The 218,756-nt window shown below is 39.5% G+C and overlaps 3 protein-coding genes across 9 annotated transcripts; 1 reads left to right on the top strand and 2 right to left on the bottom strand.

Moving 5' to 3' along the window:
* Positions 1 to 2,104: 2,104 nt before the first annotated feature.
* On the top strand, positions 2,105 to 53,040 carry LOC146312407 (formin-like protein 1). Of its 4 annotated transcripts, none has more exons than XM_084740087.1 (27): positions 2,105 to 2,957; positions 16,371 to 16,454; positions 18,145 to 18,225; positions 22,571 to 22,644; positions 23,472 to 23,555; positions 23,705 to 23,848; positions 25,921 to 26,008; positions 26,925 to 27,001; positions 27,180 to 27,273; positions 32,317 to 32,391; positions 34,072 to 34,182; positions 34,341 to 34,490; positions 34,597 to 34,698; positions 35,421 to 35,664; positions 37,967 to 38,233; positions 38,638 to 38,762; positions 39,744 to 39,946; positions 40,045 to 40,279; positions 41,302 to 41,370; positions 43,546 to 43,626; positions 44,233 to 44,362; positions 45,846 to 46,009; positions 46,149 to 46,250; positions 46,416 to 46,511; positions 47,550 to 47,664; positions 49,425 to 49,504; positions 52,286 to 53,040. In XM_084740087.1, exons 1-27 carry the CDS (start codon positions 2,817 to 2,819, stop codon positions 52,289 to 52,291), a joined length of 3,222 nt encoding a protein of 1,073 aa, XP_084596213.1. In that variant the 5' UTR covers positions 2,105 to 2,816; the 3' UTR covers positions 52,292 to 53,040. The 4 variants fall into 4 exon arrangements, with proteins under 4 accessions (XP_084596213.1, XP_084596211.1, XP_084596212.1 ...); XM_084740085.1 differs by having other exon boundaries at positions 25,900 to 26,008; XM_084740086.1 differs by lacking the exon at positions 49,425 to 49,504.
* Positions 53,041 to 56,227: 3,187 nt separating this feature from the next.
* Positions 56,228 to 64,211, bottom strand: LOC146312406 (uncharacterized). 3 transcript variants are annotated; one of them, XM_084740088.1, is made up of 6 exons: positions 64,155 to 64,211; positions 63,049 to 63,115; positions 62,061 to 62,235; positions 59,415 to 59,717; positions 58,279 to 58,560; positions 56,228 to 57,459 (listed from the first exon to the last, which is right to left on the bottom strand). In XM_084740088.1, the coding sequence occupies exon 6, from the start codon at positions 57,363 to 57,365 to the stop codon at positions 56,358 to 56,360; it is 1,008 nt and encodes a 335-aa protein (XP_084596214.1). In that variant the 5' UTR covers positions 57,366 to 57,459; positions 58,279 to 58,560; positions 59,415 to 59,717; positions 62,061 to 62,235; positions 63,049 to 63,115; positions 64,155 to 64,211; the 3' UTR covers positions 56,228 to 56,357. The 3 variants fall into 3 exon arrangements, with proteins under 3 accessions (XP_084596214.1, XP_084596216.1, XP_084596215.1); XM_084740090.1 differs by having other exon boundaries at positions 59,486 to 59,717; XM_084740089.1 differs by lacking the exon at positions 63,049 to 63,115.
* A 4,806-nt stretch (positions 64,212 to 69,017) lies between these two features.
* srcin1b (SRC kinase signaling inhibitor 1b) lies at positions 69,018 to 156,808 on the bottom strand. Of its 2 annotated transcripts, XM_084741103.1 has the most exons (19): positions 156,512 to 156,808; positions 137,433 to 137,459; positions 117,835 to 118,036; positions 112,997 to 113,126; positions 111,277 to 111,448; positions 103,932 to 104,881; positions 101,708 to 101,797; positions 99,449 to 99,489; positions 99,169 to 99,192; positions 96,255 to 96,415; positions 94,634 to 94,809; positions 93,337 to 93,467; positions 89,559 to 89,706; positions 88,438 to 88,762; positions 86,746 to 87,088; positions 86,477 to 86,619; positions 82,436 to 82,585; positions 82,212 to 82,313; positions 78,891 to 79,043 (listed from the first exon to the last, which is right to left on the bottom strand). In XM_084741103.1, exons 1-19 carry the CDS (start codon positions 156,791 to 156,793, stop codon positions 78,891 to 78,893), a joined length of 3,750 nt encoding a protein of 1,249 aa, XP_084597229.1. In that variant the 5' UTR covers positions 156,794 to 156,808. The 2 variants fall into 2 exon arrangements, with proteins under 2 accessions (XP_084597228.1, XP_084597229.1); XM_084741102.1 differs by lacking the exons at positions 82,212 to 82,313; positions 99,169 to 99,192; positions 156,512 to 156,808 and adding exons at positions 69,018 to 69,620; positions 150,118 to 150,224 and having other exon boundaries at positions 78,906 to 79,043.
* Positions 156,809 to 218,756: the final 61,948 nt, after the last annotated feature.

Here is a 218,756-nt window from a genome sequence, read left to right as displayed (position 1 = left end):
CATCCTGTAGCCAACAGGCTGCTTACTAACAGAGTTACATCATCGCTGCTACACAACTTATGATTCTGATTAAGTGTGTGATCCTCTTTAGCTGCCACGTTACTGTACAACTGTTGGGACACAGGGTATTATGAGGGTTTGTGATGAAGCAACATGTTTGTATGAAAGAGGCTTTGACCGCAGGGGGACATTTGGCTGTTTGTTACTTGTTTGTTTTGTTTTGCACGTACTCAAACTTTCATTCACAGTTTTTTTTTAGCTCCAGCTTGTTTTCTATTCATAATTAATCTAAATGAAAACTCATGTTCTGTACTGTAATATATTCTGTAGATTGAATATGCTGAATCCAATTTGAAGCATGAGCTTTCATGTAACCCAGGGACACTTTACTTTGTTAGTTTATTGACTTAAATATTACAGGAACTTCATGTACACTGTTGTTCACTCTTATTCTGAATATGACAATATTCCATGTTTAACAGAGGTCATGTAAGCAGCATATTTCTAAATTAGACCTTATTCCATAGGTACCATTTTCTGATTAGGACATGTGCAGGGTTCAGCATTAATGTGTTGGGTTTGTTTTTTAACTTGCCCTAAATTGTTTTATTTATTAGCAGTTATCAAACAACAAAGACTGAACTTCAATTTCATGTTTAACCTTGGGCTGCAATGTCTATATAATGTCAGAAAAGAATGTAAAATGTCCATCTCAGGGTTTCAGAGCCCAAGATGATGTCTTTAAATGTTTCATTTTATCCAAAGAGATGCTATTTAATATTGCGAGATCTCCATATTTGAGGCTTAAAACAGCATTTTCTGCCAATTTTGCATTAAAAAATTACTTAAACGATTGATTATATATAGTTTTTTTTGCCACTTAGTTGCCAGATTTACTTGCCCAACACAGCATTTTACTTGCCCTGGGCAAGCCTAGTTGTTGAGTCCTGATGTGGGATATGCTGATGTTATTTGGGTTTGAGGAGAATTCTTTGGACATGCATACAGCACATTCAAAATATGCATTTCACTCTGGGGTTTTTGCTGCAGTTTGTGGCACGCGGCCTCTTGACTGTTTGCAGTCAGCTCTGTGTGTTGTCAACAGTTTGCATGGTTGTGGTACTAATACTGAAAAGAAAAAACCACATTTCTGGTTGGAAAGAGAAACACACCTACTTGAAAACATGTCATTACTTTAATTGGTTTATACACAGTTGCGTGTAAACAGGGATGTTAGTGGACTGTTTCATTTTCATTAACCATTTGAACAGCTAATTATGAATGTTGTCTTTTTAGAATGAAGTGCAAAACATTTAATATTTTGTGGATGAAAATGTAGTCAATTTCTGAAGAAATTGTGGTGTTAATGCTGGATGTTGAAAGGCTGATATTAAACTGCATTGAATAAATAATGTATTAAAGATGTGGAATATTTTATGGTCAAATAAAGTTTAGTTCTGTCGGCACATAAATATAATAGACTTTCTTCATAGCAGACATTTTCGTCTTTGTAGGAAAAGCTCAAGTGTGTGTAGTGTAGTTCTTTCTACAAAACTCCTCATTCACTGTCATAAATGGCAAAGAAAAGCACCAAATCCTCACATTTAAGAAGCTGTAACCAGCAAATATTTGACATTTTTTCTTGAAAAATAATATAATCAGTTATCAAAATAGTCCCACAGTCTTGGAAAATTTACAGTGCTACAGCAGCAAAGTGGCTCGCAAAAATATAAAGAAGAACCAATTTGTAAAAAGGAAAAAAAAAGAGGAAATATAGGAAATACAAAAAATGAACAAAAGGAACAGTATATACAGTATAAAGATTGACACCCCTTCACAGAGGGAACACTCATGTTGCACATAGAATTAAATTATTTTTAATTCTGTTTTTGTTTTGAACTCATTTAATATTCATCTAATCACTGAGCAGTTGAACGTATGACTCAGTTTGAGTTTGACGCTGAAGCTTTCTGTGGGTTACTGATGAAATATGTGCCTTCTTGTACATGGAGGCATTAGGACCCAGGGAGCTCTGCTGCCTGTGTGCTCTCTCTGTTGGAGCCGGTGTCTCTGCTGCCTTCTGTCTCTCTCTGTCCCTGTTTCGGATAGACAGACAGAGTGGCTGCCTGCTGGATCCCTGCCTTTCCCTCTTTTCCTCTGTTTTTTTCCTCTGGATATGGAGATCAAAGGCCCAGAGACACCCAGCATCCAACAGCAGATGGAGGGCTTCCACAGACTACCTGCAAGCTCAACTAAGTCTCATTACCCGAGAGCACTGCAGCTTTTGGAGTAGTTTCCTCCAGAGTTTCCTCACCACCTGTGCAGAGGGAAAACAGAAGTGAAACCTTTCTTTGTTAATCAGCTCACCTTTAATATTTCTTTCTCTGTTGCAGCCTCGTCCTGTGCGCAGCAGAGCGACAGGCTCTGAACTCTATCTCCTCCCCTTTTCTCTTTCACTCGTTCAGCTGTCATTCTGTCTGTCACTCTCAGGATATCCCCTTCCCTCTTTCTAGGGTTTCATAATGCTTCAGGAGCTCATTCAGAGGCAGGGGTGGATTTCATCCCTTTGCTTTCTCCTTATTTGAGAGTATGGACAAGTCATGAGTGCCACTTCAGCATGAATCAACAACCTGGGGTCATGGAAACAACCAAAGGTCACAGGCCAGTGCCTCACAGAGCCTTGATATTAACTTTGAATAACTAGATAGAAAGTAAGAAATTATTGACCTTTTTACCGCTGTTTTTATCTGAGGCAGATTTTTGGGAGTTTTTTTTTTTTTGTATGTGTATTTCTTGGATCTATCGGATACACAAAGATGGGGAATGCAGCAGGAGGCATGGAGGTACCTCAGGGGAAGGAGACGCAGGGCAGCACAGGCTCCCAGAAACAAACCAAGGGGCTGAAACTCCCAATGCCACCTGAAGAGGAGCTGGAGCAGCGCTTCAGTGCTGTGCTGGTGAGTTTGAGACTCGGTGCAGCAGGTTAGGGCACAACTGTCAACTTTCACACAGAAGAAACAAGCACAAGACAAACAGTAGAAAAGAAACCAAGAATCTTGAATATGTTGGAAATGTGCACGTCCTCAGGACAAGCTTATCGCGGTACCAGGTACACAATACCACCGTGGAAAGATACATAAGAGGTCCTTTATGCTGAGAGCTTACTGCAGCATTAGGCTCACTGCATGGTCTGCTGGAGGAAGAATGATGGGGGCGGGGGGGTCAGATCTGTTTACAGTTTAAGACAAGGTGCAACTAAACTTTACTATTCATCAGAGCAACTTCAAATTCATCCTAGAACACCTTGTTCATAAAGAATCACTGTTCATATTTCGTTAGTTTAAAGGTGCAACAGTTGATTGACTGATTGATTATAGAATTAATCACCAACTGTTTTGGCAATCAGTTAATTGACTTGAGTAATTTTTTAAAGAAAAAAGTCAAATTCTCTTTTCTTTTTTTTTTTCAATACTCTTTGGGTTGTGGATATTTGAGGACGTCATCTTAAGCCTTTGGAAACTGATTATTATTTTTCAACATTTTCTGAAATTTTATAGGCAAACAGTTATTAAGTGATTAATCAAGAAAATAATCAACCAATTAATTGATTAGTTGCAGCCCTAATGAGATTACTTTTTTTTTTTTTTTTTTTGAGAAAGTTAAAGCTTACTTGATATGTGGCCAAAAGTGTGTGGACACCTACTTTCCATCATTTCACTACTTGGTCCCAATCAGGAGAAAACCTTAAAGGCATAATATATAACCTTTCCATATTAGAATGTCACAAAACAACCATATCTGTGTTATATCAGGGTTTTCCCTGGATGTTTTTGAGACAAAGCTGGCATGCATGGTGAACACAGCAAGCTTACGTGACAAAATCATGAAGTGTCCAAAGAGATTTAAATTTTGTACAAAGATGGAACAAAAAAATCTATCAAAAAGGAATCAACATAAAAACACGTTGATAATGATATGATGAAAGAAAATAACTTTTTCAGTGTGACCAGTAAACAGGTACCAGCAGGTAGCTCTAGTTTGATGAAAATATTATATGATAGGAGTGCAGTAGTGTAGTAATGTTTGGTGATTTGGAGTCACTGGGTCTCAAGCTTTTGACAAAATCATCCCAAATGTCTTCAGCAGTCTTCAAACAACCAGAGAATTCTGTAATTTCATTCAACATAATGGGTCGTGACAAACTTAAATACATCACTTCAGCCATGAACATGAGTCACATCAGATAGATTCTCATGAACGATGTGGTTGTTTAACAATGAAGACAACAACTCCCATGATCCCGCGCTACTCCACAACTTCATCAGAGTCTGTCTTGTCTGTCTGTTTTTAATGAGTGAAAGATTGCTAGTGGCAGAACTTACATACTCTGTATTTAATGCAACAACAGATAATGATATTTTTGTGCTTCCAACAGTGTCTTTGTCTCTAATCTGTTTTTTGCAAAGCGAACGTCATAAAGAAATAGTTTTCCCAGTTTGGTGTGGAAGAGCGTTGACTGGCCTGCACAGAGCCCTGATTTCAACCTTATACAACAAGTTTGGGATGAATTGGAGAACTGAATGTGAATCCTCAGGATCAGTGCCCTGATGCCCCTGTGGGCAGGACAACATGATTTTTCAGTGTCTTATTTATTTATTGTTAGTGTCTTGATCCTACATCCCTGATCCAGGGTTAACTTTGTGGTCCACCAGCCAAGTGTTCAGTGAATGTTCAGATTTTACTACTGAATAAATTGCTGTTGTGTTGTTTTGGCTGGTGACTGAAGCAAATCTTTGTCTTTGTCTGGTGGCTGGTGCTAATTTTGAACGCTGTTTATAGGTGCAAAATACTGTGTACACTGGCATAAGTACAGTACAGTACAGTTTTTATTGTTTAGTGTTGCTTGAGTTTAGTACTGAAAAGTGCCGTGTGGAATTTCCTGTAAACAAACAAAGGTTATGTTTACATTCAGTGTTACTCATCAAAACTCTTCTTCACTGTTTTTCTTGGTACATTGCAGCCGCCTGTAGATCAGTGGAACAGTGTGAGTTCATGAGACTAAGAAAAACAAAAGACAGAGAAGAAAGCATACGACAGATGGACTGGCGCTGAAGTCCAGGACTTATTATAGTACAGCCTTGTAAAGTCATGTGCCAAAATTAGGTGAAAAAACAGCCATTTCTTTTTCACTAATTTGCGTATTTTTGTGGGTCTTTAGTCAAGTCAAGTGTATTTATAAAGCACATTTAAAAACAACCAGAGTTGACCAAAGTGCTGTACAATAAAATAACAACAGTTAAGAAGTATAACATGGTAAATGGCAAAATAGCAGCAGAGACAACATAAAAATACCATTCCATGCACAAGTAAATAAATAGAGGAACAGATAAAAATATAAAACACGAGAGAATACAACGTTAAAGACTCTCAAAAGTCTGAGAAAACATGGGTCTTTGCCTTAAAAATGTCAGCAGAAGGGGAACACTTCTGTTCCACAGTTTTGAGGTAGCTACAGCAAACGCCCGATCACCATTCCACTTCAGCCTTGATCGCGGGACAGCTAAGAGTAGCCGGTCCGAAGATCTGAGTGATCGGGAATTGGACAAGGGGCATAGGAGCTCAGATATGTGTTTGGGCGCCAGGCTGTGCAGAGCTTTAAAAACAGATGAAAGAACCTTAAATTCTGTCCTGTTCTTAACTGGTAGCCAATGGTGTAGCCAGTTTACATCAATGTGGAAAGGCAGACAATAAAGCCTGAAGGAACATTTTAGTTCCTTGAAAAATAGTATCTGGGACCAAAAGTTCTGGGTACTTTGGGTGGAAACGTGACTGTTAGATATTATGTTGAAATGTCCTTTGACAAGACGCTGAACCCCCAAATGCGCAGCTGTGAATGTGTGTCTGTTAAAGTAGAAAACATTATATAAGAGCGCAATACATTTAATATTTATTCAAATTTCCCTGCATGGGAATCAATTAAGTATATCTAATCTTTGAACTACTTTTAGCACCACTTCCTTCGTTGGTTCCTGGATGGGACAGTCTCATGTGTGATCTCACTGATGCTCTCCTGTCTGAATGGGAATAAATCCCTGCTGCCACGTTCAACATCTGGTAGAATGACTAAAAAGAGAAGAGTGGATCCTGTTATAGGAGCAGATTAATACCCATGATTTTAGACTAAGATGTCCAACAATCCTGTGTGGGTGTTAACTTCACATACTTTCAGCCATGTCGTGTAACTGAAGACACTATTTTCTTTAGCTGAGTGGCCTCGTGGTCAGCAGCAGTGTACTGTGATTGTCCTTGTGGTTTTCTCAGGTTTCTGTATTTTTACTGCGACTCCAAGCCATGATGACAAAATCCTTTACAGCGAGCAGCATTCCTCGAGCCTAACTTGATTTTCTCTTCATTACCTCCTTCACTGAGCTGCTAGTTGTCTCCTGTTGACAACAACATGGTCTGTGACAGACTGAACTCATGCCTTCGTGGTGACAGGCAGGAGGAAAAAACAATGCAGAGACAGATTTGAGTCTGACAACGCAGCTATGTTCAATATGTGAACCGATCACCTGCTGTATGATGAACTGCATTCCTGTCATCATTCTTCCCTCTGAGTCTTATCATCAGAGTGTCTGAGGCACATAATGATATGTGACATCATGTCACGCTGATCTGTAATTTGATAACATGAAACAGAAACAGATCCTGAGCTTCTTGTCAGTGAGCAGACTTACAGAAACGGGCTCCGTCTTAGCCTCCTGACGGTGAATGGTAATCAATTAAAGCCCTGATAAATGCCGCTCCCTTCCACTGAGGCAGTTCAGTCGATGTGTGTGAGCATAAAACACTCCCTCTAATTACCTCTGCTCGAGAGCTAATGTTTTTTTCTGTCATTAGGATACGTCTGAAACATTTCAGCTGATTTCTTAGATATTTGGAGGATAGATAACACCAAAGATCAGCTCATTAAATCTGCAGAATCAGATCATTTTAGCCATAACGATGAAACTGGATGTTCAAATCAATTCACCTTAAAAATGTAGGTGATGGGAATAATGTCAGTTTAACAGCAAATTGGAGAAGGGATTGTAGAAATGTTTCACATTAAATTATTATTTCAGTCAGCAGTTAAATAAGGCTGTATTTTCAGTCATTTTTTATCTCCCTACAAGCCTTGGAATTTCATGATTTTGGGGGCAAGACCACTTTGCCTTTGGTGTTTTTGAGAGCACAAAGGCCAGATGCCAGGGCAGCAAGACCACAGAAAATATGAATATAACTGAAAGGTTAAGGATGGCTTTATTTGAAATGGATGAATGAAACTGATTTTATTTGAAATACTGTTCATTTCACAAAATAGTATTATTTGCAAATTACCAATATTTATTCATCATTTAACTCTTGAGTCACAGGTTCTTGGCCCTGCTGGGTCCAGTTTCACAAAGAGAGACTTTAGTTTAATTTAGTCAGACTTCAGACAGATGTCTAAATTCACCTGTTGCAAAAGCAGTTCTTGACTATCTGAAGTAGGACTATGGCACAATGAATTCTGGGTAAATTAAGACCTTTTTCAAAATTAAAAAATGGCAGATCGAGTGACCACATCCAGCCGCACAGTTTAGTTTACTCCGGTGTGTGTCTTTTTGAGGAATTCAACAGGACATTTTATTGGGAAAGTTCAGTGGAGAGTTCACAGCAGTGACAAAAAATTGTGTTAATCTCACCACTGAGAGGAACATCAGATGTTCAAAAAGATATAAAAATGTGGTACAAGATACAAAGAAATATTTTGCTGTCTTCATAACAATGTTAGCAAACCACAAATTATGAGCCATATTTTCCTTTTTTTTGTTGTTGGATGCAACTGATCAGTTGATGGCACTGATTGTTACCATGGTAACATGGGGTCTTGAAAATGTATTTTTTTTCTTCTAAAACATTTTAAAATAGTCATTGAAGTATCAGAAATGGCCTTAAAACTATTGTGTGTAATTTGTGTATAACTGTAAACTGTAAACTACTCCTCAGGTTGTTAAACCCCCCCAAAGTAGCAGAGCCACAGTGAGGACATGACCTGAGTGTTTTGTTAATGAAGGCTGCAGTGCTGAGTTGGAGATTATCTGAATGTTGAAAGAGGCTCAGACCTCCAAGTGTGAGACTTTACAGTGTTGTATTAACACACAGCAAAGAGCTGAACATACTGATTTTTGTTTAATCTCCCAGTTACCTTTAGATGACTTTTGCTTTTCTCTACAGATGATCATCCAGAACACATTTAGTCACATTTTATCCACTTTCATTCTGAAAAGTTATGCATCAGATTAAACTGTTATTTTGAAAAGGTCCTCTTTGTTTCCTAACATTGTGAAGACACAAAAGAAAGTTGCACTGCAAAGTTTTCTACAAAACAAAAGTTATGTTTATATTGTGATCATTTTAACAGATATTGTGATTATGATATGATTCGCAATTAGTGGGAATCATCAATTATTTTGTTGCAAAATGATATCAATTTTTGCAACAAAATTTCATTTTCACGGCATAAAAGCTATTAAAAACATGTTAATGTGACATTTGTTGGGGTCTCTACCAAACAAACGTGTTCTTACGTCTGAAGATCAGGATCTGTAGGTCAGGACGTCTCTGCAGCTCTGCAGTGTTTCATTCTTCAAGAAACTGCCACTTCTGTGATTTGAATGTTGCCCTTGCCTTTGTAATTTTGATAATAAGGTCGGGTTTAGTGTTTTTTTAGTCCACAAAACACTGCTGGAGTTTCACAGGAAAATAGAGTTGCAGAATTGCCAGAAAAAAAAATGCCATAAACCATTTTATATTTGCTAGTTCTTGTTTCTGTCTATAAATGGAATTGCACATGATATCTCCTCATGTAACACAGATAATGCTTCTACTGTAGTCTGTTTGGCATGGAGCAGGGTGTTTGCATATGTTTGTGCAGTGTTACAGTGCATGTTCATAGTGTGCACTGTAAATTCAATCTGTGTTGCAGTGGAATGATTCATAAAGGCTACAGTAGAGGATGTGTTGGGGTCGTAGGACGACCACTGCAATGAGTTAATGTGCCAACAGCAAACGTCTTGTGCCAACTGCTGCAGGTTTTTCCTCCTGAGCGTGTGTGTGCAGCTGCAGTTGTGTGTGTGTTTGTATAAATGTGCAGGAACATGTTGTCTCTCATGTTCAAAAAAACAAAACAAAAGAAAAAAACAGGCGTCACTCTGCAGCAGTTTAACTCTCTGCTGCATCTAAACTCCTCTTTCCTCCCCACCCCACCCTGAACACTTCCCCCGGGTGTTAACAGCTACATCATCACTGTATCCCACCAAATATAGATCATCTCCTCCACCAACTCCGTCTTCTGCTGAGTCTGCAGAGCAAATCTTCTGTGCTAAGTGGAGAAGATACTCCGTCTGCATACAAACCAGCTGGCTATGGGCTGCCTGCCTGTGTGTGTGTGTGTGTGAGAGAGAGAGAGAGAGTGAGAGAGAGAGAGAGAGAGAGGAGGTAGAAGTGAGGGATGCTACAAACTGTCACCGGTTTCATTCTGCAGAGGCTCAAAGGGACAAGAGGGACAGAAAGTGTCAGACTCAGAGGTGTGGATTAGGAGGTTGGAGAGTAATGCCAAGTGTGTGTGTGTGTGTGTGTGCGTACGCTCACATGTACACATTTGCATGTGAGCCTGCAGTATTGGTGCCAGTGGGTTTTTATTGATGCTTTTATTCATATTCTGACGCTGGTGTCTGATGGCACTGCAGTGTTTTCAGACTGAGAGGATCAATATCAAAGCAGCAGAAATCTGCGCAGTTACAGCGTGTGACTGTGATGATGCCAGTGTTCAAATGCTTCAGTCACATCTAAATTTATGTGCAGCACTTTTTCCTCAATGTTTTACATAACACTTTGCATATTTTCCAACAGGGAATGCGGCAGTGGGTGAAATTGTAAATGCACATCTGTGGATTTGTGTATTGTATTTACAGCCTGAGACACAGACAGAAAGAGGAACAAAAACAGAACATTTACTCACTTGTTAGTTGTTCTGCAAGTTTTTCTTAAATTATAGTTTGATTGTCAAACTGACTTTAGCCAATTCTCTGTCAACAAATTATTATGGACACGATCTGACGATTTAACAGGGTTACATTTACACCAGAAAATGAAATGTGTCTTCTGTCCAAAGTGAATTTGTTTTTGTTATTCTTCTGTTGCCTGCCATACACATATACATACACATCAGTACCTCTTACTATTACCCCTGCAGTATGTAGACATCACTGTATCTAAGTCCACAATTGGCTTTTAGTACTGCATATCCTTATGCCTTGGCTAACTGAGCCCCTTTTCACACACGTGTTGTTAACTCAGGTTAAGCTACAGCCCAGGGCAATATGATACACACTGCACTTTTACTAGCCCTGCAGGTTAAATGTCCACCAGAACACAGACTGATGTTTACTTTATAGAATGACGCATGACTACTTTTTACCCCTGTTTCATTCTGGCACCTTTTAACCCTGTGTTTAGTTGATTTTTAGTGTATAATTGTGCAAATTTGGGGAGCAGAGTCAGCAAACCCCAGGTTAAAGTCAGAATTAGTCCACTTTGGAATGTGCCAGGACCTTCCTAAGTCCCGCCCCTTTTTGCTCAGTGCTCCACTAACAGTTGAGCCAGCTTCCTCCTTTCCAGTTTTCTGTGCTTAACTCTGTGCTCGTTTATTGCGAAAAAGGTAAAACGTGTTAGAAAACAGCATTATAATGAGATACTGTAGAGCTGCAGAGATGTGTTGACCTAAAATCTTCTGTTCTCCAGATAAAAGAAAACGTGTCTGTTTGGTTCAGACCTCAGTAAATATCACACCATCACGATTTCAGCAGTTATTTCTTTGAATGAGCATGAAATTGTCCTGCAAAACTGATCATTTCCATTATTCATATCACATATCACAATTTCAGTCAAAATAATCGCAATATGACTTTTTTACCAAATTGTGCAGCCCTAACCCAAGTGTCCTCATACTCATGTCCATATAGTGTATTTGCTTCCTTTTAGTTGGACAGTGTTGAGATTGTCTTGCTCATTATTCATTCTAAATATCCAGGCATTTACACTGCATTTAGCTTTGATTGTAAATCACAATCACAGTGATTGTTTCCTGTCAAATAAATGTATTGATCCTGAATTTCAATTACATATTTTACATTAGATTTTAATGTGATTACATGCAACACACGGGAAATAGATCACATGCAAAACAGACACAACCTTGTTTGTGTAAACAGGAGAAACAGGGAACAAGGACACAGATTTAGCAGTAATTATTCAGCCACTGCTGCAAACACAGCTTCTTTCTATGATAATTCCATTGATCCATCTTTTTGAGACAGTCAGCACATTCAGGAATGCATCACCATGCATCATTCAGAGACACAGAAATGTCCCACTTCTGTCTGCTGAATTCAACACACCGTCGTCCTCCTCCTGCTGCCAGTTTGAGTCTCATATCCTTGAACTCACAGCTGTTTCCAGGGTTGTTTTACACGGATTAGAGCTGCATCACATTAATTCTGTGCTGTTTAATTGAACCTCGGGTCTGGCTGCGGTTCAGTCACTTAGCACACTTGTTAATGGCATGTGTAGAGGTCACTCATTTTACTTTTTAATGCCACTTAAATCAGCACAGTTAGATGGATTCGTAAGTCTAGAGGAGACTGAGACAATTACTGCGCAGGTTGTCATGGAGAGGGTGGCAATTTGAGTGTGACAAAACGGCCGCATGCTTTCACACTTAACATAGTGAGTATAAAATGATCCACAAAGGACACACAGACACCAGCAGCCAAGATAGAGACAAAATTAAAGTCGTTACAATTTGTTCCCTCACAGCAAAGACAACTCCCTGCTGACCCACCACGTCTCCATGATGCACCAGTGACTGATGTGATTACATGATTAGATTAGAGTTTGTTCATGTAAAAACAAATTAAGTGCAACACATGCAGCAATGTTCTCACTTGTACATCTGTTGTTATGACTTTAATGGGACAAGCTGAGAAACCTTTAAGATTTTATCTTCTGGCAAACAGCTGTACAAAATTACCAGAGCTGTGAAATTCTGCAGGGAGCATGGAGCAAAATTGTCCTTTTGGTATTGTTCAAAACAACAAACAGAGGTTGTGTGTTCAAATTCCTAAAACAGGAGTAAAGGCAAAAGTTGTGTTATTGTAGCACCGTCTTAAAGGAGAAATCTGTAATTTATTTCCTGTAATAAATCACAAAAATTAGCATCAGAGATTAAAGAAACATGCTAATGTGAAACACTACAGCTGCACTGTTCTGTGATATTTCTATTCCAGCCTGTAACCTGTATTATTGTTTGCCCGTTTCACGTTTATTAGAGTTCAAATTCATGCCGAATGTTTGCTGAATGAGTTAAATGTGTGTTTATAAGTTGTAAGAAATCAGTAATAGTCTTTTAGAAGAGGTAAATGTTTATAACGGTAAAAATGAGCAAAATGTTAATGGAGTCTGGCAGGCATTAAGTCAGTTAAATTTAGATTTAAATTGACAGTTGACAGTTGTTAACAGGTGATCAGCTGACAGTGGAGGACTGCCGTTGAGTCTGGGGAGGAGGGTGTGGTTGGGAAACGACTCACTTCAACCATAGACTGTATATTCAATTGGATTTCAACCTATTTCAACCAACTCGCTACTTGGACTGCTGTACTCATTTTTGGCTGCACATATTGTTCCTTTAAACTTGTACCAGTGGGGAACTTCTGTCTCCACCTTCTGGCAGTGAGAGTATTTACAGAAACACTGTCCACACATGCAAATTTCCACAGTTCTGAGACAACAGTCCATTTTTTAGTTAGAGTAAATATATAACTTCCTCCTACTCCTCCTCCAACATCCATGTCTGCCTTCTCTTCTTTCACTTTCTTTTTTTTTGACTGTAATCTGTCTGAAAACTAAGGTTCTTTTGTTATCTGGAGGATCAGAAGCTTTTTTGGACGCTTCCTGTGTTCTAGACTCTGCCGTACTCCTAGCTGCTGAAGCCTGCTCCGTCACTATGGTTGCCCCCTCCCCCTCCCCCTTCAGCTCTGGCAAACCAGTTATAGCTGCTTGACTTGACACAAATCGTATCACTGCCAGTGCGCCACTGACACCAGGCAAACTCCACTAGATTGAGAAATACAGAGAGATTTTTTGTGTGAACTTAATTGGCAAAGACTTGAATGTAACAGACGTTTATTTATACAGAAAAGTCCGACAGTACCGGTTTAAAAAAGCTTTGTTTTTTTATGTTATTATCAAGTAATTAACTAACTAGATCTTCATCATCTGGCTATAAGAGGATCCCACATGAAAACTTTTACTTTCTGTCAGAACATTCTCAGTTATTTCACTGTTTATTTTTTTTTTAGGCTCACTGCTTTTAAGTGGGCTGTACTCATCCTTCAGGGCACCAATCAAAATTTAACAAGATTTGAATCGGACTGATGACAGTTGGTGTGTGGTTTGGTGGTTTGACAGTCAAATCTTACCTAACCACACCCATACAGGCCTGATGAAGCTGATCAGCTGAGTTTATGGCTGTTAAAGGTGCACTATGCAATTTTTTTTACAGGCCTATAAACAGAGAAAGAGCTCTTAATATAACAAATAACAGTGTTTTAGATTTACTTTAAAGCCATATGTTCATATATTTATCTGTAAAAGTTGGAGAAAAAGAGGTTTATATTTTGAGTTAATTTGGGTTGAGAACAAAAAGAGCACATTGCACATCCAGAAGCCCTACAGTTCAAGAATACAGGACTATATAACCAATTTTTTTATTAAAAAAGGAACATAGTGCACCTTTAATAATAAATATATAATGCTTTCAGATGAAGATTGTCCGTTTTGTAGTCATTGCAGTTAAATCTTAGATAGAAGATTTGAAGGCAGGTTTTCAGGGCTTTAAACCTTTTTCTCTGGACGAGAGAACCAGGGTTGTTTTTCTCTTTCAGTTTGTGCAGGTTAATAGATCCATCAGGTCAAATATAACCAGCACGTATTGACCCAGCAGCTCCATTCATCAGACTGATTTATCAGATTCACATCCAGCCGCACAGCAACATTGATTTACTGTGCTGTTTGGAATTTACTGTGCCCCTGTTTTTTCAGGACAGCACGCATGATGACTACACAGCAGCTTTCAGTGTGCTGTGCCTCAGCTTTTATCTCAGGAATGAATAAAATGGGGGCCTATATATGTCCAAAATTGTGTAATGATTTAAGGGTTTTGCTGCCAACGCAAAATCCACAAAAGTTGGGACATTAAATTAAATGTAGCTAATTAAAAACAGAATGAAATAATTTGTAGAAACTTTTTGACCTATATTCAGTTGAGTACAGTTGAAAAACAAGATAATGTTCTAACTGATAAACCTTTTTGTTAATTTCAAGTCTTTTTAAATTTGATGCAAGCAGCATGTTCCAAAAGTTTTGGGACAGGGTCGTGTTTATAATTGTGATATATCACCTGTTTTTGGTTTTATGTGAAATTCTTTCTCATTCTTGCTTGATATACGACTTCAGCTGCTCAACAGTCCACAGTCTCTGTTGTCGTATTTTGTGCTTCATAATGCACCACACATTTTCACTGGGAGACAGGTCTGGACTGCAGGCAGGTCAGTCTAGTACCTGAACTCTTTTACTACGAAGACACGCTGTTAGAACACGTCCACAATGTGTCTTGGCGTCATCTAGTTATATTTCATTTAACAGCAGAAGAAACTCCATTTAAAAACTGGTTATGTGGTTCAAGCAGGGCTTATCTGCGAGGGCCTGAGGTAAAGCATGCAGCAAATCACCACTAAGTAACAACTGCTTGACATTCCTCAGCAGACTGCATCAGTGTTGATGACTCCACACTCTCACTGACCTCGAGACGGACGCGTCAAGTCGCTCTATTTCAGCAGCTAAGAGAGGAGGAGGCGTGAGGGCGGATAGAAAAGAGGACCGGATTAGATATGAGGAGGATAATGTAGCATTGAAACAAAGTGACTGTGTGTCTCCGGTCGACTAGCCCAGTTTCGTGTGTGTGTTTGTGTGTTATAATTCGTACAGGTGATGTATCTGTGGAATCTGTTTATTATATGGGACACCCCCAGCACTGTGAAAGTCCGTGTGGTGAGGATATTTCATCCGGACTTCTCAGAAACTTTCTGAAGCCTATCGAGGGCAGCAGGCAGATTTGCATTCAGCTGTTTGTTATCGTCCTCATACACAAATTTGTCGCTGATCACATCAGCTGATTCCGAGAGTCTCAGGTTGATTGGTTTGTAGCGTGTGTTCTTGTCGAAGTGCAGGATCAGTTAGTGCTTTTCAAAACAAATTCTGACTTTGCATTTAGACATAAAACACACGAGCAACTGTATTAGAAGTTGTTTATGAGAGGGGGATGACTGGTATCAACAAAGTTATTATTATGTCGCTGAGGTTAACATACTGCTGATAATGAGCGCTGATTCTTCCACAACACAGAGACAAAGACCTCTGACTTAGAGTGACTCAGAGGTGGACAAGTGAGTCAAAGAGGACGATAATGTCCCTCTGAGTGACAGTGAAATCATTCATGCATTATTGAAGAAGGACAAATCCCTGTATTTCATAATCTTTATGGGACTGGGTTGTGTCTTGGTAGTGCAGATGCTACCATCTTGTGCTGGTGACATCATTAGGAGCGAGGGTCTGCGCAGTAGTGATCGGGTTTGGAGCAGCAGTATCGAGGTCCCGTCCACACACTGGGCCATGTGGTCAATGGACACAGCACAACAAGAGGCTCAGACTTTAAACTGCTGTGTCTTTTGTTGCCCTGAGTTGTTGAATGAGCCACCAAACAAACATCCACCAGGAGAAAATGCGCTGCTGATGTCAGCTTGCAGGTCAGATGGCTAATTAGCAACATAGCTGACAGTAGCACAGTGAACAATAAAACATTAACCACAAAATGTCAGTGTCATTTATTTTAATTGTTTGTCCTTCATTTTCAATACCACTGCTAACAAGACGTGTGTCAGTGGTCAATCAGACTCGTCCATCATTGCACCCACTCAGAGGCTAAAGGAGTGTTTCTGATGTTCCTTTCAGTAATAGAAATATTACAATGCATTTCAAATGTATGTTTGACTACAAAAAGGAACTTAAAGTGATTTCAACTGGACTTTAAACTGTTTTTATTAAAGTCTTGAGGCTTGCCCTTAAAGATTTGAGAAATAATGACCACATATCTTAATCCTTTGCTGTCATGCAGAAGATCCATTCTCCATATGACAGAAGCCTTATTTTCTCTTTGTCTCTGTTTTCAGAACACGATGAATCTTCCTCCAGACAAAGTGAAGATCCTCAGTCAGTACGACAACGAGAAGAAGTGGGACCTGATCTGTGACCAGGTGGGTCTGCTGCTCTCTACATTTTCATTGTTTTTTCCACCATCTCTGACAACACTGGCCCCTTTATTGAGGTCAGAGGCAAACAAACCAATCAATGACACGTGTTTTATGAGCTGTGGACATACAGGCTGGGTTACACCAATGAGGTTTGATTTTGAAACAGCTTAAATCAAGGTTTAAGTTCAAATTGTGTTCCACCAAACTTTAAAGCTAGTTTATAGTTAAGACATTTCCAATTTAAACCTGTCTTTTAATTGTAATTTTGTTGCACCAGATTTTTAAACTGTGCTCAAGTATTAACTTTAAACTTTGAACTAAAATTGCTGCCTTTTTGAAGTTAATTCAGCAAAATGATAAGGTTTCTCAAAGAAAGTTAAGAAATAGAGTCAATCTAAATGAATTTTCTGATGGTGCTGTATTTTTGTTAAGATACTGGTTCACCCTGGAAACAGTTCTGAAGCTGAACAGGAAGTGAACATTGTGTGAGATGCTGCCCAGCAGTCTTTCTTCTTTACTGTCCTGCTGTCCGTTGTATTATCGTCTATTATTTGGTCATATTACCTGCAAAGGAGGAGAAATTAAGAGCTTCTCTGCTCAGTCATTGTGAATAAATTAAACTAACATTTTAGCTTGCTAGCAAACAATGTAACGTTAACGTTTAATAAGATTTAAGGGAGGTTTTGCTAATTTTAGTGTATTGGTCTGGTCATGTTTAATAAGAAGTGCATGATTAATGTAACTACTTTGAGATCAATTCTTAATATAATCATTAATATTTTTAATAATACACTGGGTTAGAGGGTTCCTTGTACAATTTACAACATGAGTTCTCTGAGAATATCTTTAATATTCAAGAATAATTGATATTGTAACTGAAATATCCCCAACCAAATTGAATCAAATCGTGAGTTGAATCAAATCAATTTCGGGAACCCGAATCAATATTCAGCCCTGTTGATTAAACTCGGTTTACACAATTAAACTCAGATTAATTTAACAGGGATTAATTTTTGATGGTGCTACAGAGCTCATATTGATTTTAAACCTGGCTTAACTAATTTTAAACCCGCCTCTTTTTTTTTTTTAACACTGAGTAAAACTAATCTTAGATTAAATTAACCCTTGCAGTGTAGCAACCACCTAAATCTTCTCACACACACACGAGGAAGCTCATTAATATTGTACATCACCGTAGTAACCACCAGGAGGTCCATAACAACGTGAGTCATGATGACAGAGTGACAGAGGACACCTGTCACCATCACACTGCGCCGCACTCAGCTGTTCCTTATTGAAAAATAATTATAATTGCACCAAAGTTGAAGCCAAACAATTTTGCTTTGTGAGCCATTACTGTGTTTTGTTTTGTTTTGTTTTGTTTTTTTTTTACTCAACAAATGTCAGTGTTCAGTTCACAGCTGAGGGTGTGACTGTGTGTGAATATAACTGCTGCAGCACAGTCGAATCATTTCTGGAAACTTGTTAAGATCAAATCATTTGCATCAGAGTCGCTGTGTAATCAAACTGCCTGTGTGAAACCTCAGCTGAGCACTGCCCTCTGGGCCCCACTCAGCCCTCACTGCTGCACAGCAATCAAATATAATTAGAGGTGTGTGTGTGTGTGTGTGTGTGTGTGTGTGTGTGTGTGTGTGTGTGTGTGTGTGTGTGTGTGTGTGATTTTCTGTTTCAGGAGAGATTTCAAGTGAAGAATCCACCGTCCGCTTACCTGGAGAAGCTGAAGAGTTATCTGGATCATGGAGGAGTCAGAAAGGTACAAACTCTCATCTCAGTTTGAAGCCGAGTTTCTGTTTGACCTGAAAAATAGTTTTTAAACACTTTTTATTACCGGATTTCCTGATAACAGATAAAGATGAAATTCTTTATCTTTTTGTAGCAGAGAGTTGAGATAGTCACCACCACAAGTATTTTCACTGAACACTAAATTGTTTCTCTGATACGATCTTTGACATTTACCGTTAATGTTGCCAGGACACAAGAATTTTAAACTTCAGCACAATATTGGTAAGAAAACTCAATACCTCTTTTGATGAAATGGCAAAAAGAAAACAGTCCTAGCCAAACAAGATATTTTTTTTCACTGAGCTCTTCTTTGCTCCAAGTCAAGGAAAATACAGACTGAACTGCAGCTGCAGTACTTCTGATACGGTCAAATATATATTTAACAGAGATTTTTTTCAACACGTGGTTTCAAAAAAGTATTTAGTATTGGTTGCTGTTCTTATGACGATACATTCACTACAGAATCATTTCTGAAGTGTTGATCTTAACTTACGTTTCCAATAGGGTAGGACAGGAAAAAGTCCTTTCTTCCTATTACAGAAGCGGTTCCTGAACTCATCTCTGGTCCTGTCTTATCTCAGACCTCGTATCTTATCTTAGCTTAGGAAATCCTAACTAGAGCTGTAAACTTGATCCTTCAGTCCGCACTCAACCTGTCAGGCCTGGATCTGTGTTTATATTGTACACAAGACTGCCTGTATCCATGACAACGGCTGTGTCACTTCACTTGTCTCTGGATAAGCTTCTGAATGGATGAGAAAAGATGAAAGATGGGTGTTCAGTTTAAGCTTCAAGTCAGATTGTGTCTTTGAGGAGATGAAACACGACGACCCATGATAAAGATTTGAACGGACAAAGCAAGTTGATCAAATTCAGAATTGATCGTGTTGATCTGAGTAGTCTTTCAGTTGTAATATTTTGTGCTGCTCTCCATCTTTATTGTCATTTCCATACAGGCTTCATAACAGTGGTGCTGGCTTTTCTGCCAGTTATTTTGAATTAATGCCATGGTCTGGCTGAATACTCTTTTCTGATTGGCTGGCAGGTTTGTGCTAACACTGTAACACTGGACTAATTAATATGGCTGAGAAGAAGCGGCACCTTTTATATGACCCACGGCAGCCTTTTTATAGGAATATCCTTCAAAGGACGGGGTTTGAACCTTTGCAACTTTCCTGCAACTATATAGAAACAAGGCTCGTATCACTTCTAGTTAGAAAGTGGTGTTTACTCTTTATCAACCACAGCAATCCTGCTGAGTTTGGTTGTAAAAGGGACTAGAATTATTTCTTGTCATGACAACAGTCAGCTCTTGCTTCATAACGTTTGATTTTGTATGCAAAACTCTCACCAAAAAATCTGCAAATGCTCTTATGCTTTATTGTTGGCAAATGACCATGGTATAAGAGGGATAATCCACTTGTAGGTGTGTGTTAAATGGTTTGACGGCACAACATGGAGGTGAAGAAACACCTGACAGAAAGTGGATGCCTTTATTATCCCTTACTTGGGACAGTGTGTATGCCGTCATAACTTACTAACTGAGGAATTTCTTAAGATAAGACAGAACATTTTCCTAAATGCATTTAGAAAACAGGCTTCTGTGAAACCACAAATCCTAAATGTCATCTGAAACTGAGATAAGACAGGATTTCAGACTTTGGAGGAGTCTGTAATGAGGCCCCAGACCAGCAAGCTGCAAACTAGATTAAAAACCTGAGACATTTTTTGTCAAAAATTTCCATCACACCAGATACAGTGGAGGAGGATTATGTGGTGCCCTACAAAGTCAAACTGCAGTAACTTTTTTGTCAAAACTGAGGAGAGTCCTGTGTTAGAAGAGCTATGCCACAGAAGTGTTTAAGTTAAAACAACAGCATATCATATCTGCAGAAACTAAACACGTGCAGCCAACCAGAGAGGTATAGTAAGAGAGCTGTGTTAAGGGCTCCCTGTGGGGTTTTAGACCTCCAGTATCACTATGGAGCTGTTTTTCTATGAGTTAGTCCCCAATACACAGTCCTGTCAGCAGCTTCCTACGATTCCACTGACCACCGAGGGTGTTAACAAGCCACGACACGTTGCGATGAGCCAACGAAGGCGGGGAAGATGAAGCTGCAGGCTGGATTTAAAAGCTCTGCAAATCAAATTTACAAATGTTTTATAAGAAAAGAATCAAACACAGGATGTATTTAGTGAGCAACACTGAATGTAAACCCAACTTTTGTTTGGTTACAAGAAAACGCCTCGGGGGCAGCTTTAATTTGAAGTTAACTGGTGAGAAAGCCACACTGGCCTTAGTTAAAGATGCATTTACATATCCCTTTCCCCCAGCTGTAATCTGCAACTGAAAAATCTTAATGTTAAAGCAAAATCTCTGCAGTTGAGTTTGTTATTTCACATAAATTAGGCAGTGGGTAAATCTGCAAAGGATTCATACAAAAAATAAACACATAATCAGTGCAATGAGATTCTTAGTTCACTATGTCTCTACCTGGTAATATAAAACAGGACAAGAAATAAAGAAAAGAAGAAACAGGAGCACAATAACTGAGGCAGACGAGGTGGTAAACAATATAAGAACAGTATATTCAGTATAAACCAGAATAAAAACAGTGTGTGCAACACAGAATAAACAGTATGTGAAGTTAACAGAATAAAAGAGAGAGAGAGAGCAAAAGATGACTGAGGTGAACAAGTTGAACTGCTGTGTGCCTCATCAAACCTGTAAAAACACTATAGAATAATATCAGCATATTCTTTGTCTTTTTTCTGCACAGACTCTTATACAGGTTTATACTGTTTTTACATGTATATACTTTGAATAGTCTAATCATCATAAGAAAAAAGCTAAACTAGTGCTGCTAGCTTAGCAGAGTAGCATTAGCTGCTATTTTAGCTTCGTACTACTGGACCTGAAATGATGTATCTGCATTTTTTAGGTAATATTTACTGTATGATCTATAATAATCAATTGGGAGAATAAAGTTATTAGTGTGAAAAGGCATAAAATAAAGGCTTTACACCATATCTGACAAATCTGGCAATTTAAAAGTGAAATCTGTCATGTATTTATGATAAAGTGTCTTCCTTTGAAATCTCTATTCTGGGCCACAATAACTGTTTTAGTTTCATGTTAATCAAATTAATGCTGAATGTTTGCTGAATGAGTGTCTGTTCATGAGTCATAAGAAATCACTAATAATCTTTTAGAAGGAGTGGATGTTTATAACCGTTAAATTGAGCAAAATGTTAATGGAGTTTGGCAGACAGTAAGACAGTCACTGAACTCAAATTCCACCGTGTTTTCAGGATAACAGACTTAACTTGACATCGACAGACAATAGACAGTTATCAACATCTGATCAGCTGACAGTCGATAACTTATTTGTCACTTGTTATTGATGATTTATAATTTTGTGCCTGTCTCACACTCCTGCTGCATATCTGCAGAGGTTACTCAGGTCTGGGGAGGAAGAGGCGGGGAAAAAAACAACTATCTTCATAGATTGTATATTGAACAGGATTTCAGCCTATTTAATATTCAGTTCATGGCTCCAACAGGCTGTTTGGACTGCAGTACTCATTTTCATGCACAATTACAACTATGTTTTCTGTGCGACTGCTCTCTGCTTTCTTACTATGCAGGATTGTTTTTGTTTGTATGTGTGATGTTGCTCTTTTTTAACTTTTACATTTCTTTCTGTCCAAAATCTTTTTTAACAAAACGTTCTATTCCCAAGGTAGATGTCCCAGAACTAGTATGTGGGCTGCCATCCTGAATGGGTACCTGTGTTCAACTGGTTTGATCAAAGCATCTGTACATAAATCAGAAAATATGTGAATCATTCAGGTGTCTGGTCTGCAGTCTGTTGCAGACTTGGATTGTTCCTTCTTTCAGACTGTAGTCACTTTCAGTCTCTCTCTTGCGTCACTCCAGGGTTCAAATCAGTGTAGTAATTTTTAAAAGCTACTTTGCAGACATAAAACTATGCAGTAAAAATGTTCCAATTGGACCAGACACTTAAAAAAAGTGTGCATTTACATCCTGGCCAAAAGGTTTATTTTCCTTCCCTTCATTTAATCCCTTCATGAATGTGACTGATTGGAATCAGATGATCAGATAGTATCAGTCAGTGGACTGTGTTATTCTGTTAAATGGTCATGAAAGACATCAGTACTTCTTTAATATATAGTATTTATTGTTTTGCACTGGCAGTACACAAATCAATACACCAAACAGCCTTTGCATCTTGCATATTTTCTGACTAATTAAGCATTTGCTGAACTTAACTTCCCTGTTTGTGTTCTGACAGTTTAAGAGACGAGTCCAGGAATCCACTCAGATCCTGAGAGAGCTGGAGATTTCCCTCAGGACCAATTATATAGGGTGAGTCTCACTCCAATTCCCTTTACGAATAAAAAAGGACTGTGTTAGGTTCAAACTGTTGCTGAAGGAAAAGAGGCAAATTAAAATTGAGCCCCAAAAAAACAACTTAAATTGTCGATAATCACTTGAGAGTCTGAGGTGTGATGTTCACAAAACAGTGATGTTTAACTGAAGCATTTGAGACTCTGAGGGACACGTAAATTTATAAAGGTTAGGGCTGCAATGATTAATCAGTTAATTAGTTGATTTATTAATTAACTATTAAATTATTCACCAACTGTTTTGATAATTAATTCATCGTTCTTTGATTAAAAACAGTCAGAACTCTCTGATTTCGGGTTCTTAAATGTGAATATTTTCTGGTTTCTTTCCATCTTCTACCATCATTTTTGAGTTGTGGACAAAAAAAGACATTTAAGGACGTCATCTTGGACTTTTATTGAACATTTTTCATCATTTCCTGACATTTTATGGACCAAACAACTAATCAATTAGTTGAAAAAATAATCTGCAGATTAGTCAATAATGACAGTAATCATTATTTGCAGCCCTAATAGCACTTACATATATATAGTGTCAAGCTTAACTAAAACTTAATTTTGCTTCTGTAATTGTTTTTTAACACATTAAACAAAAAATGTGCAGGTGATACCTGAGTCCATTGAACAAATTCAGACAAGAAGATGTGGTTTTTGTGTCTGAATGTTCATGTTCTCGCTTTAGTTTGTTAAATAAGTGTAATTTTGAAATCTTAAAATATCAAAGTTGTGCAGTTTCTTTTTGTTTCCAGCTGTGTCACTAAATTAAAATGTGTTTTCTTGTTGCAGCTGGGCGCAGGAGTTCCTAAATGAGGAAAATCAAGGCTTAGATGTTCTTGTGGACTATCTGTCCTTTGCTCATAGTGCTGTCACGTAGGTATCATTTTCTTTTTTCTTTTTTCATCCTTGGAACAGTCAACTCTTAACTATGTCTTATCTCCTTCACACGTCCGCTTTCCATCACCGTATCAAACAATCCCATGAATGCCACCGGAGGTAAACTCTGACTGTGTGACTCACAGGTATGATGTGGACACTTTGGACAACGGCACGGTGCCCACAGACAAAAGCAAAACAATGGACAAGTCAGCGGAGGATCTGAGCAGAAGTGCCAGTAACTCACCTACTCACAGTGCCTCAAAGGCCAGTAAGACCTTCACCGTCAGGTCAGTGAGGGACGTGTGACAGTCACATGTGAAGGAGATGATGTTTGTCTGTGTAATAACGGATCATGAGGGTTTGTTTGGGTTTATTATAAATGAATAAACAAATGATATCCTGCCGTTGATTTGAGTTGATGGGGTTGAAGGACAGTCAAGTTCTTCTACTCAAAACTGGGCGAAAAAAAGCAATTTCATTACTGTCTAAAAGAGGTTTTCTTTAATTAAAACTAAGGAGTTGAGCCCAAACCACTAAAATCAGACCCAGTGTGTGAACAGGGGATGTCCACATACTTTTGATCATATAGTGTGGCTAAAAAGATCATTTGTAAATGCTCTTAAAAATGATATCTTATTAGAAGATGGAGCCATAATCATCTCCTGTAAATACAAACAGTTTGTGCAGATTCATTTCACTCAGACAGATTTTTATAAACATGAACACAAACTGAATTTTACACAAATAAATCCTTCATCTGCTGCAGATTAAAATGAGTTCAAACAAACTGTTTCTTACAAACTGCTCTTGATCTTCTTCGACAGAGAACACGTCGTATTTTATGTCTAAATACAGTCGGATCAATACAGAAAATACAGAAAACACACAAACAAAATACCGGCTCACATCACTCACACACACACACACACACACACACACACACACACACACGACAGCAGAACGAACTAGATTCTAGATTCTCCGTCTGGATGTAAAGCTGTATAACTTTATTTATAAGCTTTTATGTTAAATAGGTTGAACTGAGCTTTATTTTGCTCTTTGAGTTACAATTTTTAAACATATTTGGCCATCGCATAAGATTTCATTCCCACTGGGGAGTGCTTAAGAATATTTATATGTATAATTTATTAACATTTATTAAGGATATTTATTGTTCTGTATTGTTTTTTAGATATGTATTGCAAATAAATAAATTATGGACTTAAAAAAAGCAATACAATACATTAAGATACCGAAAAAATATATATATAATATATATAATATATATATATATATCTACATACAGTGATTGAAAATATATAGTATTTATAAATAAAAAAATATATAATATAATATCAAGTAATATAAACAGACAAAAAATAATAAATTATATACATGAATATAATTTTTAAAATACATAAATAGCAGGACATAAAATAATTAACACAGATAAAGAACAATAATCAAAGTAAATATATATATAATCGATGCAGATATAGAAGTATTATATAATATGGACAAGTTATTATAAATAATAAAAATAAGGAGATAACAGACTACATTTTTATTTGATATTTAATTGACCAATAAAAAATTAATAAAAATAATACTTTATATATTAGATAATATAGATTTATGGTCACGTCATGTTGTTGTTGTGTTTTTACAGGTTTGATGTCTGAACTGTCAGAAAATAATTTAATAACTTCTGATAATCATTCACACCAAAGTCATGGAGAGTCACACTGAAATGAGTCACACTTAAACACACACACGCAATCTGAACAAGAAGCCACCAAACACAAACACAAACACACACACACACACACACACACACACACACACACACACACACACACACACACACACACACACACACACACACACACACAGTTAAACATCATCTGCAGCGACTGCATTCTTGGCATAGCAGATGTGTGTGTGTGTGTGTGTGTGTGTGTGTGTGTGTGTGTGTGTGTGTGTGTGTGTGTGTTTGTGTTTGTGTTTGGTGGCTTCTTGTTCAGATTGCGTGTATGTGACTCATTTCAGTGTGACTGTGAGAAATGTCTGAGTGAAACAACACACACACACGCACACACACCAGGCTCTCATTAGACAGGTGGGACTTTCCTGTTTTTCTGCAGTTTGATCAACATTCATCTACAAAACTGTAATCTGGAAAATGATGATTGATAAATGGATCCCAGCTCATACGATCAATGCAGCCACAACTTTGTTACAGAGAGTTTGACAGAAAAAGATCAAACTGTATGTTGTACATATTTTAGTGTACATGTAGGGACAACAAAGTCATAACTGCAGCATCTCTCACCTGCAGATTCAACTCTCTCCAAAACAGGAAAGCTCTGAGGACATCTCGTGTCGTGAGCCAGACAGACGACGTTCACCTCTGCATCATGTGTTTACGTGCCATCATGAACTATCAGGTACCTCAAAACACCTGCTCATTGTCAAGTTTGTTTTTTAAATGTCTGTTTTTTGTCCTGGCCTTTAATTAGTTTGTCATGTTTGACAGACACAGATATGTGTGGAAGCTCCTGACTTCCAGGAAAAGAAAAAACAAAAACATCTGAAGTTAGGAATGAAAAACATAAGAATAGTAATGAAACTCAAAATATTCAGTTTGTCAAGTCAAGTTTGACTTTATTAATTTAAAAAAATTAAGCAATAATAAGTCAACAATCCACCTTATGTTGGAAGTACTATGTCATAATTATTGCTAAGTTAAAAATATGTCTTTATGGGATAGAAAGTTCTGAGTTTGAGTAAAAATTATGAGACAAATCCAAAGTTTTGACTCTCTTAGTCAATGTTAAGATATCTGAAGCAAAAATCTAAATTTTAAAGTAAAAATTAAAGCAAAATTAAGAGATAGTGGATCATAATTCCAAGTTAAAATTATGAGATACAAAGTCAAACATCTGACTTAAAATAAAAATAATGATGCACAAAGTCTGAATTTTGACTTTCTTGATCAAAATAATAAGTCAGAATTATAATATCAAATTATAATTCTAACAATATTATTGACTTATCTCATTACTGTGACTTAATATCTAATTATTCTGTCTTTTATTAAAAGTATGATAAAGAAAAACTAGATATTAAACATTTGATTCCAGTGAGTTAGAATTTTGACACCTTGTCTCATTATTTTTTTGTCATTTTCAACATTTAATAATCTTTTCTTTTTAAGTATGAAACACCTGATGAAGGTAAATTAGATTTTAAATGACAATTAGCAAATAAACCTAAGATGTACAACTAGTTTATTTAAAATATGATTATAGTCGGTGGTGTAGCTTTTTGTCGGCACTGTTAACAGTTTGTGTGTGTTGTCAGACTGGGTTCAACCTGGTGATGAACCATCCCTGCTGTGTCAATGAGATCACACTGAGCCTGAACAACAGAAACCCCAGGTATGAAATATAAACTTTAATGTGTGTAAATGTGTTTACTGTAAGAGAACAATCTGCACTCATGTGACTTTAATTAGACTGTCAGACTGAAAGACCCTCATAATACATCTGAATAAATACAAATCATAAAAAAATAATACCAAGAATAAACGTATTTAATATAAATTATTCTCCTCAGGACCAAAGCTCTGGTGCTGGAGCTGCTGGCTGCCGTGTGTTTGGTGAGAGGAGGCCATGACATCATCCTCTCCGCCTTCGACAACTTCAAAGAGGTTTTATCACTTTTACTGAACTACATTCGCACATGTTAAGAAATATAACCCTGTTTCTCTACAGAACCTTTTTTCCATTTAATAAAAGCACTCTAAAAGTTCTTAAATGCTAAATGTCTGAACAAAAGTAACCGTAAAAAACTTAAAGCAACTATAATTGATGTTTTCTCTTGTAGAGTCATTTTTCTGCTGCACCAGGCAGCTGTTTTCAGCACCAAACAGCAGACAGATACAGTTAGAGCCCAGCTGGTGAACGTAGTGGAGCATTTATCAGCTACACAGCCAGATATTTCCCCGGGGGGTAAAAAACGGGCAAAAAGAGGAGTGAATATTGGACTGACATTCATCAGGTGGACATAAACACAAATTCAAATGAACAGTTAATGTTGCTCTGTAACAACTACAGTATCTGCTGACAAGTTCACCGTAAAAGTTAATGATGGTATTATTGTTGTTCTCAACTTTTCTCTGCTGCTCCCTGAGTGGACAGAAACATCTGAAACTGGCAAAATTGTGATCCAAGCACTATCGAACTAAAGAGCCATTAAGAGACACATTTCAGTCCGTACAAAAAACCCGACCTGATTCTGCTGTTTTGATCAGTTTGGCTACAAAAAACAAACAGAGGTGCAGCAGAGGATGTGTGTTGATATTAACATGTTGAAAGAAACCCTTCACAGAGCTGATAAATACCAAAAACAACCCAGACTCAGCAGACAGAATAACACCAGTCTGTGCAGATGGCTGTTTGTGTTGCAAGATTTCACGCACATATTGTCCCCCGTCGTCCTTAAAGTTCACTGTCTCCATTTATCCTTCTGTTACTTTCTGCAGTGACCTACAAGAATCAGCAGGGAGGACTCAGACATTATGTTAAACCGCTCTTATGCCCAACATAACTATGGTGTTAGTGTTTCAGCAGCCACATACCAGCAGCTCTTTAATGCTCTGAAAATCAGGTTAAGGGGACCCCCCGCCCCCGTCAGCTGCTCTGCCCAGTTGTCCCACCACCAGACGAAACTGACAGAAGAGGCGTAAATATGCGAAACACTTGTTGAGTCGCCTCTGACCTCTCCTTGGCCTTCTCTCATCTTTGCCTGAGAAAGCAGCAACTGTTGCCAACAGATCGCCTCCCGTGGTCACAACAACACAGACAGACAGGAGAATAAACCTGAACCTGGAGCGTCTATTATTAGTAAATGTCAACAATGTTAGAAACCTGCCCTGCAACAAGCTGCACAGCAGGAGTTCGAAGTCTGCTGCACACTGGTACTTTTGTAAAGTCATGTCATAATTTTGTCTCAGTCTGCCATTTCAAAAAAACATTTAAAAGAGCAGTTTAATTAGAGTGGAGGGCTGCTGTAAAGGTCTTTTCCCTACAATTCTACTTTAGCCTTTAATATTTGAATTTTAGTATGTGTAAGTTTATGTCAGTTTATCCAGGTGAGGTACCATAAGACACAAACAAACAAATATTTTAATGAACATAAAAACTGACTGCTGATTATATTTCCCTGTTTATCCTAAAAAGGAGCAGTGAAATGCTTCATTTACACCATCGTCACTGAACCTAAATAGAGCCCAACAATAAAGATCAGGCAGTTGCCTAACTGAGACAGTGCTAGAAAAAGGAAAAATAATTTTCCAGGTCTTGCTTCATGAATTATGTTACTGCGTTTGCTTTACTCTTCCCTGTCTGTGTCCGTCTGTCCTTGAGTGACGGTGGCAGAGCAAGTACAGACAGGCGTTTTTGTTTCATAGATAAAATGATGGTCAATCCTAAAACAGAATGTACGTGCACAAAAATTATCTCGAATGAGAAGAGATGATTTATGCCAGGTTTAGCCCTTAGCTGTTCTCAGTCTGTCCGGTACACAGAGAGCCACCACCAGAATCCAAAAACATTCATTTACATGCAGCATCATTACATCATCTCGATCACACTGAAGAGTCAAACAGACACGTCTCCACAACCACACATCGGCATGAACATCACCAGTATATTCATTCAGTACAGCTATAAAACTACAATTCATTCACTGCGTCTTGGAGAAAAACATATGATTGGTTTGAGAATGATGAGCTGATGTACCGTCAGGCTTGTCTTCAGTGTCTTCAGTAAAGTCTGCTATTTTTAAAGGACAGATAAGGATTGGAAATAAACAGTTGCTTGAAAGCCATGATGGCAGAGAAGAAGGTGTAAAACTTCACCAGGAGCCAGTGGCAAAAAAACATTATTGTTGGACTAAATATCTTCTACCCAAATCGTTCTCTTAAAACACCCTGCAAAAAGTGCAAAAACATCAATAGAGGACATGCAGAGCTGGATAATTCTGAAGTACTGTCATATATCAACATGTATCATGATGATATTATCATATCATGTTACTGATTTTACAAAACTGTCGTCCAAAATAATAATTGTGCCCTAATTTGAACTTAAAATGAACAAAATTGGTTGTTTTGTTAGTTTCATTATTTTATTTTGTTTCATGGAGAAAAAGGTATAAAATATCTCTAACATTATTGTTTAAAGGGATAGTTCAGATGATTTGAAGTGGAGTAGTATGAGGTGTCTGTAGTCTGTGTATTATGCACTGTAGATGGCAGTCAGCATGCATGTAGTCTGGAGAAGCAGAGATGAATATCAGCATGGATGCTACACACAATGTACACACAAAAAAAGGGGTAAGTGTACGCTATGTTTAGAATATTTTCACTGCTTTATCTTGCTGTCAGACAGATTTTTTCTGATGGGGAACTGCTGTTATATAAGTAAAATATCGGTTTCTTTTGCTCAACCAGACTCCACTGGCAAAAACAGTAATTTTACATCACAGAACACAGGAGTTGTTTGTCTCCGCTGCCTTGATCTGTTAGTTTATTTGTGTTACTGTGTGACTTCAGTGAGTCAGAACTAACCTTTTAAAACACCAGGGCTTCACAGTAAAGCAAGCAAACCAACCAATCAAGGCAGCGGTAGTTCAGCAGCTTCTGTGTTCTGTGATGTAAAATTACTGTTTTTGCTAGTGGAGTTTGGTTGGTTTAGAGAGACCGATATTTGTCTTACGTAATAGTGGTTGCCCGTCAGAAAAGACTGTCTGACAGCAAGGAAAAGAGATGAAAATATTTCAAATACAATGAACACTTATACTAATATTGATATTTTTAGGCAGATCTTTTTCAAGTTAAAATAAGCTAAAATTCGTTGCTGACCCCGTCCACAGCAGTACACTGCTTAGCTTCTATTCTGGTGCTCCTCTCTGCTTCTCCAGCTTACTGCAGGTAATACACTGACTGTGAGTACCTCATATAACCCCACTTCAAATAACCTGAAGTATCCCTTTAATAGAGAAAAAAAGATGAAGACAATCAAGTGACAAAGGCCTTGTCCAAAATCCTCTGGCAACATCAGGCCTCACCTCGCCTGCTTGATTAGTGCAGCATCAGTTACCACAGCGGTGACTTGAGTATCACACTGAGCGGCACTTGTTTTGGTGCTGCAGTAATGCCGACGTGTGTGTGTGGGCGAGAGCCAGCGGGAGAAAGATGGAGAGCGCGATAGATCGCTCGTGGCCGTAAAGTAGAGGAGGGCGGGCGCCGAGCCAGGAGCTGGCTTATGTGTCCCTCAGCAGCAGAACGTGGGCATTGTTTTGGGTTGTGCAGGCTGTCAGGTTGGCGTGCTGCATTATTTAGCAGACATGAGTGGGCAAAAAGAGGGGAGACAGAGTAAAAGACCGCAAACAGAGACACTCTGCAGCTAATGGAGTAGACAGGGAATCTGCTGAGCTGTTAGTTAAGAAAACACAATTATCATTTAGCCACATTTTCTGTTTTTCTCCCAAACTGCTGCTCAGTGTACTGCGAGCACTGAAGCCTTGTTTATGTAATGGTTTGCCTGCAGAAAGAAGTGAACACTCGACTGTAACACAACAATTATCCTGCACTGGTTTTATTTTTAACATTATATTTGTGTTTGTGCCTGAAACTTTGTTCACAACCGCAGAATCTCCACAAACAACAGCAGGATTATTCTCCTCTGTCCACACGGCTCTGTTTAATTAGATCACACTTGCTGAAATACATGCATGATTTATGTGCAGATAGATAAATAAATGCATTACTGTAGCATCTATTTGTGTGTGAGCACACTGCCCCCATGTGTGGACACACGGAGAAGCCATAAATTCAAAGGTTTATTACAGTTTTCATTCAGTCAGTACTGAGGACACTTCTTCAAATCTCTTCATACAGTCTGAGTTACCAACCTGCATCGAGGCCAAAGAGTAAATCTGACCTCCAAAACCAACAAAACACTTAAAACACGTCTCAAAATGAGCTCATCTGACCAAAACATAGCAACAGTTCTCACTCAGAAAACACACACTGTCACTCAGAACACACTGACCTGTAAACACTAAGAACAGGGAGCATATGATGATGATAATAATGATAAACTTTATTTTTACAGCACCTTTCATACAAGAAATACAGCTCAAAGTGTTTTACAACAAAGAAATTATATGCAGCAAGTGCTTCACTTAAAAAAGATAAACAAAAAATAGGAATCTAATGCAATAATTAATGTAAAATAAGATGAACCCACATGTAAAAATAAGATAAGAGAAAAATAGAATACATCAAATGCATCTTCACATGGATAAAACACACTAGATAATGATAGTAACTGAGGTTTTCTATATATTTCAATATTGTTACAGTGTCAGGATCGATATGGATATGAAGTGTTGCAAGTTGCAGGTGGTGGATTATAAATGTGGTCACTGAGAACATTTTGTCAGAAAACACTGAACAATGATTGACAAGTTTGGTTCATGTAGACTTCTGTTTCGCTCTCTGTGCAAATATTTTAATAATGTGACTTCAGTTTTGGCCGACACATGCGAGGAATCATAAAAGACTAACACATCAGCAATTAATCACAAAGTACAATGAAATCAATAAAAGAGATGCAGTTTGATTCTGCCAGGCATCTGCTGTGATATGATGTGAATTTAAATTCCTTCTCCTCATGTTTTTCAGGTGTGTGGAGAGAAAAGTCGATTTGAGAAGCTCATGGAGTATTTCTGCAAGGAGGACAGCAACATCGACTTCATGGTAAACCTGTGACTGTGTGTGTCCACATGTCTGAAACCCTAAAAATAACAACAACCATCAAACAACCATCCGATAAGTCTGCATGTGATTTAATGTGAAGTAATACTATACAGAGGAAAGAAGAGAGGAGTTTAATAACTTGATGGTGCGTTTCACTTGATCCTGGTCCCGGTCATCTGATACTGATGCTGTTATTCACAAGTTAAATTAAGTTGTAATTAAAGGAAAACTCATCACAGTGTGTTTACTAGACCTGTTATGAGAACTGCTTTTGCTGAATGAGATATTGTCCCTGTAATAACTGCAATCATCAGTATTATTGTCATTTTAAGACTATTTTATGACACTAATATGGTGTAATCATAATATAATAACATAATGTGAATGCACTCATTCAAAGAGCTATAAACCAAAGATTCTTAAAAATATTACCCTAAATAAATAAAACATAATGAAATAAAACCACACAAAGTCATAGATTAGTTGCATTGCCACTTTTTGCAGTGTGACCAGAAATTACAGCAAAATGTGTTTCAGCAAAGGCGCCCAGCTCTTATATTGCATCATGTTTGCTAAAATGTCTGTGACGTTGATATGTAAACAAACACACCTGTAAACACACCTGGCGAATATGAATGAGCTCTTGTCCGTATATTGCACAATAAATTGATAATGTAATAAACATGAGAGGTCTAACTGGTGTTAAGAAGTAATAATACTTATGTGAATACAGTTTTATAAAATCTTTAGTGTCTCCAGAGGAGCTGTGTGATAAATGGGTTAGGGTTAGGGTTAGTAAAATAAAATGAAAATGATGTAAAATTATGTAGTTTTCTGACCAGTTGTACATTAACTCTAACAGATAATCCACCTGTGTTTGATTCTTGTCTGGATGTACATTGTTCTGTTGGTAGAAATACAGTACAAACATTTTTATGGTAAATAAGTAAAAGAAATATTAAGAGTAATTAGTCCTTATAATAGAAAGATCTTTGAAAGAATCATTAACACATCTTACATTTAACCCAGTGGAAATACATGAGTAAATGCATTTGAGTCTGTCATGTCAGTGCAAACAATGAAAAATGTAAATGCAGCGTGAAGTTGCAGCTACAAAAGAGGCTGAAGATGCTCAGATGACATAGAAATAATCATTTGATCTACAAAACATTGATAAAAAATGTCTGTTAGAATTTTCTAGAGCACAAGGTGACATCAGCTGTTTTGTTTTTTCTGACCAACAGTCTTAAAATAAAATATATTTAGTTTAAAATAAGAATTAAGACAAGGAAAAGAAGCCAGTTCTCAATTTTAAAAATCTTTTTTTTTTTTTGTCATTTTTGCACCAAAATTACTAAAACAGTAAATCAGTTATTAAATAATTGTCACTTAAGTTCCGGACAATCAGCTAAGCTAAGTTCTACCTGGATGGGAAAAAAACTATTCAACAATCCAATTTTAACATTTTTCAGTGTTTACTTTGCTCAGTCAAAAACCAGTTGCCTGTTCACCGCTGCATCCCGCTCTGTTTTCCTGCTCACCCTGATCTGACTCATATAATCATCATAACCAACCACAATAATCACACCTGTAGTTGCAGACTTTGGCAGAATGTTCCTCTGAGTGGACGAGGCGTTCTGTCTTCAAACAGCGGCTGTATTTCCTCTGTGTGTCCACCAGGTGGCCTGTATGCAGTTCATCAACATCGTGGTTCACTCAGTAGAAAACATGAACTTCAGGGTCCACCTGCAGTACGAGTTCACTCGTCACGGGCTGGATGACTACCTCGAGGTGGGTTTGACCTTTGACCCTGGACTCATATAATCCCATAAAATTAAAACCTTGACCTGTGGAAGTTTTATTTATCATGCATATCATTTTTCTTGCATTTGTAACTTGTTTAGTAGTTTCAACATGGTGATCTTTTTTTTTTTAATGTTTCTCTGCAGAAGTTGAAGTTCACAGAGAGTGACCGTCTGCTGGTGCAGATTCAGGCCTATCTGGACAACGTGTTTGATGTGGGAGGTCTGCTGGAGGACGCAGAGACCAAGAACGCTCTGCTGGAACACATGGAGGAGCTGCAGGAACACAACACACAGGTACGTACACCACACACACACACACACACACACACACACACGAACCGTCCAGTTACGCTCACAGATGATAACAGATATTAATGAAAGTTGTTCTTCGGTGTCCCAGCTGAGCACCAGGCTTCAGGAGAGTGAGAAAGAGGCGATGGAGAAAGTTTCAGACTTGGAGAAGAAGCTCATTCAGACCACGAAAGAGGTGGAGCTCCTAAAGGTACAGTACACTGTTCTTCTTTTAAGCAGGACTGTTTCTAGCTTTTTCCTAAGCCTGGTGCAAAATGTTGTTTGAGTGATGAGTTTCATGCTCTCTCTCCTGGTGGTCTGGTTTCCTCCACCATCAAATAAATGTATATCAGGTCAACTCAAGCTCTTTTCTGACTTTTTTGCTCTGGGTGGTGCTTCTTATGTATGTTATTGTTGGAGTGTCTGAAGCCAAATTAAGGAATACTCAGGGCACTTCCAGTGTCAGTGGTCCACATGAAGCTTTAACAGTCTGACTCAGTCAAATCAAGTCATCATCTTCTACATTTATTGCCTTATTAGTGTGTGTTTGTGTTACTGTCTGTTGAAGATATAACCGGAGCCACAAACCACCAGGAAATGTTGTAATCAGCTGTTCATTTGTTTATCAGGGATTTAGATGAATGCTGATTGCTTGATGATGCCAAGATGTTTTCCACGGTTCTAAACAAAGTGAAAAACAAGTTATAACATTTGCCAAACAAATCATCAAATCATAAATCCAGCCGTTAAATTGTTACATTTTAAAGTACAGTTAATTTTTTAAGTAAAATAATTTAATTATTATTTAATGCTCATCACATATGGCTGTAATGTTCAGGTGTCCACATACTTTCGGCCATCTCAGTTTGGTCACTGTGATATTGTTGTCGATATGCACAGACCTGCTGATGTTTCTGTGTGTGTGTGTTGTAGGAGAGTCTGCGCGAGTCGTGCTCTCAGGTGACTCTTCTGCAGCAGCGAGAGCGAGAGAGAGAGCTCGAACGTGAGAGGGAGAGGGAGAGAGAGCGAGACAAAGACCGCTCCACGCAGTCCCTGAAGGAGCTGGAGTCCAGAGTCCAGGCTCTGGTGGAGCAGGGGCTGCTACGAATGGAACGCTCCTCCTCCGGACACCTGGACATCCAGGTGGTCCCCGTCGTCCAGCACGAGACACAGAAAGGTCAGAACTGTTCACACGTCCACACTGAAATGATCAGCTGTTACATAATGAGGAACTTCTACACCACAGGGCCACTGGTCAGGCTGTTCTCTCATAGTGAGACCAGTTTTAACAACTCAAATAAATTCGATCTGAAGCTGAGCACCTGTTCTTCTCTCATCATAAAACTTCCTGTCTGATGAGTCCTGAATTAACTTTCTCCAGCAGATCAGACAGGAAGCAGTCACATTAACACCCGTGAAAAAATAATGAGAATTTCATTTCTCTTGAAGCTTTATTTAAAGTTTAGAAAGAGACACTTTGGTGTCAAGTGCAGCATGGAAATAATAACCCAATTATTCTGATTTTACAGCCTCGCTTGAAAATTTTATAATTTCTCCGAAGTGGAAAAATCCAAAGTGAGAAACAATAATAATCTATTTATGGATCAGATTTCATGCTAAATTCAAAACTCAAAAAAGCCTCTGATCTACAGTATATCTTGCTGCTGTCGCAACATGTGACTGATCAGTTAAAAAAAAGTAATAATAATATATTAAATTAATTCCAGGTGTCATTCTGACTTTGATGAAGAGGCTACATGGACTCACAGGGCTTTATCTACTGCCAGGCATTGCTATTTTCTTTGTCATTTGCACGTCCAGCACCCACTTTGTGTAGGTAGCAAATGTACTTGCACCCATCTGTGTGCTCATAGGTCTGTGCATATTTCTGGTGCATCGCTATCTGGAGGCAGCAGAAAGCGACTGTGCCATCCACCAACAAAAACCTGGTCTGAAGTCAAAGGCGCAGTATTTTCCTGCTATTTTTCCTCCTATTATTATTTGGACAATAATACGCCTGTATAGAGGTGTTCACTGCACGCTTACACTCTGCTTGATACACACACTGGAACACACAGCAGCACATATCAGTGCATTTGCTAATTTGCAGTCACATGGAGTTGTTGATGGGACAGAGGATTGGCAGACGACAGAGGCAGAGGACCAATACCTCAGCAAAGACGAATGCTGCTGTAAACTTTCTTATCCTGGAGGCTGCAACAGACATCTGTAATCTCCTGTCAGATGATTTAGAGATTTCTGTCAGTCACTGCTGCGCTGCATTCCTTTGCATCGAGGGAAACCTGGTCATTCCAGCATCTGAGCCGATCTGTTTCCAACCTGCTGAATCCTTCATTTAAATGGGAATGCATCAGGTGCAGGTTCACTTGGCTTTTAAAGGGAATGGGAGATGATGCTTTTATTGTTTTCTCTCATGTCACACCCTAAACACACCTAGAATTAATGAAGAGACTAAATACAACCCCTTTGTCTACCTCACTGTGCTCCCAGTGCCGTTTAAATGGCAAAGAGTTGGAGTTGGACACAACCTAAATACATTTACACCATGCACTTCAGACCATGCACTTTAGATTGTTTAAATAGAGCCCATATTATCTCTAATTTAAGCGGCCAGCAGCACAGATTGAATTTATTGACCACAAGTTAAATTCCTGCTCAGGCAGCCTGTGAGACAAAATGAGCAGCGTTTGGCTCGTGGCCCGGTTCGTTTGTTCAGAAGAGTTCAGACTGAACACAAAGCCAATTTTAGAGGCGCTGCGACTGCAGGTAGAGTCAGTGCAGAGGTGAGAGTGGAACTGAACAGATGCAAACTCTGCCGCCTCTGTGTGGCATGAATTGAAGACAGAGACGTACTTTTGCCAGTTGAGAATCAACTCTTCTGGACAGAGTTATGTTACTTGGTTCTAATCAAAGATAATTAGATCATTCATCATTTTAATTAACTGCTAAGTTAACATAGCCTAGAGGTTTTTTGTTAGTTCAGGGCACTGAACATTAAAGAATATTCAACTGATGGATCAGTACACATAGATAATCACTCTGGATGTCAATATAGTTAGTGTCTCTCTCAGATAGACTATACATTAATATTTACAGGTTTTGGGGATACAAGCCCGGTCTGATTTGTTCCCCCAGTGATTGTCTTTGCAGCAGTATCATTAACTATTAAATATGAAAATAACACCTATATACAACTATCAAATAAAGGTAACATTACTGCCAGTAACTGCTTAAAGCTCAAACATGCAGAGACATATGTTACATAAACACACAATTCAAGTTTCCAAAAATAATTAAATGATAAATAAATATTTACTGGAGTTACTATTTCTCTACTCTGCACCAATTTACGTAGTTCTTTCCAGGAAACTTTCATCCATTGGGGGAAATGAGTGGAATTTAGGGTAAATGAAAGAAATTAAATTAGGAGAAATTAAAGAAGCTTGTTCCTCTGTCAGGTAAAGAAGAAACAGATTCAGGTAAAAACCACGAGGTGGCTCCCTCCTCCTCAGACCCTCAGCCTCAAGTCTCTGGGGGTCTTCCACAGTCAGCGACGGTACAAGCTCCTCCTCCTCCTCCTCCTCCACCACCTCCAGGCTCAACTACAACTCTTCCCCCTCCTCCTCCTCCTCCTCCTCCACCACCACCAGCCGCTCCTCCACCCCTGCTGCCTCCTGGAGGTGGTTCGACGCAGCCGTCAGGAGACGTGACTGATGGGAGCTCAGGTGAGTTCAGTGACACTTTTATTTAACTAAAATTCTGAAACTCACACTGTCACATCAACAGTTTATAACCATCTAGTTTTGATTTCTTAACCTTTTTGTTTGACATCCTTTTATACAAATATTTTTCAGAAGCCTAAAGAGATGAAAGTACAAAGTATATATAATTATGTAGAATAATTTAATTTTTTTTATTTCAGAAGAAGCAACATTTTCTTTCTTTGTGAGCTCAAACACACACCTTCTTCAGGGTAGTGACCGAGGCAGTTTCCTTTCAGTATCTACAGTAAAGCTTATTGATTGATGTGATCGATGTATCACCATAGATACCACGTATGAATAAACTTTAAAGATCTGTGTGCTCTTTCAAAAGATGATGATTTTTTCCCTCCCATTTTTTCTTCTAGGTTGTAAAAAGAAGAAACCCATTCAAACCAAATACCGCATGCCGCTGTTGAACTGGCAGGCGCTCAAATCCAACCAGGTGACAGGAACCATCTTCAATGAGCTGGACGACGAGCACGTCTTAGAGGTTTGACCAGTTTATGTTTAAGTACATTTTCATTAGTGTTTAATCACCTGAAAATAAGAATCATTGTGTTTTTGTTACCTTAGAACAGGTCATTTATATCTACAGAGGGCGCAGGTCCTCCACAGAGTCCACCATGTTTCTACAGGAGCCCAGAACAGACAAACACCAGTTCTGGATATGACCTCTGTGCAAGTTTGATGTCTCCTTTATGCTTGGAAGCATACAGAGAGACGAGATGTTTGCAATCTGCAACTGAATTGCTAGATGCCACTAACTCCTACACACTGGTCCTTTAATTTCTTTTTATTAAGATTATGTTTATTGGTTTTTATTTAAAAAAAAAAAAAACACTAAGCAGCCAAAAAAAAACTCCCCTCCCTGTATGATTATAAAATATTTTCTATTTATTTTCAACCTTGATATAAAAGTAAAAGCACCAGCTGTTGTCTGATCATAAACATTTACACAATTAGGTTTCTGTTTTGAAATGTAAGAAAAGAAGCTCATAATCTTATAGAAGTCCTCAGTTGTTCCTCTTAAGCTGTGTGACAATGCATTTTCCTGCTAATCCGAGAGGGATTTAAAAGAGTTTAGAAGGAGAAGAATTTTCTCAACCCATAAAGGAACATTTAATCCTTCAGTTCATCAGAAAACAAATGGAGTGAAGTAAAAAGTACAATATGTCTCTTTGAGGTGACTAGAGGTATTAGCAGCATAAAATGATAAAATACAAGTATCTTGAATTGTATTTAAGTACAATACCTGAATAACTGTACTTACTTACACTACAGTAAAACATGTTGAGAAGTGTTTACAGATGTTTCTACAGTAGTTTTAAATTATGAACTATAGAAAGGAAGTCAGAATATCTTCAATATAACGTTGTTTTTTTTAACTAAGTGTTCTGTTTATTCAGCGTTTCAACGCAGCATTAGATTGTTTTTTTTTTTTTATCAAATTTCTTTTTATTACCTTCCTCAGGAGGTTAACATGGCGGCTTTTGAGGAACAGTTCAAGACCAAGGCCCAGTCGGCCCCTGTAGACCTGGGAACCCTCAAGATGAAACTGGCCCACAAGACCCCCAGTAAAGTGTCTCTAATGGAGCCCAACAGGGCCAAAAACCTGGCTATCACCCTGCGCAAGGAGGGAATGGCTGCGTCTGATATCTGCTGCGCAATAGAGACGTATGTAACAAAACCATCTAAACAATATGACTGTAAAAGGAATAAACTACCACACAGGCTGTTATTTCATTATTCTACACTTCACTTCGTCCCCACAGGTACAACCAGAGAGCTCTGAGTCTGGACTTCCTCGAGCTCCTGGAGCGTTTCATCCCCACAGAGTACGAAATGAAGCTCATCCACAACTACGAGTGCGAGGGCAGGCCCCTGGACGAGCTCAGCGAGGAGGACCGCTTCATGGTGCGCTTCGGCAAGATCCCGCGGCTTTCCCAGCGCATCAGTACCCTCACCTTCATGGGCAATTTCCCCGAGAGCGTCCAGCTAATACAGCCGGTGAGTTCACCTGAGGGATTATATGACGTGAACTGTGTCTCAGAGAGGAGAGTGAAGTCAGGTAGGAGGCACCCTGTCACTGTGAAAGAAACGTACACCTCCACCAAGAAATAGTCCCATATAAAAAGACTCTTTTATGAGAGGGTTTTACAGAAACCCTGAGAGGAAACCAATGTGTTTTCAATGTCTTTGTTGTTGTGATTAGGGCTGGATGATACGACTTAAAAATTTTAATTTAGAGCACAGACTGTAACTTGCGCTGTTTTAGTTTTTTTTTAAATGTTAAACTTGTCTTAATTGTAATACAAGAACTTATTAATTGAACTATTTACCTAATACTAGAATGTATGTGAAAAACTGGAATAATAGAAGAAAAATACAAAAACTTTACCCAAGCTTATCAAGTATTACCACTCCATGTAACAACTGTGGTCTGAGACATTATAGATTATCATTTCCTTCTCGTCTGTCTTTTTAAACCTGAACCATGTCCATATAAAGGAAGATGCACTGGTGCACTTTTTACAAGCTGGTCTTTTTTTTACAAACTCCTCCTTTTCATTATGTGCACCACAGTGAATTGTTACAAACAAGCTAAAACCAAAACTGTCTGTATAAAGCTGAGTTTTCCTCATAAAAACCTTGCAATGCTTCGCCGTTATCAGTTCTTTTATTGTTGTTTGGTGTAGCTTCTAATCACTCTGCAGTTCTCCTCCTCTTCCAACTGCTGAACAAATAAAAAACAAACATTTAAGGAACTTAAACAGATTATCCTTAAAAGTACAAAAGCTAAAATATCACTTTGGCAGTAATGAAGTGTTACACTCACTAATTATTTGGCTCGTGTTCTCTTTCTGTTTTGGCACAAATTTTCACAGTTTCATGTCTCATACATGTAAACAGACGAGTCTAACTGTAAGTTAATCACAGCAGCCTGTTATAATCTGCTGTCTTACACGACTCGGATCTTTGTGGGTTCAAAAACAAATTACAGTCTCAACTGTTTCAACTCTTTCTGGCAGCAACTCAACGCCCTGATCGCCGCCTCGATGTCGATCAAATCTTCCACCAAGCTGAAGAAAATCCTCGAGGTAAATCCTTTTTTTTTTTCTTTTTTTATGAAGAACACCAGCTGATGTGTGAGTAACGTTTCCCATTTCCAACTTTGCACTTTAAATGACTCCGACTCCACTTTATGCCCGTGTGTGGGACTCAGAGTCGTTTGTGAAATTGTTCAGTTGGATGTTAATTGTAAAGGCTTGAGGTTGAATCACACTTTCAACAGGAATCTGAATGCAGGAAAATGAACTCTGTGTTATAGTGAAGAGTTCCATTTCAAGTGTTCATTTAAAACTAAGTATTATTTTATCTGTTTTTAAAGTCAGTGATGACCATGAAAGCATTAGATTCATTCAGTTCAAATCATATCTAAATAATATCAGTTATTTTTCTTCATTTTATAAGGAGGATGGAAAATTGTTTGCTAAAAACCTAAATTACAAACATTCTCTCCTAAAAAATAACTTGATTGTATGTATGTACATTTAATGGTCTCTATTTTAACATCTTTTTATTGCCAACCCTCCTGATTTTCCAAGCAGACTCTTTTTTCCTTTTCATTATCACGACATGTTTCGACACTGTATGGAGAGTTTGAGTCCCATTATGACTCTGAAAGTCTGTTTTATTCTGAGAAGAATTCATGTTTCTTAAGTTTGAAAGGAAAACAGAATTCATTTAGTAAAATCTGCCACATCAATTTTCCTTTAGATGCACGGGATAAAAATCTCAGTTTATGACGAAGATTTACTTAAATTCATGCTGGAGGGAGGAATTATTCTGTATTCTTTCCTGAGAATTAACACTAAAATTAGTATGCAATAAAAACGCTGTTGCAGTGTACTTTTGATTCTTTAAAAGTCACCAGAATGCAGGAAACAAAGTCGTTATAATCTCTTGAAATCCTCCTGAGATCTCAAAGTTTGTAACTGAGTGTCCTCATATTCCCCTTCCCTCCACCCCCATACGCCCAAGTGAACGAAACTAACAGAAAAACAAACCAAAGAACAAACTAACAAGTATACTTAAAAACAATTTCTGAAACTGCACTTTATATACCTCAGAAAACAGCAAAAAGTTCATACAGGCTTTGGGCCAGGAACTGTTGAAGTCCATTATTGACCACCTCCAGGAAAGTGGTCCAAATGTGAAAATACTGAGAACAAAAGGTCTTAAAAAATAAGACCACAGTTTATTTTTTTTCTAGGGTTTATCTATCCAATGGTAAAAAAAAAAAAAAATCACATATTGGTTGAGGAACAGCTTAAAAGGGGATTCGTTGTTAGAGAACTTTCTTAGCAAAATATGTTAATTTTTTTTAGCTCTAATGAAAAAAATCAGGCATGTCATTAAACCAACATGTATTTAGATAAATAATCTTCTGTTGTTTGCTCTTCACACGATGATTTCATGGCTACACTTTTTAAAAATATCCTCCCTTTCTCGTGAAAATCTGTATTTGCACTATAATTATTAATTTCAGCTCATATGATCATTACAGATTACAGGCCTCTTTATCTGTGCCTTGTTATTTTTACACTTTCGATCTGTCTTATCATTTTGTCATGGTACTTTACTCTTGCTTAACCTGTAAATATTCAAATTTTTTACTGTTTTTCTAGTTAGTGTTTTGTTTCTGTCTCAGTACTGTATGTTTACACAGAGAAACAGTATTTTGATCCTCTGTTTTCTGGGAAAATTGACCAAAAAGTTGACTTTGACTTGAGTTTGAAAACTTTTAGAATAAGAACCTTTGGGCAGATTTTGTACTTTGAGACAGAAAAGTTCTTAAATAGTTTTGTTCTTTTCTGATCAATGTTTGATCACTCTTTTTATTAGGATGTAGGCAGGACATCCAAGTCGCAGGTCTCCACTTTAAATGTCCACCTGGAGTACTTTGTAAAACTTAATGAACGTCTTTCCAGAAAGAACTTAATGGGCAAGAGCAGAATATATGATGGTGATTTGCACTGGAGGAGCTGCACTGCAGCGTCTCCAGCAGCTGGACTTAGATAATGAATCTCTACAAATTTCTCTCCATAAAGCTGAACATTAAGTTTTCCATCAAAGCTCAATGAAATTCTTCCTTTTCTCCTCTGATGTCTTCAGGAGGATCGTCTCCTCTACAGTCTGAAGTGTCGCTCCTCTCATCCTGTTATAAAATGATTTGACTGTTGCTCATTTTGACGACGTTTCTCTCGTTTAAGATCATCTTAGCGTTTGGAAACTACATGAACAGCAGCAAACGAGGAGCAGCGTACGGCTTCCGCCTGCAGAGTTTAGATTTGGTGAGTAAAATCAAACCAGAACTGCACATTTTTTTCCCCAGTATTTTCTTTAGAATAACAACAACTGCAAACTGCAGCACACAAAGATCACCAGGCTGCAACTAACATTTATATATTTATGTATTTTTAACCACGGCGTTCAAACACGGCGGCTCCACTGTGGTCAGCGCTTTCACCTCACAGCAACAAGCTTTTTTGAAGAAAGTTTTTGTCAAAAATTATTTGTAAGACTACAGGTTCCATTAAGAACCCTTTTTACTTCAAGGAGAACTCTTTCATCTGGAGTTCACAAAGGGCTTTTTGTACCATAATATAAAAGGGTTCACAGTAGAACACTGTGTGGGTTCTTGATAAAATCATTGGAATATAAAAAGGTTTGTGGCAGAACTGCCTGAATGTGTTCCAGATAAAACCCCTGGAATTTTAAAAGTGTAAGAAGCTGGAACCAACAAATTATTGACATTTTTGCTGAAATGATTAATCCATCATCAAAAAAGTGGACTTTTCATTAACTTCTCGTTACAACTCTAAATGTCAGTTCGTTTTTGAGAATCTTCAGTCTGATTTTTGTTGTTTTCCGCTCTGTCTCTCTCTCTCTCTCTCTAGCTGTTGGACACTAAATCTACAGACCGTAAACAGACGTTGCTGCACTTCATCGTCAGCATCATCCAGGAGAAATACCCAGAGGTCCAGTCTTTCTACACGGAGCTGCACTTCTTGGACAAGGCGGCGCTCGGTGAGTTGAGATGCAGCAGCAGTCGACTGTAGTAACAGCGTCATGTTTACAGCTGCACAGCTTCGTCTTTAGCCTCAGACTTTCTGAGACTTTCTTCTTCACTCCTTTTGTGAAACTTATCAGTCCTCATCTCTGCACCAGCAGCCTCAAAGGTTTATTTTTTTAAAGGATTCACATCTTCAGTAGGATCCTGTGAGGCTGAGAGACACAGACAGGAAAGGAAAGTCAGAAAATATTGTTTCTGTTTTTTTTTATGGGACTGTAGAAAAACACCAGACGCTTCCTTTAAAGTCAGCATAACAGATTTTACTGAAATAAATCAGAGACGAATGCAAAAGACATCGTCGTACTCCAAAGAAAATGCAAGAATCTGTTCCAAAATACCAAAAACAAAATACATGTTGTCACACTCTGTAACATCAGTATTCTTCAGCAAATAATATCCAACATTATATATTTATATGTAACTTTAATCTAAAAAGTAGAGTAAACATTGAAATATTCTTGTTTTTGCCATATCTAAAGGATATCCTCAGTTTTTAATTTGGCACAAAATACAAATGTTCAATGGAAAGAAAACAGTTTTTTAATACTTATGCAAAAATAAATATTCTGCTTTATAATTTGATATAATTTCTGTCATGTGTGGCAGTTAAGTCCTAAATAGTAACAGCTTCAGAATTGCCATGGCAACGGAAACTACAGCCTTTATTTCTACAGTACAAAACTTATTTATAACGTGTAAAATCAGAGTGGTTGTGTGTTTTTATGACTTTTCAAGACAATTTACACAAATTTCTTCCCTGTAGATGATTTTTAATAAAACATTATTTTAGTTCAAATTGAATGGATCTATGGATTGTAAATTAAATAACACTAGTGCAGATATGAGTTTTTGTCAAATGTTAATGAGGAGTTATGACTTTATTTATACTTTTCCTTTCCTGCAGGTTATCTTTTCTTTGACCCCTAAATCAGCATTAATACCTCAGAACATAATGACTGCACTGCATCAGTGTGAGCCGGCAGACATGACGAGGCACAGAGGGATTATTTTTAAAAGCAAGATTTTATTCAACCCCAAAAAATGAAAGAAACAATTAAGAAAATTTATGTCAAATGTTCTGAGCTCAGAATGAACGAACAGAAGTGTACAGACCACAATTTATAAAACTTTATACGACTGCAGTAGTTCAACTTTCTGTACTGGAACTGTACGTACATATTCTGCTGCTGCGTCTTCACCTCTTTACTTATTGTTTACACCTGTTTACATACACATATATATGTGTGTATAGCTGGATCTGATTTGCATTAGCAGGTGAGCGGGGGGTCGGACCCTGCCTTTCCAGGAAAAATAATTATTTAAAACATTTCTGCATGGTGTCCCCTGTTGCTCTGAGTTGCAGTTGGAGTTCAGTGACTGGCTGCCAAACTTCATTAATGTTTTTCTCAATTTAACTTACTGCGTTGTGTCTCGTAGTGTCCCTGGACAGCATCCTGCAGGACGTGCGTGCTCTGGAGCGAGGCATGGACGTGACCAGGAGGGAGTTCAGCGTAGAAAAAGACAATCCTGTCCTGCAGAAGTTTCTCAGCAGCAACACCGAGCTGCTTCGCTCCCTCGCAGCTGATGGAAAAACTGCCCAGGTCGGCTTTAATCTACACCAAAATAAACCTCCATCACACGACATGTTCTGTATTTATACACCAGGATATTTTCTGACTTCTCTTGTACAATTTATTTGGGTCATGATCTAAAAACTGTTTGTTTTTTTCTCTCCTCCAGGATGTGTACGACTCTGCTGTGGAGTATTTCGGAGAGAACTCTAAAACCACCCCGCCCTCCATGTTCTTCCCGGTGTTTGTCAGGTTCATCAAGGCCTACAAGGTCAGATAAGACTCGTTTTATTGACCCCCGGCATGAACGAGCTGACAGAGCAGATAGCTGCTCCCCTGATAAAGAAAAACACATTTTACTGTACGCTCAGCCCGATCAGTCTGGATTGTTTGACCTTCAGATGCAGATAAGTTAAACTGCCTTTTCTTCTGACAGCAAGCTGAGCAGGAGAACGAGCAGAGGAAGAAACAACTCGTACTGAACTGTGAAGCTCCATCAACTCCACCTAAACCTGAAGTCACCGGGAATAAGGTAACTTTTAGTTTCCTCTAAAAAATACAGTACGGCCAATTTCAATATTAAAATCACAGAATCATCTCTGCAGCACCTCATTATAAGGCTGTTTTCTCATATTTTTCCTTTTTCAAAAACTTGTGATTTGGTTCTGCAGTTTAGATATTGTACTTGGCCATATTTCAATTTCATTGTGATTAATTGCACATCTGTATCTGTTGGTTAATGTTAAGTTGTTATATCAGAGATGTCTCAAACTCAAGACTTCTTATGACACCCCTTCAAATAAAGAGTTTGTTGAGGAAAAAGAAGCAACATTAAACCAGGTAAAGTCAGTAATACTGTTGTTTATTGTAAGGACATGTTAAATTGAAAAACTTGGAACAAAATTTAAGAACAGAATAAACAAAAGAGACCGACCACATGCAGAACAAAAATACCTCCGACATCAGAGTTTTAATCAAGAGTTTAGTCTAAAACTAAATCTCAGCTGATTGAGCTGCTCGGCACTCACCTATCCAAAATAAAACAAACGCCCAGTTCACTGAACACACACACATGTTGTCCCTGACAGCAGATCAGTCTGTGTGTACAGTAAATCTGAGGATGTAGAAATTCACACAATAAATGTGGTTCAGTCCAAAGTGGCTGTAAGAGAAGAGCTGGACTGAAACAATCATGAACAAGGAGAAACTAGTTCTGTACACATGTAAAACAAACTGACAGAAGTATTAATACACACACACACTGACGGAGGCCGTAACAAATCATGTTGGCTAAGCTGCAGGTTTGTTTACAACCTGTCTGATAGTCTGACTGCTCGTATTTCTCGCCCTGCAGTGTTATTATTACTGTCTGAACCAGGAGAGAGTTTGTCACATGCTGTTCAGATTGTAAAACGCTCTGTGAGCTGTAACTCTGGTCTGTACAAATAAAACTGACCTGACTGTTAATCATGAGAAGAAACGACCAGAACTACTGAAATAAGATCAGAGCTGTAAGACATCAGAACGATCCTTCAGAGACCCTGTTTATGGTTTATGTTTGATGTTTCAGGTTTGTGTGACGCCCAAACTGCCTCAGATGGACCTGATAGCAGAACTGAAGAAGAGACAGGTGTCTCCTCTGGTGAGGGAGGGGAAGGACGGAGCCATCGAGGACATCATCACAGGTATGAAGACACACACACACTGTCTGTTTACAGTATTATCTCTGCTTCTCTTAAATCTGGTTAGCCTAGCTTAGCATAGACACTGGAGGCAGGTGGACCAGTTAGCCTGGTTGTTTAAAGAGAAGAAACGCACAGACGAACACGTCTAAAGCAGAAATGTAAACGATGACGTTGGTTAATAATCAGAGACTCCAGGAAGCTGCAGCCACATGTTGTTTTACAAGAAACAGTTGAGCTTGTAACTCCTCCTAAAACCACAAACTGTAACATTTGTTTGTGTTTAGATTAAACTAGGGCTGAAACGATTCCTCGAATAATTCGAGTAACTCGATTACAAAAAATGATGGAGGAATTTTCTCTGCCTCGAGGAATCGTTTAATTTTGCCAGCTCAAAGCATGGTATTTCGCCCGGACTACTTTTAATGCGGCACAACGCGCTGACGTCACGCACGTAAAAGAAGAAGAAAGAAGCGGCGGATATGTTCGGTTTTAACCATGGATGTAGAGGTAACGACGAAGAAGGCGACGAAAGCGAATAGAAAGGCACAAAGAAAAGGCAGAAAATGTCAAAAGTGTGGGAGCATTTCAAGCTGGACACGTTGCGCTAATTAATGAGATTAACGTTACTGTACCTTGCTAACATAACGTTAGCCCTGCGGAGGACTAGGTTTCTATTAATTATGACTACTGTCGATGCGTGGCTAACGTGCCTTTCATACAGGCTTTATTTCATCTGTAAAAACACAGCGCTGTAGAGTGATGAGGGTGAAAAATAAAAACATAATAAAGCTAACTGGGTAGTTGTCAATTTTAGCTCAGTAGTCATTGATGGATAAAACATCAAGTAGCACTGGTGCCTAATGTGCTCCAATACAGCAGGTATCATAATTTTATTTTGAACACTGCAAAAACTCAAAATCTTATCAAGACTTTAACTTAAAACTTAACTAGAACTTAAAATGTGCTTGACACAAATGAAAGTTCAATTGAAACACGTGGGAAAAACACCTAACCTTTTAAGTGATGTGTGTTATCAGGTGTAATGACATTTTTAGGTTAGAAATAAGAAAATTTCTTGGTAAGATCCTTAGTTTTTTGAGTGAAGGCAGTGAATTTGGTCAGCTGGTGTAAGTTCAGGGTTTTTAAACGATGTGCATCTAAAAATAAAGACATTGATTGTCTAAAAAAGGAAACCAATGGTTCATTATTAGGTGAAATGTCTTATTTTCTCATGTATATTTATAATTGCTCTTAAACTAAACAAATATGTTTTATCCGATTACTCGATTAATCGATGTAATTTTCAGTAGAATACTCGATTACTAAAATATTCGATAGCTGCAGCCCTAGATTAAACAGATGAGATACAACATTTTACTTACTGAGCTTTAGAGGTGTTGGTGGATTTCTTCACTTTAAACACATCCTGACCTCCAGCTCTGTATGAAATAGATAGACATGATATTCATTACTGAATTTCTCATCTCCCTCCCGGAAAGAGAGTTTCCAAAACTGTTGGAACTTTTCCTTTAAAGGGAACCTTATAGTGTCCTTTTCCTGAGTTCTTACCTGTTTAAGACTTTTTTTCCTTTTTCAAACTGCAGTTTATCTCATTACTAAACATTTCATCCTTGTGTTTCTTTTAGGTTACTCAGCTTTTCTTCACTCCTCTCTTTCTTTACTAGAGACTTATCTCTCTTTAACTGCTCCTCGTTTGTCCCTCCTCTCTTCCTGTTCTGCTGTCTCTCTGGTGTCTTCAGCTCTAAAGTCTGTGCCCTTCACGGCTCGTTCTGCCAAACGTTCCTCTCGTCTGTTCTGCGACTCCGTCTTCAGCGACGAGGTGACTTCTTAAAATCCCTCGGTTCTCCATGTTTCTTCTCCGCTCTGCTGATTCTGTGTTTTCTGACTTAATAACCAGCTGCTTCTTCCTTACTGCACCTTTAACATATTCAACAATATTTACATCTTTATCTTTTACTGTAGAACGCCTGTTCTAATATTAATAATGCTCATTAGACCAAAATATTCTGATACACCTGATTTAAATGTTCTGTATTTATTTGAAGCAGAAAAGAATAGCTACTGTGGTCTAAAGATAAGATATGACCTGCAGTGAGCAGTTTTCATCTACAGACAGTAAATTTACCCAGAAACAGATTAATGTCACCAAAACACTTCAGTAAACAAATATATGCATGTAGAAGACAGACAGTAATGGTGTCTGGCCTTGAAATAGTATTTTCTTGCAGTTTTCTGTTTTTATGCTCTGCAGCTGAGTTTCCTCCAGAGATGTCTGCTTCTTTTCCAGCTCATTTAAAAACTGTCTGTTGCTTTTAACAGAGAGGAAAGGAGCTGATTCACTGTTACTGAAGCCAAAACAAGTCCTTCCAACTAAACAGAAATATAAGCTTTTTCTGATTTGACACTGACACAGTTCAAGTTTGTGTTCAGACACCATCTGGTCAAGTTCAGGGACAGATGGGGGCTTGAATTTAAAGAAACCTGCAGCGAACGTTTGGAGGAAACGGCAGCTTCCATTGACAAATTACACCAGACCACTGCATGCTTTCCTCATAGACGACTGTACACCGTCAAAGTACGTCCACTGAAAGTGTCTGACTATGTTATGGAAAGGATCCCTACAGAGACAGAGAGCAGACTCCACTGACAGAAGCAGTGAGAGTCAGCTGAGGGCAAAAACAGGAACTTTTAGTGGACGTACTTTGACGTTGCACAGCTGCCAGAAGGATTTTTAACACGGTAAAAATGTAGTATCCAGGTTAAAAAATACAAGAATCAGTCCTTAAGTCCATGTCATGACACCTGTCGGCATTGTTTGAGATGTTTATGTTTATGTTTTAAAATGACATTAAACTGTCATGTGTGTTTGGTTTTGACACTGGCTGTCATAAGACCATTATAAGAGTGTCATGGATATTTTCCTTGTGGTACATTTTGTCATAAAGTTGTCATTAAATGTTAGAAGGCCAGTTTGATGACAGAGATGATTCAGTTGGTGAGTTAGCAGTGGTTAGCTAGTTTATTTGTTGCTAAAGAAGGCTAACAGCTGTCTGCTGTTATCTGTAGCTGATGTTAACGAGGTTATCCGTGGAGCTAGCCACCTAATTAGCTGAGTCATCCCGGTGCCAGGAGCCGAACCCAGCATGAAAACCATGACAGTGCTTTATTCTCTGTCATCACACTGGCCACCGCCGGCCTCGGAGGCTGTGGCCGGTCCTGCTCTGGGATCTCTGGTTCAGCCGGACACTGACGATGCAAGGAAGTAAGACTGTTCACTCCTTAATGACTCCCATCATCAGCTCCACAAAAAACAATGTGTTTAATTTAGAAAGGTTTTGATTTGACTTTTTCAAACTGATCACAGAAGATGTTAAAACATCTTTTTAATAAGTTTTAATGAAAAACATTCAGAATTAAACACTTTTTTCTGGAGTTGATGATAGAAGTAACTAAGGAGTAAACGCCTCCGTTTCATCTCTGCTGATCTGTAGTCTGCAAGTACGACATTCAACACGTTCCCCAACATGCTCGCATCGTTAGCATCCAGCTGAATCTGCATGGACTGGAGGACAAACAGCCTCTGAGACAAACGGTGGACAGTTTGACAACAGGGAATTTAAGTTTTTTACACTCCGGGGCTGAGTGAGCTAATGAGCCAGCTAGCTCCACGGCTAACTGTGGTTAGCCTACTTTAGCAACAAGTGAATTAGCTAAATGCTATCTGTCCTGCTAACTCTGTCAGATAAATCATCTTGGTACCAAACTGGCCTTATAACGAGTTCAAAATGGACCACTTCAGTTGCAATTCAATAAAATATTCATGACACACTTATAACAGTGTCATTACAGACAGTGTTAAAACATAAAGCTAAACTGTTTCTTTAAAGGGACAGTTCACCCCAAAATCAAAAATACACATTTTCTCTCTAGCCTGCAGTGCTGTTTATCCATCTGGATTGTTTTGGTGTGAGTTTCAGAGTTTTGGAGATGTTGGCCTCCTCTCCAACATAATGGAACAAGACGGCAGAAAATACATTTTAACAAGTTGAAACCAGTGTCTCTTATCAGAAATCATGACCTGGTTACTCAAGATAACTAACATACCTTGTTGTGAACAGTTTCATGTAGAAAGTAAGTAGATTCTACTGCGGACAGGAAGTAGTTTGTACATGAAACTTAGTTTGAGCAACTAGGTCATGATTTCTGGAACGAGACGTTGCTGTTGAGTTTCTCAGATGCGTTTGTTTTTGGTGCTTTGAGCGCCACAAACCGAGTGATATATTGTTCTGTTATATTAGAGAGAAGACAGACATCTTCAAAACTCTGCAACCCACACCAAAACAAAAAAGATTTAGGGGGTGAACTGTCCCTTTAAGTTTTGTAGTCAAGTTGTCATGACGAAGAAATCTCAAACAATGTCAATTTAGCATTACAGATGACATAACTGACAGAATGACACTTAATAACGTCAGTTTTAAAGACTCCTTCATGTTCATGACAGGTGTCATGACATGCAGAGTTACCATTTTATCTAATGTGATTTTCTCTGAACATTACCGGGTCGTTCTTCCTCAGCGTGTTTCTTCTTCCTCCTCCTCAGATTTAAGGAATCAGCCGTACAGACGGGCAGACGGCGGCAGACGCAGCGCCAAGTGGAAACCGGGACAACAGCTGCACGTGTCCTCAGACATCTCGCTCTGAAAAAACACTACAGAACAGACATTTAAGTCACCGTGGCAACAATCTGACTCTCTCATGCATGTTAAAGAACACAGAGGTCAAAGTGCATGTGTCCAAGAGAAGAAACAAAGATCAGAGTTTTAAAAAAAAAATAAGCTGAAGTACTCAAACTTTGTGTTACAGCGAGTCGCCTTCCTCAATAAAGACTTTGATTGTAGAAACGTTCTGTGATTTGAATAATCAGATGTTAAAGAGAGAGAATATTAGCTGCTCTTGATGCTAATGACACTGGATGTCTTCTGAACTCATTAAGACAATTAGATGGAAGAAGGAGCCGCTGAGGCGATTCGTAACCACAGTGTTTCATTAATGCTGCTCAGATGTTACAGCCTCAACTGAAAGTGACTCTTCAAAAGGCATTAAAGATAAACTTTGATGGACGGACCGCTCATAAATCATTTTGATAGTTTTCTTAAAAACGCTCCAGACATGATTTTTTAATTGGTTTCATTTTAAATAGAAGATTAATTGCAGCTTTCTGTCCTCGAGTAGGTCTTAAAAATTTAAACTGGAGATTTGTAATATATTTAAATTATTTTTAATACTGAAGTGTAAGAATGAAGAACTTCTACTTTCTGCTTCTGCATTTCAACAAATAAAACATTTTATACTGTTCAGGATGTGGTGTCTCTTCTTTATGACAGGACTGAAGCCTCTGGAGTCTGCAGCCACGCTAACAAGATGATTAGCAAGTTCAGTGTTTAAAGGGATAGTTCAGGATTTTTAAAGTGTGGTTGTATGAGGTACTCACCCACAGTCAGTGAGTTACCTGCAGTAGATGGAGGTCGACACGCCTCCAGTTTGGAGAAGCAGCAGGAGTACAGGTGCAGGAAGTTAAACCATCAACTGTGTGGACAGTCAGCAGGAAAATGGATTTTAGACACCTAAAACAAAAAGAAAAATTAATATGAGTTTAAATGCACACTATTTAGAGTATTTTCACCACTTTACTTTGCCTTCAGACAGTTTAGTCCAACAGGAAACAACAACCAGACTCCTTTAGCAATAAAGTGATTTTAAAGTAACTTTTCCTCACAGGACTCAGGAGTTTGGTTTTTTTCCTGCCTCAGTCGGTCGGTCAGTTTGTGTTGTTGTGTGATTTTAGTGTTTTCAGAACCAGGTTTATTACCATGTACACTTTCACAAGGAATTTTTGGCTCAGAGGTCTGCAACCTTAATGCTCAAGGGAGTCATTTTTGGCCAAAATTAGGAAAAAAAAAAAGACTTTTTTCGTATCAATAGTGAGCTTCAAGCCACAGTCCAAATTTTGAGGAAAATGCACAGAGCAGCAGACGTTTTAGGTGATGAATTATAAAAACTGTTTGTTTTTTTTTTTTTTTAACTTGGTATACAGGCTACATATTTTTACAGTTGCCTGATGAAATAATCATTTTACATTAAAAAAAAAAAAAAGTTGAGACAACATGGCAACATGCTGCAATAGATTGTTGAGTTTTGAGCCAAACTCTGTTATATTTGGAAATAACTTTAAAAAGTTTTGCCAACCAATAATCTTTAATTGAAATGATGTATTTTCCTTCTTTAGATAAACTTGAATCTTTAAGTTTTAGGAGCTTAAAAAAAAGTTTAAAATATTTAACCATCATTCACTTTTACATGGTTTTTTTTTTGTTTGTTTGTTTGTTTTTGGTTCCTAAAGACTCAAAACTCACAAATCTATTGTGATACGTTGCCTTGAAATTTTGAGTTGTCTCAACTTTTTCATAGACCTGCAATAATGATAAATGAACATTAAAATGTTAATTAAAAAAACACATAAGGTTGCAGACCCCTAAATTTACTGATGTGATTTTGGTGCATAACAATAAATACAGAAGAAAATATAAAGATAAACAGGAAGTACTGAAAGTCAAGAAGCACACATTGAAAACTGACAATAAGTTATCGAAAACATATGTACATATGTGAAAATATGTACATATGTTTACTTGAAAGGGCTGAACAGGTTTATGTATGACTACAAAAGTATTCACCAGAGAAAAAGTTTATAATTCACAGTTTAAGAATATTTCATGCGAGATGACAGCAGGAGGAATCTCTTTGCACCTCTTGATTCAGATTCAGAGGGTAAAGATGTGATTATAAAATGATTCTTAAAATCTGAAGCCAGAGGTCATCAGTCAGATCATAAAGTTGAGAATTTAAATTTCAGATTTTTCACTTTTCTGCATTGATCAAAAATCTTTCAAGAGAGAATCACAATGCATCCAAGAATCTTTTTTTTTTCCAGTATCAATATTTATCTAAATATTTCTGACAACACTGCTGCTGACTCCGTCCACACAGTTCTTTGTTTAGCTTCCTCCACCAGGACTCTTGCTGCTTCTCCAGACTGGAGGTTAAACACTGACCGTGGAGAAGTAACTCATATAACCTCATTTAAAATAATCCAAACGTGTTAAGCATGCTGATATTTATCAGTTAGCATTAAGCACAGCTGAGGTCGATGAGAATCCCATCAGATTTGCAGATATTTGGTCATAAATCAAAGTACTGGACAAATTAAAAAGTTGACCTGAGTCATTTTAATCCCGTTTGTGTTTTTAACGACCATCTGCTGGAAAAACTTCAAACTTTCAGAACTTATTTGCATTGGAAATGATGTTATTTTATAAAGAGAATAAAAGAACCTTTCTCCTCAAATAAAGACGGCAGCAGATGCAGTCGAGCACAAACACTGTTACACATAATGAGAAGTGCACTTTTAACATTTCCAACATTATAACTGCAGTAAGTTTCAGATGATTAAATGCAGTTTAACAGATGCTGAATCGAGGAGGAATCTCAGGAGGAAAAGCTCATAAAAAAATAAATAAATAAAATAACCAGAGAAGAGAAGAAGCCGGAGCTTCATATCTGAGAGACGCTTCTTGGAAAACGCTGTTGAGGTTTAAACCCTCGCTGCTCTACTTTTTTCTCTTTCGGGGAGTTTAGAGTTTATAAATTGTGGCAGGAAAACAGAGCGTTTCTCTGCTGGTGACCTTTGCTCTCTGCAGAACTTTAATCGATCAAAGATAAAAACAACAGACAGACGCTCTCGGGAGAAAAAACTCAAGAAGCTTCCTCTCATGTGGCCAATTACTCCGGTTCATCCCAACGCTTACAGTCGGAGCGCCAAGTGTTTACTCTGCAGCTGACGGAGGAAACGTCAGTCAGTACTGATGACTGTGGTGCGTCGGTTTTCATTAATGACTGGTTAATTAGTTGCCGCCTGGATTTAAACAGCAAACAGGTAAGAGCATCCCATTGGATAATTACTGCAGTGATTAATATGTTAATAATAAGAAGAGAGGCGGATGAAGTGATGCTCCCATCATGCCTAGTGCCTACAGTACAAGCCTGTGGGGGCAGAGTTATGATCTGGGTTTGATTCAGTTCAGTTAATTAATAATCCTCCGTTTTCTTTCTCGTCATCACTGGGCTTCAAATAGACACCTTGAAAAAAACACAAACACAAGACGAAGCGATATAAAAAGTTAAACTGTATTTGGTCAGAAATCAGCTCTCTTTCTATCACAGTGTGAGATATGAGAATATCTGAATACATCAAACATGATGTACAAATACATATTTAACAAAAACCAGAAGCCACCACAGCAGAATATATCACAGGAATGAAATTAAACAAGACAAACTACAAAACTGATATCACATCCCCGACTCTGAACGAAGGAATAAAGGAGGACAGAGTTTGTGTTTAGGCCGAGTTTAAACACTGAACACTGGTGTCAGTAAAGACCAGCAGAGAGCTGATGTGTGACTTGATTCACCGGCCGGCGTGGAGGAACAGTCACAGCGACCGAAAACTGTTCAAACGAGCAGGTGAGTGTTGTTTTATGAAATGATTTGTGTTGTTCCTACATTATTTTTTTTTAGACCAAACTGATTTTTAATCCAGCTCTGAGTTCTTATCAGGTCTTTTGAGTTTTCAATGAAACCAGAAGTTTTTCTACGTCTCTTCTCGTCGTCTCTAGTTCCTCAGTGATTCTCCTCATTTGTCTCGCTGCTTCTTCAGCTATGGAAATGAACTGTGGCAGATCTGTGGCCCTCTGAGAGTCGCTGAGACTTTTCTCCATCGTCATCACAGAAGCCAGAGTCTTCGCCGTTTGTCCTGATACACTCTGCACAAAGTCACTGGAGGCCATTTTGTCACTGATTGTTTGGATTGTTTTCAGCTCCTCCACCAGCGGTTTGATCGCGGCGCTGAAATCTCCAGTTCTTTGCATCATGTTCACCTTCTTTGGTTTTATTTTCTGTTCTTCTGAATCTTTTCTTCCATAAAAAGAACCCACGATGCCTCCAACTAGACTAACTGAAAACCTTGTGGCGAGCAAAGCGCCAAAAGCGCCGCCTGTTGCTCCGCCTGCTGCACCAACCGTCCCTCCATAAATACCACCGATTGCACCACCGGCTGCACAGCCGATGGTGAACCAGGCGACACCGCTGACCGTACCATCAACTGGACGACGTGTCGCTTCAGCTGCAACGCCGACTGCACTGCCGACGCTGCCGCCAAACGCTCCCCCGGCTACACCACCCAACACGCTGCCGACAACACCAACGGTCGCACCAACTGCACTGATTTTACCGCAAAACCTGCAGAAAGTCGTTGCACCAATCGCCCCCAGCGTCCCGCACACTCCACCAGAAACGCCGCCAAACGCTGCACCGAGGACTCCTCCGAACGCGGTGAACAGAGCTCGGACGGTCAAACTCTCAGCTGCTTCCTCACACGTTCCACGAAGGCGAGCGGCTGTGAGCGTGAAGCTCTCTGAAGCCGTCTGAAGACCATCTTTACGTTGACCGTAGAGTCGAATGAAAGACGTCAAACTTCTGATGAGTTCGTGTTCTGGGTCGGCTGAAGACGAGAACGCTCTGTAGTCCACAAAACCACCTTCAAAATCAAACAAGTTCTCCATCTGCGTGTTTTTGAGTTCAGAGCGGTCAGTTTAAGATCCTCAAACTGATGGTGAATTCCCAGAAATTCCCAAAGCAGGAATGCTGAGGTTCTGCCTGCATGTGAAGAAGAGGAGAAGAACATTTAAAACTTGCTGAGCGGAGTTAAATATCTATAATATTTATGTAAAATATTACAGTAGACAGACATTTAATAAACTCCTGAGAAAACATGCACGCTGTCTGTTTGCTGCTGAACAGGTTTTCTTCTCTGCAAACAGATTCCTGCTGAGGCTGAAAACTTTTCTCTGAGGACGGCGAGAAATAAACAAACCAGTGAAGTTTCCTTAAAACTAAAACAGACTCAAACACTGTAGAGCTGCAGATTCAGGTAATAATTCTCTCTGTCTATAAAATGTTGACAAATTGTCAAATGTTTTGTTTTTCTCACAACTCAAAGATATTCAGTTTACAGTCAGAGAGGAGTAAAGAAACAGAAAATATTCACATTTAAGAAGCTGGAATCAGAGAATTTGGACTTTTTTTACTTAAAAGATTACTCGTTGCAGCTCAAAATAAATTCATAGTAACTTTTCTTACAGCCTGTATTTATTCCTTTGGCCCACTGGAGCCTCCGTACTGATCATGTCAGGCAGTAACATGTAAACTGGGTGTTACTGTTCGTTCACATTTTCTCATGTGGTGCAGATTTTCCAGTTTGGGAAGTTTAATCTGAACCAAACGCTGCAGCGATTCTGTCTGAAGAAAGTCTCACACACCAGCGATGACATTAAAATCTCACCCTGCTGCCCTGACAAATATGATGCAAGTCTAAAGTCTAAAGTGAGTGAAGCTGATCTTGCAGCACAGAGTGTGTGTGACAGAGTTTTAACTTGTTTCAGCAGATTCAGATCAGAGAGTTTAATTTGTACTTACAGTCTGTCGTCTGCTCCTCTTTGTCTGAATGAAACACCACCTGCTGTCGTCTCAGTGCCTCATTTTCTCGGAATAAATGTTGCTCACAGACGGAGGTAAAGAAACTTCTGAACGGTCTGACTTGTTTAGGGGAGGCAGAGCAGGAAGTGGAGGAGTGAGAGCAGGAGGGCGGAGCAGTAAAACTGTCTGACTTCCAGGAGCCTCGAGGGGAAAACAGGACGAATCAAAGAGCTGCAGAGCTGCTCGCTTTGTTTTATCAGCAGCACTGGAAGTGTGAGCAGACTGCAGCAAACAAACTCATGATCAAACTCTGACCGTTCACTGCAAATAAAACTAACTTTTCTGCTGATTTCCTTTCCTATTAAAGGGATAGTTCAGAGTTTTTGACGTGGGATTGTATGAAGTATTTAACTCAACTGTTATTTTGAGCTCCTTTCATTAATCAGTTGAAATAAATTTTCTTTTGCACGGTCCGATAGATTCATGAAATCCCAAAATCGATCTTTTAATACGTGTCTTTTCTCCTGCAGTTTTAACCACATTTTAACCCCCTTTGCAGTGAGATCTCATCATGTTCAATAAATTAGTGCATAATTAACACCTCTCATTCTTCACATAAACAATAACATTTAAAAAATGCTCCAGGTTAGATGTTAGTTCTCGTACAATATACAGAATTATTTCTTTGAGCATCTCTTTCACATCAAAGTAAAACTGGTACTGTTGCTGAAACATCTCTAATCGAATCGATTGATCGAATTTAAATCGACACCCAGCCCTGCCTCTCTCTCACTCACACTCACTCTCTCACACTTATTCCTGATTTACAACTAAAAACCAGATGAAAAAGATCAGTCTTGAGATTTTCACCCACTGCAAACATTTTCACGTTCATGAAATCAGCACATAAAAACACACAAATATATTAAGGACAAAGAGCTGCAGGTGTGTTTAGGAGCCTTTGGAGCAGTGGACTTTTGTTTTTGGGATGATGAGCTCTGGGAAAAATGATCTGGACATTTTTCAGACTGTTTGGGTTTCAAATAATTCATCAGCTAAATCTTTATGCATTGAAACTAAATACTCAAAATAAATTCAAAGCAAACACGGCTGTTAATCAAACACAAGTCACTCACTCAGAAAGATGAAGTCCACAGCCACATGTGAGCAGGTCAAAGACAAGAAAAGAAGAAAGTTTCATCCAGACCTTTTCCAGGGATCAGCAGCACGCAGGCGACTCCAGGAAATCCATCTGGTCCTTCAAACAAACAGCTTCTCTGTTTTATTCGATGTAATCCACTACTTCTTCTGCATTAACACTCCGATTTCTGTCCTCCTCCTGCTGCTTCTGTTCCTCCAGCTCACAGGTGTGTCTGATTGTCCTCCACTCCTTCCTCACAATGCCAATAAAGTTTATCCAAACAAGATGGCGGCCTCCTCTACAGTGATGACAGAAACACAAAGACAGTGTCAGAAAAAATAACATGAAGCTGTAGATGCAGACGACATGGAGTCTGTCCTGCAGAGAAGTTCAGTTTTATCAACAACATGTAAAACTTCTGCAGGATTAATATGAAAACGAGATCAGTGCAGTTTATAAAGAGTCTTTTGACAGCAGCTGTGTGGAAAATCAGGACTGTGGAGCTGCTCTGCAGACGCTGAGCAACATTTCATCCAGCAGCCTCATCGCTGATCGTTCAGGCAGTTAATCCTCCATCCTGACCTCAAACTGCACATCAAACGACGACCGACGTGGCAGAAACTCAGCCCGAGTCTAAATTTAGTCCACAGCGTCCAATCTGGGGCTAAATCGGGTCAAATCCATACAGCGTCCTCCCATTTAGACAGTTTGTTGTTTGTGTCACACGGCCAGAAGCCCCCCAGCTCCAAACATGTTGGCTCAAAGGTTGTGCTCTATTTTCCAGGTTACTCACTCGCTCCGCCAGCTTTGATCACCTTTACTGTGTTTTTCAAAGCTTCCATTTGAGACACAAAGACACGTGTAGCCTGTCGAGCACACAGACAACAGCACAGACAACACACACACACACTCTGAAGACTGGAGGCAGTGTGTGCAGAAAAACAACCTGAAGACAAAAAGAAATAATCCAAGATCTAAACACCAAATTAAAAAAAGGGGCATTTTCACATCTGATTCCTTCTTTTTTTTTTTTTTTTTTTTTTTTTAAATCACCTTGAATTTTGGGGCATAAATATTTGTTTTTATTCTATCACGTTGTTATTTCATCTGTGTATTTACTGTCAGCTTCAGTCTGAGCAAGACTCTGCAGACAAAGTCGACGACCTGCTGGTGAAGGAAGTGGAGCCTCCAGCTGCTCAAAGTTTCTCAGGAGTCAGCGGGGAAATTCTTAATAAAATGAAAAAATAACCAGGAGAGAGAATATTGGATTTGATCAGGAGGCCAGAAACATGACGACAAATAAGAGATGAGCTAAATGTCTGCAGTTTTTTAATTCACTTATCTCGAGATCACAAATTAATTATTTTATTCTTCAGTAAAACGAGCTTGATTATCTCGAGATAAGAAAATAATGAGCCTGTTATCACAAGAAAACAAAAGATTGTTTCCTCTTATTACTTGTGATGTTTATTAGAGATCATGTCGGCGTGCAGAGACGGTGTGTCCACGACTGTAGCAACTGATTGAAGCTGAAAATGTCAGATCAATAAGTATTGATCAACACAGCAGACTGTTCTTCAGTCACGGTTTAACAGGCTGAAACTGCACCGTGTCTTTCTGTTAAAGACGAAGAGAACAGTCAGATTAGTCCTCATCCTCCTGTAATACTGAGAAATAAAATGGTCTGTCCCTCACTGGATCAATGCTGGGTGCGTCTGGTTCACACACTACGTTTTCACATAACTGGAATGAGCTGAGAAATAATAGAAGCAAAAGAGTTTATCGAGACACAGCAGAGAAGCAACAGTCCCTCCAGTTTGTGGCTTTTTTTGGGGCTTAAAATGCCTGATTTCATGGCAGCTTTTCTGAAAACTTGTGATGCACGTTAAAATGTTTTTTTAGGTGTTTCTTGCAATGAAATTGTGGAAGCTGAAATTGTGAAAATTGAGGAAGGAAAAGGAAATTTATTCCAGGGAGAATAAAGACACACCGAGTTCTGACTGCTCTGAGTAATCTTACCAAAAAAAAAAAAAAATCAGGAATAGAAAAATTCAAATAAAGTCATATTATGCAAATATTTGTAAATGAAGAAGTGCACCTGGAGGCATAATTACTACAAGAAGTAAAATCTTAGTGGGGCTCGAAGTTCATCAAAACAGCAAGCAGAAAAATTATAAAATACATAAAGTGCACAGAGCGTTGATGAATTTCAACAACAGTAACAAACTGTGTGTTCTGTTTAACACCTGAGACAAAACACCAAAAAACTAAACTGAAACTAGAGTCGGTGTTACTGCGAGGTCACGACCTCCTGGAGGGACTGAAGTCTAAATTAGAATTAATAGAAGAAAATGACGAAAACTGCCTGTCATTCACTGTCATCGTTGCCATGGATACAGAGACTCAGATGTGCAGTTTATTAACACCAGTGATCATAACATGTGTATGTATCTCTCAGCTTGTTTTGTTGCTTCTCTGCTTCCTAAAGGCCACACATCCATGAATGCATCTTTAAAACAGTTTGAACAAACTGCTGAAACCAGACGTGTCTCAGTCAGAGGACTCATGATGATGATCCTGTCAGCAGGAACAGAGAGGAGGATGAAGGTCAAGCTGACGTCTGTTTTGCATATAAACTCACTCTGCGTCCTTTGAAGAGCCGATCCAGTCAGGATCGCCTTCGGTCTCGGGCTGATCTCCCCGCAGGTAAACAAAGGAGCAATATAACACTCGTTAGCGTCCGGTGTCAAGGTGATCCAAGCCGCTGTTAATCAGAGAGGAGCTGACGTCCGACTGTTCGACGTTCACTGATGCAACTTCATGTTGACATGTTAAAACAAAGAGAGAGTTTTTTCAAGTTTATTAAGAAACATCAGCATCACTCAGCTCCTCCTGAACAAACAACAAACATGTCAGTTAGTTATATTTAAAGGTGCAGTGGGATTTTTTTTTTTTTTTATTTTATCTTTGGACAGAACCAGGCTAATAGGTTCCCTCTGTGTCAAGTCTTTATGCTAAGCTAAGCTAACCAGCTCCTGATTCCAGAGATTTAAAGGTCTTTACACACAAATTTTCAAATCTATGTAATATAAACACCCTTTTCAATCACCACTCATGACCCACTACAAGTGTGTGCTGGTGTCTCTCTCTGCCTGTATTTCCTTATTTTCTCTTTTTTTTTTTTTTTTTTTTTTTGTTTGCTCGGGACATTTTACCAACCCAGATCGTTGTATCTGACGCCCTGGAAATGAGACTCAACAATCTTTCTGGTGTGTTTACGAACAGCTCGGACAAATCATCTGATTACACAGTGAAAACTTACATTGACTGGATACAGGTTATAAAAAAATTAATGTGCAAATTAATTAATTAGAAAAAAAAGACTGTGACTCTGAAAGAAAGCAAATCAGTGCAATCTACAAGAAGTCCAACTGCTGTTTTAAAGGACCAGTCTGTTGGATTTAGTGTCAAAAACACAATGATTGTCACTTTCAGGTGATTATACACTCATGAAAACTAATAAATCCATGTAAATCTTGCACACTGAACCTTTACACAGTGTTTGGACTCCACTCTCACTTTGTCAGGAGACACATTCAGAAAAGATTCTCTGATTTTTTAATTCTTACCTCATCATTCAGTGAGTCCTCGTGTCCTGTGTGGAAACAGCTTCAGGTTTTTCTTGTCTAAAAAAAACTAAAAATGTTCCTTTATTTCTAATTAGTAGTGTATCTTAGTCTCACTCACTTGATTATTATCTTTCTCGTGCTCCTCTCAGCTTCTCCTCAGGAGTCATTAAACTTTCATCTGATCTAAATGAACGCTGCCCGACCTCATCACACCACAGCTCAAATCTAATTGAGCACATATTTGGTTAGTTTTAGGCGTTGCCGGGGTTTAAACTAATCGGTGACATTTATTTGTCCAGGGGGAGGGCTTCAAAGTCAACATGATTAAAACGGCTGTGCTCAGTATTAAACGATGATACGTTCATGATTTATTAAAGATGGTTACAAAGATGGCGTCTCCAGTGTCAAACCCACCGGCTGAGAAATTCTTTCACTCCAGCAGCTAATTATAACCTCACACGTTCAGGCTGCCTGCTTTCATTTGGAGGATGTTTTAGACAAAAACTCTGTCACTCATTCAGAAAAAAAACCAACAGATCAAACCTGCTGACTCTGATGATCATGTGACTCTCCCTCCAGCGCCACCATGAGCTTAAAAGTTTTCTTTTTTTTTTTTAGTGAAAATATCTCAACAACTATTATTTTAATCAGTTTGGTGATTCCCTGACTTTCATCTAGTGTCATCAACACGTCAACATCTGTCCAAAACTTTGGTTCACGACCGAAAACCTGCCAAAAGAATTGAATTCCCTTCAGCTGTACTTTGTGTTTATTGCTAATTAGCAAATGTTAGCATGCTCACACGCTAAACCAAGACACCGAACATGGTAAACATTACCCTGCTAAACATAAGCATGTTAGCATGATTTCATTTAGCTCATTTAGGTGCCGCTGTGCTCACGGTTACGACATTAGGAGTCGCGTTCATAAGATGCTTTAAGTTGAAGTCGTTAGCAACATGGACGCCAAAACTGTCGGTGTCTAAAAAGCCTCAGACGCCAATCATTTAGCAAGTTAGCGAGCAGGTAATATAGGAAATGCAATAATTAAAATCTGCTGGAAATTAAAGTTTTTCTTCAGCTATATTATATATAGTTATAACTTACCATCCACTTAAATTTGAACTTCCATGGCTCCTGTTGTCTGAAAATGTCTACAAACATGTAAACATTATTTAAAAACCATTTGAAGGTAACAGTAAACAACTGTAGCTGTTAAGCTAAATGCTAACTACCTGTCCATCTGGTAGCATGCTCGCGCTCGTCTGTCACAGTTGACCCCGCCCCGCCCCCCCCCCCCCCAGCATGCTAACGAGCTTGCTAACTATTTGTTTACAAGTTTATTATCTTTACACGGTACAATAACCACTGACTCATAACTGTCTGCAAACCTTTCCTTTTTGAGGAGCAGTTTAAACTCCGACAGAGGAGGCTAAATAAAACAAAGCTAATAGCTACATTAGCTTCCTCCTCTCTGGTCCCTCAGAGGTCTGTGGTCACTGACACCAGTTCAAAGGTCAATATTCACCACAATTCAAACCCACAGATTAAAACAGTTTTGTTGAAATTTACTGATTTTGCAGAAAAATTTTAGTTTTAAATGTTTGTGTAAGCAGGTCTTTATTTGAACTATTTAGGAGAGTTTGTTAGGCTAATTATCAACATTTAAAAGAACAAACCTTATAGAAATATTTAGAAGTTTATGATCAAAAATGTTCTTCCACTTGACTTCAACTACAACTATTTTAAAAATCAATTAATCACACATCATTTTTCAAGCAAAAATGTGAAAAACTTGTTGGTTCCAGGTGAGAATTAAGTTTTATTCTTGTACCTTAAAAAATTTAATATTTTTTGGATTTCAGACTGGCAGTCGGACAAAACAAGACATCTGACAGGGTCACCTTGTGCTCTAGGATACTGAGATGGGCATTTTATTTTATTTTTTATTTTTTTTATCATTCTTTAAAAGTTTTTAGACCAGAAAAAAACACAAAAAATAACTTGCTAGCTGCAGCTCTGCAACAGCTGTTTCCATCCAAATGTGTCGCAAATTTGAACATAATCTGGAGTAAAATCAGCAAAAAATGGATGAAAGCTGGTTTGAATCACCTCCAGTTATGTGATTATTAGGAGTTGGTTAACTGAGATGAGCAGCAGGAGGTGATTCTGTCACTTCACTGCAGAAGAAGAGAGCGCAACTAAAAGAGTAAAACTGAAAAACAACAAAGAAAACAAGGTAAAAAAAAAAATAGACATTTCTGTCAGTTTTATTTGTTTCCATAAACCTTTTCTGTGATGCGATACTTGAGAATTCACACAGAAACACACTGATGAATTATTTCAGGCGACTGACAGATCGACACGTACAGCCATCGTGTATAAGAGGGTCACCTTTATTGTCACAAAAACACAACAGGAACGTACAAAAGCAGCAACCTTTTTAGTTTGGTTGATTTTTCTCACACGAAGCAGCAACTTTTACTTTCCATACACAAAGTTGCGTGTTGTTTTGCACGGTTTAGTTGGTCTTTAGTTATACTGACTTTGTAGTAGGTTATCATTCTTCTTCACGAGTCACAAACAACACTTACCCCACACAGCAAGCATCACTCTCAGACTGGAGGAACAGTATTTAGTTGATATACAATATCATTCAAATATCTTTCTCAATAGTTAGAATAATAAGTGTTTTTTTTTCTTTATTCTCACAGTAAAAGGGGCTTTATCGACCCATTTTGAACATAATACAAAAATCTATGTTACTGTACAATTTTTGTTTACTCTATCATACACTCACAGGTATACACAGAATTATTGACAAGAAAATGAGACCTCTGTTGACCCAGCGTGCAGATTTCCAGGAATGTATACAGTATGCATGCCATTTTGGATTTTTTTTTTCCCGTCTAAAAAAATTTCCACATAAAATCAATTTTTGTAATATATTATTTGGGTTTATATACATTTTTGAACATCCACAAATGGTTTGAACAATCACACATTCATCAAGAAACCATCACTAGAGTTTAAACTGTAGTCTGTGTCGTGTACGAACACTATCGGTTGGTTATAATAGAGGAAAAACGGCTATAAAATGGGGCGTCCTATCAGTGAGGTGATCGTTTCAGTGGAAGGAAGATTATCATGTGCTTTTTAGAAATGTGGTGGTACTTTAATACTGTTCAGTCCGTCACAACCGTCCGGAGTACCTCCCACCGCTGACTGGTCCTCGACAACAAAGTGTGGTCATGGTTTTGTTTCATGGTTAGCAAGAAAAAAAATAAAAAATCTTTAACACAGAAAAATAATAATTTACAGAATAAATGTGTTACATGCTTATGAATCCTCTTCTTCAAGTATAAAAATACAAAAAAAGCTTGATTATATAAAACATAGATGATACTTTTCTTTTTTACATGTTAATAAAGCGATTTCTCCAGAACAAAAACTAAATGATCATTTAATATACATACAATATATCTGTGAAGTGATTTAGGTTATATTCTAACGGCGTTAAACGTCTATTTTCGTGCTAGCTTTTAATGCTATTTCTGAGACTACTAATACATTCCATAAATGTATTAACTATATACTGAAACATCCGTTGGTAATTTAATTTCTGCCTGTGGTATAAATACACACTCGCAGTGTGAGATTAATATTTCCCTCCAGCAAAATGTCAAGCGGCACAGAGCCTGAGTGTGCAGGATTATTTTACTTGTCATTTTTGGACGTGTTTCACATCACAGTTTAATAATATTTCACCTCGAAAACCTTTTATTTATCTCGACTCTTCACAGTTCTGTGCTTTAAACCTTCCAACGTGTCACATCCAGGGTTTGATTTCATGTTTAAGACAAAGAAATATTAGAAAAACACACATGTTGCAGAAGAATTGAGAGGAAATACTGAGTGTGTCCCAGTTTCATACTTCATACTAATTTTAATCTTATATATTAACTGTTATAGTTTAGATTTTTTGCTGTTATTAAGCAGGAATGATTGTACAGAAAATTATTGATCCGTGTGAATCAAGCTGTTCTCTCACCATCATCTGCTCCAACAGATTTATACATGAAGATTAAACCAGTGTCTGTAAAGAGGCGTTACAGCCTGAAATACTGGATCAGGATTTGGTGAGTATGAGAGTCTGTTCATGGATCTGATATCACATCACGAATCAGCCCAGAAACGATTCTCCCAGCTTCCCAGCAGCATCAGTTTTTATCACACTACAATCAGACCAGTGCTCAGTCTCGTCTGATACGTAGAAGAAGAAGAAATAATGTATTGGAACATCTATAAAAGATCCGTGTACTTGTGATTAAAAGTGTGTCTGTGAGAAAAAAAAAAAAAAAAAAACCCTCATCCAATCAGAGTAAAGTGTCAAAGTCTGGCTAACTTAATAGGCTTTTGGCAAAAAAGTTGAACCTGCCTCAACTTTTGTCACAATGCAACGTCATCTGGCACCATGCTGCATCGGCCAATCAAATACATGCAAGAGAACGTTAATTTAGAACATATTTCTTCTGTTAAACTGTTAAGACAGTTGAGAAAATGACTGAAACATGATTTTAAGACTGGAAAGTGATTTAAATCACAGTTTCTGATAAACCTCTGAACTCTTAGATGTGTTACTCAAACTGGACTTCCTGGATCGGGTCACAGAGCCCCTAAACTTTATGGCCAGAGCACATTTTGGCACCGTAAATGTAAACTTATGTAAAAAACACGGAGAAGGTTTAGTAAAGCCAGACTTTAGTAGCCGCGACATATTAGTATCCAGTGACGAGATCTGAGTTCTGAACTAAAAGGTGTAAAATCATCGGGATATCTGTGGCACTGAAACGTTGTGTTGGCGTGTTGGTGACGGCTCACAGTCTCATGGAATATTTGGTGGCCACAGAGTCACTTTTTGTGGCCACAGGTCATAGTTAATGTCGAAACCTGATTGGTACCTGAAGCGAAATGCCTCCTGTTTCAGTTTAATCATCACTGAAAATGAAATCTCAGTGCCTCCAGTCTGAGTTGTCTTTATTTCATGGTGTTTCTCGTCTTTCTCTTCCTTCATTTCCTGTCAGATTTCTCCAATCAGTTCTCTGAAAAAAGGCATAAAATGCTTTCGAACAAAATAAAAAAAGGTCGGTAAAGTCTGAGAAAACAACCCCTGATGATTTTAGCAGCCGGTGTTTCAGACAGGAGAGTGCAGTTTGAAAGATGTAGGATTTTATCAGGCCTGAACTACACTGAAAGACGGAGTGAAGAGACGGCCATCATAGAGATAAATACGGGTATGAGGGTGTGTATTTTCTGTCTCAGTCTCTCCTGGAAGATGTTTCATCGTGTTGCACCTTTTTTCACATGAGAAGTGACAGAAAAAGGTTTTTATCAGGGATGTAAAAACAACTTTAGAGCTGAGAGAGAAGCTCCTTTCTCACCTCGGCACAGCTGACCAAACACAGCCTGAGGTACGTGTGAACGTCAGACTGTTGATTTCAGAAGGTCACAGAAAATGTCGGACACAGAACCTCCTTTACTCTGACTTTGGTTCGGTGCCGGTGGAGAAAGTCTCTGAAACTACTCAACTATCTGATGAGCTCATCTGAAAAATCACACCGGCTGCTTCATAAAAACTACAAAGTTGCATCATTCTTTTTAGAGCTGCAACGATTAATCAATTATGAAATGATTAGTAAATTAATCACCAACCATTTTGATAATTGATTAATCACTGAGCAATTTTTAAAGAAAAAAAGTCAAAATTTTCTTATTCCAGTTTCTTAAATGTGAAAATTTTTTGGTTTCTTTGCTCCTGTATGACAGTAAACTGAATATTTTTGGGTTGTCATCTTTGGCTTTGGGAAACTCTGACTGAGATTTTCTAATATTCTGTAGAGCAAACAACTAATCAATTAACCGAGAAGGTAACTAGCAGATAAATTATTTGCAGCCCCTACTTATTTAAAATTTTCCATCACGATTGTTGCATAATCAACTTCTTTGAGCATTATTAAGTAAAACCTGCTCTGAATTAGTGTGCAGTATGGAACTGGGACACAGATCTTGTGTTGGATTGTTAGATATGGTGGATGATGAATTTGCAACACAGATGTTAGAAGTGAAATCCCCACACTGCTTCGTACTGCAGGTCCAGAGCCGATGCAGCGACCTCTAAATACATAAATGTGTATTTAATGTGGAACAGAACTACAGTGAAGTAATTATCGGTGTGTTTACAACCTATTTGATCCCCTACTGTGATAATTTGGTGACCTCTAGCTGATAGTCGGGACAAATTGTACAAATGACAAAATCTCACGCCTTCAAGGTCTGAACCAGAATGATCCGAGTACTCGCTCCTCACGTATTTAGTCCAGCTGAGACCTGAGAAGCAGACAGAGGATGAAGGAAGCAAAGCGGAGGAGTGGGAGAGGAAGGAAAGGAAGGAAAGGAACACGGGCTCACAGACTAAAATGATGTGAGGAGAAGAAGCAGTGGAGGGAAACTGATTGGTGATTGGCCAGAAGGATGAGCAGCGTTTCTGCAGCCGTCAGTGACAAAACCTCAGCACTGCCCCAAAAAAAGCAAGCAGAGAGGGAAGATTTAAGAGCAAAAACAAGACGAAAACAAGAAGCAGTGACAGGGAGGGGGAAAAGAAAAAAAGACAAAAATCAAAATTTACAAACAGACAAAAATGTATTTCAAGTTTTTGTTAAATCTCACATCTGTGTGTCTGAAATGCTGCAAGGGTTTTCCTCCTCTGCTCTACCACTACTCTGCATTTCTAACTCCTTATTGGCCACCGGGGACGTCAGGTTTTGGTGCATCGTCCTCGTGAGAGAGAGGAGGAGAAGAAGAAGAAGAAGAAGAAGAAGAAGAGTGTGGCCGTCGCTGAGCTGCAACCAGGCAGAGATGATGCTGCTGTGATCACAGAGCAGCTCTGCTGTCAGAGCTGTGGGACAGAAAAATCTGTCCTGATTCAGCTCTTCTTCTTCTCCTCCTCCTCTGCAGGGAGGAAGGAAGGAGGAATGGAGGGAGGTGAAGGAGGGATGAAATCTATCTGACAGGGGAGGAGGGATCGTGTCAGGCACAAGAGGAGACAGCAGAGTGAGGAGAGGAGAAAGGACACATCTGATAGGAGGAGAGGAAAGAAAACAAGGAGGAGAGTAAACAAGAAGTTGGAGACAAGGAAACAGAGGAAAAACAAGGAGAGGATACAAGGAGAGGAAAGGAGAGGAAAGAGGAAGAGGAAACAGGATGGTGAGATAATAAGGGAAGAAAACAAGGAGACAAGACAAGAAAAAGAAACAAGAAGAGGATACAAGAAATGAAAGAATAAGAGAGACGGGGTAAAGAAGGAGACGAGATAAGGATGGATAAAGGTGAGGAAAGGAGATTTATGGAAAGGAAAAGGGGAGAGGAGATCAGGCAAGGAAAGGAGGTGGAACAAAATGAAACAAGGAGAAATGAGAGGAGAAGACAGAAAAGAGAGAAGAGGGAAGGAAACAGATGCAGAGAGGAAACAAGGAGAGGAGACAAGTCGGTAAAGGAGAGCAAAGACAAGGAGAGGACGCAAGAAGAGGAATTGTAAAAGGAACGAGGAAGAGGAGGGAGAAGAGATGTACAGAGATGTGGCAAGGAAAGGAAAAAAGGAAACGAGAGAAATGAGATTATAGGAAATGAGAAGAAATAAAACAAAATAAGGAAAGGAAAGGAAAGGAAAGGAAAGGAAAGGAAAGGAAAGGAAAGGAAAGGAAAGGAGGGTAAATGAAGGAGAGGAGCTGTAGGAAAAGGAGACAAGGTAGAGAGGAGTGTGTTTCTCTCTATTAGCCGAGGCTCTTGGGTGTTGCTAAGAAAACATTTCCTTCTATCTGACCTGATCTTTCTTTAAACACCAGCAGCAGCAGCAGCAGGAGTCTCTGAGGCTCCTTTATGCTTCGAATAAATAAACCAACTGGAAAAACAACCAGAACCGTCCGTCCCCTGGTCCCTCTCTGCTGCCAGTGCTAATGAACGGCTCTGTGCATTACTGAAACACACAGTTTCCCTCTGGTTACTCATCTTTGAGCCGCACACGGCTGCTGACGGTTTGTCCATCCAAGTGTTCAGCGAGCCAAAAGGGTCGTGAGGAGGACAAACAAGTTAGGTTGAGGAAGATTAATGACTGAAACTGTTTACTGCACCGGGCGTGTAGAGAAACGTTCACCACAGAGGGAACGTACGTCTGAGGAGTGAATCTGTACATGATGGATGGAGCTTCAGTCTGTCCTTGAGAGTAAAAACTGAATGAAAAACCTCAAGAAAAGTTAGAATAAAGGATAAAACTTGAGTCTTATTTTTGTAGTTATGATGACGTTGCTGAGGTTTGGGGAAAAAAAACTCCAATGAGGTAAAAAACATGAGCAGACAATCAGACATGTTGTAAACAGTGTTGGGCTTCAGGTACCAGGAATCACTGAAGCTGCACTAATCAATATTTTATTTTAACGATGGATCGAATGAGTAGGCATCCTGTGAAAGAGCTCACATGTAGAGATGAACTCGGCATGTTAGGGTCTTTTAGCTTGTTTTGGTTTCACGACCCACTTTCCCATGTCAAGTGCCTTCCTTTAAAAACCCAACTGGTTTCTGGCCTCTGTAGGGAGCTTCTGTTTCAGGTTCAGACTTATCATTCATTCTCGAAACAGAGCTTACATTTGGGGCACTCGGAACCATTTTTTCGCGTGGCGGCAGTTGATCCATACCTTATGTAAGCTGCATCATACTTGCAAATTCTACTTGGCTGGGAGGTCCTCTGATTTTTTGTCAGTGGGGCTGCTGGTCTGCTTGACAGGTCTGTTATTCTGAAGAGCGCTTCCATTTTTGTGGGTTTGTGGAGCAGAGCAGCTTCACGGCAGGTGAAAGGTGGCAGTTTTATGACATGATGAAAGATGTTCTGACTGGCAGGCCATTAGAGGTTACAGTTTATGTGATATTTACATAATAATAAATCTTGTATTATTATTATAATTCTGCTGAGGCACTCCTGAACAGAGGATCATGTTTTTGTTACATTATAAAGTTTGCATCTCCCCGTACGAGAGACATTGATTGGTTTGGCTGTCTGACGCTGACGTGTTGTCAGTTTGTCTTTTATCCCCCTCAAAATAACTGAAAAGTGTCAGAACTTCAGTGAGTTTTTGCAACTGACTCTTGAACCAAATGTTAATTTGTCATTTGTCTCCTCCTCTATTCACGTTTGACCTCTGCTCATTTTTGTTTGTTGTCATTGGCGTTTTTGTGTCGATGATAGCCAAACAGATCTTCGCATAATTGGTTCGCAACGCTGAACTACCCCCCCCCCCAAAATGTTTTCACACTAGAACCAGAGCAAACTGGGGTTGAACTTGATCTATATCAAAACCGTGTCCTTTGTTTAATCCAGGGGGAAACTTCACACCTGTACTTTTGTCTGGATCAAACTAGAAAATCAGAAAGTCCAGACCAGACGAGGTGTGAAAGAACCCAGAGTGTTTTTATGAACTTCTTGATGTACTGTGAAGACCCGTCGAAAATTAGCACTGTTCTGATGTCGCCGGGTAACTATAAACACCTGTGTGCGTGTGCACAGCCTTTGATGCTGCTTTAAGCACAGGTGCTAATGAATATCTTATTCAATCTTTTATCTCTTCACCGTCAATCATAATATATCATTTCATTGGAAAACTGTGTGCACAACCCCAGCACGTACGGTGGGTCAAAGTTGAAGAACTTGATCTTGAGTCATAATTTTGCATTTAATCTTAGTTTTTCTCTTCGAAATAAATTTGGCTAATTGGGAGGTTTGTTTACAACCTGTCTGATCATTCAGCTGCTCATGTTTCTTGACCCGCCTGGCCTCTAATTTGGTTGCTGCAATAATATTATTACTGATAGAAACATTGGCTATAACTACAAAAATAACACCCAAGTTGTGATAAACTGTAATTATCCTCTAAAGTAAAGACTCCGCGGGACAATAATGCTTCTGTACGAGGAACAAGATCAAAGGAAAAATCAGTTTTGTCTCACAGCGCCTGGATGAAGATGATTCTGTGCAGACTGGTGAGGATTAACAGCCGACTGTAATGCCTGAAGAAAAGACTGACTGAATGAAACACACTTAAAAAGCCTTTCACGTCTTCTGAATGCTCATATTGTCTGTAACTGTGTTGGAAGAGGGTGTACGAGGAGGAAGAATCCCAGCTTGACAACAGCTTACGTTCAACAATGAAAGAGAACAGTTTGTGGTGACAAGGTGCTGCCTGGTGCCTCAGGGGGACACCGGTACATCTGTGGTTCTCTCAGTGCTCTCAGGAACAAAAGGACGAGCAGACAGGTGCACCACCCAGGCTTGAAAACGGATTAGAAAGTGCACCGCCTCTTTTTATGCAGCAGAGCAGCAACTTTTCCATCAAACTCGGAAAGAAACCGTGGGTGTTTTGCCACGGAATCAAAAAAATTAAGGTCAACAAAAAGAGGGAAATTCTGAGATAATATTTGGTCATTTTGTTTTGGCAGCTCTCGTACATTGATGCTGTGGTTCAGAGCTTTGTTCAGACTGCAGGCAGTTTGTTTCTCAAATCAGATTGTAAAGACAGACTGTTCTTTGCAAATGATCAGATCGGATTTGTGTGTCCAGACGTCATCAACCTATCTGCGCAGGTAACTACGTCAGTAACTACGTACACTGGAGACGCCCTCCACATAATCACACTCTCAAGTCCGTGTAGAGACGTAACCCTCCAAAGTGCCAGCAGACAATTTATTTCAGTGTCTGTCCACAGATTGTTCCTGCGGTATCTCTCTCACGAGAGCAGGAGGTCGAACAATAAAAAACTCTATGTCCCAGGATTTGGCTGGTTAACCAGAAGATGGACTCAACAAATGAGGACAAGAAGGACGTCTGACATCTGAACCTAATTTTCAGTTGTTGTTACTGACAAAGATGCAAAAGTGCAAAAGTATTAATATACAACAGACACAAATCTGGCACCTCTGGGTTGAGATGACGCAGCTACTCCATGCCTCTGGAAGGATAGAAGACACAAAATCAATGGAGCTGTAATATTCTGCGGGGGTGAATTGTCTGAGTGTTTGTGCTTGTGGGTGGTGATGGTCAGACATTTAGCGGGAGTGGGATTAAGAGAACAGTCCTGCACAGGGCTCGACTCCAGAAAGCTCTGCTAGTAGCAGCATCGATTCTGTTCAGCAGCTCTGATGTACTCCTGTTACTCTGAATTTGATGTTGTATGTTGCGTTGCAAGTAACACAAAAGACACTCTGAAATCAGATTCGAGTGTCCAGAGCGTCTGGACTGAGACACATCTTTAAAAACATGACCGGAATCACAATTTTAAATCGCCTCCAAATGTGGCTTGGATCTGATTTGCAAGAATTGCATTTTATGTGTCCGGGCGTGTAGAGGAACGTTTGGGGAACGTATGTCTGAAGAGTGAATCTGTACATGATGGATGCAGCTTCAATCTGTCCGTGAGAGAAAAAACTGCTTAAAAACCTCAGGATAAAAAATACAGGATAAAACTGTTTTTGTAGTTTTGGGCATCACTTCTATCAGTTTTGTACTGAGCTCACATGTAGAGATGAACTTTAGGGACTTTTAGCTTGTTTTGGTTTCACGACCATGTGAAGCTCCTTGCCACCAAATAGTATCAATGTTCTCCTTTAAAAACCCAAATGCAACTGGTTTTTGGCCTCTGTAGGGAGTTTTTGTTTCATGTTTAGACTTATGACTCATTCTCGAAACGATTTAGTGAGAAACTTGACTATTTTGAGTTTATCAAAGTTTATCAAAATAGTCCCATGATTCCCATGACTCAGCAGGTGTGATCATTGTCCAGTTTATTGTAGGACCTTCCTCTTTCTTCATCACACTGGTGGAAATGAGCTTCCATGTGATAAAATCTGAACATGGCAAAATAAAAAACACTAGATTTTTGCTGGCAGTCTGAACAAGGCCGAACAGCCTCTGGTTAACAAACATTTTAAAATCCAAATCCGTTGATTTGCCGGAGGCGAGCGCACACAGCACACCACTTCTGTTGATCCTCAAACAAGCATCATGTTTCCTGCCTCCTTCACCCACAACAGAAAAGATTAAAAAATAAACTAACAGTAAAGTGACTGAGACGGCAGCAGTTAAACTTTTGTTGCCCCCGATGTGTGCGACTGTTTCACTGTGTTGTTATTCTTTACTTAACTGTTATAAACGGGGCTTCATTTCACCCACGAGCCACAACACTGTATGACAGAGAGGCGTCTTTATCTACTGATGCTGAAACAAATAATTACACACATCATCTGTCTCCATTTTCTACAGATAATTTTCATATTGAGGAGGAAATGATGTCTTTGTTTTCAACATTAACACCATGTTTGATGATATAATCTCAAGCCATGAGCTCACTCCTGATCTGAAAGTGGAATTTATGCACAAAGAAAACATTATTTGACCGTTTGCTTTCAGGCTCTTTGGGTGCTGAATTTTTAAAAAGCAATAAAAGGGAAATGAGTTGATATTCAGACCGGCGCAAGATACAACCGGCCCTGAATACTAATCCTCGAGGTCTCTGTGCAGAGCGAAGCGCCACACTCGCCCAGATGGCACCGCCGTGTCAAGTGGAGGTCAGCCATGTTAGCAATGTGCTAATTGCTGTTACGGCTAATGGAAGCTATTGTCAAAGACACTGTCCTTTCTGGGGAGTCATAACCTGATACATAAAAGTCTCTAAATACGTCTGGACTCCTGTGGATGAGCTGCTTTTAGAGGGTGTTTGGCAAAGATAAACTGTAAATAAATGTATAAATGAGGTCCTGCATGTTTAATGGGTAAAGTCATGAATTAATCAGAGTGAATTCCTGAAACTGCCGCAGATGCAGTAACAGAGACGATGAGTCTCGGTGAACTCGTGGATTGTGGAGCAGTTAAGTTGCTGCCTGGCTGGATGTGTTAACATTTTCTCTGTGTGGGTATTTTCTGAAAGCTCCGTGGCAGAGGAGGATGGGTCAAGGCTGCTCCACTCAGCAGGTCGGGGGCAGCTCGGAGCGTCTGCAGGAGCAGATAAGACGAGTGGAGCTTCACATCTAAAAGGCTTCAGAGTTCAACGGCCAAGTACCGACTTTAACCTCCCGTTCACACATACAGACTCAGACATCTCTCATTCCGGCCTCTCATGAGCCTGAAGCCTGTTCATTTACATATTCAGCCCCGACTGGACTCTGCTGTCGCTATACTGGTGCAGGAGGGAGTACTGCTTTACCTGAGCCACGTCTTTTCATGCAACATTTTCTTATTTACTGTCACAGTAGTTTGTTAAAGTTAGATTTAATGGAGACGCTGCTGACAGTTTTGTTTGAAGTACTTGAAGCTGAAGTAGAAAACACCTGTTCCATGTGGAATAATGCCTCCAATGCAGAGGCGTAGAAATGAGAGCAACCGTTTTTCTCCAAGAGGACGTTTGCATAAAGTGAACCTTTTTCAGCTTCCACATGTCGCTGCTGGGCGACTTTACAGTTTCAGAATCGAGGTGGTCTGTCGCGTCTCCTGTGTTTGAGTCTGTATGTGAGGATGAAGGATTGGAAGCAAAGAAATTCCAGGATAATTCAAATTTTACATGAAACTAAATACCTAATTATGAAATTCATCCACTGAATACTTTGAATAATTTGACTCTGACATCCATCTTTATGGATTTATGTTATTTGAATTTTACTCTTTGTCAGACCTGCCAACACTCCTGTTTTAATGTTCCATCCAGGAAATTCCCACCATTTGCACGGCCCTCAAACTTTACTACAAATAATCTTCATGCACAGATATATATGTTTTGTATATATGTATGACATCACCCGAGTTGCCACATCATCTATGAAACACGATCCAAACACTGCAATTACAATCCATCTGTCATCATAACATATGAACACACGACCCAATTCAAAGGGCGTGTACTCAGCTGCTCTCTGCTCTCATTGGCTCAGATAAATTGAAGTCGTTGTTAGCTTTTGTCAAAGTGTCCTCCTAAATATTTTAAAACCTAGATGTTGGCAGGTATGCTCTTTGTAATTCATCAAAAGTCATTTCAAGTTTTGCAATTTAAAAAATGTTTGTGAATTATTTCTCTTGTGAGTCATGTGACTGACAGAATGTAACCTGATAGGACAGATGTCCGATCGCCTGTTAGCCGAGTAGTTAAGTCAAATTTTTCATTTTGTTTTTGAAAATTTTGTGTTTGAATTTCGCAAACAATCAATTAATAGATTTTTTACTTGTGAAAAGTGAATATAGTTTTACTGAAGTAGAAATCTGTAATATATTTAATTAATTATAAAATCATGAAATGTCCACAATGTGTCATCAGAGATCAAGGAAACTACAGCAGCAGTGTTCCCCTTTGAAATTTTCATTCAGGACTAGAATGACTGTTTGTCTTTCACATTAATGAGAGAAAAATTAATGTCCAATGTTTGTTAAACGAGTTAGTTAGTTTATGAGTCGTAAAAAATCACTAATAGGCGCTGATGCTCATAAACGTTAAATTGGGCAAAATGTTAATGGAGTCTGGCGAGCAGTGAGATTGTCAATGGAGTCAAACTCCATCGTGTGTATTTTCAGAGCAGTGTTTTTTTCTTCTAAAAATGCTTTCCCACGTGACCTGATGAAGGATTCTGCATGATGACGCTGCTACATATAAACCCCCTGCGCTGAGGGAAGGAAGGTCATCAGTGCTGTAACCTGTAATGTTTGAGTGGGAGTTTCCATCTGAAAGACCTGGAAGAGAACGCAGCTGGAGTCGCCCTTTAAAGCTCAATAAAATCAAATTTATCAATTGCACAACTTGAAATGACCTTTGTGAAATTTCCAAGAGGGTTATTTCAACAACATAAATTCAGTAGCATTAAATTTCATAATTAGGTGTAAAGTTGCTGATATGATTTAAATCCTTGCAGCTTTTTTCAGTTCCTTATATATTTTATTTTTCCTCTGCTGCTCAGTTTTCTGTCACAAAGCCCCCCTTTTCTTCTTTAAGAAATATATTTATTGCACACTTTAAACTGAAAAGAATGTCTTACAAAAACAGCTTTTTCTGGTAACCTTAGAACTCGTGCCTCTCTCGCGTCATCTTGCATAATAAGTCGTAGCATTAGAGCTGTTGAAAGGCAATTCTGAGTAAACTAGCTTAATGGATTGGCCTTTTGGCTGGAACGTGGACCTTTCAGGCTGTTCATTACCAGCCACACCAGTGTACTGAGATACTGTGCGACTGCTGCAGCACTACCTTGAGATTTAAAGGATGGGTGATACAAAAAGAGCAGCATGTGGTAATTATTGGATGAATAGAGTGAGAGATGAGGATTCGGTGAGAGAATGCATGGTTGGATCATGGTGGAAACATCATCGCTTCGACCTTGAGATATGAAATCATTCCGTGGCTTTACTGAAGATTATGTCGCCCAATGGAGGCAAAGGATGTATCTGAATAAGATGTATTGTAATAAAGCTAGTGTAATCAGTCACGAGCACCACCAAGACCTTCCCCAGGAAATCAAAACATCGACATACTCGTACGACAAAAACTTGATCTCTAAGCAAGCTAGGTTAGATCCAGTAACTCAAAACACACATCAAGAACTGGTAAAAATCAGGGTTTCTGTAGATACTTCCCCCTCTGGTGTTTGTGTAATCTCATATTGTCTGCTGGTAGGGCCTATACAGTTTTTCTCATCACGCAGAAGTCGGAGGGGGGAAACTTCCTTTGAAGTGACAGCAGAGAGGCAGACGAAGCGTCAGAGGTGGAGGGTTTAGAAGTGGAATACCTGCTGCTGGCCCTGGACTTTGGGGAAGTCCTCTTTCTGCTTGCGGGTTTTGGGCCTCTCTAGGCTGCCCTGTTGGAGGTGTTTGAGCCGGGCGGCGACGGTGGGGCCCTTCACCGGCCCCGGAGAGTTACTGCTGTTCTGTGGGAGCCAAGAGAAAATACATGTTGTTGAAACTGACAATCTCACATCATCATTCATGCCATAAACGCACGCTACAAAGCCAAAAGTATGTGGACACGCAAAAATACAACGATTGTTCAGCATCTCCTTAATAAACCATGGGCATCAGTCTGCAGCTCTAATAGCCTCCACTCCTCTGGTTTTAGTCTTTCCACCAGCTGTTGAACTTGACTGCAGGGACTTGCTCCCATTCAGACACGAGAACATTAATGAGGTCCAAGGTCTGGCTCACAGTGTTCCAGTTCATCCCAAAGGTGCTGGATGAGGTTGAGGTCAGAGCTCTGTGCAGGCAGGCCAGCAACGTTCTTCCACACCAAACTGGGTAAATCATTTTTTTTAATGGCGCTATCTTTGTGCACAGTGACACAAAAAAAACACAACAATGACACAATGATTGCTGATATTTTTGGCCACTTAATGCATCTTTCAACTGGCTTTTGCACAGATATAGTACATATATAGTCACGTAATTTCACAGAAGTTAAACATTTTCACATTTCAATGTGCACATTTAACTTTGAAAATCTGCTGCCACACATTATGTCATCTATATAAATCTATATACAGAATGAAAAATGGGAAGACGCTCTCATATGTGGAAAAATCTAAGGACAACGTGGACACAAAGACAGTAGAAATGCATACAACACCCTCTTCCCAAGCTTTGTTTATGTTTGTTTTCCCCTTTCTTTTGTAAAATATGTTTATTTGTATAAAAAAATAAATACAGACTGGTGTCTGAAGTTATTTTGCTCCTGAAATGTGATGTTCTCTCCTCAAAGGGAGTCACATGATCAACCTCGTGGCTTTTTGAAGCTGTTTTTACTGTTTTTCCCTCTGCCTTTTTTATTTATTATTTTCTTTTACTGTGCATATAAACAAATAAAAACAAAGTAAAGAAATGTTACAGTCCCAGACGTGTCCAGTTTTGGTTTTTAACCTTGAATGGATTAGTAAACAGCGTGCAGACTGACAATGAAAATGTTTTGCTGTGGGAAACATTCTTTAAATGAGTAACATTAGAAAGAGACTTTCATTCTGCTGACATTAATCACTTTTGGCACGAAGTTTAAACACAGCACGGTGCCCTAAACGCCTTCAGTGAATAAAAACAGGATCTGAATTTAAAACACCTGCCTGTGAGAAAATAGATTCTTTCAGAGAAACATGTCTGTCTGCAGCTCTGAACCTGAAATCCCCTCCCTCACCTTCCCTCCCCCTCCCTCCCCCTCGCTGTCCTTTATTTTGACAGCTACCTGCTCAGCGCCGTTTGCGCCATAATTCCAACAAAAACAAGAGCTCTTTGCTCGGCTAAATGTGTCACCGGAGCTGTCGAGAAGTGCACTCGCTGCTCACAGTCTGCGAGGAAGAAGAACTAAATACATCATCCGCTTCAATCAATGACTCACTGCACATCACACCATCAATTACAAGGTTTATGTTTTACACGTTAAAGCTGTGGTTAACTGAGAGGATGAAACACACATGAAGATCACAGGAAGCTCTAACAGGCAGCAGGAAGCTGAAGTCAGCAGAGGAAACGTTAACAAGGTTAGAAAGAGAAGTTCAGCTCAGCATCTGCAACTCAAACCACACGGTACCCCAAGTGATACAATATAAAGACATGATATTTATGTTTTAGTTTCTTCTGGAATTTTACTAGAATTTGGGACTAAAAGTAGTATTTCAGGATTTAGGAGTGACGAGTTTACCATGATGTTTATTGCATGAAAATGTGATTTCCCTGATGCATTATAAAAAAAACCTGATACTGATATCAATATTTGGCAGCTTAAAAAAAAGGTTTGAAAAGAACAACAATAACATCCTACTGTTGATGTACAGCCTTTAATTTTTTGTGAAAAAGATGAGAGGGACATTTTATTATGTCTTTTACTTTATCTTTTTGTCAGCTGGACTATCCGTGTAATAGGGACAACGTTTCTAAACGAGTTCAAACCTTGTCTGGCATTTCTGCACTACAAAAAAATAGATAAGTATCTTATGACATATATCCACATATTTACCAGTATTTATAAGCTATACAATCCAATCCATTTATAGTATTTAACAATTTCAGTTCTCTCTAATAAACCTCTGATTGAAATGAAATTGAGCGCTTTTTCTGTTGGGCTTATATCCAGAGAAAAATAATTATGGTCAAAATTAACGAGTATTTATAGACCTCAGCTTGCTGTACGCCAAAAAATGTATTGCACAGTTATGGAAAAATATTTACAGACATAGCTTTGTTTAATGGAGGAGACAGATGCTATCAAACCTCCATTAGAGAGGATATCTGACATATTAAAGGATAAACAGCACATATTTAAGAACAGATAAAGATCCTTCATCAAATTTAGATTCAACAGATGATCAAGATGACTAATTTCTGTGGACGATACAGTTTACAATCTTTTAGAACTTTTATTTATTTGTTATATTTTGTTGTTTTATTCCAATTTATATAGATTACCTTCTGTTAAACTAGGAGGAGCTACTCTGTTTTGAGTTTGTTTTGTTTTTGTTTCTAAGAGCTGTAATGATTACTTGATTGGCTGTTAACTATTGAACTGATGATCGATTGATTGTTAGAAAACCTTCTGGAATCTGAGTGTTTGCTGGTTACTTCCTTCCCCTCTGACAGCAGGCTGGACGTCTTTGAGTTGTGAACAGGGGACATCTGAGGACATTATCTCAGGCTTTGAAAGAGACTGATATTTTTAAGCAATTTTTTCACAGTGTATATAAAAATCTGTATTTGATGTTGTTTAAATTTAAATAAAAATATTGTGGGAAAAAAAGGAAGTACAGGTTAAAATCAGACTTGCTTCGTATGTTTCTTAGTTTGAAAACAGATTCTGAAACGTGTTCTTTCTTCTCTCACAGAAACTTTTTACACAAACGCTGCAGCAGATGAATGTGTAAATCCATCTGACTCAGTTTTTGTATTTTCACTTGGACGTGGACTCTGAACCGTGTGGACACTCAGTGTATTAGTGGTTATAAAGTTTTGAGTAAAGTAGAGAATTAAAAAAAAAAAAAGTTTTCCAGTAGAGGTCAGTCAGAGGAAGTAGAAGCACAGTCCACAGGCGTGGCAGACGGAGAGGGCTGCTGGAGGTTTACCTTTCTGCCCAAGGACCCAAAGGTGCAGGGAGGGGTGGGCGTGGCCTTTGGCAGGGTGCTGCATTGTTTATTACAATCTTTTACAGGTGTTCTCTGAAATATCTTTGATCCGTGGGGTGGTTGTATGAAAGAGTGTGGCAGAAACATGTTATCACAGCGACATGAGCAACACAAATCAATACAAACATCAAACCTCTGTGGAACTGATAAATCAATGACTGTACCTCGAGCTCAGCAATAATCTTCTCTTCGTCGTCCTCGTCTTGAATGGCTGATGCTGCGATCACAGGCGGGGTGGAGGCGGGTCGAGGGGTGTCAGACGGGGTCCGCCTCAGCTTAACAAGAGTCTTAGGCATGTCGCAATCCTCCTCCATCTTAAAGGAAAGATTAAGATGTCAAATAAACTCCTGGTTATTAATTATAAAGTGTATGAGAGTGGCTTATAGATGAAAAGCTTTCAATAAATCTGGATAAAACTGAGTCAATCCTGTTTGGATCTAAGAAGAAGCTGTCAAGAACAAATACGATGAAAGGCTCTTGTAATGGAGCTGAAATTGTTTCTCAGATGAGTGTCTCATATTTAGGAATAATATTGGAACAGTCACTCTCCTGCCAATCTATCACTACTAAAATACCACCTACTACCAAGTTCCTGTTTCACAGAACGAGGCTTTTTGACTTTTCTGTTAAGGAACTTCGTGTCATCAGTGACACTGTCATTTTGATTATACATGATCTGCTTGGTACAGTGGCTTGACAGATAAACTTAGGAACAAACTGCGGGTGATCCAAAATAATATGAGAACCATCACACAGGAAGTTGAGATGCACTAATAATCAAACCGTTCCAGTGCCTGGTTTACATTAAAGCTGTTTTACTATGTGACTTCAAGTTAAACTACAATCCTAGAGGACACTTCATTATGTTTTGTCCACTACACTTGCTTCCTAGAGGGCAGTGAATTATGTTTGTCCACTGGAACCCTAAAGGGCCTTTTATTATTTTATCATGTTTTGTCTTCTAGAAAGGCAAAAAATAAATATATAATATATCCTTTGGCTACTTTTTGGGAGTAGTTGATCACTATTAAAATGGAGTAGGATGCATCATATGTACAATATTATCAGTGGGTATTCTCCTCAGTACTGAGCTATAATACCAACCATGAAAATAATACAGCTCTTATGTCAACAGAAAAATGTTTAAAGTAGCTTCCACTGTGGTGCAAACTCCTTTTCAAGGATCCTCAGGACCAGCTGACAGTCTATTGTAGAGTTTTCATGTACCGGAGTGTATCTGGTTTACCAACAATGGTGCAACAGCAACAACAAACAGCCTAATGAGTGTAGTGTGGAGGAGTATCGACAGTAAAGGTCACAGGACAGTGGACTGACTTGTTGTTTCCAGACGAGCCAGGAGTAATAAGAGGAGCTTATTTTAACAGACAGAAAATGCTTCTTCAACACCAAAGCCAAGGTTGGAGGTGGATGATCAATATGAATACACAAATTTCTACTTATCTAACAACCCTGGAACGCTCAGTTTGTTCTGGTTGAAATTCACCCTGCACACAAATCTCCCTTCATCCTGGGGGATTTTTTTTGTCTCTTGAAATAAAAAGTTTCCTGGGAGAAAATCCTCTAAATGTTTCACCTGTAAGTCTCTAGATGACGCCTTGATTCAGTTTTTAATTTTAGTTTTCAATTCAGTTTAGTTTCAAATAGCTTCCAGAGAGGGTTTGCTTAGTTCAGTTTCATTTTTAAAAATGTTTTCTTTTAGTTAAGATTAGTTTCAGTGTTAGTTAGTAGTTTTTAATATAATATGGTGAGGATTTGTCAGAGACAAGATTTACAACAGATGAAGAAGTGCCTCATCATTTGTTGGTAAATTTGACCAAATTGACAACCGAATAAAACTTTTCCAGCATATCTTTTATTTTTTTAGTTAGTTTTGTAAGACCACAATATCTTTCCAGTTAGTTCTCATTCTTTTCTAAAGTCTAGTTTTTATTTTTATTTCAGATAACTAAAAGTTTTTTTTCTCAACTAGTTTTAGTTTTCAGTTTAGTTTTAGTTAACTGTTTCGGCAGTAGAGCATTTTGCCCACCTGATTATGTTGACTTGCTCAGATTTTGTTGATTTTCCTTGTTTTTTGTGTTTCTAACATGGATAGAGTCTTTTATTTTGAAAATCAACTGTATTCTCCATGTTGTTTCTGTGTCTGACTTCCTGCACGTTCGATCTGCTCTGCGTAGTTTGATGCAGCATCAGTCACAAACTGACTCGGCGAGTACTTGAAGCGGAGCGGAGCGGTGAGCCACTTCAGTGATGCTCTGCGGTGTTTCTGGTGAGATCATAAGTCTTTTCTAGGATGGTCACACTCAGCTGTGGCAGCCTCAGCACAGCCGTAACAAAAAACAGCCGTGTCTGCTGGAACCAAGCAGTAATAGTCAACTCCTGTCAATTTGTTAAGATGTCAACATGTGTCCACTACATGGAGCTGATTGTTCCTCTGTGACCAAACTTAGATATCAGCATTTAAAAAACCTGGTTTAATGTCAGTTGTTGAGCTCCCTCTGTCTATAACATAATAAAAAACTGGCAGTTATTCAGAACATTTCCCAAACTTTAACCTGCACTTTTGTGTGAATTAACTGCCAAACAATCTAATCTAATAAGGAACTGCTTTGTTTAATCATAAAGGGCGGAAAACCCTGAGGAAGGTTTTCAGCACCTTGTTGAATCAACGCCTCGATGAATTCAGTTCAGTCTGGAGACAAAAGTGAATTCAGCTCGGCAGGTTTCTCCGCAGAGAGATCAGGGAAGCTTTAGAGCTGCAGCAGCTTGTTCGTGCCTGAAAACCAAACCTAAAACTGCCCCCAGCCAACAGGAATCTCTCTCTGTTTTACATGTGAGAGCAGGTTTCTTAATATGTGAGTCAGAATCCAGCTTGTCTCACAGAATCCCCACATACAACACCGCTGAGATTTCAAGATGAGGCTGCGTATCTTAGACACGCAGATGCTCACCTCACTGAAATCCTTACAATGGAGTCTGTAATACTTTAGATCAGATGATGCAGGAAAAAAAATATTTCTGTTGCATTTTAAAAATGTATCTGCATTCATATGCAGACATCTGTTTTTAGAGATTAAACAACAAAGTCTCAAGTTGCAAATCAGACTGTAAACAATGACCAGCACACAGAGACCTAGAGACATGAGGAAGTCCTGACACAGACATCTGCTGGCTGCTGGATTCAGAGATCGGCTGCTACGTGACTCAAATCGTTATGAGTCTTATCCCAGTTTTGATCATATTCAGGGTCAGGGTCCAAAATTAGTACCCAGCACTCGCCAAATGCAAATGCAAGAGGTCAGACACCATTGATGAATTGCTGAAACAGACCTACTTCACTACAAACTCTCATTACTGCAACAGAGAGGTGGATTAAATACGTTTTATTTAGATGGGCTCTGCAGACGACATGGCGGCATGTAACGTATGACAGTCAATCACAATTCTTTAAGTAGCCCTCGCTGTTTAATGACTTTATCTAGCTAGCTGACAGAGGTGGGAGTAGATCAACCTCAAAAATAAAAATAAAGAGCATGGTGGAAGTACGGTTAAAAGAAAATGTACCATGGAGCGGAGCTTCAGGGACGAGGAGGTGAGGAGAGTTTTTAATGTCATCTTATCTTATGCAGTTTTACGGCTGATTAAAAATATTTTGGCAGATTAAGCAGCAAGTTTATCGCTGACCTTGTTCAGGATATAATGTTTGCATGCAAATAAGTGAACACTTTGCTTTATTTGACTGCATTTATTTATTTGTACTGTGCATTTCAGCCAACCTGTACTCTTATTTCTTATACTTCTGCATCCTAACACATTAATTATATCCCACATCTTCAGCATTACTGTTTTTTTTATGTTGTTTATGTGTAACATTATTGTATTGTTTGTACAATCTGCTTTTTCTATATATTGTTGTCTATGTAAGGGATAATGCACAGTGAACAGGTTAACATTATTGTGAAATGAATCCAAACAGGATGATGCAGGAAGTCTTGAATCATCCTCAAGGGTAGAACTTAATGACCTTAGAATACCATAACTGACCAATCAGAATCGAGTATTTAATAAAGCCACGTAATAATGTAGAGTAATGCAATTTTTTTTACATACTTACTATTTCTGTTTCTATGTTTATAATCTCTCTGTGCTCATATATATACTTCCTCCTCCTCGACTGGCTGGCTCACCTTCAGATTCTTGTTGGTGACAATGACCTCTCCAGTGCGGTTGGTGGTGAGGCCGTGTGCTGACGGGAAGCTTCGGCGAGGTGGAGGTGGGGGCGGAGACTTGGAGGGTTTCTCTGTACGATACCTGGCCACGTTTAGATCCACTGCGAACAGAAGATGATGTTTCAGAACTTTAAACACCCGTAAAACCTTGTTTTAACACAACTTCATCACAAGGTAAATACACAGGATTTGTTGCACAGATGGTCGTAAACAAAGACACGACTCACCCGACCCTCGCTGTGACCCCGCCCCCTCCATACTGTTCAGCTTCTGAGCGGCCAGCTGCACTTTGCCAGGCTGCTGCTCCCCGCTGGGTGTGGTGGTCGAGGTGGTGGTGGCGGTGGTTCCAGTGGTCCCAGCTGCAGGAGAAGTGACCGTGGTGGAGGTTATTGGGATGGTGATCTGGGGCTTCGGGGGCACCGCCGGCTTGTTGATGTGCCTGGCAGCGAAGTCCAGGTCTGGGATGGCCTTCATCAGCTCAGCCTGGGTCTCTTCCAGCAAGCGATTGATGTCCTGAGCACTGAACTGGGTCAAGCTGGCACGCTTCTCCTCCCAGTCCCGCTCTGCCGCCTGACACATATACAGATATAGACAGATGATGAGCTGCAGCGTGCAGAGTGCTGAAGGCCGAGCTGCAAAAACATAATTAAGACACATTCATGCTCTGTGTTTTCTAATATCACTGACTGCTGCTGCTGCTGCGTGCACAGAGTCTAAATAAGAAATTTAAACACCTTTAGATGCAATTTCAAATGTAAATAGACATTTGCCATCTGGCTCATTATGGAGTCATTATGAAGAGCCACAAAAAGAATAAACCTGTACAAGCATATAAACATTTTCATTTATTTTCACATCTATTTATTCATTTATTTCTCCATATATGTTTGAAACAGATTGATTTAATTTTGTAATAAGTTTCTGTATATAGAAAAAATCTTATTTTTTTCATATACTGTCATTTATGAATTTATGACATTTACTGACAACTCATCCTGCCCAAAGATTGACAGCTTGGTCCATTAAAAAGCAAAAGCTTTAAGAAGAAGCATGAGGAAAAATGAAGGGATAAAAATAAATGAAATAACATAATATGATATGATCAAATATATAGATATGTACAGAAATAAATGAATGCAAAAATTAAAAAAAAATGCATATAATTGCCTTTCATATTTTGTATTTTTCTTTATATTTATATTAAATTTTTTTTAATACTGTCATTTATTTCTATCTATATTTCCATCATTTCTGGAGGAATTTATTGACGGCACTAAGGCCAAACGCCAGGACAGGAAGGTCGCCAGATAAAACAAAGAGTTAAAGTCCAAAGAAATAATGTGATGTCAATAATATGAGAGGTTAAGGTTAAAGTTTTTTTTTGTTTTTTTTAACCCTTAATACATTCAAAGGTCAGTGTATATAATGACATACTAAATAGTGTGCCAGATAATAACTCATTATTTTGATGAAGTTTCCATAGAAACCGTGCGTGAACAACAGATGTTGAGAGATGAAGAAGTTTATAACACGCTGACGCTCTCATTTGCCTCTCGTTCTGACTCGAAAGCAAACCTTAAAACTTTTCATTTCATGTTGACCAATCAGAAGCTCAACAAAAGACGCTGGTGTCTAAAAACTGTACTGAAAGGAAAGAGGCACAGGAGAAAGTGGTGAAATCAGCTGGAGCAGTATGTCTGTGCAGATAATTTTTTGAAAGGCATAAGGTCAAACAGCTGCCATGAAATTTCTGCCTTAATTTCCACATTTAATTTCTTATTCTTTTACAGATTCATCTTTTTCATTGCGCTCCTGACTCCATACATCCTGACATCATAATGAGAAAGAAGTTCATTTACTGTTAGATTGTGCACAGCTGCATGATCCAACAAAGAAGAAAGAAATTAGCAGCTGATTACCAGTCTGACTTCAGCCGACACGGACTTGTCACCAGGACGCCGACTCGGCAGCTCATCGAGGACCCGGTTTCTGAAGCCCATAGAAGGCTGGATGTCCTGCTCGGGGCCTGAGGTGTCCGCCTCGCCGGCCGACACGGGCATCCAGTTGGCCAGGCCTGCGCTGGTGCTCAGGTCGGTGAGGCTGAGAGGGGGACTGTTAAGGATGTCCAGGTCAGAGCCGCGACTCACGTCCTCTGTTCTCTTCTGTGATTGGCTGGAGAGGTCTTCAGGGCTCTTCCACACACCCTCTGTGACTTGTCTGTACATATAGGAGGGATACAAGAGACTACAATACACACAGGACCACCACCACGGAGGTCCTAGACTGTGTTAGAGAAACAAATCTGAAAACTGTAAAAAAAATAAAACATAAAATACACAAAAATGATGCTTTGTCACATTAAAAAGACTCATCAGAGCTGGAACTGACAGTTTCAGAAGTAGAGAGAAGAGACAGGAGATGAGAAGATGTGGAACAACAAATGTCTTCAGCTGGACTCAAACTGGGGACACTTAATGGTCATTGCTTCAAACTCCTCTCAGCCACATTATTTCAATTAATTGATTATTCTGATTAAAGCGTTTAGTCTTTCCAAAATGTTAAATAACATTGAACAATGGACATCACAAGATGATGAGATCCCAAGGTAACATCAAAACATCATCACCAGAGCAAACTGGTGCACTTAAGAATATTTGTTTGAACATTTTATGGACCAAACAACTAATCAATTCATCGAGAATATAATCATATCAAATAATTGTTAGTTGCAGCCCTAAATACACTGTCTTAGTCTACAAAGGCAAGACTGACAATATTTTTTGACAGTTAATTAGTAAGTGTATTAGAATACATTTTTAAAGTAACCCTCTTAACCCTGAAAACAAACTTCAATACAATACTGATCTCTGTTATTCAGTGTTTAAGACTTTTGGTATCAATCTCCTACTGACCCTCTAACAACTCAGCTCACAGAAAATCACAATAAAAACGTCTGTAAGAGGATTAAATGTGAGCTGACCTGGTCAATAAGAAATTAAGGTGTTATCTGAGCAAACTGAGGAGATTTTGACATGCATACCTGCGGAGCGTGCTGAGCGCATCCGTCATGGTGTTGCAGCGCTTCAGCAGGGCGTCCAGGCGGTGCGGCTCCTCTTTCAGGAACTTGACCGCCTCCACCTCCACCCTCAGCACCACTCGCATCTTACTCTGCAGACTGGGGAACTGGTCTGCATGGGGGGGGGGATAAAGAGGATGAGAATGATAGGCAGGGAAAGACAGATGGATGAAGAGAAAATGTGGCGCGTCAGAGGGATGTGTTGAGATAATGATGTGTGGAAGGATGGAGTGGGGGAGGTAAAGAGGGAGGGAGGGGAGATTACAGGAAAGGGAAGACAGGATGCTGTTCCTGTCGCAGCTATATGAGGCTGCTGGATTTTCCTGTCATATCCAGAAGGAGGATTCAGTGGAGGTCGGCCAAATGAGAGGGAAGGACACGCTGGACGTGTCTGTGCTCGTCTGTGGGTGTGTGTGTGGACGATTCACTGCCAGGATCTGAAACGTTGGACGCTCAGCTGTTCCAAAAACTGTCCACCTGCCAGTCAAATCCTGAATCAAAGCACGGTCATGCATTTGTAGGCACTACCTGCACTAGTGATGGTCAGTCTACACATTATGATAATGACGCCCCCCGGAGCTTTAGAATTACTCATGAATATTCAAGACGGAGAGACGAGGTACACGGGTCAGAGCAGCAGGACAAGAGGCTAAACCAGGAACTTCATGAATATCAATTAAAGTCTGAGAAGATTCATAAATATTCATCTGTGACTTTGTGTAACATCAACGTGACACACACGTAGTATTATGGCAATACGAGTACTTGAACTGTGACTTGAAACTGCAACCACAGTACTGCTTTTAGGCAGAATCATGAGCAGAACTGTTTTTCTTTTAGTTTTGGGGCATTTAAGTGTTTGCGGTGATGTCAGTAAATATTTACGCTGTCATACAGTTGCACTCCGACCTCTCATGTCTCACCACTGAGCAGAGAACTTCAAGCTTGGCCAAGTTGTTCAGCTGCTCTCTGAACTCAAACATTTCTATTCCACCAAACAGTTTAATGTAACAACACACACAACCACAACACTAAACTGTCTGGTCACGATTACGCTGTGGTTACCATGCTGCTAAGACCCATAATAAATTAAAATAATTTACCCCTTAAAAAAAAAAAAAAAAAATTAACCTTTAAAAATAATATGCAGGGGTATTTATTGGTATGCAGATGACAGATTGAATTAAGTGTGATGTATAACTCTGTGCTTGTTTTTAAATATTGTGCTTTGCTTCATATGAGATTCATAAATTTAACTCTGTTTCAGAATTTTAATTATTTATATATGATTTTTAATGGTATTTTTTACCTGACTGTACGTACCGTGTTGACTGGCTTTAATGTACTGATACACACTGGTATAATTTCATGTAAATTAACACCATTAATGTTCATTATGTAATGTGTTATATATTCTGTTAGGTGTGGACCCCAGGAAGACTAACTGGTTGCCATGGCATCAGCTAATGAGGATCCTTTAAATAAACAAACAAATACAGTAGCTTTGCTTTAGTAATCACATTAAAACAAGCAGCAAGACTAAAAGATAAATGTGCAACCAGTAAAGAATACTGGTGTTTTATATCTGATCTGAAAAAATACAATCTAATAAAACACAATGTCATTTTTTGCGATCTGCTGAAGTATTTTTAACAAATTACCCAGTAATGCTCAATAAGAGAAGAGGACAAAGCTGATGTTTTCTTACTGTCAACACATCCCATGAAAAGACCCTGGTCCAATCCCAGTGTCGCCCCTCCGAAACTTCACGGGTTTATCTGACGTTCTTAAATATGAGAGCCTGCAAGGGCCTAAAACGGTATAAAGAGGAATGGGGCAGCACTTTGTGACATGTCATGTTATGGGACTTCCTATTTTACATTTTTCACTTTAACAGCTGCAGCATCTAACCAACTGCATGACTGGAGTCTCTAATCAATTCTGTCTTCTTTGTCAAAAACACAGGCTATGAACTGTGGGTAATTCCCTCAGGCAAACAGTGTGTGTCAATTCAGATACTTCCATTAGTACACTGTCATGTTGGTCACTTTGCACATAACATATGTCCTCACTTGCACAGTGTCCACATTTTGACAGGGTAATATTGTCTCAAACCGAGGACGGCCGTTGTGTCCTTGCTGGAAATCGCACTCCTCTTCTTCTTCTTCTTCTTTATGGAGATACTGAAGCTGAGTGGAGCTTTAAAACCATCAGCCTAAACTTCTACTGCCTTGTTCATTTGTTCATGTTCAATTTCACTTCATTCAACATGAACATCCTTTAAATATCATTTGTTTTTGTCTGTCCTGTTTATCTGGAGGTTAAAAACACGCCATAATCTCTGTCGACGACAGGTGGCCCCTCCCTCTTCCTACCATTCGAAAATGCACCAATATGTTGATTTATATTTGATTCACGGTACCAAATCTTTACAAACTGAACTAAATAAATGTATTGGTGGCTTCAATCTGACAACAGTATTGTGGTAAGTATTGATAAAAATACAAGCTTGACTTGGTGTCTACTGCGGCTGCTGTAGTCACCACGGCTGATTCCTCGGCCACCAAGTTCATAAGTTTGGTGGCCCTGCCACTGCTGCCACGTCAGCAAGATGGCTACCGTGGAGGGCGAGAAGTGTCCAGCAGTCTACCTTCAACTTTTTGGCCATTTTAACTACAACATCAGGAGACCCGCAGTGCACTTTCATAAAAGTCAAAGTGAATGCACTCATGCAAGTGTAAGAACAGAAGTGCATGAACTGAGTCACAGCTAATGTCTGCAGAAATGTGTTCTTCATAAAGGGCTCAAAATATCAGTGCGAGAGCCGTCATGGCCTTGATGATCTGACAGTGGGACAGCCCTTGCAGACTTAGCTGGAACGTGCCTCAAATTCAGTAAATCCATGAGTGAGGACATTTGGATCAGGCCCAAAACCAACAATGTGTTCGTCCGTCTCTCATTACTTCCTTGGCTTGTCTGTGGCTCTCGGCCACAAGCCTACTGCAGATATAAATCTTTAAACACAATTCACAATTATTTTTTAATAAGTAAAAGAAAGCCTCGGTAATTTCCTGAAACAGCCCCTCGCTTTGGTTTTTATCAGATGTTACTCAAACAGGAGGAAATAGTGACTTTGTTGGGGACTATTTTCAGCGAGTATTAGGGGCAGAGGGAGTGTGTGTGTGTGTGTGTGTGTGTGTGTGTGTGTGTGTGTGTGTGTGTGTGTGTGTGTGTGTGTGTGTGTGTGTGTGTGTGTGGGACTGAGTCAAAATAAATGACAGTGTGGCTCATGGATGTGTTTTCATAGTTTCTGGACAATAATGGAGCTCTATGACACACAGGACGCAGATATATCAGGCTTCGATACACACAATTCTTCAGTCAGATCTATTCATTGTTGGTTTTGGTATTTCATGGGATTTGTTGACAACAAGAAACAAAAAATTCAGCAGAGTTTTATGTTAAAGAAAGAAACATGCATTATGTATAATGAGGCTGCAGCCATGGTGAAACAGCAGGGTTGGAAAGTGACAGTAAGCTTGGCAGTAGTTGGACTTTTTGAAGGCAGCTGCTCTAAAATCTGTTGCAATTTAAGGGTAAAAGCACTGAGACAGAAAGGAAAAACCACTAAGTGTCTGCAGCTAAGACGGAAGCATATTGACTGAGCAAACTTTCAAAATGACTTAGGGAAACGGGAGGAAAGCTGCAGTAATCACAGCGATCTCCAAACTCCAACACTTACTTTTGAGCTCAGTGAGCGTCTCTCCCAGCATCCTCAGCTCTTTGCTCTTCTGCTCCACATCCTGCTCCGTCACCAGGCCGTGGTTGACTGACGAGTTCCTCTGCAGCTCCTCCACCGACTTCTCCAGGTCACTGTGGACGATCAGATTCACGTCACTCAGTAAAACACGGAGTGAACAATTTTACATCAGTCTCCTTCAAGACACTGCTACCCATATAGTCGACAGTGTTTAAAAGAAAAGAGACACTTTCCTGTATCAAGTCGCACACGTCTCACTGTTTGAATCACATTTACACACCAACTCAGAAACTTTTGTTATTAAAGTTTTCTGAACAGGTTCGATTGCCTATGTTTTTTTTTCCACCTGGTGAATGATGATGACTACAGGAGGAGGATGAAACAGAGAATGAGGACAGTTCCAGCCGCTCTCCTACTGCTCCTGCATGGAGACAGAGAGGGAGGACAGCTCAGACTCTTCAGGCAGCCGCGGTGCCAAACGCAAGGAGCGGGCAGAGAGTGGTGACAGCCTCGCAAGGTTCCTCCAGTGGAGAGAAGCAAGGGAGGAAATGAGAAAGAAGGTGCGAGAGACAGAGCGACAGCAGCGTCTGGCCTTGCAGGATCTGCAGACAGATGAGGTGTCCACATTTTCTCTCCAATCCGTCCCCCAACGTGAGGAGACTCACACCAGAAGAAACTGTCCTTGAAGTGAGAGCTGGGACCACAAAATCATCCTCACTGCTTGACGATGATTTTGTCTTGTATTGTGAATTTTCACAACAAATAGAACAATAAAACAAACAAAATAAAGTAATGAAATGCATCAGACTTGGTGTGCAAGGTTTCTGCATGTAAGGATTTTTATTGCATGATGGATTAAAAAAAAAAAGACTAGGGCTGAAATTAATAATTATATTCATTGTTGATTAATAAGTTAATTGTTTGGCCGATAAAATGTTTAGAAAATGGTGAGATCAGTGTTCATCCTAAAATTTCCAAACAAATTAAGAAAATATTCAAATTTAAGAAGATTGAACTGAATAATCTTAATATTAATTAATGGTGATTATTTCAGTAGTTAACAATTAACGAGATAATTGTTGCAGCTTTACAAAAATGCATACAAAAAATTAAGGATTTGTACAAATGCCTTTAGTCAGAGTGTGTGTGTGTGTGTGTGTGTGTGTGTGTGTGTGTGTGTGTGTGTGTGTGTGTGTTCTTCTACACCAGTTACAACTGAGAAAAACGGTCCCTTTATTTATCGTGCTTGTTGCATAAATCATTGGCTCTCTGGACTCACTGCAGCTGCTGGATGAGCAGCTCCTCCTGGTTGAGGTACTTGAGTCTCTCCTCCTCCACCAGGAGGCGCTGTCTCTGGAGCGGGTCCTCCTGCGTGCGCATGGCGTCCAGCATCATGAGGCTCAGCTCCGACTCCGTCTGCCTCAGCAGGGCCAAGACCGAGTCCTGGTTCTCCAGCTGGGACACGAGGAGACATGTTTAGTGTTACCAGTCATGTGCATTTTATCACAGACATATAAACAGCATGTAGACGCTGCACTGACCGCTGCAATGCATCAGTGTTGGACCAGGAAACAGTGGCCTGTAAACACCTACAAATAAATCAGGGAGCTGAGTTTTTTTCCTGTTAAAAAGCAGTTTTGCATTTCTCAGCCAATTTCAATGAGTCATGTGATATTCAAAGATACATGCAGAAAGAAAAAAAGTTAGTTTTTTCTATGTTCCACTGTTTTTTACACCGTATGAGCATGAATGCCAAAATATACAGTTGCTAGCTTATTAGTTAAATCAATACATTGTAAAACAGTCCTCCCAATTTCTACTTTAGTGACGGTCATATTGTTTGCTTTTGTTGAGACTACATTATTATATGTAATACTACTACTACCACTACTATTATTACTATTACAGACACTACCAATAATAATATCTTTATATTATCTATATCTACAGTATCTGTACAATATCTACAGTCCAAGAAAAAGTTCATATTTAAACAGATTTAAAGGTCAGAGGAAAATAAAATGTTTCAATTAAAGAAGTGAAGCAACAAAATATTACTTCAAAGCAAGATCATAAAGAAAAGCCTGAAGATATTTTCTTGAAGGAATTTCAAATATTTATGGATCTCTTGAATAAGAGGCTAAAGCGGAGGCGGTGTTGTTGACGGTGGTGGTTTGAGCGCCCATTAAATACGTCGTGACGTGGGCGGAGAATTCTTTTCACTAACTGACAACAAATGTTATTTCCAGTACTTTAGGATTTTAAAATTTCTTTTTCATGTCCTGTGGTTGTTTTTTGTCATGAACTATTGGCTGCACTGTTCCATTTTGTCCGTATCCATAAGCTTTCAGAAAATCTGGACAAATCAAAATGAGTTCAGACAGGAGGCTCCATCTGTGTCCGTATCTATCGTTTACAGAGATGAGACTTTACTATTGGTACATTTAATGTTATAATAAAGAACAGTACGAGCTTAGAGGTGTTAAACCTTAACGAGCATTGTAAACTAATAATAAAATATTGATATTTGATTCTAAAAGAGACAGAACCAGTGTAAAGATGCTAGAATGGGTGTGACACGTTCATGTTGTAGAGGTGTTTCTGTTATTCTGTCTAATCTCACTGACAGAAACAGGGTGGACAAAAATAACACAAACACCTCTCAGTATACTGTAACTTAATACAACTGAATGGCCTTCAACAAAATGGATTCACAGTTGTATCAACACCTCTCTAAAACAGTTTTCAGCAAAAATTGAACATCATGACCTTCATGAGGAGGAGGATTTACTGCAGGACTGTTGAATCAGACTGCATTAATTTAAACTAGGTGTAGCTATCACGGTCACAAAACACACAAAATTAAATGGCGTTCCATCCATAACTCTGCATACACACACCTGCATGTTGCGTAGCTGTGACAGTTGTTTGCGCAGTGCGTTGGTGTTCTGCTGCAGGCCTTGTAGGTGGAGCTGCATCTGCAGACGGGACACTGTCACAGGCTGGTTGGCCCCTGAGGACGGAGGTGGCATCAGGGCCAAGGGAGCAGACGGTGTCAAAGCTGCCCAACAAAAAGCAGGACTTAAATTCAGGGAATGTTGGTTTTTAGCTTGGTTTTGGATCCTTCAGAGATAGAAGTTGTCCCAAAACACTATTAACAAAACAAAAGTTTTTGAATGAGGGAAAACTGAAGAATAGTACTGCACGCATGAGAGAAACTTTGACTCTTTAGAGGCCAAATCTCCAGAGGTTTGACTCTCATGACCTCACATGTCCATCCAATAGAAAAACAATTTGACTGAATGGATAGACATGATTGGTTGTTCAAGGATTTGGAAGCAGTAATTCAGGACAAGTTCTATCTGAGCTGTAGGTCAAGGGTGGAGATTAACAATGATAAACAGCATGGGGAGGCTTCAGAGACAAACAGGGTCAGTAGTGGAAAAACTGTGTTTCCACTAAATCCAACTCTCTCTCATTATAAAAGAGTCCCCAGACAGCCAGAATGTATGAGTGTTTCTAACTCAGATAATCCTTTGAAATGACAATGAATGCTATGCTCTGACAGTAATTAGGGAGTTGAGTCACACGCATCATGCAGAACGAGACAGAGGGAAGATAATTACAAGACAATCAATCGATAACAGATTGAAGAGTTGCATTTTAAGACCACTTTCACCAACTGCAGGAGCTGGACTCTCAAACACCTCAGTGCCAACACCTCTGCAGACAAGGTGACGACTTCCTGCTGTAGCTGCAGGGCGTGTCCTCGGCCCTTTGTGCGCCTGGTACTGACATATGACCTGGTGTGTGGACAGCTCTAAGTACAGGTATGAGTGCACCCATGACGCATTGAGGACACATTCAGATCTGATCTCTCAGACCACATTCAGAGGTTGTCTCAGCAATCTGATTGAAGGGCGTCCTGGAAGTCCACACAAAACAGCTGTCTGATGTCTGTTCCACCTGATTTCACTGCTGAACTAGTAACTGACACAAAATGTGCAATTTTGAGATTTGTCGCGGGAGAAGAAACCCAAACTTACCAAAAATGGTTACGGCAAATTCTTAATCATTTGTGACTTCTTGTAAGTTTTGCATTAAGTGAAATACATTAAGTATTTAAAACACTGTCAGTTTGTCAGGGCAACGCTGTTTCACAGAGTCCTGCATGTGTCCAGTTTTGCAAACCCACACCCGCCTGCAAAGCTGACTACCAAAAAATATAGTTTTTACCATTACATAACTTTTTTGTTGGTTACCCAGTGGGCGGATGCCCGACCCAGTACAGGATTCTAATATATGAACCTGTCGGACCGTCCTACTCCGTGTCTAAAGTGCATCTACCTGCCAACATTTAACAGCTGTTTGAACACACTGTTTCAACTGATTTAATTATTTACACAAAAGTTATGTAAGAATGACAACATTTTATTGTTGTCAAACCTTATAAATAATTCTGTGTGGAGAAAGTTCCAGATTCTCTTAAAAAACTGTTAATTTTTTGAGTTGGTGAGGAGTCACAAGAAATTATAAGAACTGGTTGTATAAAAAGGTTGGAAACCACTGCAGTGAATTACTTTTTTCTTTGTTTAAAACAGCTTTGTGTCTGTTTGTCCTGGCCTGTTGGCTACTACTGTTGGGCCACCGGTTAAAAAGAATAATGACAACAACAGAAATTATGTAGCTTTGTGTTTCTCTGCATAGAGAGCAGGAAAGTGAGATCAGATCACAAGTATTCACGGGAGACAAGCGTGAAGAGACACTGTAATGTCAACTGACGTAATTAGAGCTGACCACACAAGACGTATGTTAGTACCAGGTATAAACACGTCCCTAAAGAAGGAGACAAACTCAGACAGATTCAGAGGAGCGTCTGGCACAGTCAGCAGCACCATTGAAACTCTTCACAGTCACCCAAATGACTTTCTGCTGCCTCACCAGTTCAGATGAATAAGAGGAATGTCCTGATTTAACTGTGAGAACAAAGACAGTCAGATAACTGTTTGAGTCCATTTGACTGAAAATGTACACTTTCATCCTCCTGGCAGACAGATAAGAATCTGATCTTAACAGGAGACAGACAGAAAAGTAAAGGGCTGAAGTAACAGGTTTTTAAAAGTTAGAAAAATATCTGTGAATCTTTACTGAAATTAAAGTAGAAATAAATATTTAACAAACAAAACTACTCCAAAGAAAAGTCCTTTCCTTTTTAAGTGGCAAGAGATTCAAAATATCCAGGCTTATCTATAAAATGACATGAGATCAAACATTTCAAATGCACAATCAGATAAAAAGAGAACATTAACTTAAATTGCAAATTCTCTTCTAACTGAGAAACGGCAGCTCAAACTGCATCAAAAGAAATCAATTCATTTTGGCCTTATTCGGCTTTCAAAACATGCCATTTTATCAGCACGTCTGTGTCTGCAGCAGTTTTATATTTCATTATTGAAGAGGTGTGAACACAGCGAATTATTTTTTGAAGCGTGCCGACAAATTTTCAAAAGCTCTCTGGACTTTCTGAACATGTCTGGCGACCAAAAATAACTCACTCAGAAAAAAAAAAGAGGAGGAAAACCTTGACAAAACAACATGTTTTTGTTTCAGAATTAATGCAACTCAAATGATTTCTCACTGAAGAGACAAGTGGGAAGTGAAGGACACCAGCTGAGAGGGAGGTAAGCCCTTCAACAACACACACACAAACACACTTTTTGGAAACTGATGGGGATCCAAATAAAGAATAGAGAGAACACAGGGGGGAGGCGGACGAGGAAACAGGTACCAGACACTTCGGGAACACATAGCTACCTTTCTTTTTTTTAGTGCGTCCAGCTAAAACAAGAAGCATGGGCACCAGTTACACAGCAGCAAAAGCCGGCACATACATTACGAAGAAGCTTGCAGAGTCAGCCATTACGATCACATATGAGGCACTTTAAGAATTATGCAGAGAAAATGAAATAGCGGCAGCTCTGTGAGAGAAAGAAGAGCCAATTTATGTGGCTATCAAACAGGCAGCAGTGGGGAGCAGTGACAGGCAGTGATAGGAATTTTTTTTTTTTTTTTTTTTTGGGTGGCGAGCACTTACTGTCAGTTCCCGAGCAGTCGCTGGCTGACTCAATCTTCTCCCTGGAAGAGGCAAGTGTTAAAGTACTTAGAGCCAGAACACACTATCGACTTAGCTACTGAGAAGCTATTGATATATGGTGGAAAATGTGGTGAAGTGTGTGTGTGTGTGTGTGTGTGTGTGTGTGTGTGTGTGTGTGTGTGTGTGTGTGTGTGTGTGTGTGTGTGTGTGTGTGTGTATGCTTCTTTTCCAATTGCAAAACTAACAAAGAAGAGAGAAAAATTTAAAATGTGCATTCTTGTAACTGATTAGGCATGCTATACTTGATCAATAGTAATCAATAGTAGTGGGAAGTAAATTAAGATTTCTGTCACGAATCACAATCAGTGTCAAACATCACTGACAGTGATCAACAGATGTCAGTTTTTGGTTTTTTACTTCCATCAACTGGTAAATAACTGGTTATTTTTACTGAAAAAGTGGAAAGTGACATGAACTTTATGAGGCACCTATTGTCCCAGTTTCTCCACCAAACTGGTCAACTTCTCAGCAGAGTTGTCAGACAACCTCCGGCAGACGGAGAAGCTGAAGTACAATGTGTTCATGGTGTCCACAGGGCTTAAAATGAACTTTTTTCTTCAGTGTCCTCCAGTTGTCCTGAATTCTATTTTTAGCTGTCCAAGACTGAACAACCACTGTCCCAAATTGAAGTCCTTTTCTTCATTCTACTTAATAAATATAGTTAAATAACTCTGTGTCAGTAACTCACTCTGGTCTGTGGGTGTTCAGTTAGTTGTTCACAGGACTAATAACTAAGCAACAAGTTGAAATCACCCTGTCTTTGGACTTTTTATTATTCGTTTAGTCTCTGGTTGAGTTACTTTCTTGTTTATTTCTAGCTGTTCCATCAATAAATGCATCACTACAAACTGCACTTCAAGTGCAAACCTGACTGGTATATGGTGATGGAAATTTACACACACACACTGAACATATTGCTTAATCTTATCTTAAACATCCCAAACATGGATCAGCAACCCGAGCCTCCAGAGCCTCGTGAGACTCTTCTGCTGTTTTCCAGTGGCTCCCTGCAGCTTTGACAAAAACTATATGGAAATGATTAATTTTAAAATCATTTTAATTGTCATATATCATTGTCATAGACCTAAAATGATTCTTATGTTCTCCAGTTGTAAAAATTAGTAGCCTATATGCCAAATTTAAAAAAAAGTTCATATTTCGTCCAATAAAATGTGTGTCAAATTTTGCCTGTGGTTAGTCTTGACTCTCCCGACAGTAGCTATGGATACCAAATGGAAAAAAAAGAAAGAAAAAAAAAGAGTCTCCACTGAAAGTATAGACTTGTATTGTTTATTTTTTGGGGGGTCAAAATGGCAAATGAGTAAAGGTTGCAGACCCATGATGCATAAATGTATTAATGTCATTTGTAATGATACAGTAAGTCCTTTGCCGTCTACCACACTGACTGGCAGCAGATATGTCTTAATCATTCGCATCACACTTTCTTCTCTGGGTTAACAGCGACATGATCTTCGGCTGTGAGCCATCCTTGGACATGGCAGCTGGGTGCATGTCCTTATCATTGTACAGAGTGCAGTACTACTAGTACTATTAAACTGAAAAGTAGTTTGGTGACTTTCTGGAGGAAATCATCCCACACCGAGCTTCATTTTTATCCTCAGACTGCAGTTAGTGAAGCTATTAGCAGAGTGTCTGTGTATTCTAAAAATTGAGCTACAGATATATATATATATATATATATATATATATATATATATATATATATATATATATATATATATATATATACATATACATATACATATATATATACATATACATATACATATATATATATATATATATACATATACATATATATATATATATATATACACACATATATACACATATATACTCAGTGGTTGACGTTGACGTTGCTGGTCTAAACACTTTTATGTATTTGTCATGTACTTTTCCATGTTTTCGTAGTTTTCAGTATATGAGATATAAATGTTGTACTCAGTGTTTTGTACCAGTCACATAAAAAGTTAAACACATATCGCACAAGGTGGAAGATGGGGATTGTTTTGAACACAACTCATGTGTGTCAAGTCTGTCTGTAAATGGAGTGTGTTTTCACATGCGGTATTTGTGTGTGTGTGTGTGTGTGTGTGTGTGTGTGTGTGTGCGCGTGCGTGCATGTGTGTGTGTGTGTGTGTGTGCGTGCATGCATGCGTGCGTGCGTGTGTGTCTTACGGGCTTTCTGCCTCAGGCGCTCTGCTCAGAACTCTCTGCAGCAGCCCGGTCAGACTTGCTATCTGCTTCTCCATGGCCTCCATACGCTCCCTGGACCCACACACCAGAGACACACAGAATACTGTAACACATGTTTCTACATAATGCATAGTGAAAACTATAAAGTCCCTCTCTTCTCCTTTTATGTCTCACTTGTAGGCGGAAGCAACTGTAGCGCTGCTATTATTTTCATCCCCGCTTCAAGATCAACGGTTGTATTGATAAAACAGTTCATGACTAATCGTTTACAGTTTTTTTTAGCACTGACCCTTACTGGAGAATCAGGCAAAATAAAAAGGTTTTACTTTCAATTCTGCAATGCTGCGATGCTTTGTGTAGTACTCTAACTTGGTCACGTCAGCATTTATACATCTGACACAGAAATTCAATCAATTTATTTCAGTAACTGTTACGATGAGCGGATTCCCTCGCAGAGGTGAAGTAAGTCCACTCAGAAACTTCACGCTGCTTTGTACTTTTGCCCGGTAAGTTTGTACCTTTCAACCAATAGCAAACTGTCTTGACACCATTGACCTTTGAGAGAACGGAGAGCTGAAGAGTCGAGTATTGAGGAAGCTTTCATATCAACTGTGTTACACCAACCAATTTTATATAACACTGCTCTGTATGAACTGCTCTACAAAAAGAGATGTTCTGAGGCCAGTTGTGGCGCAGGAGTCGAAAGCACAGACCAATAAACTGTGTGAACTCAACGTCCATCATAATGATTTGTGGTATCATGACAGCTCGGTGAGCTACTTTGGGTAGTTATCACTGGGGCTGCTCCCCAAAAGTTTATGATTCAAGACATCAATTGAGAAAACTCTGAGTTGACTCACATTTTGTCAGTTAAATCTCTGCTCTTTCGTTTTTTAGCTGCATCATTTTAGATACAGCAATGCGTTGCCGACTTTACAAACCGAGTCTCAAAATGACCACAAACCACAAAACTAAGAGTGATGGAAGTGGAGGAGTGATAGTAGGGAGGGGCAGCGTGACTCCAGTCTGCTGGCAGCTCAAACTGTCTCTGCTCTGGTGAAGACTGTCAGAGAAGTCGCCTAAACCACTTTTGAACCAGGCAATGGTACAAATAGCTGTGTATATGTTCAGGCATTTTTCATTCGAAACCAAAAATGAAAATGCCATGTTTTTTCGTCTACTGCCATCCACTGTGATTGACTCTTCAGCTGACAGCGCTGTCAGCAGCCTGGCAGGAGACATGCTCCCTTGTGCACTGTGATTTTATAACTTCTACTTTGCCTGATTGTGTGGAAATCTGATGTTTTCACATCACAGATGATGAAGAAATACAATAAAACATGAGAGAGGCTAAAATATGATGACAGCCCTCGTCATCACAGGCATGTTATCGGCTACAGCAGCTAATATGTCACTAGTGAGCTCATCAAGCACAGCAGTAGAAGTAACAGTAACCCAACAAATAGTAACTACATCACCGAGCCTGCAGCACCTCCTGTTTAACTGTCACAGAACTTATTCATGTTCATTACACAGAAATATCAGCATTCAGTTTATTAACATTAGTTAGAATAAGCCCGAATAAACTATTGGTCATAACATAGTCTGTAGCCGAGAAACCCAGAGTGTATTCAGTTGGTCTTTCGCTAAGCCCCGCCCTCCTTAGTTACTGTTCTTTACGAGTATTTAGGTATCATCATCATCATCAGCTGAAGGTAAAATTGTGTTTCTTTTTTAGGAAAAAATCCAATCTCTCTCCTGGCAAAGAAACATTTGATATCAGCAACTTTTTTACCTCTGCTGGATTATGGTGATTTGCTTTTTATGAATACCTCTGACCAGGGCATAAAGCAGGCAGACACTGTGTACCATTATGCTGTGCATTTTATTTCTGGCTGTGGAAATCGCATCCATCACTGCAGTATGCTACTGCTAAATCACCATGTCTGTATATCTCTCATTGGCTGTTTTTTATATATTAAGATATATATATCTATTCTCAGCCTGGTTCCTTCTTATCTGTCTACATAAAAAAACAAAATCAATATGGCCTTTGCTCTCATAATATTCTACAGAAGCTGGTCCCGACAGTGAGACCAGAACTCGGTAAAAAAGCTTTTAAAGATGCTGCTCCTTCATCCTGGAATAATTTACAGCTGATGTTATGAACAACAACATGCATGCAGACATATATGTTGAGGCCTACCTGGTCTCTGTTTCATTTCCTGGCAGAGGTGAGCCGAAGCCTCCGGCGCTGACCCCCTCCCCTGCGGGTCCAGCCATCAGGCAGAGCTGCTCTGAGGTCAGACCCAGCCCTGCGCCCTGTCCCCGGGCTTTGGGACTGTCCCCGAACACAGAGGAGGTCACAGAGTCCCTTCTCAAACTCTGCCTCCCGGGGGAGCCCCGACCGGGCATGGTGCCCGTGAAGGAATCCCTCATGTCAGGTATCTTCTGCGGGGAGGAAGGAGGTGGCACCCGCAGCCCCATGGCCAACATGGACGCAGCGTAGGCGTCGTTATACAGCGGTCCTCCTGGTCTGTACAGAGCACCGGATTCCATCAGCTCTCCTTGTAAAGCGGCTGCTGAATAGGAGGTGAGTGAACGCATCGGTCCAGCACCTCCTCCTCCTCCTCCTCCTCCCCCTCCTCCTCCACGGCGGTACAAGGAGCCGTAGGGGTCTGCTCTGGCTGGCAGAGGGGAGTGAGGACCTCCTGCCAGACTCAGCCGAGCCGTGTCTGGGCCCAGAGAGTAGGGGTCGGCGTAGATGCCCCCTCCCCCACGCTCATCTCCCCGCAGCAGCACCATGCTCCTGGATCCCCCCACTTCATCATCGGGCTTCACGTCCCTGCGCTCCAGGATGGCGCTGGAGGAGGCACAGAAGGCCTGCTGGGTGTGGTGGGGCTGGTGGAGCTGTGGTTGCTGGTGGGGAGAGGAGTGATGGGACTGGGAGTGCGGGTGCGGGTGAGGGTGCGGCAGGGAGTGGGTGTGGTGGGGCGGCCCGGCGTAGGAAGACGGCCTGCCGCCGCTGTACAGGAGGCGGGCGCGAGACGGTGAGCCTTGAGGGGAGGCAGAGGAAGATGAATGCTGGGAAGACATGGGCGGGTTGCTGAGGCGGCGGTTGGGTGGAGAGTCCTGAGGTGCATACACCATCTCCCTCTATGAATAAATAAAACAACAGATTTAGAACATGACCTGTTTTTATCAGGTAACTCAGAGAACAAAATCAGTTTTAACTGTGCAAAAATCTCAGTCTCTTATTTTTTTAGGAGTAAAATAATTCTATCAACTCTCCTAAATTAGGAAATTATTCCTCCCTCTTTATTTTCACATTCTGTGGGATGAGAGAATTTTATTGATAACAATGAGCTTATTAAAGGATCTTTTAACAGAGAAAATGGAGCTTTGCATCAGTGATGATTAGAGTCTGTAACAGCCAAGAATTTCAGCAGTAATAAATCAAAGTTTGATTGCTCTTACTGATCTACATACTAACAGGATAATTAATTCATCCCTAACCTGTGAGGGCACATAAGTTAACAGGTACGGGAAATTGGACAGTTGTTGAGGGGTTAAATGTCCACAGCCCCACAGAGGGTTTGCTGCAGGAAAATAATATTTAATAAAATACCCGCAAGATGTGGTGCTGATATAAGAACTGTTAAAAAATGTGTTTGGATTGTGCTGATGAGGATATAACATACAGCCGAGCCAAATCATCTTCTATTTTTTGTTTAAGTCATATAAGGAGACTGTCAGCAATTTAAAGCCTCATGTAAATGGATCACTGGTAAATATCATTGAGACTTAAGCTGTTTATTATTTTTCCATATGTACTGTAACCTAGATAGCTTAGTCAGCTTTATCATGTGGATACACCTGAGGACTACTACACACAAAAACTGCTGCTGTTTCAAATGTCACCATCATCTCACATTTCATTCTGCAGCTGTCAGAAAAAACAAAAACACAGGGCTGCTTCTTTTAACTCCAACTCTGTTTTTAGTCCTAGTTTAACTTTTAGTATGATCCCTGATGACTTTGTACATCAGTAGTGTCATCAGAATAGTCGGCTAGTTGACTACTGAACCCACTAATCGACGCTGTAGATTGTTGTAGATGAATGTTTCATCTGTGGTTTTAGCACAGTGTAATAATAAAGCAGAGACAATGCATCTACAGCAGATGGGGGAGCTGTGGCTGTTTGTTGCTGAGTCATAATTGTCATTAAATCTCATTCCATCAATGTGTCTGTCACTATCAATAATGTTTACTTTAATACACCAATATATATTAAACTTTGTGCAACCTGTGGACATTCACTTCTGACAAGAACTGATCATTGTTAGTGAGTGAAAAAAAATATCGTATATCTCCTAATCAACTACTTGACTACTTTTTGGGTGTAGTTGATGTCTTCTAAAATGTGAAAAAAATGTGAAAGTAGGTTCAATTTACCATTTAACATTTATAAAATTGTGAGAAATGGCAACTACATATTAAAAAAAATCTTTAAATTGCAATGAGGCTTTATGGTTTACTGTAACATTTTACAGCAGCTCATAGATGCTGTGTCAAGATCGGCAGAAAAGACTCCAAACTGCCCCCTTAAGTGCGCTTTAAGTTCGACTTGATAGCTTATTGACGGACTGAGGATGAGAGGATTATCTTTTGGCATCAATCCCAAATGTCAGAGAGGAAGGCTAAACAAAGCGGAGCAGAGCAGCAGCAGAGTGTAAGTGAAAGCCCTGCGTCAGAGGACACCAGCCAAGAGTAACAGATACAGCAAGGAAACACAAAAGAAGACAACACTGTAATTGCTTATGACGCACAAAGCTATCTCCTGGAGACGATGCAAATTGAAAAACCAATATTTCTACATAATAACCCTTAGGCCTCTTACAACAACACCCTGTGGACAGCCTCGCAGCAGACTAATGACTCTAGTGCCATCATCTTCCATCTTGTATCTTAGCAACAGCCTCGTATTGACACCATCCTTTAGCCGCGCTGAAGACATACAGACATTTCATTCCACCCCCAAGACCTCCTGAAGTCACAAGAGGCCTATCGCAGGTACGATCGCGAAAGGTGCGTCCCATGGAACCGTTCAAACCTGGCCTCTCTCCCGCTGAGGAAAATCTGCCAATCAATCTCCTCCTTAACCACGTCCTGTCCTCCACTCCCAAGCTTGGATGGACTTCAGTAATCCTGGTCATGCTTTTGTGGTCTGCAATCAGGGAATAATCTTGGCTCTGCTGGCTGAGGTTCAATAAGCTCTCACACACAACACACAACACACACACACACACACACACACACACACACACGTCCTAGTCGCTCACCTTGATACTGGCAGAGGCAGCAATGTACCTGACACACATAAAACTCAAGGTAAGCCTGCCGGTTTGATAAGGCTGTAAAACGGCAGAAAGATTTCAGAGTCGAGGTGAACGATCCCATGAGAGAGACGAACAGTTGACCTCCAAAATATTAGCGGGCAGCTGCGAGTCACACAGACAGGCAGAATGGCAATCATACACATGAGCATGTAAACAAAAGGCCCTGGGGTATCTGATTGGCAGCAGCAAAAACGACAAATGTGTCAAAAACGCCCTGCTGTCGACAGCACTCCCATCAGCTAAACTGTTTAACATGCAGATTCATTTTTCGCGCCGTGCGCACTGCATATGTCTGCTTTTCTGTAATGTAATTTATCTACTTTATAATTTATTTTATTCTATAAAAGCAGCATTCTCTAACACTTTAAATTACCGCTTTCTCATTTCCATAATCACAGTGTAATTAGACAGCAACAAAATGCAAGGTCTCTCACAGAAAACATGAACACTGCAGAGCTGAATGACATCAGGCACTCTGTCTGTCTGTTGGCAATGGTTTATTTTGCTCCAGCTGCAACCAAATGCATATAGCATTAGTAATCATGCTAATCAGGCTGACACCATATTCATTGTGCCAGCAGCTGACTGATGAATTAAGATAAATCCTGTTGTGGCTCATCAATAAGAGCTCAGCTACTGAACAGGAGGGATGTTACAGGTACTGGGAATAATACAAAGATAAAGGAGGAGGATCAAAAGCACTTATTAAAGTCATTTAACTACTCTTATATTTCAGCACATTGTTTCAACCACCTGCATCCAGGTGCCACCAGTGCTACACAGCGCTGAAACAATTAGTTGATTGGGGGTGTCAATGTGTGAGTCAATTATTTTTGAAATCATTCTGTATGTGGATCACACTCTGAGCTGAGAGGGGCAACATGAGAGACTGCACTGTTTGCATTTCTTTAAACCAATCACAAACACCTTGGGTGGCGCCAAGTCCCGGATGCAGGAATGGTGTTGCTGCAAAATAGTGTTTTGGTGGAACATTTGCACGTTGAAAGGTGAGCTCTGCATTGAAATCACTCATCGCTGCTAAAGAAAAGGGAACAGCTGTTCATACTAACTGAGTTGTATTTGAAAAACCCAGAAAAGAACACAAATGGAGTTACCCTTTAATCATTAATTTGATCAACGAAAAAAAAAAATATATAAAATAGTCTGGGATATCCAACCTTTTTTTGCACCACAGATTATTTTTCTGTGAACCAGCCATCAGGTTCGGGCGTCATACCTGAGATGAAGGTTAGACTCAGTGGGTCAAAGCAGGCCTTTAATCTTTCATTAAACAGTCTTTGTAGTTCAGTTCAGTTGGTTTCCTGTTCACACAGGCTTTTTACAAACAAACCAACCGCTGTAAGAATGATGTTAAACAAACTGACAGGCTCCTGATTCATTGGTCAGTTTCAGTGATGTCATCCTGCATCATCAGCACTACAGAGAAATAAAACTCTCCAGACTGACAGCAGGTTGGACGGCAGTTTACCAAGCCTCGTGTTTACTTTTCCTCTGTGGTGAAATGTACTAACTCTGAGTATTATGATACGTCATTTTTGGCATCCTTTATTTTACATTTTACTCACTTTTTAATGAGGAACTGCTAAAAATAACAAACAGGATGCAGGCACAACAAAACTTTCCCTCCTTTTCAAGCAGTTTCAGCCCACTTGTTTCGTCCATGCTGGAGTTTGATTGACGGTCTTCCCACCAACCAAACAGACAAACACGGGAGAATGTCTTTGCTTTTTTAAGCAACAGTAGTAGTGAAGGATGACCTACTTTAGTTAGCAAATTGTTGTTGTGGCCGTGTTGTGGGAGTCATGAGTAAACATGCATAGACTGACTACGTCAGGTTTAACATAATAAGTGCACAAAAATCCTACAACAGCCTACAAATAGCAAACAGAGGGGACACTTCCGCTTACTGACTGGAGGAGGCAGGACTCAAATCACTGACTTTCTGATGAGTGGACGCTGCTTCATGAGCCACAGCCGCTCCACAGAGTGACATTTCATTATTAAATTGAATATATGGGTTTTAAACAATAACAGCCATTATTTCACCATTCTGTATAAAATGTACCAAATACATGAAATAAGCATTGCTTTTCCATCGTTAATCCAGGTAGAGGAAAACAGAGGAGCCAGCCAGAGGGGATTTGAGAATACATCGCCTATCGAGGCTGGACTGAAACAGATTTTTCGGGGCAATATTTGTCATTTTATTTTGCTAATGTAATGGTCTGCTGTCATCCTGCTGCACAGCGCACACCCACTCAGCCGGACCATGAGTGAGCTGAGCTGGGTGAGGAGTGAGAGGTTAACAGCCTGCAGAGTCAGACTCTTTACACTCTTTACACTCTTTTCACACAGTGAATTAAGGATTTAATTCGACCAAACAGAGTTGGTGATTGTTGGAAGAGTGGACAGACTAACAAAGACAGTTCGGGTGAGTTTTACATGTTTTTCTATTGAGGTTGCGTGAAGTGTGTTTTTCACAAGGAGTTAATGAGCCAATGAAGCTCCTCTTAGTTCAGTAAAAGAGAGAAACTTGAATTCAGACGGTGATTGGCTGATTTCTCCATTTAAAAAGGAAAACAGGTTTGAGAATATTTCATTTCTTGACACATCTCCCAGCTGAGACTGGAGAGGATGCTGACTGGTGGGCTGCCGGTGACCAACTGGGAAATCTGCTTGTCTAGTGTTGATGAATGCAGCGACAAAGGTTAGGCTTTTATGACTTTTCTGACAACTACATCACTGCATAACTCCTACATGTTTAGAAAAGCTTAAAATTTGTGATGCTATGTTCATATTTTGTTCAAAGATATTTTCAGGTTTTTTTATTTTGCCTTTATTTAACCAGGCAAGTTATTAAGAACAAATTCTTATTTACAACGGTGGCCTGGCAAAAGGCAGGAGCATTTTTCTTTCAGACTCGGTCTTGTTTGTCTGAGTTTGATTCAGTTATAAGGCACTTTGGGCGGAGCTGCTTTCAATGACATCAAGCTCACTCTGTCCCACGCTCTCTCACGCCGTGGTGAACCTTATGCTCCAAACACCATGAAAAACACAATTTATTTTTAGAAATAATGAATTTTATATTTTAGACAACAGAACAGTCTGGAAACATTAATATTATCCATATGCTCTTTTCTGTTTTCCAGACTTTTCCATCCTCCACAGGAACCCTGTACATTTACGTGACGAAGCTAAAGGAACCCTGGAGCAAAACAATGAACGTCAGCACCTTGAACTGCACTTCCACTGCCTCTGCTGTGTGTGTCTGTGTGTGTGTGTAGGTGTGTGCTCACATGGGTGCAGGTGAGTAACTGCAAAGCCTTTTGTTCTGTTCTCAGGTTAAAAGCAACATACCCAATATAAAGTGCAACCCATTTTCCATTTACCAAAACTTCTACTACAACGCTCACGTCGGTGACCCGGTCCTCAGATGAACTGACCGCAGTCTATCAGCTCTGAACAGTGTTTATGCTATTTTACAGTCTGTCGGCATCCTGCCTCGTCAGCACCCGTGATGTGAAGGACTGGCACTGGTCCAGGAGCAGCAGTGCTGGAGTAAGGTCACATGACTCACTCATACTGTACCCTCACACAGAGACTAAGTTATGCCTGGACACATTATGTAATGCAAACTAGTGTTTGTAAACAGACAAAAATAAATCAGCGTTATGTGGGAGATACTGGCGTGGGGGTTGAATAAATAACAATTTTTCAAGGGGAATTACAAAATGTATTATTTGCGGGATGATTTGGTTGGCTGCTATCTGCCACCGCCAGAAAGAGACAAGTGTTTGTCTCGCTGTCTAATCTGTGAGTCATAAGCCAGCTGCACACAGAATGAATTGGTAATGAAGGAAAAGGTGACTGTGACTGAGGCAGGATCATTTCCTTGGCATCACTTTACGTTTTGGCACCACAATAATGCAAAACTAATGCGGATGAAAAGTCGGGAATACTGTATAATGTCTCGTCTTTCTTCTCTCTGAGGAATGGTGATTGGACTTTTACACATCGCTGAAAATATGCTGTCAAAATAAATTGATTCCAGTGATGCAGATAAAAATATTTGCAGCCACACAAAAAGATGGGCGAGTAAAATGACACACACACACACGCACAAACACTCACCCTCAGGTCTCCGTTAGCCAGGTGTGGGTTGTGGTGTCCAGGGTAGGTGCCGTAGATGGGCTCTTTGCAGTAAATCTTAATTACGCAGCGGTCCTGAACGTCCCGCGGGTCCTCCAGCTCATAGAAGACGTTACGGGTCTCATCTTTGATCAGCAGAGCCGTGCTGGGAGACCTGAACATCAATAGTCATCAAAATAAAAAGAAAAAAATCACAACACTAATAAATAGTCCATGCAAAGACAATTTCAGGACCTATTACTCGCTAATAATCAGAGATGTACGTTCGTTTAAAGACTTGGGTGGGATTGGAAGATCTTTAACTGCACGAGGCGTCCGTAATGAGAGAATCAACTGGATGCAGTCTTATATTGAACTCATCAGAAGTGTAATATTCACTGAGTTTGGAGTTAAGAGGGTCCTGCTGACAATATCAATGTGAACTGTGTCGCCAAGCAGCCTCAGAGCAGATTATACAGTAATCTATAATTAGCACTTTGATGAAAATGGTTGAATATTGATTTTTTTGAAAATGGGAAAAGTTTTTGTCTTATAAACCTGCTGAGGAATACCACATGGTGTAACATCATGTCAGCCCTTTTAAGTCAAACCGAAAGTTTGGTTAAGATAGTTATTACCCCAACCTTTTTTTCACCAGAAAGTTCTTTATTTTGAGTAACATAAAAGAGGAGATGAAGTTTTGTAGATGGACAATGAGTGGCCACAAAGCTGCACCTCAATCCGGCTCAGGTGGGTGTTCAGCCGGCTTGAGATGCAGCTGGATCGGCTCAATTTCTTTGTCTTTCCTCCTGGTAAATCTGCCATCATGCTGCTACCACTTGCACTCCTGGCAAAACTGTTTCTTAAAGGTGATGAGAGCCGTGTTCGGCCTAAACTCACCCATGAATTAATCAAGGCACTTGGGTACAGCTGATAGGTTTATCCTGCTGTGTGCTGCTGGTTCAAGAGGCAGGACAGGACAGGATACCCGTGCACCCCGGCGCAAAATGGCAAAGGTGGATTTGGAAATACCTTGAATAAATTCAATCCACTGCGCCTCACGCTTTCAGCTCGCACTTTAGATCAGTGTGAGATAGGGCGCTGAATGTTGTGAAAGGACAGACACATTACATCCATAATAACTAACAATTAACACTAAAAGGGTTTGTATATAGGGCTGTGAAAAGCTCCAGTTAGTAACACGCTACATGAATCGCCCACTCAGAGACTCGAAGCATCTACAGTTTTCACAAACATGCCCAAAAATGCTTTTATCATCTTCTCAATACTGTGAAAATGTGTACAATAGCTGTAGTGTCACTATAATTTATATTTCAGTGGAGAATTCCAATTCAAATCTTGACCCGAACTTGTCATTTCATGATTTTTAAACTAAACTGATGAGATTTTATCCATGTGCACTCGTGGCCTGAAAGTGGCTGTTTCACACCTCTTTTAGCTTTATTGATTTTTATCCATTTCTTTTTTTTCCTGCTTCCATTTTCCATCTGTTTACAAAACTTATTATTTTCATTTCTGTGACTGAGGATGAAATTTCACTTACACAACCTGTGACTGACTGATAAAACTCGCAGTGTTGAGCTGGAGATCAGTTTAAAAGACATCTAGGCCAATCAATGAGCATGTAAACAGTTCGATAACTTGTTTATATTCACAGACACATACTTTTATTTAGAGTCAGTTTGATGTAATGCAGGCGTACCTGAGCATGGCCATAGTGAGCCTCTGGGGGAACATGTGCACAATGAGGGCCCTCAGAGTATCCAGGCTGGTCAGCTCATGGGTCAGGTGCACCCGGCGAGTCTCCTCCCCAAGCTGGAGGAACAAGATCCCTGCATTTATGGATGGGGAGGAGCAATGAGGGAGATCCACGATGGTTGAAGGGGGGTAATGAAGTTTAGAGTCAGGGATGAAAACAGAGAGTGGAGGGACAATTTTCATCTCAAAATATTTGTGTTTTTGTCCCCGCTGACAAAAAAGAAAAGTCAATTAAATGCCCATTTTCATTTGAACAATTCATTCAAACCCAGAAACATAATCTCAGGTGATCACAAGTGGACAGCTCTAAGTCCAGGTATGAATGCACCTAAGACCCATCGAGATCTGATCACACACTTGGAGATGTTTAAGGCCACATTCTTTCAGCAGTTTGTACGCAACTGAAGGACTGACAACGTCCTGCAACATCCTTGACGTCCAGCAAGTCCACTTGAAACAGCTGTCTGATATCCACCTGGTTCACTATAATGTAAATTACGAGTTTGGGCTCTCTTGAGCCACATTCAGACAGAATCAGGTGACGCAGTGATTAGCTGAAGGGGTGTGTGTGGGTGGTTATTTGTGCTTAAAACATAACCACTGTGAAACAATCAGGAAATAATGTTTTATTTCTCTGATTCACTCTCTCTCACAAACAAAAGGACACAAACCAAAGGAGGCTTTGTGGTGTCTGTTCTTTGCAGCATAAACCACAGTCAGACCCAGATGCCGAAGCTGGGTGCACGAGCTAAACAAAGCAAGGACACAACCAGGAGAGTGTCATTGTTTGGTCCATGAACTCTGCCTGAGGAGTGACCAGTTTCAGTAATATATCAAGCTGACTGTGCTGCAGTCTGATGGCTGGCTTGTGATTGGCCACCACAGCATGCCGCTGTGTTCCTCCAAAAGTTGACTCTGTTTCAATTTTTCCGCTGCAGCCTAAATGCACTGCCCCCATTCAAAATGAATGAGATCACTAGCATTTTTGCTGCAACACAGAATATGGCTTTACTTACAAAGATAAGCAGCAGATGTCTATTTCAGCTGATCTCACCACTGAACTAGAAACCACAACATCCCAAGACTTCCTTGAAAAATGTTTTGGGAGCTGCTGCATGAAGAGAAACTTAATGCATCTTGCAAAATGGAAACAACAAATTATTCAACATTTGTGGTGTCGTTCTTTCTTGTTGTGTCAGTTTGTTGCAGCATTGCTGTATCTGTTACCACTGACCCAACAGGCATGTTATTGCTTGGTATAAACAGGCAATTTCAGGCATGGGAGTTATTCTGCATTCATAGAACCATGGTTACATATATAACCCTCATTTTAATGTTTACACTTGGTGCATAATGGCTTACGATTTAATCACTACTACAGCTGTTTTCTGTATTTGAATGTGGGTATGTGTAAGAGCAGAAGAATGTGAATTTGCCTTATACTTCAGGTGCATCGAGTACAAGATTTTTCACAGATTTTCTATGGAAAAAATTCTAATAACTAACACAGCAATAAACTCTATAGACGGGAATATCTTGATAGTATTAAAAGTGATTGTACATTTAATTTAATGACTTTAAAAAGGGAATTTAGTGTGAAGTCACTTTTTAAGATGCTATTTTGCTCCTCACACGCAGCTTGTGTACCACACTCTAACTCACTCAATAAAATGAAAAAGAGCTGCATAAATTGATCAAATTTTTTGAGGAATAGTAAAAAAAAAATGGAAAAAAGGTGAGACATATTTCTTTCAACTTCTCCTAACCAAGATCAATTCTCCAGTAGCTTAGAACATTCATTCTCCTCTGTGCCATGATATTTATCACACATGAACAAAAAAGTACCATGAAATGACACATAATTATCAACCACCTGGAAGCTGCAACTGCAAAGTGAACAAAAGATAATTCTCACCAGTGTGTCCAGTAATATTAGGTGTTAAAAGAAAAATGATCTCAGTGAGACGTGTGTTTTTAGAACAGACAAAGTGGTGCATGTGCTTAAAATTCTTTCAATGAAAAAAAAGCTATTTTCATCTTTTTGTATGGTTGGGTAGTAACAGATTACATGTGATTGGGATTACATAATCAGATTACAAAAATAAGTAACTGTAGATTAATAGTTTACATAAGATTACATTTGGAAAATGTGTAATTATCAAGGCTTATTTGATTACATTTTTGATTACAAATACGATATACTTGATATACTTGCTTGATTCTTAATGTTTGATTCTGGAATAATGAAAAAGTAATCCAAAAGCATTCAGATCAAATGCCATTTTTTGCCATCCACTGTATAACATTACTAATTACAAAAGTTGTCATGTTATCTGCATTCAGTAACTGACAACACTTCAAAGTAATCTACATGATGCATTTAGCTTTAAATCACCATAAACTGACTCAAGTTTGCAATATGGTACATGAACAGATTCTTTAGAAAAATGAGAAATTCTTAACAGAAGCTCTGTCAAGAATTACAATCAATTATCGGCTGCATTTTGTCCCACGCTTTCTAACTCCAGCAAATGCATCATCCTCCTCCTCATATGCAAGATGGATCATTTTTAGAAGAAGATAATTTTGCTTCTTGCCAAAGCCATTAATCAGAGATGACAGGTAGCTTGGCAAGATCATTTGGAAGCATGAGACAGCTCTGTTTATATTCTGTGTTCCTATAGGCAGTGGACCGAAGTCTGACTTTGGCTTGACACTCAGAGGGTTATATCAGGTTTACTAACACTTGATACCTTCAGTCAACTCAAATAAGTGATCCCCTCTAAGAGGAGGCTGCTTTAATATCATAACTAATGTGTCTTGTTTGCTGCAGCTTGTCAAAAACATCTAAGAAGATTAATAGTTTACACACATGGACACATCCAGTCTGTGATTGGCTCTTGACTTGTCAATCAAAGAAATGTTTTCAATAGATTGGACAGATCCACAGACATCAAGGCAGAGAAAATGAGTGTCCATTAACTTGAGCTGCCCTCTGAATGAAGATGAATTAAATCATCAGTTGAGCAGCCTCCAGTTTAAAAGAGCTGAATGTTATCAGCTGAATCACTGCTCCTTTTCACAGCAGCATTGGACTCAGAGCAACACAGGAAACAAACATGGCAGCTTTTATAAACTTGGCCTTGTCTCACAATGATCTAACTGTGATGGAAATAGAGATGAGTGAAGGAAAAGGAGGATAGATCAGCGTGACTCAGGAAGCATGTCAAACGCTGCCTCTATTTCCTCCACTGCCGTCATGTTGGATGACAGTAAAGGCACTGAAATGTGAGTCTTACAGGTAAAATGTATAAAACAACAAGACATGGAGGCTGCTGCAGGAGTTTTGTGAGCAGCAGCTGCTCTGCAGGTGAGTGTCAGCAAAGGCCATGAATAACAGTTTTTCTCTAAATTCTAGTTTAGCTGTCTTGAAAATAAGCCTAATGTCTCTTCCACACCCGCCTCACTTGGTCTGGACTTTAGGACTTGAGTATGACTTGAATCGCTATTACAGAACGAACGCGGTGGTCTCAATCCAGCTCAAACTTCAGCAATGGTTCTGTTCGTGTCTAACATTAAACCATTTGTTTGGATGGTTTGGACTTTCAGACCAATCACAGGAGGTAGTAGGTACATCACGTCCTGCAATGTGAACCCAAAACTAACCAGATCCTAAGAGTCTGTAATGCTGGTAGGAGCTCTATGAGCAGAGTGGTGCTTTGAGCTAAATGCTGACGTCAGCATGCAAACGTCGACGATGTGAGCATGTTGATGCTAACAACTGCTCATTAGTGCTAAACAGCATTGCTAAAATACAGTTGAGGTTGATGGGAATTTCATTACAGGTATATTGATAAAAAGTTTTAAACTTGATAAAAGTTTTTACAGTTCATCCTGAGGGGAACACAAATGTATACAAATACAAATTTTAATGGCAATCAATCCAATATTTGAGACATTTCACTCTAAACCAACGGCAGCCTGAAGTTGGTGCTAGATAATATATCAGATGATCAGCAGGATTCATCCTCTGGAGGAGACCCTGAATGTCAGTACTAAATTTTACCCAATAGTTCAACTGATAGTAGACTTGACCAAAGTGATGGACCAACTGACACCACCGTTCACACCCACTCCATCAAACTGACTTATTTGTCTGGTATCATGGCCTGAAAAAGCACTGATGCAATGAGTGTTGCAGGAGAGGACTAACAATTAGCAACTCAGTGCCACGAGTGGGACTAGAAGAAGAAGAAGAAGAAGAAGAAGAATGTACTATCTTAATCTGCCTTTGAAGAAAATTCGATTTTTTTCATTCCATTGTCAATTATTTCACACACACATAGGCCTGTATACACACATGCACATGTAATTTGTGGGAGAGATGGCAGAGTGATGGATGCTGCCCAGAATCAGGCGCCCAGAGCGGTTATGGGTTCAGTGCCTTATTGCATGAGTAACATGAGAAGCTCAGGAGATATGAAACTGAAAATTCATTTCTACAGCACTATTCCAACGTTCTATTGTAGCCAGTTTCTGGTGATATCATATACAGTACTGTCACGTTACATAATGAAGGAACTGTGGGAAAAAAGCAAATATGCACACACGTTAAATTTTAGAAACCAAACCAAAAAGTATGCAAGCTAACTCTTGTATTTTTTTATTTAATCAAATCAATGATTCTCAGCAGGCTGATTTTTCTGTAACAGAAGGATCTGTATGGTATCTCGGTAAAGGTCACAAGTCACTGCAGATTTTTCTTAAAGATGGTGGACTGACCTGGTGCCCGCAGCTTGGCCTGGCTGGACGAGCGAGCCAGCGGCAGGCTCTGGCGAAGCCGGTTCATCCGGTTAAAGCCGATGGGGATATCAGGCTCAGACATGGTCTCCAGATTTTCAGCTGACGCAAAGGATACCCTGCTGGCCTGGTCAGCGAGAGCCGGCTGTGTTGGGCTGAGTCGTGTCACACGCGGTGTACGAGTCTGAAAGACACGAGAGAAGTTACCGGAGAATAAAAACAGGTAGTGACAGGTAGTGCAGAGATAAAGAAAGAAAAGATGATGCTGAGGCATTTATTTCTGTACAGTAATCAATGAGTTTACATGAAAAAAAAAATAGAACACATGAACAAAAGAAAAATAAAATGGCCTCAGGAAATCAATGCACAGACACACAACAGCGACTGAAAAAGAAAGCTTATAGCACACAGGCACAGACAAATAAACAGTTTATCTCAGACAAAGCAGCCTTTACATCTTCTTCTACCAACAGAGGCTCAACAAAAAGAAGCTGAATCCTAAAGATAAAATTAGAGCACCTTAGATGGAGCAGCAGCCAGCCAGGTTAAACAAACCCACTCTAACCAACATTATAGTCCAAATACGTCCAGTCTGCCCTCGGAAAAGTCCACCTGCATTAATAATGACGCACAACAGCTATCGAACAATGCTTCAATTAAATTTCAAAAGAGGAGAGTAGAGTGTGTAGAAAGGATGATAAAAACTGGGCAGGCAGCAGCTGTTGCCGAGCGAAATGTTTCTGAAGAAAGATAAAATAAATGGATGTTACTCTGCAGCTACTCGAGGGTGCTCTGGCCTCAAGCAGACAACAGCGAGCTGGTTTCAACTGTTCCGTAAAGAACTGAGCGAACATGAGCATTGTAATGCTAATCACCACAACAAAGCGGAACTCAATCACTGCAGGCTCTATCCGTAATGCAGATTACCACTGATATTTCACCTGTCCAATTTGAACCACCGGGGAGCCCAAATTTGTGAAGGACCTCTCATTACTGGACTAGCAGGAGCTGCTGCAGCAGGTTGGCTTTTAATGAATCCTCACTGACAGACATTTTCCAGCCCAAAGAATACAGTAATGAGCCCCCACAGTGCCATGTGAAGCCAGCTCCGATTGCCTTCTGCATCTCTGGTCTTCGCTCGGTCCTATATGGGTGCCGTTTGATTTCTTGGGGCTAGAACAAGCTGAGAGCGTGCAGGCATGACGCTCAGCCATGCATGTGTTCACAAACATGTAGGAAACACTGACAATTGTGTCAAAAGACACACACATTTAAGATGAGAAGATAAATGCACACATGCATGCACATTTACAATCTGTTGCACCGAATTATCTCTTAGGGCTTTTGCTCCTTCTACATTAATAATGTTTTGAGCGTCTTTAAAATGCTGAAACCATACACAAGCACCCACATGCGTCTCCTAACACTGCGAACAGCCTGACAGATTATGTGTGCTGCCTCTCATATGTTTGGAGATTTATGGTCTCGGAGTGTGCTTGTCAGCTAGACGCTGCACACCTTCTGCCTTCAACCACACAAGAATCGAGCTACTGAAGAGAAAAGAACGCAGCAACAGGGAATTATAAAGTTTGTGTTTAGTGAACCGTGAAGAAAAAGAGGAAAAAGAGAGCAGATAGAGGTTAGAAAAACAGCATGCCAAGGCTTATATGCACAGGAGAAATGAAACAGAGAGAAGAGAATAACAAACAGAGCAGAGCAGAGGAGAGAAACTCAAAGATGGATGAAGCGATTCATTCTCGAACTTTCTCCTCTAACGAGTTTTCTCTTAGATTTGCTGCAGAGGATCATTTCTTCAGGTGAAAACAAAGAAAGAAAGCAGGCCTGGCTCAAGCTGTTGTTTTATTTTCCACAGAAACAGTCAATAAACCTTCCCACAGGATCTCTGTGGACGTCCTCCCTCTCACTCTCCTCTGCGCTCATTCATCAGTATCGCTGCAGCTGTCACATTTAAGTGACTTTGGTTCCAGTGATAAGTCATTACAGGAGACGCTTGATCAGAATCACCACAATCACACTTGTTCAGTGATTTAATTCATACATTTCATGGAACATTGTGTGAATATTTGATGCATTTTCGTGACTGAAGTGTAAATGAAATTGATTTTCACGATGAAACGCCTCAAGAGAGCCGGAAAAATGAGAAAATGTCTGAGGGGTTTGATGATGCTGATTCAAATATGGAAATAAAATGAATAAAGATTCAGCTGCCACCACAGAACCATGTCAACCGCCTGCACGACATTAAAATCTGGATGTGAGCCAAACTATTCAAGCTAAACAGTAAAATTGAACTTGTGTTTGTGGCTCCCCAGTGGAGATCTTCCCCTTCACCTGGACGGCGGCTCGGACCGCCCATCCCCAGAGGGGACCTGGACATCATTCTGGACTCCACCCTCTCATTGTAGTCTCATACAGAGCCGGCGGCAGGATTACTGGGAGGTGAGGTTCTATTTTTGTGGTTGGGCCAATAAATCAGTATCCTCACGGCTACACTGCAGCCTACAGCCTTACAGATAATAAAAATAAAAGAAAGGGATGGCCAAGTAACAATGCTGCAATTTCCAAACTGTATGAGCTACACTGAGAGGACACGTTCCTGAAAAATCAGAATGAGCAGAACGAGAAGGGTTGGGATGATACAGTTCCACACTCATGATACTTGGGTGCCGGTTCGACATGTATTGTAATTTTCAAAGTACTGCGATTTATTATTTATGATTTATTGCAATTTTTGCTTTCTTAACACTCGACCATGGAATAAAAATTTAATCATACACTTTTGAAGACTGTGTATAAGGACTGATTTTTCCAAAAATCACATGTCAGTTAGTCTTTCTGAGTTTTATTTCAGCAGCCTCATCACTATACTGCATTTAAAAGTGGTAAATAAATTACTTTTTGAAGAAAAAATGCTAAAATGATCTGTTCCTGCTGATCAAGCTGGTGCTGTAAGAAGACAAAAAATAAAATAAGATGTTAGGCCGAAACAAACAAATCCCCTGAAAAATGCACACAGGATAAATGTGAACCTAGAGTGAAATATATTTCATACATTACATACTTTTTGTGTTCAGTGCTACATCTAGCTGTTCCTGCTCATCATGTAGTGAACAATAAATAAAACACAATGCGATGTCTTCTCCAAGTGGAAGCTGTATTTTGAATTTTTGAGTTTGAGTTTTGACCCTTCAAGGCTGCTGTAGCTGGTCAGCGTGGAGCGTTGGAGCCACAATAACAGACTGAGTGAACAATATGAAGTCATCAGCTGTCAGTTTGTTTCTAAAGATCAGATTAAATTTATGCCTCAAAGGTTGAGCACACATGTAAAATGTATCAGTTTATGTTAATATTACTGCAACTGCAATGTTATTTTCTGCTAGCGTGCCAATGAGACTTCCTGTTACGTTCTAGCATCAAGCTAACAGACTAGTTATTTATACAAATAAAAATGAGCATTATAGCCATGAGCAGGCTATAGTGTGCAGCAATTTCAGAATAATACTAGGATTTATTAGACACAGCTAATCATCTGCAAAGAGCAGCTTAAAAAAAAAAAAAAAAAAAAAACGAAAAACAAGAACAAAGCAATTGGATAAATGTACACAGCGAGGCCAGAGGTAATTCTGACATGACTAAAACCCACGCAGTGCAAAAGATCTGACCATTAGTCTGACACACAAATAAATCCACAGCTAAAATTTAATATATGAATATAAGCGATTTTTTAACTCATCATCAAGTTCTTTAAAAGAATGACAGGCAAAGTTTTTCCCACTGAATGAGTAAAATCTCCTTCCACTCAGTTCTGAATGTTCTCATCAATACTTTTTCAAATGCCAGCTGGTTCAGTTGGGCTTTGTGTTTGTGAAGCGTGCTGCGTTCACTCCGATAAATTCCACAACATCAATAACTGATGACAGGTAGTGACAATTATTTATCTGCTGATCACAAGTGGAGATGTCTTGGTCTGTCTGTGTTGTTTTCTTTATCCCTCCACATAAGTTTGCTTCACACATCTGATGTTCTTTTGATGCAGCACGCTTAATTAGTCTAGTTTTCCACAGCATGTCTCCAGTTCACTGTCAAAGTGGTGTTTGAAGGTGATGGAGGCGACCAAACCCACCGACAAGGGTGGAAGAAAATAGTGACTGGTTGAATAAATATTCCAGCCAATCCAGGGATAAATATGACCTCATATAAGATTGTTTCTTTCCCTCAAAACAGACGATTAGAGAACTCTTTCTATTTATAAGAAATGTTTCAGATAATACCAAAAGTGTGCAAAACTGTCATGAAAGCAAAAGGTGGCTACTTTGAAGAATCTAAAATATAAAAGAGCAAAAGACTTTTGCACACTTGTAGGTTGACAGGTATGTAGGAGAAGACCATGGGTCGACAAGAAAAAGCAAAAAGACTCCTGCACTCTGTTTCTGAATCAAAGTCTTTGGTTGCAAATGCAGAGGAATCAAAACAATCTAAAATATAAAACACACTTTGCGTCGTTTTTCACATTGTGTGCTTACTATATATAATTTCATATTCCATTATTTTAATGTCTCAAGTATGAGAAGATGAGTCCAAACATTTGAGAAGGACTGCATGTGCTCAAACTCACCTGGCTATGTAAGTACAGGTTCTGGCCAATCATATTGTGATGAATTTTAAACTTTTTAATCAACTCTTTAAAATGAAAATACTTGATTACTAACTACTGCATCTAAAAACAACATATTATATGATTTATTGTAAGTCAGCAGCTGGAGGGGAGGGGAGGGGACAAAATGCAGCAGAGGGGGACACAGAGGTCATCCAGGGTGGGCCTGGCCCCATAATGTCCACCCACAGAAACAGGACTGGTCTCACATTTACTTTCTACCACCTAAAAACCATGTCCAGACTCTGGCCAACACTCTCAGACTCTGACTATCTGACTCAGACTGTCCACAACTTCATCTTCTCCTGTCTGGATTATTGGAATGGGTGTCCTGTCTGGGTACCCAGCAGAGCCCTGGACAGGCTCAAATATGTGCAGGACAGAGCTGCCAGGGTTCTCACTCACTCACAGTCCTGGCAGCACATCAGTACTGTACTCCTGAAGGAGAAGGTGCTGTCTGAATACAGAGAGAGGTTACCCTGAGAGCAGACACAAGAAACACATTATATCCATTATAATATCACTGTTACTAATTCAAAGAGATGTTCTGGAGGGGGTAAATTCATCCAACAGATTCCAAGAAGAGGTAATAATTTCATGAAATAACATTGTGACACTAATGTTAAAGGACAGTCTGTGTTCCTCTGTTATAATCAGTGTCAACTCCTTTTGGATTTATTTATTTATTTTATTACAAACGCATCGGTTAGTCATCATCAACAAAGCTTTTTCACTTGTAAAAGTGAAATACTTCATTTGAAAATAAACAACAATAAAGCATAAATCTAGAGCTTCAACCATTACTTGATGACTCAATTAACAGAAAATTAATTATTTCAGATTTGCTGGTTCCACCTTCACCCTGCTGCCATCTGGCAAGAGATACAGAAGAAACTGTACCTCCAGACTACAGCGCAGCTTCTTTCCTCATCAGTCCACCATGAAAGACTAGTTTTTATTTTCATGACTCATTACCTATTCACCCATTTACTGTATATAATTTTTGTGGGGGTTTTTTTGAGCAGCATCAAATGCAGTACAACTCGAGGTGGGCGATACAACAATATTTTAGGGCATTCTACAATATTCTTGTCTATATGACAAAAGAGCTTTCACACTTAGTTGATAAAATTTATCAAAAGAAATCATTTTAGTCAAAGACTTGCTGTTTCCAGCTTCTCAAATGTGCAGATTTTTCTTTTGTCAAACATCACAGTAAACTGAAAATGTTGGTTTTCACCTGCATGCTTTACCCTCAACCTTTCTTGCATGGCGATACAGAAAATGTGTTAGCTCAAACTTTTACAAATATTTTATCACAATAACAATCCAGGATATAAACTATAATCTTTTTTGTCAATCTTGAAATTCCCCGTTGACAACAGCCACTTGTAAACTGCACCATTAAAAATAAAACACTGCATTAAACATTTTTCTTTTTTTTTAGCGCAAGCTCCTCATCTGCCAGGCCACACGCTGTAACACCAGTTGCATTTTTACAAAAGGTCACCCAAGAAAAAGCCATGTGAAGTAAATCATTCAATCAGCAGAGCCATCCAGTTAACTACATCACTCAGCGGGTTCGTTTACACACCGTGGATGAAGTTCTGTGAATTTTGGAAAGACTGATCATAATCTAAAACTGTCAGATCACCCACCCTTTGTTCAAATTTGTTCAAACTTAATCTTTTTGAAAAGTAGACAGTCCTAAATATCTATAAAATTGAGTCCTTTATCACATTAAATCTGTACAGACTCAATTTAATAAAATGTGTAACAATGCTATAAAATAATTACAACGTTTAGAAGCTCATATCCAAACCTACAGGCACGAGTCCAAAGTAACAAACTGGTATTTTGCAGACTGTAGTGGTGCAGTGTTTAACTTTGATATCTGCAGTGTGTATGTACAGTAAAAAGCCCACTCATACAGTCATCCTACCATATAATCGACAGCACAGAGATCTCTCAAGTTGAAACAGCTGCTACAAAAAGTGCATAAAACAGTCTCTGCTGAACTCTGCAGCACTCAGTACATACAGGCAGGAAAATGTCTATTCATATTTTCTTGCATGAGGGATTCGATGAATTTCATGAGGGTGGAGCAGTCATGCAAGATTTCTGATAAAAAAAAATTATAACATCATGTAGTTTTCCACAGCTTAATACTTAAGTGTAATCACTGAGGGGAGACAATGAAAAGAGGTGTATAATTTCACTTGTTCTGTGAACCGCTGAAGAATAAAACTGTCACGTTTCCATTAATGAGCTTTTATGTAGAAAACCTTCTTCAGTTTTTGTCACTGTTATGTTGTTAGGCCAGAAAGCTAATGAAACAAAGCTGATTGATAGATGGTTTCTAGGGCTGTCCCCGACTGAGATTCTTTTTAGCTGAATCAGATTTGGCCGTCCAACACGAATATTCGACAATCAGTGCTTTTTCTACAGCTCAGTGAGCCAAACTAAAATCCTCTACCAGCCAACATGAGTATGTTTTATCAGTAAGATTTGTGTTTTAATGCCTGTCATCGTCATCTGTGATGTGAAAACAGCAGATTTTCACACAAACAGAGTACTGGAAGTTAACAAGCTGCCAGTGTGTGTGCATTTGAATGCCAGCTGTCATAAGAAGTGTACAAGTTTCTACTTTTGCATGTACTTTTTATGACAACAAAGTCTATGATATCAGGAAAAACCTGTGCAGTTTGGCTAATGCAACAGTCAAACTTGAACTCTGAGAAAAAAAAAAGAGTGCAAAATACACAAGCCTCAGTTTTTTTTTGATAATCATATTGAATATCAATATTTTTAGTGTCTTGTATCGAGGTTAGAAATTTCAGTATTGTAACAACACTAGTCGAGATCGCCCAGGACGTTCAGACCAACACCCGATCCAGCTGTATCAGAGGCTTTTATGATACTGGTAATATAAATAATATCCAGTTTGCCATTAACCATCTGCCTGAATCTGAGTGAATGCAGCTTTACATTTCTTTGATTTTCATTTCATCAGCACAGACTATAATTACTACATTTAAGCAACACATTTTGTTTGTGTAATTTGACATAATAAACAAAATCAGCATCAGCTATGCTAACATCATCGTAAGGTTTTACTCAACTCATTATTTATATATATATATATATATATATTTTCCCTAATAATTAACAAACATCTGGCTGCACATTAGGCCCATCCTAACACAAACACAATGAGTGTATAATCCAGTCTGGCAGAGCCGCTGCAGGACTGTTAATAATAATAACCTTCAGTCGACAAAGCTGCCCAATCGCTTTTAACGAGAGACTGAGAAAAACCTGTACATGATTATTTTACTGTGTCAGGTTAGCTTTATTATTGTTAGAGAAAATGTTGTACTGCATCTAACATCTGGCTGAGTTTCATGACTGAGTGGCAGCTACTGGGGTATGGACACATTATGTGGAGGGCTGGTGAGTCTGAAATGAGGAGTGGAGGTAATAAAATTTGAATCTAACCACAATTATAGTCTGAAATGAAGTGTCTACTAATTAGTCCATTAATAAAAAATGTAACTGCAGGACATTTTATCATCGATTAATCGTTGAAGTCGTTCATCAAGCGTCTGCATCTGCTTCTCTCTGTTACTGTGTCAGAGCGATGAAGAAGCGGAGTCAGTTTTTTATGTGTCCACATACTTGGCCAAAAAATTCTGATTCTGTTTTATATCTTTGTTAACTGAACATCTTTGGGGTTTGGACAGTTGGATGAAAAAAAAAATCCTCATAAAAATATATACTACACATTTCTCTGGCCTGTAGTGTTGTTTATCCAACTAGATTTTTTCAGTATAAAGATTTCTGCTGTCTCTCCACTATAATGAGACTATATGGACACACCTTGTTGTGAGCAGTTTTACGTAGGAACTACTTTCTTTCTGCAGTAGAATTTGCCAGAACTACTTTCTTTCTACTAGGAGGAAAGAGCTTTTTCTGAAGTGGATAAGGTGGGCTGAGTGTGACAAATCAGATTCTGCTGTGAGACATAACTCGTGTCTGTGCAGGAGAGCAGAGAGAAAGAGGTTCTTTAAAGTGTCTGTGTTCAGTTCTCAGAACTTCTGTAGCTTCTAACTGAATCTCTGTGGTCTGAAGTTTAGTTTCGCTCCTGTGCTGCTGTTTGTAATTTCAGGTATCTGCTTTATTTTACTGTTTCATGTTGCTTTTAATTGCATTTGAGTCATATTAACTCTGCATTTCCTGATTTTGCTGCTTCATAATAAAAGCTTTTAAATCCAATAACGGGACTTTTATTGTAAGGAATTAATAAGAAATAAAACATGTTTATTTACCATTTTAGAACCACCTGAAAAAATCTGAGAATGTCATCTTCGGCTTCAGGAAACACCGATCAACATTTTTCTCCATTTTCTGACATTTGATAGACCAAATAACTATCAATCAAGAAAATAATCAACCAATTTATCGACAATGAAAATAATCGTCAGTTGCAGCCCTAACTACAACACTGATACTTTTCTACATATTATGTTTAAATGAGGTCAGAAGAAATGAGAATAACAATTGACAGGAAAAAACAGCTGATTTTGCACTTATCACCATTAAATTTACACAAACAGAGGCAGGTCTGTGGGAGCCAATTTCAGATCAAACCACCAGTTAATCTGAAAAATAATCAACAGAATTACTTGATAATGACAATAATCCTTGCTAATCCTAAAAAGCCTTAACCACATGCTGTTATTTAAAAAGCCGATCAAGGTGATATTAACATTATTACACAAGTTCTGCAAAATATCCAACATAACCTCTAACCGAACCTGTCAGTCTAATATCAATCTATATCTCAAAACTACTGCTGGTAAATATCCATTAATGTAAAGTTGACCCTTACCTCTTCTTCCAGCATCTTGTTAAAGATGAAAATAGCTTTATTTATTCTTAAGATTCATTAGCTGCTGTTCTTGACACCCTGATATAAGAAATCTTGTATTTATATTAATGCACAGCTCTGCTTTTAAACCTTAAACATGAACATCTTTACCAGCAGACGTGTCCTTTGCTGAGTGCTGTAACTCCACCTTTCAAGCACCAATTGGCTGGTCAGAGCCACATTTCCCACCAGCTAATATACAGGGTCTTGACTGATAAGACAGCTGTGCACAGCTGTAACATGCCCCCCTACACACAGCTGCCACACCCCCCGACTCAGAGATTTCACGGGCATTACTGCTGCGTACCGTGGCATTCCTTTCCAGTGAGACTTATAACTGAGAAAGCATCTGAATCTCAAACAGTCAACAGACGTACAGTGCTGTATAATCATATGAAGTGGCATTTACAAAGGAGCTACAACAGAATGAGGCAACAGACCGCACATCTTTAAAACAATAGCCTGAGGGAGGAGAGGCAGGTGAGCACATGACACGTTCACTTGTGAGCTGCCCAATATAGTCCACAGTCTTGTTCATTTCCCACAGAGCGGCTCTACAGGAGCAGCTGGGGGTTAATTGCCTTGCTCAAGGGCGCTTGTTTTAAGTGAGAGGAGAAAATCTCTCGTTCACTTCCCTGCCCAGATATTCCCTGCTGAACCAGTGAGCCAGAGTTGATCAGAGGTTTCTACACTGCAATGATTGGACTCTGGGTTTGACCTTGACATGTCAAGAGACAGAGTGAACAAAACGACTTTGATTTTTGATCAGCTGATAATAAGAAACGGGGCTGGGCAATATAATGATATTATATTGTATTGTGATATGACACAAGATATCGCGATAGATTTTGGATATCGTTATATCATGATGTCAAAAGTGTTGTCTTTTCCTGGTTTTAAAGGCTGCATTACAGTTAAGTGATGTAATTTTGAGAATTTACCAGACTGTTCCAGCTGATCTCATATTTGCATTTACTCACTTAGGCATTATATCCACATTACTGATGATTATTTATAAAATAATCTCACATTTTGTGAAAGCACCAATAGTCATCCCTGTAATATTTTTGCAATATAATACAACAAACTCTCAGCCACTTCCACCTTTTGTAGTACACAACATATCATCAGTCACAACTTACACGTTCAGTAATTATCGATATGGACTGATATGAAACTTCACTATTTTGACAGGTTTTTCGATTACATTGCCCAGGCCTAATAACAAATTTATATAATTATGCCATGATATCTGATTTGACAGATCATGTCAAAGCATTTAATCTGAATTCTCAGGCAAAATGTTTTTTTGTTTTTTTTTAAGTAAATAAATGAACATTTGAAGAGTCAGAACTGTTCTTTGATTTGTTCTTACAGTGATAGTTAGTTAGATTTGGTTTGGTCAGAGCTGTAAAGTATTAAATCATCCATCTTTGCTCACTACATCCTGTGGTGCCAACAGACTGTGAGATTTCATCAATCTAATAAGATTATTTCAGCCACAGTGTGCGACATGGATCTAATTAACTTGGTTATGACATCAAGTTTGATGTATGTAGACTGTATGATGATCACAGAGTTTAATCTTGAGCTACAACGCAAGTCAATATACAAGAAAAAGTCAATGGCGTGCGTCATCTATCTGTGCCACCATAGTGGTTAAGCATTAAGATGAGCAAAAATCGAGCCCTTGCAGCAGTGGTATTTATGTGTCTGGAAAAAAATCCAAAGAAGGAGAGGAAGAGGAGAATGCAGACCTGGCTGACTTACATATACTTAGATATCTTAGAATAACATACATAAACGTATGTATGTAAATTAACTGTCAATTTTATTTCATTTTCATACGCAGAAATAAATTTTGTCCTTTTAAAATGTTCAAAATAAACCAGCTTTAACTTGCTTCTACATCAGATGTGTGTGATTTTTTTTTTACTGTATTCATAAAATAAACTTTAAACGCCCTTGTGAACCGCACAATGATCCAAGTCTAGAGTGTAAATACAGAATTCATTCCTGTTTCGTCTCTATATCACTTCAGATATACAGCCTACAGTCAAAGATAATTGTCTTTCACATAAAATCTAGTGGGAACTTCTCATCCTGTTATTGCTCTCCACCAAGTTCAGCCTTATTAATGTGCAGCCTGCTAAGCAAACCTCACAGTCTTGGCAGATGGCAGTGAAGTGTCAATAAGTGATTCTGGCCACGTGCCTCAGCACAGTGCCAGTCGGCAAGCCAGTCGGGGAACACTGCAGCAGTCGGACTCCTAAGCCTTTTAGCGGCGGAAAACACTCCCGCTATTCTCTGAGTCAGATTGGGGAATAGCGATTTTCCACCGAGCATCCTATCAACAGCCAAACAGCACGAGGGCAACAAAAGCATTTGTCTGAAAGGGTTAGAGTTGAGCTAGCTCTCTGGGACAAAAATGGCCGGGGCCGTCTGGGGATGCCTCTCTGTATAGAAAATGCCCTGGTTACATTCTGTATATGAGACACGTGAGACACAGATGAGCGCCTCGCAAAGCCTGCAGACTCCCTGACGTGGCACAAAAAGACGTTTTTGTAGAAACAGCCAAAAAAAAAAAAAAAAAAAAGTTTTCATGGATATTTGCAGATGACTCTCTTCATTGTCACACCATCTGGTTTAAGATCGCTGAGTAAAGAATCGCACCGGTAACTGTGAAACAATTTCTCTACAAAGTAGTTTAGAAAGTCCCTAAAAAGCCATGATGCCAAAATCATCGCATTAAAAGGATTCATCTTTCATCCGATTGTTCTCAAGCTTCTTAGACAGATATGATTGGGATACTGTTGATACCATGATCTTATGATCCACAAACATACAACTGGCTTCAACCGTAATGAAGAAATGTACTACTTCTACTAAGTTGATGTTTTTCCAGTGGGCAGGACTTATTTGGTCCCAACTGATGATGTCAGGACTCTTATTTAACAGAGATATTCAGTTTAGAGCTCTGACGATAACTGCATCACCACAGTACCACGGTCATGTGACGCCTACTGCAGGTTAACCTCATGTTGAGATCAGCACACTGATCGATTATTAGAATAAAGGATGAGTGCTATCACACACAGGTCAGGAACACAGCCTCTGATTAGTGGACAGTCTCAACCCAAGGCATTTTAGGATTGCCAGTGGGAGGCTAACAACATGCTAACAACAACAACGATTTTCAAAAAACAAGCATGAGCCTCTTCATTGTTTCCTTCTCCATCCTCTCTTTCCAGCCTGCAGAGTACGACACACTCACTGATGCTGTCATGTTTCGCACGTCGTGTCAAGAAAAACCTGCTATTTCAGCTGGGAACCAACTTTTCAGGTTCCGAACCAATTTAGTTTGGTTGAAATACTCTGAGTTAAAAATTAGGTGTGCAAGTGGAATAAGAAATTGCAAAGGGAGAGACAGTTTAAAATGCCAATTTTAAAAAGCTATGTGAAAAGAAAACGAAAACATGTGTTAACATAAGATGACAACAAGTCTTCTCCCAACACCATTTCTAAGTTGTCAGTTCACTGTTGTCAAGGGAAACTCCCACTCAACAGGCTCTAGGCTTAAACACAATTCCAACAAATATGTAAAAAAAACTTTTGAAATAAAATATGCACAATACTTGTGATACTGTTTTTGTTTACATTTTCCTTACATAAAAAAATGAGGCACATTCAAAGTTCTGATCCTAAGAATTGAAGGAAATGGTCAATTTGTCTAGAAAAATGAGATCCTGTCACCTTTTTAATTTTCCGAAACTCTTCGTCCCCACAGGTTGATCAGAGGGGGGCTGCACATTGTTCCAACGAGCCATTATTCCAAAACCTCAATGGACCCATTGGAGAAATGGTCCATTGGACTGAAAGTCTGTTTGTCCTACAGCCGATTATCAAACAAATGCTTACTGCAGCCTCCCTGTGGTTGTTAGGGTTGGAGTTAGGGTTAGTGTGTCTTTTCAAAGTAATGGGTGTTTGTTTTCAGATGGACAAATGGGCTTTCGGTCCAATGGGACATTTTTCACGCTACTGGGGTTTAGTAATAGTTTCATGGCACAGAGCAGAGCAAACTCTTGTCCTGGCTACGTTACGGTAATGTCATAGTAATTAGGTATATTACTATGAATATTATTATAAAACGTTCTGAGGACGCAGAAAGGATGTTTCCTTTTAATTAACTATTTCCTCTGCTTTGTCTCTATGGTTACTTTAACAAGCAGAAGAAAAATCCCACAAGCAATAGGCTCCATAATTATTCCCTCGGAAATGAAGATGGCTGATGAATAATTGGAATACTGGTGACAGCTTCAATAGGATCCCCTTTACCCCGTCTGAGCCCACTGTGTGGTTCATTCCTCCAAATTCAACACTCAGGCGAGGACAGAAGACAATAGGATGTGATTACTTTGGCCACTCCAGACAGAAAGACAAGAGCACAAGAGGCACAAAATGGAGCAGTAATATTTGTATAAGTGAGGCTGTGAGCAGTGAAAAGGAGAGAATTATGCAGCTCTCTGCTCCATTGTGTTTTTGACAGAGTCAGAAGCAGCAGCAGCAGCAGCAGACTGGTGTTTGAATCCATGTTCAGCCCAACAGACGAGCCGAAGATCCCCTCTGCCCGTTGTGTTGGAGCATGTGGGGGAAACATGTGAGAGGGAGTCTTGAAATGTGTGGATAATATATGCACACTTCATCCATAATTACAGCTCCCATGACCACTGCGAGTCCATGCATGCATGAAAATGTGTGTGTGCTCGTATCTAACATAATTGTTTGCTAATCTGTGATGTGTTTTTGCTGTGGGAGTATCACCCGTACTTGTGTGTGCGTTTAAGTGAGCTGGCAAACCAATGAAACATCAAAGAGGAGCAGTGGGGGACTATTAAACACATATACACCCTCACACACATGAGCACAGCAGTGCACTGCTGCAGGGGTTTCTATTGCATCAGAGGAGGAGACGAGACTCCCCCGACTCCCCGAGAGGAGGAAGGCGAGCAATAACCAATCCTGAATGAGCTGCAGACCAGCAACAAATAGGGGCAGACTGGGGAGAAAAAGGCAGCATGTGTGTTTGTCACGAGCTAAACTGACAAGGGAAATGTAGTGAGTGAGCTGCTGCTTGACAGTACATGATGAAAAGGAAGACAACACAAACTGTAATATGGACAGAGCTGGCTGTACATGTGATAAAATAATGGAGTCTGTTCTATATCCAGATCCTTGTCACATCATAATGCACAGTTTAGTTTACAGAATAACACCAGTACTGTTAACACTGCTGGTTTATAAGACCTCAAACCATGTGCTGGTGTTAAAGGATGAAGCTGGTGTTATTCTATATTTGTCTCAATAATTGAAACCTCTCTGCCGAGTCCCAGCCTAAAGCCCATTATTTGCTAGTCTGGGAAACAGACGAATATGTGAGCTCATGTTTCATTTGCTCTGGCGGAGACGTCTGGCATCCGTCCTGCTGACAGACGACAGAGAAGCGTCACCAGGCCAGATTGGAAACGTCAAATGTCATATGCAACAGGCTCATGAAACTCAAACTGGGCAGTGAAGCTCAAATATGAATCAAGATTGTGGGACTACATTGCGTATTTCTTGCTCAAACGTTTTAACACATTTTAGTGTGTTCCATAGATGTTTCAATAATAAGGGTTAGCCCACTTGCCCAAGCAAAATGCCACATCAGGCTAGTAAATCTAGTAGCTCACTTGCCCAAATGCTAAACCAAAGATGCAACAAGTAGTCAACTAATTCATCACTCATTTGACAGAAAAATAATCACCAATGATTTGATAACCAATTAATTAACTATTCATTTTTCATGCAGAAATAGGAGAAATTGCTGTTTTCAGGAGATTTCCCACTTTTCTCTGTCTCTTATCATATTAAACTGAATATCTTTGGGTTTTGGACTGACAAAACAAGACATTTAAAGACATCCCCATGGACTCTCAGAAACTGGGATGGACAGTTTTTACTTTTTTCCAGCACTTTATAGACCAAATGGTTAATCCATAAATCTAGAAAATAAGCATCAGATTAATCAATACTTAAAATAACTTTAAATAACTTTAATCTTAGTATCTGTCTTATCATTTAGTTGTTATTTAATAACCACTAATAAATAAAAGAGTTTGTAGAGGGGTAAGTAAAAACTGACACTTCACGTTGGGGTTTATTTCACCGTAATGACCCGCTCACTGTACGTTATCCCCTACCTGAAAACTTAACTATAAAAAAGTTTTTACAAATGACTGTGCTTCTATGTATATTCAATGTAGGCCTACTTTATTATTATTAATACATAGATATTTATTCATTTATTTATGCTGTGTTATCTGGTGTTTCACTCATAGTTGCTGCAGTTTTACTTCAGCTGTTATATATGTACTATATATAAACTACATTGTGTGTGTTTATGGTAATGAGGCAACATGTCACCATGTCAACAGTGTTGCCTATTTATGTGAGTTTTTATTTTATTATTCTGAGGACAACAATGGAGCTCTGCAGCACAGATACACATACAAAGATCAATTCATTGTTGGTTTTGGTCTTTTCGTGGGATTTGTTGAAAATACAGAACATCAGCCTGAGCTTTAACATTTTAAGAGTACTAACCTTGTAGAATATCTATAAAACATTTATATTTCATTTAATTCTAAAGCAGCAGCTCTTCTATTGTTCCATTTCAGAAAATCCTTCAGCAGAGTTTATATTCGCTGGATCAGCAGTAGGTATGCAAAGAGCCTTTCAGAATATCAAGTAATTTTATGGTTAAGATGCTGTAAGCTGCAGTAAGTGCTTAGGTTAGCATATGCACAACAGTGAAATCTCCCTCAGGCTACAGTGAAGTAAGGGTCAAAAGGGTTTGTTCAATGAGCATAATGTATTCAAGTCTGAGGTGGAACTAATAATGTGCATTACAGCCTTTTGTTGCTCTTTACGGAGTCTTGCATTAGCTTGTTGAGCTGAGGGGGAAAAACTGACATTTAAATTTTAGGTTGAAATCACACATATGTTGTATTTTCTGAGTAGCCCAATTGAAATGTTGAGTTTTTATAGTTTGTTACCGTTGGAATTTAAAGGGAGAGTGCACCCCAAAATCAAAACCTTTAGTGCGATTTATGCATCCAGATGAAGGTTCAAAAGGAAGCGTGCATCTACTCATGGATGAGAGGCTACAACTCGTGACACTGTGGGATGTAAACATTAATGCTGTCCTCCTTAAACCGAGTTGTAGAACCACTGAGCTAAACACATGTAGTCCAGTAGAAAGAAAATATATGGAATTGCTCACATCAAGGTCTGTGGATTATCTTGAATAGCCAGGTCAGAATTTTTAGAAAGAGGTCTGGTTTTAAAATTTTCAAAAACATTTTTTTTGGTGCTATGAGCACCATGAGTCAAGTGCCAGCTAGTTCCATTATACTGGAGAGAAGGCAGACATCTCTATGGACAATATCTCCTGAACTCTATGGCACAAGAGGTAGGAGGAAAAATATGTATTTTTAACTTTGGTATGATCTATCCTTTTATATAAAGAACACTTTTTTTCACTTACCTCTAGGTGTTATCTAGTTTTTCAGATACTGAACTAGATGTCTACCTGAACCCCAATACAGTGGAGGTTTGTGTTTGGCACTCACAGGATTAAAACTTGACAGTTAGATACATGATGTGATTCTTTCTTGGACGATTAAGTCTTAAAACTTAAACTTAAAATTTGCAATTTTCAAATTGCAGGATGCATAATATTTGTTTAAGGTGAAATATGTGTCAAAACACCATTTTAAATTAAATATTGTGTTGCTGCAGAGGTGTACTGTCCAACACATCATTTGCTAGACTTCAGGAAATATCTTTGTTATATACAGATGGCTGAAAAACTAGAATTGTTTCAATGTGTTTTTCAATGAAAATGAGAATAATGACGTACAATCTATTCTTTCCTCTAATATCGCAAATCATATTGTAATTGCAATATCAGTCAAAATAACTGGAATTCTATGCTTCTTCAAAATCATTGAGCCCTGTCAAGATGCATCAATAACTGTGTGATAATCACATCATAACCCTCTCAATCAGAATAGAATCATTTAAATCCCTGAAGAAGATATACAGTGTTTGAAGCAGGCTGGCACTACAATAAAGGCTTTTTACTTTTTCCTTCGTCACTGGTACCACGTATTCTGTCTGGAATGCCTTCCTGTTTTATCCATTGATTTATCCCCCATTTTTCAACAGCACCTCCCCTACAGTCCAGTACACAGATCAAACAGTCACCTCTCCTTTTCCCGGGTCGTGATGTGTCTGGAGAACAGCAATGACACAGCAAACATCGGTTCTTCAAAGTAACTGGCTGGATTACATTCTCACTTTTAATAAACCACACTGCAGCTTCTGAACCACTCAGCTCACTTGTTCCAGCAGTTCTGGTGTTTTAATAAGTTCACACTTCAGTTTAAATGGAGTTGTTCTCACATGCCCAGATAGCACCACTGAAGGAGCTGGACTTTGATTAATCTGATCCAGACTCACTGGCTGTGAACCCACTCTGTAATTCCTGTTTACTTTATTACTTTGACATAATGGGAGTCAGGTTCTCCAGTTTGGAAACTCGAAACCAGCTGGTAGTGCTACAACCGCAACCACAAACTAATAAGAGCGATAGCACGGAGCTGGCAGCGACTGATGACCACTAATGGCTCCATTTTCAGATTAACTGGTGCATTTCACATTTCACACTATTTACAGGCCCGCCTTGGTAAAAATTCTGACTCCGACTGAAAATGAGGTTTCATTTTGATGGTAGAATTCAATGTGGGCACACTTTCAGAGGCAACCGAGTGGTGCAAAAATCCTGGAGGCAAACCATGTGTTTGTAACAGCGTGGGCTTAAATTTGGCTCATGATTTTTATTTCATGCCAACTAATCCCATCTCTCACATTTTCTGTCACTAGGTAAAGTAAATGGTGTAATACAGTACAGATTACATTAATATTACCCTAAGAAATAAAGAGGGCATGGATAATCTTTCACCACTGACACACACAGCACTTTCACAGCTGCCTCCATTACTACACTTGGGACTGCTCAGAAGCTCTCCTTCAGCTAATCAAATAATAACCCAGGTGTAACTGGCCCGAGGGCTGAAAGCAGTCAAACTTGCAAGTGAGGCACATTAAGTGCAACTGTACACCTACGCCGTGCAGCCTGCACAGAAAGCACATGCAGCATTTCGGGGCACGAATCAATGACGATGCTACATGAAAAGTCTCAAGATAACACGATTCATCCTGACGGGGACGTGAATGTGTGGAGCAAATTTCACGGCAACCCAACCACTAGTTGTTGAGACATTTCACTTAAAACCTCAAATGTCAACTTGAGATGCACTGCTGGTCTGACAGGCAGATAAGATGACGCTTTAATCATGTGAACATGAAGTCGGTCTGTCTGCGGTGTGGAGGTTTTTTGAAGTGTCCACAACGGATATCAAAGTTTCTATTTGCAATGATTGCTCAGAGCCAGAGGAGCCAAATCACCTTCTTCCAATACCACAAATTTAATTGTCCATCTACAGAGCCGTCATTCCGATTATTACTGCGTTTGTCTTTGTGGAAAAACAAAGACAAACAGGCTCTTTTTCACTAGTGCCCATCAGTGGTAGTTTTCTTGCTTTGCCCAGTTAAGTTTCAAAAGCATTGTATTTTATGGAGCTGGCAGCGACTGATGACCGAAACATTGACAGAAATGTCACAGCATGCAGTCCAAGACAGACGTAAAAGAGTTAAACTCAAAAGTGTGTGCCAACATGTGACCAACAGTAAATGCAATGGAAAAAAGGCAAGCAGGCATGCAAAGACACAATGGAAAGTTATCCTATTAGAGACAAATCCACACTGAGGGACAGATTTACGCTGAAACACAAACACAATATTGGCACTGACCTTGAAGCTCCAGTAGTTTGGTTGTTGCTAGGGGGGGGAAAGAAAAACAAAGAGCAAAGGAGACAGAAAAGAGACAGGGAGGGTAAAAGAGGGGAGAAAGGATCGACTGTGAGACATTTTCTCATGTGTTAAGCTGCAAAACACGACACTACAAAAAAAAAAACAAGCAGCAAAAGTGACTGGATAGAACCAGAACTGAGAGGAAAGAGTGAGAGAAAATGCTTTGTCACTCAGTTCCCATGTGAAGATGTGGAATTGATACCGCAAAGTGTGATTAATAAAGTTTAAGAGGTTTAATGGTACAGTATTTTCACGCCGTGAGTGCGGTGTGCACCAAAATGTCTACCCCACTTTGCTTAAAATGACCACAAATTATAGTCAAGCTGGAAGCAAACAAAGCAATGAATGGCTTATTTTTTGTACATTAGCCCTGGTGAGAAAATGATGGGCTAATTATTGTGATGATAGCCAGATTAACTTACGTTGTCCTTCGCTGCCATCATAATAGGACTTTAATTGCTTGTAATTGCTTCTCAGCAATTAATCAAATGTTTACAGTGACTTCACACACACTAATGATGTAGGCCCAGGCAGCTCCTAAATTCTACCCCTCACTCTCCCCAGATGCAGAGTTGGCTGGCGTGGACCCAGCAGCAGGATTAAAGCAATGCACCGACACTGGATTAAGGAGCTGCCATTTTCACTTCATCTGGGGAGAAGCCAACGTTCGAGTCGACGTCCTTCTGATTCTTTAAGATACAGCAGCTGAGGCTGCATGTGAGCTCATCCGTAACATTCACTAGATGCCCAATTAGAGCTGGGTGGTATAGCTGAGAACTGTATCATGACAAAATGGTTAAGATGGGTAGAAATCGATAATTATTGATCATTTTTAATGGTCTATTTTTAATAAAGACAAGGAGAAATAAAGAACTTAACCACGTTTTTTTTTTCAGTTTAACTGCTTTATTTATCAAGGCAGACAAGTAATAGACTCAACAGACTGTTTCTGCTGTCGTGTCACATGTCGGTGTAACTGTAACTGAACAACACACCTGTTAAATGATTGGCTGTTTGTGTGTCATGCATGGCACGCTCCATTATTGAGGGATATCACTGTCTCTTTATGAGCCATTTAAAGGAGCAATGTGTAGCCATTGTGCGTGCAGAAACGAGTACAGAGGTCCTAATAGTGAATTGGAGCCATAGACTGTATATTAAATAGGTTCAAATCCTGTTTTATACACGATCTACGGTTTAAGAGAGTTCTTTCCCGCCCCCTCCTCCCCAGACACGGCAGAGACAGGCAGGCTGCAGGAGCGTAGGATGCATGCAACCTCAGAAACTGACAACAACAAGCGACAACAAGTCCTCCACTGGAAGTTGATCGGCTGTTTATAACTTTCAAAGAAAAAGTTAAAGTTAAGACTGTTATCCAATAAAAAAACAAAAAAAACAAAAGCCTGCCGCTCTAAGTGGCTGCCTGTCTCAAGTCCATCAACATTTTTCGCAATTTAACAGTAATAAACATCTACACCTTCTACGAGATTATTAATGACTTCTTACAACTCATAAACCAACACTTACTCATTTTGCAAAATTTCTGCATTAATCTGAACTGTAATTAATGTGAAACAGAAAAACAAGATTCTGGGGAACAACGCAGCTGCAGCGTTCACGTCAAGTGAAGCCAGCATTTCAGCGTTTCTTGAGGTTTTTTCGGTCTCTGATGGGATCGTGTCATTTTATGATTTAGTACAGTAAAGATATTACAGATTTACAGATTGCTTTACTTCCCAGGCCTCTGCCCAATTACTAATATGTTCATCTGCTATTGTTAACTAAAAGTGCACAGACAACCCTGTTCATATGTTTGTATACTTCTGTTCTGGGACTGTTTTTCATGGTTTAGTTGGTTCCAATCGACTTTTTCTTTCCCTCAATACACGAATCACAACTAAGCATAAACTCTTAAGACAACTTTGTAAAATCTCAGTCATCTTTCTGCAGTAATTCCTCAGTTGTCAAGAGCCTGCACTAAAGGATTTAGACAATAATCTATATTTTCGCTATTGTCAACAAATCCCATAAAAGTCCGTCACTCAATACTTCCTGGCTCTGAGCCTCAAGCACATCAGTTGCTGAAAAAACTTTTATAAACACTGGTGTTAAGTTACTCTTAAACAGCTGGACACTGTAGTTTTATCAGTTAGCCAAACAGGAGGAAATAGTGCATTTGTTGAGGACGGTTTCCACCGGCAGATTAAGCCACATTTGGTGCACTTGTGAGTATTTGGTGCAGCGGGATGGTTTGTGAGACCGAGTCAAAATAAACTACAGTATGTGTGTTCATGGTAATTAATGAAAGTGTCAGCCGGTGCAACAGTGTGGCTCTTTCATGTGTTTTAATGGTTTCTGCACAACAATGGAGCTCTATGGCACAGAGGAAGCAGATACATCCAGCTCTGCATACACAGACAGCACTTGTTAGGATCAATTAATTGTTGCTTTTGATCTTTTCATGGGAAAACTTCAAGATAAAAAAAATATATAATTTCACCTGACTATTTTTTTTTTTACCATTTACAAACTACAAAGAAGAGCAGCAGCAGTGTTTCCTGATAAGTTTGTCACCCAGTGAAAAGCGGAGATGGAGCTTCTCCCTTTCAGTTTGTGACCGGAATGGTTTTGCATAAATTTTTTGCTTAGTTATGTAGTTATCTGCTTCAATTATCAATTATCTATTCATAAATTCTTGTGTTTTGAATAAACCCATCAGCATCCTGAAGCCCTTTGACACACTCGCTGATTTCAACAACATATCAATTATGGACTGCGGAGGCTGGATAAATGACAGGGGAGGGTAATGATCAGTCAGTGAAGGTAATTCTTAATGCTACAGCATGCAGTACAATTAGAATTTGGATAAGAGAAAAGACCATTTCCTGTTCCAACATGACCATGACCCGGGGCACAAAGCCAGGTCCATAACAAAATTAATTTTCCCAGTTTGGTGTAGAAGAACTTGACTGGCCTGCACAGAGCCCTGACCTCAACCCCGTCCAAAACCTTTGGGATGAACTGCAACACGACAACCCACCCGACCTTACCACCCAGCATCAGAGCTGGACCTCACTAATGCTCTGGTGGCTGCAGGGGAGCAGATCCCTGCAGGCAGGTTCAACGTCTGATAGAAAGTCCTCAGACAAGCTCTTATAGTACAACAGCTGATTGAAGTCCACATACTTTTGACCACCTAAATTATGCTGCACTTTAAGGTTCACATTTGGTCATGACTGGAGTGTAACCCACTCAAAATTCATTCATTTTCTCCTGAATGACTGGTATCTTGTGTAGAGCCAAATAAACTACACTTCCACTGCATTGAAATCTTGTCTAAACACAAGGTCTTTCCATTCAGAGTCTCTTTTTAAGTCCTGACAGCAATAAGAAACAAAAAGAGACAGAATAGATGGCTGTCCTTTAAGAGAGGTAGCATATATAAGGCTGTTTTATACTGTAGAAAAACTCAGATATTTACCTTTGCTTCCATTGCCAAGGAGGTTATGTTATGTTTACACTCCAATGTTTTTGACAGATTGTCTCAAAAACCTGTGAACAGTTTAATTATCATTGCATTTTCTACTGAACTAACCACACCTACAGTACTTACAGATGTGTTATAACAGGACTAACACCCCATTTACACCTGGCATTAAAGTGGGATCTTGCCTTTGGTATTTTAATGCGTTCTTGTTATCCTCATTGAGATTGGATCCCTGTCCTCCACACCAAAACCTGTGTGTGAGTAATTTGAGAAGGCAGCAAATCGGCCCCAGACTCCCTTAAAACTGTCAGAGTGTTGTGAGTTGTTGAGTTTAGGGGAAGCTTTATAAACTTTGTGAAACGCTGTCGACGACATATCCTTAATTCTTTGTCCACTCCTCTAAATTCAGCAAATGTAACTCATTAAAATATACCTCTCTTTACATTTTATAAATAATATTGTGTCATCTTTTTCCAGGGTGTTGCAGAACTGGTGTGTACTCTGTGACTAGATAATTTATCTGCCTTGTTAACAACAGATCAGCAGCACAGATGAGTGCAACACACACCTTCACACACACAGTTATTTCTTACTGTGTATCATTTCCCACCAGTACTGCAGCTCTGTTGAATAACTCATCTTTTGGTGTTTTCATGAACAGAACAGACTTATAATCAGTAATTAGAGGCCCGTCTCTTTCAGACTTCTCACTTGTTCTCTCTCTAAATTTGAGAACAACCTAAAGTTTAAGTTAGCTGAAAACAAATCTCTGTAAATCAGTGTTATGTTGTCAACACTCTGTATGAACTGCACTTAAACCAACCTAAGATCGAAACACAATGTGAGCCAGACTACCTCCAGATGTGGTCAGAGATCCGATCAAATTCATCACGTATTTACACCTTCTGGATGCAGATCACATTTTAACACCAGCTGTAAATGGGGTCCACGTGTTTACAACCATGCTAGCAGCTCAGTGATGCTGTCCAGTCTTGCTTTCAGTAAAACACTAACATCAACAAGTTATCATGTTCACAAAACTAATGCTTACATGCTGATGCTAAGCAAATTTAATGTTTACTGTGCTAAAATTAGCTGATTAGCACTAAACACCTGAAGCTGATGGGAATGACGTCTTGGACAAACTGAAATTCTGACTTGATGATGGTGATACATGAAAACTTTAAGAGATCACCAACGTGTCCCAATTCATTCTGAAGGGGGCATTAATGTCGTATGAATGTTTTTATGGAAATGTATCGGCTGATGAATGGACATTATCATTTGTAGCTGCTAGCATGTTTAAAAATTCTTTCTATTAACAAAATAACAAATTTAGTTATTTTGCAAACATATGTGAGTTGCGATTGTTTTACATTTAGTTTATTTCTTTTAAAAAAAGACTCTGTCTCAAACTTTTTTCTTTTTTTTTTTGACTGAAAAAGCAATTAATTTTATTATTCTAGTACCAAAGGTTTATTTCACTTTTGTTTTATTTCACTTTTCTCTGCACTAATATGCTGTACTGATTTTTTCCCTCAGCCCCAATTAGCACCAAACACAAACTACAGCCGAGGCTGCTGATCCTTAGTGTTGAAGGTATTTGGTCATAAACCAAGGCACTCGAAAAATCCAACTGAAAAGATTCAGTCTTGGTCTTGTTTCTACAGAGTGCTGCAGAACAGGTCCTAAAACCCTGAAATGAGTCAGCTTTATTACATCTCCGGTTCACTTGTCTCAAAGTCAGTGCAACGGTATTTCTGTTAGACACCTGAAATAAAGTCTGTGGTTAACACAAACTAAAGACTTTTTCATGCTTGTTCTAAAACATAAAAGACGTCAGTAAATACCCCACTCGTGAATTTTGAAGCTTTTATGTGTCTTGATGACAGAAGTTGTCAGTGTCGGTGACGTTAAAGTAAGGCGACCATGGTGGAGTTTATAGACAGACGTTTGATTTTACATTGGTGTTCATTTGTGAAGATTATCTTGCTAAACAAGAAGTATCTTAAGCTTTTGTGTAGCACAGCTTATTTTCTGCAATAATCCAAAAATACTTCATCCCTGCGGCACTCTACTGTGGTCCTTGTTTGAGCAGCTAAAAGAGACTGAATTAACACACTGATTCTGTGGTTAAAGGTTATCAACTGCTGTAAATACTCATTACTATATAATAATTTCATCATCTCATTGAAGAGTTTCAAAGCTAAAATTCAAACTAGCTTGGTGCTGACCAGTGAAAACACAGCCTGTGTTCGCTGAAGTTCTCTGCCTCAAAAGACGAGGCAACAGAGATCTTAAAACACATCAATTTATCACACATGATGGCACAGAATTGGCTTCTGGGTGAGGACGGGATGTTTGGAACTGGCTGCTTTTGTTTGTGCCAAGATGTCTGCTTCTGCACGTACTGCTGTTTCACTCAAATGTTTTTTCTGAGTTTAACATAAGTCATGGTTGATCTGGGACTCTGACTGCAGGTGTGAACTGAAGTCGCTGATGTCACTGCGGTCCCTGGATGAGTGCAGCCTCTGTTAGAGGTTCAGTCAACAGTAATCAAATGATGTACAGACCTCATCACAGCCAATTAGACTCAAAGTTAAGAGTCTGACTCTTGACATGTAATGAAATAGAAAGAAACAAATAATGAAGCACCACTGTGGAGTTATCACTGCAGCAGAGGATTGAGAAGCATCATTCCTTTGTGTTTTCACAACTAGAGACTATTATTACAAAGAGACTTCTGACCCTGACTCAGCACATTTACAGGACATAATTAAACTTTGACTCTTTCTATTGAAGACTTCAGCCAACTGTCGAAGATTTTTTTAGAGGGAACCAGAGGCATTTAGTATAGGAAACTCAAAAATAAGGCTGTGATGATACCACATTACTGTAATAACCACATAAAAAATAAAAAACATTTTATGTGGGTCAAAGTTGCTGAAGTGAATATGGCACAATGATGATAATGCATCATTAAATTAAATTACAGTTCGATTATAATTTGAAATGTATCAAACAGGATAATGTTGATATAATCATGGAGTGTAATTTATTATTCAAACTTAAAATAACTTCAAGCTAATCAAATATACAATCATAAGTGAATAATTTTGGGTTGGATAACAGTAGAGTTGCAACAAATGATTATTTTCATAGTAAATTAATCAATCAATTAGTCCAAGATGACGTCCTCCAATGTTTTATTTTGTCCACAACTCAAAAATATTCACTTTACTGTAAAGGAACCAGAAAATATTCACATTTAAGAAGCTGAAATCAGAGAATTTTGACTTTTTTCTTTGAAAATCATGATGATTGTCAAAATAACTGGTGATTAAGTTAATGATCATTGAAGCTCTAGATAACAGCAGACTAACTGCACATGGTCTCATAATTTATGTTCGTGCCTCAGTAAAAAATTCAAAGTGTGAGAAAAACGGTGAATGCAACAAGTTCGTCTGGTCAAACCACTTCAGAACAAATCGTTTTTGCACAAGGCCGCACATTTGCAGGAAAAAAAATCTCGGCCTTGTGAGTAGATACTTCAAGATCACACCTTCACATACGCCCAGTCAGACCACAGCCTCTGATTGGTCGGCAGAGTCAATCACCGAACCACAGGGATACTTTGTTTCTTTACCACAGTTGGAAAAATCCATGAAAATCCGTACAGTCAAACCATGAAAGAATACAGCCGTTCTAACAGCTCCCAGCTTAATCACCTCTCAGCTCCTCCAAATATATCCACAGAGGGTTGTGTTTAATATTTGAAAGCTACCTTTTTACTCTCAGCACCTCTTGAGTGCCACGTCTAGAAAGTCTACAAATCCACAAATAACTGTCACAACAAACCATTTGCAACAATTTAATGGAAAGTGAGAGTGTTCAGACTTGACATTGCAGCGTCACTGTGTTAATTCAGGCTCTGACTGGCACCTTTGAGTAACTTTAACGTGGCTTCGTATTCAGAGCACAGGTGTTAATATTGTCTGGGTATAAATTCCATCACATATGCTGTGAGAGCTTTTGAAAAAGCCAACTCCCTTAATAATTAAACTTAGGTGTAGGTGGAACTTAATTCATGTTTGAGCAGCTGTTCTGGGAGCTGCCTGGATTCCAAATATTTTCTCTGCTCTTGCCTCAAATCTCAGCTGCAACTTTTGAAATCCGTCTCACTTTATTCTTGAATATAGAGTGAAGAGAGCTGAAGAGAAGAAACAGGCTTTGGGAAAGAAAAACCAACAGGCCTGTGGGCCGCTTTGACCCAGATTTCAGAGCTCTGTGTGGTTTGTAGGCCTCTGTCCAAGCACGGTGACCGAAACAGTGCAACCTGATCTGATGCCACCCAGACACAGTCAGCTACAGTTAAACTGCAACCAAACAAAACAATTAAGCTTCTCTTCTCACATTTAATCAAACATTTAAAGTCTAAACAGACAAATTCTGCATCCATAATGATATTTTTTTTTATTTTTAGCCTTTCTGTCCTTAAACTGACACTTAGGCAGAACTACATCAGCAAATAATATTTAATAAACTGTCAAAGACATGAGATTCAATATGAATGTTTTCTTTCACTGGTCCAGTCAAGCAAGTGGGTTAGAAATCTCTAGGGCTAGAATTCTATAAAATGTCAGAAAATAGTGAAAAATGTTGATCCCAGTTCAGTCCACAGTCTTTACATGTCTCATTTTGTATAAGATTTACTCACCCAACATGGCATTTTACTCGCCCTGGACAATCCTGGACAATTTGTCTGAGATCATGTTTCTACAAAGCTGTCAACATTTTTACAACTGCATCCATGCTTTTTGTATAATCTGCGTTTTAAATTTGAAACATGACTACATGGATAAACTTTAATAATCATAAGAAGAATCAGAATTCAAAGATCGTTTTTCATTGCTTTTTTATACTCTTCCTAAATTAAATTAAGATAAAAATGATACACTGTATGAGCAGCCTTTAAAAAAGTACACTCAATCATTTTTACCACAAAAAGTCTTACAAATTTAATACTGGCCTTTCCTGAAACTTAGTGGCAAAATTACCTTTTTGATACCACCTTCTTCCCATCTTAAAATGTGCAGTATCTATCAGATGCTCAGTCATACTTCAATTCAGGCTTTTCTTTAACTATTATTTGTGAGAGTTATTGTTACCTCTGACTGAGATGATCCAGGAATTTCTGGCTGATTTTGCACAGAAAAACCTACAGAGATCTTAAGGAGCTTGAAGTTTGGAGAAAAATCTGAATCAATGTACTTGCTGATAAAGTCGGAAGACGACGTGTGCCACCATTCAGTTGCTTTTTCTGTGTAAAACTAACGTCTTATTTAATTGTCCATCTTATTCACAAATGAAATCATGGTGAAAATGTTTATACAAACATGCAGATGACTTTTTTGGCCTTTTGTATAAGCGTGATTTGGTTGAAGAGGCAACATTTATGAACGATGTAGCTGCTCTCCAGCCTTGTTGCTGTGCTTAACTCCAGTAAACCAAATGAACCGATTACCTGCTCAAAACAGGACCTTAAAACCACTCGAGTCATAATATATGATCAGCCAGTGAAAACATCTTTAAGTCTTCTTCTTCTTTAGACGCCTCCCCAGTTAGAGTTTTCCACAGTCAACTGATTTTAAGATCTGCATATTTGATTTGTCTTAAGACTGACGCAAAACCTCCCATTTAACCAGGCCTGGGACCAGCAATTAGGGCTGTGCATCCCTGGTGGCTTGAGAGCGAGACACGGTTCAGTGTCTTGCTCAAGGACACTTGAGATGGAACATGGAAACAGAAGGAGGCAGGGATCGGCCCACTAACCCTTTGATCAGTAGACGACACACTCTTCCTCCTGAGCCAGTCACCGTGCCACAGATAACTTTAAGCACTTAGAAATATCACAGATTTTTTCCTACAGTTCACATTTTTCTCTGTTAATATTGATCTGTTTTTAAGAAATGAAAGGAAACTTACTGCACCGGCTACAATGGCTTTAGATATTTGGTATGAGGTGAAGGTAAAGGCCAACTTTATTACAATTTTACTGTCTGATTCATTATCTGGAGCTGCTGTACAGCAACCAGTGACCAACTCCAGTTCTAAGCCAGGATCTTGGTCAGGATTATTAACTGAAGACTTGTCATACAATATTACTGCATGTCTTGTAATCTAACCTGAATAGTAAACACAGGAGCGGCTGGTGAGAGTCATCAGTGTGGCCATTAAACTAATCAGAAGGCTGCAGAATCTATTGGAGACTCTTTGGGAGCAGAGGAACCTTCACAGCTCTTGTTTTCCAGGAGCTAAACTCTGGTAGGTGCAGCAGGATGCCTGTGGCTACAATTCTTAATTCATAAATACATATAAAAGTAATTTATGCTTCAGGGAAATTGGCTTGCTCGATTGTTAGAGACTCCATTTTTATGTTTTACTGGTTCAAACTGCAGGACAGGCCAAAAACAATGGTAAAGTATCAGGACATTAGCACCGATACAATATTGGGTTAACTTTACATAGCTTTTTGATCCAGTGTTGGCGTTATTTGGGCAGAACGGTGTCACAGTTGTTAGCACTGTCGCCTCACAGCAAGGTTGTGGGTTTGAATATGTTTGGACATGGCCTTTCTGTGTGGAGTTTGCACGTTCTATCCATGCTTGCGTGGGCTTCCTCCAGGTGTTCCTGTTTTCCCAGCCATGATAAAGGTCAGTTCTCCAGTCAGGACCTCTGACCAAGGTGCTGGCTTACAAGTGGAGCTGGTACCTGGAGGACAATCTGAGCTCCAGCTGAATCCAGCTGCCTTGCAAGCTAACCTGATTTAGGCAGAAGGACTGCTACCACATTTTCACATGATGCGAGTGTGACAGTTGGCGGCTTTAGGCACATCTAAGCTGGAAGAAGACGATAGTGACAACAAAACATGGAGGAGAAGAGTGAAACTGTAAATAAAGGGCAGGAGGCATCCCAACCAACCCAAAATTAGGGAGAAGAACGTTTTTTGTTTTTAACTCAAGTTTTGTCTGATGTGCAGCAGTTTTTGTTTGTAAGAATGTTCCACATAAAAGAAGAAAAATAATTGAATGTGATGAAGAGAGGTGCAGTACATGACACGTTATCATGGTAGAGCGTTCCTCTCCGATAGAGTTATAATTACCTCCAAGACTGTATTCAGCTCGGACTTCTTCAGAGACTGAATGTCCATGTTTACGTTTGGAGACTCACCCCGGTACGGACCAAACAACAAGACTGAGACCACATGAAAAGGTGATTTCAGTCCGCTTCCAAATGGACTCTGGTGCTGTTCATGTGTGGTCTGAATAATCCTACCATCATGTTAATTTAGTTGACTTAAGAAGCTCAACTACTAATAAATCCATCTGCTGATGAAAACTGTTCAGGGAACGATCTTATAATTTATCTGTTTAAGTCATGTAAAGTCTGTATTTATGCAAAATAATTTGTAGCCATAACACATAAGTACATAAGTGCAGTTATTTCACCTGATTAACAGGTCAGAACTGCTGTGCTTGTATCCCACTTCATTTATTTTCTAAGATTAAAAAGTGTGTGAGAGTGATCCCACAGTAATAAGACCTGAATCATGACCTCATTGTTGGCCTGTCTGTGGTCCCTACCTGTCAGTCATTCTAACAGTGATGTTACTGTCATGTTATCGAATGTAATTAGAACAGCTATAAAGCAGAGGGATACATGTAGTTAAAACTGTTGCATAAATAAAATGACCTACACTTTGACAGAGGATTTTGGTCATATCGTCCATCCCTATTACTGCCTGTAGTTGCAGGTCTCCATATTAGATATCTCCATATTCTGTATGTCTGCAGAATCCATCAACAGTCTTTTAATTACCATCATCACGTCCAGCCTCCAACAAGCTGTCAGAAATCTTGGAAATTATTCCGATGCACAAGTTTCCATGTTGTGATGTTTGTATCTGAACCCTCCGCCTTGGCAGATTGATCATTTGCCTTCATGTAATCAATAAATGCCCTACTTTCACTCCCCACCAGTTTACTTTCCGCCTTATGCTTGCAAGAGATAGTAACGCTGTCAAGGAACATTTCTCAAGATATAGAGCCAACAACCTCCATAACCTCTAGCTGACTTCATGTTCTCAACTTTGAAGCACTCCCATGTGGTGGCTTCATAATTATGAGTTGACTACTTGGAAAAAGGCATTAATATTATCACCTTTCTCTCAGGTGCTTATCAGAATTATTGTGACAGAAACAAACTGTTGTGAAGTCATGCACCCATTGTGTTATAATCCCTAATATATCTGTGCACTGTGTAATCACCCACTCGCTTGGTTTATTCACCTTAAATTGGAACGGCGAAATCTACCGCCAAGTCACTCCGCAAATAATTTAATGCACCAACAAGCGGACATTTTTTGGAACATAAAACCTGTCTCATCTAACACAAACAGGCCCCCTATGCACCGTGACTCAGTGATTACTGCCTGCAATATTTCTCAATCACTTGAGCTGAAATCCCAAGGCGCTCGTATGCACAGAGACAGACAGAGCTTAGAGAGACGAGGAGAGGAAGGAGAGACAGAAAAGAAAAGAAGAGAGGGATGAGCAGAGAGACATGCGTGCCTGACCTGCATGCCAAGTAGCCATTTTTGTACCCACCCTCTTTTTTTTTTTCTCCCCCCTTCACTCACAGCTTCCTCTTCAGCCCAAACACACACACCGACACATGTGCACTCACTTGTACACTAACACACACTTGTGCGTGAGCTTGCACACACACATTTTCTTGCTTTTCTTTTTCTGCATGCATGCATGAGCACACACATGACTGCGGCAGCACCGACACACCTGGTCAACACCTGCCTGCTCAGGAGCAAATGGACCCTCCCCTAAAAACACACACACACACACACACACACACTGAGAAGACAGGGAGGAGAAGATGCTCATCAGGTCTACCTGGCGTCACATCACTTGCACACGCACACATGCCTCCACACACACACACACACACACACACACACTCCTGTACTTTACATCACTCCGTTATCATTCACGCAGCAGCAGAAGCGTCACACAGTCATGGCAGCACCACAGCTGAGGATGCAAGGACGGGGTTAGAGAGAGTTACCGTCGCTACTTAATGAGCACGTCGGCCGCCTGGCGCATCCTCCCGCTCCACACGCCTCCCTCTTCCTCCTCCCCCCTCTCCATGTTTTTTTTCACTGCGGCTCTGTGTCTTTCCCGCGCCCTGAGGATCCGCCAGAGTCCCCTCGCTGGTACCCGTAGTAGCGCCTAAGAGGCAGTTAGCATCTCTTCCTGCCCCTCCTCCTCCTCCTCCTCCTGTCCTGTCCTCCTCTCTCTCTCTGTGTGTGTGTGTCTGTCAGTGTCTCTCGCCCCTCGTCCCTGCTGACATAAAAAAAAAACCCTCCCTCCTTCCTTCACTGTCTCTCCTCTTGTCGCTCGTCTCTCCCTCCTGCCGCCGTTGCCGCTCACTCAGAACAGCGTGTGCCTCCCTCCGAAGCCCAGGCAGTGCCAACCATATGATATCACTCAGTTGCCTTATATGGGAAACGGTGGGTTGCCATGACGACAGCAGACTCCACCTGTTTCTTCCTCTCTCCCTCACTCTCACTATCTCAGTGCCTCCGTCTCCGTCCACCTTTTTCATCAGGAGATAGACGGTGTGGTTTAGGTAAACAGACACTCAGCACATGAAAGAGCAAAGAGTGGGTGGAGAGGAAGGAGGAGCTGGACGGGTGAGACGAGAGAGGAGAGTGCAGACTGAGACGTGATGGACAGGAGCTGACGGGGGTTTGGAGGGAGGAATAAGAAGAGAGAGCACACTTAAAGAAATAGCTCTTATTTCCTTTCTTACTGAGAAAGAGATGAGAAGTTTGATGTCAGTCTGTCTGTGTGTGTTAAGTACGAGGCTGGAGTCAGGACGTGGTTAGCTTAGCTCAGCAGAGGGACTAAAGGCAAAGGAAAAAATGAACCTGGTTCTGGCTTAAACAACCCTCAACAACTCTAAAGCTCACCAATCAACATTTTATATCTCATCATCAACATTAAATTGCAGTTAAATAAATAACAACACATAACTAAGAACCTGCAAACAGTGTAGACACAAGCATGAAGGCAGCATAGAGAAAAGAAGAGCTGACACCTTCTGGTCAGATGGTCGATTGGTTGGTTAATAGGCTCATAAGGAGAGAAGCGCTTCTTAATCCATTATTTTTGGGGGCTGGACGGACATATGCAGACCTGATATATTTTATTTTTCAATGACAGGCTATTTACTGTAGAGCTGCAATGATTAATCAATATTTAAACTAATAACCAACTATTTTGATGACATCTTAATGACATGCATCTTAAATGTGAATATTTTCTGGTTTCTTTACTCCTCTCTGAAAGTAAACAGACATCTGAGGACGTCATCTTGGACTTTGGGAAGCACTCATCATTTTATGGACCAGACAACTACTTGATTAGTGGGAAAAATGATCAACAGATAGATGAATAATGAAAGTAGTCTTTAAAGGAAAGACTTGAAAGTTAGTTCCAAACAGGACGTATGTCCGTGGGCTCCACATGTTGGATCTACTTTTCAACTGACAAGATCATGACCAGACTAATTAAGCAATTAATTGAGAAAATAATTGACAGATTAATCGACAGAAAGGACAATTCAGCTTGCTGGTCTGGCAGCTATCAGAGTGTAAGGGGCTCGGACATCGAGGGGGAGATCGGAGTAGAACCGCTCTCCAGCTGAGGTGAAAGTGTTAATGTTAGAAAATGGATGGATAAATGCATCGACAACTATCAGAACACCGTAATCGATAATTATCTATGTCTACTGATATGAATCTTCACTATTGTGATAGAGTTTACTGCTGGACTGCTTCAAGGACAGCCAGACGGTGACATTTCAGGCTCAATCATGGATCGATAACGTCTGTCCGTGACTCAACTTTGAAATCAAAAGCTCTAATTTTTGCCGTATTTTATGTTGTCTCTGTGTCTTTTGTAGGTTATCCTGGTGAACTTGGTATTAGCATGCTGCATGGCTAACGTGGCTACTATTACACACTGGGGTGATGTTGGATTAATGATGTAATATTGATGGACGGTCAAGAAAAGCATGTTAATGTTATACTGCAGCGCTATACACAAGCACGAATTTGATTGGATGATACAAATCAGCTGGTAGCACCAGAGCTGATGAACAAGCCTGTGATTGTGAAGCATGAAGGAAATGACCAATCAGGTAATGTAACTGTGCCGTCAGTGCTCTAACTGAACTAATGCTGCACTTCATTTGTGCTGGCAAGGTTTGGTAAAACTGTGCTGTCTAAGCTTAGTTCCCTAATAACTAATAACTAAGTTCCCTGGTTGGAAAACGAAGATGTCGTCTCTGCGGGAACCAGAAAAATAGCTACAGAAAATGTTGTCGAAAATGGAGACAAATAATGGTGGGATAAATGCAGCTATTCATGTTGTCATAGGTCAATTTCACAGATATCATTCTTAAATGGGCACTTCTCTTTGACATATGAAAAAAACACATCAAGCCAACTGATATCGAAGGAAAATTAAGTCAACAGGGGAGATACATCAGTTGTTGATTGGTTAAGGCAAGATAACATCCCCACTCAGACAACAGCTGCCATCACAGTGTCAGACTGAATAATGGAAACAAAATGGAAAAACAAGTTTGATTATCAGTCTACAATCAGAGACTAAAACTCTACCTCACCACATGCACCACAGCTAGAGAGACTACACAGAGGTACTGGGTGGAAGGATAAACAAGTTATTCATCAAGAAACAGTTCAAACATGAAATTCCACTAAAATCACAAAATGTTTTTACATTTGTGTTCATGCAATGATTGCACGAACACCTAAAGTGAATATCAGAGATGTTGCTAGGTGTATTTTGTCACTTTGGACAGTTTCCATATTTGAATTGTGCCACAAATCACACATGATGTTTGTCAGTTTAACACATAATTTTTCAAGTGTCTGTGAAGATACATGATTAGAAAGACAACAGACCAGGAACGTGTATGAGTGAAGTCATGATTTTCTCCCTCCAAAGCTACGATGCCTGTGTGTTTTTGTACTGAGATGTAGTCACACAGCAGCGGGTCTTTACTCGTTCTTTTTATTCACGGCTGATAAAACTACCAGGAGTCGCTGATGAAACACTTCAGGTAAGATAATGTTAAAAGAATCTACGATGTTGGTGTTGATGTATATTGTGTGAGATGACAGATGTAGTTCACTGAGCAGCTTCACACTAAACTAAACCAAACTTCAACGAATGTTCAACGACACTTTATTGAGATTCTTCAGATTTATTCTGAATTTAGGTCCAATGGGGCACCAAAAGGGCACTCTGTAACTAAAAGGATAACGATGTGAGCTGATGAATGATATTGTTCTGAAAATGCTCCAGCTGTGTCAGCAGCTTAGGAAAATGGATCTTGTTGCTGCTGTACGTTACTGTTACTGCCGCATGTTGCACAAAGAAACAAAAAGGAAACCAGAGGAAATGGTTTCACAAAACTCTTCAAAGACAAAAGGAGTTTGGAGAATCCAACACTCTGTTACAAGAAAATTCAAACTTTTGTTTGAGTCAGCATCAGTTTGATGACATCCTGGAGATCATCAAAGAGGACATCAGTAAGGACCAAACAAACATCAGGGCCAATTTAGCAGTTTGTTTCAGGTAAAATAATGTTTTAATGTGTAATTTGCAACCTAATACAACTTTATATAAGCATTTAACAAGATGTAGGCTATAGCCTGTAAATTCTGGTGGATTATGTTTGGCTGTCAGTGTTTCTATAGCTCATCAAATCACTTTGAAAGTGATCCAAACAATATTGTTCATCACTGTTGTTGTCATCATAGTTGAGGTGTGGACTCCAACATCCACTTGAGTTCTACAAATTTTCTAAAAGATATGTATAGTTATCGTTTTAGTTATTGGTCTTGGTGCGGATGGCCCTGAACACAGACATGAGACAGACATCTCAGTCTGGGGGAAGAGAGCCAATATACTTCCCCAAATGTGGAACTAGTCCTTTAAGCTCCACAGAGAAGCACTGAAGCAGGCTGTTCTGTGTCGACCATCTGTCACAGGTATCAAGTCAGAGCATGTGGTGATTGATGGCAGAATGAAAGGGAGAATACAGAGCGACAGGCAGGTAAGAGATATGATGTGAGTGGTGAGTTTAAAACGTCACATTCTTACATTTTCTCACTATCTCACTTAAAACCTTTTTCTCCGTGTTCTATTGCTGACTCTTTCACATGATAACCACTTAAAAAGTGGCCATTACTGACCCGGTGAGTCAGTCATAAAAATGCCTCTGCTGTGTGTGTGTCTGAAACCCCAGAGGCATCTCGCCACATAATGTGCTTGTGTGGGTTTCCGAGCCCACCAATGTGCTGTTATTATCTCCCAGGAAGGAAATGTTCACATGTGGAAACAGAAAGCACTCAGAGAGCTCATCCCTCCCCCGGGCTGCACTCTACATTTGTTATGGGATACAAATCTGGATCTGCATTAAAATATATGAAGTCATAGAAAACCCTGGAATAGATATCTTTACAATTGTGATATTTTTATGAAAAATACCATTTCACAATATCAAGATTCCTTCCTTTGTTAAAACAAAAAAAAAAAAAAACAGATACTAACATTAAGAATTAGTGTCCTAACTTGTCCTAACAAAAATGTTGATATCACAGAGTAATCTGTTGATAAATATTTCATATACTGTATGCTGCTAACAATATTTATGTTTCTGTTAACATGCTGTACAAGTTTGAAGCAGATATTTCACATTTCAATGCAAGTTCTCAAGTTCTATATACAGCTACTACTTTCATGCCAGGAGAGATCAGCACATTTAGTTATATCTTGTATTCTATTTATTGTTCATTTACCACTTTTATATGCATTCAGGTTCGGGGTTTGAGTTCAATTTCATGTGTGAATGTTAATTTAAAGGCTCACATTGTGCTGTGTGCAGCTTTCAGGGGCTCTCTTCATTTTACTGCAAAAAGTAATATGAAAGTTTCAGGAAGTGTGTGATTCAATCAACCCCCTAATGAGGGACTTGAGACCTCCTTGCTCTTTATATTTTTTATTTTTTGGTCTTTCTCAAGAGGTGGAGGCCTGTAACTGTGAGAGGCGGCATGAAATGAATGTTTTTTTCTACAGTGGAGGAAGAATCTTTTTTATCCATTTGTTTATGAAGTTTTAATCTGAATTTAAAAGCAGAATCGGGGTTAGGGACACAGTTTCAGATAGACGGATACATACATCTGTTGCTCTGCTGATGTATTCTAAAAATCTGTTTCCTTCACTCTTCATCTCATCATCTTCTTCTACCTCAGGCAAGCATGTAAACTTTTTACATATATTGAAAAATAGAATAAAAACAGGCACATAGAAATGTATCTACATATATTAAACATTTGCATAAAACAGATGGATCTATTCAGACAAACTAACAGACCAGAAGCATCACCTCCTCCTCGGTTATTTAAGCACTGATAAGCTCATATTTTAATCATGAAACAGACAAACAGAAACTCTGGGAATATACAGATATCAGTCAGAGTAACGAGGCATAAAGACACTTAATCTGACCCTGAACTGTTCTAGTTTTTCTCTTACATAGTTTATTCTGTTCTATTTTATTATTGTAATTATATTCTACTATTGTGCTGCAATGTAAACAGCCTATATGAAGTATTATCCTGAATTCTGCACGACGTATTAAGAGACTGACTCTCATTTTTGGTCCTTTGATAATTCAATGTAGGCCTGGTATTTTCTGTTGGTATTCTCAAAGGACTGTGTGTTCTCTATATGACTATAATATTAATAATAATAATAATAATAATATCACACTAGGCTGTGTGTTCACCCCTCTACACAGCAGAACCTTTTTTTCATATTTTGCTTATATTGTTTTTCTGTGAAATCAGGACCACGTGGAACCGATTACTCTGTTATATCAGTGATCTGATTGGTCAGTGGATACTGACACATTTCGATATCATAGTCTGAAGTTAACCTGCACCACAGCAGGCCATGCATTAAAGACTCTATGCCAGGCGTGTGTGCAGCTGAATACAAATATGAGCTAGTGCAGCCACAGCTTCCTAGATTAATGTGCTGACCCCCCGGGTGTTCCTTTCCAATGTCTGACTCAAGATTTCACCCGTACTATTATACATGATTGAGGTACGAGGCAGGAGAGTCAGGCAGAGAGAGAGAGGGGCAGGAGGACTCTAGGAAAGAGCAGAATAAGGCAACCTATTCTGTATTTTTAGAATTAAATGAATGTGAGAGATGTTGTTTATTATATGTAGGATTTCAGTGACACGGCCACCACTGATGCAGTTACAATAATTCCCATGTTACCATGACTAAACATTAAAGCATTCTCTGTTTTGTTTGTTGATGTCAGCTAATTAGGTGTCTGACTGTGAAGCTACCTGTCGTCCAGCAGCCGAGCCCTGCGACATGCTGCCAGGGCTGTTGGAGTACTTGTTTTTCTGGAGATCCATGAGGGCATCTCGCTGCCGTTCGATGTCCGCCTTGTGGATGCTGTTCAGGGCCTCCAGGCTCTTGGCGGCCACGGAGTTGTGCCGGCGGTCCAGCGAGGACGACGTGAACCCCCCGTTGGTGTTGTCGGGGAACCGCCGGGCCCCGCGGCCGCCACCGGCAGCCAGGGTGTGGTAATCCCGTGGGAACTCGGCATCACCGGCAGAGATCATGGGACCCTTTCTCTTCTCTCGACCTGCAGCAGGGGGGTGTAGGGACCGGGAGGTGGATTTAAAAAGTGAAGGCATAAGCAGTGAGACAACAATAAATATTCCTGGAGACGCCATTACATCATATGAAAAATATTATAAAATACTGGCATTTATGGCATTTGTAAAATGGTTTTTGATGGTCTATTAATACTAAAGTCCAGCAGACATGTTTCCGGAGAAAACCAAAATGAAGTCTAAAGAAAGATTTCAAACATTTCAGGCAGCCAGTGGTTAAATTTGGGATTATATTTTCATATGCAGAGACTCAGTGTTCATGTAGTCGACTACAAAGCAAAGAGTATCTCACACTTGATTACAACTCCTGAACTTTATTACACTGAACAGGCAAAGTTTTCACAAATAAAAGGGAATGTATGTATTTATTTATTCAGGTAAAAAATTTAAGCGAGACTGTTCTGTCATGTGCTGTTTCCAATATCAAGTACGTTGCCCGGCCCAAACACGCCTATACCGAGATCACTGTGATAATCAATATGTCATTGGGCTTTAGTTGCATTATCCCCAGAATATAATGCAGGTAAAACACCATCCGAAAACTATTTCCACCATCAGTGCAAAGCTGATCTGATACACATTAGGGCTGGAAATTTTGAGCATTTTCCTTAATTGATAATTGAACACTTCAACAATCTATTAATCGAGACAAAACACACATCTTTATCCCAGTTCAAGTTTTATTTGAACAACTCCAACAGCACATTACCTATGTGAAACATCAATTCATGAAGTGCAAACAATTTAAATGAACAGAATAATTAAATGATAAGGTTCTCACTCCAAATTGTGGCTCTTGTCTGCCTGTCTTTATTCAAACAATGTCTAAAAGGACTCGATTACTGCCATTTCCAGACTAACAAGGCAGAATGATGCATTACTAGTCAATACATTTCAGTAAATCTATTTTATCGGTTAAATCTTAATGGCGGTTAATTGATTGATGATTAATCATTAACATCCCTACTATAAATCCTCAGATGTTGGAGCATCCTTGAACGCACCTCCAAGGAGTGAACGTTTCTGCTCACAGCTGCTGCAGCTCACAACACTTTAACTTTAAAGAAAAAGTCAAGGCCACAAAGTGTCATTTTTGATGAGTTACTCAGATGAATAGATTTCAAGTGTCTGCATGTTCTTTGTCAATGTTCAGAGAAATAAATAGAAGCAGCGGCTGCCTGAAAGGTTGAAAATCAATCTAATAACAATAAGCAGTAATGTGAAGTACATGTGGTTTGCAGTCAACAAGCAAACACATGGATAAGCAGATGTGTTGTGGTGCTTGAAATAGCTTATTACACTGTAAATAAGGGATTGAAGTCAGGTTAAAGGCAAGCGCTAATATCACATCACACACTGTATTGTGTAGTTAATAGGTTAGACCTTGAGGCATGTCAAGTGAGCAGCAGTGAGAGTGTTAATGTGAGGACTAACAATACTCCAGCAGTCACAACCATGCACTGATGTGTCCTTGAGCAACCTGCTCAGTATATTAATGCCTGGAAGAAACACTGTTTTGTCTGTTTGTCTCTTGTTTCTCCCTAAGCACGAACACACACTCCTATTGTTCTGTAGACACACACACACAGATGAGAACAACAACAAAAAAAAAAAAACACAAACACACCTCTAGCAATATAGAGCCCTCGTGAAAACAGCTGCAGCATCTGTCTATTCCAACAACTGCAACTGTCCTGGGAACCCTGAGGCGAGAAAAAAACAACGTCTCCTGCTATTATATGACAGCACAACTGTCTCACATTTGTGTCAGAATCAGTCAAGGAGAAGTGAAATAAATGGAAATGATGTGTGCTTGTATGGGGACAGGTTTACTGCCCTCTTGTGACCAGTGGCACATAAAGCACTGCTGACTTGGTGAAGGTGAGGATCAGTCACAGCTGAAATAAAATGTTTACATCTTAGTCAACACATTTAGTTTTTTTTTTATTATTATTATTGATCAAAGTAAATAGAAACAGAAATGGAAAGCAATGTGCAGGAAAAGGACACAGGAGGACAAAAAGAGATCTTATTCTACTTATTCCTTCTGTAAATAATATAAAACAGTATTCACTATTGGCACAGATGCTGTCCTGTACATACAGAGAGGTTATGACAAAAAACAACACAGTAAAACAGTCAATTCAACTGAAATCTCAAAGGTATTGAGTACAGATACCCTGTCCTAATCTAAACCTGATCTGTGATGTTGTCAGGTCGTATTTACAACTTTCAGAAATGTTTTGTAGATTAAGGCTACAACTAACAATTATTCTCTTTAACATTAATCTGCTGATTATTTTCAAGATTAATCAGTTTATACTTTAGCCTATGAAATGGCTAAGCTCAATGGCCAGAGCTCAAAGTGACGTCTTCAAATTGTTATTTTGTCCAGACAGCAGTCGCCCAAAGACTCTTTCACAGCTATCAGAAATGACAAACAGAAACAGAAAGTCCTCACATTTAAGAGGCTGGAAACAACAAATGTTTGACAGTTGGTAATTAATTTTCTTGTGATCAACTAATCAGTTAAACAACTAACAGTTAAGGTTCAAGGTTGGGCAAGTGGGTCAAAGTCTTTTTTTTTTCTTGCCTGTGGAGAAACAGTTTAAACCTAAAACTCAAAGATGTTCAGTTTAAGATGATAATTAACGAAGACAAGTGTGAAATCTCCATATTTAAGACGTTGAAAGCAGCATCTATGCATACAAAATTACCTTCTTGATTAATCAGTTATCTAAATATATGGGGTTTTACTTGCCACAGGCATGTGGGCAGCCCTTACTGTTGAGCCCTGATAGCTGCACAATGACTCAGCTTTTGACTTGAACTGTATTTACTGTAACCAGTAACTGCAATCGCTCATAGAGACAAAAAATTGAACAAACTGGACAGCTGGAACAAACACAAAGTCATCAGCAATTTAAATATTCAGAATACATTTAGTGCAGAGGTTCAAAGTGTGGCCCTCAGAAAACATTCTGTGTGGCCCCAGATGTGAAATACCTGCATTATACTTTAATCATACATGGTCCATTTTAATACTTTCACAGTCATCAGACTACATTTAACACACTACTCTGCTACTGCATCAAACTGAGACCCCAAAAAATAAAAAATAAATGTTTCCTAATGGTGGTTTCTGTTATCGTAGGAAGTTCTTATAACACTGGTGTTTGTTCATTGCTGATAGGTTTGGTTTTAATTAGTTATTTGATGCTATACAAAGCAGGTTGACAGCTGATCTCTGTTTGCGATTGATTCAACCGGCTGTATGGGCAGGAACTCGATACTGCCGCTCCAACCCTGATCACTACTACACAAACTCTGGCTCCAGTATATTCCTGTATATTCTGGCTTCATTTTTGTTCAGTTGGAGGAAGAGGAGACACTTCATCTATCTTCATTTACAGTCTGTGGGAGACGCAGTGATACTAAAACTGACCCAGTGTTTGTCAAGTCAAACATGCAGCTTCAATCAAATTTTTCACTCACATCATAGAAACTCTCCAGGCACTTTGTCGACTCTATACTGTAACCAGAGTGGAAATGATGCATCTTAGAACAGACACATACAGTACAGACAGTGTAAACACAGTGGGTGTCTACAAGAAGCTCCTCACTTGTTCCTATGGATTGTTTTTTTTTTATATAAGTAGCCTAAACTATAAATTACATGGCCTGTAGAGTTTAGGCATACATTATTGATCTGTGCTATAAGGTCCTCTTGTTTGCCTACAGAGCAACAAAAGTGCACTGAAGCAAGTCCTAAAACTTCATTAGCTTGCAGTTAAGAGACTCTGTGATGCAGCTTGAAATTCAGCTACAAGCGACAGCTAGTTATTCCTCCACACGGCAGAAGCTATACTATAAATATATCAAAGCCAGCTGAAGATAACAGCATGCTGAGTGAACAGTCTATATATTAAAGACAGGGTCCATTTTTGAGATTTTTCTATCATTCTGTAGATATTCACACTAAACAATCCACACCGCACACTAACAGACATTTATATTTATGTGTATTTTGTAATTGCTTATAGTTTTGCTCAGTTACTTTATTTATGTTCTTTGGTCTTTATCTCTCCTGATAGCTTCATTTTTTTGTATTTTTATATTTTCACTTCATTTTCATTCAGAGTGGAAAGAAAAGGAAGAATTTTCTTGTACAGGGAAAACTTAAACTCAAATTTTGGCTGAAGTACAGTTGTTTTTGATCAAATGCTATTTTCCCAAGCTCTTCTAAAACACTGCTACGATTAAACTCCCCAGGTTGGGGATTGAGGGCTCAAATTGAACATTTTCCTGAGTTTTCCACAACTGTCCCGAATTCTACTTTCAAGTGTCCCTGATAGTTGTCCCCTGCACTTATATATAAAGAAATAAATTAAATCACCTTACTTGATATCACTTTTCATGATTGTTTTAGACATTGTTTGAGTTAATATTTCTTGTATATTAAAGTATATAAAATATTTAAGGTGCAGAACCAGAATCAAACAGTTCAAAATAAGGTGTGCAAAGCAGTTCCACACCTAACAATGAAGTCAGGGTTTCTGGGAGTTTTAAAAGTGAGTTGAGGAGTGGATACCCACTGCAAAGTACAGTCTTAATTAAGAGTTTCATTAAGCTTATGTTGTAATTTCAAAACCACAGTGCTATGAATAACACATTCAACACAGTCATTTTGATTCATTCCTGAGACCGTGAGACGTTACTCCTCCAGGGATTCAGCCTAACAACAGCAATATTTGTAGTTGTAAAGTGTCTGGAGGACACATCTGAGTTGGTCCCAGATGTGAATCTTCCAATAGGAGCGCAGAGGCATGCCGGTGTGTATCCATGGTAGGAAAGAAAAAAAGAGTGTTATAAAACAGAGGGGGACTGGGAGAGACGGAGGGAACATCAAGACAAGAGCTTGTCACTTTAATTTATGTGAAGCCTTGAGCAAACCCCAACATGTGGGAGGGAGGGGGGAGTACGTATGTATGTGGGACAAAGAAAAGCTATATTTTACCAGGAGAAGTACTGCTGGTCATCTGCTGCAATTCCTGCAGGAATTTACTGCACAGGTTGTTAAAAAACAACTGTGTTACAGTGATGATGCAGAACATCTGTCCTACATTTTCACTTGATTCATCCAGAGCGTCATCATTGGCTCAAAATGTGTCATTTATATTCATAGAAATACATGGAATCACAACTGGCAGCTGCCCAGTACAACCAGTGCTCACTCGCTGCCTGATCACATCTTGTTCACAGATGATCATTTTCTGGTCACACACATTCTTGCATTCATCTTCATTAATACAAATATTACAGATATTTTGCTTTGTCTACACACTATGAGAGTTTTGAACGATTGAATTTATAAAACTGAAATGCAGATTGTGAGTAAAGTAATTCTTTCTAGTCCCTCTCAATTCCTCCCTGTTGACTTGGACAGTAAATTCCTTGACAGAATTGATCCACTGAAACTATTTTTTCAATCTTATACTTCTTGAGAACTTAAAGTGTGCAATTAAAGAAATGCATATTACATGCGGGACAATGACGGATTCAAAATTTCTGCAAGATCAAGGTATTTGTGAGGCGCGTTCATAATGAAAGCTTAGTTATCTTACATTACAGAAATAAACAGTACTGGACACTGAACCTCAGTAACCACTGTTTGAGTGACAGTACTTGACAGATCATTTAGAAAACATTTATGCATTATGGATTTTCCCTGATTAACAGTATCATTACTGTGTAAGAGGCCTCCTGTTCATCCTGTCTCAACTTGATCACATGCTGCAAAAATTTTATTTTATTTCAATATCAGGCTTTGTGTCCTTTTGTCCATTTTCTCTCCAGTTTGTTTGTCTGCCCTCAAGTTGCAAAGCAAAAAGTGAAATTGTGATTTCTTTTTTTTCATTTAAGCAAAGGACACTGTAAAGGTGCACGCCCAAACTATGTCTACCCGCACACACCACACACATTGTGCAGCCTCTGTCACCTTTGTCTCTAAAAAAACAAGGGAAAACCCTGTGTTCCTTTATATTCTGGCCTGTAATGCAAAGTGTAATCTATTTTGTGAATTGAAGTAGATGCACTCACTGTACATATAAAGCCCAGACCAGCACATATGACTTAAATCATGAGATTACTCATCCAACCAGCTACAGCTCTGCAGTCTATTTTTTCTGAACCCTACCATGTCATTACTGCTCCTGGTGGTATTTAATGGGCAGCCACCTCCTCCCAGCTTGCTCCTGGCACCACCTCTGTTATTATAGCTCCTCTGCTAACGGCTACAGTGGCTGTACAGCTGATGAATTTCGCTTTAATTGTCTTACTTTGCTCACATTGTTGAAGCTTTAACTGTGAAGTTGTCGCCATCGGGAAGATGTCATATTTCATCGTGCAAGTCCACAAGGAATGATGTTACCATACTTGTGAGGACTATCTTATAATTACAATCAGATGTTCACAACTAAACCTAAACACAAGTTCACTTATCCTGACCTTATTATACCAACACCTGTACCAAAATACTTTCTTCTAAATTCTTAAACTGTATACATAAAATTAATTTTTACTTCTTGGTCTGAGTTCTAATATTCCAAACACACAATATAATGTGTGTGCTTGTCCTCTCTCTCTCACACACATTCACTGTATGAAAGGTGTCATGCTGGCCTATCCACATGATTCATTATTCTGTGTTCATTATAGTTGAGGGGAGACTAAAAACCAAGTGAGTGATTGTCATTGTGCCACTGATACCATATTTCAGCTGTCCGGGACACAGTCCAAAATGCTGCTCAAGGCCACGTCCAAACATTTCTCATTACAAGGCTGTAAGTGTGTGCGAGTGTGTGAGAGTGTGTGTGCCGGTAGTACAACCTTGGCCGCTGATGGCCGGGGTCTGACAGCGGCCATTTGTTAGTTTTATGGTTTCATTGGGCTGAGGTCTAATCATTTGTACTCGTCTGTGCTTCACTCGAATTTACTTCAAATTATTTTCCTCCAGTTTGATTAGGAAGCTGAGGTTTGTGGAGTGAGCCTGCAGGAGGAGAGTGCACCCTGCTGATCACTGTATATACAGTACACACATGAAACTGCACCATATATATGTCCCTGTATATAGGGGTGCATGGATTAACCATGAGACAGAAGCTGTAATCAAATGTTAGAGCACGTGCATCTGCTGCAGGGCAGCTTAGAGAAATTCATGTGGATTCATTGTATTGAGTGCTAAAACCATTTCTTGTAGGGCAGCACAATTAATTGCAATATGATTGAAATCACAGTATGGCCAAGTGCCATATCCAAATCGCAGAGGCTGCAAGGAAAAATGTGTGACAAAACAGCATTATAATGAAGCACTGTAGTGCTGCAGAGATGAGCAGGCCTACAAATCTTGTTTGGTTGGTACAGACCCCAACAGATTTAACAATTTTAATAGTTTTTTTTCCAGTGAAAATGAAAACTGTAATGCAAAAATGATCATTCCCACTGATCGTGCTGCATATTGCAATTTCAGTCAAAATAATTGCAATATAACTTTTTACCATATCACGCAGCCCTGATTTGTTCATTAACTGATCATTCTCAGGCTGTACCAAATGTCCTTTCTCATTACCCTAAAAATCCTGCATGCACAACAGGAGAGCGTGGTTTTTCGACCACAGGGAAGCAAAACATTTTGTTCAATAAAAACATGTTACTTACTTACTACTCAACAGAAACATTATCACACTCACATTGGAGGAAAAAAGAATGCAAAACATTTGCTGGTTCCAGCTTCCAAAATGTGAAGATCTACTGTTTTTTATGTTTCATATTATTTTGTAACTCATATTGTAAACCGAATATCTTTGGGTTTTGGACTGGAGGAATCGGAAGCCTTCATGTTGGAATTTGAGGCTATTTTTTATGGTCTGACATTTTATAGACTTGATTTATCAACTAATCAGTAAAAATCATCATCACATTAACTGGTGTAGAATTACAATTAGCTGAGGCCTGACTGTTTGACAATAACTTGATGTGTCACACCAATTTTTAAAGCAGAGTCATTTCATGCCACTGGAGAAGATGCGGGTGGTGAATTAGCTTGAGGAGGTGAAGTAAATCTGTGTGGATATTTCACATATAGTTCAACTTTGTTGAACTTTGACCCACACATTTGTGCCGCTGAGCCACAGTAAGCCGCCTTGACAGAGCTGACCTTTGTGGGAACAGAGAGGGGGAGAAGGGACACGAGGACCATGAGAAGATGCGCGCTCCCTTCTACGTGATCATACAGTCAGCAGGTGTAGTTCAGTAGAAAGAAAACAGTTTTTACATGAAACTGTTCACAAAAAAATTCTGTGGATTATCTTGAATAATCATGTCATGATTTCTGGAAAGAGACACTGGTGTTGAGTTTTTCAGATCACAAGGTGAGTACTATCTAGTTTCACTAAATTCAACAGAAGGCAGACATGTCTATATTAGCTATCTCCAAAACTCGGTAACTCACACCAAAAAAATCCAGATTACAATTAGCTTGGTAACAACAGGTGTTCACTAACAGGTCCAAAAAGTACAAATAATGTCCCATTGGACCACAAGCCCATTATCCTGAAAACAAACACCTATTGCTCCAAAAATACACACTCTTCCTGAAGTTGTTGGTTCAGTGACTTCTAGTCCTGCCCATGGTGCTGAATCGGTGGAGTTATGCCCTTAATATGTTTTCTTTCTGGCCTTATGGCAAATCACATTCCAAGTAATTTTACTGTCAAAAATTTCCAATGTCAGAATAAAATCATTGAATTAATCTAAATTGGTTTGTGCCCCTGTCCCCAGGTCGTTCAGGTTAACCCTAACCTAACCCCAACCCAACTACAGAGTGTGTATTTTCAGAGAAAGTCGTTTTCAGGATTATGGGCTGTCAGTCCAGTAGGAATTGTTTTGGACTGGGCAGTCCCCCACTAAACAAGCACTGTGAGTAGTTACTGCATTACCAAGCTTCAAGAACAAAATATTTTGCAAAGTTGAAAGTCCTGCTCTGTACATACTGTGTTCACAATAAAAAAAATACAAAATTCAAAGGTCCAGTGGGTCAGATGTATGGGTATGTATTGATAGAATATGGAAGAAAAGCAATATAATCTTTATAAGTATGTTTGGTGTATACTTGAAAATAGGAATCAATGTGTTTTTGTTACCTTGGAATGAGCCTTTTATATCTACAGAGGGTGCAGGTCCTCTTCCACGGTGGCTGTCATGTTGCACCACCACATTTCTACAGTAGCCCAGAACAGACAAACCAAACACTGGCTCTAGATAAGACCTCCTCCACTATAGTTTTTCCCATATGCTTGAAAGGGGAGGGTGAGGTGACATGTTTGCAATCTGCAAGCTCATAGCTAGATACAGTTAAATCCTACACACTCATCCTTCAAGGGATCTTTATGTACTTAGACTAAAAACATGTGATAACACCTTATTGTCATATACTGATATTAGTTTGTCTCAAAACTTCAGTATTGATCGGGCTTTACATGTCACCCTCAACTGCCCTCAGTCCTTTATTTGCTTATTAATACAGTTCATATATTTCTGGGTTGAATAGTGAAAAGTGTTTTTCAAATCACGTCCTCCCTACTGTCTTCCTCGGATCACCTGTCTCTGTTTTCTGTGCCGTTTTTTGCCCCCCCATGCCACTGACTCATTCATTTATTCATTTTTTAATCATCTCAATCACATTCACAGAACCAGCCGATGGCATCCTTTCACCGGCTGCGACAGAGTTCATTTCTAACTCCGTCTTTGCCTCTTCCTCTCTTCCTCTCCATCAGAAATTCTCTATTCATCAGAGATCATTAATTACGAAGGGAGGCACTGTGGCAGGAATGAGTGATAGAAAAAAAAAATGGTGCTCCTCCATCCACAAATTATAATATCCAGCTCTCCAGGGCACTTGAAAATTAAAATAAAACCCAAACAAGATCTGAACGCGAACGCAGAGTGGGCTATATTTGGAACAAGGTCTGCCTTAGCTGAATGCAAAATTTCTCCAAACTGTTGCCGGCAGGGAGGCGTTCAGGATCACAGTGAACCAGCGTGCAGTTACGCTTAAAAAGAGGTGGTGATTGCCTCATATGTCTAAGCCACAATCACCGGTATTAGGAACAGAGTGTCTCTTCCCTTTAGGATACATGTAAAATAGCCTCTCCTGCATTTAACAGCCTTACAATTCTCAGACCTGTACCACTTACAGTCTTTGAGCAATAATTACAGTAATTATTGTAGTAATATCAGTAGTATTCCTGCTGTGGGAGAGGAAAGTATGTAAAATGTAGTATACTGATTTAACAACTTTAGGATACAGAACTCTCCACAGCTTTATTTGACCTCCAGTACAATTTGAGCGTGCTTCATAATTCATTTACAGCCGGAAGATTGATAAAAAAGTTATGGGGTGTCTCAAAATACTGGAGAGACTTTCTAAAATATCTCTCGATATGAGAGTCAGCTCAGAGCAGACAGCTCGCACAGACACAACAAACTGCCAGCTCACATCACCCAGTCCTGTCCAGCTCCACAGCACAAACACTCGTCAATCAGCAGCCTACAGCCGCAGTGTAAACAGGCCTAAAGGACACTCGACCCTGGACATGTTGTCTCTGTAAAGCCTCGGGCAACACAGGCTCTGAGTGATCCTGTGACGAGCACAGATTGAGGAGAGAGGGGGGCGGGAGGTTTGGAAAAGGCTGAGCAAGAGGGAAAGTTGAAGAACACGAGAAAATAGGGCCCAGATACAGAATACAATGAGGTGATACACTGTAGAGCTGGAACTAACTAGCGCTGAACCAGAGTCATGCATGGGTCCAATTCTGTAAGCCCACCTGCACCGGCAAAGCTGAGTACCTGTTTCAAATCTGCACCCACCAGGAACCACAAATATAAGCCCTGCAGCCCGACTCACACCCTTGATTTTACACACATATCACACTTGTGTTCTTAACTGGCACAGCGCCTGTTCTCCTGCAGCTGTTGATGTGTTTCCATAGTGACAATGAGCCTCACGTGCTGCTGTCAAAAGTTAATCCATTTTGACACTTTTGCACAGCCACTGACAACTTTGACTTTGATGATGTATTGTCCACAAATTGGTATCCTCAAGTAGTAATTTTTGCTCATATGTCATCAATTCCAGCTATCGACTAGCCTTCATCGCTGTTAAATCAAAAAGTGACATCTCATCTTGTTTGGCAGGATGTGGAGTCAAAGGTCATTGGCTTTCACAATAAAAACCTGCTGGCTGATTAGGCCTGATATCACTGTAACAGAGTAAGTATTAAGTTTAAAAATAATATAAGCTTAATGGTAACTTCACAGTTCTAAATCAGCACGTCTAGGGGCTAAGGCTTTGTGGAGCCAGTAGCTCGTGGGAAAATAAGGCAAAGGTTCCACCTGTTATTTCAATGTATCAGGTTTTTACATCTTCTGCTGCTCATATGAAAATGTTCAGGTTGTGATCAACACTCAGACTGTCACGGAAAACTACAGATTTTCTTTTTCAAAAAACAAGCAGCAGATTACATGTGTCAACTCAACCTTTTGAGTTTTCTGATAATTCTGTTTTATAGTGACTTTTCATGCAGAGGTTTCTGACATGGATTCAAGCTTCCTACTGAAGTGATGTGCACACGCAGCAGCACTATTAGAACGACCAATAGGAATGCAGCGTCTCTGAGATGACCTGTGATTGGTCTAAGTCTCCCATCACTGGCCAGATTTCTTACAGCCTGAAAACAGAAGTCTAGTTTTCTCTCAGACCACAGTATAATGAAAGACTATCATGGAAATATTGCTCAAGAATGCCAAAAAAGTGTTGCCTACCCCAGCCTTAGGTGTTTTTTTTTTTATCACATATGTATTGCGCTAAATATCACCTATACACCAGTATTTGGCCCAGCAATGAAAAATGTCATTTTGTAGATATTTTGTGGGTATTTTAATTGTATTTCAAAGTTTGTCTTTCCAGGGAAATGACTGATGACTGATTTATTTTAAGTTAATTTGATAAGGAATTAGACTCAATAAATGGATTCAATCTTGGGTTTAGATTCTTTAAAACACCACGACACCCAGACACACAGGTCAGCATTTCTCAGTCCTGGTCCTCAGGGACTATAGATGTTTCCCCGCTCCAACACCTGATTGAAATGATCAGGTTGTTATCAGGCTGCTGCAGAGGCTTGATGATGATCAGAGAAACACCTAAAACATGCAGGGCAGTGGTCCCTGGGGACCAGGACTGAGAAATGCTGCTCTAGGTAAACATCAGTGCACCATGGAAACTTAATGTCCTCTCCTCTGCTGAGAAAGCCTGCCCAGTTCATCTCTCTGTCCTCTTGTCTACATCAGCGTCTCTCTCCCTCTCTCCTCCCACACCTTGATTTCCCCTCTCCCTTTTTCACCCACAAAGCATAATGTGTATAACAACTACTACATCTTACCATGTCACACCACATGAATTTCAATAGAGTGCTAATTATGGCACAAATATTCAGCTTGCCCATGGTTAAAATCCTATGCCTGGAGCTGAAATACATACAGAATTAACATGAATCACAGGGGAATGACTGAAATAACAGAACCAAGACATTCATGTTCCTCTGAGAAAGAACGAGGACTCATATATTTAAACAGTAAAATCACAATACTGAGGTTCAATATTATTTCCCACCTCCGCTGTCACATAAATGAACCCAGAGTGAACCAGAGTAAACTAGAGTTCCTGAGTATTTCCAGTTTGTAAGGTTTCTTATCTTTAAAAGCTCCTAACAACAAAGTCAGAACAAAGTGAAAAGTACGAAGGAAAATAGACAAAGCTGTTAACAAGGGAGATTCAATTCAAACGCTGACAGCGTAGCTACATGAGTTCAAAAAGAAATGACAGTATACAGTCACCTCAGATTTTATTACTAATCACAACTTTTAAACCTGAATTTAAGGATAAATATCCAACCATACTAGTGTTGTCATGATACTGGAATTTCTAATTTCAATACAGTACCTTGAAAAATATCAACATCTGATTTTTGATACCACAGGGAAAAATTTGAAAATTGAGGGCAGAAGATTTTAGATATTTAGTAAAAGATAAAATGAGAACAAGGCTATAACATGACAACAGATATTCAACCGCAGCCAACACAGTGAACATGGCCAGTCACCAGGACAATCACAGCCTCCGGCACCAACAGGGAATTCAGTTCAAAGGTTTTAAGCAAACACGTGAGAAATAAGCACCGTTTCATGGGAACTTGAACAATATAAAAAGCCACCAAAAGCAGGTCCAAGTCTCTCCTGTGGCAGTTAATGTCTACTTTTATTTTTAGGCAGTGACTACATATTCAAACATCCGGAGTGATTCTCTCACTGGAGAGACTTGCTCAGCTACAACACAGGTACACACACACCAAGTCTCTCTCAACGGGTCAGACTCAAACCTCTAAGATTGCCTTCCATGTTGTCCTTTTCGACTCTTCTGTGGGTCACTAACCCAGAGCATTTTATCGACTGCCAAAACACCAGCAGCCTCTGGGCCTTTCCAGCAAAGACAAGGAGAGCCAATCGGTGTCTCTTCATGGTTGTTTGACCTCCAACTACTAGTAACAAGCATGCAAATCTCTAACCATGCTGCTGCACGGACTGGTTACAGTTAAGACAGTCCAGGCAGAACATACAGAACTACTAGTCAAATACTGTACCTAAGTACAAATTCAACTTACTTATCCTTTATACTTCACCTCTTTTCCTCATCTCAGAGGCATAAATTGTAGTTTTAGCTCCACTACATTTGTCTGACAGCTTTAGTTACTACATGTATTCATGCCCTTCCTGTCCAATGACAACCATGTTTCCATATGTGATCTTGAATGTTTGTGACAGGTTGAGAAAATTCTTCAAAAGAAAACCAGAAAAACTGCCTTGCTGTTGTGTTGTTGTTTACATCCATGCCTGTCCAAAGTCACATAATAGATGCAGTGACAACCTTGAAGGAATTTAATAATAATTTAAGTTATTAAGTGTATTTTTTGGTGAAATCAACGTTATCACTATAGACGTGTGATTCTGGTGAATAATTTCCAGTGAGAAACATGCTGTCTTCACTTGGAGACAATTTTTACAGAGGAGGACAGAGGATTGATAGAGAGCTGAAGATTATGATGCAAAGTTGATCTTTAACCTTTTGGATATAAAATGTCACCACCTCGTGATTTTATCCTATTAGACATTTGTGTGAAAGTTGGAAGAAATTCCTCGAGACGTCCTTGAGACATCGCGTTCACAAGAACAGGACTGACGGATGTATGAACAACCTGAAAACATAATGCCTTCGGGCCACACCTATCACCGGTGGGGAGGCATAATAAAATAAAGAATATAAACTACTTAAATCCCTCTTTCATTATCTGGAAAATACATTGACACAAAGCTGAAAACAGGGCTGTCACCATGAAAAGATGATGTTTTAGAGCTTTTCTCACAGGAGAGCTATGCTACAAATGTACAATGATCTTATAGACCATGATGCATTGCTGTAGATCAAACAACCCAAGAGTACATAAAGTAATTAAAATTAGCTCAACGCTGACAATGTTTTAGGGTTGGTTAAACTAATCGTCAACTATTTTGATAATCGATTAATTATTTTGAGGGTTTTTTTTAAAGTAAAAATGTCAAAACTCTCTGACTTCTGCTTCTAAAATGTGAATATTTTCTGGTTTTGGATATGAATACTGCACAATGAGTACTTTTACTTTTTATACTTGAAGTATATTTTGTTGAAGATACTTTCACATAAGTAAAGCTTTGAATGCAGGACTTTTACTTGCAGTGGAGTATTTTCACAGTGTAGTTATAGTACTTTCACTTAAGTATAGGATCTGAAAACTTCTTCCACCCCTAAATGTGGAGGACTGATGAAATGAGGACTGAGGGCTTTAATAAAAGGTACATTTATAGCACAGAAAAATCCCACGTGATGCATCTGTGACATTTATCCACCGCTGATGCTGTTACACGGTCAGTAAACATTGACATTCATCACTGTATCAACATTAGCCTCACGCGCATGACGACACTTTCTTTTGGGTGTCATCTTTGAGCATGTGTGTGAGCCAGGTCACTCGTCATACTGAGAACAAACCACTCGGCAGATTTTCCAACATCACAGAGACGAGATCTGAAATTTGATGATCCGTCTTCAAAGAGAATAATAATTTAGGACAGTCTGGAGAAAAAAAAAAGCCTTCGTGATGAGAAGTGTGGGGACAGCTGAGACTCAATCTTCTTTCACTTTACCCTCCGCTCTGATCCTCTAACTGTCGTGTACTGGATCTATACTGCATGCTCAGTGAATTTGAGCCCTGCCTGCTACTTTTTTTTTTTAAAAGAAAAAATCTTCACACTCGTATCAGCTCATCCCAGTCAAAGTATCAAGTTCTGGGACACTCAGTGCATCAATTTACCAACACTCGTGATGTGGTCCATCCCCAGTGCCATTAAACTAGGATGAGAGGCATCCTGATTAGGATGTTAGATGAAAAAGAGGGGCGGGTGAGTGCAGGTATGTGACTGAGGTTATCAAACAGCCACGTTCCATCACAGATGCATGATTGAATTCAGCCCCTGCAGACCAGACAGCTAATACACATGCCTCTTTTGCTAGTTACACCACTAAATTGCCGCACCTCCAGCAGCACTCAGGCGTACCCTTTCCACACAGTCAATGACAGGACAAAACCTGGTCCGAGGCCAAGCATCAATTCCGACTCAGATAGGAAGTTCTGGTAATTAGAAAGTGATATTTTTGGCTTGTCTGAGCCCAGGACACGTCCTGAAGGTGAGTAATTGGTATCATTGAGTGAACAGTGGGACAGGATGAGTCAGGGATCGAGATCTATTAGTAGCCACTAATCAGTGTCTCACACAGGGCTCTGGGAGGCAGCCAGCTGGATGACTGCTGGCTCTGCTTTGTGCTGTGTCACAAAGCAGAGCAAACAAACATGAGCAACACCGCCGAATGTACTGTACCGTGAACATTTGCGTGTAAAAGCAATCAAAATGACTACTACAGTCCAGTGGGGAAGTGGTTAAAATTTGCCATTATGACTTCATGCATACGATCACGTCATCTGCTCGAATGTCACTCTCTTCAAATGGTGGAAATCTCATCTTAAAAGGAAACTCTTCAGCATTAAAATATGCAACACAAAACATTTGAGCCGCAACTAGGGCAACTCTGACTCTTTGAAATCTGACGAGCATGATTCATTTATCATATAAATACTGGGACAGAACATCAGCATCTTTGTGTACAGGCCTAAATATAAATGACGGAGTCAAATTACTGCTGCAACAAAGATGAAATGCAATATAACAATTGTTTCAAGTATTTAGGTAGAGAGCAGAAAATATCCTTCAGGGTCTCTTTTCAGACACAAGATGACGTGTCAACTGTTCTGAGAGAGAGCACTGGGTTCACACTATTTACACTATTAGCATGTTCGAATACTCATTTTCTATTATTTCAAGTCAACCTTGTAAACTCTTAAGATATGCAGTAAAGTATCTTAAACTTCTGTAATTAAAGAAGTATGAACTTCCCATATAAAACAGAATAAAGGCCTACCCAACATCAAATATCCAACTTACCCTAGGTAGAAGACACTATACAGAGAGAGAAGTTACCACACGTCAAACATAAACAAAGATCAATTACAGAGAAATAATTAAGTGTAGTAAAAGACCCTTTATGAACAGACGACATGATTACGTCACAATGTTGGCTGGAGGCAAAAGTGGTTCGTCACATTAAGCTAACGTGTTCTTTCTGTGTTGTTGGATGCCAGAATCGAGGTAGTAATGGCTCAGAATTGAGGTTTTATCACCAGCTGCTGCTGCCAGTCAAAAAGAAAAGAAGATGACAACTGTGGTTAACCGCGGTAGAAGGAAAGCTGGGAGATGTATGCAAGTCATGACAAATAAACAAATTGAACTCACAAAATGTCAAGAAAGGAAATATTCTCACGTCTATTTTCCTCATTAAAACAGAAAAATACAATCAATCCCCTTCTGAATTCAAGTTTCACTCTTCTACTGAACAAAGACGAGCTTTAATTGCCTCATTAACTGTGTAAAACACACTTAAATTTGACAGACAGAAACAAAATAAAACTCACCTAAACCACCTTGGTCAGTGTCATGACAATCACCAACTTTGTTTTGGTCAAAATAAATTCACTGTGTGATGTTAAGATAATCTGGCTCTGCAGGCTGTTTTCCTCTCACTCGCCCTCTGGCTAAGTGAACCATCCTGAGCTGGAACAGCGCCTTTGACCACCATTAAATAAGCAAAATAAACTGACAAAAACAGCCAGCGACTGTAGAGAGATGATCCATCCACTAAGTAACAGTGTACAGGTCAAACAGTCTGGTCCCATTGGTTAATGTGAATTTTTTTTCAAGTAACACTCGCCATTAGTGGGTGTCTGTCTGTTTTTTAACATCAAAACAATAACAAAAGACAGTTTGATGTGAAATTGCACGGGATGATGGGAGATGTTTTCATTTTTAAGCAACCACCATTAATACATTACATCATCTGTGAATACTATTTCTGCCTGAATCTGCCTGTCAGTTACATTTTCATGTGTAAAGTTTTATTCACATCACATTTAGTCACATTCTCCAACTTTATTCCTCACCGTCTGATGTATCCCGTGTTTCCTGCAGAAGTTATAGCAAGTTAAGAGGCCAGTAGAACAAACAATATAATGGATTTCTTTGGTTTTGAGCATCACTGAAAGTATTTAGGACAAAGTAAGTACACAACTCAACAAATAATATAATGCAAGTCTCATTGTTTTTAGACATTTCAATGTGGGTATGTTACATATAATACTTTTAATTGAAATCCTGTGTAGATTATAGTCAGTAGATCTACTTTTGGTTATATTTGGAGGAAAGAATAAGAATTTTTATATTAAGGGGATTTCAGACTTGTCTCAGTCTTGGCCGTCTTTCTCACCTGTTGCAGTGTGTCTTTGCCATGTGACCACCCACCAAGCAGGGTGAGAAATTAACTTTTTTTTTAATTTAAACATCTTCCAGCCAAAAGTGTTCTAATAATCAGTATTATAGCCTAAAGTTTCTAACATTAATGTGAACAAACATAAAGTCCTCCTCTCTCTCAGCCCCCATCTTCAAATAAGGCCCACTAACACTGATTCGTCCAGGACTAAGAGTGTATGAACTTTTGAGGATAAAATCCTCCCTAAAATCAAAGTTTTTTTTTGATAGACTTCCTGCTCAGATATTTGGCCTTTGTTGTCAAAATGCTGACAACATCAAAAGTGAAGTAGCCTTGTCTAAAAGATGATGAAATTCCAGGCCTGTCTGGTGCTGCTGCATAAATTCTGATACTTTCCTTTTTCACCTGCCATTGCGAGTCCAACAGTGTTATAGGAGTACAATGCTATAATGGCGGAGTACTCTTTTGAATGGTCTTGACTACAGTCCTGGTAGAAACAGGATCACAATACTGCACTTACACAAAATCAGAATTTGAAAAATGAGGCATTTGGTGATCTGTCTGCTCAAAAAGTGCCAAAAAAAGAAGAATAGTAATATTTCTTTTTTTCATTCATTCTACCAGCTGGTGTAAGGTTTATTCTGGGTAAAAATTTGTAGTTTATAAGCAGATGGTGTTTTTAATCAAAATAATTTACTGAAACTGATCTTTTCCCAGCTTACTGTCTAAAAATATGCTCTGCCTGCAGATGGTTTGCTAGCATGATTTGCAGATTAGCCTCTTCGTAAATGGCAGCGTGTTACATCAATGGTCATAAGTCAACTGGTACGGGGAAAAATGGAGTGGGCCAAGCAATTAACAAGACTGATGTTCTCTGAGGGAAAAGTGAAGCAGGAGGGAAATCCACTCAGCTGAGGAGGCACTTTCAAAGGACTGTGTCTCTGTCTGTCTCTGTGTATTTGTCTGCCTCTGCCTGCCTGCCTGTCTGTTCGTCTGCCTGTACATATGCATATTTCAGAATTTCAAAGCTTAAACTTGCCTTGCTGATAATGAAATCCCACCGCCATAAGTGCCAACTGCTTATACAAATAATACACAAATCCATAAATAACCCTGAGCCCTGATATCCAGAAACTCATTCCGACACTTGCCAGGAATGTTTTTTTTTACCTGGCATTTCAAAAAGTCTTTCATCTGTCAACTCACGAGGGAGTCGATTTAAACCTGGGCACTGTGACCCAACGGATGTGTAATGTCACTGTGTATCCAGCACAACAACGTCCTTAAATCTGCCCACACTCTCAGGGACATGAGGAGAAAACCTCTCCGTTTCATACATGCATTGTAAAGTCTAAACTGCTCTCACTTTTCCATCTCAAACCCACAGAATGATTCAGTTCAGTGCCTTTTCAGCTCCTTCCAGCATCACTAATGGAGGCAGACTCAGACAGACTGCAGTCTACCTCCGTCTCTGCTTGTTATCCCTGATCTCCTCCGTACTGTTCATGTCCCCTGTCTCCTCTTAGCCCTTGGCATGTGAGGCTGACAGCTCAGTGGGCTCGGAGCCAGAGCTGATACTACTGTCTGTTGTAGGTCAGCCTCCCTCTGGGGGGGCAAACACACAATCACAATATGGTTAACAGGAGGCCGTGCCCTGGTGGCTCGGCGGGTCGTGTTCTTGCAGCACTGTGGGTGTCACATGTCTTCCCCTTCCTCCCTCCTTTTCGTCTTCTCTGCTTCTCGCAATGATGTGAATGGTATATTAAAAACATCATCCTCACTGTTGGTGCAGAGTCTGTAATGCTGCTAAATGCACATATGGTAGGTATGATCAATGCCTGAAATGTACAGCACTTTAACTGATGGGCTTTAATATCTGCAGTGATTATTGCGCTCTATGCACAGGCACTGATTTACATGGGTGCTTAGGAGCTCGGGTAATTGTGAGCAGCCACAGGGAAATCATGCGAGGTGACGGTGCTGAGAGTGAATTTTAGCTGTAAGCTAAACCTGTTCATTCTCATATTTTAAAGGATTATTACTGTTATTCTGTGTTCTTTTTATTATTATCAAATCCTCTGAAAAGACCAAAACCAACAGTATGTTAGTAGATGTGTCACTGGGGATGGGTATTGTTAGGATTTTGTCAATACCACTGCTTTTAGTCACCCTTATCGCTACTCAGTGTTTCACCTACCACTGTCTTGGGGAGGCAGCCCATCGCTCCAACACAACCCCCGCAGTAATATTTTATTTACTTCATGTTGTGTATCCTTTGCGTTCAGACATTTATGTTTACAAACTTTTATTTTGAAATTTCGAAGTTGATGCATTTGTTCCTCTTCCTTTCGCTCCTTTCTATCTGCTATTTCTGCCATTGTTGTGGTGCAGAAGTCACTGACGATGTGCTGGCAGGTTCATGTAACACAATAACTCGACTCTCTCTCTGTATTTCAAAATGATGTACTGTCTTGACAGTATTAAGCGTATTTATTATGCTGCTATGATGAAGACTTGTTCTAGTAATTAGTAAGGCTGCACAATTAATCACAATGTTATCAAAATAGCAATATGGTCAACTGCAGAACCAAATGAAAAACAGCATTATATGTTCTCCAGATGAAGGAAAACCCTTTTGATTGATACAGACCCCAAAGTCAAAATCTTGACAATATGACTTTTTAACCATGTCGTGCAGACCTAGTGATGAGCCTGTGGAAAATAGCCTCTCTCAGTGATAAGCTAACACAGTTAACGTGGTAACTGCAACAGTTGTTTAGTATTCACACAGCATGCTGATCTCATTTTACAACCCTAAAATGCTTTTAGTTAATGCTAGCTATCACTAACAGGTCACAGATAAGCAGTAAAGATCCAACTGACGGTTCTGTTCTCTGACTGGAGCTCTGTCGTGGTCAGATCCCTCCCTGCGGGCCACCAACCCTATGAAGAGACAAATCTATAAAAGAAGCTCACCAATAGATTATTTTATTTTTAAAAAAGCTCAGTGATTTCTCAGGTTGTCCCAAATACTACTTTTGGGGTGTTCAAGTCTTCAATGAGAATTGAATATCCACAAATATTCCAAGCCTCAACAAGGAAGGGCAATACAAACTATCATACTGCCCTCAAACTTGTGGGCATTATACTTTGTTATTATTGCAATTATGAGTCTAATGAGAAACGAGGACAGGACATCTATTACATCACTGTCTCCAAAGTCTCAAAAGTCACCTTGAGGAGCGAGCGATTGTTGAACAGTTGCAAGTGTGTAGGGAGGGTCAAAAACACTGTGATACAGATACTGTGCACTCATATCACGTGCACGTCTGGTTTTTATATGTGGATTTTGAGACTAATTAAAGGCTATACAGGAGCTCCGTTTCTCATTCTTTACTCAAACAAAAATAAATACTGAATTTACTGGGACTATTTTCAGCAGTGGATTAATACACATTTGGTGCTCTGGTGAGTATTTGGGGCAGAAGAACAGTATCAGAATAAACCACAGTGTGTGTGTTCAAGGTAATGAAGGAACGTGTAACCAACAGTGTGTCTCGTTGTTGTGGATTAAGATGATACCACACTACCTTTAGATGCACATAAAATACATAAACTGGATCAATTCTGTCTCGGTTTTGGTCTTTTCACGAGATTTATTGGCAATAAAGAACAGGAAGAACAGACTCATCCTTTACCTGTCTTTGTTGCAGTGCCCTTCAGGTCTCCGATCAGTAAGTGGTTTCATTAAGAGATACAAACCCTGTGACCCGGCCATTCTGACTTAAATGAATCTAGTAAATGTACTTTAAACAAGGACACAACTGGAGGAACTGCAACTGTTTTTTTTTTTCACCTCACAAACCAGACAGCAGATAATATGGTGAGTGAGTGTGCAGCTGTCACTGTATTACTGTGCATTGATCAAATTTCCTTAATGATTGATTGATGATTATGTGCATGTGTGTATGAGGTATGCTGATTATTTTCTCAAGTATTAATGTTACTAGTTTGATGACAGTTTGCTGATTCTTTCTTAATTGTATGAGTTGGATGTTTTGACTGAAACTGATTAACCTTAAAATGATATGGTAATATGATGATCTACATGTAGCTTTATATAGATTCATATTTAAGGCATCCCTGAAGGAACAAATCAATTCAACACCTATGACAGTATGTGAGTTTGTGTTTGTTTCTGGTTGTATGTGATGTGAATCTGTAAGATTTTCTGCACCACTGATCAAACTCAATTAAAGTGACAAATACATTTAGTACAAACACATTTAAGACTTTATTTTAAAGAAGAAAGTTCTGTTTCAGATAAATGGAGTGGTGCTGTATCAAAGTTCAACATGAACCATGGCCCACTCACTCAAAGAGTTACTCTGCAGCCAATAGGGGAGTCACAATAGTAATACCAGTGAATTTCCACAATTCTAAATACCCAACTTGATACCACGGTAAAAAACAAAAACATGAATAAAATTCAGCCATTGTTATTTTTCCTTTTTGAACAAAAGGATTTGTATTATGCCTGACACACTTTGAACTTTGAATATAAGTTGAACTCAGAGTGCAGCGGTAGTTTAAATTCACTGACATGGTCAGAGATAAAACACTTAAGTAATATTTTGTCAACATTACTTTAGCCTTTACAGTTCAGGTATTGCGAACATCATGAAATATACCTGGCAACACAGCAGTCCAGCTGTCTCGGGCAAAACTAATGGTAATGTGCATTTCAGGGTAACAAGGAAAACACTTTTGATACGTTGTTAATGTAACATGTTAATGTAATGCCGTATGTCAGGTCAGGAAGCATTGCATCTCTGGTACCTTCAGTGCTGGGACAAAAAAGGAGAACTACCATGTTTTCAAAATGTTGGCACTGACTTTGTACCCAAGTATCAGTTTGCGTGACATCCCTAGTGGTCACCAAATATTCCATACAGGTGGTCCACTGTATGCATCAAGTTTTATCTCCACACTGGGAGCCTTTTCACACAACATTAAGCTGAAAACAAACTGCTACCAAACTGACACATCAAAACAGCCACCCTTGTTACTTTGTACAGTAAGTACAGTCCCACACAGGCAGCGTCTAGGCATGTGCCGGCACTTGCCGACACACCGCCGCCTGCCTTGACACCCCTGAAAACACTTTTCACAGAGAAAAGGCTGCTTTGTAATTCAATACATTTTTGGTGCAACTACAGTGGCAGTTTACCAGTTCGTTGCTAGTTTGTTAATTGCTAACCTGTACCAACAAGGAAAAAATGTTTCTTAGCAACTGGAGGAGTTTACTGCAGCTTTATGGTTCGTCCCACTGGTGGTCAGCTTCAGTTTGGATTAACAACTTTTTCTGGTGCACAGCCAAACCAATTGTATACAGGCGCCATTATCATTAGGAAAATTTACAGTTTAGAAAAGAACCACAGATTTTTGGCCAGACTATGATGTAACTAGGACAGTTATTTAATTATAAAGCAAAGACTTACATAATAAACTCCTAGCACAATATAATATTGCAGTTGTTTCAAAACGCTCCGGCTGAACGGCTGGATTTTGTTTCTTATCTCGAAGCTTTTTGTCAGACAGTCGTGACTCTTTGGTAAGTGCGAGATCAAAGAAATCCAAAGGAAAACGTCAGCAATGACTCAGATTAAAAGCTTCATACAGAGCTCGCTTTGCTTTTTCTCTCCAGGCCAGCACAACTTCATTCCAACATATTCCAGAAAGAGGAAGGCCCCTGCAGTCTCGAGATGTACAAACTGATATCAAACCAGCATCAAAGTGAATTCTGAAGCCCCAGATTCTGAGTCACTGGATCCTCCAGAAAGAATGAAAAAAAACACAGTGGTACATCCACTTCAAAAAGCTTGAAATTGATTGGGAGTCAGTGGTGTTGCCAAAAAAAAAAAAAAACAAACAAAAAAAAACACTATTCTCTCAGATGAAGCCTTAGAGGGCACTGAAACCATGTGTCACCACCAGAGAACAAACCCCACTACAGCCACACTGATGTCCCCCTGCACACTGATCCTGTGACAAACACAAACTCATTTAACAATCTGCAAGTCCATTTGCATTTCAACCAATTGCTGCAAGTCCCCTGAGCATGTTCAGCCCGTATGATTATTAATACAGCCCTCGAGAGAGGAAGAGAGAGATGATATAAAGAGTTGGAGGGAGAGAGAGGGGGGCTAAATGTGCCTTTTAAGTCCAGGTTTTGATAAGAAGTCTTTGTGGACAGTGTCCCACATACTGTTGCTCCAGGTAGGAGCACTGCTCCCCACGTGAAGGTCAACCCAGGTTAGCTGGCCGCCCGCTCCTTGCCCTACATGACAAAACGCTGCTCAGTTTGGCTTTCCTCTCCATTTCCCCTCTCCTCTCTGGCTCCTCTCCCTCTCTGCTATCTTTTTTTGGTTCTCTTGGGGCTATGCAAAAGAAGCCGGATAATCCTGGTGCATGCAGCCTGCGAGAGTCTTCTGCAGAGAGAGTGAGTGGCTGGATCACTACAGCGACAACCCAAAAAATCTGCTGCTGCATAATGTGGCAGTGTGAGCGTAAACGAATGAATGAACGGATGGAGCGTACCTGAGCTTTTGGTCCTGTGCAGGCAGGTTGGTGTCCCCCTCTGGCCGAGACTCTACATGGCACTGGTGTGTTTGTGTCTGCACATATGTGTGTGTGTATATGTGTGAGAGTGTGTGTGTATGAGAGTGAGTGAGTGTGTGTGTGTGTGTGTGTGTGTGTGTGTGTGTGTGTGTGTGTGTGTGTGTGTGTGTGTGTGTGTGTGTGTGTGTGTGTGTGAGAGAAGGAGGAGGAAAGAGAGAGTAGTGAGTGCTGTTGAGGAGCCGGGGAGAGAGCACAGTGCAGTGTAGAAGATTGGAGGCAGGGTACTGAGTGTGTGCTAAGACAGAGCCTGAGCATCTCCCTCCCTCACTCTCTTCCTCTCCCTCTCTCTGTGTGAGTATAATCCTTTCCACAGTCTACAGGGACGAGCTGCAAATGAACCAGCTCTATCTCTCCCTCTCTCCCTCCACTTCCCTCTTGTTCTGTATCTCGGCTTTGCACATGAGCCCCGAGCAGAATTACCCTCCCCATGCCTCCACCTTGCAGTAGATAAGCCAGAATTGCAGAGAGCACTCTTGCCCTGAATGACTGCTACAACTCCATCATGCCGTTCCCCCTCTTTTTCCCTCCACTATGGGTCTTTACAGCGCCACCACGTCCGCGCCTGTTTGTGTCGCAGTGACTCCTCTGTGTGATTAGACCGCCACTCCAGCTGTGCTATTTAGACATGCGTGTTTATTGTTTATACAAGCACTTAAGGACGTGATAATACCTTGGTGTCATTACGGTGCCGACACAGTGTTTTTTTGAGCCACGCTTGTTTGTGCAGAGGCTTCAGATGCATTTGAAGTTTTGTGTACTCATTTCTGGCAACACTTTAAGATGCACTATGCAAATGCTGTCAGTGACTCAGCCTATCCTTTATCCCATCTGGAAATGTCTGGCAACATATTAAAAACAGGCTGCATGTTTGAAGAGACTGCCATTCTCTCAGAAAGAACTCGACTGCCTCCAGTTGCCTACATTATGTAATAAAATCTATACTCACATTTGTAATGTATCCTTATAATGGATTCCAACTGCTCTTTTTGCTAATGTGTTCTAATGTTAAAGGGGTTAGTTCACCCAAATTTAAAAAAAAAATCAACATACCACTGGTGGTAACTCGCCCTGCAGGTAGTTTTGATCTGTAAAGGTTTTGAGATAGTGACACAATATGACTCAAAGTACGCAGGCACCACTGTCCACATACTTTTGGTGCCCTTAATTGGTCAATTAACCAATTTAATGAATCTACAGGTAGTCAGTTGGAAATAATTTTGATAATCAATTAATGTTTTAAAGTAATTTTCAAGCAAAGGTGGTAAAAAATTGTTTGCCCAATTCACAAATGGGAACAAGTCTGAAATTTCTCAGTTCATTTTTGATTTCCAAGGGGCGTCATAAACACGCACAGGCAAAAATGCCAATTGGACAGATCCTCCAACCACTGACAGCAAAGAAATGACTGATGCTGTACTAAGTGACACGTGCTAGCTGAGGCAGTGCTTGGTCTGTTCAAGCAAGAACCCCCCCCCCCCCCCCCCTTCAATCTGCGTTCCCTGAGGCGTTGTGGCCAAAACAAGTGACGTCACTGACATTTTCGAATCGTGACCAGTGATGCTCCTCTGTCAGTGATCGGGTGGAAATCAGTCTGAATGGGAGGGTGGCCAGACCTATCTGCCAGAGCAAATGAACTCACACAGCATACGATGATATTTTAGACGACAGTGATCTTCAAACTTTTTGTCAGAAGTTTAGGGAAGCTGCATCTCGTTTCTTCAACATTACCAACACGATATGCCCCCATGAACAAAACTAGTGTTGTCATGATACTGGAATTTCTAATTTCAATACAGTACCTTAAAAAATATCAACATCTGATTTTTGATACCACAGGGACAATTTTGAAGATTTTGAAGATGTGTGTGTGTGTGTATGTATGTATGTATGTATGTATGTATGTATGTATGTATGTATACACATATATTTTGATGGAAATACTGCTTCTCGCGGCACCGTTGATCAGTCAGTCAGTCAGTTTCGCAGTGTTGGCTTTAGCTCTGCTAAAACACCAGCATTTCCTGGAGAAACTTAAATACACACTCCACCAGATTTTTCCTCCTCCTGGATACAAGAATGCTGACTTTGCAATGTGATCTGAGCCAAGGTAAAGCTTAGGTTTTTCTGCTCCATTGACCGTACAAAATTTAGCTTATAGCACACTGGTGGGAAGTAACAGGGTCCCGTCTCGGAGCTTATAAATTACGTGGTATCGGATCGGTGCACAGACACGTGTACTGGCCAATAGCCAATCCCACATTTTAGGGTTTTATTGAAAGCATTGTCTGATACTGGTATTGGACCAAACCTATACTGGACCTCAGGAATGCTTTTGTGTCTGAATGGGAGTCAGGTTCAATATCTGGTTGAATGAAACCAGTGGAGCAGCAGATTAGTGGGAAAAGATGCTCAACAATCCCATATGGGTGCAATGTTTGGGTGTCCAAATTCTTTTGGACTTTCTTGTGCATCTCCCTCTGAACGATTTCTGCCTCCACCCTGATACATGATAGGTGAATATAATTTCTTGTTTGTGCTGCTCAAAAAATCAAAAAATGCCATTTGAATAATTCAACAGCAGGTTTTCTTTCCAGAGAACTTGTCATTTTTTTTTTCAAACAAAGAAATGTTCTGTAATTAATCTTTTGACAGTGATGATTATTTAGAGTAACTGGGACATTTTTTTTCTGGAAAGACACAGAGACTGTCATAACAATTATTTCCATTTTGATTAATCTGTCAGTTATTATAAATTGTTTGGTTTGTAAAATGTCAGATTTTAGTGAAAAATGCCCATCAGATTTTTTCAGACCCCAGGATCACACCTCATTTGAACGACAGACCAAATTCCAAAAGATATCCAATTCATTACCATGAATGAGCACAAAAAAACAGTAAATATTCACATTTGAGAAACTGGTATTTTTAATTAATCGATTATCAAAAGTGTTGCCAAATGATCGATCAGTCCACTAATAAAAAAATAATCATTTTAGCGGTAACTGTCACTTAATAAATGTAGTGGAGAGGCAACAGAAGTGTGATGTCTTCAGGTGTTTTTATAAATACACCAGGATGTTATTTGTTCCTGGTGCCAGATACAGATGTCATGCCAGGTGGAATTACACACCGTCTCATTACTACTTCTGCTCCGGATATACAGTATGCTGCCTATTCATGCCATTCACTCTCACTGCGATTCACTGCTCCAAGAGCAATCAGCAGCATACAGAACAAATTGGTTGTGATGTTGAGATGAGTTTATTTCCTGCAGCTGGGTTTACATATCCACACTGTGACAGCTATATCCATCTGCATGTGTCTGTTTCTATAACGTGACGTCGTGCATGTTTGGACCAATTTCCTCTTCTTCCATGCCCACTCAAACGCTCCCGATTCCTAATTTAGACCGAGTGTATCTCCCCACCCACACACTCGGCCTACTGTGTGTATCCATGATGCTACAGTGCTCCAACACGTCAAACCTCTCGCCTCCCCGTGATGGCTGCGGGCTGGAAACGCGAGCCCGGTGGATTATGAGCGTGTCAAATTGGCAGAATGTATTAGTGTCACACCGATCACCGTCACATTTACCCCCACTAGTCAATTATCAAGATAGATAGCTCATACAGATAATAGCCCGCAACGGCAACTGGACCCATTTTCTGCTTAGTGGACGGAGGGGGATGAAGAAGGATGGAGAGGGAAGAGAGGGGAAGGAAAGTAAGCATTAGCGATGTTGTGATAGGAAGAAAATGCTACTTTCAGCACAGCTAAAATCAGATTGGGTAGACTGAGATGGAAGGAGGGAAGAGGCAAAACGAGAGGGGGCCTACATTATTGCAGACTGCGTCTGGATCCAGGCTAGGGGCCCGGGTGGCAGAAATATGGAGGGAGAAGCACACTTGTCATCCCAATGAAATCATTCTCCAAGGCTGCTGAGGAAGGCGAGAGCTGCACAGAGATGAGATCCTACAGTCTGTGTGCGTGTGTGTGCGTGTGTGTGCACAACTTGAATCAGGACGAGTGAAGGAGACAGAAAAGTACGACCAAAAAGCTGTTTGCTGATCATATCACACTTGCTTATAGGCATCTTTTCTCTCATGCACTCTGCAGATTTATCCTCCTCTCAAATCTGCAATACCACAAACAACACAATTCCTGTCATCAATATTCACTCCAGTGATCCAAAAATCAACTGTTCATTACAGTGAAATCTGTATTACATGACCTGTAAGGAGTTTTCTGATACTCTTATCCAAATCAAGTTATCCAAATCAATTCTTTCTCGGTGGGTCTAGTGCACAAAATTACCACCCACCACCAAATTCTGGTAAAATATGCAAGTAGATGGTAGATTTGATTCACTCACCAGCCAAAAACATAAGGTAATCAATTTACTGGCTGCTAAAATTTGAACATTCACTGAAGTCAGCTTTACTCCCTGGGTGGGACTGACATGCTCAATACTGGCCTCTAAAATTCCCACAAATTAATGGAAAAAAATCGTGTCCAAGCTGAGATAATTAGCTGATATATCAATTAGTTGATCAAGAAAAAAATAATTGGTATTGTCTATTGTGTCTTATGTGGATAAAATAATTGTTAATAATTGTTTAAGCATTTCAGTTTGGGTTATTGGGATGTTGCGATTGATACTGGATTTTAGGGGCCAATGCCAATACCGATATTAAGAGTAAAAAAAAAAAAAATCTGTATTATGTTCATTATGACTAAAGACATGTTGTGTTTTTCAAGAGGTGGAAGTGGTAAAGGTGATAAAATTAGTAAATATCACAATATTTTTTGCTCAAATACAATATTGTGACAATATTTTTATTATTATTACTATTGGTGCTTTCACAAAATATTAATGCAATGAAATTTTCTGATAAATAGTAATACAGACAAATAGAACAACTAGAACAGTCTCATGAGTTCAGAACATGACATCACTTTACTGACATGCAGCCTCTAAAACCAGGACATGACAACACCTATAAAATATCACGATCTAATGATGTCCAAAGTCAATCATGATATCTGATCTCATATCACGATACAATACAATATCAATATACTGCCCAGCCCTGTAAAATGACACTGATATAGACCAATATATCTGTGCTAGGCAAACATAAGGCTGAGTGATGTATCTGTCTGACTCTAGTTGTGATGAGCAATTGATTAATCAAGAAGATAAACAGTTTAATCAAAGGTGAAAATTATCATTAGTTGTCCCAAATAGCATCAAAAAATATATTTTCATTTGACACTACACCTGTCAGTGATGACACAAATTAATGTTTCTTCAGTGTCAAAAATCTTCATTTAATGGTCATAATTAATAATCTACTGAGAGTCTATTATATACAGAGTATATTGTCCAGTGACGCTCCTCTGTCAGTGATACTGCAGGTTCCCACGCAAATGATTGTCACAAAAACAATCTACTGATAGAGATCTGAAAGACTACATTATTATTTGACCTCATGGATCAAAGTGTCTGTGATGATCAGAAAAATGTGTTCTTTACTTTACAGCCGATTCTTTTATAATGACTGTGTAAGTGAAAATAAAATCTGTTTGGGCCAGTGGGTGTCATTCTGGTGCTGTTCCAGAGGGCTTGGACCTCAGTGGGAATGTAGGAAAATTCAATGTACTTTCAGTGGGGTACACTGCTTGAAAACAAAGTGCTCATCACAGTCACAGGGACAAGCTTCTCCTAATAAATCTCATGACAGACCTTCAGGAACAAACAGCAAACTTCAGTTATTTATACATACTGTGTGCTATTGTTTTTATTATCAAAAGCTGGACAGAAAGACTGGATATGAGATGAGATTCTTAAACTCCAGATAAAAGCAAAAGCAAACAACTCAAAATCCACAATAACCTGAAAAATAAAGGATTGTTGTCTGTGTTTTAGCTGTGCTTTGCCTAAAGTCCGGCAGGCTAAAGATGAGTCAAGTATAACTCTGCCAAAGAACTGTGCCAACAACAACAACAACAGGGAATACCACAGACTTGGTTTATTACCTTAAGCGTCACCATCTAATAAAGCATGGAGGCTGTTAGTGCTTACACCAGCAATGAAACTCGTCTCCTGGAACAAGCAGAGAGGAGCTCTGAGAAACAACAGCAGTAAACTGTAGCGTTACTATCTGCTGCTTCCAGAGTTACAACCTCATACTGTCAACTTACTAAACCAGCAGAAACTGGAGTTCAGGGTGCTGCAGCAGGTGAGCATCTGTGTTTTGATATTACTGTTCCTACAAATGCTGAATTAATTCCTTCATGTTAATATCATGGATTATCACATTGATTATGCTGTTAAATATGCTGCTGTTTGTTGTTTTAATGCAACAGACATGATGCTGATACAAACACAAATGAGTGATGGATGTAATTGATGTAGCCAAACAAGTATTTACACTGACAAGATTTCAGTTTCTTTTTCCATAATTCATTAATCTAAACAGAATTTTTAGCTTAAAGGACCAGCGTGCAAGATTTAGTGGCAACAAGCGTGAAGACTCCCCTTCCAAGCACATAGTGGCTCCAAAACCTCCAAGAGCCCGTGTTTGGTTTGTCTGTTCTGGGTTACTGGGCTAGAAACATGACGATGTAACATCATTACTTTTATCCATTTCTCACTTGAAAATTGCTGATAAAGTGAACAGAGAACACAAAAAAAGCATTTCTTATAACATATGGGCAATGAAAAAATATTTAGAAAATCTAAGAGACTTCAACTGACAGAAACACGTTCCACTTATTGATTATCTCGGTATATTGTGCTCGGGTGCTGACAGAAAGTAAACAGGCCGATGTTGCTGTCTCGCTGCAGGAGGACAGGTCGCTCTGCGCTTCACTTCCAGCACTCATACAGAGTCTTTGTCCTGCTGTGATAAGTCATGTCCAGTTTGCAGAGGTCATACTGAAGCATACTGTTGTATCTCTGTCTAAAATACTCCCACACTTTAAATGATTGTTGCTTTATCTCTGCAGATTCTCCCAGTGAATCCTGGTGCAGCAGTTCATTGCAAAGCATTGATGCACATAATGCAAACTGACGTATTTCTGTAATCGATGATGTTGATTACGTAAACAAATCGCCCCAGCCCTTGTTCCAAATATCAGTTTGCTTGATTACTAATAATTGCACTGGCAAAGGCTGCACAACAAAAACATCATATTGACAGATGTGATTTCGATGGCTCACGATTATCGATGATGATCATCATTTATGTATCACAATTTACATTCTCAGTGTTGGGGTCTGTGCCAAACAAACTTTCTGTTTATGTTTTCTTACATCTGGAGACCAGGGCATCTCTGCAGTATCTCATGTAGTTTCAGTCCTGAAACAGATCAGTCAACCCCCATTCAACATGGATGGCTCATTATAGGCTAACAGAAACAAAAACTCAAGTGTTAATTTAGATGATAATACACCAGTGAAAGCAAACTCCTGAATATATCCGAATCCTGCAATATTCTGCCAACACATCCCCCTCAATTTTACACACTGGTCCTTTAAGGGAATCATCAGAAATCTTGATGTGATTTGACAGCCATTATGAAAAATAAAATCTGATGAGAAAACATTTTTCTTTTGCCCAGCCCTACACCAATAATACTTCCTTCTCATCTCTCTCCCCCCTCTGTCTCCCCCCTCTCTGCTCATTTCAAATACCCCATTATTCCACTAGACAGAAGCTTTTCATTTGAGTGTCTGATCGGGGTTTCAGAAGGACCATTCTGTATAATCAGCAAATGAGTAGCTTGTTAAATGTCGTTCACTGTAATTTAGTCATCAACGCGGTCGAGCTGCGTTTGTTTGCTTTCAGAGGACACGTGTCAAAGCTGTCACGCCAGATATGAGATAACAAAGAGCAGGGTGAGATCAGAGCTGTCACGTAGCACATGTAGAAAATACAACCAGCTAACACACTTATTCCACATGCAGGCAAACGATTGTAGGTATGCATCTTGTATGCATCAACTAAACGTGCAGGTGGTGTATTAAAATTGTAAAATAATGTGAATGATGTTCATGGACTGACAGATAATTTAGTCTAGTCTCTAATATTTCATGTTTATGAAGCCTTGCCCTGCTTTGTGTCAGCAAAACAGTTTTTTAAAATTCATGACAACATGTTTTGATATTACAAATGCTGAATTAATTCCTTCATGTTAATATCTTTGTTTATCAGATTGATTACATTTGTCTTTCTCCCGTAGAGAGTTTTTTTTCAAACAGTAGTGATGCTACATTCGATGTTTTGTCAGCAGCAGTGATCACCTTTAGCTGCTGGACAAACACCTCTGTGTTGACTGATGCAGTGCAAAATAAACAGCTGTCGAGTTGTGGGAATTCTAATCTAAACCTGCAACCTGGATTTAATACAGAGATACATGAATACACTATGCCTGTTGTTTGCCTATTGAACAACAACGTTTTATCTTTGTTAAAATGTCAACATTATTAAACAATACTAAGAGTCTACAGCCATGCTAACATCTCTGTGAGGCTGTACTTAGGACTTGGCTCAAAGCACTGCTGTGCATCACGTCAACATGAAAACATGCTCACCACCTTAGTTTAATGGAGGGATACTCAACTTGCGGCCCACAGCTCAAATCTAGACCCAGAGAAGGTCTGGGGTAGCCCTCCAATCACACTGCTTTTCCCAGGAAGGGGGTTCTTCGAGCACAGCTTCTGTCTGTGGTGGCTCTTGATATCTGCATGCAGCTGCTCTGCTGTTAACTGCAAGTTCATAACGTTCTATTTACAACTTCTGTTTCATAATTACAGGTTCCCTTTGAACACAGCATCATTTACACACAGAACAGACAACTAGCAGACTGTGAGGAGATATTCACTGAACTTGACAAAAAGTATAAAAACTGATTGTTTTGAGTATCTAAGGATGTCATCTTAGACTCTGGGAAACAGTTATCAACATTTTTCATCATTTTCCAGCATTTTATGGACCAAACCAACTAGTTGTAATGATGACAGACAGATTATTGATGATGAAAATAATTCTTAGTTACAGCCCTACTAAGCAAGAATTAAGCTATTTTGTATTCTGAGTATTCTGAAGTAATTTTTCATGCAAAATGGCAAACATCAGTCTCTCAAACATGGAGATTTCCTGCTTTCCTTCACTTATTATCATATTAAACTGATTAGCTTTGAGTTTTGTACTGACAAAATAAGACATTTAATGACATCACCTTGGACTCTGAAAACCTGTGATAGACAATTCACCATTTTCTGACATTTTATAAACACTGCAACCCAAGACTAAACATAACAATTAACTGTAATTTCATTATCTGATAACTGCAAATAAATAAAACAATTTGTTCAGGGGCAAGTACAAATTTAGTTTAGGAAAGTTCAGTAATCTGTCCCACTTTCCCGGCAAGTGAAAAACAACAAAAAGCTAAAAAACATTAATGCTGAACCCTGTAGAGGGTCGTCCAGGTAACCAAAATCATTCTCTGGGCAACATGAATATCTATGTCTTTCATGACAATCCATCCAACATCATCCAGATTATTCAGCCTGAACCAAAGTGGTGGACCAACCAACAGACAGAGAAACACTGTCAATAAAAATCTTGTTTTTCCTGACCTTCTGTGGCTAACTTTAACCTTGCTGCAGTGATGCAGAGGTGCACTCCAGGGCGTGGTTAGTTCACCAGAACACTACTGTCGGCTGTCATTAGCGGTGCAACACAGACCACACCAGAGGAGGTGACAAGGACTTGACACCTGTGTGAAGCCAGTGAAACACTGCTTTCAGCCTGCTATTAAGTTATTCTTTAACACTTTGTTATGTTCTCACAAATAACAATTCTCCATATCCGTCAGCCTGTGAACATGCTGGACTGATCCAGAGTCTAAAAACCATACATTTCATTTAGCTCCAGCATGTTTTATAGAAAGTTATCGGTCCTGGTTCACAAATCTCGAATCAATGTCACATCTTAAGTCAATCTGTACGTGATTCAAGTCACAAAAATGGAGTCCCCATCCATACCATATAATCCTATAAATTGAGCAAATAAGACCTGATATCCCCAGTGATGTCTGCGCCGTTCTGCCTACGCATCCAGCATGCACAATTCATAATAAACGGGTAATATGTGGAACAATGTGTGGCGCTGTGCCCGTAGCACAAAGCAATCCTGTGCGGATAAACCTGCAGACACAATGAATTTCATAAAACACAAACAAACAAATACAACAGATGCAGAGAGGTGCTTTTTTTTTCATCCTACAGCCTCTCTCCTCTGTCTGTCATAGGAATACACATTTCACCTGCGACAGCGTGTGCCCTGGAAGCAGATTCCTCTCTGCTCTTTGTGTCCTGATGTGTGACAGTAATGCTATCTGATAGGCTGTTCCCTACCAGAGATGTCACTGAAATAGCAATCCCTTATCAAGGACAAAACGTTACAGCTGTAAGAAAAAATATAAAAAAAATTGGGCGATGAAAATCTGTGATGCAGTCTTTCAGGGAAAGCTGTCAAATTAGACTCTGAATGTATTTCCCACTGCACTAGAAATGCCAGAATATGTGATAGCAGCATGAAAACCTTGAAGTAACCTACTCACATACATACACACGCACACACTTGAGCCCACATTGCAAAAAGCCAAAACCCCATGACAATTCTTAATGCCTTTCCTATGGTATCTTAAAAGCTACAACAAAGGCCATTTGAGAGAAAAATCAGCCCACGCTTTTATGTAGCACAACAATAAATTCATCCGGAGACTTCTCTCTCAGCGAAAAAAAAAGCTTGAGAAACTGACGGAAAGACGGAAAGAGTGTGTGTGCAAAAACAATCTGTCTCAAATCAACCCTCTGCTGAGGGAGACATGCAGCCTCAGAAACTGATTGGCTGCTGCGTCCAACGATCTGGGAATCAAACTTCAACAGAGACACACGCTGGGACACTGGGAACCTGCTTCAGACGGATCTTTAAAGTTAAACAGTCAATTCTTGCAGACAGACACAGAATTATAACACAAAACAAAATCCTGGGAAAATAATGGATATCTTCATTCCAATCCAGAGAGTCTTCAGCTCTGTTAAACGTTAATAGAGCTTTATTCACGGCAGACATTTTGACCTTATAAAAACAGGAAACGCAGAGGTGGATCTAATTAAATTAACAATGGCTCCATTACATTTACCAATCTGTGAGCCAGCGTGTATCTGCCAATAGCAGGACCTTGGACTGACACAGCTAAATACGTATTAATATAATTAGTTACACCTGTGTTAGTGGGTAAAAACGTCTGCTGTGAGAAAACTCTATAGGCTGTACTAATGTAACAGGTCCCTGGTGGGATTTAAAGAGCCACTTCACCAATTTTACATGTCAAAGTCAATTTACTAGTCACAGTGAGTACTACTCCGCCAAACGTCTGAGGAGATAATGCTAGTGGTGTCACCATGGTTATCTCAGCCTGCAGGATAAATTAGGAGTGTGGAGTTTGAAAGATGTGGCCATTTACTACACAGGGAGGGTCGAACGGAGAGATTAGGGAAGTCACAACACTAGAAATCTAGTAGTCAATACCAATACCAGTGACATTCCTATGGATGGGAATTAAGAACTGGTTCTACTTCCGGTACTGGTTCCAAATTGTCATATTGTCAATTGTCATTGGAGTCACAGGTCTCCTAGCTCATCAATTTCTTTTAATGTAATGTGCTATTTTTCAGTTCTGTTCCAATTCTGATATCTGAATTCGGATATCTGTGGACTACACTGACAACAGAACTTTATTTCTGTTATTATTATTATGTCCACGGTTATGTGAGAGTGAAACCAAACTTGATTTTAGTGATGAAACAATTCTGTTGATTTTGATGGACATGTTGTCAGAGTTTTGTATTTTGTTTAGATTATCTCAGAGGAGTTTTGCCTCTGATTAGGGCCAATGTGGAGATGATTTGAAGTATGATGCTGCTCTCTTAATTTGCACTGTATTTATAACAAAAAAAAAAAAATGGGTCTGTAGAATTATGATCAAAACAAAGATCAGTTACATTAGTCCAATATCAAATGAGGGAAATGCATCAATATTAAGCCCTGATACCAACAGTGGATCAGACTGCTCCCATCTCTGCCTTTTAACAGTGCCGACATGCCTTTTCACAGCTGCACATTGCAAAACGTCAAAATCCTGTCTATGCTCCTGGAGACCTGCAAGAAGAAGGAGGGATGGTGGAGAGCCTTTTATCTGCTGTTTCTAGGCCATGTTCAGACTCAGGGATAATCAAACAGTTGTGTTGACACTGAAAATCTGTGTAGGCCTACTTTTGTCACACTGAAAATTGATTAGGAATCAAGAAGGGAATTGATAAAGAATCAGATCAAAAAGCAGAATCGATAACGACATTGGTTTCAATAAAATCTTATCCATTACATTCCTGGTTATTTTTCTTTGCCACTTGAAATAAAAACTCTTATGAGCTTCTTAGACAAAAGGGGAACAGCACAGTAGAAAAATAAGTACCATCACGTTTTCAAATTTTAGCATTAATTTGGTTCTTGTGACATCAAGAGATGAGAGATCAACATTAAGAGACAGTGTTTTGGAGCTTTGAGATGTATTATCAGAAGTGCAGGATCCAGCATTTTTGCAGCTTGAGTCAAGTGTGAGGGATTTAAAGTCTCAGAAGTGCAGGACTAAATCACTGGAGTACTCTTTCAAGAGATCAATACTGTGTCCTGATAAGTCAACACAGCCTGGGGGAGGGACACCTTGCACCTATGATGTCCTGCCTGCCTGGGGTAGGATTTACACCCTGACACCTTTGGTATGTCTCACCTCTCTCAGGTGAAGCTGTCTTCAGACAGACCTCAGCCCTGTAAAAAACACAGCCCCCTCATTTATGTGAAGGTGACCTCTCCTGATGGTAAAACAATAGTAAAAACACTGAACCTGGTTCAACTTTTGCCACAACCTAATGTGACCTCAGTGTGGCTCCACTGCCCAATTAAATGCATGAAAGAGCAGTTTTGGTAGATTACTTTGTAACATAATTGCTATATTTTTATGGTTTACTGCATGAAAACAGAATTAAAATCATTCCTCATACTATAAACCACTGAGATTAGATTTAGATTTATTACTTCAATCGGACTTCCTGGACCATTTATGGGTGCCTGAAGAAGACAGGCTGATATCGTGTAGGTTGAACCTAGCTCAGTCAGATTACTGTCTGATCCTGCACACACAGGGCATCAGGTCAGGAACAACAGTGGGTGTTGATCATTTTATTCTGTGTAGTGTTTCAGTGGACAACAACAAACGTCACATCTGGGACGCCTCACAACATCCTGACAAAAAAAAAACTAGTATGTTAGAATTTTTTTTTTTTTTTTGTCACAAACATTGACCAGCATGATCACAGAGAGCTCTTACACAGGTGTAAACATGGTGCAGTAAACGAAGAATGATGCTGGTGCCGCGAGGGGGAACTGTCAGACAGAGAAAAGGTCACTGTCTCATTTTCGTTGTTTTTTAGACTTTTCTGAACATAGGACAGCCAGTATCACACACCAGAGGTTCTCATTTTTTCTCAGCCAAAGACTCCTTACAAGATAGAAAATATATTGGGGACCCCCTCATGTATTCCCCCTGGGATTTCCACCATTAATGAGTGACGTGTGATTGACTGGTACAAGGAAGATTTATTGGGAGTTACTGAAAATTAGATCATAATGTAATCTATGAACTATTTTAGATAGAAATTAAACTCTGAAGCCTTTTGTTAAAAAAAGACCTTAATATAAAATATAAATATTTTTAATAATAATGAAAATTTAAATGACTGAATGTGAAAAGTTTTCAGAGACCATCTGGCAGAGTGCCACAGACCCCTGTTTGAAAACCACTGTCACACACGCCACCACTGTTTGTTTATATTCCTGTTCCCCATAGTCGGTACCTAACACGTCCTTCCCATGGTGATTGGTCAGGGTCCAACATGTATTCTGTCACATCTCTCAGTTGAGTCACAGCAAGAATTTATGACTACAATTGCCGAATCTGACACAGTGACCACCGTAACAGACAAAAATACTGTGCAGTCTGAACCCTGTGAATCAGAGGACCCAAAAAGGTCCAAAAAGACCCAAGAAGAATAACATGAAAATTAATTACATTTCAAACAGACATTAATAGGCATTTTGACACGATTCATCTCAATCGCTGTTCGTCAACTCAAAAAGATACGCCACTGTCTTATTTCCCAGCATCAACTCTGAAGAAAAGCAGCAACTTTATCACATTCAATCACTGAATTGACACATTCAATGTGTTATACTTCTACCTCTACCGTTTGTATGATGCATCAAATGACACAACGCCACATGATGCAGCTGGTCTGAAGCATTTTATCTTTTAACTCACCCCTCTCTCCTCCATTCTGTTGTCTAGTAAAGCAGCATCTAAAACCTCAACAGACAATGACGCCTTCTCTGATGCGGTAAACATGATTAACAATAAAACACACTCACAAACACACACTAATGTGGAGAACCATCAGAAAACTGCATGTGGACCACGCTCTGTTACTAATGTCACTCCTGCAGCTCAGGGTCAGACAACACTGCATGAATCTATTATGTAGCTGCTGGTCGATGAGAGTGTCTGCATGTGTGTGATCATCTAAAGAATAATGTACTTTTGGTGCTGAAAGTGTGATGGATATGTAGTCTATTGTCGATCCCTTCACTGGTGCAGAGGAGTTTAAATGATCTCTGCCAGAGTGCCCACATTAGCAGACCTGAGGTCATTAACAGCACTTACGTCCAGCAACTGTCAACTAGAGAAGAAAATGGGAACAGCTGCTACTGAGGAAAGTGTGACGCAGTATTTTGCGATTAAACTGATTTATTAGGGAAAAGCACCATGTTCCAGGAGAGGGTTCTCTCTGCTTATTCCCTCCATTTTTCTTCCACTTGTTCACAGCTTCTGGAGGCTGGAATACAAAAATACTGATGACAAAAGCATAAAAGGCTGCTTTACTTTTTATCCTACTTCTCAATGCCAGACAAGCCTTTTTTTTAAAGCAAATTTCTTTTTTCCTCCAAGCCTATTGCATATGATTTCTCTTCATACACAGGGATTTGCCTTTAAAGGCACTCAGTTTTTTTTTTGTTTAAAGAAAAATCTCCTTCAGCAAGCAATACTATATGACAGTCATCAGCATCTGTCCTCCAACAACAGCAGACATTATTCTCCTATGAAAATTATTCTCTATTCCCTTCTGCTCACATGTTTCTCTGTGTTGTCACTGTGTTTGTTTGTCTGATGCCTGAATCTGCCAGAGGAAATATGAATTTAAGGTAAAAGATGGTGTCCCGTTAAGTTGGAAATAGCGTTGGGTAGTGAGCTCAGCACTTTTAAGGGTATCGACCAAATCACGTCTGCAGACAGAAAGACACAGGGTGTGAAAATGTGGTGAATCGAGGTGGTGGAGTCTGCGAGCGTAGGAAAAGCAATACCATCCTGGACTAGTAAATAAGGCAACTCACTTCCCTAATCAGACAATATATCCAGTGCTGATTATGGAAGTAGCTGAGGAGTGAGCCATCTCTCTTCACATGCACGGTACCAATCGGGCACTCGAGAGAAAATGGCGGGAGGTAAAGACAAGGTTTATGGGCTGAAGGGCAAACAAGCATTTCAATTACCCTGGAAACAGGAGTTTAGTTGAGTAGCATTAAGAGGTGCAGGCAGAACTCCAATTACAAGGCAGATAAAACAGCATGGTTTATCAAAGGTGTGTCAAGTTTCTAAAAAACATCACTGGAGTATCATAACAAGAGCTGATAACCCGTCCTCAGGGGCCTTGCCGGTTCTTGTGTGAAACATGAAATCTGAACCAAGTCTGGTAATCGCAAAACTGATTACACTTAACTATGGCCATATTGCGTTTTGTGATATTCTATTGATTTTCAGAAACACTGTATCATGACACATGCAAAGACTAGCAGCAGTGGTTCATTTTGTGTTGTGTTTAAACCCCCGACCGGTTATGACTGCATAAAAAAGTTAACTTTTAAAGTCAGACTTCATGTAGACAGTGGTGTCTTCTCTATACTTGCTATACTGTTTTTCCTAAAAAAAAAAATGTAAAAAAAGCATTGTATCACCTTGCTTACAGTTTTGGAATATAATATAATATATTGAATCATAACCTCTGTATTGTGAGATGTATTGTTTTGCCAGATTCTGGCCAATAACACAGCCCTAATTACCACAGCGTAGCATGTGTCAAAAAACAATAGTTACCATACCCCTAGTTACTTCGTTATTTGATAAACACCAATGAATAACACAATTTGTATAATGGCAAGGAAAAAAATGACTTGAATGAGATTACACTCTTGTTTTTTCTAGCATTCACCATAATGCATTAAGTGGTGTCCAGCCCACTGAAATGGAATGGACCCACAGTGAGACAGGGCAATGGGGAGCTGAGTGTGGTCACAATTTTCATGCACTTTCAAAAATCAACATGCCTGCAGCGAGTTCCAAGGGCTTAAACTCTCCATGAGCAACAAAACTTTACGTGCCACACCACCATCTTCATCATCATCTTCAGGTGATCAATTGCCAAGTTGGATATGTTGCTGTTGGAAATAACTGGGCTTTTTTCACTGTCTTGGTTGATGATAGCTTAGCATTTCTGGCAAAAACAATGATGAAACTGAGAAGTTTGGAATTATTTTTTTTACATCTGAAAACTGCATTTTTTTTATTATTACAGTAGGAAATAAATTAGTATTAAACATAACTGTTTATCATTTTTGCATTTGTTTCTGACGACTTTATGTTTTTTTATCTTTGGATCCAAACACCAGATGATTATCAGATGCTGTTAGGAAGATGGGAAGAGCACAATGACAGTCTGTCTGTGAGACTAAGCTCGTGACCAGCTCATGGCTTTCTGTTTACCATTAAGTTTAATACTGAGGATGAACTTTTGACTTAGAGTAAAACAAAGAAAACTCCCTATGGGATTTCTTGTCTTAAACGATCTGTAGAAAGACAATCAGGTCCAGTTTCTGTGGTTTGAAACACCACAAAACATGACTGTACCTCCTGTTCTGGGAGACACCACTGACTTCTGCTTCTGTGCTGAAGGGTTGTGTGTCTCCTGTTGTAATTACAATGTAATCTACTTGACTCCAATGTGTTGTGTTTATTTCAATGTGTGTATTGAGTGTTATAGGCAGATTTCACCATATTACAGAGAGTGTCAAGTGCCAAAAAAGGGTATTATGGGGTACCAGTACAGAAAAGTTGGTAGACTTCTAAGCCACGAACACCTGACTATGTCAACAGTCTCGGGACAGTTTTTAAGTGATAAGTCAGATTCACCCAGAGGCCAAAGCAGGTTAAGTCAGTAAAATTTTAAAGTGGTTAGAAAGATGTTCTGAGAGTGCCCTTAAAGTGTGGGGAGATTCTACGTGCTTTTTACCAGACACAACTTGCAAAAACAGAAGTGCATTTTTCATTATGAATGGAGTTGACTGCCAATGTAAGTGAAGCCCCTGAACATGACATCCTACAACATCTTCAACCACCTTGCAGTTTTTTTTTTTTTTTTGGATCAGCTGCCTCAGCTCCAGAGGCCTCACTGAATAAATTAAACAACATCCACAGACAGACTGCCAAGATTATCCTGGGTCAGCGTTACAGAGCCGAGAGAGCCAAATTATCTGAGATTTATTGTTAATAACTCTCTGCTGCGATGTGTCGTCAAAGTTTCATTGCTTTCTATAACAGAGAAGGCCAAAGTTCTCTAATTATACGCTAAAACTTTCAGTTTATCCTCAGAGGCTGCAGCTACAAAATGTCCGTTAAAGTCCTCTATAAAAACACTGTCCAACAATAAAAAATAACTACATGAATGTAGCTCATACAATATCAATGAAACAAGCTTTCATGTCATCGCATTTAAGCAGAATTTGCCAAACAGGCTGCAGGGATGAACAGTGGGCAGAGTAACTGCTGCTCAACTGAAGGAAGTGTCCTTGAAAAAGAAACTGAATCCCTGCCAGCTCCACAGGTGCTGCTCTCAGCCTGCACTCCACTCAAAAGGCAATCGCCGCAGGAGTCATTACATCCCCTTCAAAGAGAAGAATCTATACTTTATGAAGACATTGTGAGACACAAGCTGAGGACCAACAACACACTGGGAAATGTAGACAAAACTCACAGCTGCAAACAGATGAAACAGCTAAAGACTTTGGAAATGAGATCCAAAATATTCACTTTCCTCTTTTTGTGAAGTTTTAAGTGACAAGTCCCAGATTGACTAATGATTTATTGTTCAATAACTGCAAAAATAAAAGTTGACAGTAAAGATTATAATTCATACTAAGTACAATTAATAGTATGTGTCATGGAATTAGGACAAAACTAAGAAATGATTCTTTGTACAAAGATTTTGCTCTTAAAAAATAAGTAAAATATTTTTGTTATTATGTTTATATTGTGTTTACATTTTGTTAATATGCAGGGGCCTGGGTCCACATAGCATTAGTTTCTGGCAGAAAGGCGCTGGCAGAGCGCTGGGATGAAGGGTCTGTGCTGTTGGAAAAAAGTTCTTATGACCGTGCTACTGTTTCACAGTCAAGCATCACCACTTTGGTCTTTACTAAGATTCATGTATATTTGTTTGACATTTGATCGTCTCCATCAAATATATGATTGGTTGTCTGGGAAAAAAGCGGCACTAGCATTTTTTGAACTCAATATGCTCGGAAAAGCTACACAAAAAAGGCAGAGACATCACTGATATTCACCCTCATCAAAGCAATGACAAGATGAGAACATGGCTGAGAACAAGCAGCACCTTTTATATGATCAACAGCAAGTATTTCTTTTAATGGGAACATAATCAAAAACTTTTTAAAGTAAAACAGGGAGCTGTTGTGAGTTACAAGAAAGTAAACTGTCCTACAACTACATACCAACAAGCCTGACTTATGAAAATTACAGTAGTGAATAAATAACTCTGACACTTTTATTTGTCTGCACAGGGGGAATGACAAGCTGCGCTGCTGTGACATTGCTTATATTGGTGAATTTTTCTCTCCATGCAGAGTTCGCTCGCATATCTTCCAGTTAGAAAGCAATGTTAGACCACTGACCTCTAATTTTAGATTTTGTCTTATATAATTCCCTCAGTAATTTTATTTTAAGTCTTAATGGTCAATGATCGACTTTGCATCACTATAAATTACAATCAATCAAAACAGCCAAAGTGTTTCTTCCCTTGTTGTTCCAAGTTCCAAAAAATGTGATAAGAGGTTAAAATATTCTCTTCCTCCTTTTGTGGAGGAGTCCCTACAACCCACAACCCACCCTGGCTTGGAAAAAACTGAGCTAGTTAATGTTCCCTTGGACGCAGTAACACAAAAATGGATTGATTTCTGAAACGAAAAAGGAAAGTAGGAGACAACCCTGAGCCAGTAAGAGCATATGTTGAGGAAATATAACCCTGAACACATACAATTTCACTTTTTGTTTTTAACAATCTGAAGGTTGAGACACCCCAATCCACAGGAGGATGGATGCAGGATAGCAGGTACCTTCACTTATCAGAGACAGTTGGAGGAGAAAGAGTTTAGACTTTTAAATATTAAGTCTTTTGACAGTTAGAGTTTCGTCACTTTCTTACACATTCTAAATTCATTCTAAAATGATGATGCCTCTGGTGTTGAACGCTGCATTTGGGTATCTGCAGTCTCGGCATGAAATCACATTTCTTGAAAAATGTTGTTTTGACTCATAAAAGAAGGCAAAGGAAGCAACATCAAGGATGAACCAGCAACAGTCTCTACATGTCAGAGAGCACAGCAGCTCTTGGGAGAAAAGACATCCCTGAGTCAATATTACAGTCGGTTCACCCTCACCTGGTGGCTCCGTGGCAACCGCATCAATCAGTCCTGTGATGCTGGCACCCTCTGCTCAGCAGCTCCATCTCTCTGCCCTTCATCTCTTCCTGCCTTTCTCCTGTCTCTTTTCCATCTCCTTCCAGATGTCAACAAGTTTGATCAGGCTGACATGGGAAAACTGCTGTTTGGCTGCCGCTCCTCAGCTCTCTGACAGATCCTTTACCCTGTCTCTTCTCCTTCTCTTTTGCTCCCAAGTCACTCATGATTCCAACACGCTTGATCTGCTACCCGCCACCTCCACCACCTCCACCTCCACCACCACCCATCCTGCCCCCTCTAAACCCCTCCTGGGGAGCAGGCGAGGGCTCTGGCATGTCATTGAGGTGACATGACTCACACAGTCATGCAGCACAAAGAGATAAGTTTGAGATGTTCAAGGACGACTCTATAGTCTGTGTTTCAAAACCCTCTGTTCCGATTTAATCCTCTCAGCGATTTCCGAGTGAGACAGCATACAGAATGTGACGGGCCTCATATCGAACCACGTTGAATTTTAAGATAGCTGGTATTTTTCCAATCCTATCTCCCCAAATGTTCAAGAGACTCGAGTCTTTTCTTGCTCTGGCACAGATTTGTGCAGTGTGAGTGTGCTGGAGGGTGAAGAGAGGAAGGTATCATGTAAATCAATACTGATTACAGAGAGAGAGAGGACCTCCATTTTGCTCTCTGCCAGCCTACACTCAGTTACGTCTGCAGCAGCACCAGTTTGAGCCTCTCATGTACCAGATACAGAGATAACCGTCTTTTTGTATGAAAAATAAATACCCGGTGCTCTTTGAAAAAAACAGAAGGTTGTTAAATAACTGTTGTGAAGATATTTCCATGAATTCTCAGACTCTATCTTGATTTAAAAAAATATTCCATCCGGTGTGTGATAAACATTCTTTTTAACCCATTTCAAAAGTTTATTTAAGGGTTAAAATCTTTTTCAGCATGCTGATGATGGAGATGGTTCAACTGATAATTACCTGCCTCTCATAGCAGATATTGATAATTAAACCACATTTTTAATAATATAAATGTTATATAACTTGTAGTTTGTGCACACCTAAGCATAAGAAAGGCTGTTGTGAGCAAAGACAGGTGATTTAATGTTCCACAGCTCTGGCCAAACCAAATTTAACTGCCATCACTGTTACAATAAAAACAAAGAACAGTTCCACCTCTTTGAATGTTCTCGTATTTTTTTGAGTAAAACTTCAAAAACACTTTTGCCTTTAAAGTGCATTTTGCCTAAAAATTCAAAGTAAATGTTTTAACATAATCTGTCAAACCAGATGTGTCAATTTATTAAGCACTCAATACAAAAATAAGTTTTTTTTTTTAATCAAACTGAAAACCTATGGCTGCTTAGTCTGCAGATTAAAGTTTTATCTGCCGATTAAGCAGCCTGACCTCCTTCTCTGTGTTTATTGGTGGATTACAGCCCAACTTTAGAGGTGCATACTGCCACCTACTGTATCAGATATAATTTCATTATCAAAACAATACATATTACTATACATTTCCCTTTATATTGTGCACCCCTATAATATATCACATGAACCCAAATAAGTTAATTTTTATTTTTTTATTATTATGTTTTTTTTATTGCATTGAAGGATTTTATGGTATTCTGGCCTTTATCTGATAGCATGGCATACCTGTAACCTAGAGAGACAGAACAGAAGACGGCGGAGCGACAAAGGCTTCCAGACTTCCAGACCATACAGTAATGGCGGTTAACATTAAAGCCCTTGAGCACTGAATTCACCTGTTAAGGTGAAGGTGTGAAGGTGATTTTTCCATCTAATTTCAGATTAAAATGCCAAAATGTCCACACTAACTACAGCTATCACACTGTAGTTAATTCCAGTGACACTCATGAGGTGACACTAGTTGCCACGCAACCAGTAGCTTTCTCCAAGTTGTCATTTCTAACCTGATGGACACTTGATAGGGGGGCGCAGTTTGACACTGTAGTCACGCAGTCTGTAAAATGTGGGGTATTAAAACTGAAAGTACTTAAATGGACCACAGATGGTTAAAATATAATGCATGCATTTCATGTCACATCCAGGGTCCACATAAAATGTTTCTGAGGGCTACCACTGGCCCGCAGGCCACACTTTGAGAAACTATTGTCTTGAGTCATGACCGCGCCTTAAACTGCAACATGAATATTTGGACTAAACAACATTTCCCCTAAAGAAGTGTTCGGTCGGGGTGGTAAACATCACATCTCACATCTTGTTTGTGATCAGTTTAGTAAGGACATGGTGACCTTCACAAAAGTCACACTCAAATATAAGGTTTAAATGTACATGTTCTTTTTTTTATGAAGGGTAATCTTCAGGTTCATTAGACTGTATTAATTTTTTATGTTTTTAATGATGTTATGGATTTTGTCAAAGCAGTCTGGTGGCTTAATTTTCTATGGTCACGTTTAGTGGAGGTGTGCCCCCTCCACTATAAAACACGGGGGAAATCTTCTACACCTGCCAGAGTCTACAGGACCGTCGTGACTGCAGATGAATAGCTGACTATGTGGTGATCAATTTACTGATCACATCTACAAGGCGAATAGATTTTTCTTGCCCTATCCCATTTCCTTGTCAGGGATTCACCTTTCAGAAAAACTGATGCTGTGTGACTAAAATGTAATGATGCAGATTCTAAAGGACAAACCCAACTAAATGTTTCACCCACTTTAAAAATACAGATATTTTGAGTTCAGTATGCCCCAGATGCAAATTAGTTTTTGTCTTTACAGCTGGCTGTGTGTAATCCAATGCCCATCAAGTGGGATCATTGTTCCTATATTTTCAAACCACTGCATTAACAACCAGTAAATAGCCTAATTTCCATCTCTCTGGCCAGCAGCAGCCTCTGTACATCCATCAATAGCCCTCTTTCATGCTGCCCCAGATGCCAACCACAGAGAGGCAGAACATCAACAGTCTCCCAGCCGCACAGCCAGTAAACAAGTACTGCTGCCAGACGCAACCGACACCACCAGACACTCACACCCCCAACCCTCTCAGACACTCAGTCCTGTCAATATCTGCACTGAAATGCATTTCAAAGGCACTTCTAATGTCTTTCAAACAGGCTGTAGCATTTAAAACTGATTATTCTAACAGTATCAGAGGCTTTATCTCAAATTAAACCTAATAAAAAACAACTTAGAAGATGCTTCAACTCATTGTCCCAGATTTTATATTATATTCATACACTGCAGTAATCTTTTTTTTTTAAGTACTGAGTACCACAGGCGTACTCCAACTCTGTAAAGTGATATCAAATGCATCTTTCAGAAACATGCAGGGAAAGACAGATGTGTGACAAAGAGACAGCATCCCACTGTAGAAGAAAGCGGAGGTAAACAGCGGTAGTTTCCCAGCACCCCCAGCGCGTCAGAGAAGGGCACTCAAGTTAGAAATACCTGCAACTACAGAATGGACGGAGAGAGAGGAGACATGCCTGGGAAGGAGGAATTGCCCATTCTCCGCCTCGATGCACCTGTTTACTGTCCTCTTATCGCACCGTTGTCACTTTCTTATCTTCTTTAGCCTCTTCTTTCTTCCCCATTCATTCACTCTCTTCTTCTTCTTCTACTGTTGTTTCTTCTTGCCTCCTGTCTTCCCCTCGCTCCAGGTTTATCCCTTTCTTCTCTGCACATCCATTGCAGAGCTGTGTCAGCATGTGTGAGAGGCGTCTGGTAGGACGGGGATGCTCTGCCTGTGATGGGTAGGAGAGCACGCTGGAGTGCAGAGGCGCTCCTAACCATGTCTTAGCATGGCCACTGAATAAACTCATGTTTTATGGATGCAGAGCCCTCCCCGTCCTGCCTCTCTTAAAGGGCCTGCACCCTTTTTCCGGCAGCCTTTGATCTTAGAGCCGTCATTATACGCATTGGATTTTAATCATGCGCTCACGTGTGTCTGTGGGAAAACACTGTAGTGTGCATCAGTGATTCAGTATCACTGTGGGCTTCTTTGACACTCTCTCTGTGCATCGGAGGAGAGGAAGCAACTAATCGCAGGATGAAAAGGAATCCAAAAAAAGTGAATGCAGATGTTTCTCTGACAGTTTCAGCAAACAAATTAATAAATTATGAACGATGGCAAGCAAAGTGTGGAACAGCAAACACTGATAGCATATCATGAGCGGTGCTGTGTATGTGATGCAACACTGCAGCTGATCTATGAGGGTGAGTGTGTGTGTGTGTGTGTTTGTGTGTGTGTGTGTGTGTGTGTGTGTGTGTGTGTGTGTGTGTGTGTGTGTGTGTGTGTGTGTGTGTGTGTGTGTGTGTGTGTGTGCATGGGTGTGCCCGCAACAAAGGATATTGTCAAAGTAAATCCTGCACAGGCACCAGCTGTAATTCAATCCTGAGTTGAAGGCCATGAATTAATGAGACAGAGAGCAGGCACGCGTGCGTGCATGTGTGTGTGTGTGTGTGTGTGTGTGTGTGTGTGTGTGTGTGTTCAGGGTCAGAGAAGCTGTATGTTATGCACACTATGACACCTGATAATAGCATCTCTGGGGAGGGTAGTAAGCAGGGCAGGAATTATACCATGGCCAAACAGCCAGTGCTGTGGATGCCCCAGAGTGTGGCTGTGGTGCCCATTCTAAAAATTACCCAAAACTACCCACACAGTCAGTTTGGAATGCTCTGTTTTGAACTGGCTGTTTGCCCTTACAAGAAAGTCACAGACTTCCTATTTTAAAACTTCATGTGACACTAGGGGAAATTAACAAACTCACATTTTCCAGTGTCTCCATCACCACACTTGACATCAAATGTCTCCCACTTCCATGTGGATTTGGACATAGAAAACTGATTCCAAATAAGAATTGATTCCAAAATTACAATTTGAAAGGAATCATTAAGAAATTTCAATTTTGATTTGGCTTATTGATTCCTACACAAATTTAACTTGCGCTAGTTTCAAATTAAACTATGTACTGCATATTGACTTGGCTTTTTCCCAGAGAGCCCCAGGAGCTTGTATATTTTTTAATGTTTTGTAACAACCATAGAGACACTAAGCAACTGCCAAATTATGATAAGGTCATCTGACATTGACTGCAGTTAGTTACTGGTTTGATTAATAGTTTACAGTCTAATAATGTCTGTTTATATTAATTACTGGCAGTGACTGATCAGGCTAATTATCCCCTTATTGTACCAATACTGTTTTATCTTCATACACTGTAATTATCGCTTATTGTTATTGGTTTTGGCTGTGATGCCCCAATAATTTTGTATTTATTAAATGCCAAAGTGCCGTTACTCTAAAAATGACTCCAGGCCTGCTAGTAAAGAAACATTTGGACACTGCAGAACAGTAAAAGAAGAGGAAGCAAGAAAGAAAAATGTTCAGGAATGAGTTTCTCAGTCTCAACAAACTGTCCTGATAAAATGAATGAAAAATAAATAGAAATGGACCTGAGTGCAGCTCTGCAAAGTGAGTGGACTGTTCACTCGTCAATACAGAGGCTTGTTTGTTGCTTGGTGGCCTGAATTGACTGGCTGGTAAATAAAACATGGAGATAAATTAAAGATAACGTTTGCTGGGCCTTGAGAGCGCGGATGCTCCTGTGCTTGTCATAGGCTAATGCTTGAGAGTGTCTTCTCTTTGCCCTTGAGAGACTCGCCCTAACGTTGCTGTGCACACACACACGCGCACACACACACCCCATGCCACAGGTGGGTAATAGAAAAACATCTCAGTATGATGTATGCTCAGCCTTGGTTTTTCTCTCCTGGAATCTCTTTGAGCGCCGTTTGTGCGCCGACATCCTCTGCACCTTTCTATAGGTGGGGAGGTAATTAACACACTAAGTCACAGCTCAGCGAGAGACAAATCACACCCTGAAGAGAGAGAGGAGAGAGGGTGCAATTATGGAGAGAAGAGGGATAGGTGAAAGGAATGAGAGTGAAGAAAACGATAAACGTATGAGTGGAAGGTTTACAACTATTTTCCCACATTAGCATCCATTTTTCAAACGTTTTACCCCCATAAACAGTGGATCTGATAAATATTCATATTCTTCTCAGATGTGGAATATGAACAGCAGAGGACAGCTGTTAAGAAAACTCTTTCCTTGTGAGAGAAGGAGGACAGGAGGCTGAGAGGTGACAGGTGGACAGGCTGACAGGCTGAGTGAATGACAGAGTAAGTAGGGAAACAGACAGTAGAAAGACAGATGAAGGCAGGAGGAATAAATACAGTGCAGGAGCAGAAAAGGCAGGGAGACAGACAGAGATGACAGGATAATTACAGATTCATGGATTCCTGGTTGACCGGTGACAGCAGGAGCAGCTGCTCTCTTGCTACGTCGGGCCAGGGGAGCTGAATAATGAATCGGGATGCAGTCGATGTTGCAGACACATGCAGGTACGGCACATACATCACACAGAGCAGCAGCAATTACACAGACAGAGAGGAAAGGACAGGTGTAGAAAACTTCAAAAAGACTGATGTGGTGTCCCTGAAAATTGCCAGATGTCAGGAAGAGGGACACCGGTTCAAGTGAGGTGACAGCAGAGACGTGCACAGACTCTCTGAGGGTCAGGACCGGAAATAAAAAGAGCACCAGATAACTTTTCCCAAATAAAGTCACACCAGGACAGCACCGCTCAGGTTCCCCTCTGAAGTCAAAATAGGACAAAAATGAATCATGAAGGAGTCTCAATACAGACACAGCCTGATTAAATAAAGGGCTCTTCTGCACTAAGAGCAAAAACAGCAGGGGAGATTATCATTACCATTTCTACACCTGTGATCATAAAGCTTTGGATAGCAAACCAAAGAATGAGATCATGGACACAAGCACCTAAGAAGATTTGATGATGACAATAATGATGCTGACTGTCTGCCATTCTTTACAGGAGTTCAGGTAAACCCACAAAAAGTACTTTAGGGTTGTCCCATAAATCTTGATGATTAAAATTATCAGTCGAGAAGTCCCCCAAGCTGAAACAGACATTTCTGTCACACCATCTTCAGCCTCTCACATAGAGACAGTACTTTTCTCCAGTTGTCATATAAATCTGAATATATCTGGATTTTAGACTGACAAAATGAGACATTTAAAGACATCAACTGGATTTGAAAAACTGGGATGGGACATTTTTATTTTCTGACATTTTATAGATGCTGCAGCCTTAGACAAAACATGACAGTTAACTTTTAATGTTTTGTAATGTTATTTGATAATTGCCAATAAATAAAACAATTTGTATGTGGTCAAGTAAAAACTGAGTTTGGGCAAGTAGCTTTCTCTTTTTTGCCCAACTGGACAAGTGAAAAAACATTAATTAACGGTCCACTGAGATTATTCAGACTTCTATGACCAATGTTTCTTCTTCACTGCATAAGTCAGAATCTTTCCCAACAGCTACCAAAGCATGAATAATCAAAGGCCCTAAAAACTTATTTTCTCAGTCAGATCAGTGTTGCCAACTTGGTGACTTTCACGCTAAATTTAGTTGGTGCAGCAGTAGCTCAGTCTGTAAGGACTTGGCCTGCCAGTGTAGACCAGTCAGAGCGGAGCGTGGACCGGTGGCTGGTGACCTGCCCTTGAGCAAGGCACCAAACCCCTAAGTGTTCAAGGCACCTGACTATATGCAGCCTCCTCACACTGCATGTCTATGTCCTTTTTGTGTGTGTCTGTATTTCTGGCCTGTGTGTGTAAATACCACAGTGAAAACGTAATTTCCCCAAGAGGGATTCATAAAGTGTGGCTTCTTCTTTTCAGATTCTCTTAGCAACTTTATTTCTAAATAGTGACTAGTGATTAATTTAACACCTTATTCAAACCATCAGGGAGAAGGCCAGAAATCAAATCATAATTCATTCCCATGCATGCTGCTCAGAGTCTACAACAGTCTGTCAACACTGCTGGGGGGTCTTGCAGCACATGCAGGCGCAACTTTTAGTGAAGTGACTGCAGTGAAGATAGTTATAGCTACGGGAAAAATAGTAGGGTACAACAAAGTTGACGTCACAAGTTCAGCAACAGTTGAATCAGAATCTATCAACAATTTGTGGGTCATCTGTCAATCAAATCTGATGAAACCACACTCACAGTCCTGATAAAGCAGAATAGCTGAATTAACTCTTTATAAATAATATCTAAAGATGCCCTTTTATCTCTGACTGATGCTTATTTAGTCATTAATATTTTGTTACAGAGATGTTACAGAGAAATAGTCAAGAAGTTTTCAGGGGCTTAAATGGGGGAATTATCTACAAAATGCACACACATATACAGCTTTTGAATATACTTTCCTTAATATCTTATTGTGTTGCATTTATTAGCTTAAATCTTTATCTTTTTCCTACTCTTACTCTTTAGACTGTTTCTTGTACTGTTTTAACATGCATATTTCCCTCTGGGTATCAATAAAAATAGGCCGCCTAAACAACAAGTTCAATCATCAGTCGAAAAGCCCCTCGAGTTGAACCTCATTTTGTCAGTCAAATCAATGCTGTGTCACTGTGTGCAGAGTGTGTGAGATAAGAATAGCACACCCTATAAACATTTACAAATTGAGTCTCATCTCAACATCACCTAAACTAACTGTACTTTCAGTAGAGAAGGGATGATGGAGACTCTCAGCTCCAGCTACAGTTGTCCAGTGCGATCCACAATACAGGACTTTGACCACCATTTCTTGGACTGTGTGGAAATGTGATGTTTTCACATCACAGATGATGATCAAGCACATCAAAATGTAGTGTTCTGTTACAGAAGTTTAGTTTGGGTTTAATGTGGTGCTGCTCTGCAGGTGTGCTGGGCAAGACTGTAGCTGGTCAGCATACATGAATAATGTATGAATTCACTATGTAATGCATGTACTAAAGAAACAATATCAGCAGCAAGAAAAGGAGGAACCACAGGCACATGACAAAGCTAACTCTTACCAATGCTGTCACCAAATTGCACACAATTTCAAGAAGGTCTGTATACGGTCTCCAATGACTATGACCCAAACATGGAGGCTTTTTTGTTTCAGCAATCAGCAGACATCACTGTGTTGTTTTTTCATTTTTTAAATCTATCTACTCTATGTCCCACAACCATTGGGGTTAGGGTGCGCCCTAACCTGTGCATAAACCACAGCAGCCAGCTCTGACCCTATTTGATAAACGCGAATGAGTTGAGTTAATGATCTGACATTACATTGTCAGGTCAGGCTATGCCCCAGAATTGATTCAGACATAATTGTAAGTGACACAAGTACGAGTTTGCAATAGGCTTGCCATGGTTACACAGTGTGAAGGCATACAGTGATTAGAACTGCAATTTTTTTGTGGCATACCTAGTTTTTAAAAACTACACCCATGCAGGAACCTGCTGTGGAAAAAGACCACAGAGCAGATCCAGGATATAATGGAGGGTTTACTTCTCACCACTAGTCTTGCAGCCTTGTAAGAAAAGATTCAGACATTTGATGAGGACAAGAATAAATAAAGGATGAAAAAGGACCTCGACCAGGTTTCTAAATAAATATACAGTAAAGCATCCTTAAACAGTGAGACAGACAGATGGATACAGACTCTGGATGCTGCACAACATGGGGGAGAGCACCTCAAAGAAAAGCAAATTAAAGTACAGTATGCTTCATACTGCAGTAATTGCATTCACACCTTGATAAGTTTAATTACTTGAACAACAGAATCAGAAGCCTTGATCTTTCACTGAAAAAACAGACTGAATTAAACAGACCTTGTCATTAAAGTGTTAAAGCTCATCTCATCATATCAGTCTGTTAACATATTGTATCGGGCAAGTCTGTCATTAAATACTTTTTTACATACAAAATGAAAGACATGACGAGGGTTCAAACTGTCTTTTAATTAGCTGGTGTTTACCTTCATTCTGCTGTTAAGTGACTGAAAACACCTTTTGTTTGTCATTGGTTTGGTTTTAATTGAGCAGTTTTATTTTTAGAATTCATAACAATCAGGCAGACAGACACTTTGATCTTTGCCTGAATGTGAATTATCATCCTAGAAGTGGGTCAGGTAAACACTTTGTTATTCTATTCAAGTTATAGACTGAGTGGACAGATTGTTGAATGATTCTGCTGGACATTAGAGGTACAGGAAAAAAAATCTACCCTGAGATGCATCATGATTCTCTCTTTAAAGATTAAGAATCGGTGCCAAAAAGTCAATAATCTGAAATTTAAAACCCAATTCCCCTTTAAACTAGGCTAGTCTCCTGCAATTTTCAATTCACAGGATGCACAGTGTTTGTTAAAGGTGAAATTTATATTTTAAATTAAATACTGTGGTGCTGGCCAACACATCACTCTCTACACTTCAGAAAACATCTTTTAGTACAGATCCCTGAAATAAATAACACACGATTTTAATGCCTTTTTCAACGAAAATGAGAACAATCGTGTAAAAATAATCGCTCAGCCCTAGTTGTAGCCTTGTTAAATTGATCTATTTTAAAAAATCTAAAACTTTATGGCCTCAATGTTGAGCCAGTTTCCCTCCACGGTATCAAATATCAATACTTTTCAAGGTATTGTAATGACATCAGAAATTCCAGTACTGTGACGACACTAAAACCAGCACAGCCCGGCTTGTGAGCCATAGATAAAAACATTTTGGCTTCTATGAAGTTGAACGTAAAGGGGACCTGGACAAGAGCCACACTATCACACTATGTAAGTTGTGTCTAATTAAACTAAATATGGATCATTAAATATGTGTTTTATAAGTAGCAAGTATTCACACACTGAGAAAGAATAATGTGGATCTAAAATTTTGATGCATCAAGATACATCGATAATTGTTTTAACATCCCATTGTAGCTCCTCTGAATCAGAAATGAATCAAATCAAAGATGTCAAGAGATTCCCACCCCTACAGGACATAATTTAAAAAGAAAATATTCAGACAGACACATGAATAAAACAAGTACTTTGCAGTCAACAAAGACACAGAGCTGCATATGCGCTCACTATAATTCTGTGGAGTTTAATTTTTGCATTGATACGTTCATGGAATGGATTGATTGGATTTTTATTTTGGAAGGTTTATAATGAAACCTAGGACAAATACAAGCCACACATATTATTTACAAAGCTACTTTTCAGGTGAACTGTCTGTCCTGATTTCTTCTCCATCATGGCAGAATTAAAGTCTGGCAGTTAGAGACCAACAGCAACCAGATGCCTCTATCAATGTTACACTTTTTGGTCCAAAGAAAACTTCATAAGCCGCCCAAATCTGTTGTTGAAGGCATGAAATCAACACATTTTGTTCCAGTTTGGTTGGATAAAGGTGGCTGCAAACCAGAGACAACAACTGGCAAAGCTGTACTTTGCATTCCAGTGAGCCCAGTAAAGCAATGCCTGATGCAATGGGTAAACCTGCAGTTGCTGGTAAACATGAGGCATATGGCAGCCACAACTTTCAGAATACTATTAGAGTCCAATCCAGTATCCACACATTCAGAATTCCCAAGTAGTCAAATACATCACTGTGTGATTCCAGTATTGTACTTGCCTGAGTGTACATATAGTAGGGCTGGTGGTTAACTGATGAGACAAAGTGAAACCTGAGATGAAATGGTTGGTAAACCACCATGTTTTAGCTGCATCATTGTAGACAGAGCAAGGCAACAGCATGATGGGCCGTAAACTTTACAAACCAAGTCACCAAATCACCACAAACCACAAAACTAACTGCCATTGAGAGTGAGAAGAAAGAAAGCGAGGGACGGCAGTGTGACGCCAGACAGCTACTGACAGTGCTGTCAGCACCCCAGCAGGACAAATGCTCCATTCCTGTGCTGGGATTTTATGAGGGCTGGGATGATATCTTTATCTCCCAATTCGACAGATTCAGTGTTATGATGCATCGCAATTTTTTGGCTGTTTTATCACTAGACCAAAAATTTTATCCATACACCTCTAGAGACTACACACAATGACTCATATTTCCAAAAACAAGGTACATAAAAATAGTAAATAAAAAAACTTGTTAAAGTGCTACATTTAGCCATTACTGATCATCAAGTAGAGAGCAATAAATAAAGAAGAAAATATAAATATGTATGTTCTGCCCTCACCTGGCATGGGTTTCCATTAGTTCATTTACACAGAGAATATAAATAAATATTTAACAAATATATGCCTCAAAGTATGAGAACACATGTCAAGAGAGCAACGCTAACTTCTGATAGCATATTAATGGAAATTCACATACTAAGATAACTGATTTGTTTCTTCCACCTCCAGATTTTATAACTGAACTATGAGCATGACAAACCCTTTTGCTTTCTCTGACTGTGTGGAAATCTGATGTTTTCACATCACAGATGATGAAGAAAAGCATTTAAACTTGAGTCTTTCAGGTAAAACACACTCATGTAGGCTGACACAGCAGTTTAGTGTGGAGCGGAACTGAAAAAAAGAGGAACCAAGAGTTGAATCTTCACATTGAGCAGACAGATCTGTTTTGACTGTCAGGTACAGCCCGAGCACACAGTGACTGCAGCTGTGCTAAAGATTTAAAGGCTGCTTCAAAGATGTTGCTCCTGATTGGGAATGTGGCATTTCTTATTATTCTCACGCTGTTAATGAGGAACAAAGTACTGTTTATTCAGTGGTGCCTGCATGAAGCAAACCACAGCTGAATTGAACACAGTTAGTGATAAAATGGTTCTGCATCAGTTATATTTTTCTTTCCTCGCATTTTTATAATCCTACAACTCATGCAGAAAAAAGAAATTGCCGACATCACTACCATCATTTAAATGCTCCCTCTTCTTCTTGTTGACTAACAGTTAGCAGGGCAGCACACAGGTGCATCAGAGCAACCAGCTGTACTGGAGTGTAAAGGTCTGATCATACCAGTAATTAAATTAAAATAAGCTTAATTTCATTTAATTAAAATCCATGCAAATTTGCAGTGTCAACTCACAGAGCTATTGTAGCTTACTGGCTTTGTTGCACCATCCACTTTTATTTAGAGAGTAATTTACAGCCCCTGAGAGTCTTTGCTTACCTCCTGTGGTTTGACTTCTCACCTGGCTGCAGTGAGGTTCAGGTGGACTCCAGGACCCCATGACATCACTGGTGGGTGTAGTTACAGGTTCAACAGAGCACAGTGACCCACACTAATGGATCTGTGGTGGAAATCGGAGAGAAGGTACAGAGAACTAAAATCTGAATGAGTGCAAACGAATGAACAGGGGAACTGAGGGTAGACACTGATAACAAAATTCAAACATTCTTTTATGTTGCATTTTCATTAAGATAATATATAACTTCACATTACCTTAATTATTAAAATATATGGTGACTAAAAATAGCAAACATATTTTTTAGTCTTGACAACCAAAATCAGTTGCTGTTGAGCCCTGTACCTAAAAACTAAATTTGAGTTTTAATCTCAAAATTTTGACTTTTTCTCTCATAGTTATTAACTAATAATTATGACTTTTTATGTAATAATTTCAACCCTGCTCTCTTCTCATTAATGAAAATAATGGTTAGCTAGCTACAGCTCTTTGACCAATTATAAATAATCATCCTTGGAAAACTACACAAAACTCGCAAATTCAAACAATTAGCTACCTGACCAACAACAAACCAGCCGGTGGGTACAAACTGCTCAAGTGCATTAGTTAAACACCAAACTGTTAGATAGAAACAGAGACAAAACACACAGGAGACAAAACTTACCTTCAGCCAGAAAACGTTAGCTAACACATAGCTAGCTTTTGGCTACTCTTTGCTAGCTCGCTCATCTTCTCGCTTCGTCCTGAGGACGCAGACAGAAACAATAAAACATTCATATTTCTTCAGTTCGGACATATCTCAAGCCTCTTTTCTTCTTCTTCTTCTCCATCACTTTAACGTTAACTGCAGCATTTTTGCACAACACGATCCTTTTTTCCAGCGAACACTTCCGCCTTTGCACCTGCCGAGGGCCGTTACTTTTCTTCTTTTGTTCCTCCTTCGTCCATTCGTTTAGTCCCGCCCTACTGTGTTCTGATTGGCTACTGCTGTTATTACTACTCCTACTACTGTGTTCTGATTGGCTACTGCTGTTATTACTACTCCTACTACTGTGTTCTGATTGGCTTTAAGGGCGACCGCAGATATTGGCAATTGGGATAATATTTAATTTTTTTTATTATTGATTTATTTTTCACGCATTTATAGGTATCGGAAGAAAATAGTAATGGGCCATCTCTAAAATTATAGTATGATAATAATAATAAAATATGACGCTATAATATTAAACATTATTGCTAACAAATTAACAATGTCAGCTATATTTGCACGTTTCATAAATTTCATGTCCAAAAATTATATTTTCAAATTACTTAAGGCTGTCGGAGAAGATAATTATTAATTAATCTTTTGAAGCAATTACTTCCATGCACAATTTGTGTGCTTTGTGTATTAGTTGTACTGTAAGGTCTGTCAATAAACAAATCTTTCCAAAGATAAATAAATAAAAGAGAAATGGAGCAAAGTAAAAGGTATAATATTCCCCTCTGAGTAGAAGTAGAAAATATATCACAATATAATCCAGTGTTGGATAATCAGTTCTTTGTACCAGGAAGAGCAGATGGAACATTTAAATTACGGCACTCTAAGGAACTTAAAATGATCCAGGATCTATATTTGGTAGAACCGGATATAATGATGTCTTTTGATGAGCTGAGGTCTAAATTCAACCTCAGTATATAACATTTCTTCAAGGACCTCCAGTTTAGAAGCTTTGTTAGAGTAAATCAAAATAATGCACTTATACCAAACCCCTGCACTCACTCTTAGAAGAAATGATGATAAAGGACAGTTTGAGAAAAGATATAGTATCAGAGTTTTACAATCTGCTGACATCTTACTCATCTGAAAGTTCACAGTTTAAGTGAACTGCATGGAGGTAAATCTTGCAAAGTTAAATTCCAGATGAAGACTGGAAAGCAGCCTGTGCAGATCTATAAATGCTCAGCTTAAACTGACACAGTATAAATGTTAATGTGGACATACGGTGTGTGACACCAGTGGAATGAAATCAGTATAACAAAAACAGGCAAGACACATGCACATAATGTATGTTTTGTTTTATTTGGCAGTGCAGAAAGATTAAAATATTCTGGGAACAATGGAGAAGATAATTTCAGAAGAAACTTTACTGGATCCTAAGCTTGTTCTGCTGGGCTTATATCCAGAGAAACATAATTATAGTAAAAATGAACAAGTATTTATGGACCTCAGCTTGCTGTATGCCAAAAAATGTATTGCACAGTTATGGAAAAATACTCAGAGACCGAAGGCTGTGGATGAAACAGATGCTATCAAACCTCTATTAGAAAGTATAACTTACATACTAATGGTCAAACAGCACATATTTGATTGAATATACAGAGACCTTTCATCAATTATGTGAAGGATTTAGATTAAACAGATGATCAGGATGACTTTACAATCTTTTAACTTTAATTTTTCTTCTAAGTAGAATACATGAGTAAATATACTTAGTTACATTCCAAAGAATTAAGTTACTGCTTCAAATTCTGAATATCTAACTGGAGCTCACCTCCTGAAACATCTGCTGAGATAAAAATGATAACTCTGCTGTCTCTCTGTTGAATATTTAACCCTCTGACCAGACGAGGGTCATATCTGATGGTTCATTCTGTCCCCTGCTGCTCTCTGAGAAATTAAATCAGTGATCACACGTCGCCTGATTCTGCTGCTGTACAGTAACCAGCTCCCTCTGGAGCCTCTCTGACCCGTCTCCCTTATGTCTTTTTTTACCCCTTAATTTACTGTACCTGGCCATCTGGGCCAAAAAAAATTTGTTGCCATGGCAACCTCTTCCACAGAGAAGGCTGCAGCGGAGAGGATAAGGGTTACCCGAGCACACTGGTATTTAACGACAGACACACACACACACACACAGTGACATGGAGAGTAGGTCAGTGGAGAAATCAGCTCTTTAGCTTCTGAAGCCACAGTGCGGAGCTCGGAGGCATCCAGCAGAGGATCTGTGATCTGTGCAGACTGCCAGGACTCCACAAAACCTCCGGGCTGCCTTTTATGTCACTCCACCAAAGAGTCTGTCAGGACCCAGGCCAAGTTTTTTTCTAAAGTTAGTCTAGTTTTGTGGTTTTATAATCGTCTAATTTAAATCAGGCTGGGGAGCAAGCATAGGTCCAAGAAGTATTCAAACCCTTCACTGTACTTAGGTAAATGTACTGATACCACACTGTGTGGAATTAGTACGAGCTGATTACTTACATTAAAACAGTTATTTGGTGTACTAAATGATTTCTGTATAAAAATATATAAAAATGAGACATAATCTGATGGAATAAGTGCTAATAAGTGCTAATTTGGACACATTTCTAGACCAGAAACGAGGTAACGCCACAATAAATCAAAATTCTGTAAACTCTGTTTTAGGAATAAAATGTATATCAAGCGATGAGTGATACGAGAATAAACCCCTCTATAAAAACCTTCAGTATATAGACGGGAATAAAACTGGAAAGTCTGGTGTTTTTCAGTGCTACTGAAGTGAAGGTTTTTGGATCAGAACATGAGAAAACAGCCTTTGTGATATTTCAGACATTTTTAGACAAAAGTAAGACACCACAGCTGAATAGGGTAAAATAAATAAATAAATAACCAATACAGATCACCATGAATGAAACCTTTTCTGAAATGTTGAAGGTTTTTTTCTCACTGGTCTAAAAGAAAATGTTATGGAAGCGCAATAGACCAAAAACTCAAAACCGGCCAGTGCATGAAAAAACAATGTCTCACCTGAGGTATGAAAGTATTATCAGCAAAATGTGCTCAAAGTATCGGAGTAAAAATCCTCATTCTGCAGTGAAACAGTGTTTTAGATTGATATCACAGCTGCATTAATGTGTATGCTGCATTTTGCTTGGCTTGTTCAATCTACAGCAATGCATCATGGTCTATAAGATCATCATATGTCCTGTGAGAACCACAAATCTCTAAAACTTTTCATGGAGTCAGAAAAACAGCCCTTTCCTTTCACTTTTTGCTGATAATATTTCTTTGCATTTCTTTTAATGCAGGCTTTTACTTGTGATACTTTTACTTAAAGGACCAGTGCGT

Source organism: Lutjanus erythropterus, chromosome 17, assembly GCF_056507025.1.
Source record: "Lutjanus erythropterus isolate fLutEry1 chromosome 17, fLutEry1.hap2, whole genome shotgun sequence".
Classification (NCBI taxonomy): domain Eukaryota; kingdom Metazoa; phylum Chordata; class Actinopteri; order Lutjaniformes; family Lutjanidae; genus Lutjanus; species Lutjanus erythropterus.
Note: the sequence above shows the minus strand (reverse complement) of the source record. Positions and strands in the feature narration are given on the sequence as shown.

Coding starts and splice junctions, on each gene's coding strand:
- LOC146312406 (XM_084740088.1), bottom strand. CDS start 57,365: ATGGAGAACTTGTTTGATTTTGAAGGTGGTTTTGTGGACTACAGAGCG.
- LOC146312407 (XM_084740084.1), top strand. CDS start 2,817: ATGGGGAATGCAGCAGGAGGCATGGAGGTACCTCAGGGGAAGGAGACG. Junction 2,958..16,370: donor AGCGCTTCAGTGCTGTGCTG/GTGAGTTTGAGA, acceptor CTCTGTTTTCAG/AACACGATGAATCTTCCTCC. Junction 38,763..39,743: donor ACGACGAGCACGTCTTAGAG/GTTTGACCAGTT, acceptor TACCTTCCTCAG/GAGGTTAACATGGCGGCTTT.
- srcin1b (XM_084741103.1), bottom strand. CDS start 156,793: ATGATCTCTGCCGGTGATGCCGAGTTCCCACGGGATTACCACACCCTG. Junction 93,468..94,633: donor CTGCTCATCCAGCAGCTGCA/GTGAGTCCAGAG, acceptor GATCGTCCACAG/TGACCTGGAGAAGTCGGTGG. Junction 82,586..86,476: donor TCACCAACAAGAATCTGAAG/GTGAGCCAGCCA, acceptor CTTTCCTTTAAG/ATGGAGGAGGATTGCGACAT.